This window comes from Zosterops lateralis, assembly GCF_965231275.1.
Source record: "Zosterops lateralis genome assembly, chromosome: 26".
Classification (NCBI taxonomy): Eukaryota; Metazoa; Chordata; class Aves; order Passeriformes; family Zosteropidae; genus Zosterops; species Zosterops lateralis.
Genome location: NC_139786.1, coordinates 3,080,449 through 3,356,993, shown reverse-complemented (window position 1 = coordinate 3,356,993; position 276,545 = coordinate 3,080,449). Strand labels below are relative to the sequence as shown.

The 276,545-nt window shown below is 53.5% G+C and overlaps 13 protein-coding genes and 1 long non-coding RNA gene across 21 annotated transcripts; 7 read left to right on the top strand and 7 right to left on the bottom strand.

The window, feature by feature from the left end:
* Positions 1 to 12,380: 12,380 nt before the first annotated feature.
* Positions 12,381 to 19,650, top strand: LOC310919284 (polymeric immunoglobulin receptor-like). The gene is made up of 8 exons (XM_083878580.1): positions 12,381 to 12,495; positions 13,582 to 13,911; positions 14,212 to 14,502; positions 15,675 to 16,001; positions 16,807 to 16,882; positions 17,694 to 17,809; positions 18,538 to 18,587; positions 18,979 to 19,650. The coding sequence occupies exons 1-8, from the start codon at positions 12,447 to 12,449 to the stop codon at positions 19,177 to 19,179; spliced, it is 1,440 nt and encodes a 479-aa protein (XP_083734706.1). The 5' UTR covers positions 12,381 to 12,446; the 3' UTR covers positions 19,180 to 19,650.
* Positions 19,651 to 21,766: 2,116 nt separating this feature from the next.
* Positions 21,767 to 26,832, top strand: LOC310919143 (triggering receptor expressed on myeloid cells 2-like). Its single transcript, XM_083878328.1, has 4 exons — positions 21,767 to 21,880; positions 24,222 to 24,563; positions 25,546 to 25,603; positions 25,721 to 26,832. The coding sequence occupies exons 1-4, from the start codon at positions 21,841 to 21,843 to the stop codon at positions 25,929 to 25,931; spliced, it is 651 nt and encodes a 216-aa protein (XP_083734454.1). The 5' UTR covers positions 21,767 to 21,840; the 3' UTR covers positions 25,932 to 26,832.
* Positions 26,833 to 36,083: 9,251 nt separating this feature from the next.
* On the bottom strand, positions 36,084 to 50,179 carry NFYA (nuclear transcription factor Y subunit alpha). 6 transcript variants are annotated; one of them, XM_083878401.1, is made up of 10 exons: positions 50,010 to 50,179; positions 47,690 to 47,777; positions 45,385 to 45,471; positions 43,205 to 43,351; positions 41,135 to 41,266; positions 40,372 to 40,477; positions 39,772 to 39,938; positions 38,598 to 38,771; positions 37,684 to 37,785; positions 36,084 to 36,893 (listed from the first exon to the last, which is right to left on the bottom strand). In XM_083878401.1, exons 2-10 carry the CDS (start codon positions 47,762 to 47,764, stop codon positions 36,840 to 36,842), a joined length of 1,044 nt encoding a protein of 347 aa, XP_083734527.1. In that variant the 5' UTR covers positions 47,765 to 47,777; positions 50,010 to 50,179; the 3' UTR covers positions 36,084 to 36,839. The 6 variants fall into 6 exon arrangements, with proteins under 6 accessions (XP_083734527.1, XP_083734525.1, XP_083734522.1 ...); XM_083878399.1 differs by lacking the exon at positions 41,135 to 41,266 and having other exon boundaries at positions 39,772 to 39,920; positions 50,010 to 50,172; XM_083878396.1 differs by lacking the exon at positions 41,135 to 41,266 and having other exon boundaries at positions 50,010 to 50,170.
* Positions 50,180 to 50,513: 334 nt separating this feature from the next.
* Positions 50,514 to 55,120, top strand: OARD1 (O-acyl-ADP-ribose deacylase 1; the record flags this gene model as incomplete). Of its 2 annotated transcripts, none has more annotated exons than XM_083878535.1 (6): positions 50,514 to 50,641; positions 51,079 to 51,146; positions 52,098 to 52,242; positions 52,339 to 52,397; positions 53,092 to 53,204; positions 53,542 to 55,120. In XM_083878535.1, the coding sequence occupies 5 exons, from the start codon at positions 51,111 to 51,113 to the stop codon at positions 53,642 to 53,644; spliced, it is 456 nt and encodes a 151-aa protein (XP_083734661.1). In that variant the 3' UTR covers positions 53,645 to 55,120. The 2 variants fall into 2 exon arrangements, with proteins under 2 accessions (XP_083734661.1, XP_083734660.1); XM_083878534.1 differs by lacking the exon at positions 50,514 to 50,641 and adding an exon at positions 50,711 to 50,786.
* A 125-nt stretch (positions 55,121 to 55,245) lies between these two features.
* Positions 55,246 to 60,949, bottom strand: APOBEC2 (apolipoprotein B mRNA editing enzyme catalytic subunit 2). Its single transcript, XM_083878533.1, has 3 exons — positions 60,560 to 60,949; positions 56,059 to 56,607; positions 55,246 to 55,643 (listed from the first exon to the last, which is right to left on the bottom strand). Exons 1-2 carry the CDS (start codon positions 60,682 to 60,684, stop codon positions 56,067 to 56,069), a joined length of 666 nt encoding a protein of 221 aa, XP_083734659.1. The 5' UTR covers positions 60,685 to 60,949; the 3' UTR covers positions 55,246 to 55,643; positions 56,059 to 56,066.
* Positions 60,950 to 75,246: 14,297 nt separating this feature from the next.
* On the top strand, positions 75,247 to 81,889 carry TSPO2 (translocator protein 2). Of its 2 annotated transcripts, none has more exons than XM_083878600.1 (4): positions 75,247 to 75,329; positions 77,803 to 77,927; positions 78,764 to 78,902; positions 80,398 to 81,889. In XM_083878600.1, the coding sequence occupies exons 2-4, from the start codon at positions 77,839 to 77,841 to the stop codon at positions 80,569 to 80,571; spliced, it is 402 nt and encodes a 133-aa protein (XP_083734726.1). In that variant the 5' UTR covers positions 75,247 to 75,329; positions 77,803 to 77,838; the 3' UTR covers positions 80,572 to 81,889. The 2 variants fall into 2 exon arrangements, with proteins under 2 accessions (XP_083734726.1, XP_083734725.1); XM_083878599.1 differs by having other exon boundaries at positions 77,803 to 78,011.
* A 6,452-nt stretch (positions 81,890 to 88,341) lies between these two features.
* BAK1 (BCL2 antagonist/killer 1) lies at positions 88,342 to 104,477 on the bottom strand. Its single transcript, XM_083878327.1, has 6 exons — positions 104,271 to 104,477; positions 100,258 to 100,333; positions 93,213 to 93,348; positions 91,992 to 92,135; positions 89,333 to 89,513; positions 88,342 to 88,642 (listed from the first exon to the last, which is right to left on the bottom strand). The coding sequence occupies exons 2-6, from the start codon at positions 100,301 to 100,303 to the stop codon at positions 88,520 to 88,522; spliced, it is 630 nt and encodes a 209-aa protein (XP_083734453.1). The 5' UTR covers positions 100,304 to 100,333; positions 104,271 to 104,477; the 3' UTR covers positions 88,342 to 88,519.
* Positions 104,478 to 134,328: 29,851 nt separating this feature from the next.
* On the top strand, positions 134,329 to 175,634 carry ITPR3 (inositol 1,4,5-trisphosphate receptor type 3; the record flags this gene model as incomplete). The annotated part of the gene is made up of 58 exons (XM_083878473.1): positions 134,329 to 134,417; positions 140,067 to 140,137; positions 145,117 to 145,238; positions 148,416 to 148,502; positions 149,271 to 149,429; positions 149,549 to 149,647; positions 149,973 to 150,056; positions 151,066 to 151,212; positions 151,300 to 151,395; positions 152,363 to 152,413; positions 152,854 to 152,996; positions 153,120 to 153,219; positions 153,482 to 153,642; positions 154,306 to 154,447; positions 154,644 to 154,805; positions 154,893 to 155,065; positions 155,158 to 155,277; positions 155,656 to 155,838; positions 155,923 to 156,174; positions 156,402 to 156,546; positions 156,695 to 156,842; positions 157,139 to 157,335; positions 157,464 to 157,593; positions 157,848 to 157,905; positions 158,079 to 158,244; positions 158,394 to 158,558; positions 158,733 to 158,801; positions 159,153 to 159,278; positions 159,397 to 159,519; positions 159,679 to 159,879; positions 160,260 to 160,511; positions 160,602 to 160,727; positions 160,931 to 161,056; positions 161,158 to 161,278; positions 162,818 to 163,002; positions 163,613 to 163,761; positions 163,922 to 164,030; positions 164,170 to 164,260; positions 164,440 to 164,609; positions 165,050 to 165,224; positions 165,312 to 165,496; positions 166,145 to 166,345; positions 166,657 to 166,767; positions 167,155 to 167,250; positions 167,431 to 167,532; positions 167,778 to 167,864; positions 168,407 to 168,517; positions 168,938 to 169,130; positions 169,945 to 170,070; positions 170,533 to 170,705; positions 170,800 to 170,964; positions 171,444 to 171,636; positions 171,939 to 172,034; positions 172,361 to 172,485; positions 172,673 to 172,838; positions 173,708 to 173,868; positions 174,313 to 174,474; positions 174,765 to 175,634. The coding sequence occupies 58 exons, from the start codon at positions 134,329 to 134,331 to the stop codon at positions 174,831 to 174,833; spliced, it is 7,995 nt and encodes a 2,664-aa protein (XP_083734599.1). The 3' UTR covers positions 174,834 to 175,634.
* A 1,031-nt stretch (positions 175,635 to 176,665) lies between these two features.
* UQCC2 (ubiquinol-cytochrome c reductase complex assembly factor 2) lies at positions 176,666 to 180,981 on the bottom strand. Its single transcript, XM_083878631.1, has 4 exons — positions 180,830 to 180,981; positions 177,879 to 177,953; positions 177,535 to 177,604; positions 176,666 to 176,844 (listed from the first exon to the last, which is right to left on the bottom strand). Exons 1-4 carry the CDS (start codon positions 180,965 to 180,967, stop codon positions 176,750 to 176,752), a joined length of 378 nt encoding a protein of 125 aa, XP_083734757.1. The 5' UTR covers positions 180,968 to 180,981; the 3' UTR covers positions 176,666 to 176,749.
* Positions 180,982 to 182,113: 1,132 nt separating this feature from the next.
* Positions 182,114 to 195,041, bottom strand: IP6K3 (inositol hexakisphosphate kinase 3; the record flags this gene model as incomplete). Its single annotated transcript, XM_083878502.1, has 6 exons — positions 182,114 to 183,531; positions 184,965 to 185,140; positions 185,777 to 185,949; positions 186,966 to 187,131; positions 191,049 to 191,399; positions 194,936 to 195,041. 6 exons carry the CDS (start codon positions 195,039 to 195,041, stop codon positions 183,079 to 183,081), a joined length of 1,425 nt encoding a protein of 474 aa, XP_083734628.1. The 3' UTR covers positions 182,114 to 183,078.
* A 3,457-nt stretch (positions 195,042 to 198,498) lies between these two features.
* On the bottom strand, positions 198,499 to 211,281 carry LEMD2 (LEM domain nuclear envelope protein 2). Its single transcript, XM_083878532.1, has 9 exons — positions 209,841 to 211,281; positions 208,687 to 208,727; positions 207,545 to 207,620; positions 206,274 to 206,350; positions 205,551 to 205,630; positions 202,801 to 202,946; positions 201,742 to 201,843; positions 201,557 to 201,659; positions 198,499 to 200,494 (listed from the first exon to the last, which is right to left on the bottom strand). Exons 1-9 carry the CDS (start codon positions 211,273 to 211,275, stop codon positions 200,344 to 200,346), a joined length of 2,211 nt encoding a protein of 736 aa, XP_083734658.1. The 5' UTR covers positions 211,276 to 211,281; the 3' UTR covers positions 198,499 to 200,343.
* Positions 211,282 to 216,385: 5,104 nt separating this feature from the next.
* On the bottom strand, positions 216,386 to 221,118 carry MLN (motilin). The gene is made up of 4 exons (XM_083878326.1): positions 219,862 to 221,118; positions 218,488 to 218,604; positions 217,279 to 217,381; positions 216,386 to 216,505 (listed from the first exon to the last, which is right to left on the bottom strand). Exons 1-4 carry the CDS (start codon positions 219,976 to 219,978, stop codon positions 216,498 to 216,500), a joined length of 345 nt encoding a protein of 114 aa, XP_083734452.1. The 5' UTR covers positions 219,979 to 221,118; the 3' UTR covers positions 216,386 to 216,497.
* LOC310919141 lies at positions 217,922 to 219,937 on the top strand. The gene is made up of 3 exons (XR_014591784.1): positions 217,922 to 218,093; positions 219,489 to 219,663; positions 219,853 to 219,937. It is a non-coding gene; the product is annotated as an uncharacterized lncRNA (long non-coding RNA).
* An 11,639-nt stretch (positions 221,119 to 232,757) lies between the features above and the next one.
* Positions 232,758 to 235,948, top strand: LOC310919349 (green-sensitive opsin; the record flags this gene model as incomplete). Its single annotated transcript, XM_083878665.1, has 5 exons — positions 232,758 to 233,118; positions 234,721 to 234,889; positions 235,139 to 235,304; positions 235,420 to 235,659; positions 235,817 to 235,948. 5 exons carry the CDS (start codon positions 232,758 to 232,760, stop codon positions 235,946 to 235,948), a joined length of 1,068 nt encoding a protein of 355 aa, XP_083734791.1.
* Positions 235,949 to 276,545: the final 40,597 nt, after the last annotated feature.

The window sequence follows — 276,545 nt, the reverse complement described above, 5'->3', positions numbered from 1 at the left end:
ATGAATATCTGCCACTCTCTGCTCTGCAGTCATCCCCTTGGAAAAGAAATAGAAGGGTAAAAAAAAAAAATTGTAGGAGTGAAAGCAGACATTTGCTCCTGCCTTGAACTCGGAGCTGCAGCTTCAGCAGGAAAACCAAAAGCTGGAGGGACAGGGAACACCTGCTGAGCGTGTCCAGAAGTTTCCTTGAATGTTTTGTTCTATAAACCAGGGGAAAAAATGATGTGGTTTAAGTTTGAAATAGTTTCAAGTAGGTTTAGTTTTGTGAGTATTAAAAGCAGGTGAGGCAGGGAGAGGTTTCAAGAGCAAAGGAGCACGAGGGAGCTCTGGAGACACAGAACCCCTGAGCAGGTGTCTGGGTTTCTGGGATATTCAGCAGGTGCTGATGTGAATCTCAAACTTTTCTGTCCTCAAAAATGTTCTTTCCATCAAATAAAACCTTTCCTAAAGTGGTTTGGTTCCAAATCAGGGCCTGGTGTGACATGATGTGGGTGGGGTTGGTCTGTCCCTCACCTGGGCTGTGTGTGAGGAGACATCTCTGTGGTCAATCAGGGGTTAAAGAATGGACTTTAGGAATTCTTAGGCTTTGGAATTAAAAAAAAAAAAAAAAAAAAAAAAAGCAGAATTTGGTCAACAGAAAAAGAAAATCCAACCAAACACACACCAGAGTAGGAGCAAACACATAACCTGGGAGTAACTTTACTCACAGTAACAGTTCCCTTTGTCTTAAACTACTCACACTGTTGAAGTGATGGAGACCTGCAGGACCCTACAGAGCATTTTTTAAAAAATATTTTTAGAAATTTAATTTTTTAATGCCTTAAAAAAAACCTCCAAAACCAGCAGTGAGCTCCTGTCACCCTGGGAGTTTGCACCTCTTTGTTAGATCTGAATTTAATCTCAGGATGGAATTTAGTGGCCACAAGCATCACCCAGCCCTGAAAAAGGAGTTTATAAAGGACAGGGTGACACAATCAGAATTATATTGAATTACAGCACTTTAATCACCCCATTAAAGCCACCCAGTCCCTCCCAGTAAATGGTGCTGGAGCAACTGGGATCCTCCTTGGCTTCAGAGATCTTGGGATCAGGCCCAGATTTTCTATGGATTTCAACTGTTTTATATCCTTTCAATCCTTTTTCAGCCAGATATTTTAAAATGTGCCAAATATCCTAAATTTCCTAAGCTCAAATTTCAGGTTTTGCCTGGGTATAACTGTTGTGCCAACTGGTACTGGCTGAGCTCCTCGAAGAGGTTTTTCCTTGGATTTGGGATGGGATTTTCCTGCGATTTTTGGTGACACCTTGATGCCTTTAAAGCCTTTTTGTTCCAGCCCACACTGACACTGCAGTGTGGGGATTTTAATTGTGGGGATTGAAAAAAAAAAAACAAAACACCCTTTCCAGTTATTTGGGGTTTCATTTTCATTTTTTTCAGGAAGAAAAGACACAGAAAAAAAATAATAAAGAGAAAATGGAAGGTTGAAAATGATTGGGTTTCGGGGGAAAATATATTTTTGGCATTGAAATGAGGAAAAGCACCAGGGTGAGGGAAAAAACCTGAACTGAGCTCTGAAACTTTACCTTCCTTTAATTATCCAGGTGACATTTCAGACATTGAGTCTGATTTTTTTTTTTTTTTTCCATCTGCATATTGAAAACACCCTTTTAAAAACTGTTCAAAAAAAACAACAACAGCTGCTCCCGATTTATTTAGCAAAAAGTAAATCTTATAAAAATTCAATTGCAAAGTAGTTAAGGTATTTGAATTTTTTAATATATATATATAATATATATATATAATTTTTTTTTTAAGGAAAGAAGAATCCCAAGAAAGAAAGTATTTGATGGCTAATAATCTCATTTCAATATAATAGGACCTTTCTTTTGCAAAGAGCAAGACAGGTTAAAAGATATAATTATGACTTTGCAAACTCTCCCAAGTGCTACGAGATCATCTGACAGTTCTGATCCCGGGCTCAGCTCTCAGAGGGGAAAAGTCTTTGTCTAGTTCGAGAGTTAAAGAGACAGGATCCCTATTCCACCCTCTGCCTACATTGCAATTTAACTGTCAAAAAAATCCAAGCTGCAAAATTGTCTTATTCCAACACAGCGCAAGGAAAGAGAGAGAGGTTTGAGACTGACCTGTCAAACGCACCCTCTTTAAAAATGTATAATATATTTTAAACATTTTTTTTCCAGAGGTACTTAAAGGTTAAAGATGTGCCAAAGAAGGAGGATGGATTTTTTTTTTTTTTCTTTCTCTCTCTCTCCTCCTTTTTGCTGAAGCTTTTTGAAACAATTAAAACCAAAAAGAAAAAAAAAAAAAAAGGAGAGAGAGGGAGAAAAAAAATTTCAAAATTAGGGATCATCAGTGTAAAAAATCCCCTGAAGATCAAAAGGAACACATTAGAATCACATTAATTCTGATTTACAAAAAAAAAAAAAAAAAAAAAAAAAAAAGAGGAGAATAAATCCCCTCTTTCAATGGGAAGAGAAACTTGGAGGACATTTAAATGGTGTTTCCATTGTCAGGATGTGCAGGAAGGTGGAGCAGAGTGTCAGGGAGAGACAGAGCCCACGGAGCCAGAGCCTGGTGACACTCCAGGATATTCCTGGGCTTTTTTTAAAGCTTGGCTTTTTTTTTTTTTTTTTATCGTGCTTCAAAACAGGGAAAGAAGGAGAGGAAAAATATTTTTCCCAAGTAACCAAACAAAAGGAGCTATTTCCACGGGGGGTGTTTCCAAGGAGCCACAAACAAACAATTCCCAGTCATTTTTTGCCCAAATATAGATGGCAAAAAGTGGCAGCTGGACATGGGCAGAGGCTCGGCCCTGGTGCCACCACCCAGGGACATGGTAGTGTCCCCACACACCCCCTGGCACTGCCCAGGGACACAGGAGTGCCAGGCTGGCATCTGGGAGCACGGGATTTGGGTGTTTATGGAGTCACAGATGAGTTGAGTTGGGTTGGAAGGGATTTAAAAATCATTTATCCCACCCCCTGCCATGGGCAGGGACATTTCCACCATCCCAGGCTGCTCCAAGATTTGTCTTGGACACTTCCAGGGATCCAGGGGCAGCCACAGCTTCCATGGACAACCCGTGCCAGGGCTTTACTGTAAAAAAATCCCATTTTTCATCCTGCTGTATGTCAGGAGTGAGACCCCCAGAGATGATGAGTCAGTTCCCTGCAGGCAGCGTTTTCCCACCTGGCAGGAACTGAGTGGGAGCGTGTTCAGGTCCATTATCCACCTCCACCCCACCCAGCAAACTGGGAATGGCAACTGGGATCTCCCAGCCCAGAAGAGTGTTTGGGGTCTTTATCTTGTCCAAGGAGCCAGGTGGATTTTTTTCTCCCTCCCAAACTGGGATCTGCTCCTTCCCAGCCGTGCTTTGATGGATGGATGCACAGCCAGGGGTGGGTGATGGATTTGTGGCTTTGGGACAAGAGGTTTGTGAGATAAAATCCCTCCTTGTCCCACCTGGCACTGGAGATAATTCCCATAATGATTCCTCTCCCAGGCACTGGGGCTCCAAACCCAGCAGGAAAAATGGGAATCTCATCCAGGCTCTCAACTGATCCTTCCAACCAAAGGCTGCCAGGGAGGGAAAATCACAGGTTAAAATTTATTTAGGGCTGAGAACCAAAGGACAAAACCTTTGGGGATTTTCCCAATTTGTTGAATTGATGTATCAAATTTTCCCAGTCTGTTGAATTGATATATTCCCAAATAGTTCCAATCCAGCAGCACCTGCAGACAGGGCCCGCACAGCTGGGCTGATGTTTCAGCCTTTAAAGTGCCTGGAAACAGCCCCTGATTTCCTTGGATTTATACAAACACCAAGGCCGTGGGCACACCCAGTAAATCCACCCTGAATGGTATCAGCACAATCCAAAGATAACCTGGCACCGGGCTGATTGCAGGGCAGGAAAATCAACCCACCCCTGGGCCAAATTCCTGCCTTTCCAGCCCTCCTCATCCCGTGTTTCCAGGTGGGTGGGGAAATCGAGGAGTTTTGCAGCAGCACTGAACATCAGACATGGGAGCTTGGGAACAGGGAAATTGTGTGCTTATCTTCAGTATTTAATGGATATCAACCTCTGCTGAGCTAGGAGTGACCAAAATTTTTAAAAAAACCACAAAAAATCAGGGATGAGGACCTACTTAAAGCATCCTGGCAGATGGATTTGTTCCTGGTGGCAGATTGGGAAGAGTCAGCACAGCCCTGATTTCCCTGGGACCCGCAGGGTGACCAGGCTTTTGGGATTACTCACTAAAAATAAAAGCCAAACTGGACTCCTGCCCCAGGAATGCCGCCAGATTCCTGCTCTGGGAGGAATGATAAACCTTTGGGATGCTGCTTCTCTGACTGTGCAGAATCAGGGGCGAGTCTGGGGCCAGAGCTCCTCATCAATGGCTCCAGTCCCGCTTCCCTTCCATCCAGAGGGGTCTTCCCTGAAAAGCAGACCCAGAACCCAGCAGTGGGAATGAGGCAAATCCTGATGGATCATCCCAAGGCAAAGGGCTCCCAGGAGCTGCTCTTTTCATGGATGTCTTCCCAAAGAGACAACAAAGCCTTTCCCATCCTTTCCATCCTAAATTCTCCTCGGTTTCCCTCAGCTTTTCCAAGGATGAGGCAGTGATGGGAGTTTCCCTGGTGTGACCAGAGCAGGATCCTTGGAAAAATCCTTGTGCCAAAGCTGAATTCCTTGTGGAAAGCTGCCAGGATTCTGCCCATGGATGAACCCAAACTCATCTGCTTTGTGCAACTTCATTTTAATCCAACCCGTTTTCCAGCTCATCTTGCCTTGTTTGGGATGATTTGGGAGGGTTTGTCCCTCTCTGTCAGGGACAGGCTGGCTGAGGCAGCACCGAGAGGGCTGCAGGTGTTGGGAGGGAATTCCAGCACTGAAAATCACAGCTGGAGCTCCAGGGAGACAGGGACAGTGAGGAGTGAGACACTGTGAGTGAGAGGACAGCAGGTGACAAAGGGGACACAGATTCCAGGAACACCCACCCAGAGGGGAAAGGGAAATCAGCAGGAGAAACCCCAAGAAATCACAGATAAACCCATTCACACGTGGATTTATCCTGCTGAAATCATGGAATGGCTGATCCAAAACATGGGGCAGCACCAGCAGCTTTTCCAGGATTTTCTCAGGAGGGGAATTCTGCAGGGTGGAGGGGCTGCGAGGCTGGTGGTGGCAGTGCCACCCTGTCCTCGGTGTCCCCAGCAGTGCAGCAGAGCTGCCCCCGGGCTGGGCAGGACTCTGTCCCTGTCCCTGTCCCCAGCCAGGCCCCCCTCGGTGCTCGGCTCTGCTTTGGTTTGATTGATTTTGTAATTGCTCCTTTAATTGAACAGTTACAGCAACACTACCAGGGAAAGGTTTCAGGGCTGGGAAAGGGAGGTGGGAGGGTGTGGGGGTGGAAGGGGAATTGGAGCTGGGGAAGGAGCAAAATGGGTTTTTCCCTGTTTCTCGAGATGAGAACAGAGGGAAGAGGCAGGGGATGAGTTCCCTTCAGCAGGAACTGAGGAGGAGGAGAGCCGAAAACAATAAATTACAGGGGGAGAAGAAGAAAAATGAGAAGTGGGTTGAAAAGTGTGGCAGGGCCAGGGGGTCCCAGGGACTGCTCAGCCTCCAACTGACATCGGCTTCCTGCAGGCTGGGAGTGCTGGGATGAGGAAAATGGGCCACCAAGAAGGAAAGAGGGGAAAGCTGGGAGAGCTGGGAGGGGGGAAAGAGCAAGACAAGGTGGAAAAAAATCTCAATAAAAGAGATCTTTTCAACAATAAAAGGTGCAGGAGCAACATGGGGAGGAAGGGAAAGATATCTCTGTGTCAGAGGAGCTGCAGGGAGTAGAGTGGGGAGGCAGAACAGGTGAGCTCAGGGAGGGCTGTGCTTCAGGGGGACGTCTGACAAGGGAAAAGGACAGTGGGACAATGGGACAGTGGGACAGAGAGCAGGGTCACATGGGATATTGGGAAGGAATTGGACCCTGTGAGGGTGGGGAGGCCCTGGAATGGAATTCCCAGAGAAGCTGAGGTTGCCCCATCCCTGGAAACATCCAAGGCCAGGCTGGACGGGGCTTGGACCACCCTGGGATGGTGAAAGGTGTTTCTGCCATGGCAGGAGGTGGCACTGGGGGGGCTTTAAGCTCCCTCCAACACAAACCATTCCATGATTCCGTAATTCTGTGACCCCAAGATTCTATTATTGATCCCGAGACTCCATGATTGATCCCAAGATTCCATGACTGATTCTGTGATTGATTCCATGATCGATTCCATGATTCCACAGTTGATTCCATGATTGATTCCATGATGGATTCCATGGTTCCATGATTGATTCTATGGTTCCGTGATGGATTCCATGGTTCCATGATTGATTCCATGGTTCCATGATCAATTCCATGATCGATCCCACGATTCCCCGTGTACCCCCACGTCGTGCCCAGCTGTGGGATGGGCACACCGAGCCCTGGCAGTGCCCCCACCATCCCCTGGCCGTGCTGAGCGTGAGGCAGGGGCCGTGTCAGGAACAGGACAAGGAGAATCCAGACGGGGTCAGGGGGGAAGGTGCACACAGAGGCCACGCAGCTCCACAGCTCAGCAGCTCAGGTTTCAGGAGAGCCTGGAGTGGGGCTGCAGGGGGACGGGAGGTGGGCTCTGCATTCCCTGGCAGGCAGCACAAGGCAGGTTTAAAGAATATCCTTCCATTTAGGAATTTGTTTATTATTCTTAACTAAGCGGCTCAGACAGGCAAGCCGGCAGCGCCGCATCCACGCCGGCTCCCCAGGAAGGCGGGGAAGGGAGGGACAGGAAGGCAGATTTCCAGACTTGGGAGCGAAGGGATTTGTTCCCTGCTGGCCGAGGGAAGGGGGCAAAACGCTTTGCCAACTATTTAGGAAAAGATTTGGGATGCTGGGTAGCCGGGCTGGGGTCCAGCTGAGTGCCCAAACGGGATCAGAGCTGAGCTGTTGTCCCAATACCCAGCAGCACCTTTGGGGGGCTGCTCCTGACACTTCAGACCTTTGAGACTTTCATCTGAAATTCCTCAGACCCTGCAGCAGAGACTGAGTTTTCTAGGGAGGAGGGAGAAGTGATTTCTCCCCTGTTAAAAATCACGTTAATCATGTTAAAACTCATTTCATGAGGAGTCACAAGGCACCAGGACATTTGTGGTCCCCTCAGCTGGCAGGTGTGTCCATGCTGGCGGGTCAGGGCACATCTCCCAGCTCCGCATTTTGAATTTTTGGACCATCTGGAATATCTTCAGCTGCTGCAGCAATGGCCAAGAGCATGGCAACCCAGGCCAGGCTGGAAATTTCTCCTTGTGAGGGTGGGCAGGCCCTGGCACAGAGTGCCCAGAGCAGCCGTGGCTGCCCCTGGATCCCTGGAAATGTCCAAGGCCAGGCTGGAACAGCCTGGGATGGTGTAGAACTGCAAAAGTTGTGGTTTTCAGCCCAAATCCTCCAATATCCCTGAGCCTGGTGTGCAGGGAGCTGCTGCAGATCGTGGAGCAGGACGCCCACCCTGGTGTGAGCAGAGCAGGACAGGCTGCCCTCCCTCCCCCAGTGCCCCCAGTGCTCACACTGCTGGAAATGAGGGCGAGGAAGGTCACTGGGGATAAATCAAGGAGGGAAGTGCAGAGGGAGCCTGTGGATGGCGAGGAGATCTCAGCGCCGGGAGCTGGTGGGGGAGGAGGAGATTGGGAATGCCACATGTAGGGGAAAGAGAAAATCCCAGGAATGGAAGCGGGGAAACGGTGGCAGCCAGAGCAGGAGGCAGGAAAGGTGCCTCATCCTGGCCATAAGCAGGGCTGGGTGTTAACTCCCGGGATTAGCCAGCCCCAGGGCCGGGAGGGCTGCAGGAAACCTCGCTGGGAACTCGCTGGTGCTCAGTGCAGAACTCTCACTCCTGGGAGGAATTCCTTCCCCATCCCTGGAATATTGCTGGGAGCAGGAGCAGAGCAGCAGGCGAGGGGGTCTGTCTTGGTTTAGGGCACATTTGGGAGAAAACATCCAAATGGGGTCCTCAAATAGCCCTTCCTCCACTGGTCTGGGACAGAATTCCCAGGGACGAGGGAGAAATTATTTAAGAGAAGTGATTTCTCCCCTGTTAAAATCACTCATTCCAGGAGAAATGGAGTGAGGTGGCCACTGGGCACCCCGAGAGGGAGCAGAGATCTGCCTTCACCCCCTGCCAGCCCCCAGCCTGCCTTTCACCCCCTCCCCTGCCATCTCTCCTCCCTTTTGCCCCCATTCTCCACTTTCCCTCTCCTTTCATCCCTCTCCTTTCCTCTTGCCCCTCCAGACCTCCCAAACTCATCTCACCTGTGCCCCACCAGCAGAGCTCAGCACTTTCTCTCCTGGCTCAGGCCGAGCCTCCAAAAGCCTTTCAGTGGTCAGTCCTCCCCCAGCACTCTCTGGACAATCTCCCTCTCTCCCTGCTCCCTTCCCCCTCCTCTCTCTCTCCCTCCCATAATATTTTCCATATGAAGGAGCCTTCCCCAAGCCGCACACTGCCCTCTTGGCGAGTCTGAGGCGGGTTAGAGGAGACCCTGGGAGCCTTTAATCCTCTCTCTCTCTCTCTTGCTTTCATCCTCAGCCGCAGCTGGACGCCCCATTGATGTGGAACAGACCAAACACCAGGCCCCTCACTAAGCTGCTGCTGTGGGGCCTCTCCTCCTCCTCCTCCTCCTCCAGGGCTGAGCCCTCAGCCCGTGCCCGGCTCCCCCAGGGTCCGGCAGCCCCTCCACACCCAGCCTGGGGGTCCCAGCCTCCCCCTGCCCTGCTGCCCCTCTCACTGCTCCTGCTCTTTGCTGAGCCAGCCTTTACTGAATTCCCCCCCTCTTCTCCCTCATCCCAGTGTCCCCCTTCTTCGGGATTGTTTGGGATTGATTCCCCACAGCCTCGGGACCCTGCAGAGCCTGGCTGGGGGTCAGGGGCTGCTCTGTGTCGATGCAGCTCATGGTTTTGTCTCAGGGAAGGCCTGAGCAGTCAGGTGTTGAGTCTGCAATCAGCTCAGAGTTTTGGGAAGAAGTGTCTTGTACAGCCCGCTGCAGGTGAGGCGAGGATGTCTTTATGGTTTGGGTTGGAAGGGGTGTGAAATACCACCCAGTGCCACCCCCTGCCACGGGCAGGGACACCTTCCACCATCCCAGGTTGTTCCAAGCCTTGCCCAGCCTGGCCTTGGACATTCCCAGGGATCCTGGGGCAGCCACGGCTGCTCTGGGGTCCCACAGGAATTTCCATCCACCTCCTCTCCAGACTTTGCAGTGTGGATAAGCTGGGCTCAGGTGGGCAAACTGCCGTGTCTGGGGATGTCCCTGCAGTGAGAGGTGACAGGGACAGTCCCTGAGCCGAGCTGCTCGTCCTCAGGTGGGACACGGGGAATGTCACAGAGCCACATGAGTGTCACACAGACACCGTGTGTGTGACAGGGGCTGGGGCTGCCCCTGGACCCCTGGAGGTGTCCCAGGCCCGGCTGGACAGAGCTTGGAGCCACCTGGGCTGTGGGAGGTGACCCTGCCATGGCAGGGGTGGCACCTGGGACTGTGGCAGAGGAGCATCACTGGGGGATGTGGTAGGGGTGGAACTGAGGGATGTAACAGGGGGGTGGCACTGAGGACAGTGGCAGGGTGATGGCACTGGGAGCTCTGTCAGGGGTGGCACTGGGGATGTGACATGGGTGACAGTGGGGGCTGTGGCAGGGGTGGCACTGGGGATGTGGCAGAGGTGGCACTGGGAGCTCTGTCAGGGGTAGCACTGGGGATGTGACAGGGGGTGGCACTGGGAGCTCTGTCAGGGGTGGCACTGGAGATGTGACAGGGGGTGGCACTGGGAGCTCTGTCAGGGGTGGCACTGGGGATGTGACAGGGGTGGTACTGGGGGCTGTGGCGGGGTGGCACTGGAGATGTGACAGGGGGTGGCACTGGGAGCTCTGTCAGGGGTGGCACTGGGGATGTGGCAGAGGTGGCACTGGGGATGTGACAGGGGGTGGCACTGGGGGATGTGACAGGGGTGGCACTGGGAGCTCTGTCAGGGGTGGCACTGGGGATGTGACAGGGGTGGCACTGGGAGCTCTGTCAGGGGTGGCCCTGGGGATGTGACAGGGGTGGCACTGGGAGCTCTGTCAGGGGTGGCCCTGGGGATGTGACAGGGGTGGCACTGGGGGATGTGACAGGGGTGGCACTGGGGGATGTGACAGGGGTGGCACTGGGAGCTCTGTCAGGGGTGGCACTGGAGATGTGACAGGGGTGGCACTGGGAGCTCTGTCAGGGGTGGCACTGGGGATGTGACAGGGGGTGGCACTGGGGGATGTGACAGGGGTGGCACTGGGGACTCGCGGGTGTCACCGGGGCTCATTCCTGAGCCTCCCCCGCCCCCTGGCGGCCGCACTCCGCCACTGCACCCCCTCTGCCCCAAAGACCCCAAACCCCCCAAAACCATAAACCCGCACCAAAATCCCGATATTTTCAGAAAAAAAACTAACCCAGAGGCCCTTCCGTGGGTGTGACAGGAACCAGAGTCAATCAACGGCAATGATCTGTAATTCCAGAGTTTCCTGGGGGGCAGCAGAAAGGGGATGGCTCCATCCTTAAGCTCCAAAGCAACTTTGGGGAATCCAAAGAGACAGTCAGGGAAGAGGTGGATTGATAACAGAGTTCAGAGAAAGGAGGGGGAAAAATGATCCGAGTTGTCAGGAACACAGATGAGGAGGGAAAAATCAAAATATTTGGGATGAAACTGTCTGGAGTCAGTCTGGAGTGGAAGGACTGAGGGGAGGAATGGAGAATGGAAATGATCTGATCTCTGAGGTCACGGTGGGTACAAAGGCATTAAATTGGAGCAAGGCATCAAGGAGGAGGGAGAAGCAGAGCTGGAAGGAGTGTTCAGATGGGGCTGGAGCAGGAGAACGCTGCAACCTCGACTGGTTAAAGAGATCTTTAGAAAAGACATGGACAGGCCTGATCCTGCTGTGTCACTGGGCTGGATTAAGTGACCTCCTGAGATAACATTCATCTTCCTCCCTGTGATTCTATAATTAAAATCCTATTGATCCTCTGTCAGAGATGCAGCAGAAGGACCAACTCCATTACATCCCTGCTGCTGCATGATGCCAGCCCCTGCCCGGGTACCTCCTCACAGCCTGTCCTGCCCCACAGAGCCTCTCCCCTCGACCAGCACCTCCCAGAGATGCAGAAAACACCGTGGGAAGGGCTGAGGAACAGTTCTTGGCTCAGTTTGGAAGCAACCAGTTGCAGCAAGTGAAGTAATTGCAGACCCCTGGGATTTGTTCGGCGGAGCCCGAGCGTGTTCCCCCTTCTCGTTACCGCGCATCAAGTGCCTGATGAGAGAGGGATTTGGGGACAAGACAATGCAGGAGATATCTAGCACAAAAATGATTAGCCAGAATGTATTGTTAATAAGCTGCTTATTCATATAATTGGAAATGATTTGCAGCCGGGGTGTCAGTGGAGTCTGTGTGTGCTGCTCTGCTGGAGCGGGGCAGGTACCGGCCCAGGGGACGCTGTGCTGCTCCCGCTCTACTCTCGCTGCCTTCAAGGGCAGGGAAGGACACAGGGAGGGGAAAAGGAGGCCAAGAAGGGGCTCAGCCAAGTCCTGTTGATGAGGGACACCATTCCCGGGGTGTCAGGGAGCAGAGTGAAGCACAGGCCTTGTCCAGCATCCTTACAGCACCCAGAGAGAAAGGCCAGGGGAGCTTGGCCTCGAGGTAAATAAGACCTGACACTGCTCCTGCTTCCCAGAGCAGCTGTCTGGGACAGAACCAGGTGTGGAAGGTCACAAGGGAGTCCCCCCAGAGCTGGGACAGCTGTCACCGAAGGGGGCTTTGGTTGTGGGATGAACACACAGCAGCTCCAGCACTGACCTGGAGGATTCCACAGGTGGCTTTGGCAGGAGCTCTGGCTTTGTGTGGATTTGCAGGAGGCAGAGTTCCTCAGAGAGCCTCAGGGAAAGGAGGGAAAAGCGACAGAAGCCATTCCCCATTCCCTCTGTTGGTCCTGCAAGGCACCTGGGTGCAGAATCAGCTACAGGGAGGTTTATGTGACACCAAAACCTGGGACAGTTCTCTCCCACCAGCCGGGGAGGAAGAGGAACCCCGTGGGTCGACCTCACCACGGGCTGGGGGGACAGGAAGGTGACAAAACAAAAGCCACCATCCAGACGAGAGCAGCAACAGCCTTTGTCACCAGGACAGGCCGTGAAGAACTCTGGGCTCAGCCACTTCCCCAAAAACACCCTGAGATTATCTTTATATTCATGTTGTAACAAAACGTGGGGAGGTGTTTCCGCTTGAGGCAAGAGCCTGGCACTTCCCCCAGCTGTGTCACTGCCAGGCAGGAGGGTCACGGGGCGCCCACACTGGCACAGGACACGCTGGGCAGCCCCCAGTGATGCCCCTGCCCTGGGCCTGAGGATGGCCATGGAGCTCAGAGCCCTGTTCCTGCTGCCACTCTGCTTCCCAGGTAGGAGAAGGGCTCGGCGCGTCCCTGGGGACAGGGATGACCTTCCCCACTTCCTGCTGCCCGGGGAGCTCCTCCAACACCAGCCAGGCTGTGAAATGGGCAGGGGTGGGAGGGAAGGGCAGCCCCAGTTCCCAGCACACAGCCCTGGCTCCTCCAGGTTGCCGGGATGGTCCGTGCTGGGAGTGCAGCGTGGGTCTATCTCCCAGTCAGCCTTTCCCACCACGCTGGCCCTGCTCAGCTCCTCTGATGGCAGTCCTGGCTCAGGGCAGTGTCCAGGGCACCTCCTGTCCCTCACCAGCCCTGCAGAGAGCACAAAGCTCCCAGCACATGGAGGGCTGGGGAGGAACCTGCAGCCAGCACAGCCTCAGAGCCGGGACCTGCTGGCATCGCTGGGGATGTGGCAGGAGGGAGCTGCTTCCCTGCCCTGGCTGCTTCCCTCTGCTCCTTCCCACCACCCCAGACAGAGGCCCTGGCTCGGCTGGGGGCAGGGATGGGCCCCGTTTGCCTGCAGGGAGGAGCAGACACCAGGGGACAGCTGCAGACACTGTGCCACGCATGGCTTGAGGGCTCAGCACCTCGAGCACCCTGTGCTGTCTGTGGGCTTTGACCCACGACTGCAGCCCCAGCTCAAAGCTCAACACTGCCCTCCCCATTTCCAAGCAGGTGAATTCAGCACGGGGAAGGGATTTTGGGGTTTGGTGCTCTTCCAGCCACCAGTGTCCCCGGGGGAAGGTTGGAGCAGAGTTTCCCTGTGTCCCTTGGGAGGCTGTGAGCAGCCCTGCACGTCACAGAAAGGGTGATTGGAAGGCATTGGGCTTTCCCCGGGCTTCTCCCTTCACAAGAAAGGGCATTGGGGGATGCTGCCTGGGAGGTGGTGGAATCACCATCCCTGGAGGTGTTTAAGAAAAGACTGGATGTGGCACTGAGTGTCCTGGTCTGGGTGACAGGGTGCTGTTAGGACATGGGTTGGACTTGGTGATTTCAAAAGTCTTTTCCAGCCTTCTTTGATTCTGTAATTCAGTGGGTCTCTGATTCTGTGGGTCTGTGATCAGCTCCCCTCTCCCCCACCACATCTGATCCTTCCAGGTCTCCAAGGCCAAACCTCTGAAGTCCAGAGACAACGGGAAGGCGGCACTGTGTATATCGAGTGTCCTTATAGACAGACTGAATATCGTAACACAAAATACTGGTGCTTCCAGAGAGATGGACAATGGCAATCACTAGTGTTCACATACTCTGGACGCAAGGGCCAATCCAGCGATAAGAGAATTACAATAAAGGATGACACCACTCGTAAGACTGTGTCCATCACCATGACTGACCTCAAGACAGAGGACTCAGGCACATATTTCTGTTCTGCTTACTACTGTTATGACTTTAAACCACTACGGACGATCTCGCTGAATGTTTTCCAGGGTGAGTACCTGTACCCCACCCCAAACCAAGTCTTGTCAAGGAAGCAACATCATCCCTTCCCCTGCTTTGCCTCCCTCACCCCCACAGCTGAGCAGCTTCCCCTGATCCCCCCAGCTTCACTCCCTGCTTTCCCTCCCACGCAGAGAATGAAGGAGCCCACAGACCTGGCTGGTCCTGCTGGCTCCCAGCTCCCTCCTGCCCTGAAGAGGGGCTCTCCTGGGGGAGTTGGCCCAGGGCATGGTCTGTCCCAGGTGCCCAATTGCCCAGTGCTGACTGGGCAGTGTGTTTGGTGTTCCACAGAGCTGCTCAAGTGGGAGTTGGACACTCTGTCAGTGCAGTGCCCACTCAGGAATTACGTGGCCTGGTGCCGGAGGGAGCAGAGTGGTTGCACAGTCCTGGCAGAGATACAAGCATTTTCAAGACGGAATGCAGTGAAACCCCTGCAAGACAGAGCATCAATCATGTACAACAGTGCAGGCAGTCTCACTGTCACCATGGAGAAGCTGCAGATCTCGGACTCTGGTGTGTACTGGTGTGCAGTGGACCCTGAGCACACCCAGCTAAGGGAGGTTGTGCTCTCTGTGTTCAAGAGTGAGTACCTGCCATGTTCTCAGGGTCTGGGGGTGGTTTTTACTGCACTCAGTGTCTGAGAGTGAGTTCCTACTGCACTCGGTGTCTGAGAGTGAGTTCCTACTGCACTCAGTGCCCAAGAGTGAGTTCCTACTGCACTCTCAGGGTCCAAGAGTGAGTTCCTACTGCACTCAATGACCGAGAGTGAGTTTCTACTGTACTCTCACTGCCCAAGAGTGAGTTCCTGCCATGTTCTCAGTGTCCAAGTGTGAGTTTCTATTCCCCTCCCATGCCCAAGAGTGAGCCCCTCCTGGCAGCCAGGTGTGGATGTGGGCAGGCTCAGCCCAGGTGACACCTGTCCATCCCCCAGCACACACAGTGGCCACTTATCCACAGGACCTTTGACCCAAAGCTCAGGCCTGGCCCTTCTTGCTCTGTCTGCTCCCAGCAGAGGCTCAGGGGAGGTTCCTGTGAGTCCCACAGATGGGGATGCTCATCCCAACTGCTTCCCACAGCACCAGGCTGGTGGCTCCTGCCCTGGTTCCCATTGGATGCTGCTGGGAGCTTCCCCCATTCCAGGCACTGCTTTTGCTCTGACCCCACAGCCACCAACCCTCCCTGACCCTATGAGCTGAGTGTCCCACCCGGAGGGAACCAGAGAGGGGAACAGGACTCCTGAATTTGTCACACCTCTGCGTGGAGAATCTGGGTGCAGTCCCCTTCTGCTTAGGGGAGGTGGATGTGGATGTGTGGAGGTGGATGTGGAGGTGGAAGTGGATGTGTGGAGGTGGATGGAGCTCCAGGGTATTCCAGTACAGGGGAGGGGGAGCTGCTGTGAGATCCCACTCTGGGGTCTCACCTGTAGCCCTGGTTCGTGCCTGAGATGTTTTGGTTTTCTGAAATTCCTTTCCCAGGGAATTTTCTGTAAACAAGAGACATGTTTTTGTAATGGCAAATTTGTTTTCATATTTTCCCTAAGAGGGACTTTTTCTTGATGTCCCTCTGGTCTGATCAAGGTGAATGAAGAGGTTTGTCTTGGTGTCACCAATCCAATTGGTGTATGTAGAATAGTATAAAAGGGGAGACACATCCCAAAAATAGAGGAGTCACTCTTTCAGCCTTCTGAAGTCGGAGTCTTTGTGTTGTTGTGGTGTACAACAGTGTCATCAGCACACATGCTGGGTGTTTTCCAGGGACCCAGCAGCTCACAGTCCAGGAGTCAGGCAACGTCTCTGTCCAGTGTCACTACATTATCACAGGCTACATGGCTGTCAGCAAAGCCTGGTGCAAAAAGAAAGAGGGGGAAGAGTGTATCGTGCTGGCCACCACCAACCCAGATCTTCCAGTGGAACCCAGCACGGCTCGGGCAGGTGTCAGCATCCAGGATGACCCCCTGCAGGGCATTGTCACCATCACCATGGAGCAGCTGCAGGTGCAGGACTCGGGCGTGTACTGGTGCGCGCTCCACGAGAACTCCAGCCTGTCCCGCATGGAGGAGATCACCCTCAACGTTTCCAGGGGTGGGTATGGGTCTGTCAGGACACCTCTGTAGATCCCAGACTCCTTCACAGAATCACAGAATCACAGAATGTGGAGGTTGGAAGAGACCTTCAAGATCATCGAGTCCAACCCAGCCTTAACACCTCAACTGGATCATGATATCAAGTGCCACATCCAGTTTCCTTTTAAACACATCCAGGGATGGTGACTCCACCACCTCCCCGGGCAGACTATTCCAATATTTAATCACTCTTTCTGTGCCTTTCTTCCTTGCCCTGCTCTTCTCCTTCTGTACTGCCCAGCTCACCCCACTTCCCACCTTGCCTGTGTTTGCAAACCCTACGGCTTTGGATCTTCTCCCTGTGCAATAGCAGCAGGGATGGAGCAGATCCCTGTCGGTGCTGTGCTGCTCCTCCTTAACCTGGGAGCAGCTCCAGCTGTCCTGAGAGGGCTTTCTGTCACTCAGTGTTTGATATCTGTTCTTTAGAGTGACTTTGTAGCCCCTTTGGAGTGATTCATCCTTGGGCTGTCAAAGACCTTCATCTGGGTTGTCAAGGGAACAACTTTAGACTCGGATTTTACAGATCTGTGACTTCTGGGTTCTCTTTCAGACAATGTTTTAATGGTGAGGGAAGGCACTGAGGCCTCTGGTCGTGGCAGAGCAGCACCAGGCTGCAGCCTGGCTCTTGCAGAACTAAGAACAAGCAGTGCAGATGATGAGAGGGGACATTGGGATGCTCTGGATGAACTCAGGGCCCAGAGGTTTCACTGCTGAATGCAGAGCAGCCCACAGTGACAATTCCTCTCCTCATTCTGTGATTGCAGCATTGCCTCGAGGAGCTTTTCCAGACACTGGAAGCAAAAGCAAGGAAATCCTTTTGGGTGACAGCCCAGAACCCAGGTAAGGCCTGAGAAGAGTCCCTGAACCTGAGCACACACGGGTTATTTGTGTTGTACACCTGGGGCAGGCAGGCCCTGGGCGCTGGAATTGGGTATGACAGGATCCTCACCAAAGGTTCGGATCGTCTCCTCCAGCTCCTGCCCCAGCCCTGGTTCCAAAGGAAGAGGCAGATTGGTAAAATCACATCACAGCCTTTTGCAGGCACCTCTCTACTTAATCCTTCTCTCTTTAGGCTCTGCACTTCTCATGAGCAGAACCCCCAAATTCTGCCCCTCAGCCTCGACTTTGCCCCCTCCAGTCTGAGTATTTAACAGTGGGACAGTGCTTTGCTGCTGTTATTCCATATACCAGTTAAAATAAAGGATTCCCCCCCTTTGTACATCTGCTGCCATCAGTGCTACAGCAGCACCCAAGAGCAGAATCATCCCTGCTCCAGAGAGCCTGGAATTGTGCTCGGAGCTTTGAACAGTGGCTCGTTTCTAAAGCCTGGAGAATGGTTTAGGAAAAGCTCAGAAGGTACAACCAACTATATAAATAAAGAGTCAGGAACCAGGGAAAGTCACCAGTGCCTCTTATTCCCTTCAGAGAATCAGAGGGGCTTGTCCAGCCTCAGAGATGGAGGATCCTGCAGGATTTGCTGGAGATCTTGCAGGAGATATTGCAGGTTCTCTTGCAGGAGAACCAGACCCAGGGACAGCTTTTATATCCTTGAACTGAGCACATAAAACCTGTCCCTGTCCCTCTTTTGGTCCCTGTTTGGCGATGAGCTGTTTAACCACCCCACACTGGTGACTCCCTCCCTCTCCTGCAGCTCCAGTGAGAACACCCTGGTCATCCTGTCCGTGGTGCTGTTCATCCTGCTCCTCTTGGCCCTGGTCACCTCCACAGCCCTGGGTGTGAGGCACTACAAGCTCCTGAGGAGAGCAGGTACGTGGGGCTGGGCTTGTCCCAGGCAGAGCCTTCCCTCAGGTGAGTGAATTCAGCCTCGAGGCCTGAAGGAGGAGCATCTTTGCAGGACACAAACCCACAGAGAGCAAACAGAGAATTTAGTCCCGTCTCCTCCTGTTTTAGGAGTCATCTCAAATAATAATATAAAGGATCCTTCAAGGGACACACCAGATTTTACCAATTGGGCAGAGATCAGAAGAAAAGCATTAAAGGAAAGACTGGTCTCTGCCTTAAAACCTCCATCTTACTTTATATATATATTACTATATTCTAAAGTTTTCTACCCTGTGCTATCACACACTTCCATTCAAACTCACACCCACAATCCCAGTGCTGTCACTCAGTTTTGGGAGCCTTTTCCATGGCCTCAGGTCCAATGCAGTGTTTGCTTTGGGGTCAGTGCCTGTCAGCACAGAAAGTCTGAAATCCTCAGTGCCCAGGGCTCCAACAGTGCCCTGAGAAGGTCAGGGAGGCCCCAAGGCAGGCTCCTCCCTGCCTCCCCCCACCATAAATCAAACCCAGGCTCCTCCAGAGCCTGCACAGGGGTGCAGACAGCTTAGAGGAGGAGTAAAGACAGCAAAGTGTTCCCCAGGCCCAGGGCAGAGGCAAATCCCATCACTGGGCAGTCCCACAGCCCCCAAACCTCCTCAGAGCTTTTCATGGATTTCTCTGCCTCTAAACCCTCTGGTTTTTGCCTCATTCCAAAGGTGATGGAGAAGCAGGGGACACCAGTGACAGAGCAGAGGGCGCAGCACAGGTAAGGAAAATGAAACATTTCCCACACGGTGCCAAATCCCTGAGCCACAGTCTGGGAGGAGCTGTCAGACCCACCTTGGAGCTGAATTTGGTTATAAACAGGAGAGAAATGGTATTTAATGTCAGCAGAGACAGGAATATTCCTGGCTGGAGAGAGAAGGGGGTAATTAATGCAAGGAAACTCCAGTAGGAACAAACCCAGTGGAGCAAATTTTAGTAACCCCTGAGAAGGGACTCCAGGAGCAGCAAGGAAGGTCAGAGAGTGAAGTCACCTGTATCCAGGAGAGGTGGTGACAAAAAGAATTCTCCTTTCCTTGTGGGAAAATCTCCTGGCAGCAGCTGTGGCCTGGCACTGACTCATGCCAACAAGTGCTTTCCCTTTCTCTCCCCAGCCTGGCAGCACTGGGAGCAGGGGAAGTTCTCAGGAGGACAGCAAAGGGCCACCATACATCAACCTGGATGTGCAATCCCAACCCAGCCCTGAGGACCCTCTTTACTGCAACGTGGAGCCCAGTCAGGCTCACAGGACCCCCCAGCATGTGGAATATGCCATCATTGCCTTCAACCAGTCCCCAAGGAACGGCAGGAAATGAGGCACAGCATCCCAAACCAGCCAGGAATGGGAGAAAGGAACTGGGGTGCAGAGTGGGACTGAGGAGTAGGGGGTGTGTGGATGGACAAGCTGAGTTTTGCTGCCGTGTGTGTGGTGTTGCCTGAGCATTTTCAGCTTTCCCCCGTGTTTTGGGGCCAAGCAGAGGTTTTGCCAGCTTGTGGCAGGTTGTCTCGGGCCAGGCAGAGCTGTGGGGGAATTCCCAGGGTCTCTTGTACATCTGCTTTTCGAATTCCATTAAAGTGCAGAGTCTTGGAGGGGCAGGTGTGGAGGCCTGGCCTTGTGGAAAGGAGCAGTCTGAGCATGGCTGGGTGGGGTATTCCAGCTGTTTCCCCATACAAACCCTGCCCCAATCCCAAGAGTTCAGCTGCTGTGGCCAGGCAAACTCACTGCAGTGCTGCAGTGTCGTGCTTTAAAAGCAAAACGAGTGAGAGGCTCCAAGTCAGAAATACAATTTAATAAGAAGAAAGGTAAAAAGGTAATAATAAAATAAAATCAATGCAATAGCACAAAGGAGCACTGACAGAGTCAGAACACACCCTGAGCAGGGTGGGGGGAGCAGTCCAGGTGAGGGGCTCTTCCTGAAGCAGTGATCCCACAGAAAGGTCTGGGAGCTCTGCTCCTCTGGGAATCCAGTGGCTCAGGGCTGCTTGTCCTGTCCCAAATCCCAGATTCTCTCCAGGTGGGAATGCTTGGCTCCTCCCCCTGGGCATTGGGAGCATCTCCCAATGGGATGAGGAGTCGTGCAGTGGCTCCTTGATGGCCCATTAAACAGAGAGAGCTCCTGGAGGGAGTTCCCTGTGAGTCCTGGGCAAGGCATTGATGGGCCATGAGCAGAAGAGCCCAAAGGAGGGGCCTGGGAAAACACTGCCCCACCTGGTTCCAACAGCTCATGGGGATGGAATAAATACTTTGTGTACATCCTACACTGCAGCCCAGGACATGCAGGGATGGAGCTGGAACCTTGCTGGGTTCATTTCCCGTGGAATGGGTTGGACATGCCAGTGCTGGACTCTGAGAAGAAGCAGAACCAACTCCTTCCTTCACTTCCCCGTCTCTGTTGAAAACGCTCCAAATGACATGTTTTATTTAGCAGTCATGTGGGGAGCAACATGAGATGAGTTTCTGGGGCTCAGTTCGATTTCTCCAGGAGCTCTGGCTCCTGATTCCCCTGCCCCAAGCCCTGCTGGAGGTGACAGACCAAAGAGGGTCTGAACCAGCCTCATTCCCAGGCCAGTCACATCCAACAGGCTTCTCTTGCCAGGCCTGCTGCAGGGAGGCTGATGGAAATTTTTTGAGGTTTTCAGAGTTGACCTGACAGAAAGAAAAAGGAAATCGGTTCTGGAAATGGTTCACTCAGCCCAACATCCCCCTAACAATTTGCTCCTCGTGCAATTGCACCGGGTGAAGCTGTGGAAGAGTAATAGCAAAAAACAATGAAGTGGAAGAGAGGCATTTTCAGGAAGATTCCCGAAGAGAATCCAGATTTGTGCTCACTGGAAGAAGAAGGAACAAGAACTGCAATCAGTCACCTGAGAGAGAATTTCTGGTGCCTGGGAGGGACCATTTTTTTAACCACCAGCTCAAGGAAAGGCACATTTAGGGATGGCCAGGCCTGCAGGTTTAGCACCACACCAGTTTAGAAACCAGGGGCTATTTGTATTTTCATGGAAGGCTTCCAAGTAAATAAACCGGAACTCAAAAATGAAAAACCAGCAGCCCACCCCCATCAGTTTGCTGATGTTTGGGGGGTCTGTGGCTGCATTCCTGAGCCCCTCCAGCACTGTGGCATTGGCTGGCTCAGGATCAGAGATCCTGTGTCCTTTGTGCCAGGTACAGAACACACAGGTGGCTGCTGGGCTTGTTTAAAGCACCCACAGCTTCTCCCAGAGCAGTGGGTGGTTGGATTTCAGACCAGGATGCTCCATGCACAGGCCCTTCATTCTCCTGAAAACCCAGGGCATGGTGTCCTTGTCCTCCTTCCCCCTCAGGATGCTGCCAGAGCTACCATGAGAGCCTCCCTTGCAGCTTTCCAGAAATTCCCCCCATGCACAGCCCCTGTAAATAATTTATTGTGATTTATCACCGTGGTGCTTGGAGTGCCAGCACATGGGGATGGCTTCCCACTTCCACAGGGATATTGGGAAGGGAATTGTTTTCTGTCAGGGTGGGGAGACCCTGGCACAGAGTGCCCAGAGAAGCTGTGGCTGCCCCTGGATCCCTGGAAGTGTCCAAGGCCAGGTTGGATGGGGATTGGAACACCCTGGGATGGTGAAAAGTGGCAAGGATGGAGCTGGATGAGCTTTAAGGTCCCTCCAACCCAAACCACTCTGTGATTCCATGAAATCCTGTTCCAGTGGGAGCAGACACCCAGGCCTGTGGCTCGAGGCCACCATGTGCTGCTCCCTCCCCGGCTGACCGAGCTGTGGCTGGTCTGGGCAATGCTGATGCCTGAATTTTCAGCCCACAATGAGAGAGCAGTGCCCATCCCTGGAGGATTGCTCAATGTGCAGGATGAAAAAGATGCCAAGTTCCTGTGCTCCTTCCTTCCGGCACGGCAAGGAGGGGGAGAGGAGCTGCCCATGGGCAGAGCTGACCTCGCTCCTCTCCAGGCTCCTCTCCCCTTCCCTCTCTGCTCAGCCCCATGGAGAAGCTCCTGCACCTCACCTTGGTCTTCCTGTCAGGTAAGAACCTCACCTGGCTTTGGGCTCAGGTAAAAGGTGAAGGGTTGGGGCAAAGCTTTATCTCTAAAGTCTCCATCCTCAGAGTTTTCCCTTTATTTACCCATCAAAGGGTGATCCCAGTGCTCCCAGATTTCCTCACAGGGGTTCTTTTGACTCAGAACAGGAACCATCGATGAGAGAAGTCCTGTGTGCAACATGAAATTACAAAATCCCGGGTTGTTTGCATTAGCAAATGGGATTTACATAGATGCAAATGAACCACAGGTGGGGCTCAGGGGGAGGGAAGTAAAACCCAGTGAAGGGCACAGCTCTGACACCCCAGACAGCTGGGTTTTCCAGCTTGGAAAGAAACGCCCATCTGAAATGAGAACTGGGGTACAGCAGGGCCCCCTTTGGGGACCCCAGATCCCCACAGCAGGGCAGGGAAAGGGAACAGACTCGGGCTGTGGGAGTGCAGGAACCTGTCCCAAAAATTGGGATGAGTTTGGGAAAAGTTCACTGTGCTTTGCTCAGTGGCACCCGGGAAGGGAGGAGGAACACCAATAATTTATGGTCTGTCAGCAGAATTGGTTAAAAAAGAATTACATATTTTCCAGAGGGGCATCAGGGGATCTTTCAATGATTCTGTTTGAGAGAAGTTTTGCAGTGCTGTGGGAATTCTGGGGCAGAGCTGGAGGAAGGAAGGGGAAACAAGAGATGCAGTTAAAGAGTTTTGGAGGGATTGAACAGGACTGGAGTGGATATTCCCTGAGGTAAGGCCTGGGAAAACCAAGTGGAGCAAAACATCAGGATGGAGCCCTGTAGGTGTTGGATACTTGCAGAGCACAGATCCATTTTAGGTCTTCTTCTAGTCAAGCTGAAAGAACTTCATATTTTTTCAGTTTACAATTCATTTGGAATTGTTGAAATTATTGTAAGGAGTGTTATTAAAAGGCTCAGCCAGCACAAAGTCCTCACAAGAGCCTATTTTTAAATTTACTTCTGTTTTATCATTACTTATGGTCTCACAGAAGCATTTGCCTGTGACTTTTTCTTTCACTAGAAATAGAGATTTCCACAAATACCACACTGCATTTCTCTCTGGGAGTATTAATAGCTCAGACTGTCCCCTCTGCCTCTGCCTGTCACAAAGAGGAATGGAAATTAGAAATGAGGAACCAAGACAATTAAAAAAAAAAAAAAAAGCCAAGCAGACAAAGACCAGTTGTCAACATGGTTAAAATTAGTAAGATATTAAAAGATAGGGTGGAAACAAAAAAAAGTTAAACCGGATTTGAAAATTGGGAGTGGGATTCAGAAGGAACCAGTGAGCAGGGCACTGGTTTGGAGGTGCCACTGGGACAAATTCCAGAATATCTGAGCCAAGATCTGACAACTCTGGGTTGGTCATGGGGGAAGTGGACAGGTGACACCCTGTGGGTGACAACCCTGTGGGTGACAACACTACAGATGACAGTAGGTGATAGCCCTGTGGGTGACAGCCTCATGAGTGACAGTCCTTCAGGTGACAGCCTAAGGGTGACAGCCCTACAGATGACAGTCCTGATAACCCTACAGGTGACAGCCCTATGGGTGACAGTTCCACAAATGATAGCTCTACAGGTGACAGTCCTACAGGTCACATCCCTATGGGTGACAGTCCTATAGGTGTCAGCCCTATGGGTGACAGCTCTACAGGTGACATCCCTATGGGTGACAGTCCTATAGGTGTCAGCCCTATGGGTGACAGCTCTACAGGTGACATCCCTATGGGTGACAGCCCTACAGGTGATAACCCCACAGGTGACAGCTCTACAGGTGACACTCCTGTGGGTGACACTCCTGTAGGTGACAGTCCTACAGGTGACAGCCTTGTGGGTGACATCACTAGAGGATGAAAATGACATTCAGCATCAGTGACAGCCCTATGGGTGACAGTCTTATGGGTGATACCCCTACAGGTGAGAGCCCTACGGGTGACATTCCTATGGGTGACAGCCCTACTGGTGACATCACTAGAGGATGAAAACTACATTCAGCATCACTGACAAACTTATGGGTGACATTCCTACAGGTGACAGTCCCATGGGTGACAGCCCTAGAGGTGACATTCCTACAGGTGACATTCCTATGGGTGACAGCCCTAGAGGTGACATTCCTACAGGTGACAACCCTACAGGTGACAGTCTTATGGGTGACAGCCCTACGGGTGACATCACTAGAGGACGAAAATAACGTTCAGCATCTCCACAATGAGGGATAGACCTGGAAGAGCCTTGGCTCACCCCTCCCTCTGTCCCTCTGTCCCTCCATCCCCCCGTCCCTCTGTCCCCCTGTCCCTCTGTCCCCCTGTCCCTCGCAGCCTCCTGTGCCGCGGAGAACGTCACGGTGGTGACTGCCATGGAGGGTGACACCATTTCCGTCGACTGCTCCTACGACCCGCGGCGGTGGTGGCGGGAGAAGAGCTGGTGCCGGCAGCTGGAGCAGGGCCGGTGCCGGCCCGTGGTGAGCTCCCCGCCCGCCTGGCTGCCCTTCCCCAGGGCAGGGGGAGGCACCACCTCCATCAGGGATGACACCCACGCCGGGGTCATGACCGTCACCATGAGGGACCTGCGCCGGGAGGACGCGGGGCTCTACCAGTGCACCACCGAGTTCCTGGGACACACCAGGAGCCTGAGGAAGGTGTGGGTGGAGGTGATGGCAGGTACGGCCTGGGGGCGCCGGGTTTGGAGGGTTCCTGATGGAATTTGGAGGGTGCCCGATGGAATTTCATGGGTTCCTGATGGAATTTCATGGGTTCCTACTAGAACTTCATGGGGTTTTATTGGAATTTCAAAGGTTCCTACTGGAATTTCGAGGGTTCCAGATGGAATTTCACAGGTTCTTACTGGAACTTCACATGTCCCTCCTGTAACTTCACAGTTCCTATTGGAATTTCACAGGTTCGTGATGGAATTTCACAGGCTCCTATTGGAATTTCAGGTGTTCCTACTGGAATTTCACAGGTTCCTGATCAAATTTCATGTGTTCCTACTGGAATTTCACATGTTCCTACTGGAACTTCATGTGTTCCTATTCAAGTTTTACAGGTTCCTATCGGCATTTCATATGTTCCTACTGGAATTTCACAGGTTCCTATTCGAATTTCATGTGTTCCTACTGGAATTTCACAGGCTCTTATTGGAATTTCACGGGTTCCTACTGGAATTTCACAGGTTCCTACTGGAATTTTGAGGGTTCCTGATGGAATTTCATGTGTTCCTATTGGAACTTCACAGGTTCCTGTTGGAATTTTGCAGGTTCCTATTGGAATTTCACAGGTTCCTATTGGAATTTCATGGGTTCCTATTGGAATTTCACAGGTTCCTACTGGAATTTCAGAGGTTCCTATTGGAATTTCACATGTTCCTAGTGGAGCTTCACAGGTTCCTACTGGAATTTCATGGGTTCCTGATGGAATTTCACAGGTTCCTATTGGGATTTCATGGATGTCTGCTGCTGCCGAGGGCCCACTTGAGTCAACATCTCCTTTAGTCTCACCCTAAGGAGATTCTGTTCTTCGCTGCCTCTTTTTATTCCTGATTCACGGCAGCGTGACCTCACTGCTCCCAGCCTCACCTGGGTTACCTGCCCAGCTGAACATCACCCACAAACACCTGCAGACTAAACTGTTGTGTCTCCACCAGCAGGTGACCTGGTGACCTACGAGCCAGAGGAGGCCAGAGCTGTGCAGAGCATCCCCAGGTGAGCCCAAACTCCTCCTGCTGAGATCTCCAGCCTTCCTAGGACTAAGGCAGTGCTACAAGGGATTTTTTCAAGGCTGGACCTCCCCTTCATGGCTGCATTTCTGGTTCCCCACAGGTCCCCTCCCGACGTGGATTTCACTGTTTTCTACATCCTGGCTGGGTTCCTGGTGGCCAAGTTCCTGGTGGCTGTGCTGGTGTGTGTTGTTGCCTACAGGAAGAGCAGGGGCAGAGGGCAGGACCCAGGCCTGGGGGAGCAGCAGGTGCTCCCGTTCCCTGCTGACCTTGGACGGGATGGAATTGGTGTTTCCTGGGAGAGCTCTGCGTGAGCCAGGCCAAGGGGAATCCATGGAAAAGGAAAATCAGGCCTTTGCCACCTGCCATAAGATATCGGCGATTGATGGAGAGACAGGAAGACTGATTCATGATCAGAATTTGATTTTATTCAGGTTTTCCAAGAACTTATATACTATTTCAGTAAGGTTAATAATTTCTCCTACAATAATTAGGTTAAAAGATCATACAAACAACTCATGCATTTTTCAGCATCTTCATCATAGAGGGTTGATTGAATCTTCTTCCTTCAGCAGGTTTTTAATCCCATCTTCTCATAAACTCAAAGTTCTGTTTATCCTCGCCACGACATCCTAGCCACCAGACTAAATATGCTGATTATGTCTGTCTCACTCTCGTGAATTCCCACAATAAGAGAAGGATCGTTACTAAACACAAACCTGGAAGGAGCTGTCACTCTGGAGAGGGAATGTCCCCATCCTCTCCATCACCTCTTCCCCTTGGCGCCTCATCCCCAGGTGGTTATTCCAGACATCATTCCCAGGAATTCTCCACCACAGCCTGAACTGACACCCATCAACCTCCTGCCACCTCAGGGCACAGCCAGGGGACAGATTCTGCCTTTCCAAGGTGAGGAGGAGCAGCTCCCAAGAGCTGCTTTGGACAGTGGGGATGATTTGGAGAAAATCCCCGTGGAAAGGAGTAAGGAACTGCAGGATATTCCAGGAAAGGGATGTGATCTCCTCACAGCTCTGAACTGGCTTCCTCCTCTCTGAAGGGACTTTGTGGACACAGAACTGTCTCTCTGCTGTTCTCCCTGTGTTTTCTCTCCCATGTGATGGTTGTTCATCCCTCCCCACAGTGAGGCTGCACTCAGCTCTCCCACGCTCCAAACCCCTGGGCACTCACATTTCTTTTTTTCCTGCTAAAACTAAATAAAATCCAGCTGATTCTCTGGTTTGGTGTGGATTCCTGCAGGTCACAGTGGTGTCCCAGAGCAGAGGTGATGCTTGGGACACTCTGGAGTGTTTAGAACATCCAGGAACACTCAGAGCCAGCAGGACAGGCTGGAACATCCAGAGCCAGCTACGTGCAGGAGCTCAGAGCCCAACCTCCCATTGCCCACAGAAGCAGTGACTGAAATTTGCTTATTTTAATTTACACTTTTGGGTTCTCATTTTTAGTGTAGTTCTGTGTTTTGTCCAGAAATGGAAATTTCACGGTGAGACATCTGGCAGCCTTTGTCCTCCTGAGGCCTTTCCCTCCCACCACTGTGATGTTCTCATTCTAAAATCAGCAACTTTAGGGGAAGAAAATCTGTGTTTGTTTCTCTCTCCTGGTCCAGACAGGTGACCTGCTGTCTGACTGCATCCACAGAGAGGAATTTGCCACTGAAATAAAATATCTCCAAGGAAACAAAAAGAAATTAATCAATATTTTACTGATTACCATTGAAAACAATGAATGCAATTTGGTAGGATTGTATTAATCAAAACCAAGTGAGTTTGGGACAGAAATATTTCTGGGGCTGGTTCTGTTCTTCCCTTCCCAGTTCCCTCTGTGCTGATGTTGGCCCTGTTCCTGTGCTGGGTGACCTGGACACTCCATGGGGTTGTTTTTTCCTGTTTTCCCCCTGATGAATCACAACTCGAGGGTCATCAGAACTTTTGGAGCTGTTTGCAAAAAAAAAAGGGAACTCCCTGTCCCTCAGTGCTCCCATCCTGTGAGAGCCAACAGGGAACTCCAACCCTTCTCCTCCTGCAGGGAGTCGAGAGCCAAACTTTCCTTTCCTTTCCTTTCCTTTCCTTTCCTTTCCTTTCCTTTCCTTTCCTTTCCTTTCCTTTCCTTTCCTTTCCTTTCCTTTCCTTTCCTTTCCTTTCCTTTCCTTTCCTTTCCTTTCCTTTCCTTTCCTTTCCTTTCCTTTCCTTTCCTTTCCTTTCCTTTCCTTTCCTTTCCTTCCCCTTCCCCTTCCCCTTCCCCTTCCCCTTCCCCTTCCCCTTCCCCTTCCCCTTCCCCTTCCCCTTCCCCTTCCCCTTCCCCTTCCCCTTCCCCTTCCCCTTCCCCTTCCCCTTCCCCTTCCCCTTCCCCTTCCCCTTCCCCTTCCCCTTCCCCTTCCCCTTCCCCTTCCCTCTTTGGTGCAAAATTCTGCCCCAAATTCAAGGTAACTCTTATCAAAGTCTCATTAAAGCAGGAGGGACTGGAATGATGGATGAGTTCTCATGGAATATGATTAGAGTGCAGCTTGAGAAAGCTCCAGCCTAATGACTCGGGAGAGGATCATCTCAGGAGCCACTTCCAGGGGAGAAACAAACTAAGGAACAGCATCAAGCTGGAAGTTTGGGCTGAGTTAATCAAAGAATTAATGATCTTCTAAAAGTCAGCAATTTTTTACCACTTGACAAGAAAGATTACAGGTCAGTGCTAAGGAGCTCTCTTCGGAGCCTGGAGATTTCCTGAGACACGGATAATTCCTGAATTTCATTTTTTTAAACAGATTTTTGATACCTGCTAATGGGATAAACAAATTGGAGCTGACTAGTGGAGGGAGGGGGGCTGGATTGGCTTCGTTGATGAATGAAATTTTATATTTACACCAGCAGATGGAACAGGCTCTGAGCAATCTGAATCTTTGCAGGAGGAAAAGTCACTGATTTTTCAGTAGCAGAAGTCCCCAGGGATGGATTGATGTGGGAAAATCACCTGCTCTTTGTCACTGCTGTTGTTTTCCAAGGGGGAGATCAAAGACAGACCCTGAGAAGGGCCAGTGCATCCCAGTGAGGGATGTGTGTGAGCCCTGGTGGCACTGCAGGAGGGAATCCAAGCTCTTGAGAGATGTCTGTGAGTCCCAGTGGTACTCAGGAATGGAATCCAAGCTCCTAAGGGATGTCTGTGAACCTTGGTGGCACTCAGGAAGGGAATCCAAGGTCCTGATGGATGCCCTTGAGCCCTGGTGTCCCTTAGGGAGGGAATCCAAGCTCTTGAGGGATGTCTGTGAACCCTGGTGGCCCTGCAGGAAGAGAATCCAAACTCCTGAGGGATATCCTTGAGCTCTGGTGACACTCAGGAATGGCATCCAAGCTCTTGAGGGATGTTCTTGAGCCCTAGTGTCACTGCAGGAAAGGAATCCAGGCTCCTGAGGGATGTCCTTGGACCCTGGTGGCCCTGCAGAAACTCCTGAGGGATGTCTGTGAGCCCTGGTGTCACTGCAGGAAAGGAATCCGAGCTCCTGAGGGACACTTTGTGATGCAGGAAGGGAATCCAAGCTCCTGAGCCTTCCCATCTCACCAAGCACCAAGGCAAACGCTGCTGGGATGGATCCCCTGAGGCTGTGGATGATCAGTGCTGCTCTCACAGAATCACCCCTGTTACAGAGACAGTAGAGGTGATGCACTGCAATTGTAATCCTGGAAACATAATCCAGTGTAAAACACACCAAGGCCCCTCCCAGATTAACCCCATCACTTGAGGTGAATTAATGAATGAATGAACCTCATCATTTGTAAATAGGAGTGGAGATATCCTGGGTTTCCCTGCAGTCCCTGAGTTCCTTCCTGCCCACCACTGCTCTGGTTGTTCTCCTCCTCCTCGTCACCTCCACCAAAGGAAAAGGGCAGGTGAAGCTCCTGAATCCTCTGGGCTGGTTTTCCTGCCCCTACAGTTTGTCATCCCCAAACCCAGGGTGTTCACAGCAATCCTTGGCCGGGGAGGCAGGGATAAACTGGGAGTGAGAGTCAGGTTTAAAATGAGCAGGGAAAAGTACAGTTTGATACCCCAAAGAGTTTCTGTCCTTCATGGCAGGACAAGGGATGGGCTTTGGCAGACCCCAATCAGAAATTTTTGGTGTTTTATGCTGGTTCACCACTCCAGGGGATTATCCAACAGTTCCATCCATCTCCTGTGGGCACGAGGCCTCTCCTGGAGCTCCCAGGCTGAAGCTGCTGCATTTGTTGGTTGTCTGACACCTTCTTGCAAGGCAGACACAAACCACTTTTGTTGGTTTGAGGAAACCCCAACCCTTCAGCTTCTCTCTGCTTATGGTGATCACAAAAATACACAATTAACTGATCATTAACTGCCCTTGAATCTGCAGGAACAACATCAAATCTTCATCAAAGGAACAACTTTGCTACCTGCAATCACCCCAAAATATTCCATGTGCTGACTCTGCCCAGTCCCTCAAACCTTAGGAAGTGCAGTTTGTGCAAGTTTCCTAAACATCTCTGAGCCCACATTCCCTTTTGCCACCCACACATCCCCTCTGCTCTTCCCCAATTTCATGAGACAAGGAGGAAATATTTGGCAGCTGTGGATGAACCAAGGCTGATATTCAGAAGCCAAAAGTGCCCAGCTCAGTTTGAACCCAGCTGCTGAGGGTGAGGATGGAGTGAGGGAATGGACACACCTGGGTGCACAATTTCCCTGCAAAATAACAATTTTCCCTGCAAAAAAACAGCACAGCACCTTAGTGGGCAGACCCAGAGGAAAGCTGTGCTGCATTTACTTTTCCGAATTACTCTTTTTTTTTTAATAGCAGGGAGCTAAAACCCCAAATACAGGAAACTGGTTGTGTCTGGCAGCTGACACAGCCAGGCCAAGTGAGCTGCTTCCTCTGGACTTAAATATTCACAAAAAAAAAAAAAAAAAAAAAAAAAAAGTGTTAATTACTGACCATTCTAGTAAGATTCAGCAAAGTGGTAAAAATCTGTTTTATTTTAAACCTATGAGCTTTTTCCTGGGTTTCAGAGAGATGAGGAATGCATTTGACGTGTTCTAATAAACAAGGGGCTTCTTGGAAAAATATTTGTCTACTTTATAGTATAAACTGTCATCAGCTTGAGCTGCTGGGGTGGAATTTACACTCCAAGGTATGGATTTGTTTTACAAAGAAATAACTCTGTATTTGCCTGTTTGTTGTTTATTACCACACACCCGTGCTCCAGGATAAATCCAGCTTGACTTTATTACAAATTACACCCCTGTTGATCCAACTGCAGAATCCTGTTATCGAGGCAAATATCCCTCAGGGATTGTGGATAAATCCCCAAATTCAGCTGAATGAGATTTTCCTCTTATTTCCAAAAAGCTGGAGATTTTTGGACACAAAAATGGGTTTAAGTTTTGGAAATCAATATGGCAGGAAGAGTCCAGCCTGGGCACTGGGTGGCAGGGGAGGGAAGGAAGGTGGAAAAGCAGGGAATTCATCCATGGATTGGAGAAACTCTGCTCTGAGAGTGCTGATGCAGTTCTGAAGGTGAGGGTGAGAGAGAAAAATAAATTCTGTTGAGTGCTTTGATGTGGCTACAAAATATCAGGGTTTTTTTACCATTATATCTGAGATGATTTTATTATTCTATTGCAAATTATCTGGGGAAAAAAAAAGTTAGAAAATTACATCATAATAGCTAAAGAAACTGATTTCTGACTTCCTAAACAGGCTTGCGTGATTGTTCTCCTCATTTCCTCTTCCAGCTTCCCATTCTCTGATCTGACATTGCTGTCATTTCCTTCTTTTTTTCTGTTTGTTTGTTTGGATTGGGTTTTTTTTTTTTTTTTTTTTTTTGTGGTCGTCACTGCATTGACCAATTCTGGAAAGAATCCACGACTGCCAGCTTTGTGCTCTGGGGGTTTTGAGATGCTGAAATGTTGGTGTGGAGTTTGTGCCATTAACTCTTTCTGATATTGCAGTGAGGGTGCAGTTCCAGTCCTGGGAAGAGCAGCGTGTCCAGAGGGATCACAGGAGACTGGGAAATTCACTGTCTCTTAAAGCTTTCAAAGCCCACCCAATCCCCCTAAGAGGGAAAATCTTTTTGTGCCAAAACACAGAAATAAGCTGATCCTGAGGGTCTTCATTCTGCCATGTTTGGGCTAAAAAAAGATAATGACAGGATTGCTGGGAGTTGGGGATGAGGAGGAATCACCTGCAGGAGCATCTTTGGGTGGCAGGGACAAGGAACTCTGCAGAGCTGAGATATTCTAGAATAAGTGGTTTTATTGCAAGGGTTGTGGGTAAAAAGGGCTTTGCCTTCAGCCACCAGCCTGGGCTGGAGGGAACCCCAAAGAGAGAGGGAGAGAGAACAAGAGGGTGAGAGGTCAGAAGAGGAGAGTGAGGGAGAAAGGTGGGAGGGGTCAGAGAGCAGGGGGAAGAGAGCAGAGATAAGAGAGTAGGGGGTCAGGACAGGAGCTCTCTGGCCATCCCTGGCTCAGGACAGGGGCTCTCTGGCCATCCCAGGTCAGGACAGGAGCTCTCTGGCCATCTCTGGCTCAGGACAGGATCTCTCTGGCCATCCCTGGCTCAGGACAGGAGCTCTCTGGCCATCCCTGGTCAGGACAGGAGCTCTCTGCCCATCCCAGGTCAGGACAGGATCTCTCTGGCCATCCCTGGCTCAGGACAGGAGCTCTCTGGCCATCCCTGGCTCAGGACAGGAGCTCTCTGGCAATCCCTGGCTCAGGACAGGAGCTCTCTGGCCATCCCTGGCTCAGGACAGGGGCTCTCTGGCCATCCCTGGCTCAGGACAGGAGCTCTCTGGCAATCCCTGGCTCAGGACAGGAGCTCTCTGGCCATCCCTGGCTCAGGACAGGAGCTCTCTGGCCATCCCTGGCTCAGGACAGGAGCTCTCTGGCCATCCCTGGCTCAGGACAGGAGCTCTCTGGCCATCCCTGGCTCAGGACAGGATCTCTCTGGCCATCCCTGGTCAGGACAGGAGCTCTCTGCCCATCCCAGGTCAGGACAGGATCTCTCTGGCCATCCCTGGCTCAGGACAGGAGCTCTCTGGCCATCCCTGGCTCAGGACAGGAGCTCTCTGGCCATCCCTGGCTCAGGACAGGAGCTCTCTGGCCATCCCTGGCTCAGGACAGGAGCTCTCTGGCCATCCCTGGCTCAGGACAGGAGCTCTCTGGCCATCCTGAGCCAGGACAGGAGCTCTCTGGCCATCCCTGGCTCAGGACAGGAGCTCTCCGGCCATCCCAGGTCAGGACAGGAGCTCTCCGGCCATCCCTGGCTCAGGACAGGAGCTCTCTGGCCATCCCTGGCTCAGGACAGGAGCTCTCTGGCCATCCCTGGCTCAGGACAGGAGCTCTCTGGCCATCCCTGGCTCAGGACAGGAGCTCTCTGGCCATCTCTGGCTCAGGACAGGATCTCTCTGCCCATCCCTGGTCAGGACAGGAGCTCTCTGGCCATCTCTGGCTCAGGACAGGAGCTCTCTGGCAATCCCTGGCTCAGGACAGGAGCTCTCTGGCCATCCCTGGCTCAGGACAGGAGCTCTCTGGCCATCCCTGGTCAGGACAGGAGCTCTCTGGCCATCCCTGGCTCAGGACAGGAGCTCTCTGGCAATCCCTGGTCAGGACAGGAGCTCTCTGGCCATCCCTGGCTCAGGACAGGAGCTCTCTGGCAATCCCTGGCTCAGGACAGGAGCTCTCTGGCCATCCCAGGTCAGGACAGGAGCTCTCCGGCCATCCCAGGTCAGGACAGGAGCTCTCTGGCCATCCCTGGTCAGGACAGGAGCTCTCTGGCCATCCCTGGCTCAGGACAGGAGCTCTCTGGCCATCCCTGGCTCAGGACAGGAGCTCTCTGGCCATCCCTGGTCAGGACAGGAGCTCTCTGGCCATCCCAGGTCAGGACAGGAGCTCTCCGGCCATCCTGAGCCAGGACAGGGCTGTTCAGCCACCCCAGGTGAGGGCAGGAGCTGCCCCAGCCACCCCAAACCCCCCCTGCCCTCCCCAAACCCCATCACAACATCCCAACAAAGAGCAAAAGCTTCTCAGTTTATAAATTTTATTAGCTGGAGAGTGTACACAGTACTTACAATTGCATCTATTAAAGACCAAAATACACTTGAAAAAATGCATCATATAAAAAAAATTAAAAACTTTTGAACTATGTACAAACTTTGCCTGACATTATGTTAAGCTCAGGACCCTCCCATGCCCCTTCAACAAAGAAAAGTTTATTTTTCCCCCTCTTTTTACCATGCAGGGCCTTAAAGCCATTTGTAGCATCACTTGAGGACCATTTTGTTCCAAATCCTTTTTCACTTCTATAAATCTGAGGTTTGATGCTTCACTGCTCTGGGTCAATCAAACACATTTCTCCCCAAGCCTCTTCTTTCATCCTCACCCACTCTTTAACTCACTCCTAAAGTCGAGTTTTTTTTCTCAAGTGTAGCCAATCTACAAAGAATTCTCGTTTAATTACTAGGGAGGTTTGAACTGGACACGTCTCCAATTTTAACAGATTTCCTGGGAAAAGAAAGAAGATATTTTTGGTACCGTTGTCTGCTGGCTCCAACCTCACCAAATAAAACTTTCAGCAGTGAAACACAGAACACAAAACAAATTTAAAAAATATGACAGGAGCACTCGGGCTTTCACATCACTATTTAAAAATATTAACAATAAGACTTTCTAGAACACAAATCCGTATTTTTTTTTTTTACACACAACCTACAACAGCGGATCAGAGAACCTAGATATGAAAGGATATTGGGGAAAAAAGTCTAAAAGTTCTTTAAGAAAAGTAATTACTCATTAAAAAAAAAAAAAATGAAAAAAAATCTATGTCAGAGCAATAATCTTGCTTCCCAAACTTCCAGCTCTCAAAAAGTTGTTTCAGGACAGAGATTTACCATCAACTGAAGAGCAAAAAAACATCCTGGAGAGGCTCTTACTCCAGCCCACAAATATTCCACCAACAAAATGTAAAGATGCTCCAAAAAAAAATTCTATTTACAGTGCTGCAAATCCAACTAAAATCCCTTCAGGAGAGCTGCACGTTCCTGAAATGGGGGAGAGCCCAGGAAATGCTGTGTGAGGGTCTCAGGTGCCACCTGGGGAAATCCAGTGCTGGAACTGGAAAAGGATTTAAGGCAGAAACAACCAGAGGCCCTGATGATGCCATTGATGTTAAAAACACCCTTGAAATCATCAGAAATCAATCCTAATTAAGAGTTGTGAGCAGAGTGTCAGATTGCTGGTCTAACTTAGGATAAAAATTGAAAGGAAGGAGGTTTATTTCCCTGCCAGGAGCCAGGCCAGCTCCTCCTGCAGCTGCAGGTGAACCTGAGCCCTTCCCAGCTCCGGCTGTGGGGAGGGACAGAGAACCAGGATTGACACCAAGAGCTGAGCTGCATTTAGAGATGCAATTTGCCAATTCCAAACCCCCTCTGCAGCTCCTCCTTGTCCTTCCACTCCTCCACAGGGCATCCTTACAGCTGGACAGGCTCCCTCTTCCTCCAGGATTGTCTGCTCACAACAAGGATCTGACATTTCTCCTCTCCCTCTCACACTCTCAGGTTGAGTATTTTTCTTTTATCCAAAGGAAACAGAATTTTCCAGGCTCTGTTCTTTTGTATCCTCCCAGTCTTTTACACCTTGCTGATTTGTTTTTAGCCACGAGCTTCCAGTAAATGGGAAAACATGGGAGGGAGGAAATGTGATTTTCAAGCTGCATTTTTTGTGTCACTTGAAATCAGCATTCACTGAATTTAATCCTGTCTCGCCCATCCTTGGCTGCATTTCCTCAAAAATTCCTCATCGTTCAGCTTCACCTGGGCAGGTTCACACTCACCCAGCAACATTCCCAGCCCCAAACTCCACTGCTGAGATCCAGTTTGGACTACAGGACACAAAACCTGGAAAATCTGGGATTCCAGCAGCCAGAGTAGCTCTGTAACTCATCGAGGTGGGAGGGGACAGGAGTGGAATGGTGAGAAATCACCTGTTAAATGCTTTTAATTGCTGCTCCCATCACCAAAATTCAAATTATAGTAGGACAGGTGTAGAATCTAAATGAAAGCTCTGTTCTGTGGAGATGCTCAGCCCAAAGCCAGCTGTAGGTCATGGAAAAATCCTGTTTTTTTCATAATGTAACTACTGCTCCTTCACTAAGTGCCACTTTTGTTTTGTTTTTAAGAGCTTAATTTATAAAAAGCATGGAAGGTTCATCAGTATCTGCCTTCATCTGCTGAGTCCTTCAGGTACCTCAGGCTGAGCTGCTGTCCTGAACCATCATCCCTCACTCTGGAACTGGAGAACTGATTGAGGCATCAGAAACTCCATCCCAACAATGGACAAGTGCCAGCACTGACACTGAGGGCTCCACGTCTCTTGGAGGAACCACAGACTTCACTGGCAGGTGAGAAAGATCTAAAAACAAATAAACAAAAACACCAAATCCTTTGGAAGAGACTCACTTAAAATTTCAATCCTTTTTTATACTCGCATCCAGTTTTCTTCCAAAGCAACAAATACTGGCAATGAACATCCAAAAACCACCCAGAGATTGATTTTACTGACCCAATCCCCCCCAACATCTCCCTCTCCCAACCCCACTTGCAACAGAGACACAACACATCAAAGTCCTGCAGTAATCTTGACTATTTCTAGCATTGCTTGGATGGCTGAACCTTTCCCAGAGAAGAAAGAGCTTCTTTACACATTTACAAGGTAGAATTGAAAAGAATCCCTTCCCCATTCAGTTTCTGCCAGGGTTTGAAGTGCAAGAGCAGAGCCCAGCTCAGGGAAAAAACCGAGTCCAAAGGGGTGAGGAGTGGATGGAATAACAAATCTCTGCTGGGCAAACACAGGCCTGTGGTGCAGCCAGTCAGGGCTGGCTGGAGGAGCTGGAATCTGTCCCTGGACAGGGCTGAGCTGCACCAGCCACAGCGATTGAGGTGGGAAAATGAAGGAAAAACCAAAGGGATGAGAGCTCAGATTCCAAATTCCCTGTGCTGGATCAGGAGAGGGCACCAAGGAAGTCTGAAAGGTTCTGTTTGTCGAGTTAAAACCTCCAGCACGTCCTCAAGACGTGGTGCTTGCTGTGTGGAAAAGGACAGGCTGTGGCGTGGAGATTGTCCCACTCCAGGATTCTCTGGGCACTCTGGGCAGGCAGGACAGGCTGGCAGGAGGGATGGGAATTCCCTTCAGGGGTTTTTCCCTGGAAGCAGGGGTTAGGAGACCCTGATCATCTGTGTCATGGCCTCTTCGTTGGTTTGACTTGGATCCTGCAGACACAAAAGGAAATTCCATGTTTTTCCATGAAGCAGAGAGAGCCACACACAACTATCAGGACACTCCTGGCAGATATCCCTTGATCTCCAAAAATGTCCTATTTTTCCTGGGTTTTACAAGCCAGGGACATAAAAATCCTAATAACCTCCCAGGAATTTGTTGTTTCTGGTATTTAGGAAGACTCAGGACTGGTCTGATATTCAGGAATGATTTCAGTTCAAAATAAGAAACTCTCTGAAGGTACAGGACTGCTCTAAAGCACTGAGCAACCACAGAACCTGTTCATTCTACCCCACTGTGTCCCTTCCTTTGAAAAATGCCTTGCACTTTTTATGCAAATCAAGATGCAGCTAAGAATCAGATATTCCCATTTTTTAATTTTCCATCAGATGTAAAGATAAGGTGTCTCTATCTTTAATTCATGTCCTGAAAGAACACCCCAGTACCCGAGCAGAAAAAGCTATTTTACAAACAGAGAATATTTGTGTGCATTTATTCTAAAAACTACAAAGCGAACACACTTCTATCCACATTATTGTCATTTAATTCCTCAGGGGAACCATCTCTTGCTCTCCTACAAGCAGTGCCAGGAGGTTTTATTCCAAATAAATGTAAATGCAACAAGGGACAAGGGTCAGCAGCAGAGAAATTCAGAGGCAGGGAGGGACAAGGGTCAGCAGCCAAGGCCAAAAACCCAAACAAACAGCACAGACACCTCTGATGTGTGTCCTGAAGGGATTGAGGTGGGAAAATGAAGGGGGATTTGCCCCAAACCCCACTGACCTGCATGTGAGGGCTGTCCTTTTCCTTGGGGGAGAAGAAGCGTCCCCCCTCTCCCCGTTTCCTGGCCATGGCGTGCCGGTGCCGCGACTCGTGCAGGTATTTCTGCAGGAGGGGAGGAGCAGTCAGGGGGCAGCCTCTCTTCCCACTCACTGCTCTCCCAGGGGGAATTCCCAGTCCCCATCCATCCCCTGTCCCAGACTCCCAGTCACTGCCTCTCCAGAGGAAATTCCCATTCCCCATCCATCCTCTGCCCCACAGACTCTCAGTCACTGCTTTCCCGGGGGAATTCCCAGTTCCCATCCATCCCCTGCTCCACAGATTCCCACTCACTGCCTCTCCAGGGGAAATTCCCTGGGAAATTTAATCCATCTTCTGCCCCATAGACTCCCAGTTTTTCTCAGAAGAAATTCTCATTCCCCATCCATCCTCTGCCCCACAGATTCCCACTCACTGCTTTCCCAGGGGAAATTCCCAGTTCCCATCCATCCCTTGCCCCACAGACTCTCAGTCACTGCTTTCCCAGAAGAAATTCCCAGTCCTCATCCATCTCTACCCCACAGACTCTCAGTCACTGCCTCCTCAGAGTCAATTCCCAGTCCCCATCCATGCCCTGCCCCACTGATTCCCAGTCACTGCTTTCCCAGAAGAAATTCCCATTCCCCATCCATCCTCTGTCCCACAGACACCACGCTCACAGTCAGTGCACACTCACACAGCTCCAGACACTCCCACAACCACCCAAAAGAAGCAGAATTATCCTCAACAGACTTAAAAAATTTACTCTGATGTAGCTCACGAACAAAATCACTGTAAAACTGAGGAAAGGAAAAACCAAGATCCCAAATCCTCATTTTCCAGCCCAGGTGGGATTCTATGCCTTGGGATTCTGTGCCAGATCTGAGTTTTATCCTCACCCTTCTCTCTTTGGGGATTTTTCCCTCTGCTTCCAGCTTGGCCCGTGCCTGTCTCCTCTTGAGGATACGGTGGTACTGCTTGGCATTGACATAGAGGGGCTCCTCCTCCAGCATCTCTGCCCCAGGCAGAGGGATCCTCTGGATGGCTGGGACTGAGCCAGCTCCAGGCACCATCTGCACACAGAGCCTGGGATTAGTTCTCACAGCTCAGCACATGAACTGGACACAAAGATGTCATTAAAAACCTCAATATTGGAACAGAAAGTGGGTTTTGTTCAGGTAATGCAGCTGCTTAAATGAAAAGGAGGAATGAAGCTGTTGTCAAATTGCAGAAGCAATTTAAACAAATCTGTCCTGCTGGGTTTTCCTGATAAAGGTAAAATTTCAATACAGTTCCTTGACTGTGTTGGTGCTTCTTGGACAATTAAACAAACAGGACATGGCTGGTGTTTCCCTTTCTTTTGGGTTATCTCTTATTTCAATTATTTCACTTCAGAGCATCTCTAAGCCAACCCTGCAGAGCTGCTGACATCTAGTGGAGACCAACAACATTCAAAAGAATGTTCAAAACAAATAGGAATTGGCAGGAAAAACCTCTATGAATGATGGAAACAAATCCCAAGGGATCCTCGAGAAAACCAGAAGTGACTCAACCTCTATTTAAACCTTTGCTCATCACCTCACAGCTCAGTTTGAATTTCAGTTTCTAGATTTCTGAGCTGCTGTGGGAGAGAGAAAGTCCAGAGCAAAGATCACAGCAGGATCCAGGACTTTGAAGCTGAAAATTTGTGTTGTTTAAACTTTAAATAATAGAACTTACAGAGAAATCTGATTGTAGTATCTGAATCTCAGGTGAGTTTATCAAGGAGTCACAGGATTTGGTTGGAAAGGATCTTAAGGATCACCCAATTCCAACCTTCTGCCACAGGCAGGGACAAGTTCCACCATCCCAGGGGGCTCCAGCCTGGCCTTGGACACTTCCAGGGATGGAGCAGCCACAGCTGTGCCAGATCCTCTTTATCCTCCAGGCAGGAATTCCTTCCCAACATCCCACCCAACCCTCCCCTCCTTCAACTCATCCCATCCCTACCCTTGTGAAAATCCTGCTGGATTTGAGTACAAACACCTTAAAAAGCTCAGCCTGCAGGGGCAGCAGTGGGGATTTCACACCTACCATGACCATTCCCCCTGAATTGACCACGTTCCCAGCCACTGGCAGTGTCACTGTGACTGTCCCCTGGCCACTGCTGGTGGTGTTGGTGTTGGCTCCTGTTTGGACAATCTGGGCTCCAGCCAGGCTGGCTGCAGGGATGGTGATCATGCCTGTAACAGGGACTGTAACTTTAAGGAAGTAGAACACAAAAGGAAAGAAAGAAAAGAAAAGAAAAGAAAAAAAAAAAAAAAAAAAAAAAAAAAAAAAAAAAAAAAAAAGGAGAAAAAACATGCACACAAAAAAGAAGGGAACAGCATTAGTCCCACTTCTGTGTTTTACTCATTCATCCTTCCAAAACATGCAGAGAGTCAGGAAAGTGTGTTGAAGTGAGGGATTAAATACCACCAGAATTCCTAGTTTTTTTTGCATTTGTAACCTCACTGTGAGTAACCACATACTCTTGAGGTGGAAAAGCAAAATTAAGGGGTTTTATTCTACCAGCCCCTGCCAGAGACAAGATTTTGGAAAGAACCCCAGAGTGACTTCCTGCAGAGCACACAAACACCTCAATAAATAAAAAGCCTCTCCAAGAGATGCCCTGGCTCCTGCCAGCCCTCCTACCTTGCTGCAGGATGGTGCCATCAGCATTCACAGGCTGGTACACGATGGTCTGGCCCTCAGCAGCCTGGGCAACCTGCTGGCCTTGCACTGCGATCTGCTGCTGGGTCTGGACAAAACAAAGAACACAAAAACGTCACAAATTGCCTCTTTTCTTCCCCAGGGTTTACAATTCCTGAATGAACACATGGTGCTTGAGGTGTTCCAGGTGTCTGTTTCTGTTGCCTCGTTAGCAGCAGTAAGAAATAGGCTGGAGCACAGAGCAAATACCTGGAGATCAAACACCTGAAGCACATGTAAGATGCTTTTTCTAATAGTTCAATAATGGAAAAAAAAAAAAAAAATCCCAATTCTAGGTTTCCTGGCTCACTATGAAGATGTGAAAGAACTGTTCTGCTCCAAAATTCAATTTTGGCCCTAACCAAAAGCATCAGCAGAAAACCCCAGGTGTGACTGGACTACTGCACACGATGGCCCGAGTATGGAATTAGCAATGCTTCATGTTTTCAAAATCCAACAAAGAGACAAAAAACAACCACGAACCAATAAAATACAGAAACACGATGGAGAAAAACATGCAACCTAATCTCTCTGCCCCAGAGTCATGTATGAAAAAAACTACAAAAACATGACACTTATTCTCAAATTCTCCTCAATATTAATAATTCCTTTTTTTTTTTTTTTTTTTTTTTTTTAAACTTAAGTCATTTGTCAAGTTTCTCTTCCTGCTCCTCTGCAGAAAAGCCTTTCATGCTGGTGCAGTTACCTGTGTCTGGCCAGCAGTAACTGCAGTCTGGGGCTGCTGTATAATGATCTGCTGGGTCTGGCCCTGCTGCCCCTGTACCTGCACAGCCTGCCCACCTTGAATCTGAATCTGACCTGGCTGGACCAACTGAATCTGTGGAAGAAAGAGTCAGAAAGGAACATTAACTATGCCTCTGATTTCTCCCCTCCTCGGCCTCAGCGTGACCGAGTCACCTCTGAGGGTGATTTAGTGTTGCACAGAAAAAAGGAAGCAGAGAGTCTTCTCTTTTTCCAAGTTGGAAATGAGGAGTTCTTAATGGATGTGACACAGGCACATGGGGCAGAGGGACCAGAGTGCTGTGTCACTGTGCTCCAGCAGCTCTGCACTGCTTACACAATAAATCACTCGGGAGAAATCAATTATTCACATCCACTGGGAACAGAGAGTCAGGTGGAAGAGGAGGACTAAGATTTAAGATGTCTGTGGGGTGTTAATTATCCAGCACTCAGAAGTACTTCTGGGATATATAAAGTTGTCCTCAGCTTTGCAGAGTATTTCCACCACTGTGGAACATTCTTAGATTAAAAAAAAAAGAAGAGCTGGAATGTGGTCTGAAAGTTTGTGTTTAAAAACACAGTTATGGATTTTCCTCCACCAACCAGACTGAGAAGAACCTCATACAAATTACAGTGGTTTTCAACAAAGGAAATGTTAAATAAACCTCTCAAAGTACCAAGACATCATTTGCCTTCCTGGACTGTGCTGGGTTCCTAAACCCCACCCTAAATCATCAGGACACTTTCATTATGCCACAATTACAGTTCTTCCCTTTGCTTTTCAGGAACACTTTGACCACCTCCTTAAATTTACCAACTGTCTTTTAAACAGGTAATTACTTCCAAAAAAAATCCATTTTCTGTACCTTCTTCACTATTGCCTTCTGTGCAACAGGGATGTTTAAATTCCCCTTCAGCCATCACATATTAGAGGGGCTCAAACAGAAGTTACTTGCAAGAAACTTTCTTAAATATCTTTTTTTAAATATAAATCCTCTTTCTGGGCCATAAATTGAACAAGCACCAGATCTCTAATTACATTGCAAGGGCCAGATAAAACATCCCAACAAACAAAAATCCTGCTCTAGGGGAAGGTATCCCTGCCCATGGCAGGGCTGGTGCAACTGGATGAGCTTTAAGGTCTCATCCAACCCAAATCATTCCAGGATGAAAAAAACCCAAACCAACCCAGCTGTGTTTTAGCATTGATGTAAAAAGTTTGCACACAAAACCTGAGCTCATAAAGGACTTTGGCTCATTCCCACCAAGCACAACCTGTGCCTGGTTTTGGGGTGCTGAGCAGAGCCCTGGGTGGCAGTGGCAGCAACCTCAGAGTGTCCCCAGGGTGTGCAGTGTCCTCAGGCACAGTGTCCCCCAGGACAGTGTCCTCAAGCTGTACACTGTCCTCAGGCAATGTCCCCAGGCACAGTGTCCCCCAGGACAGTGTCCTCAAGCTGTACACTGTCCTCAGGCAATGTCCCCAGGCACAGTGTCCCCAAGCTGTCCACTGTCCCCAAGCTGTGCAGTGTCCCCAAGCTGTGCAGTGTCCCCCAGGGTGTGCAGTGTCCACCAGGCTGAGGCACAGTGTCCCCCAGGACAGTGTCCTCAGGCTGTCCACTGTCCTCAAGCTGTGCACTGTCCCCAGGCTGAGGCACAGTGTCCCCAGGCTGTGCACTGTCCCTAGGCTGGGCAGTGTCCCCAGGCTGAGGCACAGTGTCCCCAGGCTGTGCACTGTCCCTAGGCTGGGCAGTGTCCCCAGGCTGAGGCACAGTGTCCCCAGGACAGTGTCCCCAGGCTGGGCAGTGTCCCCAAGCTGTGCAGTGTCTCCAGGCTGAGGTACAGTGTCCCCAGGCTGTGCACTGTCCCCAGGCTGTGCACTGTCCCCAGGCACAGTATCCCCAGGGTGTGCAGTGTCCCCCAGGACAGTGCCCCCAGGCTGAGGCACAGTGTCCCCAAGCACAGTGTCCCAGGCTGTGCACTGTCCTCAAACACAGTGTCCCCAGGCTGTGCAGTGTCCCCAGGGTGTCTCACTCACCTGCTGCAGGCCCTGTGTGCCAGACACGGGCACCTGCATGATGGTCTGTCCCTGTCCCCCGGGCACGGCCTGCACCATGATGGGCTGGCCCGTGGAGGTGATGAGCTGGCCCCCGCTCACCTGCACCATCAGGGGCTGCCCCTGCACCTGTGAACAACAAGGGAACAATGAAAACCCCGCCAGAGCAGCCCCACGGCTCACCTGTGGCCCTGTGGGGGCAGAGGGACTGGGAAACGGGCACTGAGCTGCTTCACACCAGCTCTGGGGTCCAGGGTGTGCTGTGGATTTAGTGAGTTATCTGCTTCTCTTGCAGGCCAGTTGTTATAAAGCGTGAAAAACACGTTCTCCAGCCACAAGAACTGCCTTCATGCACAGCCCAAGAGCAAAGTGGGATAGAAAACTTCAGCATTCACCTCACAATTACTGATTTTTAATTGAGGTTCCTATTGAGAGAGCTCTCTTCTGAAGGAGGTTCAGCTCTCTCCAATTTCATGCCTACAACATTCCCATTTCCAAACTGACATGGAGCATGGGCGTGTGCTGAGAGAAACTCTCCATGGTTATCGAGGGAAATTGGGACTGGAGCAACACAAAATGGGAGTTCAGGGAGGAAAAGTCAAAATGGACAAGCAGCAGCCACTTCTGGGCCCCAAAAATATAAATAAATATATATATAAATATATAAAAGTAAATATAAAAATAAAAATAAATATAAAGTGTGACCTGGCACAGGTTGCTCAGAGAAGCTGTGGCTGCCCCTGGATCCCTGGAAGTGTCCAAGGCCAGGCTGGACATTGGGGTTTGGACCACTCTGGGACAGGGGAAGGTGTTGGGGTTGGAACTGGGTGAGCTTTAAGGTCCCTTCCCACCCAAACCAGGCTGGGATTCTGTGGTGACTTTGGCCTAAAAACCTCTGGACTCTTGGACCTTGTATCTCTCTGGTGACAGGGAAAAAGCCCCATGAAAAGAAAAATAAGGGGAAAACTTCCCTGTTTGAACCCCCTCACCTGCCAAGTCCTCAAATTCCCCAAACAGATCTTGAAAAATGCTCTACCTTCAGGGCCTAAATGCAAAATAAGTCTCATGAACTCAGGAATGACACAATCTGATTTGTTTAGGAACAAAAACATCACAATGTGGTAAAGTCACCCAGTTCCTGGGTTTCACACCCCAGGGGGGGTGAGGAGCCAAATCCTGCCCTGGGAATTTGATTTTCCAGGTCCCCACTCTGTCCCTCAGCCCCTGGGCTGGATCACACAGGGAGGAGCATGCTCAGGTCAGCACAGAGAAGCACAGGCAGCAGCACAATATCCAAGAAGCAGAAAGGAAAAGAAGACATTCCAGGATTTTTTGTTAATGAATCAGAGCAAGGCAAAATAGAAGAAAAAAAATAAATATAAAAATGGTGAGGAAAAACATAACAACAACCCAGTGAGCCCAGCAATCCAAGTCAGGAAGTGTTTTGAGATTTGAACTCTGAACATAAAAAATGCTGTGTTAATCCTGCACCTGGCAGGGCCATCCCAGCCCCCTGGAACCACCCTGGACTGAAGAATTACAAACCAGACCAGAATTCTGAGTGCAAAACTGTCAACTGCTCTGCAAAGAGCTCCTGGAAAGCCTGGCTGAGTTAAGGAAGTGGGGGCTGCAGGACAGGAAATACTTCACACTGAAAGTTTCTTTCCAAACTGGGATGTATTTACTGCTTGGATTCATAAGGCTCCTGGGTTTCCCTGTGTTGATCACAGGTAAATAAGAAATTGGATCTCTCAGTGCCACAGAGGCCAATAATTGTCCCCAGGTGCCCTTTCAGCCACAGGGTGAAGGTTCCCCTGTCCAAACAGGCTCTGGCACCACCTCTGTCTGTCTCATGCAGTGAAGGCATAGCCCTCCTCAGGGAAGAGCTCAGAACCCTCATTTCCTTGGAATTACAGGAAATCTTTGGGCTTTACCCCCACTGTTACTTCCCCATTTTAACTCTGAAGCCTCACTGAACCACAATTCCCTTCCAGAATTCCTGACATGCACTTGGGAACAGCTCCAATGCCATGGGCAAACCCTACAGAGAAGATTCCTGCTCCACATCCCCCCTGGAAAACCCTGGGAAAACACAGCATTAGATATGTGGTGCTGGGGAAGGGTCATGCAGTGCTCAGAAACACAATCAGAGAGGTCACCACTACCTGGAGGGTCTGGACTTGCTGGCCTGAGGCCGATGCCACCTGGGCCTCAGTCTGCAGCTGGACAGCTGTGACACCTCCCTGCTGCTGGGAACAGGAACAGGGAAGAGCTTGAAACATGGAAATGGCACAACACGCTGCTGGGACGGGGGGTGGGGGTCACACAGGAATGGGAATGGCAGCAAAACGAGGGATGGGAGTTCCCTGGAACTGCACATGGCACTGCCAGGCCTCAACATCCCATCTCACAGAATATGGGAAAATTTTGTAGGATTTGAAGGTCAGTTTCAGGGGTTTAATTTTGCAGGCTTCAACATCCCAACTCACAGGGAATGGGAGGGAAAATTGTGCAGGATTTGAAGCTCAGTTTCACGGTTTTAGTTTGGAAGTTTCAGGCCTCAATATCCCAACTCACAGAGAATGGGAGAGGTCATTTTGAAGGATTTCAAAAGCTCAGTTTCAAGGCTTTAATTTTGCAGGCTTCAATATCCCAACTCACAGAATATGGGGGGGAAAAATTTGCAGGATTTGAAGCTCAGTTTCAGGGGTTTGATTTTGCAGGCTTCAATATCCCAACTCACAGGGAACAAGAGGGGAATTTTTGCAGGATTTCAAGCTCAGTTTCAGGGTTTAGATTTTGCAGGTTCCAATATCCCAACTCACAGGGATCAGGAGGAAAATTTTTACAGGATTTGAATTTCAGTTTCAGGGGTTTAGTTTGGAAGTTTTAGGCTTCAACATCCCAACTCCCAGGGATCAGGAGGGAAAATTTTGCAGGATTTGAAGCTCAGTTTCAAGGTTTTAGTTTGGAAGTTTCAAGCTCCAATATCCCAACTCACAGGGAACAGGACAGGGAAAATTTTGCAGGATTTGAAGCTCAGTTTCAGGGTTTAGATTTTGAAGTTTCAAGCTTCAATATCCCAACTCACAGGGAACAGGACAGGGAAAATTTTTCAGGATTTCAAGCTCAGTTTCAGGGTTTTCAGTCTGCTCACTGCCCAGGGTTCCAGATTTTGGGCACACTGGTTTGTCCTGCAGCAGGGTCTGAGCTCATCTCTGCCACCCCCTGTGTCACTGTGTGCCACCAGTGACCCTGAGGGACAGTCTGCACAGGCTGCAGGAGCAGGCAGAGCTGAAAGCCTTTTCTATCTTTAGGCTCTTTGCTAAGAGTCCCAAAATACTCCCAGTAACTGTGTTAGCATGGGGAGATGAAGGACAGCTCCCTCCCAACAGCCTGGTAAAACAACTTATTTTAGCAAAATGTTTCATGTCAGACACAGCCTTTAAGAAGTTGTGCTGCAAATGAAAGCCAAGAGATGGTTTTATCTCCTTTTCACCTGAAAAATGCCAATAAACCAACTACATCTTTGGTTATCTGCTGCAAACAGGTATTTGGGATAATCCTTGATGTAAAATGTTTTAATCTCAAGTGCAATCTTGAAAAAAAAGTCAACTGCAGCTAAACCCAGGGGAAGGATTTTGGTCCCTGGTGAAGGAAAAGCAAAGCAGATCTCACAGAAAACATCATCCAGTGGCTCAGCCCTTTGCATGGCAAAGCACCAAACCCCACCTTGAACTAGAAGATGCAACAAAAACTCAGCAGCAGCTGAAAATACATCCCCAAATCTGAATATGGAAAGCTGAACAGCCAAAAATCAGTAAGGCCTCAAAACTCAGCCCTGGTATTTTGCACATTGAAACATGAACTTCTTTGTGGGATGGGTGAGTTCATCCAGAGCTCCAGGGTTGGTTTAATTCCTGTTCTGTGTGTTTGTTTTGCTCCACCTGTTGTCCTGAAACAAAGAATCTTTATAAATGTCCATTTGATAAAGCTGGAGAAAACCTCTGTGGGCTTGAACAAAACCTATTTCAACTTTGGGGGAATTTTTCTTGGGGACAACTGATTGTCTCTGTCAATATTCTGTTTCCTCCATTTTCATAGATGTGTAAATATATTTTTATGTCTTTACATTTCACTTTTCCCTGTCACTACCATTTTGCAAACTCCCTGAAATTTGGTCATTTGTACCCCTGCAATTTAATTTTAATTTTATAAATTTAATTTTAATTTTGTAAATTTAATTTTAATTTTATAATTTTTTTATATTTATATTAAAATTTATGAATTTTATTTTTAAGGTATAGCAAGTGTATTTTAAAAACCACATTCACTCTGACTTCCAGGCAGGTGCCAGCAGTGCCCAGGTGGCAGAACTGAGGTGAAGAGGTCCCCAGGAGGATGAGAACTGTGCTGCTGTGCCCCTCTGAGGGGTGCAAAGGGCCCCCCCAGTTCCTCATTCCGTACCTGCTGCTGGATCTGCCCCGCCTGCACCACGATCTGCTCCGTGGAGCTGCTGCTGTTGGCTGTGTACTGCTCCATGCTGCCTCAGCCCCTGCAAGACAAGCAAAAAAAAATCTGGTGATCTGCTGTCCTCAAGCTTGGGAATTCCCACTGTCCCCCAGCAAAGCAGGAGCTGCCCCAGGGCAGAGCTCTCCGGGAGCTGCCCCAACTCAGCAATGAGCAGAGGTGGCACTTCAGGCACATCTGAGCTGAGTGAGCAGCAAAACCACCTCAATTCTGTCCCACATTTCATGGACTCCACCAGTTCTCTGAGTCTGCACACCCTGGGCCCACCCAGGGGAGTGTCACTGTGAGGAAAACATCAGGAAATGCAGCCTTTAGGTGTGAAACCAAAGTGCACTTCAAGAATTCAGCTGTGAAGGCTCTTCTCTCCTTTCCCCACTGCACACCACAATCTCTTCACTTCTCATGGAATAGTTTGGGTGGGAAGGGGCATCAAGGATCATCCAGTGTCACCCTGGTGTCACCCCTGTCACCATCCCAGGGTGCTCCAACCTGCCCTTGGACACTTCCAGGGATCCACAGCTCCTGCCCCAGGGCCTCCCCACCCTCACAGGGAGGAATCTCTTCTCTAAAAGTATTTACACACTCAAAAACATCCTTCATGTATTTTTGGGAACCACCAGCAGCAGATTTCCCAGCCCCTCTCTCATCCCTTGGCCCTTTCCCTGCACACATCAACACCACCGTGCTGAATTGATAAAAACACCTTTTCCCTGCTATTGCTTCTCCTCACAGCCCAAACAACAGCACAATTCCTCCTCTAGTGAGGTGTTTGATTTATGCCACGACTGAACAAGTTCCTGCAACACTGCTGGAAGGAAACACAGCCCAGAACTTTAATTTTCCAAGTCTAAAGCCACAAAACCTCCAGCTCCCTCAATTTTTCAAGGAATGCTGGCAGGATTAAGTCACAGACTCCCTGTACCCGTTGCTGTGGTTACTGCTCCATCCATGTGGTTACTGCTGTTTGAGCTCCATCCTTTGCCCATTTCCTGAGAGTTTTTTCCCAGCCAGAATAAAAGAAGATAAATATTTTTTCTGAAAAGTGCTGCTGTCAGGTTCTCATTTCAACTTCACACCGGATACTTAATTTCTGCCTTAAATTAAAACCTTTAATTAAAACATTAAACAGCTCTGTAATCCCAACACTCCACAGCAGAGCTGCCCAAAGTTCTGGACAAGGTTTTACCAGGGCTGGATCCTCACCCTCCAAGGGATTATTTCACCCCCTTCATTAAACACAGAGTGGCCAAGTTAAATATTAAAGCTCAGGGATCGATCAGAGGATGGCAGCTCCTCCCCCGGTGAGCTCATGGGCAGCTCCTCCTCACCGGGAACGCTCCGGGAACCAGGGAGGGCTACACTTCCAGCAGCAGATATTTGAATAAACACTATATATATTTAAAAAATATTTAGTTGTATGGGACTCATTAGGATCGTCAAACTCCTCCTGGCCCTGCACAGGACAGCTCCAAAATATATATAAACACTTATATATATATATATACACACATATATAACGTACATAATTTATATTTATATTTATACAAACATAGCTGCCCCAGGAACAGTTTCCTCAACAACCAACCCACACCAGGAGCCAAACCAGAGCCGTGAACAGCCCGGGAGCTCCACAGCATCACCGGGCAAAGCCCCAGAACGGGCAGAGAGAGCCCCGGGATGGGCAGAGAGCCCCGGGACAGGCAGAGAGAGCCCCGGGACGGGCAGAGAGCCTCAGGACGGGCAGAGAGCCCCGGGACGGGCAGAGCCCTGCGGTTTCCCCGGGATCCCGCTGCCCAAGGGCACGGCCGAGCCTCCCGCCCACACCGGAGCGGGGGCGGCCCGAGCTCGGCATGCGGAGCGCCGCTTTGCTCCGGGCTCCTCGTGGGAGCCGAGCATGACCCGGGGCTGTTGTTTGAGCGCGGGAAGCCCCGGGCTGGGAGTCCCGCTGTGCTCGAGGCTGCCCCAAGGGCCGCCGGAGCGACACCGGGAGAGGCGGCACCGCGCACAGCGGGACCAGCCGGGGCAGCGCGGGCCCCTCTGCCGGCGGGGAGGGCGGGGCGCTCCCGGGGGAAGAGGCCGGGCCCCGCTGCGGCGCTCAGCACCGCTCTCCCGGCCCGGCCGGCCCCGCTGTTCACAGCCCCCTCAGCCCCTGAGCCCCGCGGCCCCGGCCCGGCCCCGGTCCCCCCTCAGCCCCTGAGTGGCCGCGGCCCCGCCAATCCCGGCGCGCGGGGGCTCCATATTGGCCGCTCGCGCTCACCGTGCCGCGCTGCCCGGTCCGCGCCCCGCGCTGATTGGCTCCGCCGCGGGGCCCCGAAGCCCAATCAGCGCCCGCACTCGCCCGCCGCGCAAAATGGCGCCCAACCGCGGACAAAGGGGGCGAGGGGCGGGGCCCCCCCTGCCCGGCCGCGGCCGCCCAACCGCGCGCCTCGCCCTGCCCGGCGTTGCTGCGGCTGCGCGGGGGCCCTGGGGCGCACGCGCGGGTTTTGGGCCCCGCCCACAGTTAAGCTCCGCCCATTTCCCGGAATGTTCTGGGCCGGGACCATGGAGAGGGTCCGCCCGCGCGAGCGGAGCGCCGCCGCCGCCATGTTGAGTGCGGCCGCAGCGCCATGTTGTGTGTGGGACGCGGCCGCCATGTTGAGTGTGGACACAGCTCCATGTTGTGTGTGGGGCGTGGCCACCATGTTGAGTGTGGACACAGCTCCATGTTGTGTGGGGGGCGCTGCCGCCATGTTGAGTGCGGCCACACCGCCGTGTGTGAAGCGCTCCCGCCGTGTGGGCTGAGCACGACCCGCCGGGTCCCCGCCATTTCGCCGCCAGGCGGGGCCGCTGAGGCTGAGGCGGTCTCGCCGATGTACCCCCCCTGAGGCGGGCCCGGCACGGCTGAGGGCGGTACGGTGTCCCCCCGAGGCGGGGCGGGCACGGCTGAGGGCGGTACGCTGTCCCCCCGAGGCCGGAGCGATGTGGGCGGCGCTGGGCAGGCTCGGCGTGGCGCAGGCCGTGGGCCTGGCCCGGGTGATCGCTGTGCGCCCCGCGGGTGCGGCGGCCGAGTGGCGCTCAGGGGTGGGAAGGGGAGGAGGAGGAAGAGGAGGGTGATAATGGTGATGAGGAGGAGAGCGCAGCCTGGGGGTGCCCGCTGTGCGGTGACCCAGGGCCGGGGCCTCCTCCCGGGCCGGAGCTGTAGGCGCAACGGGAGCGGGTCAGGGCTACCGGCATGTTCAGGGTTGTCCCACTGTCACAGATCACTTAGGCTTGCCCTCGCCCCCTCTAACACACTCCTACTGCCTAGCTTGAGGTTCCTAATAATTGTTTTTCTCTCATCTTTCCAGCTGCAGGAGCCTTCTCCATACCCCACGTTACCATGGCCACCCACTCTTCCAAGGATCAGGAGGAGAGAGTGCGTAGGAAACGGGTTACACGGGATATTATTGTGTGTGCAAAGAGCCCTTCCCCTCATTACAGCCCTGACAGCACGGCACCGGCTGCATCCTGCAGCTTTTGGGAGCAGAGTGGCTGCCAGTGCTGAATTCTTGTGCTTTTTGTGTTTAATGTCAGTGGGGCAGCAGCACAGAGCTCACCTGCCTGCCTGAGCACCTCCAGAATGGTGCTGCTGGAGGGGTTTCACTAATCCAGCCGTGCTCTCTGTCACTTAATTACCCTTTTAAGCTTTGATTTTGTAAGATTACCTGCTAAGCTGGCTCGTGATTCTCTATAAACAATCTTGTTGAAGAAGGTGTAGTGGGTTTGTAACTCTGTGTATGGGGCGTGTAACTCTCCGTTGGTGGGTTTGTAATTCTCTGTAGTGGGTTTGTAATTTCTCTGTGTTGGGTTTGTCATTCTGTGAGTTCAGGTTGTAAGGCTGTTAATGTGATTTGCAATTCTGTCTGCAGAGTTTGTGTGGGGTTTGTAATTCCACATGTGGGGTTTGTAGTTCTATCTATGGGGTTTGTAGTTGTAATTTACATGTGGGGTTTGTAATTCCACAATTGGGGTTCATAATTCTGTCTGTGGGGCTTATAATTCCACATTTGGGGTTTGTAATTCTGTCTATGGGGTTTGTAATCCCATGTGTGGGGTTTATAATTCCACATGTGGGGTTTGTAGTTCTGTCTGTGGGGTTTATAATTCCACATTTGGAGTTTATAATTCTACATTTGGGGTTTGTAGTGCTGTCTGTGGGGTTTGTAATTCCATGTGTGGGGTTTGTAATTCCACATGCAGGGTTCATAAGCTCAAACACTTGCAGCCTGCACACCAAACTCAACCCCTGCCCCTGTTGCTGCCCCGTCCCCGTTGAGCAGAGCCCTGTGTGCCCCTCTGAGGAGGTTTTGTTGCCTGTGCCCTGCAGATCAGGTGTGTGAAGGGGGACCTGTTCTCGTGCCCGGGCACGGACGCGCTGGCGCACTGCATCAGCGAGGATTGCCGCATGGGCGCCGGCATCGCCGTGCTCTTCAAGAAGAAGTTTGGAGGCGTCCAAGAGCTCCTGGATCAAAGTGAGTGCTGCCTGAAGGAGCTCCTGGTGTCCAGCAGGGAGGGTGTTGGAGCTGATTTGGGTTATTTTATAAAACATCTCGATTTTTGTGCTGTAGAGAAGAAGACGGGGGAGGTGGCGGTGCTGCAGAGGGACGAGCGGTACATTTACTACCTGGTAAGGGCTGGGGTGGCACTGGGACACCTCCCTGGGGCTAAACTCTGTCACATATCAGGCATTAACAGCTCTGGGGGGTTTGGTTGTGTTGATGGAATCAGGGAGTCACAGAGTGGTTTGGGTGGGAAGGGACCTTAAAGCTCATCCTGAGCAGGGACACTTTCTGCTGTCCCAGGCTGCTCCAAGCCCTGTCCAGCCTGGCCTTGGACACTTCCAGGGATGAGACAGCCACAGCTGCTTTGGGCAGTCTGTGCCAGAGCCTCACTATCCTCACAGGGAACAATTCCTTCCCAATATCCCATCTAATCCTGCCCTCTGGCAATGTGAATCCATTCCTGTTGTCCTGTCACTCCGGAGCCCTTGTAAACAGTCTCTGTCATGTTGGCTCCCTTCAGGCACTGGAAGGGAGTTTCTGGAATGTTCCTTAATAAAAGATGTATCCTCAAACATTGCTGGTGAGGAGCAGCCAAGCTGTTCTGTGCACCTGCACTTCACCTTTACATGGACAGCACTGGCTGCTAAATTAGAGTGTTTTAAGCCGTGAAATGTTAATTCTTTGCTCAGGTCTTTCCACAGAGGCAAGTCTGGGGGTGGAGTTTTGGGTTATCATGGGATGTGTGTTTTGTAACAGTTTTTATAACAGACAGAGCTTTGCAGGGCTCAGGCACAGCTGAGCTTTTCCATTTTGCTGTAGATCACAAAGCAGAAGGTTTCTCACAAGCCCACCTATGAGAACATGCAGAAGAGTTTGGAAGCCATGAAAGCTCATTGCCTGAACAACGGAGTCACCGACATCTCCATGCCCAGGTGAGGGGCTCAGGAGCTGCGATGCCAATGCTTGGGTGTTTAATTTCTAGAAGGATGTCTGAGGGATGATCCCTGCTGTGAAATAAGAATTCAAGCATCCACCCCTATCCCCTGGTTCAACTGGGCAAATCTGATTTGCATTTCCCTGTGCATTTCAATAGTAGCAAAGCACATTTGAGTGGTTTCCTTGTTCTCCCCATGTTCTGTGGCTTTATAGGGAGCTGAGGCAGGGCTGCCTCACACTGCAGCTGCTCCCAGGGCTGCTGGGGCACAGCACAAGCCCCCACAGGCTCCCAGGGCTGCTGCTCCACAGCTCTTGTGCTGCTTTATCTTCCAGGATTGGCTGTGGACTGGACGGGCTGCAGTGGGAAAAGGTGTCAGCCATCCTCGAGGAAGTGTTTGACAACACTGACATCAAGATCACAGTTTACACCCTGTGAGCAGAGCAAAGACCCCCATTTCCCCCAGTTTTGGGAGCACAACCTGTGAACTGACAAGAGGAGAACCTCTGTGGGGAGCACGTTCTGCACTGTGGTGTCACTCACTCGTGTGACAGTGACAGGGGCTTCCAGCAGCAGCAGCAGGAACTCCAGGGAGGTTAATTTGGGCTGTTAATTAGCAGGAGGAGGCAGCAGCGCTGTGAAAACCCTCCCACAGCGTGTCCCTGCAGCCACCAGGTGTCACTGGGGCTCCACGCAGTGAAACGGAGCCGCTGCCTCGGGGGAACTCGGGGTTTGTGTTTGCTCTGAGCTGCCCCGGGCAGCGCTGCCGCCTCTGCTTTGTTGTGTTTGCCACGTCCTGCCCGGCACTCGGGGCACTCACCTGTCCCCGCAGGTGGGAACGGTTTCATTTCTCCCTCCCGGCCACAAATTTGGTTTGCTGAGACGGTGCTCGCTCAGGATCATGCTGTGATGTGAAATAAACTGTGCCCTGCTGTTGGATTGGTCCCCGTGGCAGTTCTGGGATTGCAGGGAATGCTGGAGGGGTGTGAATACACCTGGTGGGTGTGTGCTTTAGACAGCAGCTCTATAATTTACAGTCTGCAGAGCTCTGTTTGGTGAGGAGCCAAACAGGCTGATGTGCTCTAAAAACTCACAGGATGGGAGTTTAAGGTGGGATTTTCACATTTCTTTGTTTGTTGTGTTTGTAGTCCAGGTGTTACACAAAGGTTGGTGTTTGTCACCCAAAACAAAAGCAAATCAGTACCAGCCCTGTTCCTGAGATCCATGGAAAACTGATTTGGAAGAGTTTGTTCCAGAGCTGAGGAACTGCCACAGAAATTTACTTTGTGTTTGGTTTCCCACCCTCCCACAATAACAATTTTTTTTTGACTTCTCTCATTCTGAATGCCCAGGAAAGTGCCAGGTGTGTTGAAGAAATGTAAAAATAGGACATAAGAGTTGGGAATTTTGTGGCATGACAGGGTTCCTGATTAGATTTCCTTGGGTTACTCAGTTCTGTGGGGCTTTTTGCTGCTGCAAATCCTGTTTATCTTTAAGATCTCTCTGTCCCTACTCTCCCTGTCCCTTGCCCATGTTTTGTAAACCTGTTTGGTGGGGAATTGCTGTAGCTGGGAAAAACAGCCTTGGACAAAGAGGAATCTGGAGCAATGAGCTGATCCAGAACAGGTATTGAGGCTGCTCATGGATTCAGTCCTTCCCCTTATTTGTGTCTGGGTTTTTGTTCTGGTTCCTTACTCATGGCATCCCGTGAGCTTTGTTTTACATGGAAAATGATCCTGCTCTCCAACACTTGTGTGTACTCTGGAAATTTTTTTGGCATTTGGTTCTCCCTTCCCAGCTACCAAATATTCCCTGTGTGGCTGTCCCTGGATGTCCTTGAACTCAGACTTGTCAGGTTCAATTTAGGACTCCTTGCAAGTAGAGAAGAAGGAATAAACAGTGCTTTGGCTTTTGCAGTGGCTTCCCATTTTATTTCAATTTGCTTTTCCCAGGTTTATATCCCAACATCATTGTTTGATATCAAATTCTTGGGCTCCATCATGATTTGGAGGAGAGCTGTTGGCCCTGAATTAAATCACAGCTCTGACTATTGAGGAGAACAGAGGGAGAAAACTTCTTTTTCACCTCAAATCCCTTTCTTTTCCCCTTTCTAATGCATTTATCTAACCAGTAGCTTTGTTCTAAGGTCTCTTCCCATGAAATATTCCCAGAATGTGATCCCACAGCCTTCCTGTGGGTCACTGCCATCCCTTTGACCACAGCGTGGGTTTGGTTGGGGCAGGGAGGGGGAGGAACAAAACAAACACCCAAAAAATCCCAAACACCAGAGGCCTGTGTTGTGTGTGTGTGTTCAGAGTCCCACAGGGCCTTGTCTCCCAGAGGCTGGTTCTCCATCCTGCTGGAATCAAAGCTTTGGGAAGCAGGACTGTCCCAGGTGCCCAGGTCTGTCACATCTCTTCATGGATCCTTTCTCATCCTGGGGAGGGAAAAAGAGACGTCCCAGAGACTCAGAGGTGACTCGTCAGTACCCCACAGAAAAGGGAATTCTGCAACAACTGGGATTTCCTTTAATGGTGTTTTTTAGGGTTAGACTTTGGGGTGTGAGTAAAATCCCATTCAAAATCTCCATTCCTCTCCCAGTTGTCCTGAATATCATCCCTGTGAGGAACACAAGGTTCTGCTGGCCCTGGAACCTTTTTATTTTTTATTCTTGGAGGGGAAGACAGAAAAGCACTAAATCCCATGGGAATGTGCTGTGGGGGAGCCCCTGAAAGGGGCAAGGCACTACCTGGGATTGTTAGCAATATTCAGCTAGTAAGAGAAAGTTCCAGTAAGAGAAACTGGAATGCAGATTAGAGGGAGGAGAGTTAATGAGTGACCCCCTCACTCACCCCAAACCTCAGTGCAAGATCTCAGCCAGCTTCTCCTCATAGTACTGGAAATTCTCCTGAATATCCTCCCAGGGCACGAACGACTTGGCCTCCTCCCCTTCCTCCGGCTCCACAAAGTTCTTCCAGACATACTCAAAGTCTTGAGGCTTCATAATCCTCAGCTTGCAGCCGGCCTCCTTCATGCTCCTGAGGGCCGCCTGCATCTCGGGTTCCTCCCACATGAAGAGCCTGCCCACCATGATGGTGAGGCGCAGCCCCTTGTCCTTGCGCAGGGCCTCGCAGATCCTCTGGGCGCAGGTGACACACGGGCTGGAGGACACGTACCAGGTGACATCGTGGCGGGCCCCAGGCTGGCAGCTGGGCAGGATGGTGTTGAAGAAAGCCATCTCGGCGTGGGCGGCCGCGTGCTCGTCCTCCAGGTAGCCCCGGCTGGTGACGGGCTCTTTGCCTTGAGTCTCCACCACGTAGCACAGGAAGGTTTTGTTCCTGCCCGAGCTGTATTCCACGTTCCTGAACTGGAATTTGAAGAAGATGGCTGGGAGGCGTTCTCTGGGAAGGGAGAGGGGAGGAGAGAGGAGGTTCAGAGGTAGATTTTGGTCACTGTTGGAACACTGGGCACTGAGAATTTTAGACTTTCTGTTCTAACAGGCACTGAGCCCCCAAAAAATACTGCATTTGACTTGAGGCCATGGAGAAAGCTTCCAAAATTGACTGATAGCACTGGGATTATGGATGTGTAGTTTGAATAGAAGTGTGTGATATCACAGGGTGGAAAACTTAAGAGTTTAAGAATATATATATATATATATATATATATAATATATATATTATATCTGATATATTATTATAATATATTAGATATAATATATAATATAATACCTAATATTATAGTCTATATATAATATATGTACTATATATCATAATATATATAATATATTATATATTAATATAGAGAGTTTTAGACTATATTAATATATATATTTAGAGTACAGTAATATATATAAAGCAAGATGAAGGATTTAGGGCATAGGCTGAATCCTTTTTCACCTTCTTCATGGGTCTGGCTGGGATTTTGTAATTGGGTAGAAAAGTTGGCATTGTGGGCCATGGGTGGTTGGTTATTGGGTTAAAAGAAAATAATTTAGGTGTCATTTCATAGTTGGACAATTTGTTCTTAAAAGACTTTGTAGAGAGATATAGAGCCATTTTCTACTTTGTTAGCTAGAACTCACAGCTTGTGAGACTGTCACATAGATAAGAATTATATCTAAGAATATATTTTATATATATAAGAATAATCTGAGTCCAAACATGAACACCATCTCTCGAGCATTTAATCCCGGCTCTAGCAGAAAAGAAGATAAAAAAGCTACAAGTTACACTCTTGGGTCACCCCTGTGTGGGACCATGGACAAATCACTGCATCTCCCCTGATTTCTCTGTGTTTCAAGGTTTATAAAATATCCAGGATCAAATCCGACTTTGCTGTGAAAATGTGGATTTCCTGCTGGAATTCCTACTGATAAACATCTCCTACTCTTTTAATGTATTGTCCACATCTTCCCTTCTGTGACTCCAACATCACCTCATGATGGAACATCTCATGGGATGACTCTGGAGATGGGAAGGGAAAGGGAAAGAAAAGAGCAGGAAAAAATCCATGTGCTTCCAAGAATATCACTTTTTCTGCTTGGTATCCTGGATAATGAGTGCTTCTCTGGCTAAAGATTCTTTAATCAACAATTTTTTTTGCAGGGCAGACATGAGACACCCATTCCAGAGCCATGTCTGCAACGAGTGGTTTCACAATAACATCAGGTTTTTAAATACATCAGAGGCACAGGGGAATCTCACCCCTGATTTAACCCTCTGACAGCAGTGACGAGGTTGGCTCTGGGTTTTCATGGAACAGCTGAAGCAGCAGCAGCAGCAGCAGCAGCCTGCTCCAGGATGGATTGACTGAGGCAGGATTGACTGGGAGCTGCATTCAGATGGATTTTATTGCTTATCTCAACGTGTGCCTGAGCTTAGCTGGGATGTTCACCTCCAATTCTGCTCCCAGCCATTTGGAATCTGCAGTAGTTCAATTAATAACGTTCCAATGAGGAATAGAAACTTCCATTCCGATGCCTGGCGACACTTTTCTGTGAAGAAATTCCCCCTGATGTTCTCCCCTGGCACAATTTGAGGCCATTTCCCCTCATCCTGTTGTGTGGGAGAAGAGGCTGATCCCCCACCTGGCTCCAGCCTCCTGTCAGGGGGTGTGGAGAGTGAAAATGTTTATGGGAATCATTTACAAACTGTTCACAGGCACTGAATCCCCAATATTCTCAATATAAACCCCTGCTCTGACTTCAGGCCAGGATGGCACAGCTCACCTGAGGATAGGAAAAGTCAAAAATAAAACCTTTCCTGAAAAGCATCATTAAATGGCTTTTTTTTAGGGATTTCTAAATGCTCTAACCTAATTTATCAGTTTTCCTTGGGAAGCAAAGCGATAGATCATATTGAGACCAAAAAAAAATTGAAATTTTGAAGCAGAATCTTCAGTCTGGGACTGAAATTGCTGAAATCAGATGGGCTGGAGCAAAGAGCAGCTACCCAGTGTGACCCTGGCACTGTCACACAGGAAAAAAGGAAAACATCTAATGAGGGAATAAAAATGTAGATTCTTTAGAAGAGTTACAAGGAATTATTCCTACAAGGAGCCTCATTTACACCCAGGAAAGTGGAAATAAATGTGGCAGGAAATGCTCCCAGATTGGGATTACAGAAAAAAAAAAAAAAATAAAGGGATAATATTCTTAAAGAGAGTAATTGGCTTCCCAGCGATTCCTGGAAACCAGACTCCTCCTGGAGCCGTAAACAGCAGAGTGAGAACTTGGCTGGCAGTCCTGAGATGCCCCTAATCCGAGGGCTAAAGATGAAATGCAACATAATTGGGTTTAAGTGCTTCTTCCCTGGCTGCAGTTGTGTTTCCTCATCGCTCCCATAACTGCCTTGATTGGCTGGAATTTGGAAATCATTGGGAAAACCCATCCGGTGATCCCAGGTCTGATCCTCTGGTGTCCTCCTTAAAATGAAAGTTAAAAAATCCCTGGGGTTTTTGTACCTCTTTGGGGGTCCTTTAGGATTTCTGCTTCACTTCCTCGCTCTCCCATTTGCAGGGTGGAAAATCCTGTGAAATCCTGGGACACCCGTGGCATTCCAATAAAGGATTTAATTGCAGGATGGTGCTCAGGAACTTTTTCAGCCCTGGTTAGCACAGGGCCTTGGGCTTAGCAGGGAAGTTTGGAAATCCTGCTCAGTTCCCTCAGCATTTCTAACTGCAGGCTGAGTGCTCCAAGGCTGGAATACCCAATGTGCTCATTAAAATTCATTTTAGGACATGTGTTAAGTGTTCAGTGGTTTATAGCCACAATTTTAGGTGCCTTAGTTCCATTCCTAGGAGAGGGATGTTCTTTCCTTCAAAGCCACGGCCAATCATTTATTTCTATGATTATATGTGACAGAGACCACCCCAAGAATGGATTTTCATTCACAGCAGTCACATTTTGAGAAGAAAATAGAGATTTTTCCTCCCTTGGACAGGAATAGAACCCAATTTTGTGACAGAGGTGCTGTCCTGCCTCACTCATCCTGATCAGAACAAGCAGCCAAAATTCACCTGCAGAGCCCATGGCACGGGCAGGAGGATTCCAGGGGATCTTTTGGAGGCCTGAGCTTTACTTTTAAGTAACTGGAAGAAATCCTAGGTTTGGTTTATTTGCTGGGCCACTCCTTTGGTGACTGATAAGGGAAATGTGAGGGGAGTGGGACTGATCCTGCTGCTCCTACAGGGAACAGACTCTGAGGGCTTTTCCTACTTGCAGCTGTCAATTATGGCTGAGAGTTCAGCTTCCACCAGATCCCTGTGACATCCCACTTTTCCAAAGGCCAGGCTCCCCGCTGCCCTGCTGACTTCAAAACTGCCTCTTGTTTTGGAGCCTTTTTGCAAGTTGGGCTCTTTGGTTTCCTTATGAAAGTCAGGTTCCAGCTGTGGCTGTGCAGCTCTTGAAAATGTGAACCTTTAGGTCTCTTGAAAAATCTGTCCCTCAGGCCCATCAAGCCAATCAGCCATGGCAGGGGTGTTTTTCCTGATCCACAGGTGGAAAAATTCTCAGACAAGAGCCATTGATCACAGCAAGAAATCAATACCCATCTCTCATCAAAGCCAACACCTCCATCCCCATCCCATCAGCAGGGCTGGGAGGGAACCAGCATTGCAGAAAACAGAGCTGTTCCTATAAAACAAGTGCACTTCTGTGCCTGCCTGGTGGGAGTCCATCCTCTAAAAGTCAGCAAAACTTAAAACAAAACCCCCACAATAAATCCAAACCATTTCACACTCCTCAGAAACGCGCCGGCAGAAGATGCTGCTTGTGTTGGCCCGACCTAAAAGCTGGGACAGAGCTCTCTGAACTCCCCCCAATTCCACATTTAATCCAAATCTCTTACTTACCCTGTCACAATCTCAAAGGGTGGCAGGTCCTCCCTCTTCACCTTCTTTTTCTTCCCCTCTCCCTCCTCGGCGTTGTCGGGTTCCCCATTCTGGGCATTGCTGGGCTCCTCCTGCTTCTCTGCCATCTTCCCCAGGACACTGGGACCGAGCCTTGGCCACTGGGAGAGAGAAAGAGCAATTTCTGAGAGCTCTTGGAGCCGAGAGAGGAGGGAAAACAGAGCTGGGAGTTCCTGCCCCAGGCACAGTTGTCAGGAACTAAATATGGAACAAAGCGGCGGCGGCAGGGGCTGGACAGGGTTGGGTGACCCAGGGGCTCTCGGGTGTCACCTCCTGCTCCCTCCAGCTCCTTTCAGCGGGTCCCTCTCGCTCCCCTTTTAATTTCAAACCAAGTGACAACTCTGCAGTGGGCGGGATGAGCCCATAATTTTTCCCTGATGGAAAATCCTGGAAGCTCTGGGGTGTATTTATCCCCTGGGCTGGCGTGGGGCACATCCCTGCTCTCTCACAGCCTCCTCTGCCAGGGGATTCCATGGCTGACCTTGAAGGACCAGCCCAGCCTGGCCTGGCTCAGACAAGAGGGGAAAAGGGTCGTGGCTATTTTGCTGGAAAATCCCTGGGTTTGGTGGGTTTGGTTTCCTGGAGCACCTGGAACATCCCAGGTTTGTCCCACCCTGCTCATGCAGGGGGAAATCTCCTCGTTGGAGCTTTAAATCCAAACCAGAATCTTCCCCCAAATGTTCGAAAGTCCAGCTGGAATTCCCAGTGGGAAGCAGTGCTGCTTCTCCCATTGTTCTGTGTTTTCCTTCCCATTCCATAAGTTTCCATTCCCATTCCAAAAGTTCCCAGTTCATCTGGGTTTGGAGGGTTTTTCCCTCTCTTTTTTGTTCCCTTCAGGATTATATGAAACTATCCCAGTCTCACTCTCAATTTCAGTCATTTACAGTTTGTATCAATCCTGAGTTTAATAAAAACCTGGGTGAGGTTTTCCCAGAGATCAATCCTGGCCATGCCATGGGGCAAAGGAAGTGGGAAAAGTGTGGCTGGGCAGGATTTTGGGATCAAAGCACGCTGGAAATCAAACCTCCAGTACTGTGGGCTCTGCACTCAGCTCAGAACCCACCAGCAGAGAATTTTGAATAAATATGGAATATTCAGCTGTATTTGATGGAGTATTCAGTCAGTATTAGTGGAAAAAACTCTGCTCTTAGTTTGAGGAGGAGAAGAGGTATTCCATAAAAATCAAATCAGTGGGAATATCTGCTTTGGAGCCAGCTCAGCCTTTGTGATCCAGTTAAACCCAGCTCTTTACAGCCGTGAGATGAGGCTGCACCACCACAAAGCGAAATAAATTCCGCACCATCAGGCAGATCATTTATTTTCAGAGAAAATGAATCACAAATTATCACAGATAATTAATTCTGGCTGCTCTTCCCAGCCCCTTTGCCATCACCCTGCCTTGCTGTGCTGGATATCCTTTGGAGTTTTCCCCCAGTGCCACCATGGATGCAGATTTTGGGGACAGGGCACCCCTTTGATGATGAGTTGTTGTTTAGTGGTGTTGTTTAGGTGACAGTGGTGACAGCCCAACCAGGGATTTGATGAATTCCAAGACATCCTATCCATGGAACATAGATCTTCCACGCTGCAGGATTTTATTTATTTTTAAGCTCTAAAATACTTTCCCTGCAGGCCAGGGGGTGGTGTTTTGCCTCCTGTGTGGTGACAACGCTTCAAATTCCACCTCCCCTGTCCAATTACTGTCACCTCTGACATTTCAGGGGCTGCTTTTGGGGTGGGAATCCTCTCCCAATGACTGACAGCTCATTTCCTCCTAATCCTTCTATTTTTCACGCAGCATCTCAACCCCTCTCTCCAGTCCCTCTGACCCACTCTGCTTTATTTTTGGAAGCTCTTCATGGCCGGGGTCCCAATTTTGCTGCAGCTTTAGGCTGGCCCCTCCAAGGGCTTGAGTTCTAATCTAATCTGGGGAATGTGGCACCGAGGCTCCCCCAGCTGCTCCCCAGCTCCTTCTAGGGCAGTGCTTGGAACAGCCACAATCCTCCCTCCACTGCAGCCAAAAATATAAAAGGGCACCACGGAGCTGCTGTGTTGGAGCTGGGGGTGGCTTTGGTGGCTCTTTGTGACCCCCAAACGTGTCCCCAGGGGCTCAGGAGGGGCCTCCCAGCAGCATTTAGGGGACCCCAAATTGTGCTCCTGCCAGCCAGAGTTTGTGTTGGTGTTCCCCTCCAGCTCTCCCTGTCCCCACTGGTTTCATCTTTTTATCCAGTTGGCTCTGGATTTGTTCATGAAATCTCAAAATCGCTGAGGTTGGAAAATCCCCCTGGGATTGTTGAGTCCAGGCTGTGCCTGATCCCCACCCTGAGCCCTCAGTGCCACCCCCAGGTGACACCCCCAAACCTCCCCGGGCACCTCCAAGGCCTGGCTGCCCTTTCCATGAGGAAATTCCTGCTGAAATTCCACCCTGAGCCTCCCCTGGCCCAGCCTGAGGCCGTTCCCTCTCCTCCTGTCCCTGTTCCCTGGGATAAGATCCCAAATCCCCCCCGGCTGTCCCCTCCTGTCAGGGAGTTGTGCAGAGCCACAAATTCCCCCTGAGCTCCTTTTCTCCAGGCTGAGCCCCTTCCCAGCTCCCCCAGGACCCTCCAGACCCTTCCCCAGCTCCCTCAGGACCCTCCAGACCCTTCCCCAGCTCCCCCAGGACCCTCCAGACCCTTCCCCAGCTCCCTCAGGACCCTCCAGACCCTTCCCCAGCTCCTTCAGGACCCTCCAGACCCTTCCCCAGCTCCTTCAGGACCCTCCAGACCCTTCCCCAGCTCCCTCAAGATCCTCCAAAACCTTTTCCAGCTCCCTCAGGATTCTCCAGTCCCTTCTTCAACTCCCCCAGGACTCTCCAGACCCTTCCCCAGCTCCCTCAGGATCCTCCAGACTCTTCCCCAGCTCCCTCAGGACCCTCCAGACTCTTCCCCAGCTCCCTCAGGACTTTCCAGACCCTTCCTCAACTCCCTCAGGATTCTCCAGACCCTTCCCCAACTCCCTGAGGACTCTCCAGACCCTTCCCCAGCTCCCTCAGCCCAGACCCCTGCCTGGGGGCACAGGGGACACACAGGAGACAGGACAGGGCTCAAGGCTCTCAGTGGGAGTTTTGGCTATTGAGGATTCTGCATCCATCCAAATCCAGAGCAGCTTCTCCAGTGACTTTAGAGATGATTTTTATCCCCGAACAGGGATCTCTGCTGTGTCCCCTGTGCTGCCCCTCTCCCTGCAGCAGGAATTCCCAGAGTTAACCTGCCTGTTCCCTTTCCCATCCCCACACCTGCCTGCCCCAGGCTGTGCCAGGAACAGGGAGCTTTTATGGCATTGTGGGGCCAGAGGAACATTTCACATTTCGGGCTGGATGTGAGAGTGAAATAAGAGCCTGGCCCGGGTGAGTCACGGCTCTAATGCCGAGGGGACAGCTGGTGGCACTAACAAACGTCTCCCTGGAGACATTGTCTGGCAGCCAGCCCCCTCCTGCTTTTTCCAGCTGTAACTACGGGACAAATAAATAAATAAACACTGACAGCTTCCCTTCCTCCCTCCCTTCCTTCCTTTGTGGTTCTCACCTGTCCCTCTCCTCCAACCTCAGGACCAGAAATGTTTCAAGGAGGGCTGGAGCCCTTCCTGTGCCCAAATCCTAATGAAAGATGCTCCAGCTGTGCTGAGCCCCAGGTGAGGGATGTTCTCACCTCTGTACCTGCCTCATCTCCCCAGCCAAGCCCTCCCTGGCTCTCCCTCCACTCCCAGCCTGGCACATGAGGAGCCTTGGCAGGCGCTGCTGCCTCCCGAATTAATTCCCAGCCCAAGTGGGAGTTAATGACAGCTACAGCAGGGCTGGAGCTCTCTTTCCTCCAGAGCTGCTCGCAGGAAACTGTACCAGGAGCTCCAGTGTTGGAAAAGATGGGACAGGAAGGACTTATGGATATGATTGCCTGGTAAGAAATACTGTAGATGTAAAACCTGTGAGTGAAATAGAAATGAAAGCTAGTTTTGAGATTTAAGCATTGCAGGCAGGAAAACGGTGATGAGCTGGAGATGGGTTAAAAGACAGGAAAACTTTTTTGTTTTCAAGAATGTTGCCTTTCCACCCTGCCAAAGGCATCAGGGAGAAAACAGATAAGAAAAGTAGTCTTTAGAGTTTAGAGTATAAAATGACATGGTAATATAGCAGTTATTACAGGCTGCAGGCAAAGTCTGTAGGTTTTGTATCTCGCACGGGTTGGTCACTGTAAATTAAAATATTCAACACAAAAAGAGATAGAATGGATTGGAACAAAGTGATCGCTCTCTTTACTCTCTTGTTCTGCTGCTCTTCTCTTTACTCTCTTGCCTCTCTCCTTTTCCCCTCTACTCTCTCTTCTCTCTCTTTCTCCCCATTCTCTCTTTAGGGCTTTGCTCCAGCCCAGGCTGGTGGCTGAAGGCAAATCCCTCTTCACCCACAACCCTTGTAATAATAAACCCACATGTCTCTAGAACATCTCAGCTCTGCAAAGTTCCTTGTCCCCACCGTCCACGGAAAATACTCCACTCCAGCCCTGCTGTAGCTGCTTCAGGCACAGGAATTCCTGTCCCGCAGCACCCGGAGCTGGGGCAGGGCCTGGCAGAGCCCAGTGTCACCTGCAGGGAGGTGACAAACCCTGGCTGGCACCTCGGGGGTGCTTTAATGCAGCTCCAGGGAGGAGCAAATCAGGGGAGGTTCTGTCCTGCTGCAGGCAGAGTGCTGGGACAGCTGGGAGTTGTGGGGGGAGAGAGGGGAAGGGAAAAGGGGAAGGAAAAGAAAGGGGAAAGGGGAAAAGAGGGAAGGGAAAAAAAGGGGAGGAGGGAAAAAAAAGGGAAAGAAAGAAGGGGTAGGAAAGAAAAGGAGAAAGGGGAAAAAAGGGAAAGAAAAAAGGGGAAGGGAAAGGAAAAGGGGGAAAGAAAAAAGGAGAAAGAAAAAAGGGGTTGGGAGGAGAGGAGAGAGTATAAATATATTTATACCCAGAGAGGGGCTCTGGGTATAAATCGCTGCAGGAGGAGCAGGGTGGGGGCTCAGGCTTTCCACAGAATCCGCCAGGAGCAGATTAAGGATTGGAATCCAAATAAATATTCCCCCACCAGGCCCTGGGGGCTACAAATAAATGAATAAATAAATAAATAAATAAACCTCCCCCAGCTCTCCCAGTTTGGGATTCCAGAGGATTCCCAGTGCCCGGAGCTGCCTCTGGGACAGCAAAGGGTGAACTTCAAGGCAGGAGAAATGGCCTTAATTAAAGAGGCATCTGCCCCCCTAATCCACTTTGTGCCCTGCCCCAAACCCAGATCCTGCTCCTAATTAAATCACAAAAAAAAAAAAAAAATTAAGGCCACACTATCAGTGCAGTGTTTGCCTTTGGCCATTCAGATGGGACTGACCCCAAACCAGAACCCAGGAGCTGCTGCCAGTGCAGAGCTGGGATTTGAGTCAAGTGTCTCTGAAATTGGGTCACACCCCAGAAAACCCAAGTTTTTTGGGAATAAAGGTTTTTCAGCCCCCCTAAGTTTTGTGGAAATGAAGCTTTTTCCAACCAAAATACCCAAGTTTTGTAGGAATAAAGGTTTTCCAAACTCCAAAACCCCAAGTTTTATGGGAATAAAGGTTTTTCAAGCTCCAGAACCCCCAAGTTTAGTGGGAATAAAGCTTTTCCCAGGTAATCTCCAGGCACAAAGTGAATGGGAGTGGGCAGGATTTGGGAGAACACTCCTGTTTTAATAATTTCCCTTTTTCAAACAGAATCCTCCCCTTGCCAAGCACGTTTCCCTCGTTGGCACAGGCCTGGAATGCTTAACCCCTGGCTGGGATCCCAGGGCAGGATCCCCTCCCTCCCCTGGGATTTTTCCTGTCCACCCATCCCACGTTTTATCCCTGTCCCCAATAGCTGGGATTCTCCCTGGGATGTGCAGCAGGGACCCGGCAGAGCTGCAGGGGCCTGACCTTGGCCTCCCATCCCTGTCCAGGACTGGGATCAGCCCCTCTGGAAGCAGAAAAACCTTTGGGGCATCCTCTGAGAAACAGATCCCAACAGCCTTTCCCTGAGCCAGTGGGTTTTTTCCCATCCTCTGAGCTGGCAGCTCTTCAATCCTTTATTCCCCAAATTTCCCTGAGCAGCTCCAGGGAAAATCCAGGAGGGGAAAGCCCTGGAGATAAATCTGTCACAGGGGTGACACGGACAGGGCTGAGTTCCCCTGGAATGTGCCCAGGGATCCCCAGCAGTCCCAATCTGTGCTCCCAAAACACCTCCCAGGCCCCGGGGAATGCTCAGCTCCCCCTGCCCTGCCATGGAGCAGCTCCCAAGGCAAAGGCTCTGCCATTAAAACCAGCCCTGACTCAGCACAGAGCCGTAAATCCACTTTTCTCTTGGCTGAAGGAGCTGCCCGTGCTCCAGCCATCCCAAATTCCCTCCCCAAAATTTTCCATTGGTTGTGCTTTCATTTCCTTTAATGCACTCCCCGGCTTTCTGCAGGATTTTCACCTTTATTTCCCTTTTGACACGAATTCCTCGTGTCCCTTCACCTTTTCCCTTCCCGTTGCTGCTCCAGCCGGGTCTCTCCCCATCCCTGTCCCTTGGGAAGGACCCTGGAATTTCTGATCCCACCCTGGGGGGATCCAGAGCAACCTGGGGGGGCTGAAAGCTGAGTCCTGCCCGGTTTGAGTGACACCCTGGGCAGCACAAAGATCTTTCACAGCCCTTTTATTTTTATTTTTATTTTTATTTTTATTTTTATTTTTATTTTTATTTTTATTTTTATTTTTATTTTCTTGGCATCTTCTGGCGAAAGAAATGTGTGTCTGCAGCCTGGGAATGAGGGGCTCCCCCCAGCAGGGCACCGAGTGGCTTTTTGAGGAGAAATCAGTGGATTTTAGCACAGGAGAACAGGGAAAGGCAGATCCAGGCACAGGGAAATCCTGCGGATCTGCAGCTGGTTCAGCCCCTGAGCTTTGTGCAGGAGAAGAGTTTGAGGAGTTTGTTTTGTATCCCCACCTTTGCTGTTCCCAAACCCCGGGGCTGCTGCTGCTCTCCCTCCCTGCAGGGGGGATTCACTGCCCTCACCCCTCTCTCTGTATCTACCAGGGAAAAAAAAAGGGATAAAGCAAAAATCCATCACAGCCCCAAACCCAGCGGGGTTTTTTGTTCCAGGTGGGAATAACCAGGTGCTGACCCCAGGAAAAGATCACAAAATCCCAAAATCACCTGGAAGGAGGCTGGAAAATCCTCCTGTCCAAGCTGTTCCCACTCCCCACCCTGAGCCCTCAGTGCCACCCCCAGGTGACATCTCCAAACCCCCCTGGGCACTTCCAAGGCCTTTCCACGAGGAAATTCCTGCTGAAATTCCACCCTGAGCCTCCCCTGGAGCAGTTTGAGGACGGACAAATAAACAACACAACAATTAATGTTATTTTCTGTTGTTGTGGTTTCATTTCCTTTAATAAATCCTGATTTTCTGCAGGATTTTAAGTTTTATTTTCCTTTGCCAGGAATCCCCTGCAGTCTTTGCCTTCCTTCACCTTTTCCCTTCCCTTTTCTTCCAAGATGAGGGAACACACAAACCCCCCACGGTGTTTCTCCAAACAAAACCCTCTCCCAACATTATTTTGATGCTTTTTTTTTTTTTTTTTTTTTTTTTTGACAGTTCCACGGCCCTTCAGCATAAATATTTGGACCCCAAAGCAGCAGCCAGGAAGGAAGTTTGCTCTCCCAGCAAAACGGGAATTTCCATTTAAAAAATAAAACAACAAAAATAGCTAAAACAACAAGTTTCTCAGCCACTCCCAACTTGGGCTGAACTGGGCAAGAAATGCAAATTCCTGGAGTTCTCAACCCAGTCTGCTGCTGGTGCTTTTCCAATTTTCCCAGTTCACTCTCTGGACAGGGAAACACCCCAGAGGGTTTTGTTGGTTTTCTTTTTTACAGCTCAGAGTCCTGAGGTTTTGTGCTGCCCCTCAGCTCCAGGTTCTCCTCTGGAAGAAGCACCCAGGAATATTTCACGTTTATATTCTGATATTTCACACCCGGTGGGCAACACGGTGCTCCCAAACATATATATATATATATATATATATATATATATATATATATATATATGTCCCAAACATATATATATATATGTATGTATATGTGTATATATATGTGTGTGTGTGTATATATATACACATATATATATAAAATAATATATTTTTATATATATATATATATAATTTTTTTTTTTCCGGCTGGAAACGTGTCCCGGTGTAATTCAGGGCACATCAGCACATGAAAGTGAACTGGAGTGAAGTGAGAGCATCCCCTGGACCGGCGACAGCTCCCGGCAATTAACTCTGAGCGCCTTTTTGTGAACATTTTTATCGCGGCTCCCTCCAAACCCCTGTGTGACAATGACACTGGGGTTGCCACCCCGGGGGTGGCTTCACTCCATCCCCTGCCAAGGGAATTTGGGAATTCTGCTGCGTTTTCATCCCCAGGGAAGGGCTGGAAGTGGGTTGGAAAGGGGCTGGAAGGGGGTGGACAGGGTTGGAAGGAACTGGAAGGGATTGGAAGAGTCTGGAAGGGGTTGGAAGGAGCTGAAAGGAGTTGGAGGGGATTGGAAGGATTTGGAAAGGGGTGGCAGGAGTTGGAAGAGTCTGGAAGGGGCAGGAAGGGGCTGAAATGGGCTGAAGGGGGTTGGAAGGGTTTGGAAGGGTTTGGAAAGAGTTGGAAGAGCCTGGCAGGGGCTGGAATGGGCTGGAAGGGACCAGAGGGGGCAGGAAGGGGTTGGAAGAGCCTGGAATGGGCTGAAAAGGGCTGGAGGGGTTTGAAAGAGGCTGAAAGGAATGGAATGAGTTAGAAGAGGCTGGCAGGGGCTGGAGGGGACAGGAGGGGGTTGGAAGGGGCTGAAAGGGGTGGGAAAGTTTGGAAGGGGCTGGAAAGGAATGGAAAGAGTTGGAAGAGGCTGCAAGGGGCCAGAAGAAATTGGCAGTGGCCGGCAGGGACTGGAAGGGATTCAAAAGGTTTGGAAGAAGCCGGCAGGGGCTGGAAGAAGTTGGCAGTGGCTGGCAGGGAAGAGAAAGGGCTGGCAGGGACTGGAAGGGGCTGGAGGGGGCTGGAGGGGGCTGGAGGGGCTGGAAGGAGCTGGAGGGGGCTGGAGGGGGCTGGAAGGGGCTGGAGGGGGCTGGAGGGGGCTGGAAGGGGCTGGAGGGGGCTGGAGGGGACTGGAAGGGGCTGGAGGGGGCTGGAAGGGGCTGGCAGGGACTGGAGGGGGCTGGAAGGGGCTGGAAGGGGCTGGAAGGGGCTGGCAGGGACTGGAGGGGGCTGGAAGGGGCTGGAAGGGGCTGGAGGGGGCTGGAAGGGGCTGGAAGGGGCTGGAGGGGACTGGAGGGGACTGGAAGGGGCTGGAGGGGGCTGGAAGGGGCTGGCAGGGACTGGAGGGGGCTGGAAGGGGCTGGAAGGGGCTGGAAGGGGCTGGAGGGGGCTGGAAGGGGCTGGAAGGGGCTGGAAGGGGCTGGAAGGGGCTGGCAGGGACTGGAAAGGGCTGGAAGGGACTGGAGGGGGCTGGAAGGGACTGGAGGGGGCTGGAAGGGGCTGGAGGGGGCTGGAAGGGGCTGGAAGGGGCTGGAGGGGGCTGGAAGGGGCTGGCAGGGGCTGTCCCCATCCCGGCTGCCCCAGGTCGCCCCCGGGGCTCCCCGGGCAGGTATTACCGGTCAGGGGAGCCCAAAGGCGAACATTTCCCGTCCCGCTGTGCCGGGCTGGGCTGTGCCGGGCTGGGCTGTGCCCAGCGCGGTTCATTAGCGGGGCTGAGCCGCTCGGCGCTAATTTGTTAATCCGCAGGGCCGTGTCCGGCTGTGCCCGGGGCAGGAGCGGGGCCGGGGCTGTTGGAATTCGCTCCCGGGGCTGCAGGGGCGGCTCCTGGGCCGGGGAAGGGCGAGCCCCGGGCCGGTGTTACCGCAGGGGCAGCGCCCGCCGGGGCCTCTCTGTGCCCTGCAGCCCCTTTTTGTCCTGTCTGTCCCCTCCAGTCCCTTCCAACCCTCTCCAGCCCCATTTTGCCCCCTGAAGCCACTTCCATCTCCCTTTTCCATCCTTCCTTTTTCCATTCCCGCCTTTTTGTCCTCCCTTTCCATCCCCAATTTTCCATCCCAAATTTTCCATTCCCCCCTTTTCCATCCCAACATTTCCATTCCCCCCTTTTCCATCCCAAATTTTCCATTCCCCCTTTTCCATCCCCCCTTTACCATTCCCAATTTTCCATCCCCCTTTTCATCCCCCCCTTTTCCACCTTCCTTTTCCATCCCCCCCTTTCCATCCCAAATTTTCCATCCCCTCCTTTTCCCTCCCTTCCCACCCCCTGTGCACCCAAACCCATCCCGTCCCTCAGTCAGGCTTTCAGAACACACCAAAACAGAAATTTAATCCCCCAAAAACGATCAGTTTAAAAAAATTCCCTCTAGCGGGGAGAAGGTGGAAATCCGTCTCTCTGCGCATCCCACATTCAGTCTGAAGGAAGGGCCCGGGGGGCTTTTTTTCACATGGAAAAAAACCCAGCTGGAAATTCCTGTATCCTTTCTATCCCTTCATATCCAGGATTTTTATGTCTGCATCACCCAAAAAAAAAAAAAAAAAAAAAAAAAAAAAAAAAAAAAAAACCCAACCAATAATAATAATAATAAATAAATAAAAAAGTAAGGGTACTGCGTTGAGTTTTGGTGGGTTTGGTTGGTTTTTTTTCTGGGTTGTTTTGTTTTGTTTTGTTTTGTTTTTTTGGTTTTTTTTTTGGGGGGGGGGAGTTGTTTGGTTTTGTTGTTGTTTTGGGGTGGTTTTTTCTTTGGTTTTTTTTTTTGTTTGTTTTTGTGGTTTTTTTGTTTGTGTTTTTTTTTGTTTGTTTGTTTAGTTGTTTTTTGTTGGTGGTGGTGGTTTTTGTTTGTGGGGGTTTTTTTGGTTTTTTGTTTGTTTGGAGTTTTTTTTGTTGTTGTTTTGGGGGTTTTTTGGTTTTTTTGTTTTTGTTTTGTTGTTGTTGTTGTTGTTGTTGTTGTTGTTTTTGTGGGGTTTTTTGTTTTTGCTTTTGTTTTTTTGCAGCACAGCACAAGGCAATGTTTTTTCATGCCGCAGCACCAGGGCTGGCAGGTCACAGCCACGGCCACGAGGGTCCTGCTGTCCCCAGCCAGTCCCTGGTGTCAGCAGGGCCAGTCCCAGCCCGGCCGCCTTTATTGCCGCTGTAAATCAGGGAAGCTCCGCCGCCCTCCAGGAGCTCTGCAGATTTATGCCAAGAGCTGACCCGGCATCTCTATTTTCAAATCTGGGGCGGATTGAAATATGCTGCTTTTCAATAATATATTCAGGTTAACAGGGCCTTTCTATCTGAGCGATTAATCCTGAGCAGAGCGAGGAGAGAGCAGCGAGCACCTCCGGGGACAACGTGCAGGGGTTGCTAAGGAGGGACAACAAACAGCCTTGTGGAACGTGTCCCGAGCTCTGGGGGATGTGGCACAGCCCGGGCTCCCAAATCCTGAGTGTCCCCAGCCCTGGGATGGAAATGGTTCCACTGCAGAGCAGCCTCAGCCCAGCCTGGGTGACTGACAAATGATCCAACATGGAAATATCGAGGTGCAAATCTGTGGGGCAGGGCTGGACTGTGCTGGAGGAAACCTTTCCAGAACATTCCCAGGGCTGCTCCATCCTCCGGCATCCTCCCAGGACAGGAGGAGCCCCAAGGGCACAACACACATCCCTTGGGGTGCCCGTGGATGGATTTGTGCCACATAAACCCACTCTGTCTCCAGCACTGGTGGTGCCACCAAAGACTTCCCAGACCTGATCCTGCTCTTTCCTGAGCCTTGGGATGGACACGGGTGCACTGCAGAGCAGCCTCAGCTCAGCCTGGGTTGCTGACAAATGATCCAACACAGAAATAACAAGGTGTAAATCTGTTGGGGAGAGGGGAAAGGCAGGGCTGGGCTGGAGAAAACCTTTCCAGAGCATTCCCAGGGCTGTTCCCTGCTCCAGCAGGGCAGGAGAGAGCCAAGGGCACTGCACACATCCCTTGGGGTGGCTGTGGATGGATTCGTGCCACAGCTAAACCCACTCTGGCTCCAGCACTGCTGGTGCCCCCCAAAGACTTCCCAAACCTGATCCTGCTCCTTCTGCCTCCCTCTCCCTGTTTCCTGCCAAATTTCAGCTCCATCACCACGCAATAAACACCAGGACAGAGGGAGGCTCTCCCTGGCTCCAGCCCAGCCAGACCCCACAGCCTCGTGCCCAGGAGGGAATGGGAACCTGCTGGGAGCCACCTGGACCAAACCTCAGCCCATTTGTTCTCACCTCAGCTCTCCCTGTGAATCAATCAGGCAGGAATTGTTCCCTGGGAGGGTGGGCAGGGCCTGGCACTGGTGCCCAGGGAAGCTGGGGCTGCCCCTGGATCCCTGGCAGTGCCCAAGGCCGGGCTGGATGGGGCGTGGAGCAGCCTGGGGTGGTGGAAGGTGTCCCTGCCCATGGCAGGGGGTGGCATTGGATAATCCTTAAGGTCCCACCCCAACCATTCTGTATCTCCCTGATCCCTTTCATTGCACTAAACCTCAGCAAAGACACAACTTTTAGGCCTGGAACTGCCCCTGGTATTTTTTCCCTCCTCCCATTTTCTATCCCCCCCATCCCCAGCAGCATTCCCAGCTTCCCAAATCCCTCAGGATTTGACCCTCAGCTCCTCATTCTTCCAGCACATCCAACCCCAAACCAGCCTGGGCACACTCCTGCCAATCCATCCCCAAACTGGATGGACTTGTGCCCAGGGGGACAAAAACCTCCAGCTGAAAATGATCAGATTTTGTGCTTTTTTTGCCAGATCTGCCGGGGGCTGGGGGAGGCAGCAGGGGCTGAGCTCTGCAGCACAGCAGGGCCTGACTCCGATGGAAACCATTCGGGCTCTTTTAGGAGCTGCATCATTCCATGACACAGATTTCCAGTCGCAAATAGCAACAGGCTCAGGGAGAAGATGCAGGTGGCTGGGGGTGATTAATGAACGCTGCATCTGTCACTGGAAATGGGAATTCCACTGGACCAGCCCCATGGCAGGGCAGGATCCAGGCTGGCTGAAAATCTGCCTTTTTACAGCAGTTTTCCCCCCCCCTCTTTTTTTTTTTTTTCTCATCCCACGAAAAAATAATTCCTTGGGAGTGCAATAAAAGAGGAGATTTTCCTGATTCCTGTTGCAGCAGCAAAATCCCAGCGTGTGAGGAGCCAGCCCTGCTCCTGCCTCCATGAAATCCAGGTAATGATCCAGAACTGCTGGGAATTAGTGTTTCATTTTGCCAGCCCTGGCAGACAGTTCCCTAATGGAAATTGATTTCTGGCTTTTTCCCTCTGCTGTTTCACACGCCCGTGGAGCAGCTCCGTGTCACCCGCCAGGGGGTTTGGGCCAAAAGGGCCTCACAGGTGGCCCTGGGAAACACTTGGTTAATTACTGGGGTGTTAATGAGCACCTGGGGGCATGGGGAGGGTGGGACACGCCAGGAGTGTGGCAGGGACACCTGTGAGCGTGACAGGGACACCTTACACATGCAGCTGGGACAGCTGAGTGTGAAAAGGGTGCCCTGTGAATGGGACAGTGACACCCCCTGAGTGTGACAGGGACACCCCTGAGTGTGACAGGGACACCCCTGAATGTGACAGGGACACCCCTGAGTGTGACAGGGACACCCCCAGGCAGCAGCTCCCCCTGTCCCCACTCCAGGGCCTCCTGTGGGATGTTCCCTCAGCTGGGGGAGCCCAGGGGGAAATCTGGGTCCATCCTGGTGGTGACAGCCCCAAAGCCACCGGGCCCTTGCCAGGCCCCACCACCCCAAATTCTGGGAGATTGTCACCAGGTTCCAGCACCCCAAACTCCTGGAAATTTCCCTAGGGCTCCACCGTCCCGAATTCCTGGCAATTGTCCCAGGACTGCAGCACCCCAAATTCCCAGTGATTGTCCCCAAGCTCAAGCACCCCGAATTCCTGATGGTTGTACCTGGGGCTCCAGCACCCCAAATTCCTGGCAATTGTCCTAAAGCTTCACCACCCCAAATTCCCAGTGATCATCCCAGGACTCCATCACCCCAAATTCCCATTGATTCTCCCAGGGCTCTGCCATCCCAAAGTCCTGATGGTTGTCCCCAGGCTCCACCATCCAAAATTCCCAGGAATTGTCCCAGGACTCCATCACCCCAAATTTCCAGGGACTGTCCCAGAGCTCCACCATCCCGAATTTCCAGTGATTGTCCCCAGGCACCATCACCCCAAACTCCCAGTGATTATCCCCAGGACTCCACCACCCCAAGTTCCCAATGGTTGTCCCTGGGCTCCACTATCCCAAACTCCCAGCGATTATCCCCAGGACTCTGCTACCCCAAATTCCCAGTGATCATCCCAGGACTCCATCATCCCAAATTCCCAGCGACTGTCCCCAGGACTCCGCCATCCCAAATTCCCAGGAATTGTCCCAGGGCTCCACCACCCCAAATTCCCAGTGATTGCCCCCAGGACTCCACCATCCCCAATTCCAAATTGTTGTCCCCAGGACTCCACCCCGAGCTCGGGGCTCTTGTCCCCAGCGCAGCTCCGGGTTTAATCTGATCCATCTCCCCCGCACCGCCCCGTTTGGGGCTCTTTGGGTAAAACGCGGGTGCCAAGGGCGGCACTCGGGGCTCGCCCTGGCTGTCCCAGCCCTTCCCTCGGCCCGGCGGAGCGAGGCGCTCACCCAGGTAAGGCTCGGGCAGCTCCCAGGCAAAAGGAGGTTTTTAACCCTCCTTCACTTGTGCAGCCTCAAAGGAATTGGGGGAAATCCGCTTTTCCCACATTTCATTCCCATGGTGTGGGTGGGAAGCAGAACTCGGCGGGGTTGGGGTCGAGTTTAAAGCAGAACTGGATTAATCTCGGTTCCCCTGGTTTTGTGGGGGCTTTGAGAGGACCATGAATTGTTTAATTTGTTTCCTGGTTCTGTGGGTACCTCGGGAGTGCCGTGAATTGTCACCTCGAGGGTGCCGTGAATTGTCGGGCGAAGGAATTGTCGGGTGAGGGAATTGTCGGGTGAAGGAATTGTCGGGTGAGGGAATTGTCGGGTGAAGGAATTGTCGCTCCAGGTATTTGTTCCTTTGCTGAGCTGGGAATTGGCTCCCGCCGCATTCCCCAACACGTCGCGGTGTGTTGACAACAATAACAATTAGCTGAGCGTGCAGTAGAGCGTTAATTGCGGGCTGAAATCCCAAACAGAGCCTGTTCAGGTCAGTCCCATCCTCAATTCCCGGTTTCCCTGGGAAGAGCTCCGGGCTCGGGGACATTTCCCTGTCTCAGGGACATTTCCCTGTTTTGGGGACATTTCCCTGTTTTGGGGACATTTCCCTGTCTCGGGGACATTTCCCTGTCTCAGGGACATTTCCCTTTCTCAGGGACATTTCCCTGTTTTGGGGACATTTCCCTGGCTCGGGGACATTTCCCTGGCTCCAGGACATTTCCCTGTCTCAGGGACATTTCCCTGTTTTGGGGACATTTCCCTGGCTCGGGGACATTTCCCTGTCTCAGGGACATTTCCCTGTCCTGGGGGACATTTCCCTGTCTCAGGGACATTTCCCTGTCTCGGGGTCATTTCCCTGTCTCAGGGTCATTTCCCTGTCTCAGGGACATTTCCCTGTCCTGGGGGACATTTCCCTGGCCGGGGGACATTTCCCTGGCTCAGGGACATTTCCCTGTCTCAGGGTCATTTCCCTGTTTTGGGGACATTTCCCTGGCTCAGGGACATTTCCCTGGCCGGGGGACATTTCCCTGGCTCAGGGACATTTCCCTGTCTCAGGGACATTTCCCTGTCTCGGGGTCATTTCCCTGGCTCAGGGTCATTTCCCTGGCTCAGGGACATTTCCCTGGTTAAGGGACATTTCCCTGGCTGGGGGACATTTCCCTGGCTCAGGGACATTTCCCTGGTTAAGGGACATTTCCCTGTCTCGGGGTCATTTCCCTGGCTCAGGGACATTTCCCTGGTTAAGGGACATTTCCCTGTCTCAGGGACATTTCCCTGGCTCAGGGACATTTCCCTGGCTGGGGGACATTTCCCTGTCTCGGGGACATTTCCCTGTCTCGGGGACATTTCCCTGCTCAGGGACATTTCCCTGTCTCGGGGACATTTCCCTGCTCAGGGACATTTCCCTGGCTGGGGGTCATTTCCCTGTTTTGGGGACATTTCCCTGTTTTGGGGACATTTCCCTGTCTCAGGGACATTTCCCTGGCTCCAGGACATTTCCCTGGCTCAGGGACATTTCCCTGCTCAGGGACATTTCCCTGTCTCGGGGTCATTTCCCTGGCTCAGGGTCATTTCCCTGTTTTGGGGACATTTCCCTGGCTCAGGGGCTGCTCTGTGCCCGCTCTGCTCCTCCTGCATTTCCTGAATCCCAAAAAAACCTCCCCAGGTGCGTTTTGTGCTGGTGCTGACACTCAGAACTGCCCGAATTCCTGCCGAATGCTAATCCAGGTTTATTCCTGCGTGGATCCGCAGGGAAGGGGAATTCGGGGAGGAGGGAAGAGTGGCAGGTTTGGGGCTCTGCAGGGGAAGATGCAGGACACACACTGAATTCTGGATGTGTCCTGGTGGTACCCTGCATTTTTTTGGGGGGCGTTTTTATTATTAAAGCAAATTTCTCTTGGTTTTATACGAAAGGAAGTTCGTGAACAAATTCAAAACCTCCCCCTGTGCCTCATCTTCCACCTTGCAAAGGTGAGAGTCCTCTCTGCTCTGGGTTCCTGGAGCACTTCAAGCCGCTGGAAGGATTTTTCTGTCACAGACCTCTTTGAAAATAGAAATTAAAATAGAAATCCACGGTAAAAAATTCATGGGGAAGCCTGAGTGGAGTTTGGGTTTTCATCCTCAGGGGCAGCAGAGGAGGGAGAGCAGCTCCAGGAGGCAGCTCAGGGCAGGGATGGGCACAGCCCTCACCATCCTCCCACCTCACAGGAATATCGCAGGGAGATGGGAAAGAGTGGGAAAATCAGGGGGAAAAACATCCCAGGCAGGAATAACCCCCATTCCAGAGAGGGATGAACACATTAAACCCTTTCCCTCTGCTTTAGGGGCTGCAGTGCAACATGGACTGAAGAGGAGCACGGAGCCAGAGGATGGAAGTAGAGAAAAAAAAAAACAACTTTAAAACTTTAAAAGTGACTCTGTGATTTTTTTATTTTAAAACTTAGAGCAGGAAAAAAGCGATTTGAAGGCCCTGAGGGAGGATGTGGGCTTACACCGTGGGCTTCACCGTCCTGCCCCACGTCGGAGGATTCCTTGGCTGGTTCCTGAACAGGAAGGAAATCCCGGAGTGGTACGAGAAGCTGAAAAAACCCTCCTGGTGCCCGTCCCGCAGGGTGTTCCCCGTGGCCTGGACCATGCTGTACACGGGCATGGGGTGAGTGCTGGGAGCTGCCCCCCGTCCTGCTGCCCCTGGCACGGCCAGAGCTGCCCTGGGGGTTTGGGGTGGCCCAGGTGGCACAGGGCAGGGGGCAGGAGTCACTCAGTGGTGGGACAGGGGAGGTTTGGGACATGGGGTCGTGGAATGGAATCATGGAATAGCCTGAGCTGGAAGGGGATCATCCAAGTCCAGCTCCTGGCCCTGCACAGACACCCCAAAATCCCACCCTGGGCACCCCTGGAGCAGTGTCCCAACGATCCAATCCAGCCTTGGGGCTGTGCCCATTCCCTGGGGAGCCTGGGCAGTGCCCAGCACTCCCTGGAGGAAGAATTTTCCCAAAATCCAACCTAACCCTCCCCAGAGCTGTTCCCTTGGCCTGTCCCTGCTCCCAGAGAGCAGCTCTGTGCCTGGGCTGCACCAAGAAAAAATTTGTTGTTTTTTTTTTAAAGTGCAGAGCCATGACAGTGTGTAAAATTTGTGAGGCTGCTCCCAGTGCCTCGAAGGCTGTAATTAATGATATAATTGTCATAAAGCCCCACACAGAACCCGTCAGGTGCAGTGTGAGTGCCTCATCCTGGAGCATTTCCATGCCGTTATCAACCAGGAAAGGTTAATTTTTTTAAATAATAGGAACTCCAAAGGATCCTGCTGTGGTGCAAACCATCCCAGTGGGGAAAACACCCCTGCAGGAGAGACCCTGCCCCTCCCGGGGGTGGCTGTGGACTGATAACTCGTGTCCTTCCCCCCAGCTACGCCTCCTACCTGGTGTGGAACGACCTGGGCGGCTGCGGGAGCAAAGCCATCGTGCCCCTGGGGCTCTACGGGGCTCAGCTGGTGCTCAACTGGGCATGGCCCCCCTTGTTCTTCGGAGCCCGCAACCTCAACATGGTAATTATGGGCCTTCCCTTAGTTTTGGTAATAATGGGCCTTCCCTGCCGGTTTTGGGGTGTTTTGGGGTTGTGTCGAGGGGGAGATGTGGCCGTGTAGGGGGGTTGCACACACAGACAGACAGACAGACAGACACACACACACACACACACAATGGTATCAGCCCCCTGCAGCATCACCCAGCTCCGATGGGTGGGGAGCCGGGGCTGGGCAGTGCCGGGGCTGCAGCCCCCAGTTAAGGCTCCGGCCTGGGAGATAAAGCCCTTTGTGGGGTCACACCCTGGGTGACAACAGCGCTGTCCCATCCCTGGGGGGGTGAGCGGCTCCCGGGGGCTTATCGGGCACGGCCAGGGCGGAGCTGGAGCACTGCCACACCCGGGCTCTGCCGCAGGTGCCAAGGCGCCTTTCCACCTGGATTTTGGCACTCTTGGGTGGAAGGGGCCGATGGAGAGTTTGTTCAGCGGCCACGGGCAGGAGCAGGTTGTGTGACAGCAAAGGGACACTCGCCATGAGCAGGGATTGGACAATGAGCAGAGAAAAGTATATTAATCAGCATCGGCTCGGGGTGTGACACACTCAGATGTCACTGATGGAGCCCAGGGACAACGTCCTGGGGGTTGGGGTCACCTAGTGCCAACAGCCCCATCCCTGCCTCTGCTCCCCACCTGCAATGGGATATTTTGGCTCCTGGAGAGTTTGTTCAGTGGCCACGGTCAGGAGCAGGTTGTGTGTCAGCAAAGGGGACACTGCCACGAGCAGGGCGTGAATTTTCAGGGTTCCATAATGAGCAGAGCACATTAATTAGTGACATTAATTAGTGTCGGGTCGTGGTGTGACACACTCAGATGTCGCAGGGACAACATCCTGGGGGCTCTGGTGGCCCCAGTGCAGACACCTCCATCCCTGCCCCAGGTCCCCACTGCAATGGGATATTTTGGCTCTTGGAGAGTTTGTTCAGTGGCCACGGCCAGGAGTGGGTCGTGTGTCAGCAAAGGGACACACCATGAGCAGAGAAGAGCACATTAATTAGTGACATTAATTAGTGACATGAATATGGATCAGGGTGGGACACACTCAGATGTTGCAGGGACAACGTCCTGGGGGTTGGGGTCACTCCAGTGCCAACATCCCCATCCCTGCCCCGGCTCCCCACCTGCAATGGGATATTTTGGCTCTTGGAGAGTTTGTTCAGTGGCCATGGCCAGGAGCAGGTTCTGTGTCAGCAAAGGGGACACGGCCACAAATAGGGCGTGAATTTTCGGGGTTCCATAGCGAGCAGAGAAGAGCACATTGATTAGTGACATTAATTAATGAATTAGTGGCTCGGTGTGTGACACACTCAGATGTTGCAGGGACAACCTCCTGGGGCTCAGAGTGGTCCCAGTGCAGACACCCCCATCCCTTCCCTGGCTCCCCGGCTCTACCGGGATATTTTGGCAAATATTTGGATATTTGGTCCTCCCGGGCCAGCACTGACCGAGCTCTCCATCCGCAGGCCCTGATCGACATCCTGTGCCTGGACGCGCTGGCCATCGGCACCTGGTGCTCCTGGTACCGCATCAACAGAGTGGCCGCGCTGCTGCTGCTGCCCTACCTGGGCTGGCTGGCCATGGCCACCTGCCTCACCATCCGCATCTGGAGGGACAACGCCGAGCGCAAGAGCGACTGAACACGGGGATTTTGTGTGGTTAAACTGCCCCGAGGTGAAACAAAGGCGTAACGATAATTTTGGGGGGGTTCGTTTTGGGGTTTGGCTCTTCCTCCTCTTCTTCTTCCTCCTCCTCTCCAGCCTCTGTGGTGAGAGGTTTGTAGCGTTCCCTCCTTTAAATGGGTTTTTTTTTCCAGTGGGTTTGGGAGCTCCAGCTGTTCCCTGGCCTCGATGCCACCAGGTCAAATTGTAAATAATCTGGAATAATTCAGGCTGGGGACCTCAGGGACTCCTCACCACTGCCACCATCCCCCCCAAGAGCAGAGCAAATCCCATCTCCTCTGCTGGGACCAAACCCAAATGGCCTTCACCTCTGCACACTCATTTTTAAAGAACTTACTTGATTTTTTTTAAAAATAAATGGATTTTTTTTAAGCAATTACTTAAAAAAACCCCCCCACACACCAAACTTGTTTTTTTTTTAATAATTACTTGATTTTTAAAAGAAATTACTTCTCTTTTACTCTAAGAACTTGATTTTTTTAAAAAATTACTTGACTTTTATTTTTTTTAATTACTTAATTTTATTTTTTTTTTAAGGAATTACTTGATTTTTTAAAAGAAATTACTCGATTTTTTTTGCTCTTTGTGCTATTGCTTTGTGTTCCTGTACACCCCTGGTTTGTGCTTCAGCTCTTTATCTGCCACCAGGGATGGGCCTTGCTCTGCTGGTGGATGGAGATTGGGCTCTGCCTCCTGTTTGGGGAGTGTCCCCACTCCCTCCCCTCCCTGCTCTGGGATAAAGCAGAAATGAGCAGCAAATGCCTCTCCCAGGAGAAAACTCCTCTCTCCCACCTCGGTGTGGGATTCCTCAGCAGAACTGAAAATCTCACCCCAGTGCCTTTAAAGAAAATTCTTAATTTTGTTCTTTTTTTCAAGCGGAGACACACAAGAGTCTGTGAGATCTGTGAGGCTGCTGCCACTGCCTGCAAGGCTGTAATTAATGATATAATTGGCAAAAATCCCCACGCAGAACCTGCCAGGTGCACTGTGAGTGCCTCATCCTGGAGCATTTCCACGTTATTAATCAGGAAAGGTGAAAATAATGGGAATTCCAAAGGAATGGGATGGAGTCAGACACAAGGGGTGCATGGACCCATCCTGCTCTATCCCTTTTCCCAGAGCTCTGCTGTCTCCAGACAGAATTTACATGATTTTTAATTGCTAAAAGCACTAAATCTAAAGAGAAGGGGCACATGGATCGTCTTCTGGCACTGGCTGTAATTGGGGCTGTAATTAATTTGGATTGTAATTTGGGGCTGTAATTGGGGGTGGGGGGGCTCAGCTGGGGCTGTAACATAAATTGTATTTGCTTTGAATAAAACAAGCCATTGGGGTTTTTTTTTTTGGAGAATAAATAAAAAAAATCTGAGTTATTATTGCTCTGCTGGTTTGGGTTAAGGTTCCCAAAAGCTCGAGGAAAGGGATTTGGGGAGGCTCCAGAGGTGGATTCATTCCTGGGGCAGGTTGGGAGTGCATGGCCTGGGATCTTCTTCCTGGCACTGGCTGTAATTAATTTGGGTTGTAATTTGGGGCTGTAATTGGGGGGGGGGGGGGGGGGGGCGCTGTAACATAAATTGTATTTGCTTTGAATAAAACAAGCCATTGGGGGGTTTTTTTGGAGAATAAATTTTAAAATTCTGAATTATTCTCACTGTGCTTGTTTGGGGTGAGGCTCCAAAAAACTCGAGGGATCAAGGGAAGGGATTTGGGGAGGCTCCAGGGGTGGATTCATTCCTGGGGCAGGTTGGGAGTGCACGGCCTGGGTGGGTTTGGAACCCAGAAGGTCCCCAAGGTCCCTCCCTTGGGGACATCCCAGGACGAGCTCCTCTGTCCCACAGCCCAGCTCCGAGGTGAGCAGGACAATTCCTGGCTTTGGGAATCCAGCTGGATTTTGGGGGATGCTGAATGTTCCTGGATCCAACCCGGGCAGAGCTGGGGGCTCAGCGTGGCTGAAGAAACGTGAGCTGAGAGCAGCTGGAATTTGTAGTTCCTCCTAAAAATTGGTGGCTCTGTTATTTTGATCTGTTATTTTTCCCCCTCCTGGCTCAGGATTTCTTTCCCCAGGGCTGCTGCCAGCCCAGGGCTCTGCTGTCCCAAGGAAAAGCTGCAGGAAAAGGCTCTGGAGCAGCCCCACAAAGCCCTGCCAGCAGCACTGGGGACATCAAAAGCTGCTGAAAAAAAAAGAAAAAAAAAAAAAAAAAAAAAAAAAAAAATCCTATAACACTTCAGGGCTTTCTTTACTGTGATACCACTGCACTTATTTACAGCTCCTGTGTCTCCCTCATGTCAAAGGACAGGGAAATGTAAATTATTTCCCCCTCAAATGAAGGTGGGGTCTGGCTGATTTGGGGAGTTCAGGCTGATTTAGGCTCTGCCCATCCTCTCCTGAGGGACCAGGGATGAGCAGAGAGGCCAGGGAGGATTAAAGGAGCCTTTATCTCCTTTTGGAAAGAGGAGAGAATTATTTAAATCACATTTAAATTGGTGGCTCTAGATCCGGCTCATACCTGCAACTCTTTAATAACATTTCCAATTAAATAGATTAATGCATATTTGATCAGCTTTCCTAAATTGGGTCTATTTCCTCTTCCCATTTTTTTTTTTCTGCAGGCAAAGGAAAATCTGAAATTAAGATTAATAGATTTTTTTTTTTCTTTCCTCTGTTTTCCCAGCTGCTGGGACTGGCTGCCTTGTTCTTGTTTTCCTTCCAGTTTCTCCTCCTCCCAGGCCAACCTGTGAGTGCAGAAGGAGCTTTTCTTTTCCTCCTGCCTTTTCTCAGAGGCAGCAAAAATAGCAAATGCTCCTCCCTGTCCTATCCAGAGCAGCCTGAAATCAATTGGGAAAATTAAATTCAGTGAGACACCCTCCTGTATTAATATTTAAAGCCTCGTTTGGTGCATTTGCTGTTCAAACAGATACACAGAACCCCCTTGCATAAAAATAACTTTAATGACTTTTCAAAGTCATCTGGAGGGTTTCTTGCCCAGCCCCAAACCAGCCTTGGTTTATTCTGGATCCTGGAATTCTGGAATAGTCTTGGTTTTACAGGATCTTGGAATTCTGGAGTGGTTTGGGATGGAAGGGAATTAAGGATCATCCCATCCCACCCCCTGCCCAGGGCAGGGACATCTCCCGCTGTCCCAGGTCTGTCCAGGCTCGTGTTTGTCCAGCCCCAAGCCCAGGTTTGCCTTTGGAATGTGCCCGGTGTCCCAGCCCAGGGTGTGCCCTGAGGGCTCCCAAGGGCTGTGGCACCCGGAGCCCAGAGCAACATCTCTGGGGGTGCCCCTCACTGCAAACTGCAAACTCCAGCCGCTCTCTCCAGGAGATGGAGGAATTTCCCATTAAACTGAGGGGGCCCTTGGGCCCAGCAGTCCCTCCCTGGCTGCTGCAGGATTTGTGAACAACCAACTCCTCTCCTCTCCTCTCCTCTCCTCTCCTCTCCTCTCCTCTCCTCTCCTCTCCTCTCCTCTCCTCTCCTCTCCTCTCCTCTCCTCTCCTCTCCTCTCCAGCAGTCACCCCCTTGGGGACAGCAGAGCCACCTCAAAAACCTTCCCCTCTCCATCCCTAAACCCTCCCCTCTCCATCCCAAAATTCTCTCCTTCCCCCCAAAATCTCCCCTCTCCATCCTGAAATTCTCTCCCTCTCCATCCCAAAAACCTTCCCCTCTCCATCCCAAACCTCTCCCCTCTTTATCTCAAATTTCTCTCCCTCTCCATCCCCAAATCTCCCCTCTCCATCCCCAAACCCTCCCCTCTCCATCCCAAAATTCTCTCCCCCTCCATCTCCACAATCTCCCCTCTCCCTCCCCGCAGCCTCTCCCAGGAAAGGCTCTGCAGCTCAGGGATGGCACCAGAAGCTGCAGCAGCAGCAGATTTCTCTCCCTCTTAGCTCTTCACGCTGGAAAAACAAAAAATAAAAATTTAAAGAAGACCTGGGATCCTGAAATGCAGGAGGCACCTGAGGCTGGAGAGCTCCTGGGGTGAGGAGCAAAATCCCTGGAAGCTTCTGGAAACAAACCCCACACACGGCCCAGTGAGTTTGCACTCCATGTACCATTTTTATTTTGACATACATACTATATATATATATATATATATATATATATATATTAGATAATTTAAAAGCAGATTATTTGTAAAACCAAATGGGTTTTGTTGTTGGGGTTTTTTTGTTTTTTTCAGGTTAAAGCCACCCCAGCATGTCCCAAAGGTGACCTGCAGGTCCCTCCTTCCCCATCTCCCCTCTCCTCCTGCATTTCCCCTCTTCTCCCCCAAGAAAAACAAGATTTGTGTCCTTGTCCTGCCCTTCCAGAGCCACCACAAAGTGTCCCTCAGTGGCCTGTCCCCCTCCTGGAGCGCTGGGGAGGGGACACTGCACTGGGACACAGGGACAAGGAGGGAGCAGAGGTGACAGTGACAGCGTGGGACAGCCAGGGACACGTCACACAGAGGTGCCACCAGCCCTGAGCAGCGTCCTGGGACACCTGGGCTGGCCAGGGGTGGCACAGGGGTGGCACAGGGGTGGCCCAGGGGTGGCTCTGACCCTCAGAGAGCTGGGACAGGCTCCTCCATCCAGGTGGGAAGAGCTGGGAGAGGGTGGGATCCAAAACCACCCTCAAATCGGCTCAGTCGGAGTAAAAAAGAGGCTCAAAAGGTGTAAAAAAGAGGCTCAAAAGGTGTAAAAATAGACTCAAGAGGAGTGAGAACAGGCTCAAGAGGAGTCAATAAAGCTCCTTTGGGCTCTTACTCCTTTTCCATGTACCATCCCATCCTCCTGGGTGAATTCCTCCTGGGTGAATTCTCCTGGGTGAATTCTCCTGGATAAATTCTCCTGGATAAATTCTCCTGGATGAATTCTGCATAAATCCTCCTGGGTGAATTCCCCCTGCCAGCCCTTCCATCACCCCAGGATTTCCCTGTTTCTCCATGTCCTGAATTCCCCTCCTGGGCAGCCCCTGGAAATGCCAGGAAATCCCCCCAGGCCCCTTTTTCCTCCCCTGGGGTGGCTCTGGCAGGGGCAGGGCTGGGGCACAGTCCCAGTTCAAGCTTTATTTTTCCACCCAGGAACCGTCTGGGAGAGCTGAGAGCAGAGGGAGGAGAAACCCTGACATCCTGAGAGTCTCTTCCCTCTGCAAATCCCCTGAGAAAAACGGAGAAAATGGAATTTTTCATTTGTACAGCACCTATTGAAAAGTTTTCCCCTCTGTCCTGGGCTTCACTATGGCTCAATCCTTTCCCATAAATCACAAAAAAATATCCTTTATGGCCTCACGGCTGTGAGGGGAAGCTTTAGCTGGGAAATGAGAATAAATGAGCAGCAAAATCTCTCCCTGATCCTGTTGGAGCTCCAGGAGTGTGTCTGAAGTAGTGAATTAATGCTGTGATTTTTTTATTTTTCCCAAGGACTCTGAGCAAAGTCCTGCTGGACACACAACCCAAGCAGAGAACTGATGATGATTCGTCCATCAAGAGGCTGATTAGGAGAAAAAAAGGGAAATAAGGAGCAGTGGCTCGTACCCATTGTGGCCAAAAGGCTCCATCTGGTGGTGTCTGCACCCAAAAAGGAGCTGGGGAAGCACGGATTGTACTGGTTAAACTGGTTCACAGCAGAGGAAGGGCTTTAAACGCCAGGAAATCTCAAGCTGGGAGAAAGGGTGGAAGGATGAGAATGGGAATTTTGGGTGGAGAAATGCAGCTGTGCAAGGGGATAAAGCAGCCAGGGGGGCTCGGGTGAGCCAGAAGGGCCACAAAACCTGAGTTATGGCCACAAAACCTGATCTGTGGCCACAAAACCTGAGTTATGGCCACCAAACCCAAGTTATGACCACAAAACTCAATCTATGACCACAAAACTCAAGCTGTGGCCACAAAACCTGAGTTGTGGCTACAAAACCCAACCTATGACCACAAAACCTAAGCTGTGACCACAAAACCTGAGCTGGGGCCACCAAACCCAAGTTATGACCACAAAACTCAATCTATGACCACAAAACTCAATCTATGACCACAAAACCCGAGTTATGACCACAAAACCCGAGTTATGGCCACAAAACCTGAGCATGGCCAAGCTGTGCTGCCCTGCACAGGGCAAACACACCCGAGCAGGAGTTGAATAATACAGCAAATATTTCAATGCTTTTTTTCTCTTAAGCACAGCTCAGAGCATGAGGGAGAAAGTGATCCTGCAGGAACAGCCAGGAGCAAAGTGACAAGCTCAGATATTGAAAAAAAAAAGCTGAAAAGTTTGTTATTCTGTTAAAAAAAAAGAAGGCAGGGACAGGAGAAATGTGTTTAAAAAAAAATTCAGGCTGGTCCTGCTGAGCCTGGGCAGCTGCAAGGGGAGAAGAGGGAGGAACATTTCATCTGCAGCTTGGGCAGGACAGGGAATTACCAGCTGGAATTCCCTGGTTTGCAAAAAATCAGGAAGGTTTGGGATGGGCAGAGAGGAGCTTGGTCCCCTCCTCACCCCAAAATCTCTCAAGTATTGGTCAGGAACAGAACCAGGACAAGTCCCTGCCCTGCATGGAGCTGCTCCAGGGACAGGCTGCAGCTCCAGTGCCTCCCAGTAAGAGCCAGGGAGCCCAACTGGTGGGCAGGAGGGGACAGGGCACTGAGTGTCCCCAGCAGGAGAGGACAGGGGCACTGGGTGTCCCCAGCAGGAGGGGACAGGGGCACTGGGTGTCCCCAGCAGGAGGGGACAGGGCACTGGGTGTCCCCAGCAGGAGGGGACAGGGCCACTGTCCAAGCACCCACATGTTTTTAGTGTTGGTGCTCCCCAGCTGTGCCAGCTCAGAGCCCCTGCAGGGCTCCAGGCTGGGCAGGGAACACTGCCCAGGGCTCAGGCCAGGAGGGTTTCAGTGGAAAAGGGTCGGGGTGTCCATGGAAAGGCTGGGAAAGGTTTGAGTTCTGGGCTCGGGAGCAGGGGGAGGAGGAGCAGCCCCGCTGGGTTTGTCCCTGCTGGGATTTCCAGCCGGGGCTGGGATCAAACCCGGGGGATGGAGCTGGCAGAGATGGGGAGGGGGCTCTGCTCCTGCCCCAGGGGGACAGGACCCAACACTGGCACACACTGGAATTATCACACACTGGGGCATTGTCACATCCCTGTGCTCCTCCTGAGGAGCTGGGGGTCCCAGAGACACCCTATCCCAGAAATGTCCCACCCCAGAGACACCCTACCCCAGAGACACCCTACCCCAGAGACACCCTACCCCAGAGATATCCCACCCCAGAGATATCCCACCCCAGAGATATCCCACCCCAGAGATGCTCCATCCCAGAGATGCCCCTCTCAGAGCAATGTCCCATTCCAGAGATATCCCACCACAGAGACATCTCATCCCAGAGATATCCCACCCTAGAGATGCCCCATCCCAGCCATGTCCCCATCATAGAGATGTCCCATCCCAGAGCAATGTCCTCTCCCAGAGATGCCCCACCCTAGAGATGTCCCTCTCAGAGCAATGTCTCATCAACAGAGACACCCCATCCCAGACACCCCATCCCAGAGATGTCTTATCCCAGAAATGCCCCATCCCAGACATATCCCACCCCAGAGATGTCCCATCCCAGAGACACTCTACCCCAGAGATGTCCCACCCTAGAGATGTCTCATCCCAGAAATGCCCCTCTCAGAGCAATGTCCCATTCCAGAGATATCCCATCCAGAGCAATGTCCCCATCACAGAGACACCCCAAACCAGCCATGTCCCCTCCCAGAGATGTCCCATCCCAGCCATTCCCCCTCCTCAGCACCTTTTTAAGGCACCAAACCCAACAAAGCAGAGCCCCCCTTTCCCCAGTCCGGTCCTGGGGGCACAGAGAGCCCCGAGCCCGCAGCAGGAGGGTCCCAGCCCCGAGCCCCGCTGTGTCCTGGAGGTTCCTGGGGGTGGGCGTGGGGCAGGGGCCGCTCAGCAGCCCCCCGGGCCCGAGGGGGGGAAGAAGCGCCGCACCACAAGAGGGCCCAGCACCAGCACAGCCGCCACCAGCGCGTATTTCACACAGACGTGGAATTCACGGTCCCACACGGCCCTCTGCGGGGAGGGGACACGGGGTCAGTCCTGGGAACGTCCTCCAGCCCCAAACCCCGAGCCCCAGACACTGAAACCCAAACACTGAACCTGCTGACCCTCAAACCCCAACTCCTCAAACCCCCAAACCCTGACTCCTCTGACTCCTCTGACTCCTCTGACTCCCCCAGCCCCCCTGCCAAACCTGTCTCCCTGACCCCAAACCCTGCCCCCAACCCCAAATCTACCCCCTGATCTCAAACCCTGACCCCTGTCCCCAAACCCCGCCTCCAAACCCTGCCTCCAAGCCTGCCACCAAACTTGCCCCCAAACAATGTCCCTCTGCCCCCAAACCTGCCCCCCGACCCCCAAACCATGTCCCAAAACCTTCCCCCAAACCTGCTCCCCTGACCCCAAACCCTGCCCCCCTGATCTCAAACCCCGACCTCTGCCCCCCAAACATGCCCCCAAACCATGTCCCCCTGTCCCCCAACTCTGCCCCTGACCCCAAATCTACCCCTGTGATCTCAAACCCTGACCTTTGACCCCAAAACGTGCCCCCAAACCATGCCCTCTTGACCCCAAACCATGACCCCAAACCTGCCTCCCTGATCACAAATCTACCCCCCGATCTCAAACCCTGCCCCTTTGCCCCCAAACCTGCCCCCCTGCTCCCCAAACCTGCCCCCGTTCCCCCCAGGCGGCCCAGCTCACCCATCCTCCCTGCTGGGCGATCCAGCGGGCGATGTGGTTGTGCAGCATGAAGTCCCTGACGAAGCCGGCGATGCGGCGCAGGAATCCGCGCACGCCGCTGCGCCACACCTGCACGGCCATGAGGTACCCGAAGGCCAGCAGGGCGATCACTCGGCCCCAGTTGATGCCACTGTCAAACAGGCTGCGGGGAGAATCCCAGAGAGATCCCAGGTGATTCCTGAATTCCTGCCCGGAGCTCCCAGCGCGGCGTCCTGGAGGTGCCCAGGCCAAGGGAGCTCCAGGAGTGGGGTCAGGATTGAGGGAATGACCCCAAATTGTACCAGGAAAAGCTTAGGTTGGATATTACGCAATATTTTTTTCCTCTGGAAGGGTTGTCCCGGACTGGCATGGCTGCCCAAGCCAGGGGAGCTCCAGGAGTGGGGTCAGGATTGAGGGAATGGCCCCAAATTGTACCAGGAAAAGCTTAGGTTGGATAGTTTGGAATATTTTTCTCCTCTGGAAGAACTGTCAAGGACTGGCACAGCTGTCCAGGCCAAGAGAGCTCCAGCAATGGGGTCAGGATTGAGGGAATGGCCCCAGATTGTACCAGGAAAAAGTTAAGTTTAGTAGAATATGGAATTTTTTTTTGACTGGCACAGCTGCCCAAGCCGAGGGAGCTCCAGGAGTGGGGTCAACATTGAGGAAATGGACCCAGATTGTACAGGAAAAGCTTAGGTTGAATATTATGGAATTTTTTTTTGACTGGCACAGCTGCCCAAGCCAAGGGAGCTCCAGCAGTGGGGTCAAGATTGAGGAAATGGCCCCAAACTGTACCAGGAAAAGCTTAGGTTGGATATTATGGATTTTTTTTTTTCCTCTGGAAGAGTTGTCCAAGACTGGCACAGCTGCCCAGGTTGGGGTATCTCTAGAAATATGATCAGGATTGAGGAAACATCCTCAAGTTGTAGCAGGAAACATTTAGTTTGGAGATTTGGGAAAATCTAGTCACTGCAAAGGGATCTTGGTCAGGATGATCAGGACAAGAGGAAATGGCCACAAGTTGTAGCAGGAAACATTCAGTTTGGATATTTGGGAAAATCTATTCACTGGGAGGGTTGTACAGCCTGGGGGATCTCAAGCAGCGTGGTCAGGACAAGAGGAGATGGCCACAACTTGTAGCAGGAAATATTTCATTTGGAGATTTATTTTACCTGAGTGTGACAAGGGGAGGGATGGGGTTAATTTAATTTACCTGAGTGTGACAGGGACAAGGACAGGGGTTAATTTAATTTACCTGAGTGTGACAGGGACAAGGACAGGGGTTAATTTAATTCACCTGAGTGTGACCAGGACAGGGGTTAATTTAATTTACCTGAGTGTGACCAGGACAGGGATAGGGGTTAATTTATTTTACCTGAGTGTGACAGGGACAGGGGTTAATTTACCTGAGTGTGACCAGGACAAGGACAGAAGTTAACTTAATTCCCCTGAGTGGGACAGGGACAGGAGTTAATTTATTTTACCTGAGTGTGACAGGGCCAGGGGTTAATTTACCTGTGCGTGTTGCTGCCTCAGCCAGCGCGGCTTCCCGGGCAGAGGAGCAGGAAAAGGACAGAAAGGAAGGAGTTAGACACAAACACTGGAGAAGAGAAGGAATTGGACACAAATGCTGAGCAGAAGGCACGGGGACAGGGCTGTCACAGGCAGAGGTGTTTGGAGGTGTGACAGGAACCAGAGACCCGTCCTGCCTGACCTGGGTGAACATCTCCCCTGCAGACACAACCCCTTGATGCCTCCTCAATCCAAACTTTTTTGGGAAATCCTGGCAGGAAGTTCTCCAGGTTTGTGCCCTCATTCTTCACCTGTCGCTGTGCTTTGGGTGGCTGTCACCTGCAGGAGGCTCTGTGTGTCACCTGTAGGCTCTGTGTGCCACCTGCAGACTGTGTGTCACCTGCATGAGGTCCTGTGTGTCACCTGCAGGAGGCTCTGTGTGGCACCTGCATGAGGCTCTGTGTTACTTGTAGGCTCTGTGTGTCACCTGCATGAGGCTCTGTGTGTCACCTGCATGAGGTCCTGTGTGTCACCTGCAGGAGGCTCTGTGTGTCACCTGCAGGCTCTGGCAGCCCATGGAGCAGCCCCATCCTCAGGTGTCCACGAGGACCAGGTTGGATGGGAGCCCTGAGCCACCTCATCTCGTGTGTGGCACCCTGCCCACAGCAGGGGCTGGAATGAGATGATCTTCAATGTTCCTCCCGACCATTCCATGATTATTTCTGTGACCATCCCATCTCCAGATGTGGAGTTGTGGTTGGGGTTGTTCCTTGGGATGTCCCAGCCTGGAGCAAGGGACAGCAGGGGCAGGGCTGGTTGTGCTCCTGAAGGGGAGCTGGGACAGGAACAGGCCTGAGGTGTCCCAGTGACATCCCCTGACAGGTCCCAGCCAGTTGGACAAGGACTGGGATTCCTGGGAGGGGACAATTACACCAGCAGTGCACAGGAGGAGCAGCAGACAGGCAGAAAACACAGGAATCATCCCAGGAACATCCCTGGCAGCTCAGCCAGGGCTGGAGGGTGAAGCTTGAACAGACAGAGTGCGAGTTTAACCATCAGCCCTGACCTCTCCTCCCCTTCTCCTCCAAGGAAAACCCCCAACCCACGCCAGGAGCTGCAGAGGCTTTACCTGGAAGCAATTTTGGTGAAGTGCTGGTAGGCATTGTCGGGGGTGAGGCGCAGGGAGCCCAGCATGGTGCGGAACTCGGCGTCGTAGCGCCGGAAGATGTCATCCCCGATGATGGCCAGGCGCTCCCCAACCTGGCTCTGCGTGCTGCCAGAAAGAGCAGGGAGTCAGTCATTCTTGTGGGAATTCACAAGAGTGAGACAGACTTAATTAGAATGTTTAGTCTGGTGACTAGGATGTCACGGCGAGGACAAACAGAACTTTGAGTTTATGAGAAGATGGGATTAGAAACCTGCTGAAGGAAGAAGATTCAATCAATCCTGTATGAGGAAGATGTTGTAAAATGCATGAGTTGTCTGTATGATCTTTTAGCCTAATTCTTGTAGTAGGAATTATTAATCTTACTAAAATAGTATATAAGTTCTTGGAAAACCTGAGTAAAATCGAATTCTGATCATGAATCAGTCTTTCTGTCTCTCCATCAATTGCCAATAAGGCCAAGCTCTGGCTCAGGGACAGGGGTAGGGACAGGGATTTACTGTTGGGAAAGATGGGACATGAAGGGCTTGTGGATATGATTGTCTGGTAAGAAATACTGGAGATGTAAAACCTGTGAGTGAAATAGAAATGAGGGCTGAGCTTTGAGATGTGATCATGGCAGGCAGGAGGACGGGGATGAGCTGGAGATGGGTTGAAGGACAGAAAACAAAAGGACCCCAAGGGTGCAGCCCCTCTCCACCTTGCCAAGGCATCAGGGAAAAGGCAAATAAGAAAAGTCTCTTTAGAGTTTAGAATACAGGATGATATGGTGATATAGTAGTTCTCATGGGCTGCATGCAAAGTTTGTAGGTTTTGTATCTCGTGCTGGTTGGTCACTGGAAATTAGAATATTCAACACAAAAAGAGATATAGTGGATTGTAACAAGGACCTCTCTCTTATATCTGCTCTCTTGCTCTTTTCCCCCTACTCTCTTCTACCTCTCTTACCTCTCTGCCCCCGGCACTCTTGCTTTTACCTCTCTCTTACCCCTCTCAGCTCTTTTACCTCCCTCACCTCACACCCTCTCTCTCCCTCTCTCTTTGGGGTTTCCCTCCAGCCCAGGCTGGTGGCTGAAGGCAAATCCCTCTTTACCCACCACCCTTGCAATAAACCCACGTGTTCTAGAACATCTCAGCTCTGCAGAGTTCCCTTTCCCTGCCATCCATGGATTTATTACAACTTACCTCTTCTGGTCACGCTGGATCTGCTCAATCTCGGGGTCTGGCGGCAGCTCTGCCCCCGGCTCCTGCCGCTCCTGCCGGTACCGGTACAGCGCGAAACTGCGGAACACCTCCTCGGCCTCCTCCGCCACACGGCCCTCTGGAGAGGCAGGAGAGACAACACTCAAGGCACAGACTCGTCTCCCTCCATTTTCAAATTCTGTCGGAGCCCAGGGCATCTCTCTGGATGCCCTGGAAAGTCACAGACCTCGGTAGAGAGGCCTGGGACCTGAGAAAGAGGATCTGGGGTCTGTGCAGGGGGTCTGGGGTCTGTGCAGGGGGTCTGGGGTCTGTGCAGGAGGGTCTGGGGTCTGTGCAGGGGGTCTGGGGTCTGTGCAGGGGAGTCTGGGGTCTGTGCAGGAGGGTCTGGGGTCTGTGCAGGGGGTCTGGGGTCTGTGCAGGGGAGTCTGGGGTCTGTGCAGGAGGGTCTGGGGTCTGTGCAGGGGGTCTGGGGTCTGTGCAGGAGGGTCTGGGGTCTGTGCAGGGGGTCTGGGGTCTGTGCAGGGGAGTCTGGGGTCTGCCCAGGAGGGTCTGGGGTCTGTGCAGGGGGTCTGGGGTCTGTGCAGGGGAGTCTGGGGTCTGTGCAGGAGGGTCTGGGGTCTGTGCAGGGGGTCTGGGGTCTGTGCAGGAGGGTCTGGGGTTTGTGCAGGGGAGTCTGGGGTCTGTGCAGGGGGGTCTGGGGTCTGTGCAGGGGGTTTGGGGTCTGTGCAGGGGGGTTTCCCTGCCCCAGAGCCCAGGAGGACACAGGCTTTGATTTTGGTCCATGAGAAAAACATCCAACACAGAGAAGAATTGCAAGTCACAAATGTGTAACAGACAGTGGTGTAATTTATCACTGTGCAGAAGATTTTGTAGTTTTGGGTTTTTAGAATGTAGGTGCAAAGGGACAAGATGGTGATATTAGGGCGGTGCCCTGGGTTCTTCTCCTTCTCCCTTGGCATCCATTGTCTGCAGTGACGTGGGCACAAAGTAGTTTCAGTGGATTGGATCAGAGTAGAAATGACCCTGTTAGTGCAGGTGATAGACATTGGCACAGAATTGTAAATAACGGGTACGTATTATCTGTATAAGAGGCAGTGACCTCCCATCACACAGGGCAGTCACATCGTGTCTGAGCTGCTGTGAACACCTTGGCTGGACACAGAGAATTGTAAGATAAGAACTAATAAACAACGCGAGAAACCAGAAAACCAAGACCTTGAGACTCCTCATCCTTCTTGCGCTGAACACCGAGCTCAGCACAGACACAGAGACACAGAGTCAGACAGCAGACCCCAAATCCTTCAGAGGTCAAGAGGGAAAATCTGTCCCTTGAGCCCACATGAACCACCAGCCTTGGAATCTCAGGTGAGAAAGAACCAGAATAAACCCGAGAGGTCCCAGGGCAGGGGCAGGAGTGGGGGATCCCGCAGGGCTGTGGGTTTGGGGGATCACTCTGTCCTTGGGGGACGACACCTCCAGCAGCAGCTCCACGGCAGCCAAACCCTGTCCCGCCATCCCATAAATCCCATAAATCCCATAAATCCAGCCTGGCCATGCAACTCTCCAGAATCTGCATTTCCAACCTGAGCTCTTCGTGCCCAGGGCTGGGGAGTGAGGGCACAGCTGTGCCATCATTGCTGCCCCACAAACCCCAAACCCCCAAATCACCCCAAATCCTCCTCTCAGGGTTTTCCAGCTGGTCCCATCTCCCTGTCCCGGATGGACCTGCCCTGCTCAGGTGACACCAGCAGAGCTGAAGGGAAAGGACAGCTCCTGACACTGTTTCCAGGGGGTTTTGGTTTTGTTTGTTTGTTTGGTGACAAATAAAATCCTTCACCTTCTGGGAACCGGGAATCGGTGACGCTCCAGCCAGAAAACGAAACCAACTGAGTCAGAGTTTCAGGGAGAGGAGGGCAAACACTCGGCCGGGCAGAAGAGGAAATCTCTGCACTAAAATAAATCCCTGTATTTGGCTGCCCCAGGAACTATTTTTACTAACACCAGGACAGAAGGATCCCCTTCTCACAGGTGCTACCCCCAGCACCCACTAGGATTGTCTTGGGATCTCTCCCACTCAAGGGATGTGGATCAGTGGATTCCCAGTGCCAGCAGTGCCAAGGGGAGCTCAGGGATCTCTGGGAGGGAGGAACTGCTCCACGTGTGCTCTGTGCCTGCTCCCTCCATCCCCAGCTCACTCTGCACTGGGATCCACACCCTGGATCCACAGCACAGGCAGAGAGAGCCAAACATTCAACTCTCGCATTTCTGTGTGAGATCATTTCTTTCTCACTGCTCCCATCTCAGCTGTGGCCAAAAATCTCCAAAAATCAGCCCCAAACACCCAAACACTCCAGGCAGTGACAGAGTCCAGTGGATTTAGTGCTGGTCAAATGCCACTGCACTACTGGAATTGTTTACTCATTTTCTGCTGCGAGATAAGAATTAGGAGGAGAGCAGAGCAGGCTCAAAACTTCAAAGGGTATAAAGACAACTTAATTAACAGAACTAAAAGGGAATAAGAATCAGAATAAAACCTTCAGAACACTTCTCCTCCCCTCACGCCCTCTTTTCTTTCCTACTGAAAACGTAAAGAGACAAAACCTGGGACTTTCAGTCAGTTTGCCACCTCTAGAATAGTCTTTGTTCTCTCAGGGAGAGGAGTGTCTCCTGCTATGGCATGGAGACTTTTCCACAAGAAACAGTTCTCTGCTCTCATGGGCTCAATGTCACAGAGAATCAGATGGAAATCTGTTTGCCATGTCAAAGTCCCTTCCCTCGACTCACAGCTTTCCCCACAACTGTTTTCCAGGGCTCAATCTTTGGCGAAAGGGGTGCACTTTTCAGGATGAGCTTCTCAGAAGCAAAGGTTCTCTTTATCTGTCTCTGAGATCATCATCATCATCTCTGGGAACAGAGGTCTTCTTCTTCTTTCCCTGGGGGCAAAGGGTCTTCACCACTCATCTCTCTCTCTGTTCAAGCTTCTCATTTGGGTCACAGCTACTTCAACATCTGCTTTGCTCCAGCATGGGTGCCTTTGCTCATGTCTACAGCCTGAACACTCCATCTTCCCCCTGCTTTCCATGAATTAAAGGGATGTTCCAGTGTATCCCAGTCCATCACCATGGCCTCAGTCTTGGCCTGGAAAAAGAATTCCAGCCCAAGACTAAGGCACCTCCTTGTTCTCCTCCTGTAGTAGTTTCCATGGACGGTGAGGACAAGGAACTCTGCAGACCTAAGATATTCTAGAAACACGTTACAACCATATCCATAAGTCCTTCCTGTCCCATCTTTCCCAACATCCTCCCATCTGGAGGAGAATGACCTTGGTCATTCTTCACCGACCTTGTTGTCTTCATCTTGTCCTTTACTTGTCTTCACTCTGTCCTTTTCCCTCACTCGAGACAGGACTGAGGTCTGCAAGTCTCATCTGTGCAGTGAAAGCATCAATATCTCACCCAGGTCTGGGGATGGTCGTGAGATCCCTGCTGGGGGATTCTGGCTGCCAGAAATGTTTATGGTTCAGGAATCCTTGTGGTGTTGGGGAATGTGGAGAGAGGAAGTGACTGGGATCTCAGCAGCCAGAACTGAGTTAGAATTCAGCAGCAGCACACCATGGGCTGGTGGCCTCCCCTGCCCCTGACTGCCCTGCCCCGCCCAAGGACTGCTGGGGAAATTCAGCAGCAGGAAACTGTTGGAACCCTAGAAACTTAGAATTTGGGGTTTTAGTGTATAGTAGGACATGTGAGTCAAGATAGAAAATTCTGAATGTTGTCTTTCTTCTTCTTCTTCACCACCTTCTTCCTTCTTCTTCACGGATTTGGGTGGTTTTCTCTAACTGAGTGAAAGGTGTCTGCATTGCAGACCTTGAACAGCCATTATTGGGTCAAAAGCATAAATAATCTAAGAGTCACTTTAGTATTAGATTATTTATGTGTCACTAAGTGTCACTTTAGTATTAAGTAATTATCTCTTAAATAGCCTTGGTAGGAATTAGAAACACTCAATTTTGTCTCATTCCTTTAAATGGCAAGTTAGAGCTCACGCTTTGTGAAACTGTAAATAAATAAGATATAATAAACAACCAAGACCACACTCAACTCTGTGTCTCTCATGACTTTCATCCTGACCTCGGGGGAAATAAATCAGGCAAAACTGTAACAGGAAACAGCCAGGCAGAATCTCAGCAGCCACAGCCCAACCTGGAGCTGCTCCCGGGGCCCAACAGACCCTGAGCTGGCCCAGGCAAGGCTGAATATCAGCAAGATGTGAACAACCTGGCCCTGAGCCCTCCTCCTCCTCACGGAGAGAAAACTTCTCTGTTCAAAAGCCAGAAGCAAGAGAGAGCTTTGTGGGTGGGTTGTTCCCACGTGTGTGCTCACAGAGGTGCATTCAGCTTCCTCAGTGGTTTAACACTGTGCCAGTTCTCAGAGCCAGCAGCTATTGGTTTGTGAGGCACACAGGAAGCTGCTGGGGCTCCTCACACAGAATCACTTCCGTAGCTGAAGGCTTTTTTTTTGTTTTTTTTTTTCTCTTTAACTAAAAGCCAAGCTGTGTTAAACCTGGTGTTATATATATTTTTATATAAAGTTGGCTTTTCGCAAGATGTGTGCTATATAGTTAATAATGTTGTGGTAAGGATATAGAATAGAAGTTTTTATTTCTGCTTTTAGAAAATGAGGTATAGTGGTAATAACTGATGTAATATGCTTAAACTGTCTGTTTGGTCAGAATAACATTCAACAAACATGTAAAGAGGACCCTGCTATTGATATACCAACTATCAGCATCTCCCACCTAAAAAAAGCATAGACCAAGGCACAAACTAGAAACAATAAAAAGGACACAACCACAAAACACGCATACTCTAAAAAGGCAGACCCAAAGAAAGGCCATACAAAACAGTTCCTAAAATATGAAAACTAGTTTATAGAATTTTATGAATATTCATATATTGATATAACGGAAAAAGTATTTAACAAGTGTCTCTAAAAAAAGCAAAGTGTGGACCTGGCTGAATGCCGAGTCACCCAGCCAGCCGTACTTAGCTTTTATTATCTCCTAATTGTCTTAATTATTTTATTAAACATAGTTTTTAAAATTTACCAAAAAGTGAACCTCGTTTTTTCACACTGGTGAAAAACCTGGCGCCATCCCTAAGGAGCTCAGGAGACAGGAATCAGCTCCCTGCACAGAGGGAGATTCCAGACAGGCAAGTGAGAGCAGCCCCTGGAGATTTCTGTCCCCAGGGAAGAAATCCAGCTCCACCTCACTGCAGCTGCAGTGTGAGTGTGGGATGAGCAGCTGGGGTTGGGTTTGATCCCAGCACGTTGGGCAGCCCCTGGTGGTTCCTGTTGTCCATTAATAATGATTCCATGAAGGGTGAGCAGGGTGAGCACTGCACTGTGCTGGAGAGCAGAGTTTACAGACAGGGGCATGGACACCTGCCATCCCCGAGGGATCTGCACAGCACAAAACCTCCCCTCCCTCTGCTCCTTAGGACCAGCACCTTCCCACCCTGAGGAGGAGCAGAGTCCCCAAAGTGTCTCCCTGCAGAGCTGAGGGGCAGCCTGGCTGTGAGACAGGAACTCATCTCTCAAAAAGGGAGATTTTCTGCTCCAGGTCCTGTAATTCTGCTGTAATTCTGGTGTCCGTGAGCAGAGTTGTTCCTGTCCCATCACACACTGCCAGGAGTGAGGAACCTCCTGTCTTCATCCACAGAGCCCTAAAACCCCCAGGGGAGGAAGGTTTCCCCCCCAGCCTTGGCACAAACAGCAGCACCTTGGCCATGCCCAGGACGAGGAGGAAAAGGACTCACAACGATGCCCTGAGCAGGAGAGAAATCCCTGCTGCATCCAAAGGCAAACACTCAGAGCCCCAGATGAAATCCAGGCTCAATCCCTGCAACAAATCCTCTCTCCACCCCTCAATCCCACAGTGGAATTTGCACTTCTCTGCTCCCACTGGGGCCCACGAGGCTTCTGCCACCTCTAAATTCCAGAGGTGGAATTCCTCCTGATTCCCCCTGAGTTTCGGGAAGCAGAGGGATGCTGGGACTGCCAGGGAGTGTCTAAGAGAACAGGAACTGGGACTGTGGCCCAGCATGCTCAGAGCTCAGGGCCTGATTTCTGACTGGTTTTCACATCAGCATCTCACTGGCCTCAACAGGAAATCAGCAAACAGCTGCTCCTGTTTGTGGAGTTTTGGACCTCCTGGACTCTGGTATGACAAGGAAGGGATATTTTCCCTCCAGTGCAACCACAGGGTCTGGGACTGAGAGAGAGAAAGGAAGAGTAGAGCAGAAATCCCATTGTCAGAGCCCTGAGCTGGGCTGAGCTCCACCAGCCCGATCCTGAGCTCCTCTGTTGACAGAGCTGACTCAGCTGGTTGATCTCACCTGCCCTCTGAGGTCAGGGCAGCACCTGGAGTCACCGTGTCCCACATTTCATCCTGCTGGGATGAGCTGGGAGCTGAGGGATTTTCCTGCCAGCCCCACTCCCAGTTTCACCATTAACCAGGGCAGGGCAGGGCTGGGCTGGGCTGGGCTGGGCTCACAGGGGGACAGTGACCCTGCTCCCAGCCTGTCACCACAGCCCTGCCAGGTGTGACCTGATGTCACCCCAAGGCCACTCAGACTGCCCCAGATCCGTGTTTTGCTCTGTGATTTAAACCCCAAACAGCTCCTGCTCTCTCGTGCTCAGGGAAGGGAATAGATCACACCAGGCAGCTCCCAGCACTTTGTGCCTTCCAGCCCCACCTTGCTGCCCACCCAACGCCAAGCATTGATTATTCTGGATGGAAAAGAACCTTAAAACTCACCCAGGAACACCTCCCACTAGACCAGGATTCCCCAAGCCTCTGGCATCCCCCAAAAGCATTGAGTTAATTCAGTTCATTAGGGAGCTGAGCCCTTATCCCAGCCTTCCCAAAAGCCCTGGAGACAGGAAATCCCATCTTGCCAAAGGGGAAAGAATAAAAAACCCAAAGTTTTGAAGCTGCTCCCTCCCCTGAGCAGCCCAGAACTCTTTACCTGAGCTCCTGGCCTCTGGAGGCTCCTCCTCATTCCCCGAGGCCATTGCAGAGAGGTTTGGGATTGGCGGCTTCACCTGGAAAGGTGGTGGAGATGGTGAGTGACTGTGGTCCCTCACAGCCCCAGGAATCCCCTCTGGCAGAGCTGACTGCTCCAAGCTGATTTTATCTCTGCCAGACCTGGCTCCTCCCTTCCCAGCACTGTTTGTGCCCAGAGAAGAATTCTGGGTTCACTCACGGCTGAGTTACCTGATACTAAATAAATTCTGCTACAATTCCTTCCTAACTTTGGCAGAGAGCTGTGGCATGCACCAGGCTCTTCCTCAGCCGAGATGACAGAACAGCTGGGACAGAACAATTTCCACAACTGGAAAAAAGCTGGAAAAATTCCAGAAATCTGTGAATTCCCCGGCTGCAACCACTGCCATGACAACATGAGATTATTTCCTCCAGGACCCCAATTTCCTCTAATTCCCCTTGTTCTTTACATTTCCTCTCTCAGAAAAATAAGAAAATTAAATCAGAACTAAACAAAAAAGCTCATCTTTTCCCTGAAGTTCACAGGAAAAAAAAAAAAAAAAAAAAAAAAAAAAAAAAAAAAAAAAAAAAAAAAAAACCCACACACACACACACACACACAAAATAAAAATATAATAATAAAAAAACCACAACAAACCACAACAACCCAGCAGTTCAATGCTCATCAGAGCCCTGAATTAATTAATTCATGCAATTAGTTAATGATTTACATGAAGCCTCACTGCCACCAGCCTGAGCTGTGACAATGTGATTCAGGCTCATGGCATCTTACTGGAGATTGTTCAGAAGGAAAAATAAATGTGAGGCAAGAAGTTCAGCCTGCTCTATGTGGGACAGGGTGTAGAAGTGAAAGTGCAAAGCAGCTCTGGCCTGGCTTAGAAAACCATGAATTCCTGGCACAGCTGCACTCAGGGCCCTGAGCCTGGTGACCAGGATGGAAATGCTGTTTTTTTCCTGCACTCTGAGAATAGGAGGACAGGATTTCCCCTTCCTCCCCAAATTCAAACATCCAAGGAAGAGCTGAGAATGCAGTGAGGATCCTCAGCTGGGACAAAGGGTAAATATCTGGGGAGAGCTGCAGCCATGGATACAGATCAGCTCCAGAGCTGCCTGTCCTGGCTCTTGGATCACAGAATTCCCTGCCCTGGGCTGCTGCAGATCCCTGGGGATGGTGCAGATCCCTGGAATTGTGTCCACCCCTGGAATTGTGTCCACCCCTGGGATGGTGTCCACCCCTGGAATTGTGTCCACCCCTGGAATTGTGTCCACCCTTGGAATGGTGTCCACCCCTGGGATGATGTCCACTCCTGGAATGGTGCAGATCCCTTGGATGATGTCCACCTCTGGAATAGTGTCCACCCCTGGGATGGTGTCCACTCTTTGGATGGTGTTCACCCCTGGGATGGTGTCCACCCCTGGAATAGTGTCCACCCCTAGGATGGTGTCCACCCCTGGAATGGTGCAGATCCCTTGGATGGTGTCCACCCCTAGGATGGTGTCCATCTCCTCCTCCACCGAGGAGCCTCCTGTGCTTCATCCCCTGCCTTCCCAGGCCATGGCTGAGCCCACCTGCACTGGGAGGGGTCAGAGCTGTTCCCGAGCTGGGAGCAGCTCCTTGGAGCTCTGGGAACAGAGGGAATTTCCTCTGCACCCCACGGTGCCAGGTGGCACAGGGTGCTGGGCAGGGGGTGGGTGCACCCAGCCAAGAGCTCAGGAGCCTCTGGAGTTTTCCCAGCTCAGCCCATGGGGCAGCAGGGCTGTGTCCCACAGTGACCCAGGGCTGTTCACAGGGAACAGGGACTTTTCCTGCCTGGAATGAGCGAGGGCTGTGAGCAGTGAGCCCTTCCTGGAGCGCGGGCTGCCTGTGCAGCACAGGAACCTGGTGACTCATGATTTCGATTCTCATTTCATTCTGAAGCCGCTGCAGGAACTTTTGTTTTCAGTTTCCTTCAGGGCCCTGGCAGTGCTGCCTTCCCTGTGACCCAGGACGCTGCAGCCCTGTCACTGCTGTGCCCAGCCCCAAATGCCCATGTGGACTCCCAAAAAGCTTCACTGCCCGTCTCTGAGGGGGTCAGAGTGCCTCAGACCATCCTCTGCAGGTTCCACAGCTGCTGCCTGGGCTCCTCCTGCTTTCCCAGCCCCTCTGTTACGGGAATACCTCCAGGAGAACAGGGAAGGGTGTGAAGGAGGAGGAGACAGCCAAACACCCAGAGATAGCCCGGGGCTGCAGGAAATGAAAACCTTCCAAGATTTGACTCAGGGCTCAAGGGAGGGTGTCAGGGAAGCTGCAGGAGCTCATCCACCCATTGAGGGTCTTGTAGGAGGCTCCAAGGGGTTCAAAGCAGCAGCCAGAGCTTGGGTTGTGATTTGGCTGCAGCTCCAAGGTGGGACAGGGCTCTTGTCTTTATTAAAGAGCTCCTGCCATGGCAAGAATGAACCTTCCTGGAGCCCTCCAGCCCTCCTCAATAAAACAAAGGCCTTTGCCCCGATTGATCCTCATTTCCCCCTTGTCTCATCCTCTTAGAAGCCTCAGACACATTTCCTGGTGTCTGTAAGTCACACTCATTACTTCTCCAAAGCAAAGTTCCTGAGCCCTGGGTTGAGGGAGGATGGTGGGAGAGGGAAGCAGATCCATGAGGATCCACAGGAGCAGCTGCAATCCCAATATCCAAGCCCAGCCACAGGGCTCTGGAATCCCCCCCAATGTGTTATCAGTGCCAGGAAATCGATGCAGCATCCCCTGGGATGAGCCTTTGGCAGCTCAGCTGCACGGCAGTGATTCCATGAGGCTGTGGAGGGCAGAAATCCCTCCTGGGACAGAGATCCCACAAGATTCCTGATCCCATCCCTGCCCAGGACAGAGATCCCACAGGATTCCTGATCCCATCCCTCCTGGGACAGAGATCCTGCAGGATTCCTGATCTCATCCCTGCCCAGGACAGAGATCCTGCAGGATTCCTGATCCCATCCCTGCCCAGGACAGAGATCCTGCAGGATTCCTGATCCCATCCCCACCTGGGACAGAGATCCTGCAGGATTCCTGATCCCATCCCTCCTGGGACAGAGATCCTGCAGGATTCATGATCCCATCCCTGCCCGGCCAGCAGAGCCAGGGCTGCTCCTCCCCCTGCCCCAGGACAGCAAAATGGGGAGTTTGCCCAGTTTTGGGGTTGCCCAGTTGGAGATGGCCCCAGGGTGGGCAAACCCCCATCCGAGCATCCGTCCATCCATCCATCCATCCATCCGTCCGTCCGTCCGTCCGTCCGTCCATCCATCCGTCCGTCCGTCCGTCCGTCCGTCCGTCCGTCCATCCATCCATCCGTCCATCCATCCATCCAGGTCCCCCCAAGCCGTGCCCGGGGCCGGGGGTCCCCAGCAGGGTCAGCACAGCCCCACCCGTGTCCAGGTCCCAGCCAGGACAGGACAGGACAGGACAGGACAGGACAGGACGGGTGTCCCCTGTCCCTGAGCGGGGACAGCTCTGCCCAGCCATGTCCCTGCCCTGAGCCCCTCGGGCCCTGTGCAGGTGACTGTCCCCACCGCGGGGTAAAAACCCCAAACGGAGAAAACACGAGTGAAAAAATCCCTTTTTTAGGGCAGGTAAATCCCCTCTCTGGGTCAGTGACCCGCCAGCCCCGGCCGGGGCTTTGCCGCACCCAGAGCGGCCTCTGAGGATCCACCGCGTGTTTTATCCGTGTCAGTTCATCCCGCAGCCCCGGACCCCGCACCCCGCGGCTGCTGGGGCATCCCAGCCCATTTCTGCCCATTCCTCCCCATCCCAGCCCATTTCTGCCCATTCCTCCCCATCCCAGCCCATTTCTGTCAATCCCATCCCATTCCTGCCCATCCCAACCCGTTCCTGAACATCCTAACACATCCCACCCCATCCCAGCCCATCCCAGCCCCGCAGAACCGGGATAACCCACCCCAGGAGAATCCGGGGATGGGAAAACCGGGATTTCCCTGGTCACTGACCTCGTCCCGGAGCAGGGAATGGGGCTATCCCGGGAATTACCGCATCCCTGCCCGGCCAACTCCCTTCCCGTGCCCGGCCCGAGCGCGGCACAGCGAGAGGAAGCACGCGAGGCCGGGGAGGAGGAGGAGAAAAAGAAGTCAAAAATAGAAGAAATAGAAACCCAACCCCGCTGACCATAGATAGACACGGGCGGGCAGCGCTCAGCTCCCTCTAGAGGCACCAAGCCCTGCGCGGAGGCACCTCCGGCGTTTTTTGGGGAGGTTTTGGGGGGTTTTGGGGAGGTTTTGGGAGGTTTTGGGGAGGTTTTGGGGGGTTTGGGGGGGTTTGGGGAGGTTTGGGGAGGTTTTGGGGAGGTTTTGGAGGGTTTGGGGAGGTTTTGGGGGGGTTTGGGGAGTTTTGGGGAGGTTTTGGAGGGTTTGGGGGGGTTTGGGGAGGTTTTGGGAGGTTTTTGGGGGGTTTTGGGAGGTTTTTGGGGGGTTTGGGGGGTTTGGGGGGTTTGGGGGGTTTTGGGGGATTTGGGGGAGGTTTGGGGAGGTTTGGGGGGTTTTGGGGAGGTTTTAGAGGGTTTTGGAGGGTTTGGGGGGTTTGGGGGGGTTTGGGGAGGTTGGGGGAGGTTTTGGGGGGGTTTGGGGAGTTTGGGGAGGTTTTGGGAGGTTTTTGGGGGGGTTTGGGGAGGTTTTGGGGAGGTTTTGGGGGGTTTTGGGAGGTTTGGGGGGGTTTGGGGAGGTTGGGGGAGGTTTTGGGGGGTTTTGGGGGGTTTTGGGAGGTTTGGGGGGGTTTGGGGAGGTTGGGGGAGGTTTTGGGGGGTTTGGGGAGTTTGGGGGGGTTTGGGGAGGTTTTGGGAGGTTTTTGGGGGGTTTTGGGGAGGTTTTGGGGAGGTTTTGGGAGGTTTTTGGGGAGTTTTGGGGGATTTTGGGGGGTTTTGGGGAGGTTTTGGGGGGTTTGGGGGGAGGGTTTGGGGGTTTGGGGGGAGGTTTGGGGGGTTTGGGGAGGTTTTGGGGAGGTTTTGGGGGGTTTTGGGAGGTTTTGGGGAGGTTTTGGGGGGTTTTGGGAGGTTTTGGGGAGGTTTGGGGGGGTTTTGGGGAAGTTTGGTGAGGTTTTGGGGAGGTTTGGGGGGTTTTGGGGAGGTTTGGGGGGTTTTGGGGAGGTTTTGGGGGGTTGGGGAGTTTGGGGGGTTTTTGGGGAGGTTTTGGGGGGGTTTGGGGAGGTTTTTGGGGGGTTTGGGGAGGTTTTGGGGGTTTTGGGGGGTTTTGGGGGAGGTTGAAGCATCTCCCGACCTCGGGGTGCTGCAGGGTTGTCACCGTGTCACCTCCACACCCTCCCTGCCAGGAGATTTTCGGCTTCTCCCCAACTTCTCCTGCGTTTTCAGAGCTTTTTTTTTTATGTTTCCACTTTAATTTCGCCCTCTGCTTGTTCCTAGAGCCCCGTTAATGCACAAAGGTTTGAGAGTTTTTGGTTCATGGGAGGGAATTTGAAAATAAATTAATAATAATAATAATAATAACAACTAAAAATAATAATAGAAAATTAATAGCACAAAATAAATAATAATAAATATAATAAATATAAATATATAAATAAATAATAATCAATAATAGTCAATAATAATAAATATATTATAATAATAATAATAATAATAATAATAATAATAATAATAATAATAATAGAAGGTGGTAGAGGCGGCTGCCATCACCAAGCGCCTCAGGGAATTGGAAATCCGCTGAGATTTTGGGGCAATCCCACAGATCCGTCCAGCCCTGGCGGGTTCAGCAAATCTGCCCCGGCTGCTTTTCCTCTCCTCGCTCCTTGGGCCGCCGCCAGGGCCGCCGCTGTGGCAGGAAAATGCCAGATAAGCAGAGCTTTGGGGCTGGGCAGACGCCTGAGGGCTGATTATCGCATCGCTTGTCTGTGCCCGGTGAGAGGAGAGCCCTGAGAGCCCCATGGGATCTCCCCTGCCCTGCAGACGGGCATTCTGGAATTCTTGGCTTGCTGGTTGAGCTTTTCCAGGGAAAAGCATCCCCTGGCTCAGAGGGTCCTGCTCTGGAGGTTTGGGCTGTTGGGGGACACGGGTGGGCACTCCCTGATCAGGGTGGGGCTGCATTGATGGGGAAAAGCGGCTGCTGGAGGGTGAAAATGAGGATTCCCACAGTGGATGTGGGGACAGGGACCAGGGAGAGGTGCCCCAGTCAGAGCTGGCCTCATTCCCACAGTGGCTGTGGTGACAGGGACCAGGGAGAGGTGCCCCAGGTTTGTTTGTGTTTGGTTTTTTTGTTGTTGTGGGGTTTTTTGTTTGTTTGTTTGTTTTGTTTTTGTTTTTTAATGGACTTTTAGGTTAAACAAAAAGTGCTGTTTTGAAACCTGTGCGTTCCTCTTTGGAGCAAAGATATTTGATAGATTTCTAGTTTGACCGGTGGGGTCTGAGAGGTGACAAGCTCGTCATCCAATCCCTGATCAAACTCCAAAAACTGTATAAATCGAAATTTTATATAAACATTCTTCTGTTTTGCCTTGACACCTGTTGTGACTGTCGTTCTATTTGTGTCTGACAGAAGATCATGGTGGAGCAAGGAATCAGCTCATGGGGACTGTGCCTACCAGGCTGGCACCAAGGGGGCTGCCCCAGAGAAGGTCCTGAGTGGGGCTGGAGGTCCCACCCCCAATTTTAATCCTTGGGGTGAATTTTGGGGGTGAACGTGGCTGTTTGGTGACCCTGGGGGACCCCAGTGAGCCAGTGCTGGTGGTGGCTGTCCTTGTGCACAGCCAGGGTGAGCTGTGGCAGGTTCAGGGTGAGTCCTGTCCCTCTGCCCACCCCTCACACCAATCTGGGTTCATTCCCACCAGTTCAGATTTAACACCCCCAGAATCACCTGGGAGAACTTCTGCAATCACAAACCCCATCTTGTTAGGGTTTAGTCTGGTTCTTTCTCACCCGAGATTCCAAGGCTGGCTGGTGGTTCGTGTGGGCTCAAGGGAGAGATTTTCCCTCTTGACCTCTGAAGGATTTGGGGTCTGCTGTCTGACTCTGTGTCTCTGTGTCTGTGCTGAGCTCGGTGCGGCACGAGGAGGATGAGGAGTCTCAAGGTCTTGGTTTTCTGGTTTCTCGCGTTGTTTATTAATTCTTATCTTACAATTCTCTGTGTCCAGCCAAGGTGTTCACAGCAGCCTGGACACGATGTGACTCCCCCTGTGATGGGAGGTCACTGCCTCTTATACAGATAATACGTACCCGTTATTTACAATTCTGTGCCAATGTCTGTCACCTGCACTAACAGGGTCATGTCTACTCTGATCCAATCCACTGAAACTCCTTTGTGCCCACGTCACTGCAGACAATGGATGCCAAGGGAGAAGAAGAAGAACCCAGGGCACCGCCCTAATATCACCACCTTGTCCCTTTGCACCTACATTCTAAAAACCCAAAACTACAAAATCTTCTACACGGTGATAAATTACACCACTGTCTGTCACACATTTGTGACTTGCAATTCTTCTCTGTGTTGGATGTTTTTCTCATGGATCAAAATCAAAGCCTGTGTCTTCCTGGGCTCTGTGCCAGGGAAACCCCCCTGCACAGACCCCAGACCCCCTGCACAGACCCCAAACCCCCTGCACAGACCCCAGACCCCCTGCACAGACCCCAAACCCCCTGCACAGACCCCAGACCCTCCTGCACAGACCCCAAACCCCCTGCACAGACCCCAGACCCTCCTGGACAGACCCCAAACCCCCCTGCACAGACCCCAGACCCCCTGCACAGACCCCAGACTCCCCTGCACAGACCCCAGACCCCCTGCACAGACCCCAGACCCTCCTGGACAGACCCCAAACCCCCCTGCACAGACCCCAGACCCCCTGCACAGACCCCAGACCCTCCTGGACAGACCCCAGACCCTCCTGGACAGACCCCAGACCCCCTGCACAGACCCCAGACCCTCCTGGACAGACCCCAGACCCCCCTGCACAGACCCCAAACCCCCTGCACAGACCCCAGACCCTCCTGGACAGACCCCAGACCCCCTGCACAGACCCCAGACCCTCCTGGACAGACCCCAGACCCCCCTGCACAGACCCCAGACCCCCTGCACAGACCCCAAACCCCCCTGCACAGACCCCAGACCCCCCTGCACAGACCCCAGACCCTCCTGGACAGACCCCAGACCCTCCTGGACAGACCCCAGACCCCCTGCACAGACCCCAGACCCTCCTGGACAGACCCCAAACCCCCCTGCACAGACCCCAGACCCCCTGCACAGACCCCAGACCCTCCTGGACAGACCCCAAACCCCCTGGAGAGACCCCAGACCCTCCTGGGCAGACCCCAGACCCCCCTGCACAGACCCCAGACCCTCTTTCTCGAGTCCCAGGCCTCTCTACCGAGGTCTGTGACTTCCCAGGGCGCCCAGAGGGATGCCCTGGGCTCCGACACATCTCAACCCTCCCTCCCTGCAAATCCCTTCCCTTCCACCTCGAGTGTGTCACAGACCCCCTCTGTGCTCTGGCAGGGGAATAAACAGCTGGGAAAATGGCCCTGAGCAGCCAATTCCCAAACAATTCCTCAGTGTGAACCACCTCTGCCACAGGCAGCTCTTCTGGTGCTGCATCGATGCAGAAATTTCCAGCTGGAGACCAGAATTCCTGCAATAACGGCTCTGACGGGGCTCCTGCTGCTCCCATCGAGCAGGACTGTGGGCAGTGGGGACTCCAAAGGCTGCAGGAGAGGGATGGGAATATGGAAATATTCCAGGGATAATGGAAAGGACCAGTTCTGTATGGGAATGGCCATCAAGGAATGGTGGTGGGGAAAGGAATAATGGTGGGAATGGAGCACCAGGAGGAGCCGGAGGAGCTGTAAATCCTTCCTGCAGCCCCGGCTGCTGCAGAGCCTCGGGGATGTGGAATCAACAATCCCCCAGCTGCCTCTGCCGCCCTGGCTTTGTGATCACCGCCGCTGCTGTGAAATGTTCCCAGCTCCTTTCACCAGCTCCTCCTCTCCGCAGCTCCTTTGGCTGGTGGGCAAATAGGAAAAAAAAAAAAAATTAAAAAGGGAGATGTGCTGCAGCTGTGGGGATGGAGCCGCTGGATTCGGGAGTTTGGGAAGGCACTTGGTGGTGTGTGGATCTGTGCTGGGGATGGGAAAGGGCTGGGAAAGGGAGCTGTGCCCAGCTGTGCATCCCCAGCCCTCCCGAGGTGAGAATTCCCTTCCCCAGGCAGGGGCTGGGTGGAACAGGAGGTGGGAGAATCCCGGCTCGGAGCAGTCGGGATGACGCGGCGCTTTTCCTTGAGGGGTTTTGAGGGTAAAATAAAAACAAAAAACAAACCATTCTGTACCCGAGCAGCTTTTGGGCTCCCAGGGCGAGGGTCCCGCATCCTGCAGAGCTGAGCTGAGCTCCAGCAGCGGGACCCCAGAGCAGATTTGTGCGGTGCCCCTGCAGCCACAGGGACCTTGTGGGGAAATCCTGCCCTGGCCCAGGCTGAACTCCTGGGAAAACAGCCCCGGGAAGGTGCCCAGGGAGGAGCAGTGTTTGCCCGGGCAGGGTGACACGGTGGTGACAGGAGTGGCAGGAACACACCGGCCGGCATGGAGGAAGTTTTTTATCTCCTCCTTTTGACCCTTGGCTGCTGCAGGAGCTTCCCTGAGCCTTCCCCTCGCTCCCACCTCCTGTCCTGGTGGGAATCTCAGGGCGAGGCCCTGGCAGGGGTGGGGATGTGGCAAGGATTGAGCTGCTGTTGGTTTTGGGGTGTTCTCCTCCCTGTCCCAGCTGTGCCTGTGTCCCCTCCCAGTCCTGGGAGTCCCCTCTGTGCTGAGTCCCCAGTGCTGTCCCCTCTGTGCTGTCCCAGCCCTGTCTCTTCCCCAGGGCAGTTTGTGCTGTCCCCTCTGTGCTGTCCCCAGCCCTGTCCCAGCCCTGTCTCTGCCCTGTCCCAGCCCTGTCACTGTCCCCTCTGTGCTGTCCCCAGTGCTGTCCCCTCTGTGCTGTCCCCAGGCCTGTCCCAGCCCTGTCCCAGCCCTGTCACTGCCCCAGGGCAGTTGTGCTGTCCCCTCTGTGCTGTCCCCAGCCCTGTCTCAGCCCTGTCACTGCCCCAGGGCAGTTGTGCTGTCCCCAGGGCAGTTGTGCTGTCCCCAGCCCTGTCCCAGCCCTGTCCCAGCCCTGTCACTGCCCCAGGGCAGTTTTGCTGTCCCCTCTGTGCTGTCCCCAGGCCTGTCCCAGCCCTGTCTCAGCCCTGTCTCTGCCCCAGGGCAGTTTGTGTCCGTTGTGTCCGTTTGAGCCCCTCGCTGGCACCAGTGGCCACCCCAATGGCCACCCGGGCTCCCAGCCAGCCCTCCCTGCTCCAGCTCCTCAAGGGGCTCCTGAGGGTCCCACGGTGGTCACAGAACCCCAGAGTGGAGGAGCTGGGGGCAGCCGGGGGGTGCAGCAGCCCAGGGGAGCCCCCAGACTGGGAGCACTGGGAGGATGCCCGGGGGAAAAGCCAGCTGGCCACTTGGGCTCCCTGCTGTCCTTCCCCTCTCCAGCTCCTCAGGGGGCTCCTGGGGCTCCTGGGGAGCCTGTGGGGGACACAAAAACCCCGAGAGGAGCAGCTGGGGGCGGCTGAGACCTCCAGCAACCCAAGGCAGTGCTGGGATGGTGCCGGCGGGGAGAGCACGGAGTCACTGCTGGGGAAACTGGAGGAGCATCAGAGGCTCCCTGGAGCTCAGCACCAGCCACAGGGACCTGCTGGGGCCCGGGGACAGTCACAGAGCCCAGCAGGGAGCTGGGGACACAGCCAGCAGGGCTCGGGATATACCAGAGGCAAAGCTGTGCCCGTGTAAGAGCCGGGCCGGGGGTGACACAGGGGACAGCTGGCAGCAGTGTCCCCATGCAGGGAGTGTGTCCCCATGCAGGGAGTGTGTCCCCATGGGGGGAGTGTGTCCCCTCCCCGGCTCTGGGGGGACAGGAGGAGCCTGCTGGGCTGCGGCTGGTCTCCAGCACTCGGGGTGTGCAGGGGGCTGCTCGGTTGGGTGTTATAAAATCCACTTTTCCCCTGATTTCCTCAAGCTGAGCCAGGTGTTTCCAGGGCCATCCTGTCCCCATGGCTGTGCCGGTGCTGTCCCCACCTCCCCAAAAATCCCTGGGGGGCTCCTGGGGGCTCTGGAATCTCCCCATTTCTGGCTCTTGGCAGCCTGTGGCTCTCCAGGCAGGGGTGTCACAGTGCCCAGCACTGTCCCCAGCCCGGAGGGGACTCTGGTGCTGTGGTCCCCCCTGACCCCCCTGGCCGTGCTGTTCTCACAGGGATGGGCTCCCAGCAGCTCCGGGGGATGGGGAAGGCGCTGCCAGCCCCCAGCTGATGCTGAAGGGGAGAAGCAGCAGCTCCTGGAAGGTGAGGGGAGGGCTCAGAGGGAAGGGAAATCCTTTCCTCACCCTTGAGGGCTGCCTGGTGGTTGTGGGGGGGACAGGGAAAACACCCCGGGGGTGTGGGAGGAAATCACCCTCCAAACTCAGTGCCCAGCCTGCCTGGAATGGTCCCTTGGAATGGGATTGATCCTCTCTCAGCCACTCCTGAGAGAATTTCAATTCCCACACGAGGGAGGTGACAGCTCAGGGGGTGGGGAGGGGTTTGGGCTTGGTTTGATCAGCAGGTGAAGGTGCAGTGCCCCAAAAAGCAGAAATGTCCCCGGGGAAGAGGATCTGGAACACGAGCAGACAGTGCAGGGCTTCAGATGAGGCTGGGGAGAGGATGGGGAGAGCTCAGATGAGGCCTGTGAGAGGATGGGGAGAGCTCAGATGAGGCCTGTGAGAGGATGGGGAGAGCTCAGATGAGGCCTGTGAGAGGATGGGGAGAGCTCAGATGAGGCCTGTGAGAGGATGGGGAGAGCTCAGATGAGGCCTGTGAGAGGATGGGGAGAGCTCAGATGAGGCCTGTGAGAGGATGGGGAGAGCTCAGATGAGGCCTGTGAGAGGATGGGGAGAGCTCAGATGAGGCCTGTGAGAGGATGAGGAGAGCAGGGGATGCTGCTGGGGAGGGGCCCAGCGCCCCCAGACCTTGGAAAAAAAGTGATGATGGAGAACCAGGAGCAAAACTGGTCCTAACTCTGCCCTGCCAGGGGCTGTGGCCTCCCAGGGGTGTCCTGGAGATTTTTCCATCCCTCCATGGCACTTCCCAGCTGAGCTGGGAATAATCTCAGCTGGTCATATAATCACAATAATCACAATAATCAGTGCTGGTCAGTGACACTGGGCTTGTGGGACTGCTGGCCCCATCAGAGCCAGGGGACATCTGCTCCAGCATTCCAGGAGCTCTGGGTGATGAAATGGCACAGCAGGGCCGGGGGCAGAGGGAAAGGATTCTGTTCCCAGCTCGGCTGCTGGTGTCAGTTACATCAGAACCGACTGTGGTACAGAGACACTTTGTCAGCACTGACATCATCCTTTCCTTTTTTTTTTTTTTTTTTTTTTTTTTTTTTTTTTTTTTTTTTTTTTTTCCCCCACTGCAGACTCCTGCCCTGGGAAATGTGATGGGAAGGGAAGGGGAATCGCTGCTGAGCGGGGCTGCTGATGGCCCTGCAAACCCCTGGGATGTGCTGCCGCTCAGGAGGTGAGCCAGGACACAAATAAACTGCCGGGGGACAGGGTTAGGCAGGATTTTAGTAGAAATTCCTCCCTGTGAGGGTGGGCAGGCCCTGGCACAGCGTGCCCAGAGCAGCTGTGGCTGCCCCTGGAATCATCCAAAGCCAGCTTGGAGCAGCCTGGGATGGTGGAAGGTGTCCCTGCTCAGGCAGGGGTGGCACTGGATGAGCTTTAAGGTCCATTCCAAGCCATGCGAGGGTTGTGTGGCTCTGGATCTCCTCGCAGCACCAGGTGGCACTGTCCGACTTCCCACCGAGCCGAGCTGAGCTGAGCCGGGCTAACCCGCCTGGGAGAGACACGGCTGGCTGTGGGGACCAGGGGACAGCACGATGGGACAGGGAGGTGCTGGCTCTGCACGGGTCAAAGGGGTTTTCCAGGATTTTTTTTGGGTAGGTGGATTCACCTCCTGCACCCTCAGCAAATCCCACAATTGTAAAAACCCCACCCAGCAAACCCCTGTTGAATGTCAGGTTTATCCCAGAGTTTCCTCCCCGTTCCCTCTGCGGGTCCCAAAGGGGACAGGACACCTTTCCCCAGGTGCCACCTGTGTCCCCACGCCGGGATTGTCACCCTGAGCTGGCTCTGGGCTCTGCAGGAGCACAGAACACGAGGCTTCGGGCAAAGCAAAGCGCTCCTGGCACTCAGCAGATTTATCAAATTGATTAAAAACCCCCACCAGATCCAGGCCCGGTTCCTGTAGCAGCTCCAGGAGCGTGTTGGGCGTTAATCACACCGTGTTTGGGGGCCCAGAGCAGCCAGCTCGTGTTTCCCAGGCCTTGGAAGAGCTGCCAGGCTGTTCAGGACAAAATTCCTTACAAATCCACCTTGGATAATCTGCTGTGCAAACACAGGGAGGAGATGGAGGGCTCAAAAATCCACACTCAGGTAGGAAATCCAAGCTGAGGGAGAATCCTGAGGCTCAGCAGCCTGGAAAAGGCTCCCAGATCTTTGGGATCCAGCACGGTGAGTGCAGAGAAAGGAGGTTTGGAAGGTCCTGCAGGTTGTGGTGATGTGGCCGAGCAGAGTCTGGGTGGATTCCAGCTGGGAATGCCACTCCAATGAGCTTTTCCTGTCTCTGATGGGTCTCTCTCCCCTCCCGAGGTTTCCTGAGGAAGGTTCTGGCTGCTTTGGGAGCAGCTGGGCACAGCTGGAGCCTCTGGAGAGGGGCTGAGGTGAGTCTGGGAGGGAGAAACACCTCTGGAGCTGTGCCCTGGGACACCTGGCTGGGCACTGTGGTGTCACCGTGGTCACAGCTGCATTTCTGCCTCTTCCACCAGCCCATTTCTGCCTCTTCCACCGACCCATTTCTCCCTCTTCCACCAGCCCATTTCTGCCTCTTCCACCAACTCATCACCTGGGCCAACGTGCTTAAAATCAGGCCCATAAATCCCTTTCAGAAAACCTGGGGCCTCCTGCAGACAAACACAGCCCGTTTCACTCGAGGGTTTGTTTTTTTTTTTTTATGAAATGAGCCCAGTTTGGAGCCTCCCCTGTGAGGAGGTTGGTCCAGCTCCCCCTGCCTCAGTTTCCCCTCTCCCTTGGGGGGGGGTTGCACAGCAGATTCTCCCCTCCAAAGCACCTCATGGCTCAGTGCAGGACTTGAAAACGCCTCGAAATTTCAGGCTGAAGGGGGTTTTGGGCAGGATCAGCCGCTGGCCAGGGAAACCCTCAATGCCCATGGGGAATTCCTGCGCCCCGCAGGCAGGGACAGCCCGGGAGAGGGGAAAAAGCGATTTATTTCCTTCGCTCCGAGCACAGCAAGAGCCCAGCCGGGAGGTGGGGAAGGGGCATCTCAGCTCCTGGTTTCTCCCTCCTGCAGCACCAGCCGCGTTCTCCTGTCCCCAGCGGCTGCACCCAGGGCCGGGAAACTCCCCAAGGACACCGGGAAACTCCCCAAAGACACCGGGAAACTCCCCAAGGACACCGGGAAACTCCCCAAAGACACCGGGGAGCGCAGCCCGGGGTCTCTAGGATTGATTCCCCCCCCAGCCCCTCTCCTCAGCCTCCCTGCCGGGCAGAGCGGGGGCAGGGCGGGCTCGGAGCGCTTTGGAAACCACCCAGGGGTGTTCTCTGAGTGCCCCCTCCACCCCCGGGGGCACAGAGGCTCCTTTCAGCCTTGTGGGTGTCTGTGCTCAGCAGATCCCTGGGAAAAGCAGGGACGCGCCTGGCGTGGCTCCCGGGGCCGGGATTGCCGGTGTCCCCCTGGCCCCGGGATTGCCGGTGTCCCCCTGGCCCGGGATTGCCGGTGTCCCCCTGGCCCCGGGATTGCCGGTGTCCGCCTGGCCCCGGGCACACACAGGGGCTGGAGGGGCGGGAGCAGGAACTGGGGAGCCCCGGGGTGCCCCCAGCCCGCCGCGGGGACGGGAGGGGGAACGGGGCAGCCCTGGGGGTGACAGTGGGTGACAGGGGGTGACAATGGGTGGTAATCGGTAGTAATGGGTGACAGTGGGTGGCAGTGAGTGGCAGAGGGTGGCAATGGGTGGTAATGGGTGACAGTGAGTGACAGGTGGTGACAGTGGGTGGCAGTGGGTGACAGTGGTGACAGTGGGTGGCAGTGGGTGACAGTGGTGACAGTGGGTGGCAGTGGGTGGCAATGGGGGACAGTGGGTGGCAGAGGGTATGTGGGTGGCAATGGGTGGTAATGGGTGGCAGTGGCTGATAGTGGGTGACAGTGGCTGGCAGTGCATGGCGGTGGGTGACAGTGGCTGTGGGTGGCAATGGGTGGCAGTGAATGGCAATGGGTGGCAATGGGTGGCAGTGGTGACAGTGGGTGGCAGTGGGTGATAATGGGTGGCAGTGGGTGGCAATGGGGGACAGTGGGTGGCAGGGAGTGGCAGTGGGTGACAGTGAATGGCAGTGGATGACAGGGGGTGACAGGAGGTGGCAGTGGGTGACAGGGGGTGGCAGGGCTGGGGGACACGGCCCCACTCGGTGCCCCACTCTTTCCCCCTCTCCGTGCCCAGGTCCAGCCCCCGGGACAGGCTCAGCCCCAGCTGCTCCTCAGCTCCAGCTCCTGCTGCTTCTTTTCCCTCGGCTTAATGAAAACATTCCTGGGGAAGGATCCTTGAGTCTCCTCCAGCCTCGACTGCCACGGCCTGGCTTTGGTTGGAATATTTTTTAATTTTTAATTTATTTTTTTTTAAGATGAAGCATTTAGTGTGACTAAAACCTCCTCACTTCTCCCTCTTGATTATTCCCTTCTCTTTATTAAACAGCTCCGCCTTGAATCATTTTTCCTCCTTCCCCAACCCTTCCTCCCTCCAGCTCTTTTATTATTTATTCCCTGCGCCTTCTAAGGGCTTTTATTCATTAATTTCACGGCGAGAAGAGGATTCTGTCCCTCCCACACTGCGGAAGGATCTGCGGGATCCCTTTGGCTGGAGATGATCTCCGTTCTGTGGGGTTAAAGCCTCACAGAGCCCTGTGAGAGGGGCTGGCTCTGGAATTGTCCCAGGTTAGGTTTGGAACAACCTGGGATAGTGGAAAGGGGTTAAAGCCTTACAGGGCCCTTTGAGAGGGGTCAGTTCTGGAATTGTCCCAGGTTAGGCTGGACAGGTCTGGAACAACCTGGGATAGTGGAAAGGGGTTAAAGCCTTACAGGGCCCTGTGAGAGGGGTTGGTTCTGGAATTGTTCCAGATTAGGTTTGGAGCAACCTGGGATAGTGGAAAGGGCAGAACAAATCAGGTTTTAGGCTCCATCCTAAATCGCCCCTTCTCTTTCCCTTGGGGTGCAGAAGGAGCTCCCCTTGCCCAGCTCCTGCCGGGCTGGGATGGGTGAGCTCAGAGCATTCCCAGCCGCGGTCACGGCCCGGAGGAGCCTCTGGCAGCTCGGCTCCTGCTAATCTGGGAATTGTATGCCAGGAAACGCACACCCAGCCGGGACCTGCCGGGACAAAGGCTCTGCTCGACGCTCCAGCGCTCCCCAGTGTAAGGGATTTATTGAGCCGTGGTAGACATGCCTCATGCTTTCATGGTCAGCATATCTCGTCTTATTACAATTTGTCTTACACTTTTATACACTTCATAACTAGCTCATACATATTGCAAAAGTATAACTCCTTATTGGCTCTCAGCCAATGACGCACACGTTGCTAAGTACTAATCCCACTGTTAGTGTTATCCTTATCTTTATGGCTTACTCTTCATTCCTCAGGAAGCTTCTGCATTTTGTTAACTAAACTAGATCTGCCTCAATGACATTTTGACCTTTTAAACTTTTACTAGCCGCATAGTATATGTCCTTTGGAATGCAGCCATTCTTTAGTCAGGCTCTCTACATCTCCCCCGTTTTCTTTTACAGCAAGTAAGGCAACATTTTTTGATGTAAATGCTGACATTAACATGCGCTGCAAGCATTGCAAAATACAAGGCAAAAGTAACAATAACATAAACAGAATAACTATTCCTACAAGTATAAATTGAACCAAACCCTTAAGCCATCCTGTAAGTCCCCAGTCCCCAAGATTAAGTCCAAAGAATGTATCATCCCTGCATAACAATGCGGTGTGCTGCTGCAATTGTTTTATCTTGGCATGGATGGACTTAGAGTTATTTTTTAAGTTCATGCAACAGGGGAATGACGTGGAGCTGCACGTCCTCCTCAGATTTGATGTGGAAGGAAATCTCAAAATGCTTCTGTATTGTTAGCAGCAATGGTGCAAGTGTTGTCTGAAGCCTGTGACGCTTTTTTTTTTCCTCCGGACTGCTTTTGTGGATTTGCAGGACGCGTCCATCTAGCAGGAATCCATTGAGAGCCTGTAGGGGTGGAAACACATACATAACCTCTTCCCCAGTAAAGAACCTGAGCAGGGCTTTGCCACACACCAGTTTTGGGGTCTCTATAGGTAACATATACAGGAGGGACGGGTGTGGGGTCCTTCTGAAAATGCATCATGACAGGGGGCACATCCCTGTCAGCAAACAGGCAAAGATGATTTAATACAAACAAAGCCCTAAGCAATTTTTCTGCTGGAATGTGTAGATCGGTATATTTTTCTAAGTACCGCTTCAGGGTGCCATTGGCTCGTTCTACTACTGCCTGACCTGTAGGGACATGAGGGATTCCCCTAACATGTTTAATGTTCCAAAAACTAACTAATTTTGCAAATCTCTGACTGGCATAGGCAGGCCCATTGTCTGTTTTGATTTCCTTAGGAACACCCATAACTGCAATACAGCTATGCAGGTGTTTCTCAACATGCTTTGCTTGTTCTCCTGCCTGTGCGGTTGCCCAAATGTAATGACTATAGGTATCAATTGTAACATGAATATACTTCAGTTTCCCAAATGCTGCAAAATGAGTTACATCCATCTGCCATAATTGATTAGACTCCAAACCTCTGGGGTTGACTCCTAGGCCAATTCCTTGGCCTCCATTGTGGAAACTACAAGTGGGACATGCTTTTACTATTGCTCGAGCTTCGTTAAGTGAAATTTTAAACTCGCGAGCAAGTCCTTTGGCATTCTGATGAAAAATGCTGTGACTTTCTCGTGCTGCCGTCATGCGTGGGAGAGGAGCTGGTTGTTGTATTGCTACTAGTTTATCTGCCCTGGCATTGCCTTCTCTTAAACCTTCTTCCAGTTTATGGCTTCGGATGTGTAGTATGGAGTATGGGTGCTGTCGATTCTGTAGTGTTCTCTGTAGCTGCATGAAGAGTTTTCCTAGCCGTGGGTTGTTGACTTCCTTGATGCTCGCATCTTCTATTTTTGACGCAACTCCAACAGTATACATTGAATCTGAGATAACATTTACGGGCTGTGCAAAAGTTTGAAAGGCTCAAATGACCGCCACTAATTCCAAGGTTTGCAGGTTGTCTTGTGGAGTGGCCTGAATAATGTGATGATGCCACTGTTCTTTGATTTTCCATGTGACAGCTGCTTTTCGTGATCGTCAGTGAAAACATTAAGCGCATTCGGGATAGGCTTATTCTCCTGAAGGGGTTTAACAATCCACTGCCATTGTCCTAACTATTGCAAATGCTTCGGGGCCAGCGGTGCTGAGGTGATGTGGCTAGGGGCATTAAGCAGGGCTTCCGCAAGTTCTGAAGAGTTAAGAAGATACCAGTCCATTGTCGCCTTGTGTTGCGGTGCACTCACGACGTATGTGTTCGGTACGTCCACATCGAAAATACTTCATCCGAGCTCCTGTGGGAGCTGGACGGCGCTGCACTGCCGGGGCCTGAAGGGGTGCAAGGGCAGCTAACACCTGTTGCTGAGCCTGTGCCTGATTATTCAGACCTTCACTTATCTTTTCCCCTCTTTTTTCTAATGCCTGTATCATAAAAACTTGACTGCCAGCCGGGAGTGCTGCAGCCTTGTCTAACAAGTCACGAACCGTCCAATCTCCTGGTGCAGTCGAGATAAGAGACCGAGTGGATGAATTTTCGTTCTGAATAACACATTGTTTCAGGATTGCATCACGCATGTGATCAGCAACGCCTGCTTTGGATAAAGCAGTCATAATCTTATCTACAAATGCACCAAGGGGTTCCTCGCGACCTTGTTTAATTCCCATATAGATGGGGAGACCTCCCGGATCCCGAACTTCATCCATGGCTCTTTTTGCAACCGTCATAGCCTCTCTAAGCTTTTCCGGTCCTAACGCAGCCTGCTGTTCTAAAGGAATGTGGTTACCATCGCCCATGAGCTCATCTAATGTAATTCCTTGAAGAGGATCTCCCGCAGGGCGCGGCAAAGCCACAGAAGCGGCTGCTTCCTCTTTCCAGCGCGCCTCAAAAAGTATTTTCTGGTGGGGGGTATATATTAAACGAGCTATGCCTTTAATATCTCCGGGCAACAAGACTGTGGAATTAAAAAGATAATCTAACATCTGTTTTGCGGGCTCGCTGGTGACCCCAAACTGAGCTACAGTGGCACGGAGCTGTGCTAGCAGTTTCCAATCTAACTGTGTCACGTCCGCTCTCGGGGGCGCCCCTTGACGCTGGTGAAAAATAACAGGGAATGCCAGCGACATTGCCGGAACTTGCTCCTGGGCCGCCGCTGCCAGATCTAAATCGCCGTCATTAATGCCTTGCTTAGCCAACGCTGCCCATGCCTCCCTTCTCTTTTTTGCCATAGCCTCCGCGATATCCGACAGGGCACCGGGGAACGGCTCCGTGGCATTACTGGGAGGGGGGGGTGGTCCGAGCGGAACCGGAACGGCAGATGGGAGTACCGGCGGCAAGCCGGACAAGGCTGACGGTGGGACCGGCGCGGGAGCGACAGGACTATGAGGAAAGGGGGGGGCTGACGGAGAAGCGGCAGGATTATCAGGAAAAGGGGGAGCTGGCGGGGGAGCGGCAGGAAAAGGGGGAGCTGGCGGGGGGCGCTCTGGGATTTCTACCGACGCGAACATAGGGGGATTAGGTGCGGAAGGATCGTAGTCCCGGTTTCGCGCCTGCGCTAACCGAGCGCTTTCCGCCGCTCGTTTTTCCGCCTGAACCATAAGTAACGCATTCTGCACTACTTTCCAAAATTTACTCATCTTTTTTGCTGGCTTATCATCATCTAACACTAAATCCCACAAACGATCTCCGTATCTGCGCCACTCAGCTAAATCATGAACACTATGAGGGTCTGAAAAGAACCCATACGAGAGCGCATGCGCCAAAAGCGCTGGCAAATCTTTATCTAAATCTACACCCTTGATATCCCGCTTCCTAAGAAAAGTAGTAAAAAGTTCATACGCCGCTTGCCTGTCCATGCTTAACCGGTACCGTTGCAACCTTCAGGCTTCGGCAGCGCGTATCGGCAGAGTGCACCGATGTACCCCTCTGGGCGGAGTGGCCTGACGACTTCTTCCGATGAAGCAAGGCGCAGCGCCGAGATCCGCCGTCTTAGTGACCCGAACCCATCACAGCTCTTTTAAGAGGGAAAGGGGAATTGGCTATTCGGGCGCCAATTGTAAGGGATTTATTGAGCCGTGGTAGACATGCCTCATGCTTTCATGGTCAGCATATCTCGTCTTATTACAATTTGTCTTACACTTTTATACACTTCATAACTAGCTCATACATATTGCAAAAGTATAACTCCTTATTGGCTCTCAGCCAATGACGCACACGTTGCTAAGTACTAATCCCACTGTTAGTGTTATCCTTATCTTTATGGCTTACTCTTCATTCCTCAGGAAGCTTCTGCATTTTGTTAACTAAACTAGATCTGCCTCAATGACATTTTGACCTTTTAAACTTTTACTAGCCGCATAGTATATGTCCTTTGGAATGCAGCCATTCTTTAGTCAGGCTCTCTACACCCCAGGATCCCCCTGAGCGCCCCAGGGCGGGTGTGGAGCGCTCCCTGCTTCTGGCCTGGTCCCTCCCTGCACCTGCTCCAGGTGTGCAGACAGAGCTTTGGTGAGTTGTTGGATGCTCTCCCAGCTGCCTGGGGAAGGTCACAGAGCGAGGATGCAGCGCTGAAATCAAAGCTGAGAGGGAGATGCATTCCCAGGTCACCCCCAGGGTGTTTAATTTGGGCTCTGAGAGTGGGAAATCCACACAGCCATCGTTGTTTTCCTGCTGAACCCGGTGTGGCTCAGCAACAGCCCCTCCCCACGGTGCCTCCCCGGGTACCAAAACTCTCCGTCCTTGACACATCCTTCGGAGCCTTGAGCTCCAAATAGACTCCAGCTCTGTGCAAAAAAATAAAAAAAAAATAAAAAAAACCTGCCCGAGATTTCCCGCAGCCGAGGCTGGAGAGAACAGGGGGATGAGGATTATTATGATTATTATTAGTGCTCAGACTCTGCCAGGGCAGAGTGTCAAACACCACCGAGGTGTGGGGAGGGAGGCTGGGTCAGGACAGGGGGTTTGGGAACCTGAGGGGCCTTTCCAAGGTGTCACCTGTTGGGGAAGGTGAATCAGGGAAACCTTATAAATAGGATTGCTTAGCAAAAGATTCTGAAAATATGAAACTTATAATCGAAATAGAATTATTTGAGTTGTAGGATACCGAGTCTTAGTTACTCTATAACCTGAAGACAACAGCCTGGGCAGCTGGAGGAGAATCCCTTTGGATTGAACAAGACCTTTCTGCTGGCTGAGGGATTCAAAGGTCAATGTAGCAAAATAGAAAAGTCTAAAAAGTAGTTTTTAGAGTTTAAAATAAAACACAGTGTGGTGATGTAGTAGTTCTTATAGGCTGTGTGTAGATTCTATAGGATTTTGTGTCTTGTATTGGTTGGTCACTGTAAATTAGAATATTCATCACAAAAGGAGATATAATGGATTGTAAACAGGAGCTCACTCTCTCTTTTCCCTGCTCTTTTCCCTGTTACCTCTGCACTCTGACCCTGCCCCTTGCTCTCTCTTTCCCCTCTCCTTAGCCCACACCCTCTTGCTCTCTCCCCCTCTCTCTTTGGGGTTCCCTCCAGCCCAGGCTGGTGGCTGAAGGCAAAAGGCCCTTTCTACCCAAACCCTTGCAATAAACCCACATACTCTAGAATATCTCAGCTCTGCAGAGTTCCTTGTCCCTGTAAGCCACGGATGCTCCCACAGTCCTCACTCTGTTTGTCCCCGTGGGAAGCGGGGACACCTCGGGCCGGGCTGTTGTGCCCTCTGAGGTCACTTGTCACCCTGCTGGTGACACTGTCACATCCTGCCGGCGGGATTTTAGGGTGGCTGTTTACAAACAGGGGCAGGGAGCTGCTCAGGGGCCGTGCAGGATGATAAAACCTCCACCAGCCTCGCTGCTCCCATGGAAAACAGGGATCCGGCTGCCGAGGTGGATGGATGGGCTGCTGGGATGGCTGGATCCCATCCCCATCACCCTGTTCCTCTTTTTCCTGAGCCACAGGGGCTCGTCCTGCTCCTCCTGCACCTCCTGCAGCCCCACAAAGCCTCACTCGTGGCCTCCTCCATGCACCAAAGTGGAGGGGAAAGGAAGGCCTGGAATAACATCCAGGCTGAGATTCACAGGGCTCAGGGAGCTGCTGTAAAAGCTGCATCACAAATGTGAAGCCACTCGGATATTCTGGCGATGCGAGCCAGCAGAGGAGAATATTTTAAATGAAATATTCATGGGGATCCTCAGCGTGTGGAAGCGATGGAGCTCTGCTGCCTTCTGTGGACTCACACTAATTTATTTTTTATTATGACCCATTTGTAGGATGATGGGGCCGGGAGGCTCCAGGCGGTCGCCTCCAGCTTCAGATCCCATTTTTGGGTTTGTTTTTTTAATTTTTTTTTTTTTTTCAGGTGCTCCAAAAGCACAGAACAGCTCCACAATCTGTGGCCCAAATTCCAAACCGCTAAGGATGTAGCCTGGTATTTCTGACACACCAAACCTGGGCTCTGACACAGGCAGCGCTTCCTCCCTGCCCTGGCAGCTCAGACAGGCCACGGGGTCCCCTGTGAGACACTGGCACTGCCTTGTGGCCACTGGTCCCCCCCTGTGTGACACTGGCACTGCCCTGACTCCCCTCTGTGTGACACTGCTCTGTGACCATGGGGTCCCCTGTGTGTGACACTGGCACTGCCTTGGGGCCACAAGGTTCCCCCTGTGTGACACTGGCACTGCCCTGGGGCCACAAGGTTCCCCCTGTGTGTGACACTGGCACTGCACTGAGTCCCCTCTGTGTGACACTGGCACTGCCCTGGAGCCATGGGGTCCCCTCTGTGTCACTGGCACTGCCCTGGGGTCACACAGTCCCCTGTGTGTGACACTGGCATTGCCCTGAGTCCCCTCTGTGTGACACTGGCACTGCCCTGGAGCCACAGAGTCCACCCCCTCTGTGTGACATTGGCACTGCCCTGGAGCCATGGAGTCCCCTGTGTGTCACTGGCACTGCCCTGAGGCCACAGAGTCATCTCTGTGCTGCTGGCACCGCCCTGGGGCCACACAGTCCCCTCTGTGTGACACTGGCATTGGCCTGGAGCCATGGGGTCCCCTCTGTGTGACACTGGCACTGCCCTGAGGCCCCCCTGTGTGACACTGGCACTGACCTGGGGCCACAGGGTCCCCTGTGTGTGACACTGCTCTGGGACCATGGGGTCCCCTGTGTGTGGCACTGGCACTGCCCTGGGGCCACAGGGTCACCTCTGTGCTGCTGGCACTGCCCTGGGGTCACACAGTCCCTCTGTGCTGCTGGCACTGCCCTGGGGTCACACAGTCCCTCTGTGACACTGGCACTACCCTGGGGCCACTAGGCCCCCTGTGTGTGACACTGGCACTGCCATGTGGCCACAGAATTCCCCCTCTGTGTGACACTGGCACTGCCCTGAGGCCACAGGGTCCCCTGTGTGACACTGGCACTGCCCTGGGGCCACACTCTCCCCTGTGTATGACACTGGAGGTGGCCCTGGGGCCACACAGTCCCCCCTGTGTGACACTGGCACTGCCCTGGGGGCACAGTGTCCCCTCTGTGTGACACTGGCACTGGCCTGGCTGATGAAGGGACCATCATCAAACCAACAAAGGGCACTCACAGCCCCGGAGCAGATGGGAGAAATATTTGCCAAACAAAGGCTCTATTTTCAAGGAAACCCTCCGACTTTCTGCCTCAAAGACAGAAATTATTCAAGCTCTGGCTCAGCAGCCGTGGGTAGGAAATTCTCCTGTCATGGGCTGGGGCTGCTTTTCCAGGCAGACATCATTCCTGCTTTACATTTGGGAATGGTTTGAATCCCTTTGCAGGCTCCAGGTGCACCTATTCCATCTCTGGAATCGTTCCAGGGGAGGTTGGACAGGGCTTGGAGCAAGCTGGGCTGGTGGAAGGTGTCGCTGCTTGTGGAACTGGGGGATTTTTAAGCTCTATCCAACCTGTCCTGGGATATTTCCAGGGATGGGCCACCCCCAGCTGCTGCATCCACACCCCCAGCCCTGCTCAGCACAGCAAACAGCTTCAGGCTCTGCTGGAGGGATATAAAACACATCTTTAATGTCATCTATAATTCTCTAAACCCCGCAAAACAAAGCGCTCGTGTGGTTCCCTTTTATTTTTCTTTCCCAGCTGTAAATTGTGCCCAGCTCTGCCTCTTCCCCCTCCTCCCGTGCCTGTCCTGGTTTATGGCATGGTCACAAAGCCATTCATTTACATGCCGAGTCAATAAAGAGTCGCTCCCAGCCCTGGTTGTCCCTCGGTCCCCTGTCCCGGCTGCAGCCAGTGACTCAGACCAACATGACTAAACTCTTCCCTCTGCAGCAAACAGCGGTTCGGGGCTTTGTTCAGCTCCGAGAGAACCGCCCTGGCACGGAGTGACTCATCCCCAGGAGGTGATGTCCGGCTGCTCCAGCGCCGCTTCTTCCCCCGTGCCTTGAAATTGGAGCTCCCAGGGTGGATGTTGTCCATTCTCCCGGTGTTGTTTTGCGGTTTTTTTCTTTCTCAGTGGGGTTTGTACAGGCTGGGAGGGTTTGTCCAGCTCTGGTGGGGTTTGTAGGCAGACTGTCCTCACCTTCCAGCATGATGGGGTGGGCTTGGGAGTGAGGATTTCCCTTACCTGGGCTTGGGAGTCAGGATTCCCCTCATCTGAGTTTGGGAGTCAGGATTTCCCTTATCTGGGCTTGAGAGTGAGGCTTTTCCTGGGTTTGGGAGTGAGGATTCCTCTTATCTGGGTTTGGGAGTGAGGATTTTTCTGGGTTTGGGAGTGAAGATTCCGCTCACTTGGGCCTGGGAGTGAAAATTTTCCTGAGTTTGGGAGTGAGGATTTTCCTGGGCTTGGAAGTGAAGATTCCTCTCACCTGGGTTTGGGAGTGAAGATTTTCCTCACCTGGGCTTGTGAGTCAGGATTTTCCTTACCTGTGTTTGGGAGTGAGGGTTTTTCTGGGTTTGGGAATCAGGATTTTCCTTTCCTGGGTTTAGGAGTGAAGATTTTCCTCACCTGGGAGGGACAGCCACCCCCCTGAGGGTGGAAACGTGTCTGATGAGGTTCTGTTACTCCACGCCCAGCCCCCAGTTTGAGGTGATGGGATATGTACACAGAAGGAATAATATGGAAGGAATTCCTGTCTCTGAGGGTGGGCAGGCCCTGGCACAGCCACAGGGTGCCCAGAGAGGCTGTGGCTGCCCCTGGATCCCTGGAATTATCCAAGGCCAGGCTTGGAGCAGCCTGGGACAGTGGAAGGTGTCCCTGGGACAGTGGAAGGTGTCCCTGCTCAGGCAGGGGTGGCACTGGATGAGCTTTAAGGTCCTCCCACCCCATCCCATCCATGATCCCACAGCAGCAGGATGTGCAGGGGGTGCCCCATCCATGACCCCACAGCAGCAGGGGGTGCAGGGTGTCCCATCCATGATCCCACAGCAGCAGGATGTGCAGGGTGCTCCATCCATGATCCCACAGCAGTGGGACGTGCAGGGTGCCCCATCCATGATCCCACAGCAGCAGGACATGCAGAGTACCCCATCCATGATCCCACAGCAGCAGGATGTGCAGGGGGTGCCCCATCCATGATCCCACAGCAGCAGGGGGTGCAGAGTACCCCATCCCTGATCCCACAGCAGCAGGATGTGCAGAGTGCCCCATCCCTGATCCCACAGCAGCAGGATGTGCAGGGTGCCCCATCCATGATCCCACAGCAGCAGGATGTGCAGGGTGCCCCATCCCTGATCCCACAGCAGCAGGATGTGCAGGGTGCCCCATCCATGATCCCACAGCAGCAGGATGTGCAGGGTGCCCCATCCCTGATCCCACAGCAGCAGGATGTGCAGGGTGCCCCATCCATGATCCCACAGAAGCAGGATGTGCAGGGTGCCCCATCCATGATCCCAGGATGTGCAGGGTGCCCCATCCATGATCCCACAGCAGCAGGATGTGCAGGGGGTGCCCAGGACACTCCTGGGGTCCCTTCCAGCTTTGCCTGAGCATCTCTGGTGACATCCAAGCCATGCTCCAACCTGCCCCCCCCTTTCCTGCCCCTGTCACCTGGAGGAGCCCAGGCAGGCTGTGTGCACCCCGTGCCAAGGGGAGCAGCCTCTGCCTGTCCCCCCAGCCCTTGGAGACGTGCCCAGTGTGACAGAGGAGGTGACAGGGAGGCAGCAGGCCCTGGGCCACTCGGTTCCCAGCCTGTCACTCAGCAGGAAGGAAAGCGTGTGGTTTGCTCAGCCAGGGCTGTAATTAGGCTGATTGGCACTAACTTGCCTCAAAACGCACGGGGGAGGAGGGGAGAAACCACAGCTCAGCCATTTTATGTGGGATTTTACTGGGAGAAATGGAGCCAGGGCAGGGCTGGCTCTGTCCCTCCTCTCCATTCAACCCTTTCAGAGCAGACCATCCCCAAGACGACCTTCACTGCTGCACCCCCTGCTCAAACTCCACCTGGCACAGCATCCCCAGAGCCCAGCTCGGGCTGGGATGGAGCTGAGCCTGGCCTGGGGCTGGCAGGGCAGCGTGGGCTGCGTGCCCAGGCTGGAGCTGGAGCACATTTCCTGCCAGGCTCTGATAAGATGTGCCTTCATTCACGGCTGTGTGCTGACCACAGGCCACATGAGAGGAGCCACTTGGGAGCAGAGGAAACTCAGCTTGGCCTGGCAATCCATCCTCCAGGAGCTGCTGGAGCTGTGATGGAGCCTTTTGGGTTTTTTCAGGGGGCTGGGCACGCTGTGGTATCTGATTCCAGCACTGCTGCTTGGAAAATCTGCCCATTTGTCATATATTAAAACCCCTAGAAATTTAGATTTTAAGGTTTTAGTGTATATGGGGCAAGAGGGAGGATTTGGGGTGTTGGGTGAGTCCTTCTTCTTCACCTCCTTCTTCATGGTTTTGGGTGTTTTTTTCTAATTGGGTTCATATTGCAGACCTTGGGTGGTCAGTTATTGAGTTAAAAGTATAAATAATAGAGGTGTCATCTCATTATTGGATAGTTTATGCTTGACAAGACCTTGGGAAGAGTTAGAGGCACCTCCATTTTCTACCTTGTTAGTTAGTTATACACATGAGGCTGTAATATAGATAAAGAATTAATAAACAGAGTCCAAACATGAAGTCCTGTGTGTTAATCCCAGCTCAAACATGAAGAAAAGATAAAAACCCACAATCACAGAATCCCGGACTGGTTTGGGTTGGGAGGGACCTCAAAGCTCATCCCAATTCCACCTCCTGCCACGGGACACTTCCCGCTCATCCGGGCCCTGATGGGACCAGCCTGGTCTGGGTGTGCAGGGGATGGAGAAAGGAGATTTTCCTGGGGTGTAAATTCTGTGCAGTTGAGTCAGTGCTGCTCCCACATGGGCACGGCTGTGATGGGCCAAAAAGCAGCAGATTTGGGGCCCAACTGTGGGGGATTTTGCCCACAGGAGACACCTGAGGTGAGGCGAGCCAGGAGTGCCAAACCTCTGGGGCAGCTGAGGGAAGGGATGGGGAATGAGGAATAATAATTCTCTTCCCTCACCCATCCTGTGGCGGGGCTGAGGGTACAGCTGGCAGCCCCAGCCCCTGCTCCACCCCCCAATTAACCCATGTTTGCTTATTAGGGAAGTTACAAGCCTGTGCAAACACTTCTTCCATTCGCTTTCGATAAAGCCAAAAGGGAGAAGAAAAATAATTAAAAAAAAAAAATAAAAAAAACAACTCTGCCCGTGAAGTGTGGCTGGGACCTGCAGGCTCCTCCCAGGGGTCTGGGGGCTCCTGCCAAGCCCTGTCACAGCTGTGTCACCTCCCTGTCACCCCCTGGCTTGTCCCCAACCCTCTGTTCCCACACACAGCCCGCGGCGTTTGTCCCGAGCTCGGCCCGGTGTCGCCACCAGCAACTGCTAATTGTTCTCGCGCTCTGTACTATATTTAATCCCCCACTATTATTTTTTCCCCTTTTAATCATAAAAAGCCTAAATTTCCCTCGGGGAAGGTTATTGGCTCGAGTGTGGAAATATACCTGTGCCTCGCATGGCGCTGGGCCACCGGGGCTTTGGCTGTATTTTTAACTCCAAGTACAAAGTGTCTTCCACTTGCTTGTTTAACCCTTCCCGGCAGGGACAGTGGGAGGAGAGGAATGTGGGTTTTTTGGGGGGGGTTATTCCCTTTTTTTTTTTCTCCTGCTCGGAGCTGGATGGGTTTGGATGCATGGACAGCAAAGTGAAGTGTGATATTTGAGGAATTTTCCCTGTTTTTCTCTAGTTTTCCCTCTCCCAGCCCCAGCAGAGCACAGCAAGAGCATCTCCTCCTTCCCAAACCTCCTCCTGCCTCGCTGTGGGTGTGTGGGGGAGGCTGGGGTGCCCCGAGGTAACCCGGAGCCTCAACACCTTTGAGGATGTGGGCCAAAGTCAAGCAGTCTGAGAGCTATTTCAGGGGAGAGCGGCTGTTCCCGGGGGAGCCCCGGCACAGCCGGAGCCGCCGGGCCTCGGATGGGATGGGACAGGCAGAGCTGCTCCGTCTCCTCCGTTAATGAAATCACCCCAAGGGGGGCTCAGCCCTTCCCCTGCAGACCTTGGGGTGCCTTTCAAGGGAGGTTTGGGTTTGGGGGGTCTCAGCCCTTCCCCTGCAGACCTTGGGGCGCCTTTCAAGGGAGGTTTGGGTTTGGGGGGTCTCAGCCCTTCCCCTGCAGACCTTGGGGCGCCTTTCAAGGGAGGTTTGGGTTTGGGGGGTCTCAGCCCTTCCCCTGCAGACCTTGGGGCGCCTTTCAAGGGAGGTTTGGGTTCGGGGGGTCTCACCCTCATCTCTCTGTGCCAAAGGAGGGGTTTGTTCAGTGGTGGATGCTCTGGGCTCTGAAATCCTCACTCAGATGGAGGAATGGGGTTGAAACAATGGGGTTTTTTCTGGTTTCACTCATCCCAGCCCTGCTGCTGCTCCTCTCTGGGGAGGGAGGAAAGGGCAGCAGAGTGAGAGGCTCAGCACAGACTCCGTGCTGGGTCTGGGGTCAGGGAGCACCCAGAGCCGGCAGGATGAGGAGACAAATCCCCCTCATGGCCCAGGAACCCCCCCTGCTCTGCCTGACCCTCAGCAGAGCCCTCTCACTCCCCCTGTGCTCTGCCCAGCACAAGGGACCAGTGTCTCCCTCCTCCTCCTCCTCCTCAAACAAAGGCGGCCACAGATATTTTTCTCCCTCTTCTTCCAAACGGTTTCACCCTTGAGTTGCCGGCCTTGATTTGGGATCCCTGAGGGGACCAGCAGCCTGAGGGGACCCTGGAAAGCTGCTGGGAATTTGGGCACCCAAAAAAAAATAAAAATAAAAATAAAAAAACCCACCTGCCCTCCCCTCCACCACACCTGCCCCATCCCCTCCATGGATTTACTCCCAAAACATCTGAGCTCCACGAGAGCTCCTGTGGAGCTTTAGGGGGTGAGGATACAACCCCCAGTGACCTGTCCTGGCACTCCAAGCCCATCCCAGGGCAGGGAACTGCTCCCTCCTGCCCGTGGGAAGGGTGGGCAGGTAAGGGGAGCTTTGCCAAGGAGCATCCCGCGGGCAGGGCGGGGGCCCGGGGCAGGGAGGGGACCCCGCAGCTCATTCAAAGGGAGCAATTTCAGCATGAGAAAGGAATGTGGGCTCCCGGCCCTGCCAGGGATGGGATGGGATGGAGGCCGTGCCTTCAGGAATAGGGATGATTTCTGCTGGCCTGACTCACTGGCAGCCGCTTCCTCTCCCAGTTTTTATTTATCACACGGCTTAAAGTAGGGGCGAAGGAAGGAAATGTTCTTATTTTTAACAGCTCTGTCTCCCCGGGGCCTGGGCCAGCGCTGGCAAGGGCGAGGTGGCCACCAGGAGCATCCCCCTCACCTGAGCACTGCGGGCAGCTCTGAGCCAGGCACGGAGTGTCCCTGCAGCTCAGGAGCATCCCAGGGACCCTGTGCAGGGTGGGGACACGCAGGGTGGGCAGGGGATGGCTCAGGGTGGGCACAGCCACTCTGGGGGCGCCTGAGAGCCGCTGAGCCCCAGGGAAAATTCTTTTTTTTTGTCTCCTGGAAGCCGCCAGCCCGTGTGGGGAGAAACCTTGGTGACTGCTGGGGGTCCCTGTTTGTGCACCTCAAAAGGACAGAACTGTCACCATTCCCAGGGTGCTGGGGGTCTCTGTTTGTGCCTGCCAAAAAGACAGAGCTGTCACCATCCCTGGAGTTTTGGGAGTCCCTGTTTGTGTCCCCCAAAAGGACAGAGCTGTCACCATTCCTGGGGCGCTGGGGGTCCCTGTTTGTGCCCACCACAGGGACAGAGCTGTCACCATTCCTGGGGCGCTGGGGGTCCCTGTTTGTGCCCACCACAGGGACAGAGCTGTCACAATTTGTGGGGTGCTGGGGGTCCTTCATTGTGCCTCCCAAAAGGTCAAAACTGTCACTATCCCTGGAGTTCTGGGGGTCCTTGTTTGTTCCCCCAAAAGGACAGAGCTGTCACCATTCCCGGGGTGCTGGGGGCCTCTGCTTGTGCCCCCAAAAGGTCAGAGCTGTCACCATCCCTGCAGTTCTGGGGGTCCCTGTTTGTGCCCACCACAGGGACAGAGCTGTCACAATTTGTGGGGTGCTGGGGGTCTCTGTGCCCTCCAAAAGGACAGAGCTCTCACCATTTCTGGGGTGCAGGAGGTCATTCATTGTGCCCCTCAAAAGGTCAGAGCTGTCCTGGGCTGGAGGTTGGGGAGGGTTTCATCCACCCCAGCCCCATCCAGGGAGGGTTTGGGGATGTTGTGTCACCGTTCCCAGGGTTCAGAGTGGGCAGAGCGACACCCCTGGAATATTTTGGGTTCCTCACCCTGAGCTGGGCCCTGTCACCATCCTGGTGCTGCCATGGGCGGGACGGCTCCAGAGCCTTCCAGAGGCTCCATCCTGCTGCTCCCAGTGCTCCTGAGTGCCAGAAACCAGGCCAGGGGCCTGTTTGTTCAGTGCAAAGGGGCTTTTTGCTCTTCCAGAGGGTTTTCCTTGCCCTGGTGAGGCTGGTGGCACAACCACAGTGCCCCTGAGCTGAGGCTCCACTCGTGTCTGTGCTCAGACAGCTGATCCTGCTCCAAAGTTTTCATCTTTAGGGCTTTCCTTGAGCTCCTGTTGTGAAACCTTCATTTGCTTCTAAAAGCGGTGAGGTTTTTTCTTTTTTTCTTTTCTTTTCTTTTTTTTTTTTCTCTCATGATCTTCTCTTTTCCCCCCTCTGTTGCCCTGAGATAAAGGCTTCTAAATTTGTCCTGTGCTGAAAAACTCAGCTAATCCTGATGGACCTGAATTCGCATCTCCCCCCCAGAGGAATTGCACTAATTTTTTTTATATATTTTTTTTCCCTTTGTTCTGCCAGGGGACCTGTCCGTTTCCTAGTGGAAAGAAAAAAAAAAAAAAAAAAAAATATCACTATTTAGGGCAAGGTTTATATTCCCGAAACCTGTGTTTGTTTGCGAGAAAAGAGGACAGAGGAGGGAAATAAATGAGAAAAGCATCATGCTGCTTTTCTTTTTTTTTTTTTTTTCCCTTTCCAATATTGTTTTTACAGCAGGCAAATTTTTAATTAAAGTGAAGAACTGGGTCGCCTGTGCTGTCCAGAAGATGCTCTGAGGACGTGGTCCTTTCCCACCGGTGTTAATTTGGGAGCCCAGAGCAGCTGGCCCAGCCTGGAGGTGTTGGGAAGGGACTGCAGGGACAGGATTGGGCTCTGCAGGAGGGATTTGGGGGTCTCTCCTCCCTCCCTGCAGCTCCTGGCGGTGATGAGAGGGTTGGATGTGACATTTTTGGGGTGTTGGCTGATCCCTGTGCTGCTCTCAGGGCCGGGGGGTGATGCAGGGGTTTGTCAGGGCCGGGGGTGATGCAGGGGTTTGTCAGGGCCAGGGGGTGATGCAGGGATGGGTTTGTCAGGGCCGGGGGTGATGCAGGGATGGGTTTGTCAGGGCCGGGGGTGATGCAGGGATGGGTTTGTCAGGGCCGGGGGTGATGCAGGGGTTTGTCAGGGCCGGGGGTGATGCAGGGATGGGTTTGTCAGGGCCGGGGGTGATGCAGGGGTTTGTCAGGGCCGGGGGGTGATGCAGGGATGGGTTTGTCAGGGCCGGGGGGTGATGCAGGGATGGGTTTGTCAGGGCCAGGGGGTGATGCAGGGGTTTGTCAGGGCCGGGGGTGATGCAGGGGTGGGTTTGTCACCCCGTGGGGACAGGAGGGGACGGTGTTGCTGGGAGGGGAAGCAGGTGCGAGCTGGAGCTGCTGGGAGTGGCCACCTGCCAGTGCAAACCTGGGGCAGGAAAATCCACCCAGAGCCGGCTGGGCCTCGCCTGGGGCGGTGCGGGGTCCGGGGATGTGCCAGACAGGGACAGGGATAGGGATGGGGACAGGGAGAGGGACAGGGACAGGGACAGGGATGGGGACATGGATGGGGATGGGGATGGGGATAGGGACAGGGATGGGGACAGGGATGGGGACAGGGATGGGGACAGGGACAGGGATGGGGACAGGGATGGGGATGGGGATGGGGATAGGGACAGGGATGGGGACAGGGATTGGGACAGGGATGGGGACAGGGACAGGGACAGGGAACAGGGGATGGGGACAGGGATGGGGACATGGAGAGGGAGAGGGACAGGGATAAGGGACAGGGACAGGAATAGGGATGGGGACAGGGACAGGGACAGGGACAGGGATAGCGATAGGGACAGGGACAGGGACAGGGACGGGGACACGGACAGGAACACGGACAGGGACAGAGACATGGACCTGCGGCTCCCGGGGGTCCCAGGGAGGGGACAGCAGCCAAGGGGGCGGCACAGGAGGGGCTGTACGGGACAAGGAAGGAGCTGCGGAGCTGCGGCAGTGAGCGCTCGCTTTTGCCGACGGCCGGGGGCTCCCCGCGACCCCCGACAGAGCGCTCCAAACCCGGGATGGGGATGCTCCATGGCTGGGGGCGGTGTGTGGGGGGCTCCATTCCAAACCCGGGGATGGGGATGCTCCATGGCTGGGGGCGGTGGGTGGGGGGCTCCATTCCAAACCCCGGGATGGGGATGCTCCATGGCTGGGGGCGGTGGGTGGGGGGCTCCATTCCAAACCCGGGGATGGGGATGCTCCATGGCTGGGGGCGGTGTGTGGGGGGCTCCGCTCCAAACCCCGGGATGGGGGGCGGCCCGAGGGGCGGCTGGGGGGCTCCGTGCCGGGGCTGGGGGGTCTCGGGGCCGGGCCGGGGCTGCCCGCGGGTCCCCCCCCGTTGGGAGGCGGGTGCGGGGGTGGGGCCTCTCCCCGCCCCCCCGTCCCGGGCGGCCCCGGGTCCCCTCCCCGCCCGCTGCCGCCGCCGGGACTTCCTGATCCCGCTGCAGTGGGCGCAGGTAGCGCGGCCGTGCGGGACGGGACACGGGGACACGGGGACACACGGGCACAGCCCATGCGGACCTTCAGCTGAGCTTCATCCCCCGCCCCTCCTCCTCCTCCTCCTCCTCCTCCCTCTCCCTGCCCGGCTCCTTCCTGCCCGGCACATGTAAAACTTGTGTCCGGGGCTCCGCTCCCGTCCCGCCGGGCTGGGCTCGCCCCCTCGGCACAGCAGAGACCCCTCGGTGCCCCCGGAGCGGGGCCAGCCCGGCTCCCCCGGGCCAGGCTGGATTCCGGCCCGGGAAGGTGATCGCGGGAGGAAGCGGCGCCGGGTCACAGTCACCATGAATGAGATGTCGAGTTTCCTGCACATCGGGGACATCGTCTCCCTCTACGCCGAGGGCTCCGTCAATGGCTTCATCAGCACCTTGGGGTGAGCCGGGGGCTCCCGGGGCCGCCCCACGGGGAAACCGGGATGGGACGGGGAGGGAAAAGGAGCCGGGGAGCTCCGGGGGCTGCGGAGGGGACGGGGACAGCGCCAGGCGGGGGACAGAGTGTCCCTGGGCTTGTCCCCCGCTCCAGCCGCTGTCACAGGCAGGGTGTCACCCTGGGGGTGTCACCTCTTTCCCCTGGCCACAAGCTGCTGCCCCCCATTGAGGGGCTGGGGGTGAAATGGGTTTGAGGGGCTGGGGATGAAATGGGTTTGAGGGGCTGGGGATGAAATGGGTTTGAGCAGCGGGAGGGGTCGGTGCGGTGAGGATGGGGACACTGAGGGTGACATTCTGTGTGTCCCCAGCCCTGTCCGGCGTGGCTGCAGGCTGCCAGGGGGACAGACAGCGGTGGCCGTGTCCCCTCAGTGTCCCCCACACCCGGGAGTGGCTGCGGGGTCACCAAGGCGGGCTGTGCGGGGCTGGGGACAGGGCAGGGTCACCTCCGGGCTGAGGCGGCTCCCTGGGCATGGCAGGGCAGGGCAGGGGGACAGGAGGGGAGACCTTGTCCCTTGTCCCTGTCCGGTGTCACTCCCGTGTCTGTGCAAGGCAAGGGAGCAGCTGGAGCAGCCCCTGGGCACGGCTGGGGCAGTGATGCTGCTCTGCAGGGACAGTGACAGGGACAGGGACAGTGACAGGGAGGGGTCCCACAGGGCCACCCGAGTGGGATTTTCCTCTCCCCGCCTCAAGCCCCCAAAGCTCACCCAGGGGGGCTCGGGGGGGGCTGTGGGGCCGTGCCAGCGCTCCTGCCCCGCTCTCTGCTGTGTAGGAGAGGCTGAGCTCAGGCAGGAATGCTGACTTGGATGGGATTCCTGGGGCAGGAGCTGCCCGGCTCTATAATCTGCGCTGAATGCACTTGCTCCCACACGCCTGAGCCGCGCAGAGCTGCGCCCACACGCCTTCCCTCCGCCGCCGCCGGGCGAGTGTGGCCCCGGGGCTGCTGCCCACCGGGGCTATTCCCCCTGCCCGCCCAGAAATGTGCCCCAAACCCCCGTGTGTGCGGCCGCAGCGGTGAGCAGCCTGTCCTGCCCGTGCCAGCCCTCCCTGCACCCCCAGGGTGGTTTTTGGAGAGGTGTTCTCGGAGCTGTCCCCAGGCAGGGGATGCTGAGCGCTCCTCCAGCCTCCTGGAAATGGCTCTGCAGGGCCCCAGCGCTGCTTGTTGTCCCCTGAACGCGTCCCGGTTGGAAATGTGTGGGTTATTCAGAGCTCTGAGCCCTTTGCAGCTCCGGCCCTCACATCCCTCTTTTTGCCAGGTGTTTTTTCAGAGCTCAGGAGCACCTGAAGAGCAGAGCTCACCTGGGGAGCCTCTTCTCCCTGGTCCCAGCACATCCCCTGCTTTCCCAGGCTCCTGCTCCCTGCAGGGTATTTCCCCCACTCCCTCCTAAAATTGTTTTTCCCTGGTGTCCTGAGACCTGGGAGACCCAACCACACCTTAAATCACTCCAGCGATAAGGGACCGGGCAGGTGACTCACCCAGAGCGCTCCTCCTGCCACGGGGACCTCACTGAGCTCATTTGCAAGGCAAACAGCCCTGGCAGCCCTGCGGAACCTTCCTGACATCCTTCCTGGTGCAGGAGCCGCCTCTGGGATCGCCTGGGCTCTGCACAGGGATCTTCTCTTTATGGGGTGTCCCCAGGTGTCCTAAGGGTGGCTGCTGTGACATCCCTGGGGAGCAGCCCTGAGGGTGTCCAGGCTGTGGGGAAGAGGTGGGGGAGCCCTGCAGCCCCACCTGAGTCTCCTCTGCTCCTCTGTGGGGCACAAAGCCTCCCTTTCACCCCCTCTCTCTGCGGTGAGCAGGAAAAACATCCCAGGCCGGGATGTTTCGTGGAGCTCGGTGGGAATGCTGAGCCAAAATCCCCAAACCAGCTGAAATCCTCCAGCCAGCCCAAAGCAGTGCCCTGGGAAAGGAGAATCAGGCTCAGGGCTGGTCACAGCAGCCTGGGAGTGACCCTGGGCAGGCTGAGGCATGAGATGGACACATTGGAGTGACCACAAGTGGTTTTGGGGACACCAGGAGGGTTTTGTGCTGCCCCATCCCTGCCAGGCTCCTGGAAGCCTTCAGGGGCTGTGGCAGAGGGGAAGGGGGGTGGTGACAGAGCCAGCTGGGTGTTCCAGGTGAAATAACACCTGTACCTGTGGCTGCAGGTGGATTTGGGGTGGAGCACTTGGGGAGATGCAGTTGGTTAAAGCGTAACTGCGGCTCTGCCGGGTCAGGATGAACCCGGCCCTGCAGGAGGAGGAGGAGGAGGAGGAGTCCGAGCCCTCCTGGCACCGGGACAGCACCAAAAAGCTGCATTTTTGTGGCTGCCCCACTCATTTTACCCTCCCTGGGGCAGCGCCCACCTTGGGGATACCAAAGGGGCAACAAGGAGCTCTCATCACCCTCCTCATCCTCCTCCTCCTTTGGGATTTCTGGGTTTGGGATTGGGGTTCTCCTGGCTCTGTTGGGATTTCCCTCCTCCCAGAGCCCCTCTGAGTGCCCAACTCCCCTTGGCTCCCTGTGCCACACCTGGGGAAGGTTTTTGCCCTGGGACCATCCCCGGGGAGGCCTCGGCAGGGTCCGACTGCCCCGGATTTTACAGCTCTGGACAAACTCCTTCTCCCCCCTGACCTGGGGAAGGCTCTGCCTCGCTGGCCCAGGGAATCACTCTGTGCTCGGGGCTTTGGAAGCTCCAGGAAGCCACGCTGGAAGCACAGTGAGGACTCTGAGGATCACCAAGAGCCGGCCAGATGCTCTCCCGAGCCTCGAGCGGCTCCTCAGGGCTGGATCCTGCCCCTCCTGCTCCCAGCTGGGGGGAATTTTGGAACGGCAAAATGACATTCCGTGGGTTCATCCTGCCTCGGACACTGTTTTCCCATTAAAAGGTGCCCTCAGCACATCCCCGCTGCTCTTTAAGGAGCTTCCCTGGCCCATCCCACCTCGGGAATGCCGAATTTTAGCGGGAAAAAACCGCTAAACTCGACCTCAGCAGCCTCCCAGGTGGCTCATGTCCACTCTGGCTGAATCCTTTTATTTTTATTTTTTTTTTTTTTTTTAAATTTCAGCAATATTTTAACCGAGGAATGTTCGCCCAGAGCATCAATTTAATAAAAAGAACACTCGGCGTTCCTGCCGTGCGTGTAATCCTGGGATTAAAGATGCTGAGAGTGCCTGGAGATCATTTACTAATTAAGACTCTCAGGCTGGCAGGTCACTGTCACCAATCCTGCCCATGGCGGGGATGGGACAGCAGGGCCCAGGGAAGGCTAAATAAACCTGGGCAGGTTCAGAGAGAGCTCTGAGAGAGGAGGATTTGAGGGTTTGAAGTGTCCAAATGAATGGACCTTTCTGCCTGCTGGGGATGTGCTGAGGGTCAGGGCTCCACTCCCTGACCCCACCCGAGGGTTGGTGTCCTCAGCCCTCGGTGGTTTTTGCTCCCAGGCACACCCCGAGGGCTTGTCCTGCCCTGTCCCCCACCAGAATAACAGAACAGAAACCAAAAGTGCCCCCGAGTGACACCGGGGCTGGGCTGGGCCTTTGCACATCCCCTGTGGTGCTGCTGGTTCTGGTTTTCCCCCTTTCCCTTTCCCTGCTCTCCCAAGGCTCCGTGCCCTGCAGGGGTCTGGGAATGTCCTTGGTTCCTTCCCTGCTGCCACAACCCAGGGAAAAGGTGTTTTGAGATCTAGGAATGTCTCAGGCTCCTTCCCTACTGCCACAATCCATGGAAAAGATGTTTGGGGTCTGGGAATGCCCTTGGTTCTTTCCCTACTGCCACAATCCATGGAAAAGGTATTTGAATCTGGGAATGTCCTTGGTTCCTTCTCTGCTGCCGCAACCCCATGGAAAAGGAGTTTGGGATCTGGGAATGTCTCAGGCTCTTTCCCTACTGCCATAACCCCATGGAAATGGTGTTTTGACATCCCCAAACCCCCTGTGTTGCTGCCCAAAACCACTTTGCTGGATTTGCAGCCCTGTCTGGCTGCATCTCGTGGGTCTGGGGTTTTTCCAGCCCCTTCCAAGTCTTTGCTGATTGTTCTGAAGCTCTTGCAGCCACCAGGCAGCTCGGTTTTGTCTCATTCTGTGCAATGTGGGCCCCGGGGAGCCGAGAGGAGCTGTCAGAGCCCGGGGCCAGCCCACGCCTCCTCAGCAAGGCCACGGCAGCTCCGGGGTCCAGGGTCCCCATCCATCAGCACCGAGGCCAAATTCCTCCCTGCCGAGGGAAAGGAATTGTGCAGAGAGCAGCCGGACTGGGGGATGGATCTGCCCGGGTTTAGCTCTTTCTAAAGCACCTCAAACCATCTCCAGCCGATTTTTGGTTTGTTGGGGACACCAAGAATCCCTTGGGGGTGGCGGGGACAGCTCAAGCTCCGCTTTTCCCCCCTGCCCCGCTGTCCCAGGGCGGATTCTTCCTCCAGGAGAGGCTCTGCAGGCACAGCTCCCCAATCCTCCCGCAGGTGGGGACACGCTCCCCTTTGGCTCTCCCAGGGCTGGGGAAAGCAGGAGAGCGGGTACAGCCTGTCCTGCTGGAGCACCCGGTTCCCTGGGGAGCCTCACACGGAGCTCCCAGCACGGGGAGCCCCCTGGGGCCCTCTGTGCTCCGGGCAGATCCCCCTGCAGGGCTCTGCTCTGTAACTCCAAAAAGCGACGTCTTTTCCATCCCCAAAATCAGCCCCCAGCAGCCAAGGCCAAGCCCGAGAGGTTTCGCTCAACGCTGGGAAAACAGAGATGGGCAGGGAGGAGACACAGAGCCTTGATCTGATGGGCAGAGGCTGCAGCTCTGATTAGATAATAATTAATTACTGGGTTTGGGGGGGAGCCCTGCCACCCCCATCCACAGCACCTGCACCCTCCGTGTCCTGGTGGGAAGAGCTCCCAGCCAGGAAAGGAGAAACAGTGAATAGGAACTGAACTCCACCTGTTTTTGCTGGATTTTGCAAGATTTTGCTGGATTTTGCAATAACAGAGCTCTGTGTGCTGGGGGGAGCTGGGCAGGGCACGGTCCTCTCTGGCACAAGTCACCAAGCAAAGAGCCCAGAGTGACTGTCACCAACCCTCCCTGGCTGTGCCAGCCCCGTGTGCCCAAGGGAATGGCAGGGAAAACACCCAGGGAAGCAGTGGGAACACAGGGAAGGGGCGCTCAGCTCCTGAAAAATATTTATGGGTGAGGAAAAAGGTGGGAAACAGGAGGTGCAGCTTTGGGTTTGTCACTCTGGGCTGGGTGACGGTGGCACAAGGACTGTGCACGCTCAGCCCTGCTGCCATCCCATTGTCCCTGACCCTGTCCCTGACCCTGTTCCTCACCCTGACCCTGCTCCTGACCCTGTTCCTCACCCTGACTTTGCTCCTGACCCTGTTCCTGACCCTGCTCCTGACCCTGTTCCTCACCCTGACCCTGCTCCTGACCCTGCTCCTCAGCCTATTCTTGACCTTGACCCTGACCCTGTTCCTCAGCCTGTTCCTGACCCTAACCCTGCTCCTGACCCTGTCCCTGACCCTGACATGACCCTGTTCCTCACCCTGTTCCTCACCCTGTCCCTGACCCTGTCCCTGACCCGGCTCCTGACCCTGTCCCTGACCCTGTTCCTGACCCTGTTCCTGTTTTTTGTTCCCCCAGGCTGGTGGACGATCGCTGTGTGGTGGAACCAGCAGCTGGAGACCTGGACAACCCCCCCAAAAAATTCCGAGGTGAGGCTGCGGCAGCTCCATCACCCCATGGGTGACATCAGGGACAATCCTGGTGTCCTGGGCACCCACAGCAGGGTTGGGACAGGGGGACACAGCTCTGTCCTGTGCTGCTCCCACCTGGAGGTGCTGGAATGTTCTGTGTGCTCAGGATACTCCACACTCATTATTCTCACCCTGGTGGGATTTGAGTGTCTGGATGACACAAACAGGGAGTGGAGTGTCGCTGTAGGACATGAAAGAAAAACTCCAAATATTTCAGAAAAAAAGGCTTTATTGTCTAATTTTTACTGCCTTTTATAAGGTGTTCCCATTCAGACTTAACATGGTTGGTGAATAGGAGCAACACCTCTCTAATCCCCTTGATTAACTAAAAAAACAGCAAAACACCACCTGGAGAAAGATTGTTTTGAGGAAGGAGAGTTGTTTGCCAAGATTGTTTTGAGAAGAAACTTTCTTGAATTTTTTTTTGCTTGAGGAAAAAGTCAGCAACTGCCAGCAGGGTAAAACCCCTCAGACCCAAAAAAATATCAAACCCACAGGAGAGAGCTGGGAAATCTCCCCAGAGCTGTGACTGTGGTGTTGGGTTTGGGGTTGGTTTAGGGCAGCTCTTCCTTTCATCCCTCCTATCATAATTTTATATCTTTTTTTAAATAAGAACTTTTTAAATACCAATTCCCCACTCTGCCTCGTGCCTCCACCTTTTCCTCAGGGTGGCTTTAACAGCACCATCCCCCTGACCACCCTCCTTTCTCTCCACACCCCAAAAATATCTCAAAACATCCATTTTTCCACTCTCTCAGGATCCCACCAAGCATTAACCCTGGAATGATTGCCATTAATTTATTAATGAGCTTAATTAAGAACCCATCCAGCATCTCCTAGATCCTTCCAGCTCCATTCCCAGCCATTTCCACCTGGAGCTGGATGTTCATCAGCCTCCCCTATCCCTGGCCGTGTGTTTGAGTTGAATCTCTTTTCCAGACTCAGGTTTTTTTTGGGCTCAGCCCTGCTCCCTATCAGGATATCCAGCTGTTTGTTTTAATGGCCGGAAAGGTAGAGCTCTCCGTGCTCGATAGCCATCGCCTGCAGGAGGTGAAAACAAACGGTCCGGGGCTGTTCCCTGCGGCCCTGGTCAGAGTTCGAAGGGGATTTTCATGCCTTGTCGCCGTCCCCACATCCTGCAGCCGGTCCCTGCCCTATCCTGAGCCGCACACGGGTCGTGCCGGGGCTTCCCGCTGGGAAAACAGGACCCTCCTGTGCCCAGGTCAGCTCCTTTGGAAATGCCAGAACCCACCTGGGAGCTGCTCCTGGCCCGGCTCCTCCGGGAGACGCCCGACACCTCTCGGTTATTTTGGCTTTTTTTAATTATTATTATTATTATTATTTTGCGGTTTTTCCTCCCGCCGAGGCTCTTCCCAGCCCAGCTCAGGCACGTCAGGAGAAGTTTCCACCCTGCAGGCAAAGGGGGCAGAGGGACCCTCAGCTGTGCCACTGCTGTCCCCAGTTCCCTAAAATCTCCCTGGAGATTTTGTCCCCCAGACATCTCTGGGTGGGAAATTTTGTCCCAAAAGCCACTATGAGTGGGAATTTTTGCCCCCCAGGCCTCTCTGCAGGGGATATTTTGCCCCCAAAACCACTCTGGATGGAAAATTTTGCCCTTAAAGCCACTCTGGGTGGCAAACTTTGCCCCCAGACATTTCTGGGTGGGAAATTTTGCCCCCAAAGCCACTGTGAGTAGGAGATTTTGCCCCCCAGGCCTCTCTGCAGGGGATATTTTGCCCCCAAAACCACTCTGGATGGAAAATTTTGCCCTTAAAGCCACTCTGGGTGGCAAACTTTGCCCCCAGACCTCTCTGGGTGTGAAAGTTTGCCCCCAAATCCACTCTGGATGGGAAATTTTGCCCCCAGACCTCTCTGAATGGGAAACTTTGTCCCCAAATCCACTCTGGGTGGGAGGTTTTGCCCCCAAATCCATTCTGGGTGGGAAACTTTGCCCCCCAGACCTCTCTGAATGGGAAATTTTGCCCTCAAAACCACTCTGGGTAGGAGGTTTTTCCTCTCAGGCCTCTCTGGGTGAGAAATTTTATCCCCAGACCTCTCTGGATGGGAAATTTTGACCCCAGACTTCTCTGGATGGGAAATCTTGCCCCCAAATCCACTCTGGATGGGAGGTTTTGCCCCCAAAGCCTCTCTGGTCTGGCAGATCAGCCCCAATCACCCTCCAGGCTGCTCACTCAGGGCAGTGCTGGTTCTCCCTCCACCTTCCCCCTTTTCCACCCCAATCCACCTCTCAGAAACCTGGCGGTGCTTTGGCCCAGGTGCCAAAATCTCAACCCAAGCCGCGCCTGGGATTTCCTGCAGCCAACCCCGGCCGTGCCTCAGTTTCCCTCCTGGCACAACCTGGGGCAGGGCACGCTCAGGGCCAGGCCTTGGATTCCATTTCAGAGTCCCTGTGCTGGGTTTTGTTTTTGTTTTGTTTCTGTGGGGTTTTGTTTGTTTGTTTGTTTGGTTTTGGGTTTTTGGTGGGTTTTTTTGGTTTTTTTTTTTTTTTTTTTGCTTTGGTTTGAGTTTTTTTTTGGCTTGTTTTTTTGTTTGTTTTTGTTTTTTTGGGTTTGGGTTTTTTTTTTTGTTTGGGTTTTTTGGGGGGGTTTTTTGTTTGTTTTTTTGTTTGTTTTTGGTTTTTTGGGTTTGGTTGGGGGTTTTTTTGGGTTTTTTTTGGGGGGGTCTTTTGTTTGTTTTTGTTTTTTGGGTTTGGTTGTGGGTTTTTTGGTTTGGTTTTTTGGGGTTTTTTTGGGGGTTTTTTTGGTTTTTTTTGGTTGGTTGGTTGGTTTGGTTTGGGTTTTTTGGGGTTTTTTTTGTCTTTTTGTTTTATTTTTTTGGTGGTTTTTTTTTTTGTTGCTGTTGGTTTTGTTTTTGTTTTGTTTTTTGGGGGTTTTTTGGGGGGTTTTTTGGGTTTTTTTACCTCCCCCTGGTTTCTCCTTCCCACCAGCGCCTTTTGCAGCAATTCCCGCTAATTAACAATTTAATAGGGACCTCTCCAGGTGCCCGGGGCCTGGGGCTGCTCGGCCCGTTTGGCACGGGGATGTGCCATTGGCAAACAGGTAAAAAAAAAACCGAAATGTGAAACCTGGCGCTGCCCCAGCGGCCCCGGCCGGTGAGAACCCCAGCGGCACTCCCAGGTAAATAAATACTCTCTCTCCAGCGCCTCGGGCTCGCCGCCAGCCAGGGAAAGGACTTTTTTTTATTTTCTTTTTAATTATTATTATTTTTTTTTTAATTTTTATTTTTTGTGCCTGAACTTTCTAGGCTGCTATTTCTGGCATAATTAGGGCGATTTTTCAGGCTGCAAAGCCCTTCCTGCCCTCAAACCCCGCTGAGGTTCCAAGGTTGAAAAAGGGGGTTGGGAAGATGTGAGGGCCTCGTTGTCTCCCAGACATCTGTTCTCCTGCTTCCCTTCCCGGAGCCTGGCCCTGCCTGTGTCTGCACCTCCCGCCCACATCCCGGGGGAGAACAGGGAATGGGGGCAAGATCAGCACAGGGAGGGCTTGGAGGAGCTGGATGTGCATCTTTTGGGATCTTGAAATAGAGCTGCTGACATGGGGATTTGGGAGATGCTGATCCGGGTCAGGGATGGAGGGATGGAGGGAGGGATGGATGGATGGATGGATGGAGGGATGGATGGATGGATGGATGGATGGATGGAGGTTTGTGTGTCCCCATGGCAGGGCCACCACAGGCTCCTCTTGCAGCCTCGGGGTGTCCTGTGGGTGACAAGGGACGTGGCTGATCATCGTCAGGGTGGGTGACAAGGGACATTGCTGATCCTCCTCAAGGTGTCCCATGTGTGACAAGGGACATGGCAGAGCCTTCTCAGGGTGGGTGACAAGGGACGTGGAGGTGGCTGATCCTCCTCGGGGTGTCCCATGGGTGACAAGGGACGTGGAGGTGGCTGATCCTCCTCGAGGTGTCCCGTGGGTGACAAGGGACGTGGCTGATCCTCCTTGGGGTGTCCTGTGGGTGACAAGGGACGTGGAGGTGGCTGATCCTCCTCGGGGTGTCCCATGGGTGACAAGGGACGTGGAGGTGGCTGATCCTCCTTGGGGTGTCCCGTGGGTGACAAGGGATGTGGCTGATCCTCCTCAGGATGTCCCGTGGGTGACAAGGGACGTGGAGGTGGCTGATCCTCCTCGAGGTGTCCCGTGGGTGACAAGGGACGTGGCTGATCCTCCTTGGGGTGTCCTGTGGGTGACAAGGGACGTGGAGGTGGCTGATCCTCCTCGGGGTGTCCCATGGGTGACAAGGGACGTGGAGGTGGCTGATCCTCCTTGGGGTGTCCCGTGGGTGACAAGGGATGTGGCTGATCCTCCTCAGGATGTCCCATGGGTGACAAGGGACATGGAGGTGGCTGATCCTCCTCAAGGTGTCCCATGGGTGACAAGGGATGTGGCTGATCCTCCTCGAGGTGTCCCGTGGGTGACAAGGGACGTGGCTGATCCTCCTTGGGGTGTCCTGTGGGTGACAAGGGACGTGGAGGTGGCTGATCCTCCTCGGGGTGTCCCGTGGGTGACAAGGGACGTGGAGGTGGCTGATCCTCCTCGGGGTGTCCCATGGGTGACAAGGGACGTGGAGGTGGCTGATCCTGTCCCAGCCTCCCTCCTGCCGGGATCCTCTCCTCCTTTGGTGCAGCTGGGCTCAATCAGAGCTCCTTCTCCCCCCTGAAGCTTCCCTTCCCGAGCAGCCCAGCCATTTCCGATGGGAACACTCCTGACCACGAGCCCAAGGAGTGCAGTAATTCCTGGACTCGATATTTATCCTGATTTAAATCCGGCCCAGCAGCCGGCGCACGGTGACGTGACCTCCAGCCGTGTCTCCCATGGCCCATCCCAGGAGTGTCCCAGCCCCTGGGTGACACTGGCCCTGCTGGGGACACCCTGGTGGCTGCTGCAGCCTCAGCAGGCTCTGCTCTGCTCTGTTCCCAGATTGCCTCTTCAAGGTGTGTCCCATGAACCGCTACTCTGCCCAGAAGCAGTACTGGAAGGCCAAGCAGACCAAGCAGGACAAGGACAAGATCGCGGACGTGGTGCTGCTGCAGAAGCTCCAGGTGAGCAGCAGCCAGGGACCCCAGTGCTGGCAGTGCCCATGAGCCCTGTGGGTGATGGCTCCACACCTCTGGTGATGTGGTTTGGGGTGAGAAGGGAATTCCAGCCATATTTTCCCCCTTGTCCCCTGCCCAGCCGTTGCTGTGTCACCCTCCTGATGCTTCTTGTGCAGAGGTGCTGTGGCAGAGGAGAGGAGCTCTGTGAGCACAGCCCTGCACCCTGGGGTGCCCCAGGGCACTTCTCAGCACCCCAGAGCACCCCACGTCACCCCAGGGCACCCCAGGGCACTCCAGGACACCCGTCAGCATCCCAGGGCACTCCTCAGCACCCCAGGACACCCCAGATCACCCCAGGGCACTCCAGGACATTCCTCAGCACTCCAGGACACCCCAGGATATTCCTGGGCACCCCAGGGCACTCCAGGACACCCTTGAGCATTTCAGGACACTCCTCAGCACCCCAGGGCATTCATCAGTACTCCAGAGCACCCCAGGACACTCCAGAGCACCCCAGAGCACCTTTCAGTACACCAGGACACTCCTCATCACCCCAGGACACCCCTCAGCACCTCAGGACACCCCTTGTCACTCCAGGACACCCCTCAGCACCCCGGGACACTCCTGCAGGAGGGAGCCCTGTTTCTAGGACACGCTCCAAAGTGCTGGGGAAGGGAAAGGCTCCCGTTGGCTTCCCCGAGCTTTGGCCAGGGCCCACATCAAACATTGCACAACGGCCTGAGGCAGCTGCCGAGGCCCCGCCGATGATTCATAAAACCAGAGCTGGGGAGAGATTTCACTAAATCATCTCATCGGGCCTGGAGCCCGGCCCGGCCCCACCATCCCCAGCCCTGCCTGGGGCAGGGGGGGCTGGGCAGGGCCAGGACAGCCTGTCCTGCCCTGGAGGTGCCAGGACAGGGTCAGTGCCCACTGCCGTGGCCAGCCCCTCACTGACACACAGAATCCTCATTTTCCTGCTCCCGTTAGCCGGGCTTGGGACGTCCCAGCTGTGCTGGCCACGAGCAGAGCAGCCCATGCTGAGCCTGATTGATTGTACCTCGGTTAGGGCTTGTCTTAAAGAGGCTTGTCCCTCTCCCTTCCAAGGAGGGGTCTCTGGCCCCCAAAAGTGACCCTTTGTCCCCCAAAAGGAGCCCCTCAAACCCTAAATGGGACCCTTTGAGGGAAGGGTCTCTGGCCCCCAAAAGGGACACTTCATCCCCCAAAACTGAACCTTTGTCCCCCAAAACTGACCCCTGAGAATCTAAATGGGACCCTTGGAGGGAAGAGTCTTTGTCCTCTAAAAGGGACCCTTTGTCCCCCAAAAGGGACACTTCAGACCCCAAAACTGAACCTTTGTCCCCCAAAAGGAGCCTCTCAGACCCTAAATGGATCCTTTCAAGGGAGGGGTCTCTGGCCCCTGAAAGGGACCCCTCAGACCCCAAATGAGATCCCTCAGACCTCAAAACAGAGCCTTCCTCACACCTTCCTGCTGCTCCTGGTGTTGTTGTGGCTGCATGGGGAGCTCAGCCCAGCCCTGCCAAGCTCTGCAGGCACCAGGCTCCTGCCTGCCCCTCGGCAGGGAGCTGATAACCGGGCTGAGAACATCTCCCAGCCCACAGAGATGATTTCCTGGGGCAGGAGCAGCCAGGTCTGCAGGGAACAAGCCCTGCCTGCCGTGCCCGTGGTTCCCTCTCCAAGCTCGTGCCCCTCACTGCTGTCCCAGTGGGTTTAAGCTCTGTGTTTTCTTGGCACAAAGGAGCTCAGACAGGCTCTGTGCTGATGTCCCCCAGTCCTCCCCGACCCCCTGTGGGCACCCCTGGGCTTGGGGACAGTCCCCAGCCCAGCCAAGGGACAGTGTGGGAACATCAGCTCCGGGAACTCGTGTGTTTGGGGCAGCCACAGCTCCCAGTGCCAGCCCCAGTGGCTGCTGGCGAGGGAGGTGCTCAGATCTGCAGGGAGATTTGGGGCTGCTGCATCTCCCATCAGGGCCCTGTTGCTCCATGGGGTTGTTGTTCCACTCCCAGAGCGGCGTCAGTGCGGGATTTCTTGGCAGCAGGTTTGTCCTGGTGGCAGCAGCCACCTCTGCAGGGGGGAGAGAGTGGCTCCAGGGGACACCCAGAGCTCTGTGGGGACAGAAAGGTCACCTTGGGTGGCAACCAGAGCTCTATGGGAATGGAAGAATCACCCCAGGGGAAACCCAGAGCTCTGTGGGGACAGAAGGGTCACCCCAGGGGACACCCAGAGCTCTGTGAGGATGGAAGAGTCACCCCAGGGGACACCCAGAGCTCTGTGGGGACAGAAGGGTCACCCCAGGTGGCACCCAGAGCCCTGTGGGGACAGAAGGGTCACCCCAGGGGACACCCAGAGCTCTGTGGGGACAGGCACCAGGCACATTCACAGCCCTCACCTGCTTGGGCACTCAGGACCTGCTGCCCCATCCTCCCTCCCAGTGCCAAACCGTGATTCCAGATGTTTCCCAATTCCTCTGCCCTCAGGTGACAGGGCTGAGAGCAGGATGGGAAGGGGCAGAGGCTCTCCCAGCTCCATCCCTGGCTGTTTTCTGTCACAATTTTGGGGGAGCCCTGGGTGGGGCTGTGCTCAGCCTGGCGCCAGGGCTGTGGGTGCTCCTCTGCCATTCCCAGATTTGCTGTGAGAGCAAGTTCCTGCCTCACTTTAAATGTGTCAACATCCCATCACTGCTCCCACTGCCAGAGCCAGCACATGGAAAATCTCTGTGGTTTTGGAGAGGGGCTGCTGAGCCTTCCCTGCTGGGGACCCATCCTGCTGCAGCAGGTCCAGGCCTGCTCCATCTCTGGGCACGGTGCCTTTGGCTCCTTGGTTTTGGTGCTGCCAACAGCCCCCAGTCCCCACAGCCCTTTTTTTGGGGGTGTTTTACCCCCATCCCCAGCCTGAGCCCAGCATCCCCATTTGGTGTCACCCCAAAACCTGCTGTCCTGGGGGAATTCTGGTGCCCTTTTGTCCCTGTCCTAATTTGTAAAGTCCTCAATTTAAAGCCCTGAAGGGCTCCCTAGGGCTGGTCAGGACCACACTGTGGCCCTGGGTGACAGAGGGACACTGACCCTGATCCCAGCCCAAAGCCAAGGCTGTGAGTGAGTGACCTGGTAGGATTTGGGGAGGGAGGAGGGAGCTGCCCCACACTCAGCCCTTCCCCTTTGGGAGCAGCACGCGGCCCAGATGGAGCAGAAGCAGAACGAGACGGAGAACAAGAAGGTGCACGGGGACGTGGTGAAGTACGGGAGCGTCATCCAGGTACGGATCCAGCAGGGCTGGGGGTGTCTGGGGGGAGCTTTGGGGGCTGCACTTCTCATCTCTGCCTGAAACTCTGCAGAAAGAACCCCATAACTAATAACAGTTGTTAGAGTGGTGTGTATTTATCGACGTCGAGATGCGTGGGGAATAATTTCACCAAAGACACACATGTTTACTCAGGAACTTGCCTTCTTTATTATTCTTTGAGGTCTTACATGACATTCTATGGTCTCCCTTTATACATATTAATTCCCTGACTCTGCCCATCCTTGCTTGGTATGGTAATTGCTCCACGCCCTTCTGGGCATGCTTGGTCTTTGGTGGTGGTGGTCTTCAGGTCATGGTGGTGGTCTTCAGGTCATGGTGGTGGTGTTCAGGTGGTGGTGGTGGTGGTCTTCTGGTGTTCACCTTTTTATCTTTATCTTTCCCGCTTGTGGTTTGGCCTTCCTGGCACATTTTAAAGGGAACATATCATCTTATAGTCTATGTTCTTTTTTTCAATCTTCTCTCTTAGCCCTGTTATTTTGCTGTTTAGGCCAGTTCTTTTAGTTCTTTTTTTTGAGTATTCCAAAGGTTTCCCATACTTGTGGTGCTTAAATATATGCAAAAGGGCAACAGACACAGCGTTCAGTGTTCACTAAATGCCATCTCATACATTCTAAAACACTACTTGCAATACTACTTGGAATATATGTTCTTTAATCTACTACAAAAGATCAGCTGAGATTTCTCAAATCTGTGTCCCACTCCCACCCTCGGCCCCTCCAGCTGCTGCACATGAAGAGCAACAAGTACCTGACGGTGAACAAGCGGCTGCCGGCGCTGCTGGAGAAGAACGCCATGCGCGTCACCCTGGACGCCACCGGCAACGAGGGCTCCTGGCTCTTCATCCAGCCCTTCTGGAAGCTCAGGAGCAACGGGGACAACGTGAGCACGGGGCCCCAGCAGTGCCTGGAGGGGTGTGCGAGGAGCTCTGAGTGTGGGCTGGGCTCCTCAGTGGGTGCTCTGTCTCATCCTCGCTCCCCTTTTCCCATTTTGCTCCCCAGGTAGTCGTGGGAGACAAAGTCATCCTGAACCCCGTGAACGCTGGGCAGCCGCTGCACGCCAGCAACTATGAGCTGGCTGATAATGCTGGCTGCAAGGAGGTACAGGAGGGCCTGAGGGTTTCCCTTTCTTGTCCTTCCATGTCCTTCCTTCCCCTTCTTTTTTTTCCCCCTTCTTTGTTTTTTCCCCCTTCTTTTTTTTCCTTCTTTTTTTTTTTCCCTTCTTTTTTCCCCCTTCTTTTCCCCCCCTTCTTTTTTTCCCCCTTCTTTTCTCCCCCTTCTTTTTTCCCCCTTCTTTTTTCCCCCTTCTTTTTTTCCCCCTTCTTTTTTTCCCCCTTCTTTTTTTTCCCCCTTCTTTTTTTTCCCCTTCTTTTCCCCTTCTTTTTCCTTTGTCCTGGGGTCATGACCACACTCCCTTGCTCTGCAGGTGAACTCAGTCAATTGTAACACCAGCTGGAAAATCAACCTGTTCATGCAGTTCTGTGACCACATGGAGGAAGTGCTGAAGGGGGTAAGGAAGGAGGTCTGGGGGACACAGGACGTGGCCACCTGGCTCTGTGACAAGGGCAGAGAAAAGGTCCTGCCTTGAGGGCTGTAATTCCAGGGAGAATTCATCACCCAGAGAGCAGCACAGTGAGGCAGAGCGGGATATTTTAGGATCTGCTGGCAACAGGGAGCTGAGGGCACAAATTACAGACCTCAGAGTGTTAAATCTGACTTTTGGGGACAACCCCAGTGCCAGCAGTGCCTTCTTGTGACAATTCCAGCTGCCCAGCCCTGCTGTTGCCTGGGAAAGGAACTTTCCCTGCTGAGCCATTGTTTGGGGCCGAGGTCCTCCAGGAAGCAGCTGGCTGGATGTGGATTGTTAGGATCCTACAGCCCTTCATCCCCCAGGTGCTGTGCTTAGCCCAGCTTCCCACATCCTCCTTCCCGGGGTGTTAATGCCTTAAACAGGTCAGGGAGAGGAGCCTCTGCCTGCTCCAGGGGTGGAAAGGGATGGATTCACATCCATTTATCCCCTGGGGGTGGAAGCAGAGGGGTCACTGCAGGGATAATGGGAGTGGTGGCAGTGCAGGATGCCTGTGTCCCATCCCCTGGGCTCAGAGGAGCTTTTGTGCTGCCTGGAGCAGGTTTTGGCAAAGCTCAGGGAGGTTGGATGGGAAGAGGTGACAGTGCCCTGTGGTCCTCAGGGTCCCACAGTCGAGCTGTGTCCAGGAGGAATCCTGTCCCCTTTGCAGCATCAGGGGGCACAAGAGGAGATGCACTGCAGGAAATTTCAGTGGAGAAACTCACAGTGGAGAAATTTCTCCACTGGCTGAGTGGTTAAACATGAGAACAGGCTCCCCAGGGCAGTCACCATCCTTGGAAGTGTTTAAAAACGAGCAGACAGACACTTCAGGATGTGGTTTAGTGGGCATGGTGGTGAAAGTTTGAACTTTATGACTTTGGAGGTATTTTCTAACCCGAAAGACTCCAGGATCCTTTGAGCCTGACCCTCACCCCTGTGTGTCCTGGTGCAGGGGGACGTGGTGAGGCTGTTCCATGCCGAGCAGGAGAAGTTCCTCACCTGTGACGAGTACAAGGGCAAGCTGCACGTCTTCCTGCGCACCACCCTGCGCCAGTCGGCCACCTCGGCCACCAGCTCCAACGCCCTCTGGGAGGTGGAGGTGAGCAGGGAGGGCAGGGATGGGGGGTGTTTGGAGGCCTCCCAGTCCCTCCTGTGCCGTGGCTGAGCTCTCCCCTGCCTTTCCCAGGTGGTTCACCACGACCCGTGCCGGGGAGGGGCCGGCCACTGGAATGGCTTGTACCGCTTCAAGCACCTCGCCACGGGCAACTACCTGGCAGCAGAGGTAAGAGGGTGGCAGAGGGGTGCAGGGAGGTGATGTGGCACCCCTTGCAAAGGCAGTGCCCACCTCGGGCAGGGAGTGATGCCCAGAGTTTCCTCTGATCCCCTCCAATTTGCTCCTTGCGACTCCTCCTCGCTCGCAGGAGATGTTGGCACCCGACTGCTGTTATCATTTACCTGGTTTAGAACCAAACTTCCCCCCCTGAAATCCCCCAGTGAAGGGGTTCACTCGCTCAGATCTGGGGTTTGGCTCATTTTCTGGCCCAGGGGGACAGGAGAGGGTGGCTGGGGCGTTTCTGTGCTCACCCCATGCCAAAGGGAGCGACTGGCACATCCCAGTGCGTTGGAAGTGGGATGTGACTCATCCTGGCAGAGGGTGGGGGCAAAACCTGGGTCTGGAAACACCATCTGCCAGGTTTTTCTGCTCCCATTTAAGGCCAGCTCAAGGCCTCCTGAAGGAGTTGCTGCCCTTGGATAATGGGGTGTGTTTGGCACTGGCAGGACTGAGGGCTGTGCTCTGCTGCCAGGGCAGCAGGGACATCCTGGGGATGCTCCCCAGCTGGAGAAGACACCCAAGGGTGGCCCCCAGGGCCTTTCCATCACTGCAGGGTGGAAAACAGCAAACTCTGGGGCTCTCAAATGGGTGCTTTAAACCCAAAGACACTCAGTTAACACCTGAAGAGGAAAGAAGATCTCGGACTGAGCCCATCCTGGGCTGGTGCTGCTCACTGGGAGCTCAGCCTGGAGCCTCCAGGGAGTTCTTGCTGCCACACAGAGCCTGGGTCTGCTCCCCTGAGCTCCCCCATCCTGCTCCCAGGGCTGGGACACTGCACTGGGCACAGGTCACATCCTCCAGCCCCACCTGGGCTGTGTTCAGGGAAGGCAGGAATAGGGACCACACACCACCCGCAGGGGTTTGGAGGGACTGACCGACTGACAGCTGCTTTTCATCTCCCTCTTTAACTTTTCAGGAAAACCCAAGTTATAAAGGAGACGTGGCTGAGCCCAAAGCAGCGCCCACGGTGAGCAGAACCGCTGCTGCCGCTGCCCCAACCACGCCAGCTCTCAGCCAGGGCCTGAAATCAGGGAAATGCCCCAAACTGAGCCCTCTGAGGGGACTGCAGCCCAGTTTGTCCCACATCATCCCACTTAGAGCAGTGTCCCTGTGTCCCACCTGTGAGAGGACCCTGCCAAAACCTCTCAGAGGTGTCCCAGTGCATGTTGGCTCGCCAGGCCACGGGGAGATGCTTGATAAATGAGAGAGTTGGATGTTCAGGGGGGGTTTTCTGTGCTGTTGGTGAGGTTTGCACAGGGGGAGGCCTCGTAGCTCAGGTGCATCCACACCGCTTGTGCTCTGCTCGTGTGAGGTCAGCCCTGGCAAAGCTTCTGCTGCATCCCTCCGATGCTGAGGGTGCAGGAGACCCCCCGAGCCGGGCTCAGACACCCCCTCCCCCCCGTGCAGGGGGGCAGCAGCCGTGCCAGCCGCAGGAACACCGGGGAGAAGATCAAGTACCGGCTGGTGGCCGTGCCCCACGGCAACGACATCGCCTCCCTCTTCGAGCTGGACCCCACCACGCTGCAGAAAACTGATTCCTTTGTCCCACGGTAGGGCAGGAGGAGGGGAGGCTGAGTGCTGGGGAAGGGCAGGGCTGGCGTGTCCCCAGAGAGGGGACATTACTCGCCAGGACGTTGTGGGGGTCACTGAGCAGGACGTTGTGCTGTTGGCAGGAATTCCTACGTGAGGCTGCGCCACCTCTGCACCAACACCTGGATCCAGAGCACCAACGTGCCCATCGACATCGATGAGGAGAGGCCCATCCGCCTCATGGTAGGGCCCTGCTCCCTCCTCTCTCCTGGGGATTATTCCCTGTTCTCTGAAAGCTCTTAGGGTGCTCCTTCCCTCCCAGCACCCAGGGACTGAAACACTCTGGATGATCCAAAGGGGTGGGTGGACACCAGCCTGGAGCCCACCCCAGCCCTTCTGGTGGGGACAAACTGTCACTGATGTCAGCAGGAGTGGTGGCACCTGTTGGGGACACACCTGGCATAGCCCTGTCTGTGTGACACACTGCTTCTCCCTTCCCTCCCAGCTGGGCACGTGCCCCACCAAAGAGGACAAAGAAGCTTTTGCCATCGTCTCCGTGCCCGTGTCCGAAATCCGAGACCTGGACTTTGCCAACGACGCCAGCTCCATGCTGGCCAACGTGGTGGAGAAGATGAACGAGGGTTTCCTCAGCCAGAACGACCGGAGGTAAAAGACCCCTGGGGATGGGGCTGTGCTGGGCTCCTCCATGGGCTCCCCAGCAGGATGAGGCCCCTGCCTGGTGCTGGTGCCAGCACTGCCTTTGCTTCCCTGCCGACAAGCCCAATCCACGCCTGCTTCTCCCAGGAGCCTGGCGAGGAAACCAGATAACGGCACGGCCCCGCTCCGGCCCCTCCTAGAAAAATATCCTAGAAAAATATCCCAGAAAAATATCCTAGGAAAATATCCGAGGGGCTGGGAGATGGCTCCATGATAGGGGCAGCTGCCTTAGTCACTGTGTTATTTTTAGGTGGGTGGGTTCTTGGTGCTTCCTGAGCAGACACAGATCTCTGTGGGACAGAGCGAGAGGCTGCCAGCCTGGCCCACGGGGGTGACCACAGGGGTGACCATGGGGGCAGAGGTGTTAAATGCAGAATCCCTGGTGTAAGCCACAAGCAAAGCCCCCCCAGACTTTCACCCTGGCACATACAGGAGCCACAGGGGCTGCAGATCCAGCCATTGACCTCCACCCAGGAGTGCAGGATCAGCCAGCAGCTCCCCTGGCAGGTTTCTGAGGCTCTTTGGTCCCCAAAACCCACCAGCATCACTGCAGGGACCTGAGTCTGGGCAGGTGAGCAGCCCCCAGGCCGCTCACCCCGTGTCCCTTCACAGGTTCGTGATCCAGCTGCTGGAGGACTTGGTGTTCTTTGTCAGTGATGTCCCCAACAATGGCCAGAACGTGCTGGACATCGTGGTGACCAAGCCCAACCGGGAGCGGCAGAAGCTGATGCGGGAGCAGAACATCCTGAAGCAGGTGGGTGGCTCTGGGGCCCTGCATCCCAGCAAGGCTGGGACATGTCCTGTGGAGTTGTCCTGTTGTCCTGTCCTGCTCAGGGCCGCTCTGGGGGCCAGAGGGATGGAAAACCCCACGGAGGAGGGTCTGGCCTCCAGCTCATGCACAGGGGGCTGGTGTGGAGCAGGACACAGCCCTGATGTCTTGTTTTGGGCAGATCTTTGGGATCCTGAAGGCCCCTTTCAAGGACAAAGGCGGGGAAGGGCCCCTGGTGAGGCTGGAAGAGCTGTCGGACCAGAAGAACGCTCCCTACCAATACATGTTCCGCCTGTGCTACCGCGTGCTCCGGCACTCCCAGGAGGATTACCGCAAGAACCAGGTGCTGGGCAGGGTGACCCCCCATCCCCACGGAGCCTCAGGGGGAACAGGGGGACATCACTGACAGCCCCCTCTGTGCCCGCTGCAGGAGCACATCGCCAAGCAGTTCGGCATGATGCAGTCCCAGATCGGCTACGACATCCTGGCCGAGGACACCATCACGGCCCTGCTGCACAACAACCGCAAGCTGCTGGAGAAGCACATCACCAAGACCGAGGTGGAGACCTTTGTCAGCCTGGTGCGCAAGAACCGCGAGCCACGGTGCGTGCGGGGTCCCTGCAGGGTGGGGAGGGGAAAGGGGAGCCATGGGGAGCCCCACTCTCACGGCAGAGCTGCCTCTCCCCACCCGGCAGGTTCCTGGATTATCTCTCGGATCTCTGCGTGTCCAACCACATCGCCATCCCCGTCACGCAGGAGCTGATCTGCAAGTGCGTGCTGGACTCGAAGAATAGTGACATCCTCATCAAAACTGAGTGAGTGGCTGAGGGAGGGGGTTTCCACCTCAGGGGTTTGTGGTGGGTTGGATGTCAGGCGCCCACCAAAGCTGCTCGCTCTGCAGCTGGAGAGAGGAGGGAAAGGTTATTGAAGGGTTCATGGGTTGGGATAAGAACCAGGAGAAATTGCTCATAAAATACTATCACAGGTGAAACAGGCTCAGGGATATGAAAAAAGTTTGTTCTTAACTAAATCAGACCAGGATAATGAGAAGTTAAACCCTTAAAAACACCTTCTCCCCACCCTACAAAGAACCACTAGAGGGTGAGCCTGGTCCCACTGAAGCTCCATCACCCCTTGAGGTGCAGCCCCTCCATCCACAGGAGCATCTCCAGATTTCCCCTTTCCTGTCCCAGGCTGAGGCCAGTGAAGGAGATGTCCCAGACCCACGAGTACCTGAGCATTGAGTACTCAGAGGAGGAGGTCTGGCTCACCTGGACGGACAAGAACAACGACCACCACGAGAAAAGCATCCGGCAGCTGGCACAGGAGGCGCGGGCTGGCAATGCCCACGACGAGAACGTCCTCAGCTACTACAGGTGACACTCCTGTGGCACCTCCTCTCCAGGTGAGGCTGTGAGGGTTGCACGGCCTCACTCCCTCTCCCCCTCACCCCCGGGCAGGTACCAGCTGAAGCTCTTTGCCCGCATGTGCCTGGACCGCCAGTACCTGGCCATCAAAGAGATCTCCCAGCAGCTGGGCGTGGACCTGATCTTCCTGTGCATGGCAGATGAGATGCTGCCCTTCGACCTGCGCGCCTCCTTCTGCCACCTCATGCTGCACGTGCACGTGGACAGGGACCCCCAGGAGCTGGTGATGCCCGTGAAGTTTGCAAGGCTCTGGACAGAGATCCCCACAGCCATCACCATCAAAGAGTGAGACACGCCGGGGCTCGGGGTGGATTTGAGGGACAGGGGGTGGCAGATGCCGTGACAGGGGAGTGTTTGTGGAGTGACCTGGGTAGGTCTGAGCCCTCAGAAGGAAGTGGGCTCCATCTGTCACAGCATTACTGCTGGTCGTGGTGGCTCAGGAGCCACCTGGGCAGTGCTGGGTGTGAGGACACCCGATTGTCCCCAGCTCACCCCGATGTGTCCCCCTGCAGCTACGACTCCAACCTCAACGTCTCTCGTGACGACAAGAAGAACAAGTTTGCCAGCACCATGGAGTTCGTGGAGGATTACCTCAACAACGTGGTGAGCGAGGCCGTGCCCTTTGCCAACGAGGAGAAGAACAAGCTCACCTTCGAGGTGAGAGCACTGCCAGTGTCACCAGCACCGTGCAGGATGTGACACTGCCTGGCTGCCACTGCCTCTGCACTGTCCCTGTCCCCCACCATGGATTCTCCTGCTCAGCCCCCTCCACAGAGAGGTCTGGAGCTGCCTTGTCCTTCCCCAGGTCGTCAGCCTTGCCCACAACCTCATCTACTTCGGCTTCTACAGCTTCAGCGAGCTGCTGCGCCTGACACGGACCCTGCTGGGCATCATCGACTGTGTCCAGAACCCTCAGCTGATGATGCAGGCGGTCTACAATGATGAGGTGGCAGGTGAGACCCTGTTCATGGCCAGGGAGGTGTTTCCTGTAGTCTGCCCAGTGTTTTTTCCATGGCCTGCCCAGTGCTTTCCCGTTTTGGTAGCAAGAAAACCAGACACTGGCTCTCTGATGTGGCTGGGTGTGCAGCAGCACATGGGGTGGTGAGCCCTTGCCTGTGCCAAAATAAATACTCTGTTCCTTCTGCTTGATCTCTGATTAAGTCTGGAGCATTTTCCAGTCCAAGTGGGTCCTTCCTTGGTCCTCTGCCGCCTCCCTCTCCACCCACACTAACTGTGGCTGCCTCTGCAGGGAAGAACGTGCGGAGGTCGATCCAGGGCGTGGGGCAGATGATGTCCACCATGGTGCTGAGCAGGAAACAGTCCATCTTCAGCGCCCCCAGCCTCAGCGCCGGCTCTGCCCCGGAGCAAGTGGACAGGGGGAGGAGCATTGAGAGCGAGAACATCGTGGTGATGGAGACCAAGCTGAAGATCCTGGAGATCTTGCAGGTTGGAGCCAATGAAGTGGTGGGATGTGTGGGATGGGGGTGTGGGATGGGGTTTTCTCTAGCAGGGGCACAGTTGAAGTGAAGAGGGCACTCAGTCACTTCTGGTTTCTCCTTCCCTGCTGCTTCCAGTTCATCCTGAACGTGCGGCTGGACTACAGGATCTCCTACCTGCTCTCTGTCTTCAAGAAGGAGTTTGTGGAGGTTTACCCCATGCAGGACAGCGCGGCCGATGGGACAGCTCCAGCCTTTGACTCCACAAGTAACTCTCCCACTTTGCCCCTGGCACTCCCCCAGCTCAGCAAACCCCAGGGGCTGGGGGGACACGGGTGGCAGAGGTGACATCTCCAGCAGAAGTGACATCTCCAGCAGCTGCTGCTGGCATGGGGCAGGGAGGGGATGGAGTTTGTGTTTTGGTGGGACCAGGATGAGAGAGCTGGGTTGGTTCCTGTGAGTTCCTGCCAAGACACAAGGCTGGCATTGTCCACCCTCGTCACTGCTTTCCTCTCCCTGCAGCCGCAGCCATGAACCTGGACCGGATCGGGGAACACGCCGAGGCCATGTTCGGTGTGGGGTGAGTCCCTGCCCCCCACAGCTCCCCTGGCCACAGGGCCCTTCCCCTTCTGTCCATCCTGCCCAGGCTGGGAGCTGCAGGTGATGAGGAGGATGAGGCTCTAAAGGCTCTAAAGCTGTCCCCATCAACCCCTGAGCTCTGTGTTAACACCCAGTGCCTCCATCCCGCTGCAGGAAGTCGAGCAGCATGTTGGAGGTGGATGATGAGGGAGGGAGGATGTTCCTGCGGGTGCTGATCCACCTGACCATGCATGACTACCCCCCGCTCATCTCGGGCTCCCTGCAGCTCCTCTTCAAGCACTTCAGCCAGAGGCAGGAGGTCCTGCACACCTTCAAACAGGTGACGCTGAGGGGACCTGGAGCACCCCACACCTGGCTGAGGGTGGGGGATGTGGGGTGGATCCTGATCCTTTCCCTGGGAAGGAGATCTGGGAGTCTAAGAGTGGGGTCTGTGCCCCAAACTGGAAACCCCTGGGGATGTCGCTGCAGGTCCAGCTCCTGATCTCAGCCCAGGATGTGGAGAACTACAAGGTGATCAAGTCGGAGTTGGACAAACTGCGCACGATGGTGGAGAAATCGGAGCTCTGGGTGGACAAGAAGGGCAGCACCAAAGGGGACAGCACAGGGGACGGGAACAAGAAGGAGAAGAAAGAGGTGAGAGCCATGAGCAAGATGCTGAGATCCAGGCTGGGAAAGGAGTGGGAGGCAGGGGGGCAGCTCACCTTAATCCAACAGCTGATGCCTCTCAATGGGGAGGCTCCAGGAGGGTCCTGTGGGGTGTGGCTGGAGGGGCACAGTGTGACCCCAGTACTGTTGTATCCCCTGCAGCACGGTGCTGACGAGGAGGTCATTGCTCCAGGAGAGAAGAGCAGCGAGAACTACCAGATAGTGAAGGGGGTGAGTGAGACCAAACCTGGTGCACTGGCAGGAAGGAAAGGGGTGAAATCCTGGGGGGATTTCCAAGTTCTCTAGTTCTTCAGTAGAAACAAGTCCAAGCCTGGCTTGCTCTTGCCAGCTCAGCACAGGGAAAAGCTGCCACATCCTTGCACTGGGGGGACTGGAGGGGACTGGGTGGGTGACAACTACAAGGGCTCTGCGTGGTGCCACAGGGAAGATCCCTGAGGGCAAAGCAGGGAACACCTGGGATTATGGAGGGGCCATCTGGAATGCAAACCAGCTCTGGTGCTGGTGACCATCCTGGGTGGCTCCAGGCTCAGCCCCTGCCCTCTGTGCTCCCTCTGTCCCCAGATCCTGGAGCGGCTCAACAAGATGTGCGGGGTGGGGGAGCAGGTGCGCAAGAAGCAGCAGCGCCTGCTGAAGAACATGGACGCCCACAAAGTGATGCTGGACCTGCTGCAGATCCCCTATGAGAAGGTGGGTGGGCAGAAACCAACTGGTCCTGAGAGCCCAGGGCAAAGGGGGCACACGGGGAGACCCCCTGAGTGGCCTCCTGCCACTCCCATCCCTCTCAGCTCCGTGTGTTTCTCCTCAGGGGGATGCCAAGATGATGGAGATCCTCAAGTTCACCCACCAGTTCCTGCAGAAGTTTTGTGCTGGCAACCAGGAGAACCAGGCCTTGCTGCACAAACACCTCAACCTGTTCCTGACCCCAGGGGTAAGGAGAAGACGTGGAGGAGCAGCAGCACAGGGAGAGAATTCAGCACCACTCTTGAGGCTGAGAGCACAGGATGAAAAAGCCAGGAGACACCAGGCAGGGCAGGAGTTTGGGACGGTTCCTGCAGCCCCCTGACCTCACTCTGCCCCTTGTCCCCAGCTGCTGGAGGCGGAGACAATGCAGCACATCTTCCTCAACAACTACCAGCTGTGCTCGGAGATCAACGAGACGGTGCCGCAGCACTTCATCCACTGCGTGGCCACCCACGGCCGCCACGTCCAGTACCTCGACTTCCTGCACACCATCATCAAGGCCGAGGGCAAGTACGTCAAGAAGTGCCAGGACATGATCATGACTGAGGTGAGGACCTCTCCTACAGGGCATGAGTTGGGGGAGAAGCAGGACAAGGCTCTTGGAACCTGCACTGTTGGCTTCTTCCTTGAGAAGAGCCTTCCAGCCATGCTGGATCCTCCCTGGAACCAGCCAGCCACAGTGGCCGTCTTGAGTGGCCATCAACCATCTCCAGGGGTTCAATGCAAGGTCCAAGAGCCAGTCTGGGACTCCCACAATTTCTGATTGCACTGCAAATGCTTGGTTCTCCCTGTTAACACAAATCCCTGTCCCCCTTCCCAGCTGCTCATCCCCCGCTGCAGAGGGGACGCCATTGGCCTTGGAGGTTTCTGACCTTCCTTTTTCAGAGTGATGACCACTGACCACTGAGCACTGACCCTTCCCTGCAGCTCACCAACGCCGGGGACGACGTGGTGGTTTTCTACAACGACAAGGCTTCCCTGGCCACCCTGCTGGAGATGATGACAGCAGCCAGGGACGGGGTGGAGGAGAACAGCCCCCTGATGTACCACATCTCCCTGGTGGACCTGCTGGCTGCCTGTGCCGAGGGCAAGAACGTCTACACCGAGATCAAGTGCACGTCCCTGCTGCCCCTGGAGGACGTGGTGAGAGTGGTGACACACGAGGACTGCATCACTGAGGTACGGGGTGGCAGCCAGGAGGAGGACACTGGGGCTCTGCACTGACTGTCCCCTGACGATGTCCCTCCCCCTTTCCCCCGTCCCTGGCAGGTGAAGATGGCCTATGTGAACTTTGTCAACCACTGCTATGTGGACACGGAGGTGGAGATGAAGGAGATCTACACCAGCAACCACATCTGGACCCTCTTTGAGAACTTCACCCTGGACATGGCCCAGGTGTGTGGGGAGGCTTGGGTGGGGACAGGGTGGTGTCACCGAAGCTCCCCTCCACACTTGGGGCCGGGGAGTGGTCAGGGCTCTCTGGTGTGACCCCCGGAGCTGTGTCACCGGCCATGTCCCTCAGCTCAGTGTGGTCCCAGCAGCTTCTGGGCAGGCACAAGCTCTCCCCAGTGCCATCAGCATCCTCCCTGTCCTCACAGATGTGCAAGAAGCGGGAGAAGCGCCTGCCGGACGCCACGCTGGAGAAATATGTCCTGACAGTGGTGCTGGACACCATCAATGCCTTCTTCAGCTCGCCCTTCTCAGAGAACAGCACCTCGCTGCAGGTGACAGGGGGTGGGCAGGGTGGCAGGGGGAGGACAGCAGCTCAGCCAGCCCCCCAAAGACATGGTTTGAATGCGTGTTCTGATGCTCTTGTCTCCCCCAGACCCACCAGACCATCGTGGTGCAGCTTCTCCAGTCCACCACGAGGCTGCTGGAGTGTCCGTGGCTGCAGCAGCAGCACAAGAGCTCGGTGGAGTCCTGCATCCGCACGCTGGCCATGGTTGGTAAGGAGCCACTGCCCTGCCCAGGGGACAGGGGACAGGGCCACCCCGGGCTGTCCCTGCCCAGCAGAGCAGGACACCCTGTCCCTCCTGGGGGGTGGCAGGACACCACGGTGAGGGGCTGCCAGCTGGGGATGGGACATTCAGCTCCGGGATGTGTCGTTGTAGGACATGAAAGAAAGATGAGAGACTTCAAATATTTTAGAAGGCAAAGAGTATAGAAAAAAGGCTTTATTGTCTAATTCTTACTACCTTTTATGAGGTGTTCCCATACAGACTTAACACGATAGGTGAATAGGAGTGACACCTCACTAATCCCATTGGTTAACAAAAAAAAAACAGCAAAACACCACCTGGAGAAAGATTGTTTTGAGAAAGGATTGGTTGTTTGCCAAGATTGTTTTGAGAAGAAGCTTTCTTTGAGAAATTTTTCCTTGGGAAAAAGTCAGCGGCTGCTAGCGGGGTAAAATCTCTCAGACCCAGAAATATCAGGCCCACAGGGATGTGCTTTTTTTGAGCTTCACCTCAGCACACTCAAGATAATGTGGGGATAAACCACAGCCTGGGCTTGGCTGGGAGCTCCCTGGTGTGTCCCTGCCTGGACACAAAGCCAACATTGACAGTGGTTTTCCCTGGCCAGGACTTTGCCCTCCATGTGCAGCTGCCTGACTCAGGCTGAGGGCTGTTAGCACTGAGTCACCGTGGAAAGGATTGCTGGTGGCTGGGCTCAGGGTGGGGATTTCCCTTTGGAATTCCAGGCAGGGTGCTTGCAGCCTCCTGACACTGGGCTCTCCCAACCGAAAATTTGGGCCTTTTTCCAGCCGGTGCAGGGCTGTGGCTGTTGGGATGTGTGAGAACACTCCAGCCTACACTGGCCTGGAGGAGTTTACTTGTGTGTTTACCCCAAATCTGCTGCAAATGAGGTGAACACTGGCAAAAAGGTGCCCAGACAGGGTGGCGTGACCCAGCTGGGTGGTGGCTGTCCCAACCCCATCCCCGTGTCCCTCAGGGTGCTTGCAGCCTCCTGACACTGGGCTCTCCCAACCAAAAACTGGGGCCTTTTTCCACCTGGTGTGGGGCTGTGGGTATTGGGATGTGTGAGAACACTCCAGCCCACACTGGCTTGGAGGAATTTACTTGTGTATTTACCTCAAATCTGCTGTAAATGAGGTGAACACTGGCTAAAGGAGATGGTGTGACCCAGCTGCGTGGTGGCTGCCACAACCCCATCCTCATGTCCCTCAGGGTGCCTGCAGCCTCCTGACACTGGGCTCTCCCAACCAAAAACTGAGGCCTTTTTCCACCCAGTGTGGGGCTGTGAGTATCAGGATGTGTGAGAACACTCCAGCCCCGACTGGCCTGGGGGAGTTTACTCGTGTATTTACCCCAAATCTGCTGCAAACGAGATGAACACTGGTGAAAAGGTGCCCTGACAGGGTGGTGGGACCCATCTCTGCTGCAAACGAGATGAACACTGGCAAAAGGGGGTGCTGTGACCCATCTGGGTGGTGGCTGTCCCAACCCCATGCCCGTGTCCCTCAGCCAAGAGCCGCTCCATCGCCCTGCCCATGGACCTGGACGCCCATGTGAGCTCCCTGCTCAACAGCAGCTCCACCAGCACGGTGCAGAGGAACACCTCCAGCTACAAGGCGGCCACACGCACCTTCCCCCGAGTCTCTGCCACCCCCAACCAGTGGGACTACAAGAACATCATCGAGAAGCTGCAGGTACAGGGCAGTGGAGTAAAGCATCTCCCCACCCCCCCTGAGTGGGTATCTTTGTATGAGGAAAAAGTTTCAGCTCACCTTAAAGAGATAAGGAAGTTGTGTGCCTTTCTCGTTGTAATTGGCTCAGTGCCTGTTGGACCTTGTGGCTGTTCTTCGAATCCCACACCTTCTCCCTCCTGGCAGCAAGTGAAATTGTCCCTCCTAAAACGTTAAATATTCAGGAAGGAGTACAAAGGAACTAAGGAGATTTTTAGAGTGCTTTTAGCGAGGTGTCTGAGGTTTTCTCAGACACCTGTGCACGGCTTTTCTTTTGTTATCTGTAACGTTTGTTATTTTTCATTTATCAAACCTTTTAACTTTACAAAACACCTCTGAAGAGCAGTCTGGGCCAAAATTATTCCAAGCCAATCTGCAAGGGCTGGACCCTCAGAGAGTGACACATTTACAGGGGGGCTCATAACACTCTGGCCACGCATTAAATCATATCAGGTCAGGGTTTGGCAGGGCTCAGGTGGCAGGAGAGCGCTGGCCTTGCAGGGTCCCTGTGTCCCCTGTGTCCTCTGTGTCCCCTGTGTCCCCTGGCTCTGAAGGGGAAAACTGTGGCTTTCAGGACATCATCAATGCCCTGGAGGATCGCCTGAAGCCGCTGGTGGAGGCTGAGCTGTCTGTGCTGGTGGACGTCCTGCACCGCCCCGAGCTGCTCTTCATGGAGGGGACAGAGGCATTCCAGCGCTGCGAGAGCGGCGGGTTCCTGTCCAAGTGAGCCTGGTTTGGGGCTGCCCTGAGAGTTATTGGGGTGCTGGGATGGGTTTGGGACCTTCATCCCTGTGTGCCTGCAGCCTGGAGGGGCGGTGGGAGTGGTTCCATCAGGGATCCCCGGGTCTATCCCAGCTGTGTGACAATGGCTTTGCTGTCCCAGGCTGGTGCAGCACACCAAGGACCTCATGGAGACGGAGGAGAAGCTCTGCATCAAGGTGCTGAGGACGCTGCAGCAGATGCTGGTGAAGAGGAACAAGTATGGGGAGAGGGTGAGCACTGTGATCCGTGTCCATGCAGGCCCCACTCCCCATGCAGCACCCACCCAGGGCACCCAGGGGTGCTCAGCTGGTTCTGCCCTGGCCCCAGCCTTGGCAAGGGGACAGTGGTGACGTTTCTTTGCCTTGGCAGGGCAACCTGCTGCGGAAAATGCTCATGAACAATTACCTGCAGAACAAGAGGTCCAGCTCCAAGGGGGAGATGGGGGATGCTGCTGGGGGAGGTGAGTGCCCCTCTCCTGCCCCTTCCCCTCAAATTCCTGGCTCCCAAGCAGTGATGGGACCAGGTTGCACCTCCACGAGAGCAGAGGATTTGGGGAGGTGAAGGGATGGCCCTGAGATGCCCTGGCAGTGGTGGAGCTGTGCTACCACAGCATCATATCCCTCGTGTTCTCTCTCTCAGGCCAGGACCAGGACTGGTCAGCCATTGCTGCTGTCCAGTGCCGGCTGGACCGTGAAGGGGCCACCAAGCTGGTGGCTGACCTCATCATGAACACCAAGAATGAGAAAATCTTCCAGGAGAGCATCCTGCTGGCCATCCGCCTGCTGGACGGGGGCAACACCGAGATCCAGGTGCTGAGGGGGACTGAGCAGCCAGGGGTTGATGTGTGAGGGGCCAGTGCTCAGCCCTGGGCAGTGGGTTTGGCCAAAATACCTCTTGTTTGTGCTGAAATCTGGTGATTTGAGTTTCCCAGCTCCGTGGCTGGGTGAAGGGCTGGAGGCTGCGGGAGGGGCAGGTGGTTCCAGGTTGTGTCTGGAGTTCTGCTGATGCCCTCTGCCGGGAAGTCCTAAAATGACTCAGGGCTGCAGCTCTTGTGGGGGACCTCCAGGGTTATCCCAAACCCTTTATCACAGGGAAGCTGAAAAATGCTGTGTGCAAAACCCAGTGGGGCTCCAGACAAAATCCAGGTTATCCTGAGCAGTGTCTGGAGTGCTGAGGCTGCTGCTCAGAGGGACAGGCAGGGAAACTTTGGACCCCGTGGTGGGGACCTGAACGAGTGTCCTTTCACCAGAAATCCTTTTACAACCTCATGACGAGCGACAAGAAGTCCGAGAAGTTCTTCAAGGTCCTGCACGACCGGATGAAGAAGGCGCAGCAGGAGACCAAGTCCACGGTGTCGGTGAACATGAGCGACATCGGCAACAAGCCCCGCGACGACAAGGACGAGCCAGACCCCGGCACCAAAGGTACAGGGCTGTGTCCCTTTGTCCCCTTGGGAAGGCCAGCACTGGCTGGGTGACAGCCTGAGCTGACCAGGTGACAATTCCCTCCAGGACGAGGGGACACCTTCCTGATGCCCGGCACCCCCACGCGGTACCCGATGGCCGTGGGGTTCCGCAAGGGCCACGAGCCCGGGGAGCAGGGCCAGAACAACGAGATGGGGGTGACTGTGCTGATCATGGAGCCCATCCTGCGCTTCCTGCAGCTGCTCTGCGAGAACCACAACCGTGACCTGCAGGTTGGGGCTGGGGGGCTCTGAGGCTCAGCTGTGGGGTTGGGCTGGGGGAAGGTGTTGCTGTAGGACATGAAAGAAAGACTCCAAATGTTTCAGAAGGCAAAGAGCATAGACAATAAAGCCTTCTTTTTCTAATTCTTACTACCTTTTATAAGGTGTTCCCATACAGACTTAACATGGTTGGTGAATAGGAGCAACACCTCTCTAATCCCACTGGTTAAACCAGAGAAACAGCAAAATGCCACCTGGAGAAAGATTGTTTTGAGAGAGGAGAGTTGTTGGCCAAGATTGTTTTGGGAAGAAACTTTCTTGAGAAATTTTTCCTTGAGGAAAAAGTTAGCAGCTGCTAGCAGGCTACAACCTCTCAGACCCAGAAATAGCAGGCCCACTGGAAGGCTGGGATCTGCCCCAGTTTGGCCCCAAAACGCTGTGGCACCAGCAGCTCTTGTGCCTCAGTTTCCCCATGCACAGTGCAGCATCCCTTGTTGATAACTTGGGGCTGCAGGAGGAGTTTGTGGCAGGACTGGCTGTGGGACTGAGCTCTGTGGGTTACAGGGGCAGTCCCAGCCCAAATGTCCCTCAAACTGCAGCTGGAGGGGCGTGGGGAGAGAGGGATCAGGAGCCCATTCATTCCTGGGCTGTGCTCCACAGAACTTCCTGCGCTGCCAGAACAACAAAACCAACTACAACCTGGTGTGTGAGACGCTGCAGTTCCTGGACATCATGTGTGGCAGCACCACGGGCGGGCTGGGGCTGCTCGGCCTCTACATCAACGAGTACAACGTGGCCCTCATCACCCAGACCCTGGAGACCCTGACCGAGTACTGCCAGGGGCCCTGCCACGAGAACCAGGTCTGGGCATCGTTCCCCAATCTCATCACAGACCAGGGGAGGTTTTGGGGGAAGCAGGGACAGGTTTTGTGGGTTCAGAGTGTGAGCAGGAGCAGAATGTGGGCAGCAGAGGTCACAGAGTTCCTACACACATCACTAGCTGCCAAATGTGGTGCTGCAGATGGGGGGTAAATAATTCAGTGGTGTGAGCAGGGCCCTTTGCAGGGAGAGAGGAGGTTTGGGGGCCCAGGGCAGTGTTTCAGAGCAGGAGGGTGGAGCTGGAAGGGCCGGCAGGATCTGTGGGATAATAACACCTTGCCCGACTCCCCCAGAGCTGCATCGTGACCCACGAGTCCAACGGGATCGACATCATCACAGCCCTGATCCTGAACGACATCAGCCCCCTCTGCAAGTACCGCATGGACCTGGTGCTGCAGCTGAAGGTGCACAGGGGCCTGGGCTGGGGTGGTGGGGACGTGTCTGTGTGTCACTGAGTGTGTCACTGAGTGTCACTGTGTGTGTCACTCTGTGTGTGTCACTGAGCATGTCACTGTGTGTGTCACTGTGCATGTGTCACTGCAAGGACTCACTGGCAGTGTCATGGGGTGTCCTGTGGAGTGAGGTGGTCACTGTAGAGGGGACCCTGCCTGTGTCAGACCCTCAGCTGTGGGGGCAGATGGGCTCAGTGGGGCAGGGCTGGGGTATCACCACCACACTCAGATGCCTCTGGCACGGGGGAGTTGGCAGGGGCACAGGATAGTTCTGCCCACCCCAAAGCCCTGGGCAGTGGCAGGGCACAGCTCCCCTCACCACGGGCCCCTCCTCACCAGGACAATGCCTCCAAGCTCCTCCTGGCCCTCATGGAGAGCAGGCACGACAGCGAGAACGCCGAGCGGATCCTCATCAGCCTCCGGCCCCAGGAACTGGTGAGAGAACTGGGAATGTCCCACTGAGCCCCCAGCCCGTGGCTGAACATCCTCTGCCCTGTGTGGTGCTGCAGTTCCTGCTTTACACCCAAAAACCACCTCCCCTGCCCCACTGCTGCCCAAATCCTGCCCAAATCCAGGGGCTGGGGAGGAGCTCAGTGCCCCTGTGCTGCCTTGCAGGTGGATGTGATTAAGAAGGCCTATCTGCAGGAGGAGGAGTGTGAGAACGCCGAGGTTTCCCCCCGGGAAGTTGGACACAACATTTATATCCTGGCGCTGCAGGTAGGGAGCTGTAAAAGCATCCTGCCAGGCTGCGCTCGCAGCTTTGCACTTTTTTCCTCCATATTTATGAACATTTTCCTCTATAATCATGCACATTTCCTCCAGCCAGAGTGGCCTCCCTGGGGAGCCAAATGTGCCTTTGGCTGTGGGGGGCAGCCATGGATTGCTGGCCATCCTGTGCCCCATGTCCCCCTCCTGTGTCCCCCACCCTGTGCTCACTGTCACCATCCCTGTCCCCCTCCCAGCTCTCCCGACACAACAAGTCTCTGCAGCAGCTCCTGAAGCCGGTGAAGCGAATCCAGGAGGAGGAGGAGGAGGGAATCTCATCCATGGTATGGAGAGGCCTTGGGGATGGAGGCACAGCCCTGACTCGAGGCTGCAAAGAGCCCTTGCAGAGCCCACCTGGGCTTTGTTGTTCAGGGTTTGATGGATTTTGGTGTTCCCCAGGGGATTAAAGAGGGAGAGACTCCCAAAGGTGTGTGTGCCCCGTTGTGGGGTGACACAGGCTGGTGCCCTGGGGTGGGTCCTGCCCTTACCCACCTCCTCCCTTCCCATCAGGGCTGAGTCCTTTGCTGCTGTTCCTTGCCAGGGTTCCTCAGATCCCGACAAGATTCAGCAGGAATGTGATTTCCCCGGGGGTTTTGTGAGCACTGGTTTGTAATTTGTGGATTAGCAGCACTTGGATGTAATTATTGCAGGGAATCGATTGTCTGTCACTGCGGGGAGCACTCGCACCCCTTATGGAAGTTTTAATTCATTTGCTTTTCCCTGAAAACCTCATCAGCTGTGGGAGATGTTGAGGCACGTTGTGGGAACAGTCGGATCCTGTTTCTGGCTGGATCCTCATCCTCTCCCTTTCCCTCTCCCCATCCAGCTCAGCCTTAACAACAAGCAGCTGTCGCAGATGCTGAAGTCCACGGCCCCTGTGCAGGAGGAAGAGGAGGATCCACTGGCTTATTATGAGAAACACACGTCCCAAATCGAGGCAAGACCTCTTGGCTGTTGGTTTTCCAGCCTGCCCACAGTCCATGAATCCCACCTGGCTCCAGATGCCTCATGTCCAGTTATTTTGCACCAAGAGCTGTGCCCCCATCCCATCCCCATGCTGGCAGGAGCTTTAGCTCCAGGAACTTTGGGATGAGCAGCCCCCTGGACCTTTCCCTTCTGTCCCACAGCAGTGGGATCCAGCAGCTGATCCAGCAGCCTCATCCTTGGCATGGATCCCTCATTCCCACTCACCACAGCCAGGGCTGCCTCTGCTCAGGGCACTTTGGAAGCTTTTAAATGAGTGGCTGACAATATTTGGATCCTGTGGAGTGGGAGGGAGGAGGGGAAGGCACAGCTGGATCTGGAAAGGAGGGAAAAAGCCCATCAGGGCAGGATGTGAGGGCTCTGCTCCCTGCAGATCGTGCGGCTGGACCGGAGCATGGAGCAGATCATCTTCCCTGTGCCCGGGATCTGCGAGTTCCTCACCAAGGAGACCAAGTACAGGCTCTTCACCACCACGGAGCAGGACGAGCAGGGCAGCAAAGTCAGCGACTTCTTCGACCAGTCCTCCTTCCTGCACAACGAGATGGAGTGGCAGAAGAAGCTGCGCAGTAAGAGCGAGGCAGAGCCTCCCCTGGGCTGCCCTGGGGGGACAATGGGGGGACATTCCTGCTGGGAAAGGGCTGTGCACACCTGGGAGTGGCATCACTGAGCTGCCCCTGCCCTGCAGAGCACCACACACCTGGCAGAGCGAGGGTGGGATTCCCCTGTGCTCCCAGGGCAGTTTCTCCACACTCTGAGGTGCACCTTGCTCACATTCCAGCCGAGCTGTTTTCCCTGGAAAGCCCTTTCAGTTGCCTTCCCCTAAGCCAGGGTCTTGTAGCTGCACATGGAAAATAAAACCAGTTTCTCTGCCCCCTGCAGACCTGCTCAGGGGCTTCCAGGGTGGAAATCCTGCCTGTAAATCCTGGGAGCTGAGTAGAGGGTCACACTATGGATACTGGGGTGCAGCTGAGAAGCAGTGTAGGGGCTGTGAGGGAGGACAGAGCCAAACCTGATTCCAGCGTGTCAGAGCAGGTTTCCAGAGGGCTGGGAAACCAAGGAATGTGAGCAGAGCCACTTAGAAGGTGCACTCCTCTTCCAGCAGATGGGCAGGAATGTTTTCAAAACACTTCATGAATGGTTTGAAGGAGATGGGAGGGTGGGTCTGTATGGGGTCAGCAGCTGCAGAGCCCACGGGGGTCTGGGAGGTGACACAGGGGGTCCAGGGGGACACAGGAATGGCACAGAGGGTCTGGGATGACACAGAGATGACACAAAGGGTCTGGGCTGACCCAGGAGCAGCAGGAAGGGCACAGGGGCTCCAGGAGGACCCGGTTGGCACGAGGCTGGCTGAGGTTTGTGTGTTGCCTCCTCTCCCCCCAGGCATGCCGCTGATGTACTGGTTCTCCCGCAGAATGACGCTCTGGGGAAGCATTTCCTTCAACCTGGCTGTCTTCATTAACATCATCATTGCTTTCTTCTACCCCTATGTGGAAGCCACTTCCATGGGTAAGTGCCCTGGCACCTGCTGCTCCTCGGGGTGGAAGGGAAAGGGATCTCCACATGCAGGAAAACTGGCACTGCCCTCATCCTTGGGCTCCTACAACCCCAGGTCCTTTCTGCTGGGTAAAGGATTAGTCAGGATTTCAGTTTCAGGATTTCAGGATTTCAGTTTCCAGCCCTCCCTTCTCAGGGAAACCTCATTTCTCCTGGGCTGCCCTTGCCCTGTTTGTACAATGTGGGAAGCAGTGATAGGATCCATTCCTGTTGTCAGGCAAAGCCTCCATCACCTGCAGTGGTTCTGAGCTCTCGGATAAAAGATGTTAGAAAATGTATCAGCAAAAAACACCTGAACCAACACAAATCTTGGCAGTGCAGCGTCATCATTTCTGATCAAGAGCTCATTGGAGTGTCTGGCCAGCCTGGCAGCAGCAGTGCCCTGCCTTTAACACCATGTGTTCCTCTTCCCAGGAGTGCTGGACTCCCCACTGATCTCTTTGCTCTTCTGGATCCTGATCTGCTTCTCCATCATGGCCCTGTTCACCAAGCGCTACGGGGTGAGGCCGCTGCTGGTGGCCCTGATCCTGCGCTCCATCTACTACCTGGGCATCGGGCTCACCCTCAACATCCTGGGAGCTCTCAATGTGAGTTTTCCCCCCTTGCTGGGGGATCAGGAGGCTGTCCCACGTCCCCAGAGTGCAGCAAACCCCACTCCCTCCCGTTTCTGGCCGTCCCTAGCTGACCAACAAGATCGTGTTCGTGGTGAGCTTCGTGGGCAACCGAGGCACCTTCATCCGTGGCTACAAGGCCATGATCATGGATGTGGAATTCCTGTACCACGTTGGCTACATCGTGACCAGCGTCCTGGGGCTCTTCGTGCACGAGCTCTTCTACAGCATCCTGGTATGATAAATTCAGCTGGCTGGGGGCACAGGCAGCCTGGCTGCCGCTTCTTTAGGAGCTGGAAGGTTCCTGTGACACTGATTGATAGCGCAGAGAACAATTCCCTGCGCTCTAATCTTTGCATGGGCTGAGCTTTCTGCCTCCCGACAGTATCTATTGCTGTCTCTCTCCTGGTCCTGGGCTGTATCTCTCCTTCTAATCTGCTGTGTGCTTTATCTGGGTCAGCTGGGAGGCAACGTGAGCCGGCGAGGGCAGAGCCGGGGTACATGTGGCCTATTCTTGGCTCTCCTGCTGTGCATAAGTCACTCCATTCTTCTCTGCTTCCCTTCAGTAAGCTGGGAAACTTAAAGGCTTTGTGAGAAAAGTTAGTCAAGGTCTGCCGAGCGATCCAAGATCTCAGGATAAAAGGGGATATAGATAGGCCAGGCATTATCAAGAGAAGCACCCCGCAGTATTTCTCTGCTCCTGGGTCCTTTCAGCTGTTTGACTTGATCTACCGTGAGGAGACCTTGTTTAATGTCATCAAGAGCGTGACGCGGAACGGGCGCTCCATCCTGCTGACAGCCCTGCTGGCCCTCATCCTCGTCTACCTCTTCTCCATCGTGGGCTTCCTCTTCCTGAAGGATGACTTCATCCTCGAGGTGGACCGGCTGCCGGACAGCAAAGCCAAAGGTTGGGCAGTGCTCAGGGTCGTGGGACCCTCCACACGCACCTCAGGGTGTGCTCTGTGGGGTTTTGCATTGGTTTTGGGGTCACAGAGGGGGCAGCTTTGAGCTTGTGCTGCACAGAGCAGGGTTTGGGGTTAGTGGTGGCAGAGAAGGAGACAGAGCTACAAATGAAGGGTCAGCTCTGAGGGGTCTCAACTCTGAAAAAAAGCTTCAGGGACTAGAAAAGTAGGAGGATATGAGGCATCTTCCTGGGAGCCCCTGGCAGTGGTTTGCTGCTCTCACAGGGCTGGGGTATCTTCCTTGCAGATGATCCTTTGGGGATGCAAAAGAACGTGGAGACCTTCATGGAGTCGTGCAGCAGTGATAAAATCAGCTGCTCTGCTGCACCCACTGCCTTGGAAGGTAAGAGAGCCCTGTGGAAATGCCAGCTCTGTTTGGCAGTGTGGATTTGCCAGCCTGCTGAGGAAAACCCCAGCTTTTCCACACTCAATCCACTTCCTGGGACATACTGGGCAAGAGGCCTGTGAAATTTGCACCAACCCTGGCATAAAAAATGTTGGGGTGGATTGATTTAATCAGAAAGGAGGTGGGAGCTGCAGGAGGGTTTGGCTGCTGGGATGTTGCTGGCAGCTGCTCCTGTGTCGCTGCCACTGCAGCTGGAACCACCCCCCTGCCAGGGCCTGGTGCTCTGCCTGTGCTCTGAGCCCCTGCCCTGCTCTCCTCCCCAGAGGCCGACCCGGAGCAGTGGGAACGTGCCTGTGACACTCTGCTCATGTGCATTGTCACCGTCCTCAACCATGGCCTGCGCAACGGCGGCGGCGTGGGGGACATCCTGAGGAAACCCTCCAAGGATGTGAGTGGGGACAGCACCTGGGGACCTCTTTCTTCTGCTAAATCCAGCTGCTGTCCCTTCTTCCTAAGAGCTGTGACACATCCAGCTCCATCCCTCACGTTCTCCTCCTCCCCTGGTGCCTCAGCTGTGTCCCAGGGCTGGGGTGGCTGGAGCAGAGACACCCAATTCCTCCTCTCATCCATTACAGGAGTCTCTGTTCCCTGCTCGAGTTGTCTACGACCTCCTCTTCTTCTTCATTGTCATTATCATCGTCCTCAACCTCATCTTTGGGGTCATCATTGACACCTTTGCTGATCTGAGGAGTGAGAAACAGAAGAAGGAAGAGATCCTGAAGACCACCTGTTTTATTTGTGGTGAGCACAGGGAGTACAGGAATTGCCTCAAAGCTCTTCCTCACCTCACAGGCTGGGGGAAGGAAAAGAATTTCAGCTGGATTCTGGTTTTTATTTATCACTTCAAACCTTGAATCTGTTCAGCGAGGGGTCACTGCACTGGGAGGGGTTTAAACAAAGACACAACTGGAGGGAAATTCTCGGTGTTGTTCTTCACCCTGCTAATGAGGTGTTAAACTAAAAACCTCATTGTGTGGTTCTCATCACTGTGCATCTCACTGCTCAGACCTTCCCTTGGCCAGTGGGGGAAAAAAAGCAGCATATTACTGGAGAAATATAATAGAGAAAATGCTCTGGAATCCTTTCAGTCAGCAGTAGGCATTTAAAAAAAAAAAAAAAAAGCCAGTAAAATCTCTCTGCTTTTTCCTTTAAAGATCCTCTGGGTTTATTTTACTGGGCAGAGGCAGAGCCTGCAGGACATGGGAAGAAATTGTACCCTGTGAGGGTGGTGAGGCCCTGGCACAGGGTGCCCAGAGGAGCTGTGACTGTCCCTGGAAGTGTCCAAGGCCAGGATGGGGCTTGGAGCAACCTGGGATGGTGGAAGGTGTCCCTCCCCATGGCAGGGGGTGGAAGATCCCTTCCAACCCAAACCATTCCATGATTCTCTGATTTTGTGATTTTAAACAGAACTCTCCTGAACCCCCAGTTGGGTTGTTGCCCCCTGGTTTGGATGTTTATGTGCTAAATGCCAACTAATTATTAACAGCACTTGAATGTGGCCTTTGGGAGGGGATGCATTGGCTGAATTTCCTCCCACGTTTGCTGCTCACTCACCTCCTCCCCTCCCCATCTCCTCCCTGTCCTCCTCCACCCTTCCCCACCTTTCCCAGGGCTGGAAAGGGACAAGTTTGACAACAAGACCGTGTCCTTTGAGGAGCACATCAAATACGAGCACAACATGTGGAACTACCTGTACTTCATCGTGCTGGTGCGGGTGAAGAACAAGACCGACTACACCGGCCCCGAGAGCTACGTGGCACAGATGATCAAGGTACAGGTGCCCTCGGGGCAGCTCCTTGGCTATCCCAACCTGCCTGCCCCAGGGAGATCAGGAATAAGGGGCTGGCCAAGGAAAAACAGCTCTGGGAAGTCCTTTTGGAAAATATTGCTGATGGTGCAGTGCCTGAGTTTGTTGTTTGCTGGTTTTTTCCGTGTGGTTCTGTTGGAGGGTTTGCCCTGTGAGTTGAAGGGTTGAACCAAGCAGGGAGTGGGGCTTCAAGGGGCTTTTGAGGGAAAGGAAAGCAAGGAAAGAAAAACTTCCGTGCTTCAGCCCATGAACCAACCTAGAAATGCACCATGCATGGAAAAATTGCAATTTTTGCAAAGAGAATTTCTTTAATCCCTAAGCACAGGGAGGCTGCCTCTTAAACCTTATCTTCTCTGCTCCTCTCTGACCCCTCACCCCAACTCCCTTTGTCTGTGGTGACGTTCCCAGAACAAGAACCTGGACTGGTTCCCCCGGATGCGAGCCATGTCTCTGGTCAGCAATGAAGGGGAAGGGGAGCAGAACGAGATCCGCAACCTGCAGGACAAACTCAACACCACCATGAAGCTCGTGTCCCACCTCACCTCCCAGCTGAATGAGCTGAAGGAACAGGTATGAGAGATGGGAAATCCCCTGTAGGAACTCTGTCCTTCCCAGAATAGCCACTGAGGGCAGGGAGTGGGAGGCAGCCCAAGGCAGCACGATGGCAGTACAAGCACAGGGCTCCTGCAGCTCTTTTTTGGGGGAATTGGGGACATTTGGGACACGTGGGTTTGGGTAGTGCCTCATCAGCTCAGAGTTTGCTGGCAGAGGCTCAAAGCAGTGCAGTCAGACACTTGGGAAGCACATCCAAGAGCAGGAGGGCCTGGAATCCCCTCAGCGTGTCCTCGTTGGAATTGCAGATGACGGAGCAGCGGAAGCGCAGGCAGAGGATGGGGTTTGTGGATGTCCAGAACACCATGAACCACTGAGACACAGCTCCAGCCACCGAGGGACTGCACCTGTGTCAGCTGAGGAGGCTGCTCCTCCCTGGGCTCCAGGCATGGATTGTCACTGTCTGGGGACAATGGACCACATGGAAAGGGCTTCCCAGGCAGCATCTCCCTTAGAGCACTTGTAAAGCAATTCCAGGAGCAGGGACTGGCCGGAGTCCTCCCCACACCTGGGCCCAGGTGTTTTTCTAACACCCTCGTAGGAAGATAAACCATACAGGACTTTGATTCCTCATTGCAATAACTCTTCATTTTGCAATTGTGGAGGGTTGTATCTTTATCTCCATGTGCTCCAGCCCCTCGGCTGTGGGGTAAGTAGCTGTAGGGCCGCACTATTTAACTTATTCCGAGTGCCACTTGTCCCTTTTGTGGATATTTGCCAAGCAGCCCTCGTTATCTGCTGTGCCTGCTCCACGCTGACCCCTCTCCATTTACAGAATTCCCTTCATCCCGTGGTGCAGTAAAGAGAAGCTGAACTCAAGGAGGTGGATTTAATTTAATTAACTCACCAGATGAGGAGCTGAGCTAGTTCTAGTGGGAACTAAAAAAGTTTTTTGCCTTCTGTGGACCAAGGATCTTTTTTGGGCAGCAGTAGTAGGAGCCTGCAGGTTTACAGGAGTTCACTGTGAAGGGGTGTCCTGTGTTTTAGTTTCATAGTTTCATCTCTGGTGTCATGTTTTACTTTTTTTTTTTTTTTTAACTTTTTTTTTTTTTTTTTTTTTTTTGGTTGTTATCGTTGTTACTTAAGAACTGAAGTGTAAATTGCCTTAACTAAATTAAATACAGAATCGTGTTATAATAAAAACTACAACGTGGTAAAAGTAAGTCCCCTTCCTGTGCCCTCTGGTGTGTGATGGGGCTATAAACAGAAGCACAGAACAAGCCCAGGAGCAGAACCCAAAGCAGGGCTGGCACCAAGGTGCTCCCCTGCCCGCTGCTCCCAGCTCCAGGTATTGCACATCCCCTGCCAAACGCTGCCATGAAGAGCCACCACGAGCACCAGCCTTGGTTCCTGGAGCTCTGGAGCAGAGCCTGCTGCAGTTTCAAATTCTTTCACGGCCTGCCAGGAAATCACTGCTGAAACCCGTAAAAAGGAGCAGCTGTTGGTGCTGTGGAGCCCTGGCACAGCTCTGCTCCAGACACTCATCCTTCCCAAGACAGCCCCAGCTCCAAGCCCAAGAACAGACACTGATGAAAGCAGTAAAGCTCTAAAAAGGGATAAAAAAGCCCATAACAGTGAAGTTGCAGAGCACTTGAAATGTGTTTATGGCCCCATCTAGCAGCATGTCATTTAATCCTGCCTTCACCCTCAGCTCTGCACTAACCCACACATCCCTCTCCTCAGGCTGGGGGGGGATCTGCACAGAGCTGGCTCCTCCAGCAGCAGCAGCAGCTCTGCAGCAGCTGATTAAAATCTCAATTAAACTCGTGCAGTGCTCCACTGTCACCATGGCAAAGTCACCCTCCGTCCTCTCTGTCTTCTCTGAAGGAAAATAAATGTGATGATTAAAGTTCTCCCTCCCTCCGCTGCCCTGGTCCCTGGGCTAACACACAAACACAAGCACAGAGAGGTTTTTCACATACTCTCTGTTCTCTTCACAAGAACATTTAAAGCTGCACCTCCTCCCTCTGGGCAGCTCCTGCTCGTTCCATTTTTTGAGATACAAAGGGCCAGGTTTGACACCACAAAGTTCCCTTCCCTCCATTGCTCCAGCATGGATGTGTTCAGCTCTGCCCCAGATTCTCAGCAGAAAAAAAAAAAAGGAGGCACTAAATATGAAGAATGTAGAGGGTAACAAAAATGCTGTTGCTAAGAGGAATAAGTGGTTTTATTCATCATGGCAACACACAGAGCTTCAGGGATATGTACAGTGGAGAAGCTGAGAGCTGGGCCCTCACTTGGAGTCCTCCTCGGGTTTCTTGGCAGAGAACTTTTCCCGCAGTCTTTTCCACGTCCCTTTTTTCATGTCTTCCATCTGTTTCAGAATGTCTGCAAAAAGAGAAGGGAGACAGAGATGGGGCCTGAGGAAGATAAGCAGGAAAGCAGAGGAATGAAACCCTCTTAAAACAGCTCTGCCTTCCATCTAATTTCCCTCCCTGACTTTTCATCTTAATGAATTTTCATTCCAGGCCGGAGGCGAGGTTGGTTTCCCTCCCAATCAATGCGGGGAGTCTCTTATCACTAACAACTGATACTCAGTTTCCACGCACTGCAATCAAAGTTAGGAACTGGAGCAGAACAAAACTGCTCTGGCTCCCAGCTCTGCCCCTCATAAAGGATGTGCTGAGAGCATTTCTGCGTGGGGCACCCGGCCCCTTCCCAAGGCCTGACACAGAAGGAACATGAAGGGAATTGGAAGATGGTGAAAGAAAAGCTGAGCTCAGTGTTAGGATGATGTAGCAAATGTGCTCCTTCCACACAGATCCTGCTGTCTGACCCCACAGAGCCTTTGCTAACCCTCCGTTGTTCCTGACAGTGCAAATTCCAGTTGATTCTTCACCTCAATGTACCGAGTTACTCCTGAACTCACTCCTCATCCAACACCTTCACAGAACTGCAGGCAGCCCCTTGGTGCCCTCCAGTCCCAGAGGCTGAGGAGGGACACAAGGGAGCACCCCAAAGACCAGAATGTCCCTTTCCCCCTGCCCTGCCCTCTCAGAGCAAGCCCAGCAGCAGTACCTGTGGCCAGGATCGTCCTGCAATCCTCCACTGTCACCCCGGTGAAGGTGGTGTCTCTGAGCCGTGGGTACTGCCCAGGGGAGCAGGAAAAGGAGGGAGAGAGACAAAGGAGTCACTTGCAGCGCATGGAAAAGGCACAAGTGTCACCAGCTGGCACAGCCTGAGTGTGTTTTCAGCTGGGATTCATCCACAGCAAGAACCAGGCCTGCTGCATCCAGGCATTGCTGCATCCAGCCCTCAGCTGTCCCTCAGCATTCCCAGGAATGCTGCCATTCCCAGGAATGCTGCAGCAGGAGGTGACACTCCCCAGAGAGAGGGGCAGTGGCCAGTGCCACAGCTCTCACCTTGTTCTTGTAGAAGTTGGTGTGGATCCTGACTAAGCTCTCGTACATTTGGTCACAGGCCTCGGGGTCAGAGATCTGCAGGGGACACAAGTGGCACAAAAATCTGGTTTTACACCTCCACAGCAAAGCCCAAAGCCCAAAGCCCCTCCTCATCCCAAGAGACAGTGGCCATGAAGGAGCAGCTCAGAATTCCCAGGGCACTGCGGGATTCTGCCCACCTGCTGTCCTGCTCTAGGTTTTTCCCCTCCATCTCCCACCAGCTTGGCCTGCAGGAGTAACAACCCTTGGGATTTCCAGAATGGATCTGAAACTCTGCATCAACAAGATCTGACAGTGACTACAGGGCCACAGAGAATGTTCCTGGCTGGTGCTGAGAAATCTGTGGCCCTTCCTGCTGAGAGGCCACTTCTGTCACTGCCTCATTGTAGGGAATCACACAGGACAAAGTGCCAGGCTGGACTTTGGAAACTCCCTGTAGGGGGCTCAGAATAGCCTGTAATTGATTAGGGAAATCAGCACAAATGACAGGGAACAGTTTGAAGGGTAACTGGATTTCTATTTCAGTTGGAAGATCCGGCTCATCCCCAACTTGTGCCAGGTATCTGTGCCTGGCACAGCCCCTGCTCAGCTGCTTTTCCAGACTACAATGTTTTTCCTGGGCTTTTTAGGGGGTTTTTTGGGGTTTTTTTGTGGTATAATGAGCCCAGCTCACCCCAGAACTCAATGCTGCTGCTCCATGAATGGTTAAAACAGGTCAAAAGTAAAAAATAACATCAACAGAAAGGAGTAAGGATGAAGGAGGAAGAGGAAGGAAAAGGTCTCCATGTTCAGCAGAGCTGCAGGAGAGAGGATACAGGGACAGACACATCCCCCTGCAGGTGATCCCCACCTGTGCCCTGCAGCTCCATCCCAAACACCCCCTGCCAAGGCTCCAGCATTTCCAGCCAACAAAAGGGTGGCACAAACAGCATCCCAGCCCTGGAAATCCAGCAAATCTCCTTCTACGAGATGGCTAAAGAGGCCTTGTGGCTCTAGTTCCCCTCTCAGAAGCTCCTCCTGCCAGCACACTCAGCCTCTCTACACAAAAATTTGCCACCACTGCTCCAGGCATCAATTCAGATTTCCAGGATCAGTGGCAGCTCTGGGATCTTGGAGCTAACACATTAAGCTGTCCTGAGCATATGGAAAAGCAATAAAACTCTTCCCAAAATGCCTGCTACAGACTATTCTGGTCACCAGTACAGTATTAGGAGGCCCCTGGAGGTGGAAAACGCATCTCTGGAACAATGTTTTTATGCTAAGAAAGGGCACATTTGCATTCTGCAGCACCACCTCCGCGCCTGGGAAGGTCTGCAGCCAAGTCAGGCAGCAAATCCCCTCATTTATTTCAGCAGCAAAGCCTAAACTCCAACAGAATTACATCTGGAGGCGGAATTCAATTGTACAACCACTGCATTCCATCAGCGTCAGGCAGTGTAGCAGCATCCCACCATCCCACCCTTGGGGTAAGGGGATCCCAGGAGTTAACTGGATTCCAGCAAATTCCCAAAGCTCTGTGCCCCACTCCCATAACCCCAGGAATGGAGTTTTCCAAAGTACATAGTGTAAAGGGTGCAAGAACTGGGTATAAAGCGGTGGTCCTGAGGGTAAAACAGCTGTCCTGGGTACAGATCAGGTGTGCTGAGTATAAACCTTTTGTCCAGGGCACCAACCAGGTGTCCTGGGCACAAATAATTTATCCTGGCAACAAAACCCATTTTCCTGTGCACCAAACCCATTGTCCTGGGCATAAACCATTTATTCTGGGTGGAAACCCCATTGTCCTGGGCACAAAACTCAGTGTCCTGGGCACAAACCCCATTGTCCTGGGCACAAAACCATTTTCAAAACCCATTTTCCCGTGCACCAAATCCATTGTCCTGGGTATAAACCATTTATTCTGGGTGGAAACCCCATTGTCCTGGCCACAAACCATTTATCCTAGTCACAAGCCCAGTGTCAAGCGTACAAACAGGTGGTCCTGGATAACAATCTTTTGTCCCAGGTACAATCCAGGTATCCAGGGCAAAACCTGCAGTTTTGCCCCGTGGAGGCACAAGCCCATGGCTGGTATTCCAAAGGCTTCCAGCCTTTGGAATGTGTCTTCCAAAAGCTGCCCAGTGCTCACACTCCTGCCCTGCCCAGGAGGAGCTGGGAGCAGCAGGACTCCATCACCGCTGTGGTTCCTGTTCCCTCCCAGCTCAGCATGTCTTAATATTCCATGAAGCCCCAGGTGGCCTTGAGCACAACCTCCTGCCGGTACACAGCCCAATGAGCGCCAAGACAGAGCCGAATGTGAGCCCCAAACCCCGCGCTCCACCTGCCACCCCTTAGAGTGTCCTCAGAACCCTCTCAGAACATCCTCAGAGCGTCCTCAGAGTCCCCTCAGAATCACCCGAGAGAGCCCTCAGAGCCCCCTCAGAGCATCCTCAGAATCCCCTCAGAGCCCTCACAGAGCCCCCTCAGAGTCACCTCACAGCCCCCTCAGAATCCCCTCAGAGCCCCCCCTCAGAGTCCCCTCAGAATCCCCTCAAGAGTCTCCTCACAGCTCCCTCAGAAGCTCCTCAGAAGCCCCTCAGAGCCACCCCTCAGAATCTCCTGAGTCCCCTCAGAGCCCTCTCAGAATCCCCTCAGAGTGTCCTCAGAGCCCCCCATTAGATTCCCCTCAGAGCTCCCCCAGAGTCCCCTCAGAATGTCCTCAGAGCCCTCTCAAAGCCCCCTCAGAGCCCTCTCAGAGCCCCCCCCAGAGCATCCTTCGGAGCGCCCTCGGAGTCCCCTCGGAGCCCCCTCAGAATCCTCTCTGAGCCTTCCCAAAGCCGCCACAGAGCCCTCTCAGAGTCCCTTCAGAGCCCCCTCAGAGCCGCCGCCGGGGCCGCTCCCCGCGCCCTCCCAGCCGCCCTCCCGGCCCTCACTTGCGTGTTCTCGCCCTCGCGGAAGGCCTGCGCCACCCGCTGCCGCAGGAAGGAGCCCAGGTCCCGCTGTCTCTTGCTGTCCTCCGTGGGCCACTCCTCGCAGAGCCGCAGGAAGCGCCGGTACCGGCTGGCGGCCATGGCGCCGCGTCACGTGGCGCCCGTCACCGCTGGTCACGTGGCGGCGGCGCCGGGTCACGTGCGCGGGCGGCGGGGCGGGAACGCCTGAGGGGAGCGGGTCCCTCAGGGGCGGCGGGTCTCGAATTGTTCCAAACCCTCACATTGTCGCTCTCTCAGAGCGCTGAGTGCCGCACCTCCAGGGGTGGGGACCCCAACACCGCCCTAGGCAGCGCCTTCCAAAGCCTGAGCGACTTTTCCGTGAGGAAATTCCAACCTGGCTGTCCCCTGGCTCAGCTTGAGGTGGTTTGCCCTTGTCACATCCCTTGACCCCCCTGCCCGGCTGTCCCCTCCTGTCAGGGAGTCGTGCTGAGCCAGAAATTCCCTTTGAGCCTCCTTTTCTCCAGGATGAGCCCCTTCCTCAGCTCCCTCAGCCTCTCCTGGGGCTCCAGACCCTTCCCAGGTCCTTCACCTGCTCCTCACAGGATTTACCATGGTTTGAGTTCAAGGAACCTTAAATCCCATCTCATCCCCATGGGCAGGGACACCTTCCACAATCCCAGGTTGTTCCAACCTGGCCTTAGACACTCCCAGCCACACTGTGCAGGTGTATGAGGGTAAAAAGGGAGGGCACACTGAGCTTTTTTCTTATTATTCAGCCAGTGAATTGTTTTGTGTGCGGCAATGAAGAGCGAGGGGCTGTGGTGTCCCACCCTTGTCCTGCTGTGCTCCCTGAGAATGCTCAGGTGGCTCTGGACAATTGTATAAACTCATCCACAGAGTCGTATCACAGACTTCTGATGTGAGCCAGGACAATCCATGGCTCAATCCCTACTGAAATTTGGTGTTTGTGGCTTTTTTTTTTTTTTTTTACAGTTTGTGATCAAGCAATAACCCAGCACTGAACAAGAGTCTTCCCAGGTGGACTCTGGGCCAAGCAAAACACACAGCTGGGCCAGATGTTTTAAATTTTCCAGCTATAAATTGCAGCAGCTCCCCAGCTTTCTGCTGTAAATCCAAGTGAAGAGTCTCCCTTGGGATCTTGGTGTTTAAACCTGTGGTGATAACAGCTCTCTTAAAAAATTATGGGTTTAAAGAAAGGATAATACACCTCAAGGATGCTGCGGGAGGGAAAAGGAGATGGACAATGGTGGGAGTTACTTCCACAATTTTATTTATATCCCCACTCCCCGGTAGTGGAGTTCTGTAGCTCTATTCCTTGTGCAAGGACTTCTTCAGATTTCCCACACCATGCAGGAAGGAATTATATTTGTTCCATCATAATAATAATAAAATCTGTCCACAAAAGCTGTAAACATTATTTTTAGAGTCTTTTGTTACTGTCTCCTTCAAACACACACATACACACACACACATACACACACACACACAGAGTATTTGTATCAAAGAATTTCTGGGTGACCTTTGACATCCGGTCCCTGACTCAATCTCACACTTTTCTTCTTTTTTTCTTCTTGTTTTGTTTTGTTTTTTTTTTAAGCAAAAAATCCCTTGATGTGAATATTTTTTGTGGCTGATGCAGAAAGTTTATAATGGCTGACAGAATCGTTGTATTCCCATGCTTCCAGCCCCAACGGAGCCTCTTTCCTAGAAAATCCATGGAAAATTCCCTGTTAGAACCCCACAGGGATGTTAAAGCTCGGTGAGGTGCAGCTCTTGGTCTGAACAGGTGCGCAGAGAATCCCCACCAGGAGCACTGGGAATGTTGGAGGATGTTTTTCCCTCCCACCTGAGCGGGAGCAGGAAGGGAAGCTCCAGAGGGAAGCTCCATCTGTTCATTCCTGCCCCAACCCTCGGCTGCAGGGGCGAGCAGCTCCTGGTTTTGTCATTAAGACTCTTCCCAAGTAACGCTTTCTTTGGCTCACAAATAAATCAAGGACAGCAGTAAAACCAGAAAGGAAAATAAATCTTCTGATGGACGGCAGAGAGAGCAGATCCCTCCCAGCTCTCTGCTTTCCATGCTTCAGTTCAGTGACAGCGCACGGAGAGTTCTCAGCACTTCCCGATTTATCCCTGGCACATCCAGCGGCCGGAGGGTCCCGCACAGCCCACCCCAGGCGGGATTTTCAGGGCTATCAGTCACCAGGAAATCCAGGCCGTTTGCACAGAAATTCTCACTTCCCTTCCGACAAGCTCTGAAGGATTTTGATCAGGTTCTCCAGGCCAAAAATGTAGCCGTGGTCCGGCCCGTCGTGCAGTGTGGGGTTGGGGTTGCTCTTGGAGCCTTTGAAGGTGGTGTGGGCAAAGTCTATCATCCTCACATCCACCCTGGAGGGGTTCGTGCCGTGAGTTTTTGGGAAGGGGAGGTGGTGATCCGTGCTCTCCTTGTGCTCCTGCCCGTCGTAAATGATGAGGAGGGAGCTGGAGTAGAACCTGTAGGAGCTTTGCTTCCTGATGACGGCCAGCAGGGCCTTGAGGCGCAGGATGATGGGCTCCAGCAGGTCTGTCCTCAGCTGGTTCCCATTGCACAGGAACTGTCGTAGGGTCTGCTGGAATCCCTCTGGTGACAGTTTCCTCCCATAGTATTTGTCTTTGCACAGGAAATGCCCCGTGTCTGCCTGGTAAACCTGGAAGGGAAGAGAGGGATAAGCCATAAAATCATAGAATATGCTGAGTGGTGAGAGATTCACAAGTCATGCCTTAAGGTTTTAGCCTTTATATTTTTCAGATGCTGTGCTGCTTTAGTGTATAACTCTAAACTTCATATATAAAGTGTTAAGTGCTTTGGTAGTTGACACTGACACCTTTGGTCAAATAGAACAATTCTTCTGGGCTTGGAACCCAAGGAATACCCTACAGCCTCAGGCCCTGAAAAGTATAAAATTGGGGAGGAGTGAACTGGGTAAATTATTGGGTAAATTACTGGGTAAATGAAGTAAATTACTTCATTACCTGAAGCTGCAATTGGAGAATTAACCCCTGGTCTACAAATAGACCAGACTTATATCTGTCTGAAAAACTCATGACCATCATCCAACTTGAGTTTAGCCTCTGGGAGGCTTTTGACTGCCCAAAGTGTATCTATTAAAGGTCTTTAATAAATACCCACTTTATTCTCTTAAATAAAGAGGCCTCACCTTTTGTCTAGAAAGTTCTTACGAAGGCTTCAGGTGATTGGCAGAGTCTAGACTTCCCCGTCTCCCTTTATCCTTTGATTTGTTCTATGGGTTGTCACTTTGGTTCGGGGTCACTCCCTTCCCACTCTGGATTGGTTCCAAGCTGTGACCTCCCTACTCCCCACCCCCAGATTTAAGCTGAAACCCCTCGAGTTCAGCAGACTTTGGCGGGCTGACTCCTGGGTGGAAGGAAATCGTGTGAATCTAATAAAACCCAGTTGAAGTCCCCCACTGTTGTAATTCTCTGGGAGAATGGTTTCTCCCTTCTGACCCCCTGGAGTTCCTTACCACGTAGAGCGACCCTTCCTTCCTTCTCTGACCCCATTGGCTGTGGTCTAGCTATCTTTTCCCTGAGCAGGGGGCTATATAATGCCTCGCCTTCCTTGCTCTCTCTCTTTCCCCCCTGGAATGTCGAAGAATAAATGCCTGAGACAAAGGTCCTGGGGAAAAGGCCTCTTCTGATATCTTTATCTCGTCCTTAGTATAATTCCCTCCAAAGCCTCCTAATAACTGAGCCAGCTAAAGCCCCTGGAAGTGGGCAGAGAGCATTTATACACCCCACTGGAGTCTCATCCCTTTATTTTTTGCATTGTTCACGCTGCTGCTGAGGCAAGGATCCCCAGGATCAGAACTGTAGTCCAGAATCCAAGACTGAATGTTTTTGTGATGCCGGTTCTAGAGCTGACCTAAAAAAGCGGGCAAAAGCCTCAGGACAAGCATCGCACCTGATCAAACTCCAAAAACTATATAAGTCAAAATCCCAGATAAACTCCCTTCTTTCTCATTCTCTTCCTTCTTTCTCGTTCTCATGACCAGACAGCGTGAGTGTAGTATTTTTGTGTCTATCTAGCAACACCAAGACATTGAGGGGACGGAGGCTTTACCTGCATCCCGCAGACGCGCACGCCCAGCGAGGCCGAGGTGCTCTGCTCACACTTCTTGATGTGCCGGGCTTTTTTCTCCTCTGAGGCATCATCCCCGTGCTGCCGAGTGCCCATCTTCAGGTCCAGGATGCAGGGGTAGCTGTACTTGGACACCACGTTTTCCAGCAGGAGAAACTCTGAGCGCGACTTAAGGGAAAACCCAATACTTTTAAATTCTAATTGAAAGAGGCCTTAAATCAAAGCAACTGCTGACGCTCTCCATAACAGCTCACAACTGTAATGAGACTTTCTGAGCCAATTTCTCCCGACGTGTCATTGCTATGGGCCTCTCGCTGCCAATTCCAGTTAATTTACTGTACTACAGCCCTACCAATTAAAGCCCCAACAGCTCCATTCTCCTGTGACACCATAGCCCTGGGCTGTCGCTCCAACACCTTTCCCTCGGTGCTGAGCTCGCTCCGGTGGGTGGGGGAAGTTGTTAAACTCTATTACCCACATGACTGGTGGGTAATGAAGTGTAATAGGAAAATAAAAGGCGAGGCAGCTGCTAATTCCTGAATAGTTGTGTTTTTAAATGTATGCCAAGGGGATCTTTGACTTCTGCTGAGAACTCTTTATGGGAAATGGGATTTTTTTTTTCTTCTTTTTTTTTTTATTTTTTTTTCTTTTTTTTTAACAACCACAGAAGATAACAGAGAATATTCCTTATTTTTCCAGGAGGGGATGCATTCCCCAGCAATAAACCCTACACTGATTTCCAGCTGTTATCTGGAGCCAGGACTGTGCTGGAGGGGAGAGAGGAGAAAGGATACGATGAAGTTTGTTCTCGTTGTGCTTGGAGGACATGCGGTTCAGGTGCTGCCGGTGACAGTGCAGCCCCCAGGGGTTGTAGCTCTTCCTTTCTGCCTGCTTCCCATTTGCATCTTCCAAAAGAGAATCTGTGTGGTACTGAAGGTCTGTCCTCAAAAGCATCTTCCCAGAGCAGCTAGACAAAGCACACAAAGGGACATTTCAGTTTTATAAGTTCCAGAGGAGAATATTCCCTTCCCTCTTTTTTTTTTTTTTTTTTTTTTTTTTTCTGTAGAGCCTCAAACTTGATAAGGTGGATTTTCAGGAACTCTCAAAGGAACCATATTGATCATGTCCAACCTGCAGAGATCCTTTGTTACTCCATAACAGTAATTTTCAGAAAGCCAGCTATTGCTGCCTGCCAATATTTTTTTTTCATTATAATTTAAAGTGTGCTGGCTCTCTTGAAAAGCCATTCACAGCCCCAGCTGCCAGAGATCTCTATTTATCCACCTAATGGGCACAGCACAGGAAAACGGTCCGACAATGGGACTGATTCCCAATTTAGAGGGGCTGGCTCCAAGGAGGGAAGGAAAGAGTGATGAGGAGATCTGTTCTCCTTAGGGGGGTCATTCTTTGGTCTCACTCATCCCAATTCCTGCACTCCCATCACTCCAAAGGCAGAAGTTCCATGGCAGGGACATTCCACCTGCAGTCCCAGGGCTGCTTTGAACCAGTTTGAGATGAAGGATTTCCTGCAGAAAACCTCTGGGAGCCAGAAAACCTCTGGGAATACCAGGTGCCTTCCTGAGAGAGCTCTCCCATGGGATGGGATGGGATGGGATGGGATGGGATGGGATGGGATGGGATGGGATGGGATGGGATGGGATGGGATGGGATGGGACAGAAGCCCCTCTGTTGCCAGCAAAGGGACATGTTCTCCCATGGCCTCCCCTCTCCTGGAGCATGCTGTTCTCCAAGGAATGGGGTTTAGAGCAGAATTTGAGGCACATAATTGAGAACAACATCCCAGATCCAGCCAACTCCATCCCTGCTCTAGGGAAGAACAGAACCACACACACACAGGGCTTGGCTCTCCTGTTCTTCACCTTGACTGGGCCCTGCTTTTGCCCTAAACCCAGAGCTGGGCCACCAAATCCATCCCAACCCCACCCAAGTGGCAGATGCCAGCAGGGAGTGACAGACCCTCACCTGTCTTTGAAGGTCTTGGTGACCTGGGTGTGGCTCCACTTGCACTTGTGCCACAAGGTGACAGCGGGGTCACCACCGGCGCTGCCGTCGGGCTGGCCCAGGCTGGGGCTGGCAATCAGGGTCAGGTTGCCCAGGCTGTCCTTCTTGAGGTGCACGGACACAATGCCTGGACAGAGGGGAAAACAAACGAGACAGAGATGAGCCCCTGGGGTATCACAGAGGCCTGGCCACCACCTCGTGTTTTGGTGGCCTTTTACTGATCCCACTCTGATTTCAAACCAAATAAAGCATCATTAGGCTGAGGCTCTGGAAAATATTCTCAAGATTTTTGAGTGTTCTCCCTCTCAAGGCTCAGTTTGAACCCCATGTTCCTTTGTCCTCCACCACTCCAAGCTCTGCTGTGCTCTGGGTGACCCAGAAAAGCCCCTTGCTCCAAATCAGGAGCTCCCACATTATTTATCACAAGGGATTTAAATGCTTTTTAAAGACAGCACAAGGCTGGAAACACTTTTCATTGGCAGGAAGCAGAGGGAGGGTCGGGGACAAGGCATTTTCCAAGGACACCCAGCGTGCCAACTGCTGCCTTGAACTGGAGAGCTCCAGGAGCAGGGCAGGGAGGTGGCCATGGGCTGGCACTGCTGCCCACACATTGTCATGGTCGTGTCCTTCCCCCAGAGCCAAGGACCAGCACCCAGATCTCCCACGGGGCCTGGAGTGTCACACGTCCCGTGTTTGTGCCTGACAAGGGATCAACTCTGTGACCGGAGGTTATTTTTTTCCACCCCGAGTGCTTAAAACACCATTCTGCATTTTGAACATCGCAATTTTTTCCCTGACTCTGACAAGAATCACAGGGCTCAAATGCCAGCCAGTCCAGCACGGATTTAGCCCGACGAGAGCCCATCCCTGGCAAAGGGCCCGGCTGTCTGCGCGTCTCAAGTGACAGCGCAGGAATGGCCATGGATCGCTCTGCCGCCGGCTCTGACCTTTCTGGGAAAGGCTGATAACGCCATCCCCATCCTGCAACTCCCCCTGAGCCTCCCCACGCTCTGGGGGCGTTCTCAGAGCACAGCCTTAAGCTGCATCAGGGGAAGTTTAGGTTAAACATCATTTAAAAAAAAAAAAAAATTCTTTGTTGGAAAGAGTGATTGGGCACTGGAATCTTCTGCCCAGGGAGGTGGTGGAGTCACTGTCCCTGGAGGTGTTTGAAAAAAGCCTGGATGTACCAAAGTTTAGTTGGTGAGGAGGTGTTAGGTCACAGGTGATCTCAAGGGTCTTTTCCAACCTGGTTCATTCTGTGATTTGGTGCTCGAGGGGCTGCCAGAGAGGACAGGGACCAGGGACCAGCTAAAGCAGCACTGGAAAAACCCCAGTTGGGGACACTGGGATGGATCCAGCTGTGTCCAGGGGGTCTGTGGGGCATTTGGGGAGCTGGGGTGGATCCAGCTGTGCCCAGAGGGGTCTGTGGGGCATTTGGGGACACTGGGGTGGATCCAGCTGTGTCCAGGGGGTCTGTGGGGCATTTGGGGACACTGGGGTGGATCCAGCTGTGCCCAGAGGGGTCTGTGGGGCATTTGGGGAGCTGGGGTGGATCCAGCTGTGCCTAGGGGCTCTGTGGGGCATTTGGGGAGCTGGGATGGATCCAGCTGTGCCCAGAGGGGTCTGTGGGGCATTTGGGGAGCTGGGATGGATCCAGCCGTGCCCAGGGCATCCCCACCAGCTCTGCTGGCCATGTGGGGAGATGATCTCAGCAGCTTAACAACCAGTTCTGCTCTCCCGAGCGAAGGTGCCAAAGCAAATAAACGTGCAAAGCCCCTTCTCTCCATTTCAAGAGCGATTCCAGCGAGCAAACACCGAGCAGAGGCTTTGCCTCCTGTGCCTGCCAGGTCCTGCTGCCTCAGGGGGGTTTCCCCACCTGAACTGTCCCTGACTGGGGTGCCCATCCCTCCCCAGGTCCTGCACCCCAAAACCTTGGGTTTGGATGTTTTTCCCTCACCACAACCATGGCTGGTCCCCTCTGCTGTTCAGTCAGCACTACTGTGAGCAGGCTGGGTTAAACAGGCTGCCTTTGCACAGAAATGGGGGGGAAATCTGCCCAGGCTGCTCTGCCAAGGGAGCTGAGGGGCTGCAAACCTTCATTAGGGGGAAAAGGAATATTTTTAGCCCTCCCAGCCCTCTGTGGAGAGCTCAGGGAGCTCCATCTTCCTCAGGCTCCAGCATTACCTTTTCCCTGAATCCCATTCTTTAAAAAATCCATATTTCTGAGAGCAAACAAATCTCCTCTCAGCCTGCATGGCTGCTTCACATTTTCAGGGGATGTAGGCATGGGGGAAAAAGAAGCCAACACGTCTTTTGCCTAAATCAAAGCCTTTTTCATTTTAAAAAGTCACTGGGAGGCGACTGGAGCCCTCGACTGCAAACACCATAACCTTAAAAACTGTCCCAGTTCCTGCCTGCAGTCAGCAGGGCTGTGCTCATTTGCATAGTGCTGACGGTCTGGCCCCAAAAAACTTGTATATATATAGCGTGGAAGTAAGAATTGTTAAATATCAGCCATTAATATGAAAATTAATGGGGAGATTTTTCAAAGGCGAGAACCGAGCGTTAAATTGGAAGGGAATGTGATCCTCTCCCTCCTCCCAGCTGGAAATTCAGTCTTCAAAAAAAACCTACAGCTCAGCCTGAAAAGTGTGTTTTTTTTGTTTCCTGGGGGGATTCCACGGGGGTTTGCAGGTGTCCTGCTGTGACCTGTAGGTGACAGACACCCCCCAGAGCTCCTCCTTTGCTGCAAACATCTCTCCAAAGCCTTTGGGTGCCTGTCTGTGCTGGCCTTTGGTGCCACTGACACCCCAATCCCCCTCCTGCAGGCACCAGCCAGGAGTCAGAGGGTATTTCTGGGTGCTGTCACCACGCTGGAGGCATCCCAGAGGCTCTCAGGAGGTTTCACTCTGTAACTCTGCCCTCGTGGGTTTATTTCTGTGTTTACGAGCACATTCATCTACTGCCGAGGGCGCCGGGAACCTGAGCAGAGCTGGGCTGGAAAACAAGCCCAGCATCCCTCTGTGAGCTCAGCTGGGACAAGGCAGGGCCTTCAAAAGGGATAAAAGTCAGTCCCAAGGTCACCAAACTGCCTGATATGGGTGAGGTGAGCAGGAAAAGCCACAGGTTCGAGGTGAGGCTTGAACGATATTTGATCCCCATTGTGGAGAATGTCACCTTTGCACAGAATGTCACCATTGCACAGAATGTCACCATTACATAATGGTCTCAGGGCTGTTCCCACAGCCCAGAAATAGAGATGAGGTACATGGATATGTGTGAATGGGGGATGGAGCCGCCAGGATCATCCCCCTGGACATCATCCTCATAGGAAAGCATTTCACCTCTTTAATTGCCTGGCAGCAGGGCTGGGACAACCAGGAGAGGAATAAACCTGTGAAGCCAATGCCAGACTGGAGAATTGCTTTTTAATTACCCCTCATCTTAAAATTCTCAGGGATTTGAAACAGGAGAAGAAAAGACAAAAAGCTTTGAATAACCAGGGCACCTCTGGACTGGTTAAACTGGGACTGTTTAACAGCTTTATCAGCGAGGGCCCAGTGCTGCAGCACCAAACCCCAGCTCCCGCCAGAGGAAACCGCTCAGAGGAAACTCTTCTCCCTTAAACATCTTTTTAATATTGTCCCATAAATCTGCAGAGGCCTCTGACTTTCTGGGAAAGGGGGAGATTGGGCTGGAAACGCATTGGAGCCGTGGCTGACTGAGCTCTTTGCTGCAACACCGAAGGACCAAGAGATATTTTAAGTTTTTACGTGACAACCGAGCTTCTCGCTTCCCCCAAAAAAGCCAGGGTCAGGAGCTTTATGAGCAGCACAAGCCTGGCAGTAAAAGCAGAAAATACTGAAGGAATAAGAAAGAGAAGGGAAGGAGGAGATGTCTTTAAAAAATACCGGTGCTGCTGGGAAATTCAGCTGGGAAATGGGAGTCAAGGATGGGGCAGAAGCAGAGGGAACAGACACAGGAGAATCCTCTGTGCCTGGAAAGCTGGGGATGTTTTTTTAGGAAGGTGAGAGCTCCCCTTACCTTTATACTGAGGCGTGAACTGCCTCATGGCCAGGGGCAGGGACTCGTAGAAGCTCAGCTCCTGCGACACCAGGGGCTTGCAGATGGTGTGCTCATCGTAGGTCAGCATGCTGGTGTGGCCTCCCACCTGGTGCACAAAGGGCTGCAGGAGCACGGCAGCCCTGCCCTCAGCAGGGCCCAGGGGGCTCTGACCCACCATGGTGCCAGGCACAGCCCAGGGAGCTCCTTCAGCAGCAGCACAAGGAGCTGGGAAACACAGCCTGGGATGGGCAGTGCCGAGCCAGTTTTCACCCACTCTGGTGTTTCCCACACGCTGGGTTTTCCTCCACGCTGCTTTTTCACCAATGAAATCTGCAAAAAAAGGAATTGGAGGAGAAGGGTCAACCAGCAGCAGGGTGGGATGGGATCTGGGAGTTCCCTGGAGATGGATGGCAGGGAGCCCCAGCCTGACACACAGAGTCCAGGAAAGCCCCAATTTCGATGTGTTGGGGACTGGAGACAGCGATCAGAAGAGCTGTGAGTTAAAGCAGTGACATCAAGGCAGCAGGGTCAGGGATTGCTTGGGCTGATTATTAACACACTGCATTGATGCTGTGAATTAGCCCCAGTTTGTCCCACAGGCTGTGGTAGGATGGTTCCAGGCCTTCCCTCAGACATTCCCTGCACAGCAGCATTGTTACAAAGCCCCTGCAAGCCCCCAGGCACTCACTTGCCCCACAACACTGCAGGTGGGGTGAGCAACAATCTCTGCACCTTCCAAAGAAACCTCAGTTTGGGACATTCCCTGTCATTTAACACCGGAGCAGCAGCAGGAGCCTTTCCCTCCCAGGGTGACAGACACACACGGGGGGCTGTGGATGTGTCACAGCAGCACCCACAGGGTTCACACCCAGCTTTCCACCCTGTCCCCAGTAATGGATCCCTGCCTGATGCCAGAAATTCCTCCTTGATTCTGACAGCTCTAAAGCAGCAATGTAGGAAAACCACAGAGCACATCTGTGGTGCATCCCCAACAGCTGCTCCTTCCCCCATTCCTCACAGGAATCCCATGGATGGCTCCTGGACATCAGGAATTGAATCCCACAGACACCAAGGAGCTGATGTTGGTGCTGGAGCAGCCTGGCTTCACACCACAGATGGACATTCCACATCCCAGACTCACAGGGACAGGAAAAAATTACTAAAATCATCATTTGAGGATGTGTCCACGGCAGCACAGGCCCTTTCTCCTGATTGCTCCACCTTCAGCACAACCTGGGGAGCTCTGCACCCTGTTTTTGCAGCAGAACCCCAGTGCAGGGGACAATGACACCTTTACAAGGTCCAGCTCTGCCAGGAAAGGCTCCAGGTTGTGCTGCCAGGGGAGCAGCTCCACCCCTGCCAGCCCCACGGGCCAGATGTGACCAGGGCAGCGCTGTCACCCCTCCTTGAGCAGGAACAGGGAACAGCAAAGGGGTGGAGGCACCTCCTGGAGGCACCTGGAGCTTCTCGAGCCGGGCAGGGGCTCTGCGGGAAGGGTTTCCCTGGAGCCAGCACTGCCCCGGGGCTGGATCTGCTGGCACAGAGCACATTCCCCATCCTGCAGGAAGGATCCAGAGCTCAGGAGTCGGACTCGATGTCCCTTCTGGGTCCCTTCCAACTCATACTGGAATATTCTGTGCTGCTGAAATCTCCTCCTGCTGGGATTAACCCCCCAGGGGAAAAGCACCTGGCGCAGGTGCCTGTTTTGTTTCCCACCTGGAGCAGTGGGATGGAGTGGGCTGAAGGCAGGGAAAAACCACTCCCCACCTCCGAACGCACCTGTAGCTCCTTTATCTCCCCCAAGGTGGGGTTTTTCCCTTTCCCATTATTCCTCTTTGGAGAGAAATTCCTGCTCTACAATTACCTTCCCCGCAGGAACAAAGCCAGGCCTCCCGAGCCGAGCTCTCTTTCCAGCCGGGAGGAAAGCGGATCCTTGGAGCTTTCCTGGGCGTTAATAAAAGCATTCAGCGTTTTGTTAAGTTGTGGCAATTTTTAAAGAGGATTTTCTGCCTCGGGAGCCGCAGGTTGTTGTGGTTTGTTTTGTGTGGCTTTTCCCCCCCTCCCCGCCTTCCTCCCATCTTTATAAAAAAGGAGAAAAGCCAAAAGCAAGCGGATTTGTCATAACACCTCTTAGGAGCAGGGAACAACACGATTTAAATCCTTTCTTGCTTCTGAGACAGTCCAAGGCTGAGGCTGAGCTGACACAACCCCCTGACAGCTCTGGCAACCTCAGCATTGCTCAAGGAGTTGGGAAAAAAAAAAAAACATCCACAATTTGATAAAGCTCCCCAATGTTTTCTCCCAAGCAAAACTCGGAGCAGGATTTGCAGTAGGAGAAGGAGGTTCTTTTTCTGGGAGTTTCTGCTGGGGAGCAGCTCATCCATTCGGAGCAGATAAATGTTCCTGAGAACACTGAGCTCCCCTGAAACAAGACACTGGAAATAAATCACTTCCACTGGCTCAAGGTATCGCAAATGCCAGGAGATATTTACGTCACTAAAAATACACTGAATTACAGATAAATCCAGACCCTCCAAGCAAAACCAGAATCCATCAGTGTTTTTTTCCCCCAGCTGAAGGGAAAGCAGCTCAAGTGCTGCAGGTGGAGGCGAGCCAGGAAATATTGGGGAAGGAGAATATAGAGAATTTTTCTCTGCATAAAAGAGAAATATTCCATTCTCCAGGAAAGGGATGGGGATTTGGGAAAAGCATGGAAGGTGTCCCTGCTGCTGGCAGGGCTGGAGCTGGATGAGTTCTGCCCCAGTGCTGGGGACAGCGCTGCTGCCCTGGCACTGTCACCTCCCACCCTGCTCCCAGGCAGAGCCAAATGTCAAAGCAGTCTCAGCTCAACAGGTTGTTTATCCCCAACTCCAAACCGAGCCAAAAGGAACCGGGCAGGTTCAATTCTCTCATCTTCGAGTGGCACCTGCTCCACCCCATCCCAAACAGGACTCGTGGGAAAATGCACAGCCAGGCTGAGCTGGGGCCCTGCAGCAGAAACACCTGGGAATATAAAAATGCAAAATCCCTCTGGAAGCAAGAGCTCTGTGCAGGCCTGTGCTCTCAGTGTCACCCTCCTGGTCACCTCCCTGCTCCCAGAGCATCCCAGAGCTCCAAAATCGGGTTCCAAGCACTGCAGGGGCTGCAGATTCTTTGCTTCATTAAAAGGCAAGAAAAGAAGGTGGCTGAGATCTGTGTGTGCAGATCTGTGTGTGCAGCTCCTGGGGTTGGAGCTCACCTGGAGCCTCAACCAGCTCTGCATGGAACCCCAGAGCTGGGACATGGTGCCACCACAGACACAGTGCCACCATGAACCTAGTGCCACCATGGATCCAATGTCACCACGGGCACAGTGCCACCATGGACATGATGCAACCTCAGAACCCAGTGTCACTACAGGACCCAATGCCACCATGGGCCCAGTGTCACTACAGGACCCAACACCACTATGGACATGGTGCCACCATGGACCCAGTGCCACCGTGGACATGGTGACACCACAGAACCCAGTGTCACCACAGGACCCAATGCCACCACAGGACCCAGTGCTACCATGGACACAGTGCCACCAGACTCTGCAGAAAAGGGCACAGGTTTCCTCACCCCCCTGCCCACTTTCTGCCTTCCACAGCACCTCCCTCCCCTCCACTTCCCAGCCCAAACTTTCCAGCCATTCCATGAGCAGGATGGAGAACCGAGAGCCACCAGCTCCAGGGTCGCTCCAGACATTCCCCCAGCCCCAGCTGTCCCTGCTGCTCCCGTCCCTTCCCACCAGCCAGAGCCTTCCTGACAGCATCCCACCCATCTCCAAAGCCGTGTCCATCCCTCTCCATCCATCCTGCCCCGGACTCCAGCCCAGAGCTCACCTGTGGCTGCAGGTGTCCTCTGGGCGCTGCCTGTGCCGGCTCTCTCGCCTTTCTCGCTGCTTCTCTCTGCGGCTCCAGAGGGAGGAATGAGGGGACGTTTGGGCATGGCCCGACTGCGGCGGCGTTGGCAGGAGCCCGGAATGTCCAGCTGACATTCCAGAAGGGCTGTGCCAGCGAGAACCACCCAGGGTGGGACAGGGAAACGAGCCCCGTGCGAGGGCTGGGAACAGAACGAGAGGAGCCGGCCCTGAGCTCCGGCGGGTCTTGGGAAATCGGCTCTCCAGGAAAACAACTGGGGGTTTGTCCATCTGTTTTTCATGGAATCCCTCCCTCTGCTCGGCCCCCGCCGGGTTTGTCACCTCCCTGCAGAGTGGGACTGACACCAGGAGAGGGATGGAGCTTCCCAGAGCTCCCAAACCACCAGGAAAAACAGCCCAGGGAGATGCAGGAGGAGAGGCGGCATTGGGGACAATGTGGGCAGGGTGGTGACAGGGGCTGGGAGACACCAAACCCCTCTTTGGTGGCAAAGAAAAGGTGTGGGCAAAGGGAGGGGAAGGCTGAGGTTTGCCCAAAGCTGGGCAGGAGATGAGTGGATCCAGAGCTCTGGCTGCGCCAACGGGAAAAGAGACACGTCAGAGCTCGGGAGCCGTGTGGGGAATGGAAAAGTCCCAGGGAGTTTCCTGCCAGGGCCACACTGTCCCCTGCAGCCACTCAAGGACAGCGTGTGCCCCACAGGCCTCACTGTCCAGTCCAGCATGTGCCAAGGGCTCCTGCCAGCCCATTGCACTCCAAAACATGGGATCCATGTGGTTTTTAGGGAATCACAAGGAACATCCAGCCTGGGCAGTGCCCGGGACAAGGAGGGGACGGTGCCCACTGTCACCCCCAGTCCCCAACAGGAACCTGAGGACTTCAGCACAGGCCTGGGATCCCCCAAGGATGCTCTGGAGGAAAAAACCTCACAGCTGGGATAGGGATTGGTGGGTGTGGAAATTCCCACCAGCTGGAGGGGAGAAACCAAGCTCAGGATGAGCAAAGGGATGGAAGTGATGGTGGGGGCAGCAGCTGAGATTAAAGACAAGGATGAAAGAAAGACCCAGATTCCCAAGGCCTGGCCTCACTCTGCTTCATGCTGGAATCTGAGCTCAGGAAAGCACTTTTTTGTTTCTTTTTTTTTTTTTTTTTTAATAAGGTTGGTTTCTGAAGGAGAAAAAGCTGATCTGAGTACTCTGCACGGCCAGACGTGGGAGTTCTGCTTCTCTCTTCTCCTGTCCCCTGAGTCCAGCTGAGTTTCCTCCTCCTCCAGGGCAGGTCTCCAGACCAGCTCCTCTCCCCGTGCCCACCAGGTCCTGACATCCCTGCTCTTGTTCTGCCCCTCACCAGCTCCAAAAGCCCCCAAAGTGCAGCCAGGCCAGGCTGCAAACCCCAAACCTGCCAGGATTTAAATCCAACCATCCCAGAGCTGGCAGGAAGGGGCCAGGCCCATGCTGGGGGTCCCTGGGGCTCAGTGAGAGGACTGAGTACCCAGGTGGGCACTGGGGAGCCCAGCACGGCCCCTCTGGCAGAGCCCACCTGGCAGAGCCCACTTTCCATTCTGGCAAAGCCCACTTTTCATTCTGGTACTGCCCACCTGGCAGTGCCCCCCTTGCCCCTGGCAGTGCCCAGTTTCCATCCTGGCAGTGCCCCCTTTCCCCCGGCACGGCCTGTCCCGCAGGCACACCTTGGCCACCCCCGCTCCGAAGCTGCCCCAATCCAGCTCGGGCTGGGGACACTGGCAGAGCCTGGGGGAGCCTGGGCTGCCCTGGAGTGACCTCAGCACCCCGGGACTCATCCCGATATCCCCTGGGGAGTGCTTGGGGCGTTCTCCTCCGTCACTGGGGACATCACTGGAGGCTCCAATGTCCTCCTGCCCCCGGGGGCACATTCCAGGAGCTGCTGCTGTGCCAGGAGCTGAGGTGGGGAATGCGGGGTCACAGAGCCCACAACACCCTGCCCTGGGCGAGACGAGCTCAAAGCCAACGGTTTCCATGACCCACTGGGGTCTCCTTGGTCTGGAGAGCCTGTTCAGACCCCCGGGGGCTTTGCATCAGATCCCAGCGACCCCACAGAAGTGTTCCTGAAAAAGGTGCTGCTGGACAGGCCTGGGAGGTGGGGACAGGGCTGGCCTGGGGGTGGTGGCACAGCGAGGGTCAATCCCTGACATCCACAGACCCCCTTCTGATATTCCCCAACATCCACAAACCCCTCCTGCAACACCTCCAGTTCCTCAAAGCTGGGTGGAATCCCAGATAAACCTCCCTGAGCAATGGGGATGGATGGATGGATGGATGGATGGATGGATGGATGGATGGATGGATGGATGGATGGATGGATGGATGGAGGGATGGATGGAGGGATGGATGGATGGAGGGATGGATGGATGGATGGATGGATGGATGGATGGATGGATGGATGGATGGATGGATGGATGGATGGATGGATGGATGGAGGGATGGATGGATGGAGGGATGGATGGAGGGATGGATGGATGGATGGATGGATGGATGGATGGATGGATGGATGGATGGATGGATGGATGGATGGATGGATGGATGGAGCAGTGCTGGAGGGAGGCAGCTCCAGGCAGGACTCTCTCCCTGGCTGTGCCTGTCCCTCCCCAGCTCCCCTGGATCTTTCCAGGAGAACTGGCCCCGTGCCCTGACTCCAGGCCCATCAATAAGGTGCAGCATCAGCTGTTGTGTCAGCAGCAGGAAAAAATATCCCGTGGGAAGGGCTTTAAATGGAAGCAGGAAAGGAAAAGATAAAGAGCTGGTTTCATTTCTGAGCCCTCGTTGGGCCACGTTTGCCTCCCTGACAGGGAGGGGATGCAACAGCTCCATTGGAGAAGTTATTTATAGAAATGTGGCTAATTATAGAAATTTACTTTGCAAGAAAGCAGGAAAGGGCCCTCAAGCAGCTCTGGTTGGCAGTGGGGCCTGGGAGGGGAGCAGGGCAGGGGGGCAGAACCTGCTTTTCCCAGGAAAACTGCTGGCACTGCCAGAATTCCCAGTTCAGAGAATTGGGAATTGGAATGGGGCTGCTCTGCCCTGGAGAGAGGAGAGGGAAGAGGGGACACGCCGGGGGTGACAGTCACAGCCACCAGCAGACAGCAGCACCCCCTGGCACAGGAATGGCTCCAAGCAGCACCATTTCCTAACCTGGATCGGATTCCAGCTGTAACTTAGCAACCTCACCTGGGTAAAACCATCCCACCAGGAGTGTGGGGCCTGAGGAGAATCAGCCCTGCACTGATTCCTCCCCTCATTTTGTTCCCAAATATCAGCAACAACTGCAGCCAGAGAGGAGGCAGCTCCTGCTGGCCACGGAGCCCGCTCCCTTCCTGTGCCACTGGAAATCCCCTTTGTCACCCGGAGCCACAGGATGACATGAATAAATCCAAACGTGAGTCACCCCTTTCTACAGAAGTCACAGAGTGGTGGGGAAACCACTCCTGCCACACCCCAGAACTTGGGGGAAGCTGGAACTCGACCTGAGTTCCACTTGGGACAGTCTGTGATGTCTCAGCACAAGCAAAAGTAGAAAGTTATTGGTAATAAATTTATTTTTGATATTGATTTTTTTTTTTTTACAGAGCTAAATGGAACATAGAAACAGCACCAAGCCATTGAAGTTTGTTCTACAAAACCAGGTTTAATACAAAAGGATGACAGCAATGCCTGACTCTGCGCTTCTGGACGGTTAAAAAAGCTCACCCAAACCCCACCAAGAGTTTAAAAAGGTTTAAGAACAGAGGCACCGGTGTTTGAGAGAATTTCTCTGGCAGCAGTGATGATTTTGATACATTTTGGAAGAATCAAGGTTGCCTTTATTCCCTATTTATCACAGTGCAAGGGGCTGGTGTTTGCCTTGAAGAGCTGTTGAGTCTCCTGCCCAAACACCCACACCCAAAAATTTGGGGTCAGAGCCACCTCCAGGCAGGATATTCCCCATTTAATGGGAAAGATTTTGGTTCTTTCCTAGTTTTGCTCCTGGAGAGCTCTGCTCCATCCACAGGAGTCCCCAGCAGCCCGAGGGGTGCCAGGGGAACGCCCCATGTGGGGAGAGGTGCAGACTCTGCCAGGTGAGCAGGCACAAGGAACACACCTGGAGTGGCATCACCTGCCCAGGGCTGTGCCCTCAGCCAGCCCAGAGCAATCCAGCCCCGGGGTGTCCTCAAGGAGAGCAACATCCAGAGGTTACAGAGCTCAAATCACTGCTGGCTCCACTCTGCAGCTTCTCCTGCCCGTGGCCAGCAAAGGATTTGGGTCCTGCAGAGCCCTGGGAGGAGCAGAGCAGCATCTCCTCTGAGAGCCTGAACTGCCACGCACTGGTGCCATTTCCTGGGAAACAAACGTTCCTTGGCTGGACAGAAACAGAAGCTGAAGTAACCAAGTGATTACAGACACGAGATAACGATGCAGCAGGGCTGGGACAGGCCCAGGCTGCTCCTGGGGGGCTGCAAGAACAGCCACAGTCCCAGAGCTGTGACACAAACACAGACATTGCAGCTGCCCAGCTCAAACATCAACACTGAGCCCTCAGAGCCCTCCCAAAGCTGCTCTGGAACAGCCACGGAGCAGTCCTGGGCTGCAGCCACAGGAAAGCGCCTTTAGAAGCTTCTAGATCCTTTATTTTCCACCCAAATTCCCCACCCCCACGCCCCCCCAAAAAATAATAAAGCACACAGACTGCAGACTTAAAAATGTAACAGGGTCACAAACTCTCCTCCACCACCCCCAGCTCAGCCCAAACCACCAAGGCACGTCAGGCTCCCCCCATTCTCCAGGACCACCTTCACCCAACTCCCCCTCTCCCCAATTTTGGATGGATGAAGCCAACACAGAACATTTTCCTCGCTGGGAAGCAGCAAGTGCTTCCTCACTGTCGTTGCACTGATAAAAACAAACGCAAACAAAGACACGCCTGCACTGCCACCCTAATGTTTCCATGGGAAATGGTATCTTTCAGCACATTCCCTGATGGACTCAGCCACCAGTTGGCCTTTGCAGAACTGAGGTCAAATTTTGCACCCCCCAGGCTCTGGCAGAGCCCCCCCAGCCCTCCAGAGGGGTGTGCAGTTATTCTTTGTAGGTTGTTGTTTGCTTGCCACGGGAGCCAGGTCTCTGTGGAAGGCTCACTTTGGTGCAATTCCAGCTTCCCACCAGCTCAAGCCCATCTTCTTCCCAAGCCAGTATTGCCCTGAACGTGTGTGTTTGGAGAGTTTTCAGCAGTGAGAGCAAACAGAGCCGTGCAACCCCCAACCCCTCCGGGCCAGGCCCTGCTCCTCCCAACCACCAGCCAGGGGCCTGAGCCCTGCACAGGGTCCTTGTCCCCAGGCAGAGCCACGGCTGCTCCTCCTGCTGCTGCCCTCAGTGCTCAGAGTCCGACAGGTACGAGGGCTGAGTCCATCTCCACACCAGCATGTCCTCCCCGGCCACCCTGTGGGATTCTGTCTGGATGCGGGACTCGTTGGAGGCCAGGAAATCCACGGCTCTCTCCCACACCCGCTTCATCTTTTTCCTGCAAGGAACAGCAAGAAAAGAAATGAGAATTCCCAAGCTGGTTGTGCTTCCCCTGCCTGCAGCAATTGTGAATCTGGCTGACTCCTGCTGGCTGTGAAGGCAGAAAAGGGCATCAAACAAACCCTGGTTTAGAGGTTTTTCAGACCAGGGCATGGCCACACAAATCCTGCCTGGGGGGAAGATGAGAGGCTCTGTCAGTGCCCTGAATTTCTGCCTCAATTTGTGCTGCAAAGGGACTCGGTGAGCAAATCGCTCTCCCTGGTCCTGCACACAGAGATCTCAGCCAGGGGGACACCCTGATCTTCATCCCAGCTTTGGATCCAGCAGTTCTGAGCACCTCACACCCAGGGGTGGCTCCAACAGCTGCAGCCATCCCTTGTAGGAAAAGGAATCCTGTGCCTGATACAGAGGGAGGACATTTAACGCTTCACAGGAGGACAAAGCAGCTCCATTTAACCAAAACACAAGAAATAAACCTGCAGAAATGGAGCAAAGCACCAGGATCCAGCCTTGGTGCCCACAGAGCCCCACCACCCACAGAGCAATGACCTCAACCACAATTCCTGCCTGAGAAAGCCCCAAACCCAACCTGAGAAAGCCCCAAACCCAATCCTCTCTCTCCAGCTCCCTTCCCAGCTGCACAACTCAAACTGGCCCCTTTTCAGGCACACAATCACTGCAGAAGAGCCCAAATATCCTGTTAAGCTCATGGGAATTGTTCAGTTCTGGTCTGGAGAGCCAGGTGGGATGGCTGGGAAAGGGGACAGCACCAGACACCCAGCAGATGAAGCAGAGGATGCTCCAGGTCCAGGCAAACCAAAGCCAGGTACTCCTGGACAGAACAAGTGACAACACACCTGTGGCACTGCACCAAGTTCCAGCCCCAGGGCTGGCACACTGATCTGTACCTGGTGCAGGCACAGCCTGAGCTGTGTCCAAGCCTTTCCCAAGCCAAAGGCTCCAGCCTGGTGGTGCAGAGCAGCTCCAGGGAGGCATTCTGGAGCTGTGCTGATCCCACCCTGCTGCTTCCAGCCCTCCTGAGCACCCAGAACCAGCTCACCTGCTCTGAGGAGGGATCAGGCTGTCCCGCACGTGGAAGATGCCAACGTAGGGGTAACGCTCCAAATTCCTCTCCCATTCCTTGTAGTGGTCCTGGACAACAGCTGGAGGGCAGGAGGACACAACAGTGAGAGCTCAGCCCTGCAGGGAGCAGAGCTGGGCTCCCTGAGCCCCCACAGCTCCTACCTATGATCTTCTTCACCATTTCATACATGGCTTGTTCCTCCTCCTCCATCTTCCGCCAGCGGTACCGGAGGTAGAGCAGGATCCCCCAAAGGGTGATCAGACCTGGAGAATAAAACCAAATTCAGGAACTGACAGCTGGATGCAGTTTTAGTTGTGACACTGTGAGCCAGGCCTGCTTGGAACCGAATCCCAGTGATTCAGATCCCTCTGGAACTGATCCCCAGAGCAGCTGCACCCCAAAAACCCCCTGGGTGCTGCCCCTCTGCAGCACAGGAGCACCTGTGGTGTGGGATGAGGAGGTGGGAAAGCCTCAGCACAGAGCTGCCCTCACAAAATAAACCTCAGCACAGCCACAGGGCCCCAGTTCTGCAAACCCCAGAGGAGACTTTGCCACAGGCCTCCCCAACAAGGATCACTCTGGAAAACTGTCAGGTTTCACTGCTCCATGGAGAGCTCCCGGACAGGGAAATAAAGCCTGGGGCTCCAGTGGCAGCCCAAAATGCAGGAGATGTGTATGGAAGGTTTAGCACTGACAATGACTCCAGTAGGACTTCAGTGACTGCAATAAACAGAACTGTCCCTTGTCACTCCCTCCCTGTCAGGCTGGATTAGAAACTCCTGCAGTCACACAGCTCTCGTTATCACCTCGCTGGGTAAAACCCCTGTCTCAGCTGAGGCGTGACAGACTATTCCAATAAAACCTCCAATCCTGAAGTGCTGCAAGTCATTATTAAAGAGGCTGGAGGACTTGGGAGCTTAGAGCAAGAAAAAAAGAAAAACTGACTCCTTAAGGTAAGTTAACACACTTACTCTGCAGCCCATAATAATGGGCACTTGAGGAATACCCAGAGAGCTCATCAGCTGCCTGATTTAAAGCAACTTTTAAGCACTCACAGCACAAGAGGAGGGCTGTGGGTCTCCTGTGCTGCCAAGAAGGAAGGTTAATTAGACATTAACTCATCAGCAGATTTATTTCACCTCTGTCAGGCATTTCCTATGGCTGAGGAATGTGTGCTCACAGGGCTCCATCCCTGCAGCTGAGCCCCCAGAGCCACTTACTCCAGAAGAACAGGAACAGGTTCATGATGGCCGTGACCACGGCCCGGCGGAAGCGGCAGCCCAGCCCCATCTGAGGGTGGGCAGATTCCAGGCAGAACACTTCCTCCACGCTGGAAACAGGCTCTGACAGGTCCCTGCCTTTCAACCTGATGGGAAGAGGCAGAAAGATCTCGCTGAAGAGAGCGGCCTGCAACTGCAGTCTTTAATCAAGCAGACTGCGGATGCGGCAGCTCGCAGGAAATGCCCCCACACCCTCCTGACAGAACATTTGGGGATTGTCCCCAGGTTAATTCTGATTTGGGGACTGGCTGCTTAGCCAGGGATGGATGTGGCTTGAGGAAGGCAGCGGGGCTGCAGCTCCCACTGGCACACTGAGAATCCCTGCACTGCCTCTCTGACAGCCCCTCTCAGCGGGCACAAGATTAAACTCAAATTGGATTCCCACCTCCCAGCACGGAGATGGAAACGTTCCCCGAGTCAGAGTCACTGCTCAGCCCCGGCAGTGGGAGCTGGGGGACCCAGGCTGGGAGCAGGAGCAGCTCAAAGAGTGACAGAGCAGCAGCACAGAGCCCTGCAGAGCCTTCAGCCCCCTCTGCAGCACTGCTGCTCCCAAGCCTGGGCTCGCTCCACACTGAGCCATTCCCAGGGACTGAAGGGTCCAAGGGACAGACAGCAGAGCCAGGGGAGCTGGACCAAAGGGAATTGTATTTTTTAAGCTCCTAATTATGAACAGCACATTACACAAAGAAGTTTGTTCAATTTACAGGTGCTCAGCTCACAAACTGCAGAGAGCTCGGCCAGTTCTGGGAGGAGCTGCAGGAGCTGCACACACACGGTTGTTTCCCATCCCCTTGCCTTATTTACAACCCAAATTCCACAGAAATACTTAAAACATGCAGCAGAATCAGCCAGTGCAAAGCTCATTTTCAGTCCTGCCTCTCAGACTAGCGACTAAAAAAACAATCTCATGTAGCTAAAAACGCCAGGGGCAGAGTTTTGGGGATGCTGCCACGCCAGCTCCAGGGAAGTGGAGCTGTTTGGGGACCAGCCAGCAGAGCTGCTAATTAACAAAATAAAAAGTGGGAGGATATTGTATCCCATGACTCCTGACTGGAAATGTGCTGGAGTATAAAAATACAAAAATTTGAAAACTCTGCATCCCAGCCCACCTACAAATCCAGCCCTGCCCCTAAGGAAGCCGTGCCCTGTCCTGGGAATTTGCACACCCCAGGAATCAAAGCAGCAGATGCTGTCTGATCTGTGGATCACAGCAGCAGCTGCAGGAATATTTAAGAGCAAATGGAGCAGTGGGAATTCCAACAAGCCTTGCCCACCAACCCCAGCACCACGACTGCTGCAATTCACTTAATCAGAGACACATTTAGCAATGTGAAAATGCAAACAACTGTTAAGGCTTTAGAGTTAGAGCAGACTGGAGGCAGCCCACGCTTCCCAGAGGAAGGTGAGGATGGCTGCTCACTCTGGATAACACTCCTTCTGTAGGTTATGGGATTGGATGTTGTGGTTTTTCCCTGAAAACTCAGTATGGCTGTTTTTTCTCATGGATGGAGCCTGTTGGTTGAGAAATGCTCCCTCAGAGAAATGCCCACCAGCACCCACAGACCATCCATTCAGGAGGAATTTCTCCATGGAAGGGGTGGTCAGGCACTGGCTGGAATTCCCAGCCCTGGAAGTGTTCACTGGATGTGACACTCAGTGCTCTGGTCGGGCTGTCCAGGTGGGATCAGTCACAGGTCGGACTTGGTGATCCCAGAAGGGTTTTCCAGCCTCAGTAACTCTGGGATTCACTGTGCACTGGGTGCTCTGCCAGAGACACAACTGACACTGGAGGTATCATCCAACATCCCTTTCTCTCTGCTGCTCCTCAAGATTTGCCCCAGAGGATCCCAAAGCGTGGGTGACACCACCCACTGCACAGAGGGCTTGGCTGGCCAGTGAACCCTCTGATGCAGCTCCACAAATACACAAATGTTCAGCAGAGAGGTTATCCTGGGAAAAGTGACCATGTGGGCAGGTTAAGGAAGAGCTGTAGGCAGAGGACTGTGGGCATCAGGACCACTCCACAGGAGGCACAACACAACCATGATGTCCACAAGCAGCCCTGACCTCCCACTTCCATCTCACCTGCAGCACAGAGTGCCTCAGCCTGGGCTGGGAATGACACCCTGGAGGGAGCTCAGTTCCCATCCTGCTGCAGGGCTGTACTTTTCCTTTGGAAGTTTGCCCAGCAAGCTGTGCCACAGCCAATCCCAGCCTGTCTGCTGAAGCCTAATGAGCTCTGGGAGCTGAAGGGCACCACTGACCCTGTCAAATTCCACCCCAGCCAACACCCAGAATCCCTAACTTTGACACAGTGGGCTCCAGCCCACCTAATTCCCAAACCCTTGTGGCTGCTGAGTATCAGCAGATCCCCAACTTTGACATAGTGGGCTCCAGCCCACTCAATTCCAAAATCCCTGTTGTTGTTCAGTATCAGGAGATCCCTAATTTTGACACAGTGGGCTCCAGCCCACCTAATTCCCAAATCCCTGTTGCTGTTCAGTACCAGCAGATCTCTAACTTTGACACAGAAGGTTTCTGCTCACCGAATTCCCAAATCCTTGTTGCTGTTCAGTATCAGCAGATCCCTAACTTTGACACAGTGGGCTCCAGCCCACCCAATTCCCAAATCCCTGATGCTGTTCAGTATCAGGAGATCCCTAATTTTGACACAAGGGGTTTCTGCTCACCGAATTCCCAAATCCTTGTTGCTGTTCAGGATCCAGTGCAGGGCAGCTTCAAACTTCTGTGAGGAACTGCCAGTTACATTCTGTGCAAAGGAAGCCATAAGAAGATTAGCCCTCCATTCATTTAAAATACTGACCAACATGATTTTATTACAGCAGGGGGAGAATTCATTCCACAGGGGCTGTCCCCAGGTTAATTCTTATCGGGATTCTGCAAAGTGGAGGGAGGAGAACTAAGCCTGAAGGTCTGCCTGGCCTAAAGTCTTCTGACTGGGGAGATGATGCATGAAGCACTCTGTGAAATAACACCATCCCAGACTGTTAGGGCTAACCACTAAATACAACATAATCTTACTGACAGGTTACCAGGAAAGAAATGGAATGCTGGATCAGAGCAGTCTGTCTCCTGACACTCTGCAGTAGAGAAAAATCCTTCTTCTGCCCAGCCCTCAATCCAGGGAAATTTCTGGTTTCACAAGACTGATGGCTCCAGTGAAACAACAAACCATTAAGATTTACAGGGGGTGAATCAGAGATGGAGGAGAAAATGATTTTCAAAAGAACTGCTGAGAACAGGACTGGCCAAAGGGGAAGTGAGAGAGATGGGAGAAAATCAAAGCAGGATGAGGAAGCAAAATGGATGGTGAATTGTTTTAGTGTCTATTATTTATTGCTTTGTAAGAGACTAAGCACTGGGTTATAACAAAGCTGCTCAGAGCCACTCACCAGCACGTGATCCTTCACCTCACTAACCCAAATGCATTTGCTTTTTAGGTTCTCAGGGTTTCCACATTCAAAATTACCTGGTAAGAAAAGTCAAATAGAAAAATCACGTTTGTAAAAAAGCCCTTGAACAGCTCAGAACCAGGCTCTGAACTGTACACCAAGAAATGCTCTCCTTTCCAATCAGTCCCAGCCCTGAGCAAAATGATTCCAGGGTGAGATTTATATTGCAGGCAGATCAGATTATGACTATTAATAAAACGCTCAGCCACTGCACGGAGGTTGGATAAGGGCAATCAAACCTCTCACTCCAGAGCTGCTGCTGGATAAGGGCAATCAAAGCTGACACTTCAGAGCTGCTGAACACACAATGAGGGGGAAAGCATTGCTCCTGCCCCTTGCAGAGCACAGAACCACAGCTGCCACCAGGTATGAGGTGTGGAGATAATGATCAGTGCTCAAAATGCCCCCGAGGAGCTGAAATCACAGCTCTGCCTCTAACCCAGGCAGAGAAATGCTGGCAAGGCACTAAAGCCTCTAAATCTTGCCTCACCAAGTTGACTAAACAAATGTGCTAAGTAAATCTGGTGGAAATCCGAAGTCAGATTTGAAAAGATTTAGGAATTCTGTGCAGCTTCAGTATCCAAAGGCTTCAGCCTTGAGGTCTGAAATGCAGAAAATGGAACCAAAACCCTTTTACTGATTAGCACTGCTGTGAATCTTGCTGAACAAGTCCCTGCTCACACAGTGGATTTCTAGCAGCCTACTCCATCCCAAAATACCAGTGATGGGCTGGATTTGCTCCTGGAGCAGGGACTGTGCTGGGTCAGCCTCTCATCTCAGAGAGCCTGTCCCACTCTGTGGTGAGGAAACGGAGAGGCAATCACACATCTGCCACCACATTTCAGCAGAAATGACAATTTCTTAGGTCACTTCATGTGTAAGAACACATCAGTTTACACTCCTGCCTCTATCTTGAAGACAATTTCGAGCTGTTGGTAGAAGAGAATAACAAACCCAACCAATCCTACCTGAAACTCCCAACACTTCAAGTACAAACAAGGCCCACTCGCCCAGGCAGGGTGACAGGAGAGCATTAGCCAAGCACCACTCGGAATAAAAATAAACCCACCTTTCCCTGTTTTCCTATTCCCTGCCTGCCTCAAAACTCCTCAAAGGGAACTGCCTGTTCCAGAAACCCCTCCAGAGTGGGAGAGAAGCGAGCAGGAGCTGGGAGAAAGGATGGGGAGGGGTGGGGATGGGCTGGCACTCACCTGCCTGCACAGACAGGTAATTGTAGAGCTCGTGCAGCACGGCCATGGTCACGTCCTTGTGCTTGGCCTGGCAGAACTGCAGGGCACAGACAGGACAGGGACACACGTCAGCAGGGGCACGGGGACAGTGGCAGAGCAGCTCCAGACACCAGACAGCACCACTGGCTGGAGTCTGGCTCAGTCCTGCATCACCAGCTCCAAACAAATCTCCTGGGCTGAGGAACATTCCTGGCACAAGTGACCCTGAGCATCTTCTGGGAGTCCCTGCCCAGAGGAACTGGGGGAGTTTTAGGGTCCCTTCCAGCCTGAAGCAGTCTGGGATTCTCTAAAGTGCCACCAGCCCACAGCCCAGCCTGCAGCACCAGCCTCAGACCCACCACAGATGGATCCATCACCTCCAGAACCTCCCAGCACACCAGAACTCAGAATCCAACACAAAACCTTCTCCCTCCTGATCACGGAATGTTTGGGTTGAAAGGGACCTTTAAAGCTCACCCAGTTCCACCCCTGACACCTTCCACTATCCCAGGGTGCTCCAAACCCTGTCCAGCCTGGCCCTGGGCACTTCCAGGGATGGGGCAGCCACAGCTTCTCTGGGAATTCCATCCCAGCCCCTCCCCACATTCACAGGGAAGGATTTATTCCCAATATCCCATCCAAAGCAGCACATGGAACCCTGGAATGGTTTGAGTTGGAAGGGATCATCCAATCCCACCTCCCATTTTATCCAACCTGGCCTTGGGCACTTCCAGGGATGGGACATCCCCAGCTTTTCCAAAAACCCATCCTGACAAAGGGAGCAGGGCTCTGTGATGGAGCTCAGGGAATTAGCTGGAATTAAATCTCGTACTGTTAAAGCTGAAAACAGCTTTATTGTAAACCAATACCACTGCTGGTACAACTGCTAAAAAGAAATTGATTCACATAATTGGGAATTTAAATTTTTATCTTTCAGAGTCTCATACACACTCCTAACTTAATCTGGCCCATTAATTCTAACTCATCAAGTCTCAATTTTTTCTGTAAAACGATAGAGAACTAATCATTTTACAGTGATACTGCTATGGGAGAAATAGAATACCTGGAATAATCACTGTTCTGTGAGAGCTCACAAGATTGAGGATAAATAAGTAAATGCTTACATCATCCGTTCTTTTGTCACAATCCACAGGCAAGAGATTAACTAGGAGAGAGAAGAGGGTGAGTTAGCTGGCTGCAAACAAGAGCTTTGATCAAGAAAATAATTATCTTTTTAAAAGCAGGCTCAACTTAAAGCCTGGCTCTGCTATTATTCATCTCCCCCTGGCAGCACCCTGAGAGGCAAACAGCCCCTCCAGGAACTGCTTTGGGAGCAGCCCTGAGAAAAAACACACTAATGATGGAACTGATGATGAATGTGTTCAGCTGGGGAGTGAAAACTGGGCTGGATGTTTTAACAGCTCCTGTTTGAGGAGCCTCACACTGATCTTTACACTCCAGTGCTGCCTCTTGCTGCCCACCAGGGTCACCTGAAATATCCCAGCACAGCCAGGGAGGGAATGAACCCTCCTGGAGGGCTGGGCACAATTCACACTTGGGCAACATCCCTGTCCCCAGAACTCCTGTCACAGCTGGAACAGGACAGTCCAGTGACAATGGGCAGTTTTATCCTGGCTTTGGGAATGTACCAGCTTTCCCAGCCCACACCAAGGGCACAGTGTGCCCAGGCCCAGCACCAGCACCTTCCCAAAACAGCTCCCAAACCCTTCTTTGTTCAGATCAAAGCCTGAAATATCCCCATTTCCAACTCTTCCAGCTGGGGAACTCTGCTTTAAAAACCAGCTGCTGGGGGAACCCCTTTTCATTTCTCACCAAAGAGAGAAACACCTGAAGTGCTGGATTGATCTGCTGCACTTCCCCTTTGGACAGAATAAAGGCTGGGAAGGGCCGTGCTGGCAGAGGGAACATCAAAAGCACAGCCCAGGTACTACACAGACATCATGTCACACCATAAAATCCATCCTTGGCCCAGCAGGCATCCATAAAATCCATCCTTGGCCCAGCAGGAATGGCACTCCACATAAACCCCACGGTTCTGAGGGACTGAAGGCCAAACTCGTTTGGAAAATGCAAACTTTTGATTTGCTTCCCATGGCTAACAAGGTTTCCCATCGGAAATGGGAAGAGGGACAGAAACAGAGACGTCAGGTTATGGCAATGAAGATGACAAATGTAATGGGGATGGAGGCAATAAAGAGAAAGCAGCAAGACAGGTTGAGGAATAAAGTTTAAAGGAGAATTAAACCAGTGCACGTACAGCTGTCCTCTCTCCCGTCCAGCCAGCCTGACCCAACCATCTTCACCGCGAGGATGCCCAGAAAAATCATCAGCAGCACCAGGCTGGCGAGGCAGAGGAACTGGGACAGGTAATACTCCAGGCCTTTCCCCTTGCCCTCGGGCTGCTGCCGGGGCGCTGAGCGCAGCAGGGCCGTGCGGGGGGTCACCCCGAGCCCCCCATCGCTGGTCGCCCTCCATGGGAACCGCCGGATCAACCCTCCAGCCCGGCTGCCCGTGTCCCGCTCCGCCTCCTTCCCTACACTGGGAGCTGGATCCTCCTTCCCTCTCCTGAACAAGCTGCTGAACCTCCCCGGAGCCGCCCCGCTGGAGGAGCCCCACTGGGAGCTGGGGGTCACCTCGCTGTCCCGTCTCCACCAGGGCTTGGAGGACGAGAGCCCTTTCCTCTCCCCCGCCGTGTCCCAGGCGGCCCGGGAGCTCTGCGCCCCGATTCCCGCTCCCGCTGTCCCTCCCCAAAGGCTCCTGGATTTCTCCTCGCTGGGCAGGGGTTTGGAGCCCGCCGAGGAGCCCCAGTAGGGAGTGGAGCTCAGCCCGCCAAGCCCGTCCAAGCCCGAGGCGGCGCGGCCGCCGAGCCCCCCGCTCCTCTCTGCCGAGGGGCTCCACTGGGACGCGGAGTTGGAGCCCCGAAACCTGTCCAGGGTGGGTCTCAGGCCGCTGCTGAGCCCCCCGCTCCTCTCTGAGGCGCCCCACTGCAGGGAGGAGCCCCGGAACCCATCCAGGGTGGCCCCCAGCCCCTGGCTGAGCCCCCGGCCGTGCTCTGGGACATCTCTGGATGTTTCCCAGTGGGAGGAAGAGCTCAGTTCCCCGGCCCTGTCCGCCCCAATGCCCCCGAGGCCGCCGCTCCTCTCTATGGACGTGTCCCACTGCGAGGGGGAACTGAACCCGCCGTGCCCAGCCAGGGATGCGCCCAGCCCACCGCCACCTCTCTCCACAGTGGTCCCCCAGTGCTCCGAAGGGCTCAGCCTGCCGAGGCTGTCCCGGGACAGGCCGCCCTCAGCCCTGAGGCCTCCGCCCCGGCCCGGCGGGGACCCGCGGGGGTCCCCCCAGGCCTGCCCGCCGCTCTGCCCCGACGTCCCCCAGCGGGACGTGGGTGCCCGCCCCACTTCCTCCTCCTCCTCCTCTTCCTCCTCCTCGCCCTCCTCCTCCTCACTCTCACGGGCGGCCCCGCCGGCGAAGCCGGAGCGCTGCCGCGAGGGCGAGGCCTGCGGCGGCCCTGCGGAGGAACGGCCCGGGCTGGGCGGCGCGGTGCGCCCGCTGCGCCGGGCCGCCGCCACCTCGGCCCGCAGGCAGCCCAGCTTCTTGATGTAGACCTTGCGGGTGGTGGCGGTGATGGGGCCCGGGCGGTAGCCGAGAGCCAGCAGCTCCTTGCGGAGCTCCGCGTCCGTCAGCTCCGCCATGGCCGCGCCAGGTCCCGCCGGAAGCGCCCCGCGGGCGGGAAGCGACGCCGCCATCTTGGGAGGGGCCCCTGGCGCCGCCATCTTGGGAAGGGCACACGGGGCGTGCGGGGAAAGGGCGCGGGGGCGGGCGCCATGTTGGGAAGGTCGTGGGAGGTGCGGGTTCCCCGCCCCGCCGTGTCCTGAGGGAGCGGCGGCCCCCGCTCCGCCCTGCTCCCTCAGGACCGGGGAAAAGGGAGAGAAATGGGGAAAGGAAAAGGGAAAAGCTGCCTCATCTGCGGGGCGAGCCGGCGTCGATGATGGGTTGTACCCCATTGCTCCTTGCTGCTGCTGCTGGAGCAGCTCCCGCCTCACTCACCCCGATGTTCTGACACCTTTAAGGCCATTCTCCCAAAAAATGTCCCTTTCCCAGCCACCTGCCACCCCTACACGCATTTCCATCATCTCTGCCCGGTTATTGAGCTCTGCCAGAACCTGAGGCAGGAGCAGGATCCAGATCCATGAAATATTTCCCGGGAAGGGGGGGTCCCTCCACACCTCAAACAGCAAACACGAGCGTTGACTTGTAAATTTATTTTGGCACGGCTGTGATGAACAGTAATTGCTTTTTCCCGCCGCCGCCGCTAAAGAAAGCGATGAAAGCGGCTTGAAATACGGCGGCGTAATGTCGGAATTTAATTAAAGGTAAAGGAATTAAAGGCGCTGGAGGTGCTGAGGGCTGGCTGTGAGTCGCGGGTTTGGTGAGGGATGTTTGGTGACACTGAGGTGACATGGGGACACGCCGTGGTCCCTCAGGAATGGCACCTGTGGGGAGAAGGAGGCTCTGGAGGAGCACGAGGCTGAAAGAGCTTGAGCTGCGCCTTCCCAACAGAAATCACAGAGTCGGTGAGGCTGGAAAATCCCTCCAACACCATCAAGTCCAGCCTGTGACCGATCTGAGCCAACTGGACCTGAGTCTTCCTTGGACACCTCAGGAATGGGGGCTCCAAACCTCCCCAAGCAGCCCCTTGCAATGTTTAACAACCCTTTTCATGGAGAAATTGCTGCTGATGTCCAACCTGACCTTCCCACCTCCCTGAGCAGCCCCTTGCAATGTTTAACGACCTTTTTCATGGAGAAATTGCTCCTGATGTCCAACCTGACCTTCCCCTGGCACGGTCTGAGGATATATCCTCTTGTCCTGTCATTAATCCTTCTTTCAGGAACTTTCTTCCTTAGCAGGCCCCCAAAGCTCACCTCACTCTTCCCAATTTATCCAAGAAAGCAGCAACAAGATGCTGAGATTTGTTTGTCAGGTTGGCAACAGCAAATACATCCTCAGCAGAGGCCAGGGAGCCCATTAAAAGAGCAAACTCAGCTGTGCTGGGAAGTGTGAACGTGCTAAGCTGAGCCTCCTCTGTGCTCCACTGCCAGCTCATGATGTGGAGAGGGGTCTAATGTAAATAAAAAATTCCAATTTGCTCCTATCACACAGATCCTGTGAGCTCACAGCTCTCACTGCAGAAGCTCTGCCTGGACATGCAGATGAATGCTGGCTGAGCTGATGCAAACCTGGGAATTATATGAGCTCACCTTGTTCTAGTGAAAAGAGTAAAAAATAAAAAAGCCCAAACCTATCCTTTCAACTTGTAATTTTGCCCATCAAGGGAATTACACCAGGCCCAGCAGCCTCATTGCAAAATCTTTGGAGAGGAGGACAGGGGATGGGTGTTGGACAACTGGAGAATGGGGGGGGAAATCTGTGATTCCTCCTCAGGAGGAGGTTGGCAGCACCAAAGCTCAGCAGGATCAAGTGCCTATTCTTTGTGGAAAGAAATCCATGATGCCTTTCCCTCCCTCCCCGTGGGAGAGTCCTTGCCTTCCCTGGAAGGCATTTGGACCCCAGAGGGGAAAGCAGCAGGAACAGACGTGTCAGACCCGGGCAATCTTTGTTCCCATCCCCTGCCCACAGCGCCAATGCTGAATCTGACAGTGGATTTTCTATTTTTGCAGCCCCTTCATCATCCTCATGGCTCTGGGAGCACCAAGCGGTGCCGAGGCTGCAGATGGGCTCGGCAAAAAGCGTTTCTTGGCTGGAAACAGCCAGAGCTGGCTGTGGGAAGCTGGGACAGCATGGAGGGACAGCCTCCACCTTCCCTGCGAGCCCAGAAGCTGCCTCAGAGCTGCTGGCAGTGACTCTGATGCCAGAGGAGCAGACGCGCCGTGCCGGCTGCTCTGGGTTCTGGCAGCCTGGGGACAGGGCTGCTGCGAGCAGAGCCCTGGGAATGGGTCTGTGCTGGAGCAGGGAATGGCTGCACCCCAAACCCCACAGCTGAACCCTTCCACTGCTGAGTGATGAGGTGCTGAGACCCTGCATCCCCACCCACCTCCTTATCCGTGGGTTTTGGGTGACAGCCCTGCACACAGTGCCCAGGGAAGTGTCAGGGCTTTCTTGGGAGCCGACTGTGCCCGTTTGTCACCCTGTCACTCACAGCCACGGCACAGGTGTGACCCCAGAGCCCTCACCCGCCTGCCTGGGCCCGCTCAGTACCTTAGGAAGTCAGAGGTGACTCCATTCCCTTCCCTCCTCTTTCCTTGCCTCTTGCACAGAGTCACAAAATGTGTAGGTGGAAGAGACCTTCAAGACCCAGCCCTAACACCTCAACTAGATCATGGCATCAAGTGCCACATCCAGTCTCTTTTTAACCATGTCCAGGGATGGTGACTCTACCACCTCTCCAAGCAGACTATTCCAGTATTTCCCCCAACTGTTAGGCTGCTCGTCCCACCATGAAATTTTTTAGTTTCAGGAGCAGCAGATTCTTCCTGCCTGCCTGCCTGGGTGCTGCTGGCTGCCAAAGCACCTTCCAGGATCTGTCCTGAAACCTGGAGACCAGTTCCTTTTTACTCAGAGCCAGAGCTCTGACTGGAGGGGGCTGGTTGAGGTCCCTCAATCTCCTTCCAGTGGAAATATTTCTGCTTCTCCTGCTCAGGCCTCTATGGGTGGAAGGAATTTACTCCCAAAAGCTGAAGGTGTACTTTGGTGCCTCTTTAGACACCACAGGTGGTGCTGCAGGACAGGACAGGGGTTCCTGTGGTCTCTGCCACAACCAGCCATTACATCCCAAGCTAATTTATAACTGGGACAACTGGGAAGAGCCACTGGCAGAATCCATGGCCAAGGTCAAAGTTGGCCCTTGCTGATGCAGCTTGTCTGGGTCCAAGGGTAAGAGCAGGGTCCTCACTGTTTCTCTCTGTGCTGGTGGATCTCCCTCTGGAATTTTCCACAGCGTCAGCCCCCCCATCACCCCAGTGGGAAATGGTCCAGGAAGCAAATCCAAGAGGCTCATGTTCACTTTCTGTCTTTCCGTCACTGGAAAACTTTCCTTCCTGGGTGTCACAGGGGAGGTGTTGGCCTGGAAAATGATGGGAGTGAAGGCGCTGGGAAAAGGGCACACTGGAGGGACAGCTCTGACCTGCAGTGGAGCTTATGGAGAGGGTTTGGGAGCAGTTTGCCCCTCGAGGGGGAATTCTCCTTTGTGTTCACATGGCAAAATCAAACCCAGAGTAAAGGTTGGGGTGTCTCTGGAGTAACAAGGCACGAGGTGCCCTCTGAAGAGAACAAGGCTCTGACCCTGCTGCACACTGGTGTAAATGTGCCACAGCTCCTCCTGTGATTCCCATGCCAGTTCTTCCATGGATATCACCCCTCTGCAGATGGAGCTCCTGCAGCCCAGACTGCTCTCACTCCCAGCCTAATGGAATGTGTTATTTCCCATCTCCCTCCCACTCAGAGTCATTACAGAGCTTCCACAGCTCACACTGCCTCAGCAATACTGGGAGCTTCCTGGAGCTGATCAGTCCCTGGACAAGGAGTGTGCCTTTGGATCAAACATTAGAGCTGTAATCCACTGCACGCTGCCTGTTCCATTATCCATTGGGAGCTTTCTCCTCTCCCGAGGGCTGCTTACGGCAGAGTGCTCTGAGGGATGTTGTTCCAGCACAAACAGAGCTCTTGGAATGAGCTCAGTGAGAACAGAACTCCTGTTAGGTTGGGAGGATAAAATTGGATTGAAATTGGATATATTCACGTACATGCCATTGATCTCATCCATCCGTACTTTACATATGTTGGATTTCCTGCTGCCAGCAGAGAGGAGTAGCTCTCAGATAAGCCAAAGGTATGGAAATGGAAAGCAGGATGTTCAAGTGGAATTAGGTTTTCACCTTGGGGTGTGTTTGAGAGGCAGGAGAAAGGGCAGAGCTCGGTGCTGTTCCCTCACACTGTGCCTGGCACAGTCACTCCTCACCGTCCTGGTGGATTTATAGCACCAGGCTGATAGGAGGGGTTTGGGCACAGGGAGGGGCTGCCCATCACGGCTCCTGCGTTCTTCAGTGGTGTGGGAATGTGCCAGAGCACCCTCCTGGAGCAGGGAACTGGGTTAGGGACACCCAGGTCCCCCCCTCGTGTCACCAGTTCAGCCAGGAGATCTGGTAAAGGTTTGCCTCAGTTTCCCTCATTGCCAAAAGGGAAGGCTAAGACTTAATACTTCTCAAAGGTTGATTCCTCAGGCTTTGCCACACACTTTCACAGAATCCCAGAATCCTTGAGGTTGGAATATCCCTCTGGGATCATCAAGTCCAACCTATGCTTAATCCCCACCTTGGCACCAGCCCAGAGCACTGAGTGCCACATCCAGGCCTTCCTTGGACACCTCCAGGGGTGGGGACTCCAAACCTCCCTGGACAGCCCCTTCCAAGGCCTGACTGCCCTTTCCATGAGGAAATTCCTGCTGGTGTCCAACCTGAGCCTCCCCAGCACAGCCTGACACCATTCCCTCTCCTCCTGTCCCTGTTCCCTGGGATAAGATCCCAAACCCCCCCTGGCTGTCCCCTCCTGTCAGGGAGTTGTGCAGAGCCAGAAATTCCCCCTGAGCTCCTTTTCTCCAGGCTGAGCCCCTTCCCAGCTCCCTCAGCTCCTCACAGGAGTCTCCAGAGCAGTGCTCAGGAAAACAGGGATGTTCTCCAGAACCTTCAGCCTTCCCTCTCTCTTCTTTCCCACACTGGCCACTCCCCATCTCTTTGAGAAGCTCGCAGGACAGAAGACAAAAATCCTCCTTTTAATTATGCTGCACATTTATTATCTCACCTCAGATTTTGTTAATCTCTCTCACAGATTTCGTTTACATAAGTGGAGTCTTTCAGCTTGAGCAGCTCCAACTCTTTCTCTTCTGATCCTGGAGATATCAGTCAGCTAAAAAGAAAAGAGAGAAAAGCACAAGTGTCCTTAAATCTGGCATTCAGTCTTTCCAGAGCTTTATGTGTTGTTTCCTCCTCCTCAGCTCCCCCAGCTGAAAGCTCAGAGGCAAACTGGGATCAGCACAGGCAGAGAGCAGAGCAATCCCACAGGGAGAGCAGGACCCCCTTTCCTGGGTTTAAACATCCCAGAAAAAGCAAAAGCACAGGGACAACTCCATCCCACCATCCCTCAACCTGCAGGCAGGAAGAGCTGCACAACAGCCTGCCCCTGGATATTTGCTGCTGCAATTCCCCCACACGATTTCCCAAAGGAAAAGGAGGATTTGCAGCAAATTGGAGTGTAATTAAGTGTCAGTGTTAAGCCCCCGTGCAGGCAGCGAGGTGTTCCAAGCTGGCTCTGCACGTGCTGAGCTGCCTCGAAGGTACAGCTGCTGTTACCAGCTCTGCTGGAAATTGTTCCCTGGAGACCGAGGACTTTTTGGGAGGAGGAGGAGGAGGAGGAGCAGGGAAGTGGCAAACAGATCTGCTGGGAAGGGTTGTGCTGCTGCTGCCAGTCACTGTCAGCTCTGGGGCACAGGCAGCACCTTACGAGGGAATAACCTTCCCAGAAGGGTGCACACGGGAGTGGTTGGGATCTGAGGGCTCCACAAAGTGAGCAAACACGACACAAAAACCCTCCTGGGGAATATAAATATCTCCGTGCTGATGAGCTGGTGAGAAGAAGGAAAGGCAGAATCCCCAAGGCAGAAATCAACCCTCTGACAGTACCGTCTGGGGTGTCCTGTAACAGCTCTGCCAGCAGTTTCTCCAGGACATCTTGGTATTTTTCCAGCTGCCTTGGGGTGAGCCAAGCTCTGACAGGAAGGGGCTGCTGTGGAGGAAGCCAGAGAAGTGAGAACAAAAAGCTGAGGGGAGCAGATGGAGGGAGGTTGGGGTGCTTTGACCCCACTTAGGTTAAGTTGGAGGGTTTAGGGTGGATTTGAGGGAAGAGGATGATCCTCATATAGGGAAAAGCAACATTTTGAAGGCAACACACTCTCGAGTCGTTCGGAGTGCTGTTGCATAACCCGTGGGCTGGCTCAGAAATCCAGATAAAGGCACCTCCTGGCAGCAGGGACTGCAAAGAAAATAATTTCTGAACCTTCTAATCCTCCACTGTGTGGCACATCAACCCTTCCAGCCTGAGCCTGCAGAGCTCCTGCCCCAGCAGCAGCTGAGGAGGAGCTGTGGTCCTGCTCCAGCCTGCTGGACTTGGAGCCAGCTGTGCCTGAAGCAAAGAGCTCTGTTCTGGTGCTGGGTATTTCACACTTTGAACTGGGCCTTTTTGCTGTTTCAATCCTGTTACTCAGTGTTGGTGCATCACGAGTGCAGGAGGAGTTGCACATTAAGCTGTGCCTTGGCCCAAATCCAGCCTGGCTCATCCTGCTGCCTGTCCCACTGGGTCTGTCTCCTGTTTGGGGGGACCTGCACCCTCCTTTTGCTGGCAGAGAACAGCTGAGCTCCCTGCAGGAGTGGCTGCCCACACAGGGAAAAATTCCTTGTGCTCAAGTGGAAAAGCACAATTTTCAGACTTGGCTCGCCAGGTAAGTCTGCCTTTGAGGGCTTAGCCTGGCACTTCAATCCCTAAAATTGCTCATTTTTTGCTCTGTATACAGACTTTGGGCCCAAGTTTTTAAATAAGACCTCATCAGTGCAGAGAACTGTGGGGTCAGAGGTGACACTGAGCAGGAGCTGAAGCAGAACTGGGAGTTCCTGCCTTGCACCTGGCCGGGCTTCACTGCCTGGCAAAGAGACCTCGAGCTGTCCCCATCTCCCTCAGGGAGAGGCAGTTGGGTCTCAAGGGTCACCTGGCTGCTGAACCACCAAGATAATTTGTGGGGTGGATCTAAAACTTCTCTCTGATGTAAGCAGGCAGGCTGGCAGAGGACATCTCTTGGACTCCTTGTCCCCTGCATGTTCCTTGAGGGCTCCACATACCTGGAGGGTCTTGGCTGTGTTGACATCCACACCAGACTGCTCAGAGAAACCTTCCTCCTCCAGCTGCTGCAACGAGCTCAGGGATTTCTTCTGCCCTGCCTTGTTCCTCTCCCTTTCCTGCAGTTTCGGGGCAGAGAGCAGAGGGGGCAGTTGGTGATGCTGGGATCAGCAGCAAACCCACACTTGTGCTGTCCCAACAGGCAGGAATCCACTGGGCTGGGCACAGAACCAGCAGGATGGTGGAATCCCCCTGGGAAAGGCCCATCAGCTGTGGCCCGAGTGGCCTTTGGGGACTGAAATTCAGCAGTGCTGGGGGCGAGGTCAGGTTACGGGGCAGGGAGTGAAGGTCTGCAGTAAACAAGACCTATATGTGGTGGAGGAACCCTGTCAGCAGGACACGGGAGCTGACAGCACTGGGACCTGACCCAGCTGTCCCAGAGATCTTGGCCTGGGTCTGTTCTGGGTCATTGACCCTGCACGTGCAGAGCCCTCTGCAAAGCCCTGCGCTGAGGTCACATTTTCCCAGCCTTTCTGCAGGTCTGTAATGTCAGCCCAATCCCATTTATGGGGCTAAAGTTGCCTTCAGGGCCCTCTGGAAAAAGCCAGAGGTGTTTTGGGATATGACAGACACAGCAGGACATGTCAAACATGGCACAAGCCATGCTCAGTGTGAGCACAGGAGGACCAGGGACAACCTTTGGGGGACAGATTTCCCCTTTGTTCATCCAGAAAACCCCCAACCCCCGGCAGACATGGAGTTACAAGGGCTGGGGAGCACAAACACAGCCCATGTGGGTCCCCATCCTCCTCAAGGACATCAAAGGATGCCTGTGCTCCCCACAAAAAGCGATTATTATCCAGGGATAGGTGCTGGAGATGGGATTTCTCCCGGTATCCAGGGGCTCGGCAGTGCGGGGGAAGCTCACTGGGGCTGTGTTTCAGAAGCTGCCGTCTCTGAGCCTGCCTGACACCTTTCAACGGTATTTGTTTCACTTCAAAAGGAAAAACGTTCTCTCGGCACGTCCCAGAGGTGACAACCAGCCGGGGGATGGTTAATTATTTGTTACAACAAAAGAGCCATCACTGAGCTGATGGGAGGCTGCAGCTGCTCTGGAAGGATTCCAGCACCGAGGAAAGGGAAAGGACCCGCAGGGGCTGCAGGTGACACCCCCACAGGTGTGACAGACCTTTGGTAGAGGGGTCCAGGCCCTTCCTTTCTATCTCACACCTTAAAAATTCCCTCTGCTTCCCCCCAAAGCCGTGGATTTTGGGAGAAGGATATCACAGTGTCTCCTGTTGATGGTGTGCACTGGCAGTTTGGGGGATGAGGGTGGGAGAAAACCTTTCCTGGTTTATTCATTCCAGAAGGGTTACCTGCATTTTCTGGAAGTCGCTCTGGGTGAAAAAGGGCATGAAGCCTTGGGTCTGCTCAGCCAGCAGGGACAGCAGGGACACCAGCAGCAAACTGGCCACCACCTTCCTCGAAATCATCCTGGGAGCCTGGACAACAGGAAAGGAGACACCAGGGGCAAGAGGTGGAGAGAGGTGTTTGACCAGAAACGCCCTTGGCTCGGCACCAGCTGCAACCCAGCTCAGCCCCAGCCCATCAGAGGGATATTTACTCTTCCAGTTGCTCCTGAGCTGAGAATAGACGTGACTGACAATTCTCTTCTCAAAGCTCTTGGTGTAAACAGATTTGTTTTTGAACAACACCTCCAGAGGTTTCAAGCCCAGCCCTTCAGGATTGCTCAAGCCTTCCTGAGTTCTCGAGCCTCAGCCCTGCAACTGTGCTGGTTTCAGACCTGACCACATCCAGAGCAAACCCATCAATCCCAGTGCCAGCACAGGAAACAGAGATGCTGCAAAGAGAGAAACCTTCACACAGCTGGTTTGTTAATTTTTGTTTTGATTTTCCTCACCACTGGAAACCTTCCTGGATGGACTGGAGCTTTTCAGAAGCCTCAGTGAGTCCAAGGGAGATGGGAAAGGCATTTTCCAGCTACCTGAGCCTGGATAAAGGGCTTTAAAAACCACCTCTGAAGTGATCTAACTGTGACTTCACGTCAGGAAAGGACTTATGTAAACACTGAATGTTCTCTTTAAATATTAAAATATTCTCTCTAGACAGACTTAATGAAGTCAGGTCCTACAGCTTAACTTCTCCACCTGATTGGAGCCTGATCCTTAATTAGTTTCAACAACCTCTTGGTTTGGACTTTATTGAGAAGACATTGTTAGGTCAGGTTTGACTCCTGAATTAGATTTCCCATAAATATCAGCTGGTATTGAACGGAGGGCCAGGGGAAGTTAATAAATATTCCCTTTCCATAGCACCTGTCAGTCACATCCTCTGCTCTCCCTTCCCTGGGCACTGCTCAGGGCAGCACTGCTGCCACCTCCCCCTGCCCACCCAGACTGGGCCACCAGAGCCACCTCCTGCCCTGGGACATCCCAGAGTGTCCCAGCCCTGTTTCCTGCAGGGATCCAGGCAGGAATTCTCAGACTCTCTCCTTGCAATGCAGCCTCAGCAGCATCAATCTTTGCTGCTTTTTCATTTGTTCTATCACTGCAGCAAATATATAAATAAATAAAAAATACTGCTGAATACAAAGAAAATAAACCCAGTCACCTCCTTCATTTCTTCTTGGCTAATCCCTTTGGGAATTGATTCTCTCCCTCTTCTCCCAGAACACCCACACAGACTCCTCTAAGAAATATCCCTGCTGGAAGCCCTGCCCTGCTTGGCAGGCAGGACCTGCACTCCAGCCCTGAGGTCTCCAGCTCAGCACCTGTCCAGGCACAGAGGACTTGGGAAGCAAATCCAAGTCCTCTCCGCCTGGAGAAAAGAAAAAAGCAGGAGGGTCCCGAGTTCAGCATCAGCACTGTGAGCACACGGGGCTGGGGCAGCTCTGCTCAACCCCCAAAACCCAGTCAAGTCCCAGGGTGGGGACAGCTGGCACAGTGACAGGACAGGACATTCACCTACCGAGCTGTCTCCCAAAAAATCCAAGCATTCCTGTCATTAGGACCTGTCTGAGAGTCCTTTCCTGCCTGCTCAGAGCAGCTCCCCGAGGAGCTCTGGGGCTCCCACAGCTCTGTGGCAGTGCCAGGTGCCCGCAGGAGGCAAGAGCTGCTGGAATTGCTGCTCCCGAGATGGGGATGAGGGAAAAGCATCTTCCCCTTTGTTTCAGCATCGATTTTGTTCCCTCCTCCTCCTCTGAGGGGCCAAGAGGTGCCAAGACCTACCTGGGAGTGCAGCCACGGGACACTGGAGATCGGAGCTCTTCTCCCTCCTGTCACACCTGGATGCTCCTGCTGGTTCCCCTCCCTTTATAAACCCATCCAGGCACTGCAGTCCCTCACCTGTGACCCTGCGCAGCTGCCTGGCCTGCATGGAAACGGCTTTGCCAGGCAGGGAATGTTGTTATCTGCACTGGAGTTTTCAGAGTTTCTCGTTTCCAGGCAGATCCCCTTCGCGACCTCCCCCCCAGGTTCTTTGGCTGTTCCCTGTTCCCACAGATCTGCTGCTGCCTCAGTTTCCCCATCTCTAAGATGGACAATTCCCCTCTCTTCCCTAAAATAAAGAAATTCCTCTCTCTTGGCTTGTGTTTTCACATCCTGAGCCTGCAGGACGAGGTTTCTATGATGTGAATTGTCCCAGCACTAAAATGACACCTGTGTCAATTATATTTTTTCTGTAATTGCAGATCACAATATCAAAATTACCACTTTTGAGTCTTCAAGTGGCCTCTTCTCCCATCCTCAGTGAGCCTGGCACACTGATCCCCCTTGGGAACACAAACTCTGCACTGTCATCCCTCTCCAGACAAACGAGGTGCTGAGAGAGGGAGGGAATTGTGCAAGAACTCATCCGAGCTCTCCCGGGACCATCAGCCAGGAGCTGATGCCAGAGGGTTTGGGATCAGGCCAGGCACAAACCAGTGCTGCTCCTGAGGGAGTCTGGGAGCAGCCAGGCGAGGGGCAGGAGGGAAAATGGGAAGCCATGAAACCCTCCTGCTTCCAACAGGATCCGTGGGCTGGGAGAGCGGGGAGCAGCAGCATTCCTGCCTGGCTGGGGAGGGATATCGGGAACAGCGATTGCCCAGCCCAGGAATGCCATTTGTCACCTGGGAATGCCATTTGTCACCTGGCCCCATCGCAGCCAGTCAATAGGATGCGGGCACAGCAGGTGTCACCAGGGAGCTGCTGCTGTCACAGCCGTCAATAACGCTCGATTTGGGACAGAGCCCTCCTGAAAACCCTCGTGTCCAGCACTCAGGCTCTTCCCGGATCCCTGGGCATTCACCCCAGCTTATCACCAACCCCTGGGCAGTGGAAAGCTCCCAGAGACTCCAGCACGGCTTTGCTCCCTGGAAACCTCCCTGGGAATGTGGCTGGGGGTGATGGAAAGGATGTCACCCACACCATGTGGGGTCTCCCCCTCCCTTCCCCAAACAATTTGCACAAACCCCATCAGATTCCCATTCTAATTGACTTTTCCAGTCCTTTTCTTCACATGGTTATGATGGATGCAGCTGACGAGTCAGCAGATGGTGCTGGGAAGTGACAAATTAGTTACCAAGAAAGGTCACTTTTCCAAAGCACTAAACTTTCCCCGTGTCTTGTCCCACTGTCCCCCCAAGACGCGTCCAGCTGGCAGCTTTCCATCCATCTGGGATGGAGCCTTCTGCCTGGGGAAGGACAACCTTCCAAATCAAACAGAGGGATGAGAATTAATCATATCTGTATTAGCTGCATGCAGCCTGCCAGCTTCACCTCTTAATTATGCAGGAGTGCTCCGACAGGAAGGAATTGTGGAGCTGAAAATGAAGGATCAGACTCCAGGTCTGGAAGCACCAGGGCAGGTGGGAGCAAGAGGCTTCTCCTGGCTCTGGCTTGGCCCAGTCCATAAACGCAGCTTTTGGCATGTCCTGGCTGCAAAACAAGGATAAATGAAAATAAAAAATCCCAGCTGGAGGTCTCCCTGCCAGCCCTGTAATTCCAAAATTCCGTCCTGCTGCATCCCTGGCACGGTTCGCAACCTGCAGCCCCCAAAACTCCCCTTTGGGCTCCGGTGCCAAATGGCAGCAAGAGGTTAGAGGCTCAACAAAAACATGATGTGCAGGATGGGCTTGGGTGCAGCTCTGCTTGTTCCAAAAGTTAAACGTTTGGCATAACTGGGAGTCGTTTTCCCAGGAAACTGGCAGTGGGAATGCAGTCCATTGGGCCTGGGAGCAGTTGCAGTGTCAAGGAACAAGGGGCAGAATGAGCTGCCCGTGCCAGCAGCACACAGCATTTCTCTCCATGCCTGTGCTCCCCACTCCAAGCTGCTCCAGGCTCGGGGTGTTGGGCAAAAGGATGCAGGAGGGCAGGAGATCAGAGCCTGATGTGGAATTTGAGCCTGGGGAGGACTAAAATCCCACCCCAGCAGGCACTGGAGGCTCCCAGCAAAGCTTCCAGAGCTGAACATCAGAGCTCTAAGAGCCACCAAGGGCCACATCCCCTTTCCCCCATATCCAACAACAGCTTGGATGGAGCTGGGAATGAGGGACAGGACATTGTGCAGGACCTGTTGCTCCCACAACCCCGCCAAACCCACCATTAGGTTTGGAAAAATCTCATCCCCTACCCTCAGTTCCCTTCCCAGAGGAATCCATTCTCACCCCATTCCCATGGAATTATCTTTGCTTGGGGTCAGATGGGTCCAAAATCCAGCACAGGACTGAAGGGCTGCAGTCACACAGCGAGGTCAGAGTGGGAAGGAGCTCGTTTGGGGCTCCCTGCTCAGGAACAGGAGCCCAAATCTCCTTCTCCCAGCCCAGGCAGATCCTCCAGCTGCTGCCCCTGCATGGACGTGGCACAGATTTCACGGGGTCCTGAGGAATAAAGCACCAGTGGCAGATTTTAATGCAGTTTTCCAAATATTAATGCCAGATACACATTTACAGAATCACAGGCTTAAAACACATGTTCATTTGTGGCGTGAATATTTTAAGGGTCTGGATTGCCCCCTTCTTGTTCCCTTCCCACACAGATTCCTCCCAGCTGTGGTGTAATTCCAGAAAATTCCTGGCAATTTCTGGCTGGGCAAGGACCAATAGGAAGGATTGGAGGATTCCCAGTTGAGCTCCTGGTTCTGACAGCAAAGGGTGGTCTCAGATTAACGGGGAATTTGTCTCATGGAGTTTCTCCCTCTCCACTCCAGAGGCTCCAGGGGCTGCAGGCACAGGGCAGGGCAGGTGTGGGGAAGGAGGGGAAGGTTTGGGGGAGCAGCAGAGGCTCAGGAGCCTGTCAGGGGCAATGATCTCTCACTTTTACCTCCCCTTGTGGCCCCTCTGCACCCTGAGGAGCAGCTCCATGGCAGCAGCTCTGGGATTGGGATTTGCAGCACAAAATTCACCCCAAAGCCTCTCTGGAAACCAGCCCTGAGGTGACCTGGGCACCCCAAAAATGGGGAAATTCTGCCTGCTGCCTCAGTTTCTCCATGAAAAAATAAAAGAGAGGGAACATGATTTTCTGGACAGAGCCTGGGTGAATTTGACTTTTCTGCAATGACTGGATGGGACAGGCACTGACCAAAACCTCCTATCCCATAACAATCCTCTTTCACTGGGATTAAAAAAGAACCAAAAACATTCTTTTAAATCCCTTTCTCTAATAAAATAAATGTCTGTGCTTATAAAAACTTTCTCTTCTCTCAAATAAGGCAAGAAATAAACAGGAGAAAAATGTTTCCTTGCCTCGTTTCTCTACATTTTTGGTCACTCCTTTGCCACCCTCTCCCTGATCTGGAAGAAGTGAAGAGAGAACGGAGAGGAGGTGAGAAAACACGACGGGATGCAGCTCAGCTGTTCCCATTTTGGTTTTCAAATCTGAGCCACCCAGTTTTCACTTGAGGGATCAGGAATATTTTTAGGAACGGTACAAAATGCAGCCTCACACTCAGGGAGGGGCTGTGACTGGTTTGTCCCATGGGGTGGGTGATGTCCCCTCTGTCCTTTTGGGGTGCTGTGACCCCAGGCAGGAGATGGGAGAGCCCAGCCAAGGCCTGGGCTGAGCTCAGAGGCAGGAAAGTCACTCAGATTTCAGCCAAAGAGATCCCTGCCCTGCTCACAGGGGATATTTATCCACTTTGATGAGGAGGAATTCAGCTTTTCCACCCTCTGACCTTTCACTGCCTCATTCCCTCCTTCCCCTGCCCTGTTCCCATATCAAACACCAGTGGATCAGCTTGAGCCCTGCAAGACAACAACACCAAGGCACCAGAAAAAAACCCAAATGTTTTTTGGGGGAGCTGCTCAGACCATCTGAGGTGGGAGCAGGATCCAAACACCGGGATCTGCCAGGGCTCACCATGGACAGCGGCCACTCTTGGGGAAAGAGGGGCAGGGAAAACAACTGGGAGGGAAAAAAAAGAGGGAGAGAAAGAAGAGGAGGGAAAGAAGATCAGGGAAAACAATTGGGGGGAAGAAAATGAGGGAAAGAAGGAACGAGAATGGGGAAAGAAAGGCAGGGAAAACAAACAGAGAGAGAATAAAAGGAGGGAAAGAAAAAAGAGGGGGAAAGAAGAGCGTGGAAAACAAGCAGAAGGAAGAAGAGGAAAAAAGAAAAAAAGAGAGGGAAAGAAGGGCAGGGAAAACAACTGGGGGGAAGAAGAGGAAGGAAAGAAAGAAGAAAAGGAAAGAAAGGCAGGGAAAACAAGCAGGGGGAGAATAAAAGGAGGGAAAGAAAGAAGAGAGGGGACAGAAGGGGTCCAGGCATCATCATTGTGCCAGCTGCCAGCAGATTTCCCAAGACTGGATGATGCAGATTCCCAGGATTTATTGGTACTCTCACTGGAGTCTCCCTGTTCATCCCAGCACCCCTCAGCAATCAGTGGCCATTTATCTGCCACAGAGGAGAGGGGTTCTGGCTCTCAAGGCACCAATTCATCCTGAGAGGAACGAGGAGGCAGAGCTGGATGGCTTTGGGGTGAAAAAGAGACTCACATGTGGCAGGTCAGTGAGCACCAGAGTGAGGGATCCCAGGAGAGACTGGGGAGAAGGAGCAGCAGAGCATCCATCCCAGCTGGGATAGGGGGAAAATGGAATGGAAAATTGTGACAGCAGCAGAAAGATCTGCAGAGCCTTGGGGCCTGTGCAGCCAGGCCTGATCCCAGCACAGGGCTCACTTTTGATAAAAATGCCCATTTAATCCGTGGATATTTTGCTTAGGGTGGAATAGCAACCTCAGCGAAAGCCTCTCAACCACAAAGGCTTTAGAAGGCTAAACAGTAAAGATTGGGAATTAAGGAGAATAAATATTAATGAAAGGGGTGGGGAAATCCATCATTTTTCCAGACATTCCTGCCCGTGCTCTTCTGCACGGGGCTGGTGTGTTTATGGTTCTCTGGAGCAGGAGATCCACAGGCTCGGAGGGATTCTGCAGGAGGAGCCACACAGAGCCTGGAGAGAGCCCACATCCCACGGGAGAGGGAAAAGAGAGCAGGAACTGCCCCAAAAAAATAGCAAAAATGGGATTCAAGGTGCAGCAAACCCCTCACTGGTCTCAGTGGCTGCGGGTCAAGCCCAGAGTGGCACAGCCAGAGCCAGAGCTGTTACATAAAGGGATGGGGAGCAGCCCGGCCTGGGCTGGATGGAGGAAATGAATCCAATTACAGGATGAAGGGCACAGGGAGAGGATGGACATATTTGGTCTGGAGCAAATCCCCAAAAGGCTTTAAAGCAGGGACAGCAAGAAGAGGATGTGAATGAATTGGAGTGCAGGACACGCGGCCACCACCGAGAGGAGTTGGGGCCTTGGAATTGGGCAGGAGGCAGGAATGGGGCTCTGTCCCTGGCTGAGGGACAAACACGGCCAGGATGTGGTTCTTTTGGGGGCTGGGACAGCAGTTTGGCTGTTCCTGAGGATGCTGGAGAGAGGAGCCAGCCCAGCCAGGCAGCAGAGAACAGCCCTGCTGGAAGGAGGAAACAAACAGGCAACCCCTAAATTTCCTCCGTGCTGATTCTTATAAGATTATAACCCCGCTGCCTGTGTCACAGCAGGCTCCAGACTTCTACTGAGAAAACCAAGGGCTTGTATTAGAAAGAGGAAGAAAAAAAAATAAAATAAATTGACCCAGTTATGACAAAACGAAGCAGCGTGTTCACAGCATCGCTGTGGAAGCCCATGAGCAGCCACAAGGCCCTCGGGAGTAACAGGATTCCACTTCAAATGAGATTTACAAATTAAAAATAAAAGAGTTGGATTATTTCTGTGTGCCTGAACCCCCTTTCCTGCCTGCTCAGGAGGCTCAAATGGACACTGAAGGACGGTGGGGGGGTAGGGTGGATGGGAATTCGGGAATTTCCCTCTCTGACTTTTCAATCAAACACCTGCCCCTGGTCAGGCAAAGGAGAGTTGGCCCCATGTCCCCCTGGTGTCTCCTGCCCAACACCTCAGAGAGCCCAGAAACCAGCCCAAAATCCAGACTGGCTGCAGTGTGCAGGACACAGAGATCAGAGCAGGTTTTCACCATCACCTCAGCACAGCCCAACTCGCCGCCCCGGGAGCGGCACAGCCTGAGCCGCCAGGATTTGCCGGGATTTGCCGGCTGTGCCGCCTGCTCCTCGCCACAGGAATGTCTTGCACACCTGCCCACTCTGCCACAGCCCCGGGTTTGTCACCGAGGGAGAAGTGTTGACAGCACCACACGGAGCGGAGCAGGCTCGCAGCTGAGCCGGGATTGCTCAGCTCCTTGGCAGGGAAATGACAGGGCCCAAAGAGTGCCTGTCTCTCCAAGGAAATCCTGCAGCGCTTGGAGAAGAGACATTACCTGGATCAGCAGCGGGAGGAAAAGGCTGGGAGCTGACAGAGCGTGCAAATACCAGGAGAAGAGGTTGGCATGGGGGAGCTGTCCCCATATCTCAGCTGCTTTATGGCTTGTGGGGAGAGCCTGGAGCAGGATGGAGATGGAGAACCAGAGCAGGATGGAGATGGAAAACGGGAGCTGGGCTCAAATTTTGTGCGTGAAAGACAGAAGATAACCTGCTGTGCACTCTTATTTTTTGGGACAGAAGCAAGGGCAGCTCCCCATGCACTCCCAGCCCCTGCTCTGGGTGTGTGCCCAGGGCACAGCCACGGAGCCACCGAGCCCCCAGCCATGGCCAGGTAATCCCTGCTGGGGCAGGGCCGGCCCAGCGAACCCAATTGTAAATACATCAGTGTCCTCCTTCTCCCTGCCACACGTTTAAATCTATTTGATCCACTCTAATGGATTGATCTACAAGTTTGTGCACACACATCCTGCTTTGGACGGGCGGCTGGCAGCGCCTCGCCCATCACGGCCTGTCAGCTCCACTCAGCCTCACCTCCAGCGCAGAGCGAATCCAATTACAGGATAAAGGGTTTTCTTCCCCTCCATATGGTCTCTATAACGCTCTGCCTTTATCTTGCCTTAACCCCTTTCCTGGTGAGGGAGCTCACAAGCCTGGCCTAAGCGGCTCAGCACCATGGCCCTGGGTGGCTGCTATGTGATATGGGAAATGGGGTCTTCCCAGGGCACCCAGAGGCACATTCCTCCCTCTTTTCCTGCCCACCGGGGAGGAATGAGCCCCCACGGGAGGGAGATTCAGGGCAGCACTGGTTACAAAACCAGCCAGAAGCACAGGAGTGAGTTCAGCCGTGCAGGCAGCACTGTGCTTACAGAGTTCACGGGGCTGTGCGTCAGCCCAGCACCAGGAGCTCAGCACAGATGTTCCCTTCATGACTGATTTGTTGTGCTTTTGCATTTCCCTCCACCTTGCTCTGCCAGGTGTTCCCTGGGTGCCCCCAGGCAGGTGGCTCCTATGCCCAGCAGGGCTGGGGACGGGCACCACAAAGTGCTCCAGGAGCCCTTCTCCCCTGTGTGTGAGCTCTGCCTGTCTCTGATCCCTGTGAACCAGGCGTGTCGGCTCCGTGCAAGCCGGTTATTTGATTATAATTATCATTCCTTGCTTTACACGGGACATGAAAGCCCAGAGCAGCTCAGGGCCCCGTCACGCCGCGCGCGAACAAACAATGAGCCAGAGACAATCCCAGCTCAGAGCGCTCAGCAAAGCAGGGAAACCTGCGAGGGGCAAGAAAAGCCTTTTCTCGAGGACAAACACAGAGCAGCAAAGCTCTCCTCCCGCATTAGGGAGGGCCTGGAATTTGCTGCTGTCGTAGAGTCAGCACAGAAAACAGCCGGGAGCTCTCCAGGAGAGAGAGCAGCTCATAAACTTTCCCTGCTAAGAGACAACAAATGAAAGCCATCTCTGTGACAGGGCTGCAGCAGGAGCTGAGGTTGCATTCAGGACACGTCCTGGAGGGACCAGCCACCCTCGCTGGTGTCATTTCCCTGCTCTGGGTTTACTTGAGGCCTCAGCCATTGCTCCGGCTGCCCAGAGCTCTAAATCCACCAGCCTCAGGATAGTGACCCAAGGGGACACGTCCATGAGCACAGCTGGGAGGGGACAGCCCTCTTACAGAGCACAGGTGGCTCAGGCTTACCTGCTCCAGGCCTTGCTGATGGTCAGTTGAAACCTTCTCAGTCCAGTTGTCCCTTTGAAAGGTGTCTGGGGACCACCCATGAAGCCAAATCTCCTCCACATTCAGCTGCCAGGGGGAGTGCAGAGGACCTGTTGAGCCAGGAAAGGTCCCTCTCCCAAAAAGTTGCCCCCAGCCCCTGACTCAGTGTCCCTCTTCCCCCCACCGCTCCTTTTGCAACACTCTTGACTTTAGAAGAGGGCAGGACACCCCAAAGGAGTGCCAGGAAGGGATGGGAGGTGACAATTAACTTTCCCATGGGATACCTGTGTCCACATGCAAAACCTTGGAGCTTTGGGATGCTGCTGGTGCTGGCAGCAAGGCCCAAGTGTTTCTGAAGTGAAATATTGGAGCTGAAGACTTGCTTTCTCTTTTGAATTGGGCCACTACAGTGAAATATTTGAGCTGGAGAGAGTTGCTTTCTCCCATGGGAGTTGGGAGGAGCACACTGGAACTGAGATGGATTCACAGCTGGTTTCATGGATTGGAATTTCTGGGATCTCCTTTGATATTCAGCTCATCCCGCAACAATGTGCCCAATTTTTGTACATATGGAGCCTGGCATGGCCAGGAGAGGCAGGAAATTCCTCCAGGGAAAAAGCTCTGTGAGAGGCAAGGCCATGGGACTCCACTTTCCCCTCATCCCCCTCAAATGAAACTTCCTGGGGTCTGGCCCAGACTATCAAACCCCTTTGAGTTTCCCTGGGACTCAGCCCAATGGCAACTTGAATGGAGAGAGACAACTTTGATCCAGTTGTCCAAAAAGTACTTTTAATAAGACAAAAATAACAAACAATAAGACGTCCACTGTATTGGACTGAACCAGACAAAGCAGTACAAGGGACAAAAGGCACGAGGCCAAAGTGGGCACAGAGGGGCAGTTATAGACCCCCGTGTGGGAGGGGAGTTAAGGTGGGGTCTGAGGGAAGGGCCCAATAGGGGATAATGATTAGGAATATTACAATTCTTGCACTAAAAATCAACTTACAATAACATAAAGAACTGACAACTTTCTGGTAACATTTATCATGGAGAGCATGTCAATCAGCCTTCTGCTTGTGGCACTAAGAATGGGGATCCCCAAGGCATTTTTCCAGGGTTCTCATTTTTCCTGGGGAAGCTGCTCTCTACACTGAAGGAAGACCTGGAGCAGGAATTTGGTGCCTGGTTGTTCCACAGTGCAATGATTCCATCCATCCCATGGGGAGCCCTGATCCTGGGGCACCTGAGGCTGGCCTGACCCACTTCCCTGCACCATGTCCTACTTCTGCTGCCTCTGGATCTGCACAGGAGGATCAGGGATTAGGATCCATCCATCCCAACACCCCCTTTAGCCTTCCGCTCCCAGCTGGGAGACGCTCCAGGCGTGCAGGAGACCTCATTCATCCCATGGGACAATGGTGACTTTTTCCATGGGCCGTGCCTTGGGGAGGGCAGCGAGGAGGAGGAGGAGGAGGCCCAGCTTACCTCGTTATCCGATCAGCTCCCTTAACGCCCCACATCCCCAGGATTAATGGAAGAGCTTCCCTAAGGCGCCTTTGGCAGGTCCCCTGGAGAAGGAGCACCCATGACCCAGAAGGAAGAAATGGGGAAGAAGAACTTGATGAGTTGATGAGATGGAGCGTTGGCACTGGCCCTGCTGGGAAGGGTTTATCAGGCTGGTGTGTGCTGCCATGGGGATCCAACACTCCGTGCTGAGAGCCTGGGAAAAGCTCCCTTCCATCCCTCTGGCTCTCCCAGGCTGGGCTGGTCTCTCCTCACTCTCTGCAGGGAGTTCAGGACATCTTTGCTGTCCTTTGCCCCGTGGCTCAACCAGGGGTGTGATCAGTCACACAAGCAAGAGCTCTGCCCCAAAATGCTACGTTTACCAAAAAATCACCATCTGCATTACTTTTGGGATGGGAATTCCATCCCTCCTACTTTTGTCCAGCTCCAGGCCCTTGGCTTTGTCATCAGAGCCTGGATTTGCTGTGGGATGCAGACTCCAGCAGCCCCCACACTGCACCAGGCACCCGAAACAGAGCCCGGCCAACAGCTCAGACCCACAAAGCTCAGTCCAGTCTTCCCCCAGTGACCTCCCCAAGGTCAGTGGGGCAGAGCTGGCCACTCCCCACTCCCCAGGTGGTCTCACAGTGTCCTTCAGCCACTCAGGGACACCCCAAACCTGTGACACACCGTGGACCCCCAGCACAGCCCCATTTCCACGTCGGCCACTCCCAAACTCCCCACTGCTCCTCCCACCTTTGCCCCTCTTCCCAAGCGCTCCCCAGCCCATCCCTTCCTGCCCCCAACACCTTAAACAACATTAAACACTTAATGGCAATTAATACGCTTTAATGCAGGTTTTGGGGCCAACTGGCTGCTTAGAGGGTGCTTAAACCATCAACCCCTCTCAATCCCGTTGCCCTTGTCACACAAAGTTAGCCGAGCCCCTCATCAGCCTCCCCCCTCCCTGGAGGAGGCTGGAGGGTATAAAACCACCCTGGGGGCAGCACCGCCAGCCCCCGGCACAGCACAGGGCACGGCACCACCTCCATCCCCTCAACTCCTGCTGCTCCCAGTAATTCATTCCATTTTTTTTTAGATTGGAAGGGGAATCCTCTCGCTGCGCGCATTTTTCCGCCTTGGGACGGGGTGGGGCTTCTCTTTTTTTAATTAATCAGGGTGGGAACGCAATTCCTTGCCGAAAACCCCTCCAGCAGAGCAGCTCCCGTAGCCAGGGCAGGATGAACGGGACGGAGGGGATCAATTTTTACGTGCCTATGTCCAACAAGACCGGGGTGGTGAGGAGCCCCTTCGAGTACCCGCAGTACTACCTGGCCGAGCCCTGGAAATACCGCCTCGTGTGCTGCTACATCTTCTTCCTCATCTCCACCGGCTTCCCCATCAACTTCCTCACCCTCCTGGTCACCTTCAAGCACAAGAAGCTCCGGCAGCCCCTCAACTACATCCTGGTGAACCTGGCGGTGGCTGACCTGTGCATGGCCTGCTTTGGCTTCACCGTCACCTTCTACACCGCCTGGAACGGCTACTTCGTGTTCGGCCCCATTGGCTGCGCCGTGGAGGGATTCTTTGCCACGCTGGGAGGTAAGGGTTGGGAATGGGGGCTTTGGGGATTCCTTCTGCAGGGCTTTGAGAGCCTGGCTCCAGCTCTTCGTGGCATTGTTGGGGTGTGCAGCGTCATTCCTCCTCGTGTGGGGCTCGCCCGGAGTGTAAAACTGGGGAGGAAAAGAGATTTTTGCGTGTTTGGCCTCGATAGCAAGATGCCAATGGCATCATGGCAGGGAAAGGAAGCCTGGGATGGGATCCTCGTTTGCAGGATCCAGCCTGGAGTCACCGGGCCCTGCTGGTCACTGGGGGTGTCACGTCAAGGTGGTCACCAGGGACCTGCCAGGGATGACCACAGCGTGTTCCTGAATCAACACCAGGCTGGACCAAGCACAGGCTTGGACTTGATCTCCTTAGAGGCCTTTCCCCAACCTCCACAATTCCATGATTATTCCTTTGCCCAAAGGTTTCCCTTTTTGGGGAAATGGAGGGTTTAGAAGGGGAAGAGAAATCACTCAGGAAGGGAACCTCAGGGAAGAGCTACAGGTGTGGAGAGGTGAGAGGGCTCAGAGCTTATCCAGGGGCAAAAGGAAGGGGAGGAGGATGCAGGGTGGTTTTCAGGCTCCACAGGGATGGCTCAGCACCAGATTTGGGTGCCCTTGGGGTTTTCCTTGAGGTATTTCTCAGGAACTCAACTGCTGCCAACACTTTGCCCTGCGGAAAAACAGGGAGAATTCACTCAACAGCCAGGCCTGCCCACACCACACCTCGTGATGGATCTGACAGTCAACAGTCCCTGTTGGAGAGACCCAGAGCCACCACAGGGACTTTGCTTTCCTTCCCCTAAACTGGGCCATTTCCCACAATGATGCTGCTCTGAAAACACACATTTTGAAAATACGGATATTCTGCCAAAGGCACAGCTGGATGTCCTGATCCAAGCCGAGGAGCAAGGAAAGTCTCGGTTTTGGGGTCAGAAGATCCCAAAGTCTGCCCCATCCCTGCCCAGTGAGCCTTGGGCAGCGTTATTTTGCCTCTCCAATGTTTGTACCTCTCCGAGGAGGAGGAGGAGGCTCCTGTTCCCAGGGAAGGAAGTTGGCTGGGAGGCAGCGGCTGTTTGAGCAGCAGGTCCCCAGCGAATCCCAGCACAGGGTGTCGTTATCAGCAGCTTATCACAGCTGGGGGCATTAGCAGGCTTACAGCACCGACTAAACGCTCCCAAATCCCCTGAAGTTTAATTATCCCTCATAAATACATGTGCACGTTTGCCCACCCACACAATCCCCCCCACCCCTCCCTGCACCTCCCCCGATCCAGCGCCGGCGGAAGGAAAGCTGGTGAAATGCACATTTAAAGGAATCAACAGGTTTGGCGGCATCTGGCAGCATTGCCGGGAATTGTGCTTCCCCACGCCCAGGTGGGATTCACCCCCCTTGATTCTTAATTTATTAAAACTCCCACGGTGGTTCCTCCTCCGCCTCCAGCATCCCCTCCACTCCCAGAGCTCCTGCAGGGAGGATTCCCAATTTTTTAGCAGGATTGTTGCTTATCCCACTCTGATCCCCACCTCCCTCTGCTCTCCTCTGGAAGCACCCAGAGGAGCTCTGAGCACCCTGTGGGCTCTCCCTCTCCTCCCCGCAGGCCAGGTCGCCCTGTGGTCCCTGGTTGTCCTGGCCATCGAGCGCTACATCGTCATCTGCAAGCCCATGGGCAACTTCCGCTTCTCGGCCAGCCACGCCATGATGGGCATTGCCTTCACCTGGGTCATGGCCATCTCGTGCGCCGCCCCGCCGCTCTTCGGCTGGTCCAGGTGAGCCCGGGGATCCCCCGCTGCTCCCAGATCCCTCCATCCACACAGGGAGAGCTCGTCCTCGGAGGAGGGAAATGAGTGTCCCATGGGAGGGAGGCAGTGTCACAGTGAGCTGACACTCTGTGCTCAAGCACACCCAAACCATGCGTGCCACCCTCCCAGCATCCCCCATCCTCAGGGAATTCCACCCCTGTTTTCCCCCTGAGGAGGGTCCTGGAGCAGATCCCGACCTTTCTCTCTCCCCGCCAGGTACATCCCAGAGGGGATGCAGTGCTCCTGCGGGCCCGACTACTACACCCACAACCCCGACTTCCACAACGAGTCCTACGTGCTCTACATGTTCGTCATCCACTTCATCATCCCCGTCGTCATCATCTTCTTCTCCTACGGGCGCCTCGTCTGCAAAGTCCGCGAGGTAACGGCCGGAGGGGACCGATGGGGACAGGCCAGGTGGCCCAGGTGGCCCAGGCAGGACAGGGGACGTGGGCTGGGGGTGGAAAGCTGCCCCTCACCACCCTCTCTGCCCACAGGCAGCTGCCCAGCAGCAGGAATCAGCCACCACCCAGAAGGCGGAGAAGGAGGTGACGAGGATGGTGATCCTGATGGTGCTGGGCTTCATGCTGGCCTGGACGCCCTATGCTGTGGTGGCGTTCTGGATCTTCACCAACAAGGGCGCCGACTTCACGGCCACGCTGATGGCAGTGCCTGCCTTCTTCTCCAAGAGCTCCTCCCTCTACAACCCCATCATCTACGTGCTCATGAACAAACAGGTGAGGCACCCTCCAGGGCTGGGCAGCACAGCTGGGGGCTCCACGGGCACTTTGCTGCTTCCCAGCAGGGGTTGGATCTCAGTCCATCCATCCAGGACTCCTGGTCTTGTAGCTGCTCCCCCCAGTGCCACCATTCTCATTTCTGTCCCCTCCCCAGTTCCGTAACTGCATGATCACCACGATCTGCTGCGGCAAGAACCCCTTTGGGGATGAAGAGACCTCCTCCACCGTATCCCAGAGCAAGACCGAGGTCTCCTCCGTGTCCTCCAGCCAAGTATCACCCGCATAGAGCATGGACAGTTTGAACTGGGGTGACCTGCCAGCTCGGGGACCCAGACAGACGCCCCACAGCCCCTCCCTTGTGCCCCGGCCCCCCAACCCTGCAGGAGAATTTAGCTGTGCCTGTCCTGCCGTAGCATCCCCTGTGCAGACCCCACCCCACACATCCATGGGGACCCACATGAGCCCAGGGAGCCCAGGGCCCTGCCCCAGCTCCCAGGACCTCTGGGGGACTGTCCCTACATGTCCCCATTGTGTCCAAACAGCAGCCAGTGGGGACCCCAAACCTTTCCCTGCCTGAATCCTGCTCCCCCCAGCATCACCCTGCCTTGGGCTCCAGGCAGTGTCACAGGCCTCATTTGCAAAAATCTGAATAATCTGGCAAAGCCCCAGGAGCAGGACTCTGTGGCTGGGGTGGCCCCTCCTGGCCCTGGCCATGGACTGAGCCCGGGGCTCTCCAGAGCTGTGCTCCCCTGGGATTCCCAGCAGGAATCGATTCCTGCAGTGTCTATAAATCAATATAACAAACAGAGCCACGAGCAGGCTCTGCTTCCAGCCCGATTCTCTCTAGCCCCAAGACAACACTGTAGATATATTTTTTTTGTCTTGGAACCTGTAAATATTTGCTCACATCCTTTGAAGTCTCTATCCCTCTCAGCCCTTTCCTTTCTCCTCCTCTTCCCGACTGCGAAGCAGAGAAATTCCCTTTCCACCTCTGCTCTGGCTGGACAGGCACAGCCAACCTTGGAGGGTGGGGCCGGGACCCGAGCTCTTTTCCTGTACATATTTTATAAATAAATAATCTCATCACAGCACAAGGACGTCTGCAGTCAAGGAGTAGGGATTTTAAAATATATATATATAAGAAATAAACAGAAGCAGCACAGAGAAAAACACAGATGCTCAGTCCTTGTCCTTTCTCTTGGGCTGTGGGGACGAGATGCTGGTGGCCAGCTGGGGGAACACGATGCTGCTCTTGGAGACACAAGATGTCCCAAATGCCATGGGAAGGAGGGTCTGTGGGTGACACCATCCCCACAAGGTGACAGCCCCATTAGCTGGAGCACCCAAGTGACAAAAAGAGACAGACAGGGCACAGCCCTCGCTGCCCAGCCGCCGGTTTTTGTGCTTTAATATTTAAGATTTCCCCATGCAGCCTTAAATAAAGCTTCAGCTGAGAGCTTTTCACAGAGTTCAAGTTCCCCTTCCTGCGGGGCCCTTCCAGGCAGCACGGTGATGGAATTGGCAGAGGAAAATTTGTCAGGGAAAAATTGTTCCCTGTGTCAGTGAATTCCTTATGGAGCGTCTGCAGAGCAACCCCGGTGCCATCACTGCCAGAACCCCGCCCTCCTCCCCTCCCTGCTCAGCTCACACCTTCTCTCTCCGCTGTTTTTCCTCCTTTTTGGGTCCAAAGCCACCAAAACCAGCATAGGAAGCACTTTTTGCCCCAGAACACCAGGCCCTGGGAGGGGGAAGGATGCAGCCCCAGCTTTGGCTCTCCAGGCCACTCTCCTGTCTCTGCACCCACCCAAATTGAGGGCTCTTGGACAGAGGACTGCCCTGGAGCAGCTCCCACACCACTCCTGATATGCTGAATAATTCATGGCCACTCTGCCCATCCCAGGAGCCTTTTTTTGCTTCCCTACAAACCCATTTCCTTTAGTTCCTTTAGAGGCACTGGGGCTGTTTTATAGCGAGCAACTGAATCTGTAGAGGAGCTCTGGGCATCCCTTATCTCCCCCCAGACTCCAGAGTGAAAACCATTCCAGTTACAGAGCCCTGGACCCCCTGAACAGGCCTGGCCGTGTATCCCCCATGTTTGTGATTATTTTTAAATGCTGCAGCTGTAGCCCAGGGCTGCTGCCTTTTGCTGTGGTGCAGCAATGCTGGGAGAATCCACAAGGAATCCACAAGGCCCTGGGTGAGGATCAGAGCAGTCTGTGACCCCTGACAGGGAGTTCTGGGCACCCTGGGGTCAGGCTGAGGCTTTGCAGATAAATCCTCATGGGTGGGAGAGGCAGGGAGCAGAGTCCAGCCCTGTGGTGCTGCAGCAGATTCCAGCAGTGATTCCAACAGTGATTCCATCAGTGATTCCTCCTGGCTGTTCCCACCTGCTCTGCCCATCCAGCTGCTCCTCAGATGTGCCACTGCCCACACCACCATGGAAAATCAGCCCCCGCAGAAGAGTTTTACCTCCATGGTGCTTCTGTCCTGCTGCAAGGGACATTCCCAAGGTGGATCCTGCCCAGGGATGGGGTGAAGAGGGGATGGAGGTGCCCAAGGATGTGGCACTCAGTGCTGTGGGCTGGTGACAAGGTGGGGGTCAGACACAGGTTGGATTCAGGGATCCTGGAGGGTTTTTCCAGCCTCAGGGATTCTGGGGTTCTCCTGCTCTCAGCTGTGCAGGCAGGTTGGGCTCATCCGTGGTGCAAAGGAGCTGCTTTGTCTGGAAGCTGTGGGTGGGAATAGAAAGATTAACGTGTCCTAGAAGGGTGACCCCACTGCTCTGCCTTCAGCCCCTCTGCAGCAGCCGCTGAGGATGATGACGGAATTCCTTCTCCTTGACCAAATCCCTAAAAAACCCCAAAATATCCAAACTCAGAACTGATTCCTTCAAACCACAGGGGCAGGGGAGGAACAGCCACCAGACAACCAAAAACCAAAACCTGAACAAACCCAACCCTTCCATGGCAGAAAACACCTCATTCAAATGTTCCTCTTGAAAAACCACCCAGGAGTTCTTTCCTTCCCCTTTTCCAGAAATCCATGGATATATCCAGACACTTCATTTGCCAGCAGCAGGGACCATCCTGGCATCACCCACTGAGAGCAGACACCACCACCTGCTCCAGCACTACTGGCCTGGCACTGCTGCCACCTAAATTCAGATGCAAACTGAGGAAAGCAGCCAGATTTATCCAGGGAAAGGAGACAGCTGGAATCTGGGGCCCAGAGGCCATTTCAGTGTCTGACTCCCATCCTTGTGCAGCTGGGGCTGTTCCCTCCTCATCCCAGCACTGCCGTCAGCTGGTTTAGGAAAACGGCAGTAATTGGCTCAATTCATTTTAAATCAGTTCTCGTTTGTGCAAGCAGCACTCGGGGAAAAGCAGCTCGGAGTTAATAACATCCTGATTTGGAGCATCCGCAGGGATGAGGGGGGAGAGCTCATTGTGGAGATATTCTTGGGTTTTGCCCCACAGCTCTGGGCACTGACAGGACCCCCTAAAAAAAGGGACAAACCAGAGTCTTGGCCCAGTGCTGCTCCCCACAATCCTCACCCTGCCCAGGGTGGAATGGCACTGCCTGGATTCCTCCCAGGACGTTTTTATCCCATCAGTGTAGAAGGAGCAGCTCCATGCCAGAGGGTCTGGCTCTGCCCATTTGTCTCTGCCAAAGGAAAAAAACATCTCCTTGTCCAGCCACTCCAGCAGCTCTGAGAACAAGATTAAAGCCCTGAAACACTCCCCCCTTCCCTCTGTGCCATCACACACAGGGCTGGGGGGGCCAAATCCCTCTCTGGCGTGCCCAGACCCTGATACCAGGGGGAAAAGCTGCTCCTTAATGGAAAAATCTGCTCCTTAAGGGAAAAACTGCTGGGATTATACACTGGGAGAAGCCAGAATTGCCCTTGACAGTGCCAGGGATGCCTTGCACAGCCCCAGCAGTCCAGGGAGACCCAGGCAGTGTTTACCTCCCACTCATGAGGGTTCAGGAGTCACCACATTTGTGTCACATCCCCAGGCTCGAATCCATCACGGCTGCCTGTGTCACGTTAGCAGCAATAAAAGGATTCAAACAGCAATTCCTTACTTTTATGAACAAATGGCCCTGGCTGGATGATTCAGGCAGCATTCAATTCCCAGCCAGAAAGTGTCAGCAAAATCCCGGCCTCTCACATGTAGGTGGATAACTGCAAATGAAAGGAGGGAATTATTAGCACTTAATACTCGGTGGGTTTGCACTCCCCAGTGCTCCTCTCTGGGAGGTGCCAAATGCTGCTCCAACAGCTGGGAGGGCCCTGCCGAGGGGGGCTGCAGGGATTGGGGTGAGGGCTTTGGGCACTGGGATGGACCTCATCCCACTGCCAGGGCCCTGCTCCAGCCCAGCCCTGCTGGAACTCCTTGTCTCCTCCAGCCTGTCCTTGCCAGAACCCTTTTGCCTCCAGCCCATCCCCTCAAGAGCCCCTTTTCTCCTCCGGACTGTCCTTTCCACAGCCCCTTTTTTCCTCCCATCCATCCTCTCCAGAACCCCTTTTATGCTCCATCCCATCCCATCCTGAGCCCCTTTTCTCTTCCAGCTTGTCCTTTCCAGAATCCCTTTTTTATCTCCATCCCCTCCTCTCCAGAGCCCTTTTCTCCTCCACTTTCCCTTCCAGAATCCCTTTTCTCCTCCAGCTTGTTCCATCCATAGCCCTTTTCTCCTTTATCCCATCCTCTCCAGAATCCCTTTTATGCTCTATCCCATCCCACCCTGAGCCCCTTTTTTCTTCCAGCCTGTCCTTTCCAGAATATCTTTTTTCCCTCCATCCCACCCTTACCAGAGCGCCTTTTCTCCTCCAGCCCATTTGCTTCAGAATCCCTCTTCTCCTCCAGCCTGTCCCCTCCAGAATCCCTTTTCTCCTCCATCCCATCCCATCCCATGCCCTTTTCTCCTCCCCACACACATCCCCTCTCCCATCTCCCCCTCCCCACCCTCCCATTCTCAGCTCTCTGCCAACACCACGGGAGTCTCAGGGTCCCCAAGCCGTTGGTGGCACAATCCCCCCAGCCCCAGGGGGTTCCAGAGAGGCTTCCCCGTGCACCTGGGGCTGCTCCTGGTCCCTGGAGAGGCGTGTTCCAGCCTCCTCCAGCCTCTCCATTTCTCCTTCACCCGGCCTGCCCGTATTTTTCTTGTTCATCAGACTGACAAATGGGCAGAAAACAGACTCCTGGCGATTTCCTGCACAGGCTGCCCACTCCTCCTCTTCCCCCCGGTGATGACTGAGAGCTGAAAAAGCAGGAATAGCATATAAATTTCCTCCCTGCTTTAATAAATACCTCTATTACCTTGTGCTTTCCCCCAGCTCGCTGTGCAGCTCCTGCTGCCCGCCAGGCAGACGTGATAAACCAAAATTCGGGGAATCAGCAGCAGGGCTCAGGCAGCAGCACTGGGAGGGGTGAACCTCCCACCTCGGGGGGGTCTGGCTGCAGCTCCACATCATCCCACGGGGAGATAAATTAATCATTTTATTACCAAAGGGGAGCTGGAGTTTGTCTGGTCCCTCTTGGGTTTTAATCCCAAGGGGAGGAGGGGTCCCCACACTCCCAGGGGTTTGTCCCAAACACCTCTGTGCCCCTCGGGGTGAGCCTGGGCTTTCCTCCAGGGTGGGAATAAGGACAAAACCCTGCTAAAATCTCCCCCAGAGGGTGCAGGGGGAGCGGGAGGGGTCGGTGGTGGAGGGTGAAGGGTTTGAAGGGTTTGTGGTGGAGGCAAAGCTGTCACAGCTGTGCTGTGGGCAAAGCCCTGTGCTGGATTTCTCCTCCCTGGGCCTCCTTCTGATCCAAATCCCTTCCCGGGGCTCTCAGGACACCCAGGATGGGATGTGTCACTGTCCCTTGGCCAGGAGCAGTGCAGGACCAGCCAGAACATCCCGGTGGGATGCAGAGACCCCTCGCTCCATCCCCACCCCCCCTGAAGAACAACAACAGGCAAAACCCACCGGCCTTTTACACCCCCCAGTACTGCCAGGAGCCCCTGGGGCACCACTGTCCCCTCTGTCCCCTCCATCCCAGCCTGTCCCAGCCCTGCCACTGGGCACAGCGCTGCAGCCTCGTCTCCAGAGCCGGATTGATGGCGGTGCTTTGCAAAGCCAGGGGGAAAAAAAATAAATAAAAAAGAAAAAAAAAAAGAAAAAAACCACCTTCAAAAGGAGCATTAGGAGGTGGCAGCCACCCAATTTCCCCCTTAGCCAGCGATTGCTGTGTCTCATCCGCTTCCTGGAGTCTATTTAACTTCTAAATTTAACAAGCTCCTAAACAAGGAGCGGCAGCAAAGTGGCAGCGCTCGGCTCCCACCCCGCGAGTGGCATTTGGGGGCCCAGGCCGGGAATGGGAAAATCTCTCCAGCGTCTCTTTGATTTATGGCTCTCGTTAACTCTCCAGGAGAGCCCCGAGCTGCCCCGAGAGCGCGGAACCTCCGAGGGATAAATAATTCACCAGGTGGTTAAATATCCTTTAAGGTCTAGAGAACATCGGCGGGAACGGGGATTTCGGAGGGGAGAGCGAGGAGAAATTACAAATTGAGCACCAAAAAGTGGGAGAGGGTGGCCTGGAGCAGGGGAGGGAAGGACAGAGATATCCTGGGAAGGGAAGGAGCCGGGACATCCCAGTGGGATCAGCAGAGCCAAGGGGATTTGGGGGAATATCCCATCCAGATGTGCCGGACAGATGTGCAGGGCTGGCCTGCCCCGCCAAAGGAAGGGATGAACTGGGGAGAGGGGAGGGGAGGGGAGGGGAGGGGAAGGGAAGGGAAGGGAAGGGAAGGGAAGGGAAGGGAAGGGAAGGGAAGGGAAGGGAAGGGAAGGGAAGGGAAGGGAAGGGAAGGGAAGGGAAGGGAAGGGAAGGGAAGGGAAGGGAAGGGAAGGGAAGGGAAGGGAAGGGAAGGGAAGGGAAGGGAAGGGAAGGGAAGGGAAGGGAAGGGAAGGGAAGGGAAGGGAAGGGAAGGGAAGGGAAGGGAAGGGAAGGGAAGGGAAGGGAAGGGTCAGCCCTGGGCTCACAGAACTCGAGCAGAGCTGCTGTCAGAGGATGCTGATGCCCCAAACTGGCACTGCCCGGTGCCCTCGGGGGCCGAGCTGCAGGGGCAGAAAGATCTGGCAGCAGAACCTCAATAAATGTGGTGCCGAGGGGATGTTTCCACTCCCTCTCCTCCTCCTCTCAGGGACCAGGGCAGCATTCCCAGCCAGGAATCCCTGGGCTGATGCCAGAGGGAGACCACAGAGAAGAACAGAGGTTGCAGAGTCCAAGCCTCGCCTCGGGATGTTTTGGGGCTCCCTGGGGCAGGGACAGCCTCGGCAGAGGTAGATGGCAGCAGAGCCTGCTCCTTGCGGCAGCGGGATGCGACAGCCCCGGGCCTGTCCTTGTTCTGTCACCATCCCGGGTTCCCCCGAGCAGGGATTTACACAGCGACTCCTTTTCCCCGGGTTTCTCTCCTGGAGCTGGGTTTGGGATGGCTGGGATGTGTCAGGGGTGGCTGTAACTCTCTGTGCCCCATGTTTGGCTGTGTCCTGCACCCCTGGACAGCCCCACGGCAGCTCCCCCTGAGCTCAGCTCTGGGGGTTTACTTTGGTTTTCTCTGCTGGTCCTACACGGAATTTTGTCACAACCTGTCCTGTTCCCTCCCTCACAATTGCAAACCTGATCTCAGCCCTTCCCGGTATTTTCCAGGTGCCTGATGAGGCTCAGAACATAATTAACAAATTAAGAGATGCTTTAGGGAGCGCTTTTCCCCAAAATCTCTGCCAGGGGCTCCCCATGGGATCCCTGCTCCCTCAGGGATGATGAAGGAGGCTCTTCCCAGCTCAGTCCCTGCCCCAGAGGGTTCAGCTCAGCTGCTCCTGATGAACAGATAATTAATAATTCACTGCTGGCTTTATGAAGTATTCATTGCCCTTGAGCTTCCCGGGGTAATTAAACATCCTGTGAGCCCCTGTAACCCCGCCCCGGCCACAATCCACACTCCATTCATCCTCCCCACTCCAGGCCCATTAATTCCAGTGGGACAAATGCCCAAAGAAAACTTTTTTCCTCCCAGGGATGAATTTCCAGGGTGGGACTGGCACAACGTTCCCCAGGACAAGGAGGGATTTTTGGCAGCTGCCTCGAGAAAAAAACTCCCCCAGAGCTCTGGGCAGCCCCATCCTGACACCCTCAAAAAGGAGGTGGGGAAGAGCATCAAATAAATGCACAGGGAAGAGGAGCTGGGGCTGCAGCCAGGAGAGACCCTGGGCCCAGGGATTGAGGCCTTTGCTCTGCCCTGGCTGAGGACTGTGGTGAGGAGGGACTTGCACATGGATTTAGGGCTTGATTAGAGCCCTAAACTTATAGTTAAACTTATAGTTAAGTTACTCTCCCGAGGGTTTATTTGGTGTCAGAGAGGAGAGAGACTCTTGGGGCCAAGCTGGGACCAAACTCCGGAGCTTTACAGAGTCCTGCTTGTTTAAAGGAATGAAAAAAGAGGGTTTGTTTCCTAATTCCCATCCCAAGAACCTGCAGAGAAGTGAGGGAGGGGTCTCATTCTGAATTTTGGAGAGTCCTGGGACTCCTGAACCCCAGGGGCAGCTCCCAGCAGTGAGGACTGGATAGATCCATCCATGGGCACAAGGCACAACCACTGGCACACGGCCAGAGCAGAACTGCGATGCTCTTTTTTTTATTTATTTATTTTTTTCCCCTCTTTTTTCCCCGTTTTTTTCCTCCTTTTCCCGGTTTTCCTCCTCCTCCCTCCGCGGGCTGCAGCTCTGGGGCTGCCGCCTCCCGCCTGCGGTGCAGATGGCCCGGCATATGGGCAGCCTCCCCTCGTGCTCGCACCTTGTAAGCAGATTCTGTCAGGTTTAAAGAGGGAAAGCTTAATTAAGCAGTTGTGTGTGTACAATTATGTCCTTAATTATCTCCGCGCTTTCGCTTCTTTGTTGTTCCCCGTTTGCGAGAAGTTTGGAAACAACCACAGGCGACCGCGTCCTCCGGCGGGAGCTTTTTCCTCCTCTGTTTTCTCTTATTTTTGGGGTTTTCTGGCTGAAAGGAGCTCCCCGGCCATTGGGATTGACAGACCCCAGCTCGGTTCCCAAACCAGAGCAGCTCTGCCCACACAAAGTGCAAGTTGAGCTGCTCCAAAGCTGCTCCAGCCTGTCGGAGTCCAGGGCATTCCTTTGGTTGCCCTGGAAGGTCACAGACTGGGGTCTGTCCAGGGGGGTGTAGTAGACCCTGGCACAGAGCCCAGGAAGACGCAGCCTTTGACTTCAGTCCGTGGAAAAAAGCTTCTGACATTGAGAGAAGAATTACAAGTCACAAAAGTGTGACAGACAGTGGTGTAGTTTATCACCGTGTGGGAAATTTTGTAGTTTTGGGGTTCTTAGAATGGGGAACAAGATGGAGGATTTAGGGCGGTGCCCTGGGTTTTTCTTCTTCTCCCTTGGGGCACAAAGTAGTTTAAGGAGATTGGGTCGAAGTAGAGATGACCCTTTAGTATAGATGATAGGCGTTGACATGGAATTATAAATAATAAATACATAATTATCTGTGTAAAAAGGTAACAACCTCCCATCGAGGGGGGAGTCGTCCTGTGTCTGAGCAGTGGTGAACATTTCAGCCGGGCACAGAGAAAATTGTAAGATAATAAATAACAAACACACGAGAAACCCAGAAAAACAAGACTTTGAAGACTCCGTTTCATTCTCGCATTTGGCTCAGAGCCTTCAAAGGGCCAAAAAGACTCTCTTGAACCACCACCGCCTGAATCACGGGTGAAGAGAAACAAAAACCTGAGACAGCCCAGTTTTATTATCATCTCCCACACTGGTGCTCCAGCAGCCCCAACGCCCTCGGGAATAAACAGAGCCCGTGAGAACATCATCGGGGTGATGCTTAATTTGCTCCCATCTCCCAGAAATGCCAGTCAAGGGGCCTCCTGCTTAATTAATTCCTCTAATTACTCCAATTCTCAGCTTGGGCAGTGGCCTGACCCATCTCCAGGGAGATCTCAGGGTGTCCTGGTCCTCTCCTCACTCTCAGTCGGGGTCTGGAGCCACCACAGAGATCAGGGACAAGAGGTGGCACCAACAACCGGCTAATTTGTGTTGGTGCTTTTATTTTACGCTCAGAGCACTAAACAGCCATAAACATCCCGAGCTGGGTGTCGGAGCTGGGGGTGTTTTTATTGTTTGCGAGTCCTTGAAATTCTGCCGTGAAGCTTTTATTCAAAATAACCCCAAACTCTCGTTTCTCTAATTGGGCGTATTTCAAAACCCGCGTGCCTGTATTTTGTACCCAGGTACGTTTATATCACCGCCAGTTAATTTTTATTTACCTTCTAGTGAAACTCATCTTCCTCCTTAATTCCCAGGCCTGTATTTGCTTTCAAATCAGAATTGGACCCAACAATCAGCCGTATATTTAAGGTGCCATTAAACCCTCACAGCTCCCAAACCTGCTGGCTCAGAGCACAGCAGTGACCTCCCTCCTCCTTTTCCAGCCATCCCGGTGGGGAAAATGAATCTTCATCCATCTGAGAGGTGTCAAGGGCCGGGAATGAGCCCGGGGAGAGCGGCGGGAATGATGGGGGGCTGCAAAGGGTGGGAGGAGATTGTTCCTCTTCTCCTTCCCTCCAATCTGTCCCCTGGGGTCAGGGGTGGAGAGGTTTGGGCTGGCTGGGAAGGGAAATTCTGGTTGAGTTTCGGGAGCTCAGCCTCGTCACTCATTCCTCCCATTCCTGCTCGCTCCCATTTCCCAGGAAAGGCTTTGTGTCCCCGTTCCGACCCGGGAACAGCCTTGGGGAGTTGATCAACCCCTTCTCCACCGGCCTGGGGAAGCAGGAGGGGCTGGGGGCTGCCTGCTGTTCCCCATTCCCGAGTTTCCACAAAAAAATTGGATCCGTTCGGAGGGGCAGCAGGGAGCTCCCTCCTCTCCAGTGCTGTGTCCATCTGTCTGTCCCTTTTGTCTGTCTGTCCCTGAGCTGGGCCCGGGGCAGAGCACAACATCTGCAAGTGGGGCTGGGGCAGCTCCTCCCCCAGTTCCCTTCTCTGCTCCCCAATTCCTTTCTCCACTCCCCACTTCCCTTCTCTGCTCCCCAATTCCCTTCTCCATTTTCCAATTCCTTGCCCCACTCCCCAATTCACTTTTCCACTCCCCAGTTCCATTCTCCATTCCCCAATTTCATGTTCTGCTCCCCTATTCCCTGCCCCATTCCCCAATTCCCTTCTCCACTCCCCAATTGTCTGTTCTGCTCCCCAGTTGCCTGCCCCACTCCCCCAGTTCCCTGCCCCATTCCCCAATTCCCTGCCCTGCTCCCTCAATTCCCTTCTCCACTCTCCCATTCCCTGCCCCATTCCCCGATTCTCTTTTCTACTCCCCAATTTCATGTTCTGCTCCCCAGTTCCCTGCCCCATTCCCCAATTCCCTGCTCTGCTCCCTCAATTCCCTTCTCCACTCTCCCATTCCCTGCCCCATTCCCCGATTCTCTTTTCTACTCCCCAATTTCATGTTCTGCTCCCCAGTTCCCTGCCCCATTCCCCAGTTCCCCTCCCCGCAGCTGGACCCGCGTGGGGCAGCCCCGAGCCCCGGGGATCAGAGCCGAGGAGAGGAGCGGTAATTAAACCCCCAGAGAGAAGGGCTCTGGTGCCGGAGAAGCCTTTCATCCTCTGCCACAGCCGGGGGATGCGGGAAGGCACCAGAGCCGGGCGGCTTTGGAGATGTCTCACCCCAGCCCGGCGCTGGGTTTGGGGTGTAACGGGGAGAGGATTTGGCAGCGCCAGCACCGGGACCAACAAAGCCAAGCCCCCGCTGCTTCTCTCCAGCCCCAACACCCCCATCGAGGCAGTTTGGGATGCGGGACGGGGCTGGAACACAGAGCAGGGAAGTCCCCTGTGTCCCTGTATCCCCGAGGATGCTGAGGAGGCGGATTTGGGGAGCCCGGGGCTCTCCTGGCTCTCGGTTATTCCCACTCCCCTCCCTGTCCGGCAGGAGTTACACCCTTCAGGAGTTACACCCTGCAGGAGTTACACCCTGCAGGAATTACACCCTTCAGAAATTACACCCCGTAGGAATTACACCCTGCAGGAGTTACACCCTGCAGGAATTACACCCGGCAGGAGTTACACCCTGCAGGAGTTACACCCTGCAGGAGTTACATCCTTCAGGAGTTACACCCTTCAAGAGTTACACCCTGCAGGAATTACACCCGGCAGGAGTTACACCCTTCAAGAGTTACACCCTGCAGGAATTACACCCGGCAGGAGTTACACCCTTCAAGAGTTACACCCTGCAGGAATTACACCCGGCAGGAGTTACACCCTGCAGGAATTACACCCTGCAGGAGTTACACCCTGCAGGAATTACACCCTTCAGAAATTACACCCCGTAGGAATTACACCCTGCAGGAATTACACCCCGCAGGAATTACACCCTGCAGGAGTTACACCCTGCAGAAATTACACCCGGCAGGAGTTACACCCTGCAGGAATTACACCCTTCAGAAATTACACCCCGTAGGAATTACACCCTGCAGGAATTACACCCCGCAGGAATTACACCCTGCAGGAGTTACACCCTGCAGAAATTACACCCGGCAGGAGTTACACCCTGCAGGAATTACACCCAGCAGGAGTTACACCCGGCAGGAATTACACCCGGCAGGAGTTACACCCTGCAGGAATTACACTCCACAGGAATTACACCCTTCAGTAGTTACACCCTTCAGGAGTTACACCCTTCAGGAATTACACCCTGCAGAAATTACACCCTGCAGGAGTTACACCCGGCAGGAATTACACCCGGCAGGAATTACACCCTGCAGAAATTACACCCTGCAGGAGTTACACCCTGCAGGAATTACACCCGGCAGCCCAAAGCAAACACAATATTTTAAAGTCCTTCCCAGCCTAACCATCCCCAGCGCTATTAATAACACTTGTAAGGAGTTGTTCTTGAATAGATATGATTTTTATCTTGACAGCGTCTCCCTAAATCATTTTTATCCCCGCCAAGTTTGCGAGGAGCAGATTTTCCTGAGGGCCATTTATCTCGGCAAATATCCCCACCCTTGTTTATGGCTCACTCCCTCTTTTACTCATGGATGGGGCTGTTCCCCACCCTCAGCCTCAGCTCCCAAATCCCTCCATCCCCTCCCTTCGCGTTGTGGCAGCAAAATAAAATCAAATCCTCCAATCTCTGGTGCTGAAAAGCTGTCGGGAGGTGGGAAGGGGGTGTGAGCTCGCTGCCAAACATCCTCCTGCCTTCCCTCCCTCCCCACCGCGTCTCCAGCCACAATTCCAGTCGGGAAAAAGGCTCAGAACTGCCCTGAATTATCAGATTTCTCGGCAGAAAAGCGGCCGCGGCCCCCTCGCTGTGGCAGATGGACAAAGGCACAGGAAGAGCTGGAGGCAGGGAAGGCAGTGGGGGACATTCCGGGTGTCACATCCATCACTTGATGGGGAATAAAGACTTTTTTTTAAAGAGGGGAACTGCGGGGGGAAAAGAGCAGATTCTCTGACGCAGCTTGGGAAACACCGATTCTGCCGGCAGATGGTCCAGGGTGCTCCTGCTGGGGGGTGAGCCCGGCCTGGGGGGGCTGAACTCACCCCAGAGGGGCTGAAATTACCCAAAAAGTGCTGAACTCCCTCTGGGATTGCTGAACTCACCCCAGAGGGGCTGAACTCACTCTGGGAATGTTGAACTCACCCCAAGGGCACTGAACTTATACCAAAAGGTGCTGAACTCACCCCAGAAGTGCTGAACTCCCTCTGGGATTGCTGAACTGACCCCAAAGCTGCTGAATTTACCCAAAAGGTGCTGAACTCACCCCAAAGGTGCTGAACTGGCCCCAAAGGTGCTGAATTTACCCAAAAGGTACTGAGCTCACCCCAAATGGGCTGAACTTACCCAAAATGTGCTGAACTCCCTCTGGGATTGCTGAACTCACCCCCAAAGGTATTGAACTCACCCCAAAGGTGCTGAACTCACCCCAAAGGTGCTGAACTCACCCCAAAGGAGCTGAGCTCACCCTGAAAATGCCAGACTCACCCCGTGCTCTGGCTGGCACAGGCTCCCCAAGGCGGGTGCAGGTGCTGGTGGGGCAGGGTTGGGCTGCAGGAGGGGCAGGGACAGCACCAGGACCCTCCTGGACTGAAATGCCTGAGGGCAGAGCATCCCCTGGCCTGGAGGGTCCCACCCAGCCCCTTCCCCTGAGCAGAAAGTGCCCCAGCCCTGGGGAGAGCAGCACAAAACCGGCTCGGAGGGAGAGAGGGGAGGAGGGAGGAGCAGCTGGAGCCAGGAGCAATAAAATATTGCAGAACTCGATTAAGAAATGACAGGCAGGGCTGGCAGAGCGGGCTGGGCACAGAGTCCCACTGCAGCTGGGCTGCTCCTGCGGGATTTGGGGAGGGTTTATGGCATGTGGCACTTTGCCATCCCACTGTGCAAATCAACCTGAGCACGACTGGAGCCGAGCAATCCCACTGCTGCTGATCCCAAAGGCTTCCCGAGCCCTTGTAAAGGAACACCTGTTACCCGGCCCGTTAACGGCCCCCTGGGGAATTCTGAGCTGCTGCTGCGGTTAATGGGCTTTGCAGGAACAGGGGAGGGGAGCAGGGAGAGCTCAGGGAGCAGAGATTGGTCCCCACAAGGGTTTGGTGGGTGAAGTGAAGCCCTGACCCAGCCCTGTGGGGCAGAGATCTCCTGATGTCAGAGTCCAGGATACCCCCTTGGATGAGTTGGGACCCCAGGAGGGGAGTTTGAGCCCTGGGCAGGGGGTGTGGAGCTGGTCCAGGGGGGTTGGAGACCTTGGCACAGCCCAGGAAAACACTGGGTTTGATTTTAGTCCATGGGAGAGGCTTCCAACACTGAGAGAGGAATTGCAAACCACCAGGAAGTGAAAACAGTAGTTTAGCACAGTAGAAGATGAAAAATTCAGTAGTTTTGGGGTTCATAGAATAGAGGTAAATGGGGGACAAGATGGTGGGATTTGGGTGGTGCCTCGTGTCCCTCTCCTTCTTCCTCATCCTCCATCTCCTGAGGTGGTGATGACACAAGGTAGTGAGAGTGGGTTGGGTCAGAGCAGAAATGACCCTTTTAGTGTGAGCCCTGGGCATTGGTGTGAAATTGTAAATAACAGACACGTACAAGCCCCAAGGCTTTACAGGACGGGGCCTTGGAATCCCCCATATGGATCCCCCACCTGACGCTGTTTTACACCACAACGACACAGACTCTGAGCTTCAGAAAGCTGAAAACGACTCTTTTATTTCTGGGATGTGTCTCCCTTTTATCCCATTTCACACAGACCAATTGGATTGGTGACACAAAGACAAACCTCTTCACTCCCATTGGTCAGAGCAGAGGGACAGCAAGAAGAAGTCCCTCCTGGGAAAAGGAATGAAAACACAGTACAGTGACAAAAACATTTCTCCTGTTTACAGAAAATTTTCTGGGAAATTAATTTTAGAAAACCAAAACATCTCAGGCACAAACCAGGGCTGCACCCCCCCCACACTGGGGACCCTGCAGAGCCGTGCCAGGAGCTGCCAGAGCCTCAGGGCCACAGCCACGTCCTTTGGGAAGGGCCACAAACCCCTCAGGAGGTGGAATTGAGTGTTCTGGACTCACCTCCCTGGCCCACAGGGCTGGAGGAGCAGAGGGACCAGCAGGAAGCAGCCAGTGGGTCCTCTGCTCATGGAATTTGGGAATTTTCTCCTCCCCAGGTGTGGGCAGGAGGCCCCTCCCGGCTGTCGCAGCTCCTCGGTGCTGGCAGCGGGTAATTAAAGCTTTTATTCGGTGCCTGGAGGCGTGGAGGCATCAAGGGCTCTTATCAAAGCAAGAACCGAGCGGGGCCGGCTCTGCACAGAGGGGAGGGAGAGATGCCAACGCTGCCTGGCAGAAAGTTTGGGCTTCATCCTCCTCTCGCAGCTCTTCAAATCCACCCTGTGAGCAGCTAATCCACATTTAGCTGTGTGTCTGCAGGGTTCAAACCCTCCTGTCCCGTTCACCCTCAGCTCTGAAGGCTCAGGATCCCTTGGATCCAGATGATAAAGGGAATTTCTCTCCCTCATTCGCCCCTGTGGATGAGATGTCACCCAGGGGCTCCTCCACCAACTCTGCTGTGACACCTGGGGACACTCAGGGACAGCAGCAGCCACCCACAACGGGCAGGAGGGGCTGTGCCTGGGGCTGGGGGCCAAAATCCACCCCAAAAGTGCTGGCAGAGGTGCTGTGTGTGGGACAGGACCCACACAGGACTCAGTGCATGGGGAGGGGACAGGTCCTGGCTCTGCCCCAGCCCCCCCAGGCACTGCTGTCCCCATCCAAGGGCTGGGGACCCTCCCTGTCCCCCCAGGAGCCCCTGGACAGAGCTGAGCCCCCCCAGGGGTGTTTTGGGGAGCAGGAGCAGCACTGAGGGGATGTGACAGGAGCTCCAAGGCGGAGTGAATTTTCCAGCTCTCGGATACAGGGGAAGAATCATAACGTCGTTTATCATCTTTAAAGATACGCGGAGTTGGCGAGAGAATGAATTCTTCTTCATAACCCAGTTCCCAGGGTATTTTTACTGTGCATCATAAATTATAATACCTTTTTATTTTTGCTTTATGGCCTGTCCCCCGCCAATTCTGGTGATCTACATCCTCATCCCCCCCAGTGCTTTAGGAACAATCCCTGCCTGTCTCTCTCCTCCTCCCATCAGCTCCCCAGTCTCTCTCCTTCCACCAGCATCTCTTTTTCCCCTTGTCCACCCACGGAGCTGGGGCTGGGGAGATGTGGGAGTCACCAGGAGTGGACAGTGACACCTCTGAGCTGCTGCAGAGCCTTGGCCACGGTCACAGCTCTGGCCCACAGTCCTGGCAGCAGCAGGGAGGACACCTGCAGCTCCTGGCAGGGCTGAACCAGCCCAGCAGCTCTCCCAGACCTCCCTGGGGGGCTCCCTGAACACCCCCTGCACAGCCCAGCTCAGGAAAAGTCCTGGCCCCTCTCTTATGGGGGTTCTCCACACTGTCAGCTTTGTAAACAGATTTTTCCTTAAAGGGAGGAGGTTTTGCAAAGAAAGGAGCTGTGGGAACTGGCCCAGCCAGTCTGGTCCTGCTGGGGATGGAGGACCCCGTGCCATGTCCCCAGCTCAAATGTTCCTGGGATGGGGACAGCTCTGAGCGTAGCCTGGCCCTGGTGCAGCCCTGTGACGTGTTTTACACCATAACAACACAGACTCTGAACTCCAGAAGGCTGAAAATGACTCCTCTATTTTTGGGATGTGTCTCCCTTTTATACCATTTCACAGAGACCAATTGGATTGGTGACACCAAGACAAACCTCTTCACTCCCATTGGTCAGAGCAGAGGGACAGCAAGAAGAAGTCCCTCCTGGGGAAAGGAATGAATAACAAAATTATAGTTACAAAAATATTTCTCTTGTTTACAGAAAATTCCCTGGGAAAAGAATTTCAGAAAACCAAAACATCTCAGACACAAAACCAGGGCTACAGGTGGGACCAGGGCAGGGATTTAATTGAGGACCCAAAGAGGTGAGGAGGAAGGAGAGGGGAGGAGGAAGGAGCTGGGTCAAGCCTGCACTGGGGAGGCATCGGGAGAGACAGGAAAGGGCACCAGCCCCATCTGGGGATGGTTTGGGGCTCTAGTTGGTTTCTCCACCAGCCCAGCTCACACGTGGGCCAGGGTGGGGATTTCAGCTCCGTTTACACCCAAAATTCAAAAAGGAGCAGCCCAGTGCAGGTGGGGGGACACCCAAGGGTGCAGCCCTGCCTGAGGCAGCCCCAGACACCCCAAAACCCAGGGATGACCCTCTGGGGAGATCCCACCTGCCCAGGGCAGCCCTTCACACCACCCCCATGGGTTTTACCCCACAGCAATGCCAGGGAGCTCCCACTGCCCACCCCAGCATCCCACATCCATGGGGTCCTCCATCCCCAGCAGGACCAGCCCGGCTGGGGCAGTTCCCACAGCTCCTTTCTTTGCAAAACCTTCCTCTTTTTAAGTAAAAAAAAAAATCTGTTTACAAAGCTGACAGCATGGAGAACTCCTATGAGAGAAGGGCCAGGATTTCTTCCGTTCCCCTCCCGTGGGGGGAATCCAGGCCTAGAGCAGGATCCGGGGAGGAGAGGTGAGTGTTTATCCCTGGGGAATATGGAGATTTGCCGCGATGAGGTTGACTAAGAACATTACATTTGCTACGCTAAGCCGTGGCAGAGCCCCGGGGCTCAGGCTCCCATCAGGAAGAGGCTTTTGGCATGTCGGGATTTACGGGAAAACAGGGATTTACAGGAAAACAGGCGGCTCGTGGGAAGAGCCAGCACTGCTGACAGTGCAGACAGCATCGTGTTTTCCCCGTGCTGGGCTGTGATTCAGGGCAGGGACCTGAATTTTCCATTTTCAGTCCCATTTTTCCAGCGTTTTCGCAGCGATCTGCAGCCTGTGCTCAGAGCCTGGATCTGGGATGGTCTCACACGGGTCCATGTGGATAAATGTCGTGGTTTGAAAGCAAAACGAGTGAGAGGCTCCAAGTCAGAAATACAATTTAATAAGAAGAAAGGAAAAAAGGCAAAATAGAGTAAAATAAATGCACTAACACAAAAGAGCACTGACAGAGTCAGAACACACCCTGAGCAGGGTGGTGGGAGCAGTCCAGGTGAGGGGCTCTTCCTGAAGCAGTGATCCCACAGAAAGGTCTGGGAGCTCTGCTCCTCTGGGAATCCAGTGGCTCAGGGCTGCTTGTCCTGTCCCAAATCCCAGATTCTCTCCAGGTGGGAATGCTTGGCTCCTCCCCCTGGGCATTGGGAGCATCTCCCAATGGGATGAGGAGTCGTGCAGTGGCTCCTTGATGGCCCATTAAACAGAGAGAGCTCCTGGAGGGAGTTCCCTGTGAGTCCTGGGCAAGGCATTGATGGGCCATGAGCAGAAGAGCCCAAAGGAGGGGCCTGGGAAAACATTGCCCCACCTGGTTTAACAGTTCATGGAGATGGTGAGAGAATAAATACTGTGTGTACATCCTACACCACAACCCAGGACAATAAATAAACCCTCTGTGCCTCCAAATCCAGCCCAGGGATGGGCAGGGAGGAGCAGGAGCTGCTGGATGTGGCCACAGTTGGAGCTGCTCTTGGCTGGTCCTTCCCCATCACATCTGGGGCTTCTCGGGGAGGGAAAAGGAGAGCAGGGGAGCAGATTAACAACCAGGAAAATGATTGTTAACAACACGACCAGGGGCTTGTTCCAGACCATTTTTATTGGAGCCGCAGTGATTAACTCGCAGGTAGTTAAAAGGCAGGGCCGTGTGTTATTGCCGGGGTGCTGGGCAGGGACGGGAGGCTCATTAACGAGAATTCCCAGGAGGATTTCCAGGCCCTGCTGGAAGCTGGAGCAGAGCAGGATTCAGTCAGAGTGTAGAGGCAGCAGCACAAGGGATGGAAGGGCTGGGAATGGATTTTTCTGCTCCACCAGCACCAGGGCTGAGGTGACCAGGTGTCCTGGGTTGCAGTGTAGGATGTGCACAAAGTATTTATTCCATCCCCATCCCCATGAGCTGTTGGAACCAGGTGGGGCAGTGTTTTCCCAGGCCCCTCCTTTGGGCTCTTCTGCTCATGGCCCATCAATGCCTTGCCCAGGACTCACAGGGAACTCCCTCCAGGACCTCTCTCTGTTTAATGGGCCATCAAGGAGCCACTGCACGACTCCTCATCCCATTGGGAGATGCTCCCAATGCCCAGGGGGAGGAGCCAAGCATTCCCACCTGGAGAGAATCTGGGATTTGGGACAGGACAAGCAGCCCTGAGCCACTGGATTCCCAGAGGAGCAGAGCTCCCAGACCTTTCTGTGGGATCACTGCTTCAGGAAGAGCCCCTCACCTGGACTGCTCCCCCCACCCTGCTCAGGGTGTGTTCTGACTCTGTCAGTGCTCCTTTGTGTTATTGCATTGATTTTATTTTATTTTACCTTTTTACCTTTCTTCTTATTAAATTGTACTTCTGACTTGGTGCCTCTCACTCGTTTTGCTTTCAAACCACGAAACCAGGGCAGGGCTGGGATGGGCTGGGGAACAGCTCAGGGAAAATGGGCACCCAAAACCTGGGCAAAGCAGGATGGAAAAGGCTTGAAGAGAGGATGGAAGAAGCTGGTGGTGTCTGCCAGCAGGGTTTGGTGATCACCCCAGGGGTCACCCCAGCCTTGTTGAGCCCTGGCACATCAATGTCTGGGCTTCCTCTGAGCACAGCCAGGTCCCAAACTGAGATGGGACATGGGGAGAGGACAGAAAACAGCTGTCCCAGGGCATTTCTGAGCAGGTGGAGGCAGAGCAAGGCCGGGGTGGCCGAGGAGGATGTGGGGACACATCAGCCCCGGGGCAGCCACCAGCCCTGTGAGGAGAGCGGGCCGGGCGAGGGGCAGCTGGGAATAGGGCAGCAGTGACAAATGAGTTTAATTCCTGGCCAGACACCGATGGGAGGGGGTGATTAATGAGCCCAGCACCTCATCGTGGCCTCAGGAGCTCCGGGAGATATTTTGGCAGAGGGTGGAGCAGCGGGGACTGGAGGGTGGAGGCGCCAGGCTGAGAACCCAGAGCTGACAGGAGGTGACAGCCACTCCCAAAGTCCCTCTCCCTCCTGCTCACACTGTGCCTCTGACCATCTCCCGGGTCTGGGACCTTCCCTGAGGTTCATGGGGAGATTAAAATCCTTCCATCATTTCTCCTGTCCTCCTCTGTCCCTTTATCCCATCAGACACAGGGGCTGGCACGCCTGGTGCTCCAGGGATGTCACAGGGCTCCTTCCCTGAGCTGATGTGCCGGCACTGGCCTCTGGCCCTTCCCTCTCTGCCTCTGCCTGCAGGATCAGGAATTGGTTAAACTGGGAGCTGGATTCCTCTGCTGCTGCATCCCCTGGGAAGGATCTGCATTCCCAGAGATGCCATCAGCACCAGGAGCAGCCAGGCTGGGAGATCATCTCCAGCCTCCTCCCCAGCCCTGTCTGGAGCTGCTGCTGCCCCCTGCTCTCCCCCCGAGTGTTTCTGACTCCCAGCCCTGGTCTGGGTCCAGCTGGCTCCTCCAGCTGAGCCTGGAGCCGGCCCTGGGCTGGCAGGGCTGTGCCAGGAGCAGCCCCCGGTGCATTGGGCACAGCAGCTGCTGGTGCTGATTAAAAACGGAGAAACCCAGCAATTATCAGGCTGTGACAGCCCCTGCTGCTGCTGCTGGGGACAGGGCAGGGGGGGGCTGCCCAGCCCGGGGAGGGGAGATCCAATTCCTCCCTGGATCCCACGGGATACAACAGAAAATCCACGTGTTCCAAAGGGAACAGGCTCCACGATGGGATGTCCAAATCCACCAGGGATCCAGGCTGTGCCTGGCTGCTCCTGATCCTCCAGATGTGCCCCAGGGCAGGAGCGGGGACACGCTGAGGACACGAGGGTCACCCTGTGTGTGCTGGCTCTCAGCTCCTCTAGCCCTGCATTCGTGTCTCTGTCAGCTGGGACACACCTGGACACCTGTGTCACTTCCAACAGATCCCAGGGAAACACAAGGACACGCCAGAAGTCCCCAGAGAAGGACAAGGACACACCTGAAGCCTCCAGGGAAGTCCTCAGGGAAGCACAAGGACAAGGACACACCTGAAGTCCCCAGGGGAGTCCCCAGGGAAGCCATGGACACACCTGAAGCCCCCAGGGAAGCACAGGGACACACCTGAAGATCCCAGGGAAGTCCCCAGGGGAGTCCCCAGGGGAGTCCCCAGGGAAGCACACAGACACCTCCTGTCCCCAGAGAGCTCTGAGCAGCCTCCCCACCCCGCCCAGCCTCCCCTCATTAATATCCACAGCTGAATTATTTATCACAAGCAGATGCTGGAGTTTAAAGACTGCTAAGAGGATATCCTTGGCTAATCAATTTATTTTTAACTAGTCTATGTGTTTATTACCGCCAGAACTTGGATTTCAGCTGCTGTTTGGAATTATCCTTCATTCATCACCGTGTGCTGCTTGGATACCCGTGCTGGGTCCTTGGGGACCACCAGAGAGCCACAAATCTGCTGTTTGCTGCCCAGGGACTGGGCTTGGTTATTCCCTCGTTTCCATACACTGCGTAAAATCCAGGCACTGAGCTGGAACGTGCTGTGAACTCCCAAAAAATGAGCTTTGCCTCCGTGGGCAGCAGCCAGGCTGGGCTGGGGGAGTGGGGAATCTCCTGGGAAAGGTGGGGAGGGAGGAGGAGGATGGTGAGGACAGGTAGAAGGACTCCAGACCTCTTGGGAAGGAGTGGAGATGGACTCTGATTATCTCTCTCCATCTCCCCAGCTCTCCAGGCAAGTCCTTTGCTCCTCTGGGAGCACCTTGGACACTCCCGATGCTCCCAGTTTTATGAAAATATGGCCCATGAAATGCCCTGAAGATACCTCTGGGATGAGATTAGACACTCCCAGTGCTCCAAACTGAATCACTGGGAATGTGGCCCATGAAATGCCCTGAAGGTAACTCTGGAATGAGACTGGACATTCCCAATGCTCCCAGTTTTATGAAAATATGGCCCATGAAATGCCCTGAAGGTACCTCTGGGATGAGATTAGACATTCCCAATGCTCCAGATGAATCACTGGGAATATGGGCCCATAAAATGCCCCTCTGGGATGAAACCAAAAGCCAGGACACATTAAGAGGGTGCAATTTGTGCCCCACCGGTGCCAACAAACCTCAGGTGTTCCCCAACCCTTTTGAAATGGATGAGCAATCTGGGAAGCAGGAGCAGGGAAAAGGAGCATCCTGCAGGCTCCAGCCGTGACCAGGAGCCCCCAGTGCCACCCTGGGCTGTCCCAGCTGCCCCTCAGCCTGCCCTGGGACACCTTTGGGAGGTGCTGGGCACAAAGCACGAGGGAAAAAAGGTGAACACAGAGCCCTCATCCCATGGGATATCCCTGTGGAATGCAGCCAGCTCTGTGCTGTGACACAGCCATCCCAAATCCCCCGGGAACCCAAGGGATCCCCCAGCCCGTTCATCACCTTCTGAGAAGTACCAAAGTCTTAAAAGAACCTGTCAGCCATGAGGGACTGGAACATTTCAGCTTGTCACCATTTCCAGGAGATATTGGGGAAAAAAAAAAAAAAAAAAAAAAAAAAAAGGAGGAGGAGGAGGAGGAGGAAGATAAATGGTCCCAGGAAGGAGGAGAAGGAGGGAGATGAGAGACACAAAAGTGAGGAGGGGGTGAGGTTGTGCTGGGAGCACAGCAGTTAAAGTCACCCTGAGCTCACCCAATTAAACCGACTGGAGAGAAGAGGAATCCCAAAGGATAATTTCCTGGCAAATTGCTCATTTGTCTCTCTCAGCGTATGATGCTGTAACACTTTTGTGTCAGTCAAGCCATGGAGCTGAGCCCTGGGGAGAGCAGAGAGATGTTGGGAGTTTAGCAGGGAAAAGGCAGAGCTTCCTACGAGAAGTGCCATAAATCAGAGTGAATGGGATCCAGAGCTCCTGCAGAGCAGTGAGAAGGGAGAGGAGCAGGAGAGATGGGAGTGGATGGAGCACCCTGAGCCTGCCCGGTGTCTGGATGGAATTCCTACCTCTGGATGGAATTCCTGCCTCGCCACTGCGGCATCTGCAGCTCTGGGAGAGCCATCCCCATCCAGGGAGCAGCAGGACAGTGTCCCCAGAGTGTCACACAGGGCAGGTGCTGCTCCTGTCCCTCTGCACCAGCTCCTCAGGCATTCCCAGCCCTCACCCCCAGCCCTGGCTGCTCCTCCGGGCTCTCCATAAAGCCAGGGGCAAACACGGACCAGGATATTTTCCCTGCTCAGTGCCAGTGTTCAAACCTGGAGCTGTGGGGATGGGGAATGCAGGAACACTGAGCTGGACATTGAGCTGAGCAGAGTTCTGGCTCCAGGGAGCCTGAGGAGATCCAGAACCCTGGAGAGTCCAGAGCCAAGCCCAAAGCACGGAGCAAAGGGAGCAGGCAGAGCTCAGAGAAGCAGCTCCAAGAAAAACGAGCCCACCCCTGAAATAGCCACCCCTGAAAAGCCAGGGGTCCATGACAGGGGCTGAGGAGCTCTGGGACACCCATGGGATGGGTGGGAGCTGGGTCACACCCTGAGGCTCCCAGGGTGCAGCCAGGTGTCCCCCAGCAGCTCCCACAGTGGGTGAGGAGGAGTGGGGGAGCACCTGGGCCCTTGCTGAGTCCTTCTTCCCCTTTTTCAGTTCTCATTCTCTGCTTCCCAGTCCTTCTTCCCTATTTCCCAGCCCTCATTCCCTGCTGCCCAGCCCTTCCCTATTCCTCAGCCTTCACTCCCTGTCTCCAGAAGCTCCTTCCCCATCCCTAATCCTTCTTCCCCTACTCCAGCCCTCATTCCCTATCCCTAGACCTTCTTACTATTTCCCAGCCCTTGTTCCTTGCTCCGCAGCATCTCCTTCTTCCTCTCCACACCTCTCTTTCCCCTCTCCCCTCATCCAGCACCTTCCTCCTCCAGGCAGCCAAACCCTGGCAGTGTTAAAGGGCCGTGTGTGTGCTCCTGCCACCACAGCAGTGCCCCTTGTCACCCCCCCAGCACTGCCCCTTGGTACCACATTTCACACCTGATTTCCCCGGCCGCAGCCGGAGGCGTCGGGAGCCGCTGCTCCCATGCTGCTCCAGGGGTTTTGCTATCTTGTTTGCGGTAAAGTCTCCTTTTTTACGCTGTTTTTTCTTTATTTATTCTCCTCCTGCCTCTCCGAGTGGCTCCTCTGGTGCCCTCGTGAACCCTCTGCCAAAAAACATCATTGAGGCAGGTGTGGGACGAGGGCAGGGAGGCGTTGGTCACTTCTGGGATGGTCCAGCCTTCTGGAATTCCTCATAACCCTGGCCCAGCCTGGAATCCATCCTCCCGGCTCCTCTGCTCTCCCTCTGACCCCCCAAAACACCCAGGGTAAAACCCAGAGCTGTTTCTGTCCTTCTCCCTGGTCAGAGGGGAGGAAAAAGCCCTTTTCAACCTGCACAGAGCTCTGGAGATGATCATAAATGTGGGGACAATCCATGGAAACTTGATTAAGGTCGGAAAACCTCCTCAAGAGCTCCACAGACCCCGGATTGCTCTGCCTGACCCTAATTTGGGCACTCAGGGGGCACCCACAGCCCCAGGGGATGCCCAGCCAGGGATGCCCATCCAGGGATGGGATGTGCTCCCACAGCCCAAAGAAAAAACAGAAAAAAAAAACCCACATCTTTATTCACCTGTCCCTCCAAAGTGCCCCCACTCCGGCCCTGGGGGGCACACCCAGGTGGTTTCAGGAGATTAATGACCTCGGCAAAATATAATTACACCCCAGGCCTGTGCCGTTAATGGCTGCGTATTCTCCCTGTCAATGCGCCTTAATTGAAAATGAGTAGGCGACTCCTTGGCAGTGGAGTTGGCTGCAAAGCCTCGGTGCTGTATTAATTGTAGTAATTAGCAGTCACTTTAGGCTGGAGTCAGCTATAAATAGGGGGTCCGTTGGTTTAGCAGGAGAGCGTGATTTAAAATGCAAATAAAATCAGTGTAAATCACTTCTCTCCCCCCCAGTCCCCCAAATTTGCAGGGCTGTGATGCTGCTCTGGTGAGTTTGACTTCCAAAGGGAAGTGATCCCGTTGTCTGCCAGCTCGGGATGGTTCAGCAGCCCGAGGATACCGTGGCACAGAGGTTTGTTCCCAGCAGTGACTTTGCTGGTGCTGCCAGGGCGATGGGCAGCCCCCAAATCAGCCCCTCATAACTCCCCATCCCACAGTCAGGGGGTGGAATGTGCTGGATAAACCCCCAAATCCACAAGGTGCAGAGCAGGCCACAAAGCCAAGTGCTACATCTCTGTCCTGGAGCAGTGGGAATGCTGCAGGGACGTTTTTTGGGGAAAAAAAAAAAAAAAAAAAAAACAACACCTAAGGACTGTGAAGATACAGGAAAAGGGAATGAAGGTCTGGCCAGAGCAGGCACCGTGCCAGGGTGGGGTCCCATGGCCCCAGGCACGCTCTGGAGCTCTCAGCCCCTTCCTGACACGCTCCATTTCTTTGATTATTACCAAAGGAAGGACAAGTGAGAGAGGAAGGAGGAATGATCTCTTATTAATGCAGAATCACTAAATTACAGCCTGTACAAGCAGGGACAAAGTAATGCGCTAAAATAAAATCCTGGCTCCGAAAGATCCCCAAAGCAGAGCCATTAAAAATTAAAACACAAACACAAGGAATGCCTTTTAACTGCTGGGCAGCCCTTAATTTAACAGGGACCATCCAACCCCCTGCCTGCTGCTGGGTCGTGGAGATGTGGGGAACTCCTGCGCGAGAAACAATGATTTTAAGGAATTAAAAAAATAATAATAATAAAGAGTGGGGGAGGAATGAACAGGTCCTTAATCCCAGAGTTTGTGAGGGGTTCCTGCTAATTATAGCTGCAGTTTGGAGCACATTCCCCTGCAGCACGGGGGACATGCCGGGCTCTGTGCCGTGACTCACCAGCAAGGCCAGACCAGGACATGTCCCCTGCCCACAGGATGTCACAGCAGCCTCTTGTTAGAGGGCAGAAATGAGCCAAGACACAGACTTCTTGTTTATCACAGCATGAGAACAGTCCTGGTTTGTTCCTCTTTACAGCTCAGCCATCCTGACTCCAACCATTCCCTGACTGGCTGCAGCAGCTCCTGCTGTGGGTTTGTTTCCCTTGCAGCCTCTGACTGGTGGTTATTTCCTACTGAACTCTGACTGCAGGGATGGGTGTGAGACTGTGACTGCAGGGATTGGTGTGAGACTGTGACTGCAGGCTTTTACCTGGCTAGACTGTGGCTGCAGGGATTGGTGTGCAGACTGTGACTGCAGGGATTGGTGCACAGACTGTGACTGCAGGCTTTTACCTGGCTAGACTCTGACTGCAGGGATTGGTGTGCAGACTGTGACTGCAGGGATTGGTGTGCAGACTGTGACTGCAGGCTTTTCCCTGGCTAGACTGTGACTGCAGGGATCAGTGTGCAGACTCTAACTGCAGACTTTTACCTGGCTAGACTCTGACTGCAGGGATTGGTGTGCAGGCTGTGACTGCAGACTTTTACCTGGCTAGACTCTGACTGCAGCCTTTTCCCCAGCTAGACTATGACTGCTAAACTCTGACTGAATCTATTCATTTGCAGACTCTGACTGCAGGCTTTTACCTGGATAGACTATGACTGCAGGCTTATGACTGCAGGCTTTCACCTAGTTAGACTATGGCTGCTAAACTCTGACTGCAAGTATTCGTTTGCAGACTCTGACTGCAGCTTTTACCCAGCTAGACTATGGCTGCTAAACTCTGACTTAATCTATTAGTTTGCAGACTCTGACTGCAGGCTTTTACCCAGCTAGACTGTGGCTGCAGGTTCCAACAACAGGCTGTAATTGCACACCCAGACTGACCTCACAGCAGTGATTCTCTCTCCCCAGACTCTTTTTTCTTCATGATCCTCCCTCACTGTCGGGATATTAAGAGAGATAGCACTACTGGGAGACATCTTAAAGCATGATTTATTGATCTTTTTGTACAGTCTCATGAAGGAGTGAGAATATCTTTACTACATAGACCAGAAGTTTGTGGTCAGTGGTCACAAGACCACAGGTTACAAGGTCTCTGAAAGGTTAACTAGCCAATAAACCACTGCAACACAGAATGTTTCTACTTTCACAGCAATCCCTAATTAATTTGTCCTATACATCTTGCTGCAATGCCAACTTTCTTAACCCATCACATAATGACACACAAACTTACTTGCTACACCTTAACTTTTTTACTATTTCTGCAACTACTTCTATATCCACACTCTAAAGCCCTTTAAAACTTTCCACTACCTACCTTAATATGTTTCTATATAAACTACAAACCCACATTCTTATTTATGATCTCTAGATCTGGAAGCCTTTTCCAAGGTCTCAGGTCAAACCTTGTATTCATTTCTGTGTTTGGGCCTGCATGCACAAGATTTTGAGAATTTTCTGTGCCCAGAATTCCCACACCTCACCAGGAAACCCACTCCCTTTTATCTCACTTGTCTTTACTGGATATTGCTGTGACTCATCAGCGGCGAGGCTGTATTGGGTAATTAACACGGGATGAGGTCCCCTGTATTCCCTTCTCCTACACACAGGAGATGCCACCATGTCACATTGTCCCACAGAGCACCACGAGGGGGTGGCCCAGGCAAGCAGAAGGCTGCTCAGGGAGGGGACAGTGGCCTTCTCCATGTGCCCAAATCCCGGGGAACCCATGGGAAAAGGAAGGAGAGCCTTCCCCTCACCCCAAGGCTCTCCCTGCATCAATTCAAACCACAGGTGACCCCTCTGTGTGCCCACCCACCTCTGGCTTCAAGGAGCCAAGTCCTGGAGCTGCCAGAGCAGGTGGCCTTGGGGGCCAGAGTTTATCAGAATTTTCTCTAAGTCCAGAGAAAAAAGCCACCTGTGGAATTTCCTGTGCTTTGCTCACAAACCCAGAGCAGGGATTTGCCTCCCAGTGCTCCCCTCTGCTTCCAGGAGCATCCACAGGCAAGGCCAGACCAAAGCTGAATATTTACATATCCATCCCAGCTGGAATTACCCTGTGGTGAAGAGGTGGGAGGGCCCCAATCAGTAATGAGGGTTTTCTGCACGAAATTCCTCCCCAGACTCAGAAGAGGAACTTCAAGGCCCATCAGAGACAGGAATGTTCAAAGCAGGTGATGGCTCTGCTGCTGCATGGGGCCTTCTCTGCAGGAATTAAAGGACAACCTGGGATTCAAAAGCCCCTCAGGTGCAAGATCTTCAAGGGATGTGGCTTCCCCCAACCCTCCTGGAGTTGTTCTCTCTCCGAGGGAGCTTCATGAGCTGTGCTTTGAGAGCTGCCTCTCAACACTTTGCTTATCATGAGAGGGACAGGGGAATTTAAAAAAAAATAAAAATAAAATTGAAATAACATGAAAATAAATACAGAAGCAACTTTGGCATGGAAGGCAGCACAGGCCTGATCTTTTGCTTGACTTGCTCTGGAAATTGCTTCTCCACTGCCCGTTTATGCACATTAATTGAACGTCTGGCCCGGCTGCGCGTCTGTTTAAGCCCTCAATCAATCCCCTCCTGGACGACTGGGAGATCAATAGGGTGGTAATTTAATAAAGGACTTTTTCACTTGCCTCCTAAAAGCCACGGACGAGATTTAATTCTTCCCTAATATTTAAGAAGGGGGCGGTGGGAGAAGGGAACAGCAGGAGAAGGGACCCAGGCTCTCCCCCAGAGCAGCGGAATTCCAGACGTGGCTGTGCTGAACTCCTCAGCTCTCCTGGCTGTTTCTCATCCTTCCTGAGACGTGGCACGTGTGACAAACATGACAGTGACCCTGCCACTGCCAGAGGCCCCACAGGCTGGCAGCAATTTCCAGAGAGGAAGTTTTAGGATCAGCAACTTCCCAGAAGCGGCTGCAGAGCTCCCAGGAGCCCGGCTGCTCTCCCTCACCAAAACAACAGGACTGCTCTCATCAGCACTGCTGAGATTTGGGGGAGAACCCCCGTCCATCCTCAAATTCCACCCCTGCCCTGGGTTGTCACTGCAGGGATCAGTCCTTCATCATCTCCAGAGGTCCCAAGGCAAGGTGAGTGCTCCCAGGTGCTGGGAATGACACATCCATCTCCTGGGGCTTTTTCCTGCTGCAGGAGCTGCCCAGTTCACGGTTGGTTCCTCCGGTGCTCTGTTCCTCCAAAGGTTTGTCCAGCAGCTCCACGCTGGATGTTTCATCACTGGGCTGCAAAACCAGAGGCAGAAAAGCTCCTTTGGACTCCTGGAGTGTGTGCAGCGATGCTTTGCCAGGCAGGAATTAACATCCTCCTCCAGCCCTTTGCACTTGTGCTGCTGTTCCAGCCCAGAGCCCGTCCCTGCTGCCCTCAGAGTCGTGTCACCTCCTGCTCCAGCACTGCTGTCCCTCCCAGCCCTGCACGGCTCAGCGGTGACAGCCCTGGCACGGCCACACTCCCCTCCCCAGCCTCCACCTCCAGCCTGGCCGTGTTTAATTTGCTGTAATCGCTCTCTTCACAGCCATCCTCTCTCTAAAGCCTTTATCTTCCTCCAGGCTGCAGCTCCCTCCCTTTGCTGCCTCTCCATTTCCTCCCTGTGATGCTTTGCCCAGAGCCCTCTGAATTCCAGAGGTTTCAGCAGGGAGGGGATGGTGTCCCCACGCTCTGCTCAGGGCACAGGATTAGGATTTTGTCCCAGGGCTGCCCCTCCCTTCTAATTCACCCACGCTGGTTCTGCCCAGCATCGCCCAACCGTTTTCTCACAACTTTTAAATCACGTCCTCATTAATCTGATTAAAGTTTTCCCAATTTCACACACCTCATTCTCCTGCCAGAGCCAGGCCTGTGCTCAGGGCAGGGAATTCCTGCCCCAAAGCTGCCCCTGGAGAGAGGCTCTGGCTGGACCCTTTCCCTGAGCAGCAAACAAACAGGAGAGGAGCTGGAGGAGCCCACACCTATAAATAAAAGCCCTAAATTAAGCAAGATTCCTGCTGTTTAAAAGGGTCACACGAATCCTCGGTCACTTAGAAATACCATCTACTCCCACAGACACAACGGGGGAATAACAATGAGCGTTTGTCATCACTTCTTGTTTATTGAGTGGCGTTTTGAAGGCCCAAACCTCACCCTGCTGTGAGTGTGGAATCTCCAACCCACGCTGAAAAACACCATCCTCCCCTAAAAAAAAAAAAAAAAAAAAAAAAAAAAAAAAAAAAAGGCAGGTGACAACTGTCCCAGTTTTAAAGCTGGGCAGGAATTTTCCCAGAGGGAGGTTAATTCGGCCTCCTTTGGCAGAGGCAGGATCCCAGCCCAGCCTCTTGCTTTCCCAGCCAGGCTGGGATGACCAGCCCCACTCAGCCCCAAGGACAACAGGGACCCTCCTTTATTTGGCACCCAATGAACCCGGCCATGGTGCCCAAATTCCAGGCACTGCTGCTTTGAAACATTTTCAACTCCCTAATTTTCTTTCAGTTGCTCACCCTGATTTCATGGCTCAGTGCAATGCAGGTGGAGCTGGGAAGGCCACAGCCACCCCCTCTCAGATCCCCAAAATCCGATGGTTTATCCTGTCAGGAGTGTGGAACAAACACAGAGTGAGGGATTGGAGATGTTTTCCTGCCCCACTGCCATTGCTGCCAATCACAGGCAGATTTTTCATTTCCAGGCTGGTAATAAATAGATGGGAAAAGGACCCAATTCAAGCTCCTGACACACCCAAGACTCTCCCCCCCATCCTGCTGGGACAAAACAACTTCACAGAATCCCAGAAGCACAGAATGGTTTGGGTTGGGAGGGACCCTAAAGATCAACTCGTCCCAACGCTCTGCTGTGGGCAAGGAAAATTCCACCACTCTGGGGGACCTCCCATAACTCCACCCGAGTTCCTCAGTGGAGAGTGAAGCCATCAGAGCTGGAGCTGCACTCCCAGCCTGGCATTCCTGGCACAAGAAACTCCTGCAGGTGATGGTGAGACTTCCAGGATGGAGCTCACCCAGAGCTGGGGGCTCCATCACCAGCTCATTGTTTTACACACAGGGCAGGTCTGCATAACAACGGGAACCCCCTGATTATCTCCTCATGGGGCTGTGCTGTCCCTGTCACTCTCTTGAGTGGCACAAATTTCCTTACAGATATGAGATTTTCTTAATTCCCGCTCTCCTTAATTGGCCCCACTGTTAATAGCAGCTGGAAGCCTCTGCTTCTCTGAGGCTGCTGTTCCCCTCCTGCAGCAGCCACAACCTCCTTCTCCTTCTCCTTCCCCTCCCTCCTGTCCCAAACATCCCAGAGCTGAAGTTCCGTGGAAGTTGAGACCCTTAGGACTGAAGCTGCCATTAGGAACAGCAGAGGCACCACAGGATATTCACCCCAAATCATCCTGGAGCCTTGGGATGAACTTTTCTGGAGCTTTTCCTTAATTTTTTAAAGGATAAAGACCCTGGACAAGTGGGTTTTCTCAAGAGCAAAGGGCGCATCAAGGTAAATCAGAAATTAAGCCTGGAAAAAATCCTTTCCTGGGTTTTCTAAATGCTCCCAACCCCTGAGCTTGCCCAGGTGAGAGCCCCCAGGATCCAGCACCTCCTCCCTGCCAGGGCACCAGCCCAGCCTGGCAGATGTCTGAGCACAAACCCGCAGGCACATGGAGCCTCTCCAGTCCCAGCCTCCCAACAAGACCTTCAGAGTCAGCAGCACTGTCAACAAATGTATTTAAATTATATATATTAAAAAAAAAAAAGCTCCAACCCAAACCTGATGTGCTTTCAAATTGGAAAATAAATTAATCACAGAGGAGACGGAGGTGAGAATTATTAAAATCTACATAGGCTTCCACTTTTTTGTCCCAAAATGAGGACAAAATCGGGTGCTCAGCTGGGGTAAATCTCCTCTAAGTGACACCCGTGTTAATGATCCTGCCCTGATTTACACCACGGGAGGAACTGGCCCCCTCTCTGCACATCCGTCCTGTTAGAACCAATAAATCAAACTCAAAAAAAAAATTCATCCACCATTTATTCTGCTTAATTATTTAAACTTCAGAATCTAGAAATAATAAAGCAGTAATAAAGAAGAGATTTACCATCCAGCACAATTGCTGGGAGCACTCCGGGTAATTTCCTCCTTCACGTTTTAATCTCTCGCTTCTCTTTCGTTTCCTTTTTTTGCCTCGCCAGATTGAATCGATTTATTACAGTTGTTGCCAAACTGCTTTGCTCTGGTGTGCTGGTGGTCCTGAAGAGGAATGGGCTGCTCTGTCCCCCCCAGGTGTCCCCCCTGAAGAAGGGGACATGGGCCACCCTGGGAGAATTTGGCCAGGCATTGGTGCAGTTAATGAGTGATTAGAGGCAGACGTGGTCTGGAGGGTGATGGATTGGGAGGAGGATCCAGCCGGGAGGTCCCAGCTCCCAAAGATGGGCTGCAGAATTAAGGAATTCCTGCAGAAATTCCTGGCTGAGCTTCCACAGCCTCCAAAAGTTGGGATGGGCAAAGCCAACTTCCTTTAAAAGAGACTTTCCTTGGTCTCTGCTGGAGCAGTCACAGGAGAAGAATCACCTTCCCCACTGCCCAAAAACCAGCTGGGGATGGTTTCTGGATTTTTGGAGCTCTGACTCCTGGTGGTCTTGGACAGATTAATGTCTCCAGACTCCATCAAGACCTCACCATCCGGACCAAAATCCACTGGGAAAAACCACACTGAGGATCAACGAACCCACTGGCAGTGCAGGAAAAGAAAATATTGCCAATATTGCCCAGGAGCTGATGAAGGTGAGTGCTGAAGACACAGGGGCTTGGATCAGGAAGGGCCCTGCTCTCGCACAGGCAGTGGGGCTGTGGGACCAGGAGCAGGAACAAGAACAAGAACAGGAGCAGCAGCAGCACCTTCTATCACCCAACTGCCAGGGTGGGTGGGTGATAGAAGTGGGTGGGTGAGTTCCAACCCCAGGAAGGTGACAAAACTCCTCCAGCCCCACATCAAAGCCTTGCATGGCCCTGCACAGACCCCTAACAATCTCCCTTGGCTCAGTTCCCTCATCCTTCCAGCAGGATGCTCCAGCAGCTCCTCCCTCCTCCCTGACCCATTTCCTGAGCCCCGTGTGCCGCTGCCCCAGCAGTGACTCAGCTCCATCTGCCGCCCATCCCGGTGCCCACCGGCTCTCCCGTGTTATAAATGATGTGTTATAACACTCACATGTGTTATAAATGATTAGGAGCCAATTTAAAATAAAAGAATTTATTTAGCGATTTTCCAAGATCAAATTAAAAGGCCACAAGAAAATCAGACAACGTCGATCGAATGTTGGGTGGACAGGGTGACAGCAGCAAGGGTGGCATCCAACCTTCCCCACAAATGCTGGGTCTGTACAGCTTTTATACAGTTTTTCTGTCCAGAGGCCAAGTCTATTGGAAGTCCGAATATTCATGTATTTCTTTATTCTGAGTAAGGTTTTGAAAGGGTTTCCCCATAAGTAAGAAAGAAGTCTCAAGAGTCTTCCCGGACTCCTCCTTTGGGGCTGATTTGATCATCCTCCAGATCCTCAAGCAAGATTGGTATCAGATCTTGAGTAGCCGTGAAGTGGGAGTCCATCCTTGATGAATGGGCCATGTCCATCTGTCCTGGGTTGCAGTGTAGGATGTACACACAGTATTTATTCCATCCCCATCCCCATGAGCTGTTGGAACCAGGTGGGGCAGTGTTTTCCCAGGCCCCTCCTTTGGGCTCTTCTGCTCATGGCCCATCAATGCCTTGCCCAGGACTCACAGGGAACTCCCTCCAGGAGCTCTCTCTGTTTAATGGGCCATCAAGGAGCCACTGCACGACTCCTCATCCCATTGGGAGATGCTCCCAATGCCCAGGGGGAGGAGCCAAGCATTCCCACCTGGAGAGAATCTGGGATTTGGGACAGGACAAGCAGCCCTGAGCCACTGGATTCCCAGAGGAGCAGAGCTTCCAGACCTTTCTGTGGGATCACTGCTTCAGGAAGAGCCCCTCACCTGGACTGCTCCCACCACCCTGCTCAGGTTGTATTCTGACTCTGTCAGTGGTCTTTTGTATTATTGCATTGATTTTATTTTATTTTTACCTTTCTTCTTATTAAATTGTATTTCTGACTTGGAGCCTCTCACTCGTTTTGCTGTTAAAGCACGACATCAGTCCGGCCCTGTCGTTTCTGTTGCAAATTTTGTGGTTTCACAGCTGCACGATGGGCCTTGGAATCCTGGAGATGCTCCCAATAGCTTTTAATAGTCCAAACTTTTAATACAATATTTTTATACACGAATTTATACACAACATCTATCACACGTCACAGCCAGGGCAAAGCTGCTACCACCCCCCTGCAGCCCCCGGGATGCTGCAGCCCAGGGGATGCCAGGACAGACAGCAGCTCTCTCTGCCAGCATTCCCTGCCTTTTAAAAGGGAAAAGGAGCCCAGGAATTCCTGCTCTGACTCCGGGGCTGCACGTCCTGGGCCAGGTTGGAGCCCTGCTCTCTGTGCTTGGAGGCATCAGCTGGAGGAAGAAGCAGAAGAAGAGGCAAAGAGCTCCTTGTGAGGCATTAATCCCACCCAGAGGCAATAAATCCCACCCAGGATCTCTTTTTTTCAGTGCTGAAGGGATCAGCACAAGCTCCACATCCCGATTTGGGAAGCAGTTCCAAGGAACACAGGACAAACACGCGGCTCAAAAGAGCAGCAGGGCAGTCGCTGGGGACAGGCACCAGCTGTAAAAGTGAGCAAAAACCTGTTTGAGGAGATTAGGAACTACAGATAAGAGCACAGACCCCCAGCTCCCACAGAGCTCCATCCCCAAATCTCCAGCACTGGAGATTTGTTTGGCTGAACAAACAAATCCACAGCCTGGCCAAGGGGCCAGGGACCCCCATTCCCACCCCTTCCCCACAGGCTCCCTGCAAAGTGGCCTCTCCTCTTCCCAGAGCCACAGAAATAAATTAAAATTTAAAAATATGGGGGAAATTATTCACCATGGAGATTTGGAGAGACGGCAATTAATTAATAAAAATAAGTATTGCTAATACTGGGCTTTCATGCAGCCCTTTAAATTGCAAATTCCTCTCGAAGCCTGCACTATTAATTGAATCATTTGCATCCACTGTGACCCTCAGATACAATTATTTATCCTGATAACTAATTTTTTATTTATACTGACAAATCTTTTTTTTTTTTTTTTTTTTTTTTTTTTTTTTTTTTTAATGCTGATAAATAATTGGTGGGGAAATGTAGGGCTGGCAACAAAGGCCTGGCCTGAGCCTGCCTCCTGCACAGCCCTGTCTGCCTCAATCAGCCTCAGCCCCTGGGCCCCCACAGCTGATTTCCAGCCTCTCTGAACACGAAATAACAACTCTCCATCCCACATCTTTGCAGAAAAACGCCGTGTTTTTGGAGGAGCCAAGGCCTGGGGCAGTTTCAGGGCTGCATGGCAGTGTCAGACTCAGGGCCAGATGGATGTTTGGGCTCTGTCCTTCCAGATTGTCGTGGTTTGAAAGCAAAACGAGTGAGAGGCTCCAAGTCAGAGATACAATTAATTAAGAAGAAAGGTAAAAAGGTAAAAATAAAATAAAATCAATGCAGTAACACAAAGGAGCACTGACAGAGTCAGAACACAGCCTGAGCAGGGTGGTGGGAGCAGTCCAGGGGAGGGGCTCTTCCTGAAGCAGTGATCCCACAGAAAGGTCTGGGAGCTCTGCTCCTCTGGGAATCCAGTGGCTCAGGGCTGCTTGTCCTGTCCCAAATCCCAGATTCTCTCCAGGTGGGAATGCTTGGCTCCTCCCCCTGGGCATTGGGAGCATCTCCCAATGGGATGAGGAGTCGTGCAGTGGCTCCTTGATGGCCCATTAAACAGAGAGAGCTCCTGGAGGGAGTTCCCTGTGAGTCCTGGGCAAGGCATTGATGGGCCATGAGCAGAAGAGCCCAAAGGAGGGGCCTGGGAAAACACTGCCCCACCTGGTTTAACAGTTCATGGAGATGGTGAGAGAATAAATACTTTGTGTACATCCTACACTGCAACCCAGGACAGCAGGGCATGAGAAAGCTTCAGAAACCTATTGCTATAATGCTCAGCCTTTTGATGATGGTTTACATACCTTCCTGCAAAGTCTCCCAAAACAATCCATATTGTTTTCATTCCTCTCAGTGATAGACTTCTGTATTGACCACTGGAGTCAGAGAGGTGTTCCTCTCAATGACCAATCCTTGACCAAATCCCAAATACTATAGAAACCCTAAATCATAATAAACTGTCCTTCTTTTCCCTGCTTCTACCTGACGCGTGAGTGTGGTTCTTTTTGTGTCCCAAACTGTGACAGAAAACAGGCAGAAGGACAGAGGGGACAGCGGGGACAGCACTCAGCACCTGCTGTCCCTCCCCTGGTGCTGCTGCAGCCACCTGGAAACAGCAACCACGGTTTTGAAGCCAACGTGGGTTTGCAAAAAAAGTCCCTCTCCAGGGAGTGTGGAGCCAGCAGCAGCATCACCTGCTCTGGAAATTAAAATCCAGCTCCGGTGGGGGCTGTTTTCCCTCAGCTCCTCACCTCAGCCACTGAAAAACTTGCTGCATCAATTGGGTTTTTGACATGCTGCACCTGGGGTAAAGGAATAAACAAAACTCCAAAAAGAAAAAAAAAAAAAAAAAAAAAAAGAAAAAAAAAAAAACCACAACAAACTAAACCCCAGCCCTGCACCAAAGCGATTGATCCTGTCAGAAGCAGGAAAAAGGCACCCAACAGAATCACAGAGCGAGAAGTTGCAAAGCAGCAAGAGGTGACAAGTAATTACAGAACAGGGAAATGCGGAGGGAACTCATTTGGATGAGCAGCAAACTGATTAACAGGCCCAACATTTATTTTCTTTATTTATGGCCTGGCATCGCGGGAAATTGATACAGAGCAGCCCATATACAACATGGCTGGTGACACGCTCAGCAAATGTAGAGGCTGGGAGGAAATCAAACTGAATTATCCCCGCTGTTATTCAGCTCTCCCATCCTTCAGAGGGAGGAGCAGGGGGGTGACACAGCCCCATGTGGCACCTCGGTGTCCCCAGGGCAGGGGACAGCCGGGCCATCACCTGCTGGCTGGCGGAGGAGGTTGTCACCACATCAGCCCAGGTGATGCTGCGAGAGCTCCCTGTGCCCGACTCTCCTTGTCGTGGTTTGGAAAGCAAAATGAGTGAGAGGCTCCAAGTCAGAAATAGAATTAATTAAGAAGAAAGGAAAAAAGGTAAAAAATAAAATAAAATAAATGCAATAACACAAAGGAGCACTGACAGAGACAGAACACACCCTGAGCAGGGTGGGGGGAGCAGTCCAGGTGAGGGGCTCTTCCTGAAGCAGTGATCCCACAGAAAGGTCTGGGAGCTCTGCTCCTCTGGGAATCCAGTGGCTCAGGGCTGCTTGTCCTGTCCCAAATCCCAGATTCTCTCCAGGTGGGAATGCTTGGCTCCTCCCCCTGGGCATTGGGAGCATCTCCCAATGGGATGAGGAGTCGTGCAGTGGCTCCTTGATGGCCCATTAAACAGAGAGAGCTCCTGGAGGGAGTTCCCTGTGAGTCCTGGGCAAGGCATTGATGGGCCATGAGCAGAAGACACCCCAACACTAGAGCACTGCCCCACTTGGTTTTAACAGTTCATGGGGATGGTGATAGAATAAATACTTTGTGTACATCCCACACTACAACCCAGGACACTCCTCCAAACCGCCTCCCCCAAGCGCACTTTGGAGGTTAATTGGGGTGGGATTGAGCCCCGAGATCCTCCCAGCTGAACCCCCAGGCATGAATGAGGCTCTGAAATGAGAAGTAATCCAAATCCCTCTCCTCCTTCTGCTTCCACCTCACTGAGGAACATTAAGCATCCAAATTAACGCTTGAGCTCTGTGCCCTCTGAGGACTGAGCTGCTCATCCCTGCGGGATTCACTCCCGATGGAGAAGCAGGAGGTGCAGGCTGTGCTCCCGAGGGCTGGAGCATCCCTGGGATGTGAGCAGAGCCGCCCCATTCCTGGGATAAAAGCAGGACCATGAAAGGCTCTGGCAGCCGGGGAAAGGCTGTGCCCACAGGCAGCTCTGCCCGGGGATGAAAAGCGGCGGCAGCTTTGATGGAAAACTCAGTGTCTGCCAACAAAAGGGACTGAGAGGAGGCAACACCTTGCAGGGGGACACGGGGCACCCCCAGGAAATGGGGAGGGCAGAGCAGAGCCCGGAGATGCAGCAAAACAGGCCCTGGTGCTGTGGTTTCTGCACTGGAAAAAGGCAACTTTTTTTTTTTTTGCACTGGCTTTTTCTAGAAACTGGGAAACAGGCCCGGTGCCATGGTTTCTGCGCTGGAAAAAGGCAACTTTTTTTTTTGTTTTGTTTTGCACTGGATTTTTCTAGAAACTGGGAAACAGGCCCCGGTGGCGTGGTTTCTGCACTGGAAAAAAGGCAACTTTTTTTTTTTTTTTTTGCACTGGCTTTTTCTAGAAACTGGTCAACAGCAGTAAAAGTTCATTTTGAGTGGAGCGGGAGAAGCTTTTCCAGGTGCTCAGAGCAGAGCATCTCCTCCTGGTTTGCCTTCACAAGTGCCAGCTCTTGTCAGCATCTTGCGTTTCGTGCTGGAGCCTGAACGAGGTTAGGACAAAAAGGAGCTGAAAGGAGAAAAGCTTTAAAATGGCTAAGAACAGAACACTCGAGTCCATCCAAAACAGGTTTAAAAAATTTATAATCCCCTTCCATGCACTGCGCTATAAATGCTCCTTTCTGCAGTTTCCTGCTGCCGCCCAGCTGGGGCACCTCTGCACCTGCCCCAAATTCTGCTCAGGGGGGACAGGAGCCCCTCCTTGTGCCCTCCAGATCCCCTCTGTGCCACCTCCATCCTGCTGCTCATTCCAGGGCTGCCCAACACCGTGGAAGAGTCCAGGATGCTCCAGCCCCCATGGCTGAGGGTCAGCAGGTGCCACCTGTGAGCCAAAAAATGCCATTATTTTGGAAAATCCCCCCTCTGCTCCCCCTGAGCTCAGCAAAACCCGGAGCTCCCCTTTAAGAGGGACACTGAGTTATGAAACACGGGTGATTTAAATGCAAACGTGTGAAAAAAACCACGCACAACTTCCTTTATTAAAATGGAAATTGCACTTCAAGCCTCCGCCACAGCCCCAGAGTGTCCTGGTGCTGGCAGCAGCCACATCCTGAGCCACCACCCCGGTGGTTTGGGGGGACAGGGCACAGCAAGGGCCGTGGGACATGGTGGGAAGTCATTTCCAGCCCTCTGTCTCCTCCTGCACGTTTCACGTTGTGAGAGGTGTCACTCAGCTGCAGCTCCCTGAGATCAGCTGTCCCCAAAGTGCTGTGCTGAAAGGGAGTAATTATTTTTCCATTTCACGAGATCTCCTCACAAAATTTGTTCCTATAGGAAGAGAAAAAGGGAAAATAAAAATAAAATAAAGATGGGCATGACTTTCTGTTCCTCCCTGGGACAGAGGAATTTGGATTTTTGGGACGTTTGGGGCCCAAGGCAGAGAACCAGGGATAATTCCTCCCTTGTAGGCTTCCCCATAACCCCCACCCCGAGTGACACTGCACAACCTGCCCCGGGATCCTCCCCATTCCCAACTCCTCCAGGAAGTCCTGGCTGTTGCCTTCAGCCACCAGCTGCTGGGAGATTATTAAGGATAGCAGGGACTGGAGAAGTCCCAAGTGGTTATCCTCTGCAGCCAGCCCATTCCCCCAGGAGAGCATTTAATTGCCTTTTGAAGGATCCCCACAGCCTCTGCCCGAGCCTTCCTGACCACCCAACCGTCCTGGCATTTATTCGTCCACGGGGCCTGACTTGAACTTTGTTTTCCTTTCACTTCCTATTACTGTTCCCCCTAATCCTCTCCTCCAGCCCTTTCCCATCCTTCATCCCGTATCTCCCTCCCCGTCCTTCCCCTGCTGTGGCTTTCAAACGTCTCCTTCCTGATCCTCACCACGGGAAATGTCACTGTGAGACACGGCGGGGCTGAGACGGACCTGAAACCAACCCTGCCTGTAAACAGCCCTGGGCAGAGGCCAGGGCAGACAGAGAGAGCCTGGAGTGGACAGGGAGAGCCTGGAATGGCCAGGGAGAGCCTGGGATGGACAGGGAGGGCCTGGAATGGCTAGGGAGGGTCTGGAATGGCCAGGGAGGATCTGGAATGGACAGGGAGAGCCTGGAATGGCCAGGGAGAGCCTGGGATGGACAGGGAGGGTCTGGAATGGACAGGAAGGGTCTGGCATGGACAGGGAGGGTCTGGAACGGCCAGGGAGAGCCTGGAATGGACAGGGAGGGTCTGACATGGTCAGGGAGGGTCTGGAATGGACAGGGAGAGCTCAGCATGGCCAGGAAGGGTCTGGAATGGACAGGGAGAGCTCAGCATGGCCAGGAAG

Bases quoted from the DNA above. Each gene is read 5' to 3' on its own strand.
- LEMD2 (XM_083878532.1), bottom strand. From the start codon at position 211,275: ATGGCGGAGCTGACGGACGCGGAGCTCCGCAAGGAGCTGCTGGCTCTC. The intron at 205,631-206,273 runs GTGAGTGGCTCT...TCCTTTGCACAG, and splicing joins AGGTGAAGGATCACGTGCTG to AATGTAACTGGCAGTTCCTC. The intron at 201,660-201,741 runs GTAGGAGCTGTG...CCTGCCCTCCAG, and splicing joins AATGGTGAAGAAGATCATAG to CTGTTGTCCAGGACCACTAC.
- MLN (XM_083878326.1), bottom strand. From the start codon at position 219,978: ATGATTTCGAGGAAGGTGGTGGCCAGTTTGCTGCTGGTGTCCCTGCTG. The intron at 218,605-219,861 runs GTAACCCTTCTG...CCGAAACTGCAG, and splicing joins GCGACTTCCAGAAAATGCAG to GAAAGGGAGAGGAACAAGGC. The intron at 217,382-218,487 runs GTATGTGGAGCC...CTTCCTCCACAG, and splicing joins ACACAGCCAAGACCCTCCAG to CAGCCCCTTCCTGTCAGAGC.
- UQCC2 (XM_083878631.1), bottom strand. From the start codon at position 180,967: ATGGCCGCCAGCCGGTACCGGCGCTTCCTGCGGCTCTGCGAGGAGTGG. The intron at 177,605-177,878 runs GTGAGAGCTGTG...TCCCCTGGGCAG, and splicing joins CCAACTTCTACAAGAACAAG to TACCCACGGCTCAGAGACAC. The intron at 176,845-177,534 runs GTACTGCTGCTG...CTCTTTTTGCAG, and splicing joins CAGGACGATCCTGGCCACAG to ACATTCTGAAACAGATGGAA.
- TSPO2 (XM_083878599.1), top strand. From the start codon at position 77,839: ATGTGGGCTTACACCGTGGGCTTCACCGTCCTGCCCCACGTCGGAGGA. The intron at 78,012-78,763 runs GTGAGTGCTGGG...CCTTCCCCCCAG, and splicing joins ATGCTGTACACGGGCATGGG to CTACGCCTCCTACCTGGTGT. The intron at 78,903-80,397 runs GTAATTATGGGC...CTCCATCCGCAG, and splicing joins GAGCCCGCAACCTCAACATG to GCCCTGATCGACATCCTGTG.
- LOC310919143 (XM_083878328.1), top strand. From the start codon at position 21,841: ATGGAGAAGCTCCTGCACCTCACCTTGGTCTTCCTGTCAG. The intron at 24,564-25,545 runs GTACGGCCTGGG...TGTCTCCACCAG, and splicing joins GTGGGTGGAGGTGATGGCAG to CAGGTGACCTGGTGACCTAC. The intron at 25,604-25,720 runs GTGAGCCCAAAC...GGTTCCCCACAG, and splicing joins GCTGTGCAGAGCATCCCCAG to GTCCCCTCCCGACGTGGATT.
- APOBEC2 (XM_083878533.1), bottom strand. From the start codon at position 60,684: ATGGCAGAGAAGCAGGAGGAGCCCAGCAATGCCCAGAATGGGGAACCC. The intron at 56,608-60,559 runs GTAAGTAAGAGA...CTCCCTTCCCAG, and splicing joins CCCTTTGAGATTGTGACAGG to AGAACGCCTCCCAGCCATCT.
- BAK1 (XM_083878327.1), bottom strand. From the start codon at position 100,303: ATGGCCTCGGGGAATGAGGAGGAGCCTCCAGAGGCCAGGAGCTCAG. The intron at 93,349-100,257 runs GTAAAGAGTTCT...CTGCCTCTCCAG, and splicing joins TCCAGAGGCCAGGAGCTCAG to AGGGCCGTGTGGCGGAGGAG. The intron at 88,643-89,332 runs GTGAGCTGGGCC...CCCTCCCCGCAG, and splicing joins TCGCCCAGCAGGGAGGATGG to AGGGCCGTGTGGGACCGTGA.
- NFYA (XM_083878401.1), bottom strand. From the start codon at position 47,764: ATGGAGCAGTACACAGCCAACAGCAGCAGCTCCACGGAGCAGATCGTG. The intron at 38,772-39,771 runs GTAGGTGTGAAA...CTCTGTGTGCAG, and splicing joins ATTCAGGGGGAATGGTCATG to ATGGTGCCTGGAGCTGGCTC. The intron at 37,786-38,597 runs GTGAGGATAAAA...CCCCTCCTGCAG, and splicing joins AAATCCCCAAAGAGAGAAGG to AAATACCTGCACGAGTCGCG.
- LOC310919284 (XM_083878580.1), top strand. From the start codon at position 12,447: ATGGCCATGGAGCTCAGAGCCCTGTTCCTGCTGCCACTCTGCTTCCCA. The intron at 17,810-18,537 runs GTACGTGGGGCT...CTCATTCCAAAG, and splicing joins CAAGCTCCTGAGGAGAGCAG to GTGATGGAGAAGCAGGGGAC. The intron at 18,588-18,978 runs GTAAGGAAAATG...TTCTCTCCCCAG, and splicing joins GAGCAGAGGGCGCAGCACAG to CCTGGCAGCACTGGGAGCAG.